General features: G+C 35.5%; 1 protein-coding gene across 1 annotated transcript; it reads left to right on the top strand.

Moving 5' to 3' along the window:
• The first annotated feature begins 130,868 nt into the window (after nucleotides 1-130,868).
• On the top strand, nucleotides 130,869-244,312 carry BMP5 (bone morphogenetic protein 5). The gene is made up of 7 exons (XM_007095542.3): nucleotides 130,869-131,587; nucleotides 187,758-187,950; nucleotides 207,339-207,487; nucleotides 227,249-227,443; nucleotides 238,647-238,723; nucleotides 240,568-240,678; nucleotides 244,085-244,312. Exons 1-7 carry the CDS (start codon nucleotides 131,098-131,100, stop codon nucleotides 244,232-244,234), a joined length of 1,365 nt encoding a protein of 454 aa, XP_007095604.1. The 5' UTR covers nucleotides 130,869-131,097; the 3' UTR covers nucleotides 244,235-244,312.
• Nucleotides 244,313-288,358: the final 44,046 nt, after the last annotated feature.

Below are 288,358 nucleotides of genomic sequence, written 5' to 3'. Positions count from 1 at the left end.
AATAACCCCTGGATGAAAGCCAGTGAAGAAATGGGGACCTCAGTCCAACAAGTACATGGAACTAAATTCTGCCAGCCATTGGATTGATCCTTGAAGCAGCATCTTGATTTTAGCCTGGTGAGACCCTTAGAATTCTAACCTACTGGTTTTGAGATAATGAATGGTATTGTTTTAAACTTCTAAATATGTGGTATTTTGTCACATCTCCAAGAGAAAACTGATAGCACCACCCAGAACATTCTTGTGGTTTACTAGTCATGATGGGCTTGAGGAGAGTTGAGGTCAGGTGATACATGGAGTTTTGGTATAAGACCATGTCATAGTGGGCCTATGAGATGTGAAAACACAGCCCTCCCATTATTTGTTCATTTTCCTAAGTATATGATTGAATTAGGCATCCCCAGCAATTTCAAAAATAGTATGAAGATTGTCAAGGAAGAAGAGTCAAGTGGTAGATCGTGGAATACTAGTTCCCTACCAAAATGTAAGTCAAAGAAGTACTGTATCCCTAAGAAATCATACAGATTAATTTTATCCAAAACTTGAAAGATGCAGGTGTGATTATCTTTATTACAGGTTCATTTACCTTACATGTTGTACTTGGGCTTTGGGAAATAAGGGTTATGAATGGCAGCTTAATAAAGTGATGACTCCATTGAGGATGTAGTTTTTTACTAGAGCAAATTTACTGGTACTTGATGTGGTGCTATTGATCTGGAAAATACATCCCTCTCCCCCTCACTTCAGGAACGTACCTTAAAGAGTGGCTTTTACCATGTGGAGATGGCAGTACACCTTCAGGGTCAACAAGAATAGGATCTGTTAGCATGAGTCCCAGATATAATCATTGCTCCAGTTTCTTAGCTCTCATTTGAGAAGAGCGCTTAAACCAGGGAGGCCAGGGGTGATAAATGAACCCTTAATAATGGATCCTCTGATTGAACTATATTATTATATTTTATAGCACCTAGATTGATGACATCTGCCCACCTTATATGATATTGCTTTTGGCATATAGCCATATGAGCCTGTTTGAAGAACCTTTTCAGGTTTTAGTATATGACATTGGGGTAGAAGGAGAGCATTTGAGCTTTCAGAGAATTGACATAACTTTCAATAAGATTTTTCACCTGCAATTTTTCCCTTTTTTGGAGAACATAAGTCATATGAAAATTTATTAATGGATAATGCTGCTGATTGTTGCAGTATCCTGATTGCTACATTCTAATTTGCAGTATTCTGATTGCACTGACTTCTTTCTATACTAAGTAAACCTTACTTAGAAAAGTAAATTTTATTTTACATACCTATGTCATGTTTGTGTCTGTTTATGTCCGAAATGACTATTTGCTATTATGGTGGTTTCATAGCTCAACATGGATGTCCCTTCATGAAAGGTGACCAGGCTACTGCTAAATGTTAGATTTCTAGCAGCAGCGCCCGACCCCGACATAACTGCCACCACCCCTTACTGGCTCCCCACCTCTGCCCTGTGAGAATGCAGTTGCATACCATAGGGGACTAGCAGCCAACTGATGTTGAGTTGAGTGGAATGGACACCTTCTGTCATGAACAGGGAAGCGCTTTGTCCTTGATGGAACACACACTTGGATGTAGGTAAGTCTTTCCTGTGCACCAGAGGTCTTAAAGTTTCCTCCCATCAGATGTATTCATGCAGGTCTTGGATTCAGAAATGAGCAAGTTGAAGAGATGGCTACAGTTGGAAGAAGTGATCTGGTGCTAGGTGCAGAAGCACACTGCTCAGATCTTCCCTTGAAGTTTAAGGAGCCATCTTGAAGTTGCCAGAATGTTGCTAATGATAGATGTCAGCTGAGTCTTTCTCCAGGAATTGCTCTTGGAGGGCAGCTCTTCCCCAGAGACAGCTTGTAAACAATGACTAGTCAGTTCTAGGGGTATAAACTCTTAGTCTAAATTTAGGACAACTCTAAATGTCCACAGCTCTCTAAGGCATTGACTGAGGCCTCTGTTACCATTTTATTACATTTCAATTTCTCCCTCTACGTTACTTCCCTCACTTTCTTAGAGGCTCTGTTCCTGAGAGTATCCCCAATAAATATACCCCACAGAAGTCTCTGCCTCAGAGCCTTTTCCCCCAATACCCTGACCAAGGCATCTGATTAGTACAGTGGTGATGTACTGTGTTTTGGTGGGGGGAGGAGTGGTGTGTTGGATTTTCTAGTACCTACTCCCAGGGACTTGTTGGGGTTTAATATTCATCTTTATTAATCTTTTTCTGAATGTGTACATAAAGTGATCTGATCAGGGAGATTGCATATTTATTACTTTATAATTAATAGGTGTGTGATTCCCCCTCACCTAAATTCTTACCCCTGAGGTAATGTGATGAAAGCCAGATAGAAAAACTCTCTACATATGTAGCTGGACATTCCATTGGTGAGGCACAAGGAAAATGGATTCCCTCCTTTTATGCAGGAGAGCTGCCTTCCCTCTCCTCTTCTGGAAGGAAGAAGAAAAACCTTTGCTCTGTGGAGATGGGATGGAAAGGATTCTGGGTTCTCACTTGAGCCTTTTGGAATATACATACGTGTCTCTAGGAGTCATAGAAGCCTCATGTATCTCTCTGGTTTTTTGTGACCTACAGATGTCTCCAAGGTCCTGGGCCTTATTTTCTTTTGAAATGTACACACATACCTCTAGAATTAGGTAAATATCTCTGGAAATCTCTAACTACTCTCCCAGGATCCTAAGTTTTCAGCAATATTCATCCAGAGTGCCCAGACACAAAGTTATTTTCTTTACATCCCACAGCTTCACAGTTACTGATTAGAAGCCTTGATGTTTTCATTAGAGAAACTTTTGTGATGTGGTTAAACTGTGCAGTTTTAGACTGCCTTTTGAGAATCCTGGAGATTCTATGAATTATTTAATATTCTATAATAAAATCCTTTTCTGTTTAAACTAACCAAAGCATATTCTTTTGTATTTGCAACTAAGATTTTCAGCTGCTAAAGATAAAATTTTTATAATGTTATAAAACATTCAGATATTGTTTAAGAAAACATACATACTTAGTAAAATATAAAAACATGACAAGGAATAATAAGCATCAACTTCAAGATTACTTGATATATACTTCAGAGGTTGAGGAAAGACAGAATTTTGATTGGTAAAAAGCACACAGGACCATAATCATATTGGCAATGTTTTATTTATCATGAGAGAAGGGTACAGGGATGGTCACCGTCTTATTATAAGTGTGTGTGCATACATATATATGTGTATGTATATATATATATGATATTACAATGTTATATGCAATATCATAAATGTAAATATAATGTAAAATATGTAAATGTAAATAAATGTAAAAATATCTAGAGAAAATCTTTTAGTGCTCACTTAACCTGCTACAATAGAGCTTCCCAAAAACCATGGCTTAAGGAAAAACATTCATTTACTCCTCTCTCACATAATAATCTTTAGGAAACAATCCAGGTTTTGGGGGTATTTCTGTTTCATGTTGTCAGAGACTCAAATCCCTTCCTCCCTTACTGCTCTGTCCTCCCCCAGAACATTAACCTCATTTTCATGGTAAAATCTGGGTCACAGGTGTGTGTGTGTGTGTGTGCATGCCAGCTCATAGGAAGGGAGAGAAGATCACAAATGTCCAAGGTTAAAACAAGGCCAAGAGCAGGAAGTGGCTCACATCACCTCTGCTAACTTCATGGTACAGAGAACTGATGTCTATGGTCAGACCATAGGCCTGGCTGGGAGGTACCTTTCCAGCCAGAGGATATGCCCAGCTTCAATTTTCTTGCTGTGGAAGGAAGGAGGGATGCATTTTGATGAAAAGTAGCAGCCTTCTCCAAAGGAAATTTAGGAAAACTGTGTACAAAAAATAATATTTTAATAAGACACAAATACCTAAGTGTAATTTTCTTCCCTGTCACAAGTCTACCAATATTATTGGTCACCATTTAATCTTACCTTAGAGGTAAAATTCTGCATCTGAGCCAGAACAACTCCAGAGAATATGCCTTGTCTTGCTCTTAGTGGGTTTAAGGACTTTGTGTGAGTAACAATCTACTTAAAAGGAAAAGGATTAGAGGGCGCCTGGGTGGCTCATTTGGTTGTATGTCCAACTTTGGCTCAGGTCATGATCTCACAGTTCGTGAGTTCAAGCCTTTCATCAAGCTCTGTGCTGGCAGCTCAGAGCCTGGAGCCTGCTTCAGATTCTGTGTGTGTGTGTGTGTCTCTCTGCCCTTCCCCTGCTAATGCTCTGTCTCTCTCAAGAATAAATAAGCATTAAAGGATTAAAAAAAAAAGGAAACAGATTAGAGCTTTCATGAATCTCTTCATTGGATCTCCTGCCATTATTGACCAAAGCTCTCCACAAGTAAACTTGAGTGTCTGCTGTGCAGAGTGCTTTCTCTGCTGTTTGGCTTGCTTTTGTTGGGTTTTGTTATTTGTTTGACTTGGTCTTGAATTCACCTTTCAATTACATGTTCTCACTTGTCTTCTCATAACAGAGAGTGGAGAGAAAATTGTTTCCTTTGTATTTGTTAGAACGTGTGAAGATCTTCTCCAAAGTAGAGAAAGGTTACTCATCAACAGTGTGTCTCAATTACTATTCTCTCCAACTAACTAATCCTGGTTCCTGTCCATGCTTAAATAAAAGCAATGGTTTGCCGAAGCAGAATTCCAGCTGGTTTACAAATTAGTTTGAGCGTGGTTTGGGCAGCACAGATTTTCTCTTTCAATATTTGTGGTCCTCCCTCTGAATATTTAAACCATTTTTGAATAAAACAGTCTTTAAATAGAAAAATGTGGTTACTTCCACATACTCTTTTCAGAAATAAAAGAACTAGAGATAAAAGAACTAGGAAAAAATAGAGATAAAAAAGTAATAGAGGCACACCCCTCCCTTCAACCCCATTCTACAAATAGGGTAGGGCTTAAATTGGAGTCCTTATTTCAGCAATATTGCTGAGGACAGGGATTCCACACTTGACCCTTACCTCCATCCCCAAACACATTTCCCTCTGTACCTACCTAGGATAAAAATTGCTAATCAGTATGTTTCCTGCTGAATCCGCTGTAGTCCATAACTCATTCTCATCAAAGTGTTTTAAGTAGGTGCTATATAATTTGGAATTGGTACTCGAGTTGAAAGTATTTGCCAGCCCTAGTCTAACTCTTTGTCTCCTGAATTCTAGTCCAGTATCTTTATATTTACCACTCTGCAATTTTTGCTGTTATACAGATGATTTAGCTATTTTATTTTAGAGCAGACTAAATGAACTTTTTTTTAAATGTTTATTAATTTTGAAAGAGAAAGAGAGAGAGAGCATGAATTGGGGAGGGACAGAGAGAGAGAGAGAGAGAGAGAGAGAGAGAGAGAGAGAGAATCCTAAGCAGGCCTCACACTGTCAGTGCAGAGCCTGCCGTGGGACTCAGACTCACAAACCATGAGATCATGACCTGAGCCAAAATCAAGAGTTGCATGCTTAACCGACTGAGTCACCTGGATGCCCCCAAATGAACTTTTTATATAAATCAAACTACTTTTGTTATATCCATATAGCCAGTCATGCACATTTTTCCAAGGCACAGCTATTTCATTGATAAGTAGTAGTCATAAAATAGTAGTCATAAAGTTCAGAATTCTGCCTCACAATTTTTACATTTGAATTATATTATAGTTGCATTCTTTTGTTCAATTATTTTTCCTCTTCTTGGGTCATTTTAGCAATGGATCCCTTAAATGCGTGGATGACGTAAAACAGTTACCTACAGGTAAAATATATTTGCATAACATGAGATACTGATGACTAAAATACGTATACACTCATGCCCAATAGAAAAAAATCCCCAAACTGAATAAATTCTTAATATCTCCTCTTTTCAAAATGTTTTGTGTAACTTTAGTCTTTTTCAGAGTATTCTAATAGACGCAATAACAAATGACAGTTAAGATAATGGCTATTGAACCAGATAAATGTGACAAACAAGACTGGATCTGCCTAACACAGGATATTGGGCCAAATTCTATCATAAATCCACACATGAGACTTTCTCTAAGGCATCCTGTCTGCAGTTAAGGGCACAATTTAGTTCTTGGTGGTTATGTCTGTGTACAGCTTGAGTGGTGAAAAAAGAAGGGGTTTGGAATAATTCAGAGTTCCACCATTGTTCCTTGCTGTGTTTTGGTAGATTTTGTAAATAGTTTAAATTAGACTTCAAGAAGAGAGACCACACAGAAAAACAATCTTGCATCTTGTTCAAACTTTACAAGTCAGTTTCTCCATCTCTTGTGATCATGCATACACATTTAAAGGCAAGGAAAGTAGCTATTCAAATTTCCATGCACTCACCACCCAATGAGGAATGCCATGCTAATTAGATTACAATTTCTAGATTCAGAGTGACTGTTGCCTCCTGGTGCCTTGAATTGACGTTGACATTTTGAGTTATCATTTTATGCCTAAATATGAACCCAGAATAGCGCTTCTTTTATAAAGGAACCTGATATTAAGTCTCCATTAGATTGTTGGTGATTTTTGTGTATTAGTAATTGTGATGATGGATGATGTAGGATTAATTATCAATCATAGTAAATAACAATTCAAACTTATACCTTTGTGTATACCAACCCCCCCTCCAGATTTATAAATGTCTTATCTGAGTTTTTCTTGCATCAAAGCATCTCTTTCTTTTAGCTTGGTTTATTTGTGATATTTAATGTAACTGGGTTTCTAAGAACTAAGAAAAGGCTTAAGGCATTGCGTCTTCCTTCTTTTCCTTTGTGCTGCCCTCTTCTGGAAGTAGTTGGAATGGCAGTAGTATAAATAGAATTTTCTCACCTCTCCCCCCCCCCCCCCCCCCCCCACTTATAATAAGTTCTTTGTACGGCCATAAAATTTATAACTTTAAAGGAGGTTAGGATACATTCTGTCTAGTGTATTTATTTTACGAATATAGAGATGAATTTTTATCACATCTTATCCTTTCCTTATTTCTCATATTCTGAAAGAAAAAAAAAAGTACCTCTGCATTTTGGGTATTATCCTCTCAAAATTATAATTTTAATCATTCTCCACTTCCAGCTCAAATTATTATCATTGATTGCTTTTTTAACGTTTATTTATTTATTTTGAGAGAGAGAGAGAAAGAGAGAGAGAGAGAGAATTCTAATTAAATTCTAGGCTGTCAGGGCAGAACTCAAAGCGGGGCTGGATCTCATGAACAGTGAGATCACAACCTGAGCTGAAATCAAGAGTTGAACACTTGACTGACTGTGTCACTATGCACCCCTCACTGATCACTTTTTTTAACCAAGTGCCATGATTAGTACATGTATGTATATCCTGTATTCCCAAATTTCATGATCCACGATGAAAACACTTGACAAAAAATTGTTGGCCACAAATTTAACTCAACTCTTCCCCTAATATAAAATGAAAGGCTAGGGCTATAGGACTATAAATTTCTGAACTTATTTTCTCACACCTATATTATTATTTTAAAGGTTGTATGGATAAATTCAAGTTTTGTAATCTAAATATGTAGGAGATGTTTTTGAAATCCACCTACTTTGCCACTGCCATTGGCATAAATATGGTTTTTCAAATTATACCCTCAACGTTAGGAGTTCTTCAACCTTTTTTCTAGAGTAGCACTAGTAATGGTGACTTACCTCCACTCCATTATCTCTCTTTTCCAAGTGTTAAATTCTTGGGAGACAGATTCCAAATGGCCTAGTTCAGGTCTGAAAACTACCCATGAATTAACTAATAGTGTGGCCAGAGTGCCTGGTTTCTTAGCCCAAACACTTACACTTGTATGCAAAAATCATTCTCAGAAAAGAATGAGTGTGAATTGAGTACCTCTTCATAATACTATTTATCTATTGCTATGTAATAAATTGCTACAAAGGTAGTGGCTTAACATATTTATTATTGTACAGCTTCTGTGGTGTCAGAGCCTGGGCATGGCTTCTCTGGCTTCTCTGACTTAGGGTCTCTCATGAGTGTGAAGTCAAAATGTCAGCCAGGGCTGAAGTCTCATCTGAAAGTGTGACTGAATGAGGATTTACATCCAGATTGAAAAACTGACAGAATTCATTTGCTTCATCCCAGTGTACAAGTCCAGAAGGCAACACAGCCTGCTAGTAAGATGGAAGTTATAATCTTATCTAATTTAGTCATGGAGATGATATTCCATCACATTTGGCATATTTTGTTGGTTAGATACAAGTCACAGGTTCTGTCTACAGTCAAAAGGAGAGGATTATGAGGGACCACTGAAGGGTGATGCCTACTATAAGCACTATTAATCAACCATAAAGACATTTTAGTTAGTTCAGCAAGTACCATATATCTACATATATCTAACAGAAGGCATTATATTTAAAAAAGGACAAGATTCTTGCTATTGCCCTTATAAAATTTCTAGTCCACCACATTATTCAATAGACTCAAAACTATTTAGAAATAATAGTTCAGACTGTATATTCCTCTTCTTAAACCTTTTTAATTGGTTCATGTTGCTCTGAGACGAAAATACAATTTCTTATCAAACCTCAGCATGGCCTGTATTATCTAGTCCTCAACTACTCTGACATTTTCATCTTGTGTTTCTTCCCCTTTTCCACTATGTTCTACCCATCTAAGCATCTGACAAATACTAGGACATGTGTATCTTTGAAAACATTTAAAAAAAAAAAACTAAAAAAAAAATTATGTCATTAAATTCCCACCATTAAAACCTCAATCATACAAAGAATGTTTGGCTTTAAACAATATAATTTCATATTGTGACCACTAAGATAAACTAGTTGTCAAAATGTACCCTTTGATAATGAACTGCCCTGAATTGCTTTATGGGACTGTTAGCTGTACGCTGGTTGATTGCTGAACACAGCTTTCCATAGATGAATGTTTTGATCCAAAGAAGTAACTTAACTAGACCTCAGAGTCCTTGGGACAGTGTGCAAGAGTTGGAAGGATCCCTATAGGTTATGTACACCAATCTTATTTATTTGTTGTTCACTGTTTCTGTTTCCTGCATCAAAAAATGCCTTCTTACCAAGCAACTGCAGAAGTTCTCTTGGCTCTGAGAGAAACTTCTTAGCAATTGTTTTTAGCTCATCTTATGGCCACTTACTGACCAGGATCCTTTTTGGTCAAAAGACACATTTGAAGTTATAGCCACACTGAAACCCACCTATTCTGACTCAAAAGCTCATGGTCTTTCTTTACATGGAATTTACATCTTCTTCCCTGAATTCCTTTGTCTTTGTCTAAAAGTTCACCTGAGTCAGTAAGATCTTTCTGCGTAGTCCATCAAACTGAGACCATGATTTAAGGTTCTGGAAGACTTGAGGTGACATGTATTGTTTCTCTTACACATTTTTCCCCCAGTTTTTCCTTTGTTACTTACTTTGATCTGAAACATCTGATTCAGGAATTACAAATGGGTAAGTAGAAGAAAATGATCTTTCTCTCTCTTTCTTTCTCCTTTGCTTCCTTTTCCCTTTTCCTTTAATTTTTCCTTCACCATCTATTACACAGGAGACATTTTTGTCATATCCATGTTCAAGGTAGAATGCATAAAATTTGAACAAAAAACCTGTTGGTTTCTATCATAAAGCCTATAAAGAAATTGGCAGATTATGCATATACTTTGGCCCTCCTTCTTTTTCCATATAATTGTTGATGTCACTTGAGAATGTTTTATACCTGGTATAGAAGAAGAAAAGAGAAGGAAAAGTCAAGGACAGAGTAGGATGACTTCATAATTAGCTGGAGGATATAGGCTTTCTGGGTGTAAATTACATAGGGGCAGTGTTTTCAGTCAAGTGAAAACTGACTTGGAAATAGATTTAGCTACACGTTTTGGGTCTCTAAGGGACTCTGATCTTTATGCTATTTAAAGATGATCACTCTCTGGGTGAGCCAAGCTGAGGCCAAAAGAACAAGGCTCCCCTGCTTCTCCTGAAAGTGTTGAGATTTATTTCTCTGGGGTGGCCTAAGTGAGTACCGATTCATTCCAACAAATCATCCTGTTTTCATTTAGAGATTAATATGTTACAATATAACACCCAAAGAAAACTGGAGGAATTAGTAATGATATATTTCAAGAACCATCGTACCATAAAATAAATTGAAAACATAGGGCCTGTTGTATGTTTAGATATACAGAGACTTGCATGAGATTACCTAAAGGAATAATTTTGAAACGTAGGCCAGGGTGTTAGAGAATTAAAGTATCTGGGTTTCACATACATTTATGAGAAATCACAGTTGGAGTTACATTTAGGATTAACAATCTGTGTTATATAGATTTCCATTTTTACTGTTGGGATTTATTTACATCAGTTCCTTCCCATTTAAACATGATTCGTTCACTTATTCATTACATTCATTCAATAAATATTTATTGTGTGCTAAATACATGCTAGGCATTTAGGATAAAAAGATTTATAAGTGTGGCATCCTGCTGAGAGGAATTTATAGATGTTGAGACTAGAAGTCTCTGAGGGGACTTGTTCTGCTTCTTCATCCCTCCTTCTTCCCTATGGGAGGAGTAGAGGAAAATAATGATGAGGCAAGATACAATGCTACTTTGCAGTTAAAACATAGATGTGGAGTATAATCCACTCATGATCATATTATTTCATATTTTCAAAATCCTCCAGTTCTTGGGGCGCCTGGATGGCTAGTCAGTTGAGCATATGGCACCGGCTCAGGTCATGATCTCATGGTTTGTGAGTTCGAGCCCTACATTGGGCTTGCTGCTGTCAGTGCAGAGCCTGCTTCAGATCCTCTGTCCACCCCGCCTCTGCCCTTACCCCACTTGTGCTCTCTCTCTCAAAAATAAATAAACATTTAAAAATAAAATAAAATAAAATAAAATAAAATAAAATAAAATAAAATAAAATAATAAAATAAAATAAAATTCTCCAATTATTTACCTAAATATTTGGGCCAGAGTCCTTCCAGTTGCTCTTCAAGATCCATTTCCTTGATTTCTGGCTTTTCCAGCTGGGTTTTACCAAAGGGAAGCCCCAGCAGATCAGAAGGAGGCAGGAAAGTAAGGTCACTAAGACCCTGGCACTGATTCCTTCCTTCCTGGGTGATCATCTTGGGATGGTGGCACCCTTCTACCAAAAGTCATTGCTCTTCTGTAGGCACACTTCTCTGCAAGACTCTGATTGTCGGTTCCACCACCTGCTGTCACCTCTGTCTTCTGAGCTTCTGCGTAACAGGCTTTAGTGTTACTAACTCTAAGTGCTTCAGCGTTACTGTGGTTTATCTGACCCTCTGCCTGTGCTTTTGAAAATAGTTCCTTCGTCAATAAATGTGCCTAGTATTTTTCTATTTTGAGTATTGGAACTCTGATTATTACAGTGTTCATGTCATCCTACTGTGGTTTCTTTATTAATTTGCTTCCTGACTTTGTTCTAAAAAAACCTAAGGCAGTTTGTGGTACATGTTTACTGTTTTTAGATACAAAATTATAATTTGCAAAGAATCCAAATCTAAGTAAATATAATAAATATAAAAATAATACTCTTTTCTTAGACCAATAAATATATTCTCACCTATTTTCATATACTTTATAATGATAACAGTATAAACATAAAGATCTCACATACAAAATGAGATGGATAAAATTGTGCCCTAAACAGAAATATTTTACTCTTTGGTTTTTTTGGTATTTCTTGTTCTTGATTTAGTTTCTTTTCCATTCTTCAAAACAGAAATGAAACAATACTTCTTTCATTTCTTATTTCAGGATTGTTACGGTATTCTCTGACTTTTAATGGAGCATGTGTAGCCTCACAGTCTGACAAATCTGGCAAGATTTCTTAAAAGAAACAGAAGTAACACTCTTTGACCAACAGGTGTTTTGTTATTCTCACAGGTCCAATCAAATGAGTGAGTTAAAAACTCAAATGTAGTTTAGCAAACTTTTTTCAGCTTAAAGAATTTTTTTGTTAAGATGGTTCAACCAATACTCCTGAAAATAAAGCATAAGTCCTGGTATGTTAAATGACTTTTTAATTCACATGTATTACAAATATTGAATATATTCATTTATATTTATTCCATGGGATATGTTGATATGTTTACAAACAGATTAGAATTTTAATCAATCAAATTGGAGTACATTCTGTTTTTCTCAAAATATGACCTCTCTACTCTGTAAAATTTAAAATAACCTGCGATTTCTCCTGGCCCCAAAGATGTAGAACATCAAAGCTATATAATCAGAGGTTTTTAATCTAGAGTCTATGGACTTTGGTCCTTGGGTAAACCATAGGGGTTCACAAGGCCTAGGATATTACTGTATGAAAAATATCTATATTTGTTGCATATTTGTACTTTTCTGCAAGAACTTCTTAAGAATTCAAAAGAGATTAAGAACCACTAATTTTTAATTTTTATTGAGCATCCACTAATTTATAATTTTTATTGAGCATGATAGATTTTACTATTGTTGAAAACATTCAGGAGACTTACATTATAGGGCCCCTGCTTATAGGGTCCTATATCCAGATAAGAATAGGCATGTGACTAGTTTTTGTCAATAGAATATGGGTGAATGTGATGTGCACCGTATCTGAGAAGAAGTAATAAAACATTTTGAAGTTTTGGCACTTTCTGGGTTAACCTTGACTATCAAACTAGAGACCCCAGATACAGGCTGTTACACCAGCCTGGGTCCTCTGATGGAGCAGTACATAAAATTTTGGGGGTATCTTTGTTTCTGCAGGAAAAATCACCCTATTCTGACTCAAAATAAGAGGTCAATTTCCACATAATTTCTTAAGTAGACTAAATTAATTTTCCTGTGCTTGGGTTAAATAAGTAAATCAATGAAATATTCATTTATTATTTTCCACGCCATTCCACAATGGCTGGTATGTCATCATCTACAATTGCCTCAGCAGTGCTTTCTCTCTTCCAAAAACTTTTCACGAATCCTTTCTTGTTAAAATCAGTTCACACACTTTGCTTCCAGTGTAGAAAAAGTAATAGAGACCATACTGAATAGGGACCTTATTGAAGCAATAAGACAGATACAGACAAAACCTATGAAACAAAGCTTTTCAAGATCCTAGATAACACTCAACAAAAGACAGTGATCCCAAGAGATAGGAAACAGATGAGGTGCATCTTACCTGACAAAAATCCTCCCACTGGTTTATTAAACTACTATTATTTAAAGTTACAAATTAGTTTAGCCCATGAAATAATAAATTTAAACCCCTAACTTTGTTTCTTTAATATTGAAGATATTTTCATTCCTTGGGTAACCTCATCAATAAAAACTAGAAAGTGGTTTAAGCATATGTTGATTTAATGATAAAATAGCTGAAGTCATTCATTCTGCAGCCAAAAAAATGCGTGTTGAACTGTAGAAAAAAATTACATTCAGATGACAATTAAACAGCTTCTGAGTATGAGTGATCTTCAAGGATTCTAACCTGAAACTCTTGGAGAAGAGCTTCCACATGAGTTGGCTTACAAAATTCAGCTTGTTTCTTGTTACAATGAGCGTTGCATTTGCAAACTCAGGTTTCATCCCAGTATTAAATCATGACGCTTTTGCTGTGCAGAAGGCAAGAACAATTAGGAGCTCTTTCATTGAAATTAAAGACTTCATGACTCTGGGATTCTATTAGGAAATGATACTCCTAGCTTTATACACTTAAATTATATTTTATATACTTTAAGTATACACTTAAGGGAATTATTAGTGGGCATTTTTATTTAGAAAAATCCCCCAAAGAAGAAAATATGCAAGACTTTGAATGTGTAAAGTTGCTTTCAAAAATGACAATTGCATATAAGTTTTAAAACAAATACAAAATTATTTAAAATTTTTTGAAATTCTTTTTGGAATAAGCAGCTATCTATAAGGATACTTCAACGAGGAGAGAAAAGGGGGGAAGCTAGACACTGGATTCTCTTCCCAGATTTGTCACTGGGTGTCTCTAAGGCTTGCAGCAAGGCAACTAATCTAGCTATGCCTTTGTTTCTGCATTCTTAAAATGATAATTTTTTAATCCTCTCCCAATTAGGAAAGTCTATAACATTATGAAACAACCTAAGAAAGTCATGCCAAAGAATAAAACATAACTGCCAACAATGTCAAAATGTTTCACAGTCTCAAACAATTACCCTGTCATAGTGTTATGTGAGAAAAAACAAAATGAGAAATTTGTAGTTTTCATTTTGAATTCAAATTTAAATAAATTTCCATAATAAATAAATAAATAATTTCCTGAGCTAATAAATTCTAGATATTATAACGTATAAAAATGCTAATGAAGGATGAATTCAGTTGTAAACATTTTGTTTTTGTTAGAAATACACACATATACATATATTCCCAAATGATAAACATTAGTTAGAAATCTTAACCAGATAATAGTATGCATTTGACAGCATTTGTATTAATTCTTCTCTAAAGAATATAAAGAGAGGTGCCCACATTTCCACATACCTTGGCCAGCGTAAAATCCATTTGGAAATGGGTGGGGATTCAACTTCACTGCTTTCTTTGGTATTGACTCAAGTATTGAAACATTTACTTTAGATTCAAAAAAGCCATTATTTTTCATCAGTGAACATTTTGGGGGTGGCTACTGCACAAATAAATGTACAGTTTCCAGAATCATTATAATCAATATTTTGATGTCTTAGAGTAAACAATCAGTAATTAAAAATTGATACATAAGCTTACAAATAAGACTCTACAAATAATTTTTCAGCTTAATCATGAACATATTTTTACTCTAGTAAGGTCACTTTTTTGATTTACTATATATTTGATCATGTCCCTTAAAACTCTTATGTTTCAAATAGCTATAAAGGGAATATATTTGTCTGGATAATTAATGCCAGCAACCCTCAAAACTTGGTAACGTAACACAATAAAAGTTAATTCCCTGCTGACATCCAATATCATGAGAGTCAACTAGCACTTTCGCTGGTTTCCTTCAGGCAGTAATTCAGGAGTCCAACCTTCTTCCATTGAGTGCCACCAGCCTCTGAGGAAGAGGAGAGGGAATATATAAAAAAGGCCCATGGCGATTTCAGGGCCAGGCCTGGGGGTGTACTTCTTCTCTCCTTTCCACATCTCATTCACTGGAAGCTACTCACAGGGTCTCAGCCTGATGCAGAGGATGGCTGGGAAATGTCATTTTCCTGACTGCCTAGGAAGAAGTAACAGATCAGAGAACATCTAGTCAGTCTCCAACCCAAAGAATACAATTTTAACATTTTAAAATCAATGGTGTTCCAGTATTCTCTCCTCAAATTTATGTTCCCTATTAGCCATTCTGGCATTCCCTAACTTGAGTCATTATATCTGTGTGGGGATAGGGATCATGGCCATGCCAAGTATGGAGCTGAAACTAAAATCTCAATATAAGCCAAGTTCCTGTCAAAGCTAGAAGAAATCTATCCACTGGGGAAGAAAGATGACAAAGAAGTTTGTCTATATCAGTGTAGACCATGGGTGATCTATTTTTTTTTTAATTTAAACTATCTTTTTGCAATACTACATATCAATTATTCTTCAATAAAAAACAAAATTCATAAAAAGATGAATTGAAATGTTTTTTACATTAAATCTCTTTCTATGACTATATTATTATTGGCATTGAGAAATAAAATGTTTGACTCATTAAAAAATGTCTATCCTTTACAATGTCAGAATACTTTCTACTGATTTCATGACTTATCTTTATTACTTTCATTTCTTATTCTGGAAAGTGAGAGTGCAATGGGGAAGGAGGGGTGGAAAGGGAAGGGGAAGGTGAATACCAGTCAGAAAAGGAGTTGTTTCCAAATTCAAGTCCATATTGTACAAGCTAGGTGATGTTGGGCAAGGCAAATTACTCAGGTTCCTCTTCTATAAAATGAGATAATAATACTACTACTCCATGGTTTTCTTTGAGAATTCATTTATATACGTAAAGTGCTTAGAACAGTGCCTGGTATAATGTAAATGTTAGCTACCAATATTAACATACTATGTGTTTTATAAATATGTAATATAAGATATCAAGATAATCTAAAATATTTGTAAATTTGCTGATATCATAAAACATTCATGCTCTTAGAAAGAGTTTTATCTTCTTATTCTGCATGTTTGTTTTTAAAAGTTTTGCTTGTTATGGAGAATGTCTCCTTACTAGTGTATTTAATATCTGAAGGCATAAGATACCTTAAAGATGAATTAATAAACACAGATTTCAATATCCTCTTGTATAGTAAAAACAACTTACAATAGCTTCTTGGGACATATCGTTAGATCATCATTACTTTACCTTTTAATGTGGCTGAATAGAAGTTCATACTAGGAACAGAACCATAAACTTTCCTATTCTCTTGTGTTTGCACTATTAGGATTATATATTTTGAAGGTTGTTTTTGCAGAAATAATTTAAAACCACATGACCTTTTTATTAGATTAGATGATATGCAAGAATTTATCTGAAATCCACTTATCAGATCACAGATAAACGGAATAATTCTGTTTCTCCTTCATTAACTCATGTATTTCCAGTGCCAGATGCCATAGAACATTTTGTATCATTACTTTTGGTCTCGTATCTTTGTGCCTTGATGTTGGGTAAATTGGAGGAGGAAGGTAGTTCCTGGACACATCATTTGTACACTGAGATGGTTAATAAGTATTCACCTCTACATGAGTGTAACTGCGAACTAAATGAACGTAGCCCACCAAGCCAAAACTAAAGGAATCCCTTAGGGCAAATCCTAGCCAGATGGTCAAAATGCCGATGGCCACTCCTATACTGCCTGGTGTGAGGAGAAATATGATGGAAAGGAGTCTGTGAAATGAAACAGGGATCTTATCTGGTTGCAGTTAGATTATCAAAAACAAATACCCTGTAAATTTATTACTAGAGTCCCCTTCAGGGGCCTTGAAAGAGGCCCATGCACATGAAAGATCCTGAAGTTCAAGTTTTACTAGTGTTTGAGTAAATATACTTTTGGGTTAGGAGACTTCATAGACAGCAGAATTTGATAATTCCCAGTGCAAAATCCATATTAACTTGAACTGCCCCACAGTGTGATTTCCTGAAGATCAAGGCCAGGACGGTTTAATCGGCCCTTCACAGTGACAGGAACGATGCTCATTCTGGTAGATACTTAGCAATTACTTACCTAAGATTATTAATTTAATTAATTTATTCAATTTCTTGATCTTGAAGCCAAACAGTTGTACATTTTGCTGTCAAGTAGCATACTCTGTTACAGCAGGAAAAGGAGAATTTTTGACTACCAGAGTAGACTGTTTTTTTCCAGTTAAAAAAAATTTATCAATGTTTTTATTTATTTTTGAGAGACAGAGCATGAGGCATGAGTGGGGAAGGGGTAGAGAGAGAGGGAGACACAGAATCCAAAGCAGACTCCAGGCCCTGAGCTGTCAGCACAGAGCCCAATGCAGGGCTCGAACCCACAAACCGCAAGATCATGACCTGAGCCGAAGTCAGATGCTTAACAGACTGAGCCATCCAGACACCCCATGTTTTTTTCCATTTTTAATTCTTATTCGTGCACTGTGATTTGTATAGGCATTAGATTCTCTTCATGGTTTTTGGCTGAATGAATTACTTAGTACTGAGCCATAAATGTCAACCGTGTATTTCTATGTTTACCTGTAGATAAACGGTTGAGCAGTATTGTTAGGATATTCGGCAGAATAATTTAAAAACTACATTTAAGACTTTTACTGCTGGGCCACCTGGGTGGCTCAGTCGATTGAGCATCCAAATTCACTCAGGTCATGATTTCATGGCTCCTCAGTTGGACCCCCACGTTGGGCTCTGTGCTGACAGCTCAGAGCCTGGATCATGCTTCAAATTCTGTATCTCCCTCTCTGCCCCACCCCATTTGCACTCTGTCTCTCAAAAATGAATAAATGTTAAAATTTTTTTCAAATAAAAAAAGACTTCTAGTGCTATTGTTCTATGGACTTTGATTTTGGAAAGTGCTCAAGAATGTTTAAATTTGTTCTCCACATCTCATTTGAGATTATAGCTTATTAAAAGTTTAAAATCTTTGAGAAAGTCATAAAATATATTAATAAGATTTATAAACTATTAATGTGGCTAGGAATAATTTTAATCTGTTAATGCCTGATATTATTTCTAATTTTTTCCTTCCCCCCTCCCATTCTCTCTTTCTGTTTGTCTCCCTTCCCTTGCCTTCCCTTGCCTTCCCTTGCCTTCCCTTGCCTTCCCTTCCCTTCCCTTCCCTTCTTCCTTCCTTCTCCTCCCTCACTCCTCTTTCTCTTTTTCTTTCCAGAAAATATCAGCTGTCGAACAGATATTGGCCGGTCATTGGCTTCTGTCACTTAATAATTCCTTGCTCCAAAAGAAGTTAATTCTCTTATAGAAAAATCAGACTTCCTTGATTTGTTATAAATGAATAAATTTTCTGGAAAGTGATGGGTTCAGTGCATGTATTTTGAGCAGTCATCCATACTAAGTGATTAAAGATATTTTATATATCAAAAATCTATTTTTTACCAAAGATCTACAAAGATATTTTAAAATGAGAAGTATCTGATACTTATATATCTTCACTGGGGGTCCTATTCATGAAAATAATTGACATACCTGATACAGTATTTCTGATGAATCAAGATTCTTTAAATGATGTTCAAAAAATAATGAAAGGACAAGTGTCCAAGATATAATGAACAAATTGCTCTTGTTTCTTTCTGGGATAAATCTTAGATCAGTTTTGCAGAGACTCATTGGGAGTTAGGAAGGAATCGTTTCTTCTTCAGACCAGGATGTGAGCATTCAGAGAATAACTCACATGCATGAGACCTCTTTAAAACTTTCCTTTCCTTTAAAACTTTCCTGTATATAGGAATTAGTTCTACAGAACAGACTTCCTCAAAGTACTTGCCTTTAGCCCATACATGCCAAGGATGTTGTTACCACTGTTGATATGGTCGTAGGTAGTTGAAACAGAAAAGTTGGTTGACTGGACATTTTATTTTGTTCATATCACCAAAAGTCAGATGCTATGTTTTCTCATGGGAAACTTCTTTAAAAATATCTCTGCTCTGGGAATGGTTTTGGAATTCACACACCAAGGTTAATATAGAATGTCTTGGACAGTATTAGAGTTATTATTTTTTTAAAAAATTTTTAACATTTATTTATTATTGAGAGACAGAGACAGAGCATGAGCAGGGGAGAGGCAGAGAGAGGAGGAGACACTGAATCCAAAGCAGGTTCCAGGCTCCCAGCTGTCAGCACAGAGCCCAATGCGGGGCTCAAACCCACAAACCGCAAGATCATGACCTGAACCGAAGTTAGACACTCAACCAACTGAGCCACCCAGGCACCCCAGTATTATAATTATTTTAAACACATGACAGAAGTCATGCTGTGAGAATTCTGAAATGTGAAATAATTCTGTCTGCAATCATATCGTAGATAATAAAAATAGGCAATGTCCACTCCTTGTATCCAATCTTGATTTTTCACAAATCTAAAAATAGCAATTCTCTCTTGGGAAATAGAAATTCAGCATCAACATTTACTAAAATGAATGAGATTTGGGGCACCTGGGTGGCTCAGTCGGTTAAGCATCCAACTTCAGCTCAGGTCAAGATCTCATGGTTTATGGGTTTGAGGCCCGCATTGGGCTCTGTGCTGACAGCTCAGAGCCTGGAGCCTGCTTTAGATTCTGTGACTCCCTCTCTCTCTGCCCCTGCCCTGCTCATTCATGCGCTCTCTCTCTCTCTCTCTCTCTCTCTCTCAAAAATAAATAAAACATAAAATAAATAAATAAAATGAATGAGATTTGATACAAGAAGCGTTCAATTTAAGCAAGTTAGGTGGAATTAGATGTCAGTGTAGAAAAATAAGTTCAATATTTTTCTTTTTATTTCTTTTTCACTACCCAACCCTCAACTATGTCAGAGTTAAAGGAAATGAATTAAACCTTTAACAGGTGTTTTGCAAATGCCAAGACATCAACAGAAGCCAGTATTCACTCTTTTAAAAAATAGCAAATTTGTTACTTATTTTCTGGTTTAACAGGAAGCATATATTTATCATATGGCAGACAACTAAAAAACCAAGAAAGGACAAAAATATCCCATTTAAACTACCAGTTAGAGGAAACTACTATTAACGTAGTGATGTATCACTTTATAGACATTTGTGTGTATAAGCATATGAAAACATTGGTACTTTGCAGATATTTGTGTGTGCATGCTTTTGAGAGTGTTGCTATTTAAAAAATTGATTCATACTCTTTTTGTAATATTATTTTTTCATTTAATTCCAGGAGATAAGCTGTCTTTGCTTTATTCACTGATGTATCCTAGTGCCTGATACATAGTAACCATCAACAATTATTTATTGAACTCACTGGTACAGTATGACTTTTATTCGTGTATCAGTAAGTATTTTTTGAATATATTATACTTAATGGCTGTATGGCAGTGCATTATAGCTTAAATAGTAAACATACTACTGCTGGGAATTTAGATTTTTTTCCAATTTTTGATGCATAAAATTCCAGGACACCTTTTGTTCATTATTCCTTTTTCTGTACAACTTTGATTATTTGAAACAAATTTAAAGAACTAGATTTGAAATTCTCCATGTTAAAAAAGCTTCTATAAAAAATTGACTCCTACGCCTCCTTCATGGAAATAGTATTTTCTATTTCCTTTGATGGACCCTCCCTCTGATTTTCTCATCCAGAAGGTATTAGAGGGATTGGGCCCATCTCTGAAGCCATTCTCTGGGCCACAGTGAATGGGCCATGACTCAGGAATGGATACATAATTTAATTCCAGCCATTGAGGTGAGAAATACTGACTATTGGGAAAATAATTTCTTGGCTCCTTTGTGGAAAGGAGAAAGAATACAGCTATGAGAATTATTGTGTATTGGGGTTAACTTTAGGGTAAACACTACTGAAGCAAAGACATGGCAGAAAGAATCTGGATTTTTGTGCACTGGGGCTAATTCTCACTTGAATCTTGACCTAACTTGGAAATTTTTAGTACCTGAACTGAAAAATTTCCTCCTTTCTCACTATGAGGTAAGTTTGCTATTTGCTATAATATAAATATCCTGATACAATGATAACTCCTCACAGCATAAAAAGAGATAATTTTCCCAAAATCTACTCAGTATTGGTTGTCATTATATATTGGCTGATTTCATAGGAAGCACATTATATCTCACAATGTTTTGTGTTTTATACAACTCCTAGTGAAGTCGAATATTTTGCTTATGATCATTAGCACTATTTAATTCTTGTATGGTTCTAATTCCTTGTAAGGCATTCCAAACACTTAGGTTCCATGAGATACATCAATATCCTTTTGTTCATTTTAATCCTTTATTTTGGAATAATTTTAGATTTGCACAAAAATTGCAAAGATACTGCAGAGGGTTCCCGTATGCTCTTCAGTCTTCTTTCCCTGACATCAACATCTCACAAAATCATGCTGCATTTGTCAGAACTAAGAAATAAACATTGGTACAGTACTATTAACTAAATTACAGACTCTTTTTGGATTTCAACAGTTTTTCCATTAATGTTGTTTTTCTGTTCCACGATCCAATCAAAGTTACATTTAGAACATTTATCCTTGTTAGTGAATTTCTCTCTGAAGGTCTTCAAATTCTTGCAATAGAATTTCACTTGCCTAAGTCCATCGTGAACATACAAAGTGCTAAGTGATTTTTAACATTAAGCTAATTTGAGAAAGAACTTCCTATGATAATGCATTCATTACTTTTGTTTTTATTGTCTTGTCTGTAATAACACTCAGCGAGTATCTCGAATGATACAGAGAAGACTGACTCCGTGTTTGGCTAATAAATAGGCTGATTCTAAGTTGTGGGTACAAGATGAGTACCATAATTTCGGAGGTCCCCTCCAAATTTGCATTTGCTTTGGAATAAGAAGGGCTGAATTTCAAATACAAGAACATGTACCCGCTGTGTATGATTGTGGGCAACTTACTTAAATATCGACTTTGGGTTCCTTGTGTGTAAACTCTCACTGGATTAGGCATTCCAAACGTAACATGCTGAACTAGGAATATTCGATTCCTTCTCCCTTCACTTCCTTGTGCTCCCAGCTGTTGCCTCTTAGTGAACAGTATCACCTTCAATCCTCTGGAAGCCCTGTAGGTGTCATGCACTCATTCCTGTCTTCCTCATCCTCCACATGTGGCCCGTCACCGTGTCCACCCCCCACCCACAGCTGACTTTCCCAAGAGACCTCAAATTTATCAATTTCTTTGCTTCTACTATTAACATCCCAGTTCACATGATTTTCACCTCTTACTTGGATTACTGCAACAGCTTCCTCATTATCCTTTCTGATTCTAATTTTACTCTTATAATCCATTCACCACATTGTACTCAGGTACTATTTAAAAACTGTAAATCACAGCTTGATTTTTTAACTTAAAATTTTTTACTTAAAAATTATTTTACTTAAAAATTTCCAATGGCTTCTCACCTCCCTTAGAATAAAATCTGATTTCCTTTTTGCTGTCTGAAAATCGCTGTGAGAGCTGAGTCCTGACTTCCTCCTAATAATCTCCCATTATTCTTCCCTTCACTCAGGAGGGAAGCTGCACTGGCTTTTGGTTTGTTTCTTGAACAAGCTTCACTTTGTGCAACCTTAGGGCCTCTTGTCCTTGCTATTTTCTCCCCTGGAATATGTTTCCCTTAGACTATTTCAAGGCTGGATTTTTTTCTTCTTATTATTACTGAAGATCACTTCCAGCTTAAAGAGGTCCTTCCTGTTTGAAATTTTTGTGGTGTATATTTTTACATTTATTTTCTCTTTGTCCGTCTTATGCCTTTAAAGTGTAAGCTCCCTGAGAGCAGGAAACGTGTCTGTATTTTGCTCTTTGGTGCTAGTATAGTGAGTGGGACCTAGCAAGCTCTCAACAAATGTTTGCTGACTGAAAAATGAAGGATAAAATGATGCCAGTTTAACATTCTGCTGAAGTTGGGAGGAGAAAAGGGAGAGAAAATACGACTTTAAAACGTGTATTTAACGGAGACTCTTGCCTACTAGATTTTTTTCATGACATATCTGGAATGACCTAAATTGGTACCTTATGGCTAATTAATGAGCTTCCCTTCTTGGAAAACACTCACATTTTCCAAATTTGTATCAGTTGTGAACAAACAAGGAATTGCTAAGTGATTCAGTTCCAGGAAACACTCTTTGTCAATCAGCAATTAGGGGGTTTGCACATGTAAGGAAAAAGTGTGTGCTTTTGAGGCTGTGGATTTGGTGGTCAGCTCAGGCATTTTGTTCCAAAAATATAAAAATATAAACAGAATGATGTGGTCCTTTCATTAGCACGTGTTCTTGATAGCAGCCATAATGGAATATGTGATTGCAGTGTTTCAGCTAAAATATACTTTTCATTTGGATGCTATTCCTTTCTGGGAAATCTTGTTTATGTTCTATGGATTGTTAACATTTTAATATTAAAACTGAATTCTAATCCCTACTATTTAATTGTTTACTTATATACTTTTAGATTTTAATTTTTTTTAACATTTATTGATTTTTTGAGACATAGAGTCAGAGTGTGAGCAAGGGAGGGGCAGAGAGAGTGGGAGACACAGAATCAGAAGCAGGCTCCAGGCTCCCAGCTGTGAGCACAGAGCTGGACGCGGGGCTCGAACCCATGAACCGTGAGATCATGACCTGAGCCAAAGTCGGACACTTAACCAACTGAGCCACCCAGGTGCCCCAACTTATATACTTTTAGATTTTAAAAGAGGCTTTCATGCTTGTTCCTGCAGCTGTTGTCTTCCTCCAAAATACCCCTGTACCCTACCCCCAATACATGTGTATAGGCATCTTTAATATATTTAATCTATTTTGGTTTCCATGAACACTGGTAGGTAATTAACAGTGTTTGATTTTTGAGAGGATGTTGGCCTGGAGACTTCTTCTGTATCCACTGACTATCAGGCCTTGTGCCATGCACTGACAATATTGGGTGAGAAAAAAATAGAAGCATTTTCTGCCCTCATGTAGCTTATAGATAATAGGAAGTAGGCATTTCTCACAGGAGCACATGAATATCCAACCACAGTGGAGGACATATGCTGTGAAGGAACAGTTCAAGCTGCTCTTAGTTCTGAGAGGCAGGGGCTGGCCAATGGTAGCAGATGTACTTGCGGAGGAAGTTGACATTTGTCTGAGACCCGTAAGTGCAGATGGGAGGTATTGAGTAGATGGGGTGTGGAATGGGGTAAGGTGGGCATCAAGGGCTGTGGGAGGTGTGGAGAAATTTCCAGGCCGAGACTACTATGTGCAGTAGCTTTGAGGAGTGATGAAGGCACGAACTAGGATTCCAAAGTGAGCAGATAGGTTCAAGAGAGAAAGGAAGAGGAAGCTTCCTGTCAATAAGAACCTGAGAGGCTCAGAGAGATGGATGAGAGACATCACTGAGTGCTGGGCCTGAGGACATGGGGTGGACATGTGTGTGGATGTAGTAGGGAATTTTATTTGAGGTCAGCCTTGCCCTGATGTCCATTAGATATTCTATTAAAACTTTCATACACGGGGTCTAATCATGATAAAAACATCAGACAAACCCAAATTGAGTACATTCTAAAAATAACAAGTATTATTCATAACTGACCCATCACAACTGTGCCCATCACGTGTCATCGAAAACAAGGGAAGTCTGAGAAACTGACAGAGCCAGGAGGAGTCTGAGGGGATATGACAAATAAATGTAAAATGGTATCCTGGTGGGATTCTGGAACAGAAAAAGAACGTTAGGTACAAACTAAGGAAATGTGAATAAAGTATAGACTTTAGTTCATAATAATGTATCAGTACCGGTTCATTAATTATAACAAATGTATTTATATTAATGTGAAGATGTGAACAAACTAACATCTTTGCTACACATCTTGATTAACTCAACTAAAATTTCTTACTTTAAATTTTGTATTCTACTCATGGTAAGCCATTTTCAGTTCTCTCAAGTCGGGCTATCTCAGACATTTATTCTCCTCAGTTCTTCCCTCTACCAGAACATATTTCTGTCTTTTCTGGGCCATAGTAACTCCTACTCCTCCTTCAAGGTTCAGCTTTTGTGTTGCTTCCTCCGGGAGGCCATCTGTGATTTCCTCAGACTGGAGTGGGCTCCCTATTCCCTCATAGCAACTTGTGCCTCATGGATTACATCACTCATCACATTATCGTGGGGCCAACAACTTACTGTCTGTAAGCTCCTTCAGCACAGGGGTTCATATGTATGTTTCTATACTCCATGTCCATCACGATGCTTACACCTACCTCAAGACACTCTAGAAGAGTTTGCTGAATGAACCCCTGAATAAAAGCTGCTAATTCTTTTAGGCTACCTTGAATCACAATGCTACAGAAATACCCAAGAATAACTTCTAAAAAAACATCTCTTGTTCATCTTGAGATGCTGTGATGAGGCAATTTTGGTTATAAAAATCAATAGCTCTGTGAGGTTATTGAATGGATCAGTTGATATCCTGGAGTTGGTATTACAATGGCTTTTAGTCTTCTTCTAAAATGAAATAAGCTGGAGAATAAACCACCCTCTTCCTCTCCCCCCAGATGGAAATTGAGAACAAGGGTATTTGGCAAAGTTTATTGTGGACTTGGATAATTATCTCCAAACTCCTTTTTTTTTTTGAAGGGATCCACCCTTGAGAAGTACAGTTACTGCTCTATTTAATGATGTGACTCACTATATCAGAGGAGGCAGAGGTACCACCCAAATTACAAAGCAGCCAGGAGGCAGTTGGGAAACTTTTGTGCTACTTTATGAATTCAAGCTATCTGACAAAAGTCTGATAATTTGTCTTTGCCCTGGAGAGAAGTGTCCTTTGTCCACCAGTCTGCCTGGGTCATAAGGGCCCTATGGGACTTGGGGCACCAGCTGGCTTTTGTCCCCAACTCACACAAGAGCCATGTTTAGGAAAGGAGGGCTGTGCTTCTCATCAACTATGTTGCTGAAGCCCCCTCCCCTTCCTTGAGTATTATACAGATAGAATGAATCCGGTTTATGGTACTGTGCTGGTAGGTTGAGAATGGGTAGGGAAAGTGGTTGGATATTGTGAATAGGAAATTGAGTGTTTCCAAAAATAGAATGGAGAGTCTCATGGGGGAATGGAGAGAGTCATAGGGGAGCCAAGAAAGAGTTATTTTGGAGAGTGCACAAAAAAGGAGACAGAGGGTAGGGCCTAATTTTTTAGAATTCTCTCCTTGGGCCATAAAAGTGAATGTAGTTTGCATTGTTTCCTCTGGAACCCACAAGAAGATAGCAGTGCTTACTTAGGGGACTTTGGAGTGTGGCAGGCTGTGAGCCGCTCAACTGACAATGACTCATGGCTGGAGGTGGATGTGAGAAAGAAGAGAGCAATGAGGAGCAGGGCAGGGGAGTTTGCAGTAGGTGCCCATGGAAGGTAACTCTGCAAAGAGGTGGGAATGATGTTTGCATTAAACAATAATGAATCTGTTAAAGTCCAACTTGGCATAAATCAATACTAAACCTTCATCCTTTATCATTTTACATAAGAATAGAAATGAAAGCCAAGATGAACATGGCAAATGAAATTAAGAAACTTTGGGCAGCCTATATTCTTTTTTTGACTTCTATAAGGATTCTTATATTGGCTTTCAACTATGCATTACCAAATTCACATATCAACGTACTACTTACTACTTAGAATATGAAGTTGTCTAAATTGAGACTTCATTTCCTGGAATATACATTCCAGGAAAATGATCAACACTGATGAGTAAAAGCAGTACTTTAACATTAATCTTTGTAGAAGAGAACCTTTCTACCAATGGGCAGAAAATTGTCCATTTGTGTAGTGTTTGGCTTCTAATTGGCACCATTCAAAGATGGATCTTGCTAGTTGGGAGTCAAGAAGAAACAGGAAAAGACCAGAGGTAGAGGTCACGTTTGGGGTTTCAATGAGGTTAGTCTTCCAGAGGATATATTTTCAGATTTCTCTTATGAAGCTATAGCTTTTCTTAGAATTAACCTGTCCCATCCAGCCCCAAAGTAACTGCACTCTTTTTCTCCTTATCTTCTCCATGAAGTGTGAACATGTAGACACCATCTCTGTAGAGAGAGGTTCTCCTGACTTGGGCCCTGCATTCCGTATTCTTCTCCTGCCTGTGTGATCAGTCTTTCTTAGTCACCTTCTTTCCTCTTAGGCTAAAATGTTGTTGTTTCTCAAGGTGCTGACTTTGGCCTTATTCTCTTTGTACTCTATATACCATTCTTGGCCTCTTTGCTTAAATTCTCAGCTATCCATAGATGCCTCTAAATGCATGATCTAGTCTGAACCTGCCTCTTGAGAGCTCCACTGGAATTTCTGACTGCTTTTGAGATATTTACATATGAACACTACATAGGTCCTCAACACAACTCATTCTTCATAGAATTTATCATCCTTATACCACATCCTCAAATTATTCCCCTTCTTGAATTTCTAATTTCATTTGCTGATACTATTATTCAACTAGTCCCTAAGCCAACAAGGTAGAGACAGAACATTCATTCCCTTTCACCTTCTACATCTAATCTGTCACCAAATCACATTGATTCTACTTCCTGTATCTTTTCCTCTGTATTTTAAAAATTCTATAATTAATACATAATTATTATTAAACATGACGCAACTCGGAAGTATAAGGAGTAGAAAGATAAAATTCCCCTTCCATTTCTCTTGTCCATAAATCTGAGCCTGCACAATGAAACTCTGTCTACATTCTAAAGAAATAGCTTCCCATCAGCTAGCCTTTGGGTCTAAAGGTATCCACACTCACAGCACAATCTGCTCAGGTAAGATGTGCTCAGAGAAGCAGACCACACAGCCTCAGAATGTGGATTCCAGTTAATTCTGTGTCTGAGTTATCCAAAGCATGATGTAAAAGGGTGATCACAGACTTTAGGTGGCCATGTTGTGTTGACCACTGAAGGAAGAAGAGAGGGTATTCTAGCCTGATGGAGAGGGGGTGCAACTTGAGGAGGGCAAGTGGAGCCTGCAGAAGTGCAGGTCCTGAGAGAGGGGAACCTCTTGCTTAAGGGAAGTACTAGTTCCTAGGGTAGTACCAGGTTTCATGTGAATTAATTCAGAAATTGGGCAAGGCTGAGACTACAGATCATTTAATTTCTTCATGAAATATTTGAATTGTTACTATTAACTGGATCCTATACATGTACTGAAGAAACAACTGGTTAACAAGACACAGTTCCTGCTTTCAGGGAGTTCTCATTCATAGAGGGTACCATCTATTTTCATGTAGGTCTTCTGCAGTGGGGCTGTCTAGGCAGAAACTTACATATTAATTAATATTTATAATTTAGTGGTGACTGTTTCTAGAAATATTCTAAATACATGCCATATTGCTAATATCAGAATAAAATTTTGTAATTATAGAGGTTAAAGTAAACTTATAATCTATTGTTATTCTTTTTTAATTTTTAAAAAAATTTTATTCATTTTTTGACAGAGACAGTGCATGGGCGAGGGGCAGAGAACAAGGGAAGCACAGAACCTGAAGTAGGCTCCAGGCTCTGAGCTGTCAGCACAGAGCCCAACGTGGGACTTGAACTCACTAACTGCATGATCATGACCTAAGCTGAGGTGGGCCACTTAACTAACTGAACTACCCAGGCACCCCTATTCTATTGTTATTCTTAGATAAATTTGACCTTCAAGTGAAACAGCTTTGGAGACCACTGAAGTCCATTATTTAGATTGTACTGCCCTCTGGTGGTTAAACTACAGTTTTATTTATTTATTTATTTATTTATTTATTTATTTATTTATTTATTTTTCAGTTTACCAGAGGTTCCCTGGAAAGACCCATGGGTCTTTTGTTTACCATGAGATTTTTGACATTCTTAATTTTCTCATTAAGACTTATTTATTTACTACTTGCTTATTTAAAGTTTTTATTTAAATTCTAGTTAGTTCACATACCAGGTAGTATCAGTTTCAGGTGTACAATATAGTGATTCAATACGTCCACACAACCTGCAGTGTTCATCACAAGTGCCCTCCTTCATCCCCATCACCTATTTAGCCCATCCCCCCACCCACCTCCATTCTGGTAACCATCAGCTTTATTTTTCATTTCTTACTGTTTTCTTGAAAAGATTCTATTATTTTTGAAACTGTGTTAAAATTACACAAAATAACTACCTTGTGGAGAGTTTCAAACAATACTCTGAGAATCCCAGAACCGATTCCAATGAGATATTGGGAAAAAAGCCTGATTAAAGGAGTTTAAAATTTATCAGAAAAAAAATAACATTAAAGAATGGTGCAGAAACTGGAATAATCCACCTAAAAAGGGGAACTTCTTGATAAGATATAAACACAAAGAGTATTATAATACAAAAGGTATTAAAGAGATACTTTAATCTCCTTAAAGATACTTAACAATACTCCTTAAAGAAGTATACTGTACACCTGTATACTTCTAAGAAGGTGGTACCACCATTAAAATACATAAATGATATAGAGCCAAAAAAAATCGAGAGATAATCATAATAATTTTTTTGTATTACAAATGTAGCATTTCAAGGCTATTGGTCTACATATCGAATGATATTAGAACAATTAGCTCATTGGAAAACCAAATTTAAATTTATACTTACAGCTTAGATGCAAATACTTTCTTGACGTATTGAAATTAAAGTGGGAAAATGCAACTAGGAAAAGTACAGGCAGATAATTTCATGATCTTAGGTCGCTAACGGCCTCTGGTGTGACACCAAAGTCAGAAATCTAAAGAGAAATTTTTGTAGGTTTGGTTAGAGTAGATGAAATTAACAAACAAACATAAAGATGGAAAAAAAAGGCAATATATGGTAGATAAAGGTACTATATAACAGTGTTATGTAAAGAACTTCTAATTTCATAAAACGTTGGAGAAGGAAACAAAGCCAACTCATACGGAACAATTAAAGGTCAATGAACAAAAAAATGTCCTTTCTATTTTGTAATTAAAACAATACAAGTGAAAAATAGCACTGGGAGATTATTTGTCACATACCAATATCCCAGTGATGAAGTATAAAATAATGTAAACTTTGTGGCAGATGGTAAGTCATTGTACATTACAATGTAAAACATGAACATACTTTAAACACAATTCTAATTATAGCAATTTTCTAAGAAGACAACATTACTGAGCAAAAATATATACTTTGGTGGTATTTATAAAATTGACCAATTTGTGTTTTTCTTTTCTTTTTTTTTAGGTTTTCATGCATTAATCTGAATTCCTTTTTTAATTCAACTAATCTTTACTGAGTGTCTACTATTTATCAAGAATTGTGATAAATGCTAGGGATACAATACACAAGACAGACACAGCCTCTGCATTTGGAGGGTTTTTCTTTATCACTTTAAAAATTACAATAGGGAGGCGCCTGGATGGCTGAGTCAGTTAAGTGTTTTGACTCTTGATTTTAGCTCAGGTTATGATCTCACTGTTGTAGGATTGAGACCCATGTTCTGCTTTGAGAGCACAGAGCCTGTTTGGGATTCTCTCTCTCCCTGTCTCTCTTCCCTTCCCCTACTTTCTCTCTCTCTCTCTCCCTCCCTCCCTCTCTCTCTCTCTCTCTCTAAGTAAATAAATGTTTTAAAAAATTAGAATAGGAGAACCACAAATGTCTCAGTCAGTACAGCATGTGACTCTTAATCTTGGTGTTGTGAGCTCAAGCCCCACATTGGGAGCACACATTACTTAAATAAATAAAACTTAAAAAAATTAGAAAAAAAGCAATATAATTACTTAAACTTACTTTGGAAATAGCTTTAAAGGGTTAATTACATCTTTATGTTGTTTGTAGAATATTGACATTATTAAAGTTACAAAGCATGAAAAGTCTCTGCAAACCATTATCAGTAGGCTTTATAGGATTTTGTGTTATGATTATGTATATGGATGCCTATTTCTCTCCTTTAAGGCATTAATCACTGTCACTACTTTACCCAGAGTTTTCACATAGGAATTTCTTAGTAGATATGTGTTTTGGGGATGAGACAAAACTGAAAAAAAATTTTTTGATTTAAGAACAAAGGAATCGTGACAAATAATAATTCAGATTTTACTCTAAGTGTTATCTTAGCTCCAAACACATACCTATCAGCTAGAAATCCTATACCCTGGATTCTTTCTCTGTAAAAAACCATTAGTAAACATTAATCTTGTGGGCAAGTTTATAATTTATGGTCTCGGATAGCCCACCTTTTTCATTTTGCACGTTCTGTCGGTCATCTTACACAGGGATCACATCATACTCAATGGACTTCTTTCTTCTGAGAACAGGTAGAAAGATTTTAGTCTTTGCTGATGTTCACTTAGAGAATCGTTTTTGCTAAGTCACTTCTGTTGAAGATTTTCCTTCCATTCTGTTTTATCTTCAGAATGCTCCATGACAGTTTTACAACGTAAAGAGAATATGTGATGTTCCAAGGTATGGGCATTTGGCTTATGGTCTTTATCTTTTCATTTATAGTCAATGGGCCCTGCACTTAGAGACAATGGAGGAATACTTTAAAACACCCTTTAAGGGCGCCTGGGTGGCTCAGGGCTGAGCATCTGACTTTGGCTCGGGTCATGATCTCACGCTTCGTGAGTTCAAGCCCTGCATTGGGCTTGCTGTTGTCAGTGCAGGGCCCCCTTCAGATCCTCTGTCCCCTTCTCTCTCTGCCCCTCCCCTGCTCATTCTCTAACTCTCTCTCTCTCTCTCTCTCTCTGTCTCTCTCAAATAAAATAAATGAACATAAAACCCCACAAAAACTCTCTTTAGAAGTTGGGATGTAACCTGAGAAAGATTTCTTGGTAGGGAGAACCACCATCCCACTTCCTTTGGAAGATGATTATAATATGCCCCTGAGGCAGCAGCAAGGGGGTTCCTGATTAAACATTTCATGCCAGTGTGTGTGTGGTGTGTGTGTGTGTGTGTGTGTGTGTGTGTGTGTGTGAGTGGATCACTGTGTAGGTATATACAAACTTGAGCAATCATGGATTTGGAGAAGTGCTGGCTGACTGACTGTATAGCTACACCAGGTCTGCATATGTATCTGCATTCCAAACATGTGCTTCCTATTCTGAGACCTAGTGAAACATGATCGTCTGGGAATCAGTAAGCAAAAATGTCAGAAAGCTTCACAGCATATATGATTGATCGATTGAACCACAGTAAATCCTCTTAGTTCCTCTCTGTTATTTCTGGTTAAATTTGACTATCACAGGAAGAATCTTGCTGCTTTACTGGAGAGGAATTCTTTCTAGCCAAGTGAAAGGACTATTATCAGGAACTGTTAGTTGTTTTGAGAGTCATCCTTAATAAATCTAACTATTCTTTTAATGACAGAAAAATTTGGACTCCCTTTGAGGGAGAATTTTCCAATATTTGCTAAAATTTTAAATAAGTATATGTTATGACTGGTCCATTCTGTTTTTAGGATTCTGACCTGTAAAAATATGAACATGTGGGAATAGTTAGACATATGATTAAGGATTTTCATTTTGGTATTTTTGTGATAGCAAAATAAAAAGACAAATCATTATAAATGCCTATCGATAGGGGGATAAATAAATAAATTTTATTATATTGGAATACCATGTACTCTTACAATGGGCATTAAAGAGGTATTTTTAACTGACCTGAAAAGCTATCCACACTCATAGGTTGTGAAGTGAAGAGGGAGATTTTAAAAATATGTATCCACTGAAAACCTTGTAAATAAGGTTTACCTTGTAAATAAGGACCTAATAAATGAGTTCAGCAAGATTGCAGGATATAAGATCACTATATAAAAATCAATTGCATTTCTGTACATTATTGATGAAAAATCTGGGAATTAAATTAAGAAAGCAATTCCACTTACAATAGAATCCAAGAGAATAAAGCTACTTGGGAATAAGTTTAGCAAAAACAAAACAAAACAAAAAAAATCAAGGCTACACTTGAACTACACTAAAAACTACACAATATAGCTTAAAAAAGTTAAAGAATATCTAAGTAAGTGGAAAAGCATCATGTTCATAGATTGGAAGACTTAATATTGATAAAATATCAGTATTTCTCAAACTGATCTACAGATTAAATAAAATTCCTATCAAAATCCCCATTGATGCCTTTTTTTCTTTGCAGAAATTGGCAAACTGAACCTAAAATTCATATAGAAATATAAGGAACCCAGGCTAGCCAAAAAATGTTCACAAAGGAATAAAGCTGGAGAACTCACACTTTCTAATTTCAAAACTTACTACAGAGCTGCAACAATCAAGACAGTGTAGTATTGTAAAATAAACATCTAGATCAACAGAATATAATTGAGAGCTGAGGAATAAACCCTTACCTTCATAGTCAATTGATTTTCAACAAGGTGCCAACACAATTCAATGGGGGAAAAGACTCTTTTCCGCAAATGGTGCTGGACAACTAGATACCCACATTCAAAAGAATGAGTTTGGGCCCTATTCTCACTCCATTTGTGAAATTTGAGCTCAAGATGGATGAATGAACAAAGTGCAAGAGCTAAAACATGAAATCTTAGAAGATAATACAAGAACAAATCGTTATGATTTTGGGTTGGTCAATGATGTCTTAGATAAAACCAAAAAAGCACAAGCCATAAAAGAAAAACAAAAGTTGGACGTCAGAATTAAAAACTTTTGCTTCAAATAGTACCCGCCATGAAGTGAAAAGACAACTTACAGATGGGGAGAAAATATTTGCAAATCATATATTGAATAAGAGACTTGTATCCAGTATATGTGAAGAATTCTTGCAACAAGAAAACAACCCAATTAAAATTGTCAAAGGACTTGAATAGAAATTTCTCCAAAGATGATAGAAGAATGATTAACATGCACAGGGATGTATGTGCAACAACATGAGTCATTAGGGAAAAGGTACATCAAAACCACAATGAAATACTATTTCATGAGTACTATAAAGTCTACAGTCAAAAAGGCAATAGCAAGTACAGATAAGAATAGGGAATTAGAACTCTCATATATTTCTGGTGGGAATGTAAAAGGGGGCAGCCCCTTTGGCAAATACTTGGGCAGTTTATCAAAATGTTAAACATAGAATTACCATAGGGTCCAGCAATTCTACTTCTAGGTATCTACCCAGGAAAAATGAAAATATGTTTACCAAAGACTTGTACATGAATGCGCAGAGTAATATTATTCATAAGAGACAAAAAGTGGAACAACCCAAATATGCATCCATTGATGAATGGATAAACAAAATATGTTAAATCCATACAATGGAATACTATTGGTCAACAAAAAGGGTCCACATACTGATACATGTAGCAATGTGGATACATTTCCAAAACATTATTCTGAATGAAAGAAGTCAGACACAGAAGACCGCATACTGTGTCAAGGTATGTAAATTTCCTCTCAATAAAGTGGTTAAAAAAACATGTATAATAAGATTCTAGTTCTGTTTAACAGCACATATATATCTAGGTGCTTAAATACCTCTATCTATTTTACTTAAATATATGTATATGTATTTAAATAAGCGTGGAAAAATATGGGGTCACAAACATTCAGTAAACTGTTAATGGTTTTTCCCAGGGGAGGGAGGAAGAAAGGTTGAGAGACAAGTATTAATATCCTACTTTATTCAGTTCTGATTCATTTACATAGGTTGTAATACACAAATTGATTTAATGTGTTTTTCTTAAAAAATAGAAATGAATCCATTACAAATGAAGAAAGAAAAAGAGAGAAAAACAGAAAGAACAAAATAATGAATTGCTGCAATGTATCAAGATTGCAGCTCTTGTTAGTAATAGATCTGTTCATTCATTTGTCAATTAAATGACAAATAAAAGAGGTCCTGGAGATAAACATCATAGGACAGGATTTTAAAGACCTGCATCTAGTTCATGTATAACTGTAAAAACAAAGACATATTTATAATCTGAACACTGTTCCTTTTTAAAAATAATCAGTATTTCTGATCATTAATGTTATTTGGTGGCAAGAGGGAAAGTGGTATCTTTTTTACATATTGCAATTTAAAATATTTTTCCTTATGATGTTAAATAAAATAAACCTTAGATCCGTTTTTGTTTTTGCATATGGTTAGCAACTACAATGGTCTTTTGGATGTTTCTGTGGTTATACCAAACAAAACTGTGGCATGCTGAATTTACGTCTAGATCCCTTTATTATCACTATTTCCTATTCCTTTAACATTCCAGCTGCCTCACCATTCTTTAGGATGAATTATCAGTTATTTATCTAATAGTTATTCATGTAAATATTTATCAGTATAACAAACCAATAATTGGTTTTTGATAGCAACAGCAAGAGTTCTGAGGTAAGAGAAACAAATGAACTTTATTTGCTTAATTTGCAGTAAGAGTACTTGGGTATTATTCATAACTCTTTTTCAGTAGGTCATTGGCAAAATAATTAACAGTTTGTAGTTCTGAGTTCACTTTAGTCAGAGTAATTGCAAATACAGTTAGCCCTTGAACAACAGGGGTGTTTGGGGTTAGGGGCATTGACTCTGGCTCAATCAAAATTCCTCATATAACTTTTGACTCCCCCAAGACTTAGCTGTCAATATACCCTATTGTTAATAGGAAGCCTTACTGATAACATAAACAGTCCACTAACACAAATTTTGTATGTTATAATAATAACATACAATATAATAAAGTATGTTCGAGAAAAGAAAATGTTATTAAGAAAACCATAAGGAAGAGAAAGTACATTTGCAGTACTGTATTGTATTGAAAGAAAATTGTGTATAAGTGAACCTGAGTAGTTCAAACTCATGTTGTTCAAAAGTCAACTGTAATGCATATACCATCCTCTCTGCTTAGTGGTTTTCTATGTAACGATAAACTGTTACATTTGAAGAGGTAATGGTATTTTACAAAATTAAAAATATTTGATATAAATTAAAATAGTCCTCTGGAATTGAAACGTGACATATATAGCATAAGAACCAAAATATTTTTAATATGCTTTTTTATATTTTAAAATTTATTTTAATTGTTATAGCCATATTTCCTGCATGCACTCATTCATTATATATTTATTGAGTTATTCTAATTTTCTGGCATTCTACTAGGTGATGTAGGAGGGAAAGTGAGTAGGATATTGACCCTGCCTTCAAATACTCATGATCTTTCTAAAAAGACAATCTTATAAACCAGGCATTGAAGTCACTGATAAAAAAGTATAAAATTGTAAACTACCTCAACTTGGATTTTAAAATACTGTGTGAAAAGAAAATATATCTCATTAAAAATGACACAAATTTAAATTATATTTTTAAAATCCAATACTGTGGCATCACAAAGAAAAGCAATGTTAATACTTTCTATTTTCCCTTTTATTCCCCCAGAATTTAAAACAACCATTTTAAAGTGAACAGATACTTAAGTTGACTTTGAAGAATATTAGATCCAACTTTACATTTTTAAGGGAGCTCATTAGATTAGCTGATGTCACCCAGCTGTATTTAATTGTCTGATCTCCAGACCCCCTCCCATTTTCACTCAAAATAGAAGTAATTGATTTTTTTGTTGCTGGGGTCCTCAGCTCACATCTCTTTGGAAGCTCTTTATCATTTTGAGCTATAAGTATTTATATATACATTTTAGCTCCTTGTGCAGACTATAAGGTTATTGATAACAGGGGCTCTGCCTATTTATTCTTGCATTTGCCATAGAATCCTGTGCAGTTCTTGTACAAACAGGTGCTCAGCATTTATGGCACGCATAAATGATCTGCCACCAATCCAGGAAACTCAAACTTCTGAAATTTACATCCCCTCTCAATGAAAAACTTTGACTTAGAGAATGTTTCTCTGAAATCCCTGGGAAAAGTTAATCAGAATCTAAATCTACCATGTCACTTCCTTTATACAGTCCAGTGCAACTATTCTTCTGGCTCCATAAAAGTGTCTGGGACATTTTCCAGAATGTATTGCCTTCAAATGTAAAGTTTCAGCACTTTAGAAATTGTTTTCCCTTTTAAATACTTTTCCAATAATTAGAATTTCCTGCCATCAGGTAGCACTAACAAATGCAATACCTTAAAAAAAGAAAAAGCAGTTATCCTTGAGATCCAGACTCTAGTTTTCAAAATAACCTAAAATTATCAACTAAGCGTAAATAACAATAAACACATGTATTAACTAAAGGTATTTGAAAAGACCATGAACAACTTTGGGATTTGCTCACCGCATTTTTTTTTTAAGTTTTATCATGTATTTTGAGAGAGAGAGAGAAAGCACGAGTGGGGGAATGGCAGAGAGAAAGCAAGGATCCTAAGCAGACTCTTCACCACTAGTGTGAAGCCTGATGCGGGGCTCGAACTCGCCAACTGTAAGATCATGACCTGAGCTAGAGTCCAATGCATAACTGGCTGAGCCACGCAGATGCCCCTTGCTCACTTCATTTTGAGTATAAGATGCCTTTGATTTTAGCTGGCACCAGTCTTTTCTGTACCTCTAAGAAGGAAAAGATATTGTCAATTAAACAATAATATAATGCTTTCTTATCATTTAGAATTGTTTTCAGCTTTATTGAGGTATAATTGACAAATAAAATTGAAAGATATGTAAACAGTACATTGTGACGATTTGATATATGTATACTGTGAAAGGTGTCCCCCCCCCATAGAATTATATCCATTTCTTTCTTTTTTTTTTTTGTTCAGCTCTAGTATATAACATGGTGACTATAGTTGATAACATGATATTATATAACTGAAATTTGCTGAAAGTAGAACTTAAATTTCTCACCCCAAAATAATTTATTTTATAATCATTGAAAAGGGTCTTTTATAATTATTAGATACAGGTGTTTATATTATATTACACTTCTCCATTTACGTGCTTTTTTGGGAATATGGTAACTTTTTATTCAGTGCTGAGTCATACCACAATCTTTTGGAGGGTGTTTTGTGGCAGTTTAACACAACATGCATACTCAAAGTGCACAGAGTTATTAAAATTATGCCAAAATAAATAGGTACCTCAAAGTTTGTGCACGCTTAGGCATAAGTTACATTGCTAGTGCCACAAGAATGACAGCAACTTTAAGATGACTAATAAAAATACTGATTTCAGAGATCATTTACCATTTTATCATGAAAGAATTTGAACTTAAAATCAATGAAATACAATATCCTTAACTTTTACTGGGTTAATTCAACTTGAATTTTAGATGATGCACAAAATCCCTTCTCTGAAATTTGGGCTCATTTTGTTCAGCAATGTCTATTTTTACTCTCTTTTTAAGAGCCCTTATTTCCAACCTAATCAAAAAATTTCTTTAATTTGCTCTCTCAGCACTGCTGAGTATCTACGTTATAGCCTTGGACCCAAATGAATGCTGCTTCTTCTAATCTCATGAAGTACAGTGTGCTCTCTCTAAGGATTGACAACAGTTAGCGTTCATTTAGTTGTTCAGGCCAGAAACCAGAAATATCTATAGGCTTGTGCCATCAAGGCCCATATGGTGTCTTTAATTATCTGCCTGTCTCTACTATGGACAAATGTTTGTATCCCTCCAAAATTCATAAAATGAAATCCTAACCCGCAATATGATAGTATTAGAAGCTGGGGTTTTTGGAAGGAGATTAGGTAATGAGAATGGAGCCTTTATGATTGAGATTGGGGCTCTTATAAAAGAGACCCCAGTGAGCTCTCTCCTCCTCCTCACCAAGTGAGTATATAATGAGAAAATGGCAACTCAGAAGATGGTCCTCCTTAGAACCTGATGATGCTGGCACGATGGTTTCTATACCTGTGAGAAATACATTTCTATTGTTTATAAGCTCTTCTGACTGTGGTGTACTATTTTACCTGCCTGAACGGAATAAGACACCCACTCTAGACTTTAAATTCTGATACAATAGAGACCACCATATTCTGTTTGTCTTGCAAACTCAGTTGCTGGTCCATAATATACATATTAAACTAAAAACCCAAATGAGAGTCCACTTACCTTATTTCTTTGAACAAGTGAACCCACATATTACTAGTTAAGGACTAAGATTGAAGGGACACTTGGATTTTAATCTCCTTGATTTTAGTAAGATTTTATTTTGTATGTATTTTGTGCTTCATAGGGCAAACCATGAGGATACCTAGTAAATGCTTACACTGCTCATAGTTACATAGAATTTTAGAATTAAATTGGAATTTAGAAATCAGTGAATTCTAAATACCAGATCCAAAGAAGTTCTGTATTATGTGAAGTTTTAAGAAGGAACACCAAGGCAATTGGTTAGGCACTAGACTTGACTTTGTGTCTCCTCAGTTGGTGGGAAAGAGTCAAATGTTGCTCACAGAACAGCTTTATATATATATATATATATATATATATATATATATATATATATATAAAATAATAAAAATCGTTGAGCAGAACTTGCCTCTGATAGAAAGCTAACAAAAAACTAAATATTTAGCTCAAACCTTGTTTGACAAAGTTAATATATTATGGACATTTCAACATTCAAATTCAAAGAATATCCAAATCTGGTTTTCTTTGGAGTATAAAAAGCACTTTGGAGGATATTGAAAGATATAATAGATGGAGTGGGAAGAAAAAGTTATGGGAAGTTAAGTCTTTCATTTGTTACTTTTGACAAGCTAAGCCCAAGTAATAAGAGGCAAGGTAGTATTCTAATAAAGCATGCCTCACTGGTTATAATCGAGTTAATGTGTTCTCATCTCCAGCACATCAAGCTGCCAAGAATTTTAATAATCACAGTGCACAGGAGGATTAGAGAAGCGATATACTGTTAAGTTGGTTAATGAAGTAAAGTGTTATGAGATATGTTTTCTCAGATGGGGAAAAAAAACCCGGCAAAAACTGACTTTGGTTTGTATATAATAGCCATTTGCTTCTTATTTTAAAATAAGTTATCTAGAAAGAATTCTTGCAGTCCTCTGTACCTTACGTTTTTGTCTTTGCTGGTGCCAATAGTTTACCGAAAGTGTCCTTGTTAGTAACAAATATTTTGGAGGGAAAGGGAATAAGGAGTATTCTTTTTTTATAATTATTCTTTTTTTTTTTTATTTTTGAGAGAAAGGGAGAGACAGAGCACGAGCTGGGGAGGGGCAGAGAGGGAGCAGAGAATCCAAAGCAGTCTCCAGGTTCTGAGCTGTCAGCACAGAGCCCGACTCAGGGCTTGAACCTACGAACCTTGATATCATGACCTGAGCTGGTCAGAACTGACTGAGCCACGCAGGCACCCCTTGAACAAGGAGTATTCTAATGCTTATGAAACTTCTTGTATGCACCAGGTTAAGTGCTTAGCCCTACAGTGACCTTGTTGGATAGATATTATTCCACCTTAGAGATCAGGAATGTGAGGTTCATGGACATGAAATATCTTGCCCAAAGTCAATTGGAAAACAGGAGAACAGGTAGAATCAAGGCTTGATTTGATCACAGGTCTGTGTCAGCTCCCAGCTGGTTTTTTCTCTAGGTCCTCCTGTCATTTCTCACTCTGCTGCTGCCCCATACAAGTTCTGTGTGTGTTTTAACTCAGATTTTGGTTTAGTGTGTGGAAAATTGTGTTTACAGGACACAATAACATGAAGTGAGTCTTGCCATCACAAACAGCACTTCCTACCACAACAGTGATAGGAAAAACATGGATCATGTAAAAGTTATTCTTACTATTTGCCCCAGAGCTGCAATCAAATTTTACTCTATCTAAAATTAATAGATGAAATTTAAAAAGTGATTAAAATAAAAACAAAGACATACCACAATCAAAATATTTATTTTTTGAAGGTTAAATCAGATAAACTAACATACTGGTAAGAGTGAGCAATGGGGAGTCCTAAAGGAATAAAACTTCAATTTTAATGTATTTCCTCATGTGCTTGCCCCCTGCCATCACACTATTTTACAAGAAAAATAAAGAATAAAGCTATCCACTTTATCCCTTATCCCTCATTCTACTCTGCCTTCATTGAAACAGTCTTTTGGTTAGCAAAGCTTTCTCCAGGCCTTTGGCTCATCTGTCATTTTCATAGCTAGAAACCAAATGATCTAGTTAATGTTTCCACTTCATTATTAAAGAGCTAACTATCACTCGATCAGAGTGGAATTTGTTCTTTCTCTTCTAGAAGAACAAATGTTTAAAATACCATAATTTAAATCAGGACAGAGTTAATCAATAAAAATGTCATCAGAAAACTGAAAATAAAGGCCGATGTACATACTGATAAATTCAAACCCATCTATCTAAGACCAAGAAGCTATTAATAACATATGCTTAGCCATAATTTGTACAATTTTATTGAATATAAATACTTGCGTCAACCACTTAGGGAGGCTATCCATTTTAATTACTTTCTATTTTTAAAGTAATGTTTCACAGCCTTATGTCCAAGGTAGTAACTAGGTCAGCAATTTATACAACTTGGATATTATCTAATTTTCAGTGAACTCATTCTAAATCAAAGTGGCATATTTTAAGCCTGGATTTCTTCAGGTCAACATTCTTATCTGAATTTCAGGGAAACCTATCTAAAGGCTAAAGAAGAAAATCAACCATGTTAATGGCTTATGCTTAAAGAGTAACCTTATGACTTGACATGAATCTATAATAAATATCTATTTCTCCAGGCAATTGTTAACATGTTCAGTTAATTCTTTGTTTAGCAAAGTGAGTTAGAAAATACCATTACCTGTAAAAGGGACCATAGCATAGTTTTGATAATTAATTAAAAACAACTCTTCCGTTTTCAGTCATTCATCCACACAATATAAATCTATACACACCCACATTTCAACATCATAATCAATTTTAGAAAATAATGTTAAAAACTCCAATATCCCAAAACTTTAGGACTGATATTTAAAGTTATTATCTTCTGTATTCCAAACAAAAATTACTCTTTTGGTTAGTTCTGTTTATTAAACATTGCCACCAAGAAAGTGTCTGCATATGACCAACAAAAACTTTAAAAAATAGCTGTGGTTCAATATAGATATTATGTTAGATCTTTGAAGGTTTGAGAATTGGTATATATATATTTTTAATTTTTTTAACGTTTGTTTATTTTTTGAGAGACAGAGACAGAGCATGAGTGGGGGCCGGACAGAGAGAGAGGGAGATAGAGAATCTGAAGCAGGCTCCAGGCAATGAGCTGTCAGCACAGAGCCTGACCTAGGGCTCGAACCCACAAACCACAAGATCAATGACCTGAGTCAAAGTTGGACATTTAATTGACTGGGCACTCCTGAGAATTGGTAGATATTAAACAGAACAAAGCTATAGCTGTATCTCCTTACGGAACTGGCTTAAATTCTAAGATTCTAGAATTCTCTCATAAAGTTTGTTCCTTATCCCTTAATTTCGTGTGGAATTTAAGAATCCAAAAGTAGAAACAGTTTTGAAAAATTTCTTTATCAGTAACTATAAGGAAAATAAAACCTCTACTCTGGGCATAATCCTATCCTTTTAACCAATAGTGTGGGGTTTTGGAAAGGGTTAACCACAACGATATCCTCAACTCCAAATTTGAAACCAATTGAGAGATAGGCACAAATCAGACAGAAGGAGGCTCAAATAGAAGTTTTAGTGGAGATTAAAACTGGATAAAAAGACTTGGTGCAGGTATATGGCCACACTGGGCTTTCTAAACCTTGACTTCAGAATTAAACAGGTTTGCCCACCCAGGGGCTGGCACCATGGAGCCACTGCAGGGCCCCTGACAGGGGCAGGGTGCTTTCCCCTGCAGTGGGGAGGGCTGCTGTTATTGGAAGATGTATTGATTTAATGAGAGAAAGAACCCCAACAGTTGAGCACAGCATCATAAACTCCTTTCCCCAAATTTCCCAGTCCAAGAAGAAGAGTGAGAGAGTGTGCAAAGAATATGCCTACTGGGCACTAAAAAGGTCCTCCCCATCAAGACAAAGGGAGGCATGGGGAACCCGTGTTCCCCCTCAACTCTAAATTTAAGTGGGAGACCACTGCCTCATCCTTTTGGATTGCTCATAGATTATTTGAAATGGATGGCTGGAAACCACGGCAGGGGTTGGACTGAGGGGGTGGGGGTGCATTCTACAACTGTGTTTTGCAGTAAAAGTTGACACAGGACTATTGCATCCTACACTGATTTCCTCAGAAACAACAAATTATGGTTTAAATCACCATCAGCAGAGGTGCTTAATCAGCAGAGGTGCTGGCTAAAGGGAAGGAAAATAGGAAATCAAGAATGAAGGAGGGAATATCAGTCATAGTTGAGAACAAGTTGCTGAAAATAACTGTGGTCTCTATATATCCTTAGTGCATTTTCTTTCCCTTTTCATTCTTTTTCTATTGCATCCATGGTATGTTTAACACTTTGCCCAGGATATGGAGGAGATGCTGGCAAGAAACTGTAGGTATGGATCTTTCTTAGAAATTCAGGATTCAGGGAACAGAATTTCTACATCATTCTCTTATGGATGGTCCCTACTCTGTAAAAATTATTTTAAAATTCTAAGAAATATAAACTCTGTATGTTGCTAAGTATAGAAATTAGTACAAGATGGTAGTGCCTGGGTGGTTCAGTTGGTTAAGCATCCAACTCTTGATTTTGGCTCAGGTCATGATCTTAGGATCATGAGATCGAACCCTATATTGGGCTCCGTGCTGAGCATGGAGCCTGTTTAAGATTCTCTGTCCCTCCCTCTCTACCCACCCCTCTCAAATAAAAAAAGAATATATATATATATATATATATATATATATATATATATCATAAGAAATCAGTACAAGATAGAACAGAGCTCTGCATGTTGAAGGAATTAATGGAACACAGAAAATTGTGGTTCTCAGTGATGATTTTCATTTTGTTAATGCTTGGTTGCAGCAAACTAACAGAAACATACCAGAAACAAACGTTGGTATAATATTTTCATGAAATAGTAATAGATACAGATTTTGCCTCATGAAGTTCCATTGTATACATAAAAGTTTCTGGCCATTATTAGGAAGTCACATTTTTATTTTTAGAATAATCTTTGTGTGCTACATCAAAAGAGATTGACTGCAGAGGGTGATTGTAATAAAACTGACTTTCTACTTAATCACAGTGGTTCCTTAATTAGGGGACTCTCTCTTCTTTTCATCCTCCATTTTTTGAGGTTGATTTAATATTCATTTCTAGTATCCAAATAATGGTACCATCCCCACCAAAGAAAGAAAAGATACATTTAATGCAAATTCCATCCTATGATGGTATTTTATAAAATGTACCTTCCTAATGAGTTCAGATATTTTAACCTTGTGTGTGGCCTCTAATGGATCTAGTTAGATTTTATATGAATATTTTTCTTCCCTACAGAATATATCTTTAAATATACATTTTCCCCTTTTTCTTCTCTCAGCATGTATATTCATTTATACATTTTTTCTTTGTTTTCTACTCTTTCTTTCCATCCTTTCTCCCTCAAGAAAAATAATTATTCACATGGGACAACAAAAGAAAACCCAGGCAGGAAAGAAAAGTTCCATGGAGTCTAATCAAACATGGAAACTGAAAAACAGTGGCCTCTATTCAGAGAAAGATAGAACACCCTTCCCTGGTGAGGGCTTAGGACAGAAGAGGCTTTGTGAAGAATTCTGGAATAGATGGCGAGTAGATTGTCAGAGTGGCAATGGTAGCCATTTTCATTCCTGGAACAGGATTCTCTCTGACCTACTCTAGACAGAATAGTGCTCTTGTGAGACTATTCCTTGAGTCCCCTACTCCCCAAGAAAATCAGGAGCAATATAGGTCTGATTCTGCTTTTCCTTTTTTAATTTTTTAAATGTTTATTTTTTTGAGAGGAGAGAGAGAGAGAGAGGGAGAGAGAGAGAGAGAGAGAGCATGGGTGGGGGGGGTGGGGGCAGAGAGAGAGGGAGACACAGAATCCAAAGCAGGCTCCTGGCTCTAACCAACACGGGGCTTGAACTCACGAACCACGAGATCATGACCTGAGCCAAAGTCAGACCCTCACCTGTCAACTGACCGAGCCACCCAGGTGCCCCTGTTTTTCTTTTAAATACGCATTTCCAAATATGACATAAAATGTATTGCAAAAACGCTGAACAGAAATAAAATATGATGGCAAAGATTGTAGGTGATTTTAACCGTTTTCTTCTGAGAATTTAAGTTTTTTTCAACATTTTTAAATAATATTCACTACTTTCAAAACCAGGGAAATGTGTTATTAAAAATTAAATACAGTTCAAGCATACAACTGCATCTTCCCTTTGGGCTGGGAAAGCTCAGAGTATAAGTGTACTTTCTGAACTCTGTCTTGCTGTTGTGATTGTATGAAGAAGAACTACAATAGTTTCCCATTCTCAGTTATTTGCAGGAGAGTTTTCCAAAGTCTCCAAACCTGATTTTATTTTTTTATTTTGTTTGTAATTTTTATTGGAAAACATTTAGAATTAGCATTACTTCGATCTTTTGCAACTTAATTTTTTTAAAAATCATATTAATCCAGAGTCTTAGATAACCAATAGGCTTTCAAGGGTATGAAGTTAATTAATTGAGAGGAAGATCTGACTTTTATGATACAGATTTTTAAATAAAGCTGTTTCAGTGATATTGAAGTAATATGTCACTTATCTGAACTTCATGAACTTAAATAAAGCAAAAGTGCTTTTGTATTCCAAGTACTATAGACAGTTATTTAAATGGTGGTCTTCATTTACTTAAAAATATATGATTAGAATTTAATTATTTGTGCACATGCCAGGGTAGTGAAAAATAAGTTATATTAAAGAGCACATAAATAATAATCAGGGAAAAATTAATTCTTGAATAAATTTCATTCTAAGGGTCCAGCAGGGAAGTATGTTAGGGCCCAGATAAGATGTACGAGTTGGTCTAAAAAACTAATGGGATTCTCTAAATCAGGAATGTTCTCATCATAATCTAAGAGCATAGGTTTCTTAGACTCAGAAGAAAAAATGTGATTGCTAAAGTGATGTATTAATTCTTGGGGGGAGGGGCAAAGTTTTGTACTTGTGAAGATTGCAGAAAGAGGGAGTCATAAGAAGGGCCTTTCCGGATTTGCACCCAGAAAGCGTGATTTAATCATATTCATGTTAGTTCTTCCCTGTACCTATGTGGAACCCCATTTAAAATCTCATGAGAGTGTTGAGGCATGTCCTTTACATGCAGAGAAGAGACATCTAACGCAAATGCTGAGAGGGACCATATTATTGGTTTGTCTGAGAGTGTCCTGAGACGTGGGAACTTCAGAGCTGAAATCTGGGTAGTCCCAGACAAATCAGGGCAGTTGGTCTCTCTACTCCATTTTCAGTAGGGGATTAGACATTTGTCACTCACACAGAGTGGGCAAAGAAATGCCACTGTGCATCAGTGAAGTCACCCTAGTATCCAGATGGGAGACATATATTTTTCTTTATCTCTCAGTCCCACAGTACCAGAGGAGGCAGGTCTGAAATCTTCATACAACTTCTTGCCATATCTCCTTGATCAAGAGGTAATTATGTGTTCCACCATTCACAGGAAAAGAACAAAAACAACTCAACAAAAAGGTGATCTTGATCACATCACAATAATAATTTACACTGGAGCTCAGATCAGAGAAAGATGTGTTTCCAGAAAACTCAGCTGCTGTACTAGACCCAAGTGGGTGATTGATTATCCAGAGGTACAAGTTTATTTTAGGCACTTCCTTTGATAACATTTAGAAGAGAAAGTTGCTGGATTAACTATCAGGTGTAGGTATAATCCACCAGTTTAGGGTAACTGAGCCAACTGATGTTTTGGACATCTTTCTGTGGAGGGGTATGATGACCAGATGTTTTTTAGAATCGGATTTACATTTATTAATCTTTAAAACATTGTATTGCATTCTGTTTCAGGAAGGTAGTTTGTGTATTCTGTCTAAAGCTTTCTTCAGCAGAAATATTTAGTCAGTTGGCATGGACTTTCTGATTAACAGTAATTGGTATCTTATAATCTCCTTCTATTCTGAAATTTATGGTTTATTTATTGAATGTTGTATTAGCCTAAACTTCTACATTTGTCAACTGCTGCTTGTTTCCTTCCAGGTCACAATTTTCTTGAGTAAATTTCTGGTGCAGAATTATATGTTGACTGATTGAGCTTCCTAAGATTCTCTACTTTGACCTGAGGGTTTTTCCTTGAACATCTTGGGAGATTTGGCCCATTTCAGTGAAGAAGGGTCATGGTGCATTGTCTTTATTTGTTTTTCATACTTGCAGCTCATTTTTTTCCAGTTTGGACTAGAACATAGTACGGTCTCCATTATCTTCACTTTTTGTTAATATGTTTTGTTTTCTAGAGAGAAGGAAGAAAAAGAGGGAGGAAAGAAAGATCAAGGAAAGAAAGAGAAAGAAGAGAGGGAAGAAGGACTGAAAGAAAGCCGACCAGGAAAAAAAAAAGTGCTTCTATCAATTTGGTTATTTCTTCAAAGAATGTGAAAAGTCCCCAACAAAAGTATACAAGACTTTATTATTTTGCTGAAGAAATGGATATGTTCAGCCTGCTATTTGGGGCAGGACTTCAAGGACTGGGTATCTATTGATAAATTCTCATAGGATATATTTCTTGGTCTGGGTGGCTTAAAATCTAAATTCTATCATTTGACTTAGGTATGATCAGGCTGCTAGTGAACTCAATGAACTCAATTAAAATATATTGAAGGACCATGTCTGCTGTGGAACCATCTGGTTGTGAAATACAATTATAAAACACAAGGTCATCTGAACAACAGTTTTAGAATCTAGTTAAAATAGATTGGGTGTCTACTATGTTTCAGGTGCTGTGCTAATTATAGTCGAGGAAGGATACCAATTTGAGGAAGATGCTTCAAAAGGGTATGTGTATGTTAAACACAACCAGTTAGTTATTATGTAATATTTTCCCTAAAAGATCCTTAGAAAGATGACTATATATAAAATCTGTATTCTTACTAGCATCTTGCTAAAAGAGTGACACTTTCAATTCTTTTTCCTAAAAACTCTGATTTAATTTGGCACACAATAGCATGCTGTTAATTATTAATTTTCCTATTATTGGCAAATTGTACTAAGTTTATTTTTATCATCATGATTATTACTAATCTTAAAAAATAAAAACTTGAAAATATTAAAAAGTAAACCAGAGCATTTATCGTGTGCCAAACGTCGTGAAAGTCTAGTTATTATTTTCTGTCAATATCACAGTTTTAATAAGGAGTAGAAAACATTTCTGTATGTTAACATATTTCAGCTCTTTCGACAAACGATATTTGGCGACCTGTGAGAGGGTCTATTATAAAACCTGGGAACTGTGAATCACAACAGAAGGGATAAAAATAATGTTTTATATGTTAAATTTTAAACATTGATCATTTTTTTTATTATAAATTTATGTGTACCTTTTTTGTTTTCCTTTTCCCCTCCTTACCTTCCATCGCATAAGACTTAACAGTGATGCTGCAGATCTAAACTCGTTGACCTGACACCTACTTCCTAACTAATTAATTATCACATCACACGGTCAACAAGGGAAATCACTTAACTTTTCTGGCCTTTTTCTCTTTAGAATGAAAGACACAACCCTTTTCGGATATGGAATCCTTGGATGAAATGTGCTTTGAACAAAATGCTTTCTCCGTTTAGTTTGTTTGACACTACTCAGCCTTGTAATAGGGTTGTCAAGTTTAGCTAATTAAGAAAGCTTTATGGAGGGGGCCTGGGTGTCTCAGTTGGTTGAGCCACATTTCTCTTGGTTTTGGCTTAGGTCATGATCTTATGGTTTGTGGGTTTGAGCCTCGAGTTGGGCTCTGGGCTGACAGCCTGGAGCCTCAGAACCTCGGTTGGAATTCTCTCTCTCTTTCTCTCTTTCTTTCTCTCTTTCTCTCTCTTCCTCTCTGCCTCTGCCCCCAACGCCCCCCCCCCCCCGCTCGCACATACTCTCTCTCTCTCTTAAAATAAATAAATAAACATTAAAAAAAAAGCTTCAGGGAATGAAGATATCTCTTTTTTTTTTTTCAATATATGGAGTTTATTGTCAAATTGGTGTCCATACAACACCCAGTGCTCATCCCAAAAGGTGCCCTCCTCAATACCCATCACCCACCCTCCCTTCCCTCCCACCCCCCATCAACCCTCAGTGTGTTCTCAGTTTTTAAGAGTCTCTTATGCTTTGGCTCTTGAAGATATCTCTTCTAAGAGATACAATTCCTGTGTATGTTTAGAGTGAGATTTACTGAGCACAGTCCTAAGAGGCACTTGTGTTAGACTTACATTGACCTCGTTTGCTGGTGTTTGCAAAAGGAGTGTTTAAGTTGTCTGTTGTGGGAGATTTGTGCCTTAAACAACTTTCCTTTCCCAATCTAAAAGGGTTGAAAATCTGTGAAGCTGAAATTAATGACAGTTCCCAATGTGATGTGTCCAAATTTTTGTCTTCTGACTGGTTGTGCTTTTATTGCTGTCACTGGTAAAACTTTGAGACCTATTGCTTCTGGGGCAGGTCAGGTGTGATTAATGTGCTTTGTAAGAGTCATTTAATAAATCTATATACTTGTTAACAAGTATATATCTATCATTACACAGGCCAAGCCATGGATTCCTTTGCAACCTACCTGTGAAAAAGACATCACCTGGTTACTTCAGAGCCCTGCTCCCTTCCTGTTAAGGATGCAGAGTTGACTCTTGGCACAACGAAGCTTAGAGAAACCTGGAATGTTTTATGGATGCTGTCTGGCAGTTTTGATTCAGAACTAGAGGAAGACCAACAGGTGTGAACTCGTCTGCATCTGGCATCAAATAGTTCATAACTTGAAGTCTGCAACCTTATTTTGGTGAGACTCTTGAGGACCACAAAGGAGAAAAAGCACATGGAATTCTTAATAAAATCCAACAAAACAACATAGGAATAGGTAGTCACTTTAAATGTGGTAGGAAAACATATGCTTCAAATGAAAGGTCACTCAGCATTATTGCCTTCAGTTTTACGGAATGGAGAGCTGCTGTTATCACCGTTATTAGTCAGGGCTGTTCCAGAGTCTTTGCTCAGGTATTTAAAGGTGCACAGAATAAAAGGCAGGAGTGCAAATCATCAGCCTTTGTAAATATTATCATTGCATACCTGAAAACCATGGAGTGATGTTTTCCAAACTGTAAAAATATTAAAATGATCACAGAATTAAGGTATTTAGGAAATGACAACAAAAAAGGATCATTCTTTATACAAATAGTAACTAGATAGGAAAACAAATATTGTCATAATAAAAACAAATAAGATTGTCATAATAAAAACAAAAATAAATTATCTACAAATACATTTAGTAGCAATTAGGTACTACTGTGATAAAGACAGCTGTAAAACTCTAATGAAAGGAATAAAAGAAACTCAAATGAAAGCAAAGACAAAACCACCTTGTTCCTAGATAAGAATACTCAATATTTATAGCTCCCTTAATGAATCTCCAAAAGGCAGTAACAAATAAAATTAAAAGATATTTTGTTTTATTTAGAGATAAAGTGATACTACAATTTATTTGAAAAGAAATTAACATGTGAAAATTCAGAGGGCAATTTCTCAAAGGGTGAATAGTAAAAGTGCACTAGTCCCCACTGGATGTTAAAATATTTTATAATGCAGCAGAAGCTAAAACTGTGTTTTACTGGAATCTGAACGAAAGACGGGTAAAGGGAAATGAACACAGAGTTCACACACTATTCATGGATGTTTGTGTCCAGATGAGGTGGGTTAATGAAAAGAATCAGAACAGATTCCGTCACTCACCTGACACTGCTTACCATCTTCACTGCAGCAAAACAAGCTGGTCCCAGGTCAGCTGAAAAAAGAGCTCACCAGTAAGATGGACTCCAGAAGAAATAAGCACCATGTAGGAGAATTTTCCAGGTATGTCACTGCTACCACATACATGAAAGCATAGCAGAGTCCCAATGTGGTTATGCTTAGAAAAAAAAAAAAAAGGAAGGAAAGATGGCAAAAAGCAACAAAAGTGGTTGCTAGCAGAATAGGGTTCTACATGATTTAAAATATTTTACAGTACCTTAATTATACTTTGGTTTTTCAAATATTGTAAGAAATTTCCAGGTCTCTGTTCAGATAGCGGTCTGTGTTTCACTGTCCCCGCTGGCGGGAAGGGAAGGTCTGGTTGTCCTGTTCTGGTCCAGGTTGTTTAGATTTGGTGATGAAAGGAAGAGCTACTCCCAGATCTGTCATTTCTTTGTACAGGTATATTCCTTTGTACAGGTATATCCTTCCTTTCACCAAATCTAAATGTGTTTGCCTCTCTCTTTTCCTCCCCTTTTATTTATTCCCTTTTTTCCTATGGGCTCTTCTCCATCCTTGATTTTATTTTAAGAATTATAATCATTTATGCCTCTTGTCTTGAGGACCAGGTATTTATTTAAAAATATATCACATTCATCCATGGGATCTCCCCCTAAGTTGGTGTCCTTAGTAATAGGCTAATAACATGTAGGTGAAAAATGTATAGGGATAGTTCTTTGCTTTTTGTTTAAAATTTATTGGAAAGCATTATATTCTCATGGCACTTGGTTTGATATCATTTGTGAATTAATCAAGTTACATGAGCTGGAACGAAGAGTCGGGTCTCCTGTGCTACACAGTTCAAGAGTGTGAGAAGCGGTGAGCCATTGACACAGAGGACAGCAATATGGTTTCCGTAGAGGCTCTTTGTCTTCTGCCATTCACTCTCCGTTTCTCAAATTCTCCGTCTTTAACTATGCTCGGCTCTCTATCTTACAACCTCTCCACCTCCTGTTCCAGCATATGCTCTTCTTGATTCAGTTTATTTCAGAGTCATGCCTATTTGCTCATGGATTTCCTTAAGGACCTCCACTTCTTATGCCAAGGTTGTGCATTTATTTTCTCATCAAAAGGGGGAAATCATCATTTGCCAAATGATTTTTCTGTTTTTCAGTTCATCTCTAAATGACAGCTCATGATTCAGCCTGCTTTGTCAACAGCCTCTATCTTCCACTCTTGTTACTATAGTTATTATCTGTGAGACATCTATCATTTTCAATTTTCTCACACCAGTGGTCTGCTAGTTGGCTGAATTTATTCCATCTCTAGCCATTTCCTTTCTTATTAGATATGCCCTTAGATTCAGAGTCAGTAGCAAGCCCTGTCATCAGTAACAAGCAATTATTTACACTTTAATTTTATTCATTTTGTAAGCTAGAGGTTGGATGTTTGAGACTTCTGGTTTAATTTAGTTTGTTCACTGAGTTCAGTTGATCAGTCCGGCTATCTGCTTCCTGTTCTATGCCTTTCCTAACCTCGATATTTTCTTACCAAACACAAAGATTTTGTGTTTTATTTTCTCTTCATTTAGTTTAGTTTCATAAGGGGAACTTGCTACTTTTGAAAATTTTATTGACTTCCTTACAAAGGTAGATAAGCAGCAATAAGAAATAATACATTACAGTATAGCACGATATAATACTGGTTCTTTTATCACATAGTTAGAACACATTTAAAATATTTTTTAAAAATTCCAGCTTCATAAAAACCCTTGATGATGTCAGTTGTAAATAATTCACTTTGCAACCTCCACCTGTAATTAATATCAAACGTATCAGCATTACCATGTGATAATGTAAGGTTTTTTACTTCTTTCACTTTAAATATCTAATGTTAATTTTGTTTCCTTATAGTCTTCACCAGTGTTTTTCAAACTTCAGTAAGAATCACCTGGAGGGCTTGTTACCCCACAGACTGCTAGGTCCCACCCCAGAGTTACCAATCCAGGAGATCTGGGTTGGAGGAGAATTTGCATTTCTAACAGTTCCTAGGTGATGTTGACCCTGCATTGTATGAATCTGTGCTAATGTAAGTGTTTTGGTTAAAAAAAAAAAAAAAAAATTGTATTTTTTTCACTTAATTTAAAATTTGTATCACTGCTCTCCATTTCTTAAGTTTTAAAATCTGATGATTTATATATAAAGCTATATCTAAAAGCTCATTACAACACAGAGTTAAGTATGTTCCTGACATTCCTTGCATATTTCAATTCCTTTTCCCAGGAGCAAGCATTTTTGGCTCTTAGGGTTTCATGAAAATCAGATCATTCTGGTGCTGATCTGTCAGGCAGCCAAAGAATGATGTCTGAAACTACTGCACAATGAAAGGCACTAGACTTGGATCTTGTTTGTTTGTAGCTATTGCTCTGAGCCTACAGGGGTATCTTTGTTTATAACTATACTTATGACCAAACTTTCCTTAATACTCTGTTCCTGGGTGACTTCTTAGATTACTAGGCATTGATGTCTCTGATCTCCTAAAGTTAAATGATCAGCATCTTTAAGCATGTTGTTACCCTCTTCAGGCATTTTCATTCAAAACTCTACTTTTGTATTTATCCTGTTAGCCTAGTGGAAAACTATTTTCACCTTCTGTATGCTACTGGTTTGATTTCCTGACATCCTTATGTTGGCTTTACAGTCTTAAGTGGGTGTCACTGTGTTCTTCTATAGGCTCAGCTGTGGCCAATGAGATACCTCCTTCCAGTGAAGAATTATGGTAATTGACAAAACGGGTTAGGGTTTAAACAATATCCAAAGAGGGGGCGTCTTCAGCAGGCTTACAGATAACCTCCTTAATTCTCAGGTTTTGATTACCTGCCACTCTGGCAGCTACCCTTTTTTCTATTAACTCCACAACGTGTGACTTGGAAGAGAAAAATATCTTGTGTGGGCTCACCTACCGAATCAGTATGAAGTGTAACTCTACGGCATGCGGATGTCTTCTATCTGGAGAAACTTGGATACCACAGGTAATTACTGTACTGCTCTCCAAGCCTTTTTTTCATCCAGGAGGGCTTGAGGCACTGTCTGCACTGTGTCAGTGCTTTTGGGAGTCTGGATTGCTAGGTAAACTTTTGTATGTGTCCTTAGAACCGGTTGATGGCTTAAATTCGTGAATTCACCCACGTTCTTGGGGTCCTCTTGGGAGAGTTCTTTCATTTTGGGTTTCCTTTCGTTTCTCCTTTCTCCTTTCCTTTCTCTTCTCCTTTCTCCTTTCCTTTCTCTTCTCCTTTCTCCTTTCCTTTCCTATGTGTTCACTCCCAACATTATTATAACTCTCTTTACCTAAGTGTGAATCTTCTTAAAAATTATTTTAATTATTTTTATATAGTTATTTAAGATTTTCTTTTTAAGACTGTGAGTCTTGTATGCTGAATGGTTCTGTTTGCAACTTTTCACACTTTTTCCATTGGAGATCATAACAGAAGCAGTGTATTTCACAGATCATGTATCATGATAATTATGAAACTAAAGCCAGGTCAGTCTCAACAGTTAGGAAAAAAAAGAAATTATTATTAATAATCCATAATGGCGTCTGAGGGGGCTAATAATAAGAATAATTTCTTTGCCTCCAAATTTCAGAATTTACTGAGAACCAAGACACAAGCATTGTCAACTCCCTGTCAATATATCAGCTTATTTCAAATAAGGTTTAATGGGAATTATGGCTGGGATCTGGGGCCAAATGGATTTTTCAATACTTCATTCTAAATTTAAGTTACTATCCGTAGCCAGAGTTGGATGACGACTGCTCCCTTCCCCACTCACTCCAGCCTTGGTGACAAAGGATGCTTCTATAAACTTACAGCTTGATAGAGCAGAAAATGTGTGTTTCCTGAGGAAAAGCCATTATGAGAGAGAAAGAGAGAGGATCCCAGAAGGGGGCAAGTAGAGTGTGCTTAATTCTTTCTCTTGAGTTCCCTAGTCAAGATGAGCTGATGGGATTCTATATGAACAGGAAATTTACTTCTGTCATCTCTAAATTTTCTGGGACACATAGCTGTCCAAGAAATAGTAGGTATAGACCATTCATGTCATAGAGGTCAGACACAAATTGTAAAATAAACTAAATTTCTTAAGAGTAATAATGCTTTTTTTCTCTTCCTGCATTTTTAGTATCACAAGATAGATGGGGATAATGCTCTGGGAAATATACAAGTATGATTAACAATCCAAAAAAAAGTACTCAGGTTTGTTTTTTTTTTTAAAGCAGAGGTATTAAAATTAAAATAAAAACAGCTGCACGAGGGAACAGAATTTGGTAACTTCAATAAACCACAAAACTGGTGAGGTCTTTATTTGAACTTCTTAGAATGAGCTTGGATATAGTAAAATTAAAGAAGTTAAGCATGTAAATAAAGAGGCCGTGTAACTATTGTATAGTACTAATATCAATAGAACTTTTAGCACAGATTTTATGATTTTGAGGTTTTGTTCATAATCATTATCCATAAGGCAGTGAAATACTCTCTTGGGAACAATTTCATTTGACAATCTGAAATAGCATGAGTTTATGCATTCTGCTGGCATATGATCATGCAGGATAAAGATATCCATAAGGCATGCTCACTTTGAGATCATTTCAGCATTCAAGTTGAACAGATGGACCGCAGAGATCTGCCAAGTGAAAGAAGTTGACGAGGCTGGGAATATTGCCATTACCTATAAGGACAAATTTCAAAGGAGGATTTTTGTCTACCTAACTCCAATAATTCTAATGAGCATACATCTATATTTTAGGGCTCTGTGGGTACTCAGGCAATATGTTCAGTCTTGTCTCTGTTAGGCTTAATAAGGGAAGATGAGTGCAGTGATTGCTTATTTTAAATTATATGTGAATTTAATTTGAATTAGAATTAATGACATTATAAATATCTGCCATTAATTCAATTGAATAATTTCAAATCATTTATTCATTAAAATTTATTGAAAACAGTAGGTACTGTACATCATGAATTATAGGAGATATGAAACTGAATATGACATTGTATCTTCAATCAGGAAATTCATAGGTCCTTTGGGGAGACAGGCTTGCAAACCAATAATTAAAATCTGTATATGAATGAAGTATGATAAGTAATACCACACATTAGCAACACAAAAGTACATTAGTTCATTAGCTGCACGAAAAACAAGTAAACAACTCAGGAGAAATCAATGAAGCATTTATAGAAATATAGAGAAAACACATTTTCATGATATTCTTCCACAACATTCACATACAATCTCTAATGCGTCACATAAGACAATTTTTCAGATGATGAAGTTTTGATAATATTATTAAGCATAGCTCATTGAATGGACAAAGACTATTTACTTAAGGATATTTTATGACAAAAAGAAATTAGTAAAGATTTTGTTCTGTGTTTGTGTTTTTATTGTGGTGGTTTTTAATGGTGGAATGGGGTGGCATAATGTAAAGGAGATTCCCAGTAATTTTCCCTATGATTTTAATTACATGAATTTTCAAGATGAGCCCAAGGTCAAATTTTGGGATTTAGCTGATAGGATCCATGCTTTCATTCTTTCCTCTATGTTTAAAAATTAGATAATTATGAGATTGGATTTTGCTGAAAATGTGATGCATTTTCAGGTTACTTTTCTATGATGTGGAAACTCTAAAAAGACATCTGATGAGAAGCAAAAAAATTGTGTTTCTTTGTTCTGAAGAACCAATTCACAGGCCAAGTTGCACAAATAATTGTTGTTCACTAGATGGCAGAATACTAAAAGAATACTCTGGCATAGTGAGGCTAGTTTCCTAAATGTGCTGGGTAATTTGATTTAAGTGCCTTTGTGTCACTGCAAAATTCAGTGACTCATTGTTCTGTGACATTAAATATATATGAATCTTCTGAAATGTCCCCTACCACAGATGAAGGTTGTTTCAATAAATAAATAATAGAATCTTAGATTTGTAAGGGACTTTTTATCATCCTTGTTAACTCTGGCATGACCGCAGACCTATGCCTTCTTCTGTGTTTCCTAGGCCAGTTATTTTCATTATAATTCTCCTGGCTTCCTAACTCATAAACCTAGGAAATATCTAGGAAATATTCTTGAATCCTTTCTCTCTCTTGCCCACCTTTAACACAATATTAAATATCATGAACAAAGTTCTGTGGATCTACTTCAACAGCTGGTCTTTGTGATATGCTCCCCCTTCCTCTTATTTTTCCTCCTAATACATTCAAGGCACTGCTCTGGTTAAGCCATCCATTTTTCCCACAGTCTGTTGTAACTGTTTCCTACATGTCCTTTCTGCCTTGAGTCTTGGTGTGGCCAAGGTAACCTCCAGACTGCCTCAGCTTATCTTTCCAAAACACACATTTCAACACATCAGGCTATTTTTAAAATACTGTGAGGATCACTTTTCACCCATCAGGCAAAAAATTTAAAAACAAAATTTGATGAAAACTCCCATTAGCAGGAATATGGATTAGAAAGCATTCTCTTACACTGATGGTAGGGCTACTGAACATCTCTATTTGTGACAGGCAATTGTGCAACATTTTGATATTAAAAAAATAAATTTTTTGAACAATTTCTCTGCTATTAATTTTGTTGCAGCATTATTTCTAAAACCCAAGCCCATAATGAACCTTAATATTAATCAATAGAGAAATGTTTTAGTTTGGAATGTTTACATAATAGACTATTGTGTAGTCAGAATAAAGTGGATCAAATGTGTTGATAAGGAACCATCTTCAAGGTAAATTACTACTTGAAAGAACAAGGTGCAGAGTAAAATGTAGTGTATGAGTCATTTGTGTTAGAATATTTATTGCATGGTTTTCCCACATATACCCATGTAAGCGTGTGACACATCATAGCATAGTGGCTAACAGCATAGATCCTGGCGCCCTAGTTGCTGGGTTCAAAGCCTAACGTTGCCTCTTACTAGTTCTATGACCCTGGGAAAGTTAGTGAGTCTTTCTGAGCCTCAAGTTCATCTTTGTGAAACGGAAATGGTAATAGTAACTACCTAATAGCGCTGTGGTGAGGATTAAATGGGTTAATACATGTAACTTGCTTTGAATGGCATCTGATAACATAATAAGCTCTAGTGTTCACTGTGAATTTATACAGTAGTCAATACCTTCCTAGAAGGATCTGTAAGCAACATTTCTGGAAGTTAGGTCCAAGGGGTAAAGGATATCTCTTTTTTTTTTTTTTCCTAATACACTGCACAAGTACTATTAAAAGGGAATACCTCTAGAAAAAAAAATCTTTTAGTGGTTCTCTGTTGCTTTTGGGTGAATTTGAAATGAATTGTGTCATCAAGACCTTTCATGATCACTTATGGTTTCCCTGTTTGGTTTCAATTTGTGTGCCTCTCCTATCCTCTGGTCACAGATTTTATCCAACACTCTGAATATGTTATGTTCTCCTGGATATTCTTTCCTCCGATAGAATGCCCTTCTCACCCTTACAGAAAGCCCTCACCTGGGCCCTGTGCTTCTTCACAGGCTCTCATAGCACTTGGAGTGCTCCTGTGTTATATAGCTTGTTTACATGATGATTGCTAGTCCAAATATTTACCTCATCCATTTATTGTGAACATTTAAAGCCGGGAATTATGTCATTTTTTATCTTCTGCATTCATTGTTCATGACAGTGACCAAGTATTTGCTTGATAAGTATTAAATTAATGAATAAATGAACTGTAAACAAAATCTACTCCCCCTACAGACACACCCAGAAATTCCTTCTAAAAGAGTTATCAATGCTGGAAAACAGAAACCTTACTGCATACTTCAAACTGAGTGGATTAGGGATGTGGTTACACAGGTGTAGGCAGGCTTAATGAGTAAAAAGGTGATACTAAGGTATCTAAGTTTAATAACTGCAAGATGTGAGAGCCCTACTGGGAAACAGTAGGGTTATGGTACCTAGGGGTCTGATGGAAGGACTGGATGGGGATGGTGCTTTGGAATTTGAGGGAAACTACAATTTGTCCTGGGAATCTGGACAGGGGGTGTCTGGTCCGTGTCAGATCTCTGAAGGTGGTGTGGCCTCGTGGGCACTCACATTGCTGATGTGGAATGATAGATAGGTGTTGAATTGCCCCAGACCATGCCCAGTTGGTAGGCCTATGGCTTGGCTGGCTCTCCAACTACCAAGGTGGTGCTGCTGGCTATGGTTGGTAGCCTGTTTGGAGAAGCTGGGTCTAGGAGGGAGGATTGCTCCACAGTCTGCAGCTACACAGGCAGTGCAGAGAGGAAGTGGAGAATAGGAAGGCAGTCTTTTCTTCCTTCCTCTTCCTTCCAGTTCTCCTTCACGGCAGAATTTCTTGCATCTTTTCTTCCACTGCAGTTTTCCTCCATTGGCAGATCTTAACAGGAAGCCAGTTGATAAGGGAGTCTGAAAACTGTAGTTTGAAGAATTTCATCTCCACCACCTCAGAGGAGTCTACAGAAGGTTAGACTTGTTTCTGAAAGACAGCAGCTGCTTCAAAGTGGAATGTGTTAAAGATTCCCTATCCTTCCCAGAGTTGAATTTGTAGACCGGCCATACAATTGACAGTATCTATCTCCCCTTTAAGTTCCTGCCTCAGAATTTCTGCAAAAATACGTCAAATTTATGTAACACTTCATGATTTTTCAGTGTAGTTTCACATATATTTCCATCTCACATGTGAGTTTAGATCATCCTGTAGTTCTTAGACGTTCTTGGGTTTTGTTTTTGTTGGTTGTCTTGTTTTCAAATTTTATTTAAAAAATATTTCTAGAGTTAGAAAGAATTTGGAAAAATATACAGAAATGTATTACCAACAGCAATGTATGAGTGTGCCTGTTTACCCCACAGCATTTTTATCAGGTTGTGTTTGCATACTTGCAGAACTTTGCCATTCTGAAACACCTCAGTGTTGTTTTAATATACATTTCTTTAATTATCAGTGAGTTTGAACATTTTTTCATGCTTTGAGAATTATTCCTATTTATTTCTTATGAATTGTCTGTTTATATGTTTTTTTTTTCTTATTTTTCTGCTTGATTGGATCTTTGTCCTTCCAGTTTTAAGAGTTACCTATATATTGGAAATTTTAGCCCTTTGTAACATATGTTGAAAATATTTTCAATTGCTTTTTGACTTTACTTTTGATATTCTTTGCAACAAAACATGTATTCTGTTTTTAAAATGGTATGTAGTCAAATTATCATTTTTTAAAATCATCCCTGGATTTGGACTCAACATCAAAAAACCTTTTCCTACCCAGTAATTAAAGAGGACTCTTCGATGCTTTCCTCTAGTACTTGTATGGTTTCAAATTTTACATTTAGATCTCTAAACTATTTGTAGTTTATTCTTGTGTGTGATGCAAAATAGACATGTAATTATCTCTTTTCCCAAATGACTACCAAAATGAGAAAAATTTATTAAAATATCCATCTTTCCCCTGATTAATTTAAGATGCTACCTTCATTATATACTAAAGTTCAGTGTGTGTGTGTGTGTGTGTGTGTGTGTTTATAAATATATTTGGATCTGTTTATGGGCTTTCTATTTATTTCACTGCTGTATGTGTCTCCATAAGCCAGTACCAAACTGTTGTAATTATACACACTCTATATTATGTTTAAGTATCTGATAGGGTTATCCCTCCCTAATAGTTTTTATTTTTCATTTTTGCCCTGAATATGTATGCATTTTTCATAGGAATTTCAGTATCAACATTTCTAATTCCATTGAATAAAAATACTTCTTAATGTTTTTGTTGAGACTGTATTACATTTATAAATTAATTTAAGGAGCACAGACATCTTTATAATGCTGCATTGTCCTATATAAGAACAAGTAGTGTTTTCCCATATGTTCAAATTTTACTTTTATGTCTTTGGAGTTTAAAAAAAATTTTGTTAGAGAATGAAATACGTTGGACACATTTCTTAAGTTTATTCCAAAATATTTAATCTTCCCTTCTGTTATTATAGGTGAATCATATATATCTACTATCATATATAACTACTTGGTTATTGTTTATATATGTAAAGACCATTAATTTTTTGTCAGTTTTTAATCCTGCTACCTTACTGAATTATTTTTGAGTTAGTTTTATGATTGATTGTAAGATTTTCTGGCTATATTATTATGTCATCTGTAGATAAAATTACTTTTACAGCCTGTTCTTATGACTTTAATTTATTTTGTCTATAGCAGCTAATACTTCTAGTACAATGTAGAATAGTTGTAGAGTTAATGGGCATACTTGTGTTGTTCTCATTCTTAGAGAAATGTCTCCAATGTTTCTCTACAAAATTAGACACTAGCTTTAAGACTAAGTTATACATATTTTACAAGGTTAAGACAGTATCCCTCAATTCCTATTTTTGAGTGAGTTTTTTTTATCATGAATGTTTTTCAATCTTAACAAAATCTTTCTTATTATCAATGGCAAAAAATTGTATGAATTCTTTCCCTTAGAGTTTCATCAATGTGGTGTACAATATTAATCGATTTCCTAATATTGAACGAACGTGCATTCTTCAAATAGATCCGGTTGTTGATTATTATCTTCTTATTCTGGTGCTGGATTAATTTGCTAGTATTTTATTTAATGTTTTTGCATGTACATACACTGGTGATAATGGTATGCAATTTTCTATATTTTTACTATCTTTGGGAGATTTTGGCATCAGTGTAATATTTGTTTCCTAAAAGGAATTTGCACCTTTCCTTCCTTTTCTCTGGAATAATTTATAGAGCATTGGGTCTATCTGGTCTTTGAAGTTTGGTAGTATCCTCATGTGAAACCATTTGAGATTCGTACTTTTTTTGTGGAGTAGTTCCTGTAGTCAGTTGAACAATGGCCCCTCAAATGCTGTTTAGTCCTAATCCCCAGAACCTGTGAAGGTGGCCTTATTTGGAAAAGGAGTCTTTGAGTCTTTGCAGTTGTAATTAAAGATATCAAACTGAGATCCTCTCAGATTAGTGTGGGCTCTAAATCCAATGGTGTGTGTCCTTACAAGAGGTGGAAAAAAGGGAAGGGCACACAGAATCAGAGAAAGCCAGGTGAAGACAGAGGTAGAGAGTGGAGTTATCCTGCTGTGAGCCAAGGAATTCCAGGAGCCACCAGAAACTTCAAAAAGCAAAAATAGGTTTTCTCCTAGAAACTTTAGAGGGAGCATGGCCTGATGACACTTTGACTTCAGATTTGTGGTCTTCAGAACTGTGCTAGAATAAGTTTCTCTTGTTTTAAATGACCCAGTTTGTGATAATTTGTTACAGCAAACTTAGAAAACAAAGACAGTTCCTTAATAACTTTATTATGTTTATGAAAATGGTCTTGTAAAGCATTCTAACTCTAATGGGGTCAGATTTGGTAGTCTGTGTTTCCTTAGGAGACTAATTCATTTTATCTAAGTTTTTCAATGTATTTGTAAAGATATCTGTAAATTATTCTCCTATGATTTAATTTTTTCTTCTGTTTCAGTATTTTTCTCATTGACATTTATTATTTATTGTATTTATACTTTTATTGGTCAAGTCAGCTAGTGGTAGCTCTATTTTTAATTTTTTTCAAAAAAATAAGGATTTTAATTTACAAATCAGATATACTGTTTTCTGTATTCTGCCTCAGTTTTCGCTTTTGAAAATCATTTCTTTTTTTGCACTTTCTTTTGGCTTACTTTGTTGTTCTGGTTTTTTTTTTTTCCAGTTTTTAAAAATGGGACATAAATGCATCTATTTTGATTTCATTTTTACCAATGAAAGTGTATGGTGCTATACATTTTCCACTGATCGCTGCTTTAAATGTATCCCACAGATACATTGTCATCAATCACAGATGTCATTGATGTCATTGTGATCAATCACAGATACATTGTCAACATCATTATTTTCACCCAAGTTCTTTAATAGTTTTGCTTTTGCTTTTTCACTTTCTGTTTGGGAAGATCTGTGCTTGGAAATATAAATAAAATTAGTCTAAGCCCCCAACCCTCATACCATCCAGTGTGTAATGGTTGTCCTGTGGCTCCTGTGAATTCTCAGCATCCAAGGTAAGTGCTACCTAGTCCAAGGTAGGTCAGCCACATCTAATCTGAGAAGCAATACAAATATTTGGGGAATTTCTTCTCTTCTATTTAGAAGGGAAATATTAGGGAGTGAGACAGTTGGTCCCATGTTCTTTCCCCTATTTTCAACTGCATCCAAATAAATCGACTTTGCCCATGACCTTTTTCTCATAGTCCCCCCTGGGAAGATTGTTTATTTTGTTAAAACATGTAAGTGGACCGTGGAAAACTAAAACAGGATAGATTTAAATTACAAAAACTACCTCAGAAGTCAATTCACAACATATGTTTATTAAAAGGGTAAAAGTTTTTTTTTTTAACATTTAGAAATGAGTTTTTAAAGAATCTATGGTTAAAAAAATTTTAAGGACCCCTTTGTAAGAAATTGTGTGTATTAAAGTTCCTGAGTTATTAAATTGTTTGACTTATAAATTAGTAAGCTTTATAAACTAGTGAGTTTAGCTTTAATTTTAATATTTGGATGAAATCTAAAACCAATAATAACCCAAGGCATCCTAGAAAATTTTAACTGAAACCTAAATTCAAAAGGTTTAATTGAGTCATCTGAGAATATTGTTGGCTTTTTAAAATTATTGTTATGAAAAAAATAGTGCTGGTTACCGTAAATAACACCTTTCTTTCCTGAATCCTAAAATATAACATGAATGTTAATTTGAGAGTAGTTCTAAATGAAGTGAAAAATCAGAAGCTAAAATTATTAAGGTACAAAAATATTTTATCAAATGAAAGAATATGCACTGAATTCTTATGTTTACATAGGAGAACAAAACAAGTGAAGACAATCTTGGCCTATTAAATTATCAGTACAATATTGTGGGTATTGACTGGATATGATGAGTGGAATCAAAATAGTTTAAAAAAAGAATAAATCAGCAACACACTGAGAGAATGCAAAATTAAAATGAATAATTAGTAATTTCTATTGAAGCTGATTACTAATAGTAACTGTATCTTTAATTGTATAATGGAAATTTAACAGCTCAGTAGCATTCTCAGTACTGTGCACTTTGATAATATTCAAATATAAAATCCATGAAAAGTGTTGAATAAAATACAGAATATGTACCCTTCTTTATAAGGAAAAATAACTCCTGGGTAAATATGCCAGGTTTACAATTTACAACATTTAATTGGGCATTAATCAAGTATAACATAGCACATTAGCTCTTGTGTATTTTAAATAAATACTCTGAAAGGGAATATTTAAACAAATCATCTAAAGTTTATTTGGATGGCTTGTGGGATTTGGAAACTGAGAACTAAAATTTATTATTTAGGATCTTTAAGCCTAATTCCTGCTTTGAATTGTGTTGGTAGAACCATGTAAATTTTAGTCCACGAAGGGTGATTTAAGTCCCAGTTTCCAGATGAAATAGAGAAAGGAAATAGAGTGAAATCTATCTCTACATAAACAAATCATGTCCCTTATTAATAATGCTTCAGCTCTACAGGATAAACTGGTAGGATTTATGATACCTCAATCCTATTACTCAGTAAAATCAAAAGAAAATGCAAATCGTAATCCAGGATTTTACTTGGCTAAATAAGAGGTTATTTGGTTCAAGGGACCATTGTGTGTAAGATGAGGAGGAGAAATGGCAATTCTAAACAAGAACTCCAAGGGTGTAAAAGGAGATCATTTTCACCATCTCACATTTAATACTAGAAGTACATGGGAAAAATGAGGAAGGCAGACTGAGCAATGGTACTTTGCTTGTCAACCTTGCAGTTCACCTGCTTTCATTAGGATGATGATGAGTTAGCATGTTGGTCTCCAGATGTTTTCCAGTGGTTATTTCATTATTATGTACATTTATATATAGTATATTTTATACTATATATAATTTTCTAGAAATTCTTGGAAATTATCAGACTCTTGGAGATGTAAAGAACTGAGCTATTTTCTGCAATTTTCAGATGTAGTCCCTGCTAACACAATTCTGTGACTTGAACACTTGCTAGTTTTAGGTGAGGTACAGGGACAGTAGTGAATCATGCAGTTGCTTTAGAGTCATTCAAGCCTAAGACATCTCGATTCTGTGAAGTCAATGCTTCCCTGAACACCTAATTTGAACTAAAGTGCAGATCTAATATGTACCGTGTAAACATTTAGAATTTTAACATAGAATTCCCTGATTTCCGAAATCACACACAACCTCTCATTTTACTCTTTACATTTCATTGGTCATCTCCTTCTTTTTCCACTGTGGAAATGGTCAGAAAATTGGGCTGAGTTTGCTGCTACAGGATTGGGAAACTAAGAAGAGGGGATTCATGTCTTCAACAAATATTTACTGAGAAACTACGAAGAGACAGGCTATAGGATGATGTTGAAAGGTTGTTTTAATTCTTCAGAAAACCTCTAGTAATGCCTCAAAGATTTATGAAAGAGGGAAGAATTCTAAGCAAAAATCATTAAACCTACACCCAATGGGCTAATCCTGTTTTGGAGGAAAACAGTGACCAATCATCTGAAACTACAGCAAACTTGCCAGATGTCCAGAAAAATGAGGGCTGTGCTCTGTTTTCTAATATTCTAATATTGCAGTCTAACCAGTCCAACACTTTAATATATATGTCAGCCCTTTTTCTGAAAGGAAAAGCGAACGTTCACACTTCAAGAATTTTTATGAAATTTAGCTTCACCATAAAAAAGTTGTTTATTTTATGTTTATTTTTATGTTTATTTTAGGGATTTTAGTTGATTTCATATTTTTGGCTTCTTCTGTTACTAACAACTTTCCCCACGACATGGGTATTATATCATTTGCCAAATTCATTGAATACACTAACCTTTCACAGCCATGTGACATGGTGAATCAGTAATATGTAGTATGTAATATGTAAATTGGTCCTTTTATATGTTCTTGTATTCTCAGGATTTTTTAATATTCTGGTGCCAGATAATATGAACAACTATTTATTCATTTGTTCATTCATTGATTCTTTGACAGACTAGACTCCAATGGGAATGTCTGTTCATTGTTTTCTTCTAAGACTTGCTACCTCCCCTGCCCAAACTCTACTAGAGAATCTGGACTAGGGACAAACTAAAGCATCCTTGCTACATCTAGTGAAAAACTACAACATTTAGAATTTTGCCTCTGCTAGTATCGCTGTGTTCTTTTGTATGAACTAGAGAAATGGATAGAGAGGGAAGAAATTAATGAGATGTGTAGAGAGGAACTAAGAAAAAAAAGATGGATGAAGAGCCTGATTGCATTCAGATTCCAGGTATATCTGAGACCCAGTTCTAGTCCTACTTTGGAATGGTGAGAGGTTCCTGTATCCTTTCTATAAAGTCCCTTGCATTTAACCTACTCTTAGTGGGAGAGCCTCTTATGTGTAAGCTATTTACTTCGAGCCAATACAGTACAGTATTACTAAATAGATATTATTAGACTGCTAATAGTTACTGGGCTATATAGTAGGTGCTGGGAAACAAAGACAAATGAGATATGGCCATTGATCCTAAGCACCTCTGATTTATACAAATGCTCACTGTTGGAGCCCCGCGTCGGGCTCTGGGCTGATGGCTCAGAGCCTGGAGCCTGCTTCCGATTCTGTGTCTCCCTCTCTCTCTGCCCCTCCCCCGTTCATGCTCTGTCTCTCTCTGTCTCACAAATAAATAAAAAACATTAAAAAAATTAAAAAAAAAGAAGAAAAGACAAATGCTCACTAGGACAGGGGAACGCAAAGAAAGTATTGTTGTAAATAGCGATGGATTTCTCATAATACCTAAAAAGGTCAATAGGGGTCTCTCATGATTCACTGAACCACTCTTCACAATGACTTACAAAAGCACTAAGTATTAATGAACTCAACACCCTTTCTTTTCATGATCTTGGAAATAAGTTATACTAAGCAATTGTATATGAATAAATGAGAAGGATTTGACTTTATGGTGCTAAAACAGCTTTTACAATCCACTACGAGTCTGAAAATATTTTCCTTGTAATTTAAAAGTTCAAGTTTCCATTTCAAATACAGAATTATCATTAGAACTTTTGTCTTAGTTGTCAGTGATGGGATTGCAGTATACTCATGGGGTGCTAGAAGGCACTCTAAGATAAGAGACTGTCTCACATAAGGTACTTATGTATCAGGACTAAAGAACACATAATCTGCAAGAAACAGAAGATGTAGATGAAAACGAAAAAGTTGCCTATATTCCTATTGGCAGTATTCTCACTGGGTATAGGATGAATTACTTGCCTCATTTTTCTTCCTCTTCTCTTGTATGTGCTTTTAACTAGGGCTATGTGAAATTCTTAACTATTGGAGAGAGCTTAGCTCTTGATTTTCAAAAGTATTTTGCTGATTTCCCTTATTCAGTTCTTGTTATCTGAAGTTGCATGTATGCTATGGGCTCAGGGCCAGCTTAACTATATTGTCCTCTATAGATTATTAGCTGGGTAGGTGATTATAATTGGCTTTAGCCAATAAGTTAATGAAAGATTGGTCATGTGATGTGCCCTAGGATAGGTATCTGTGAAGCAGACCTGTATCTGTATACATTGGCTTAGACTGCCATAACAAAGTATCCCCACTGGGTGGATTACACAACATAAAATTATTTTTTCATGGTTCTATAGGCTGGAGGTCTAAGATCAAGGTGTTGTCAAGGTTGATGTCTTCTGAAGCCTCTCTCCCTGGCCTATAGATGGCCATCTCCTCCTCTGTGCTTTCACATGGTCTTTACACTGCGCCTATCTGGTGTCAGTATCCTAATCTCCCTTTCTGATAAGGATACCAGTAATATTGGATTAAAGCTCCCCTGTATGACCTCACTTTATTTTAATTACCTTCAAATCCAGTCACTTTCTGAGGTAGAGGGGCTTAGGACTTCAACATAGCAATTTGGAGGGACCTGATTCAGTTCACCTAACTGACACTTAACTATAGTGCCATCTATAGATGATTAACTGGTAGGCACTTAAAGATCACAGGGTAGGTGCCATGTCACGCGATATGCCCTGGGCTAGGAATCCCATGAACCGGACCTGTTTTGATATTATGTTAAAAAGAGAGGCAGACGACTAGATATGTGGCTTCCCAGGCCTGGACTTGGGCTTAGAAGCTGTGTGGGGATACTGGTTTGTCTAAGATCTGGCCCTGTTTTAAATCACAGTGGAAAATTTCTTTCTTAATCCTTTCATGTGTAAAAAAATATTGACAAACCTAATTAATGTCCTAGATTAAAGTGTGCGTGTGTGCGCACCACTTTCTAAATTAAGTATTTCTTGGATGTTCATTACTAAGTACTCTTCAGACTTTTAGCTTACAGGGAGTATGACACTAAAATACACATAGGTAGCTTTTGTGTTTCTCTTTAAGGGTGGGTCCTTAGAGAATTGTATTCTCGGTTAAACACCAAAAGCAGCCCACTAGGTTCAGGGACTGCTAACCATCAGCTATTAAGTAGGACTGCTTCTAAAAAATGAAACGCAAAAGAAGAGGGCCATCTGGGATACAAGAAAATGTTTTTATGAGTCTCCACAGGATCTTAACAAAAGTGCATGCAGTGAGAGAGAAGTCCAAATTTTTGGAAAACCAAAGGGTAATTGAGAAAAAAGAAAAATAGTTTCTGAAGAGAAGGCTGACAAAATCACTTAATACTTCCCATATGATAGATGTTTTTTTCCCAGTTAAAATCAGTTTTGTTGTTAATCTGTTTGTGTATCTAATGTGTAAGTAGTTATTTTGAAAAATTTCTTTCTGGCTTTCCAATGTTTTCTCAAAGATTATTCTATGCACATGCCATGTACTTTACTACTAAAATCGTTAATGGGTCAGGCGGTTGGTAAAGCTTGCATACTGAATGAGCCGCTAGGCTGTGTAAGGGGACCCTGGGAAGTTACAAGAGGTGCTTTATAATCACCAAAATCTCTAGTAGTTTTGCCCATGAAACTGTAGCACATCGACAAGCATTTGAGGAATATAGTATTTTCCATTAACTATAGAGAGACTATTTAAAGGTGACTGATTAATGCAATACAGATTTCACTAATCTGTTGTAAAAGTGGAGCATCTTCCATTGAATTAGCCATTAAATGTAGGTCTGGAAAAAAATTGGATGAGCCGTATTCTATTGAGAGGGAAAATATTGGTCAAATGCCGTTTCTCTTAATCATTTGTAGCAGCACAGAAAGAGACCTGAATTTAAGAAAAATTAATGTAGAATCTTAGAAGTTGGACTAGCTGCTTGGAAAGCCTATGCTTGTTGGCTTTCTGAGAGTAATGATTTCTTATACCTTGGTTTGTAAGCAGGGAGGGGGTAAACATTCATTGGAGCACTGTTCTTGGGTAGCTGTAAATAATAATAGACAGTAGAGTATGTTCCCTGGTAGGAATCTTATAGGCCTGACCCCAGCTCCCAGTTGAATAATTGACCCATGCTTCGCAGGCACTCCTTGCTTTAACTCCTGGCTGCTCTCAGTATGAAAAATCATTTCACTGCCGTTCCCAACTGTTTCCTGATGGGGTGTGTGTGTGTGTGTGTGTGTGTGTGTGTGTGTGTATGCATGTGTAGTTTGTGGGGATTTTTTTTGTTTGTTTGATTGTTTTTGTTTGGCCCATCTTATAAAACAAACTAAGAAGTATTTCTACAAAGTGCTAAGCCAGTGATTCAGCATTAACAGAAGTAATTAAAATTTGTGCTGCATGGTGGATTGGAGTTCAGGCTCGTAAGTCAGGTTTCCTTAGGTTCAAACCTCCACCTTGCCAATGTACTCTTGCGCAGGTTATGTCATCACTCCCTGCCACAGGTTTCTCCTCTACAAAACAGTATAAAAATAGCGTGATTGATCTGGATGCTCGTAAGAACTGAATTGATGAATACACATCAGGAACTTGGGGTAATATTTATCATCTTGTGAGCCTGGTTAAAGTGATAGTTAGCGTTGTTTGCCATATAAAGTATGTTATAATTAGCCATCCTAGCAGACATTTTTGTTCATGTTCCAAATCTGTATGGTGCTCCTGATCTTCCTTGATGATCTTGATCAGAGTCTGTGCAGATCTGATGGGTTTGTAGGGACCTCTGGGGAGTATCTTTAGACTCTGGTTGCTCTAGAAAGCCAGCATCCCTCCCTCTGTCCTCCACTTTTTCATCTCTTCTTCCCTCCATCATCAAATAGATACGTTCCAAATTGTAGGCATTACACTGGGGTTACAGGTATTAGTAGAGCCAAATCTTGACTTCAGTGAACTCACAGTTTAGGTGGAAGAGGGAACAGAGTTTGGGAAACAGATAAGTAAATAGACAATTTCAGTACATTCTTGCGCTGCTGTACTAGAATTCAGCCCAAGGTTCTAGATGAGATGCTATGAGGGGCATCTAGTCCAGAGTAGGGCAGTGGTCTGGATGGGAGGAGAGACCCTTGGGGGAAAAGCTTCCTGGAAAGGTAAAATCTGATTCAGCCTGGGTACTGAATGATGAATAGGAATTAGCCAGGCTTGAGGGGAAGGCAAGGGAGAGGAAGGACATCATAGTATAGGGAGATGCATGTTAGCATGTTTAAAGATCTGGAGGTGAGAAGGTGTTTGGCATACTTGGAAGGTATAAGTAGATCAGGGAGGTGCCAGAGTTCACCAAGGAATGGGGGCGTGGAGTATCTTGTAAAGGCCTTTTTCATCCATGCTAAAAAATTGGAGTTTTCTCAAAAACCTTGAAGAGCCATTAGAGGTGTTAGGAAAAAGAATGGTAGGAACTGATTTAGCATTTTCTTATTACTGTGGAGAACAGATCTGAAGGTGCTACAATTAAAAGTAAGCAGGTTGGATGTAAGGACACTACAACAATGTGCATGGGAAAGTACAGCCTGAGCTAAGGCAGTGTCATTGGGTTAAATGAAGTAGACAAGATCAGGAAGGTAGTTCTAAGAACTCTGTGGTTGTTCAGATTTGGTAAATGAGGAAAGAGCGGATGCGTGAGGATAACTTTCAGTGGCTCAATTGCAGCAACTGTGTGATGATGAAACCAGTCACTGAGATAAATAACTGGGAGCTGGGGTCAGGCCTATAAGATTCCTACCAGGGAACAGGTTGGCACAGCTGCATTCATTTCTCAATCTTTGAATGTGTTTAAGTGGAAATATCTATAGGGTCTGGAGCTCAAAAGTACATGGAGTAGAAAAACTTAGGAGCCACGAGCATATAGATTGTACACGAAGACCTGGGATTACATGGTCGCATGCAGGGGTGTGGGGCAAGGTGATGATAAGCCAAAGACAACAGATTTAGAAGCAGTAACATTTACAGTGTGGTAAACTTTACACTGGCAGGTGGGATGGATACTATGGGTTTGATATCAAAATCCAAGTGAATATGGGAATATCCTAGTCATAATGATCAGGATAGCACACATAAACTTCAGAGGAGCAGAAGCTTTGTACGTGAACATGGAGAGGCAAAGGACTAGGGTGTGGGAGAGAAGTCACCACCCAAGAAGGCTGTGGCAGGAACTACCTCCGAGAAGAGCCAGGTTTTACTGAGAAATGTAGGTGCAGGGTTATGTAGGGAAAGTCTGGTGAGGAAGATCAATTTAGTTTAAATAGAATGAAGCTCTTCAGGAAACAGAAATAGTTGAGTGTCAAGAGAAGTGGACAAATGGAGTTTGGAAGCATAGCATAGCAGTGTAAGAATGACAGTATGGGAAGAGGGAAGGTGGTCAGAGAGGTGATCATTTGGTGGTAACCAAGCATGTCAGTAGAAGTCTGATATAAAAGTGTTCCTGGGCAAGTCCAGGCTGAGGTGGAGTTGAGTGTGTTTTGACAGTAGGACTGTAGACCTTGATGTCTTAGAACTGCAGACTTCCCTCCTGGCACTAGAGCCTTGGTTCGATCCAATGTTCTTGTGATTGGGTTGAACTAGTGGTTTTTTTCCTTGATTCAGAGTTGAGGAGCTTAGCAGAGTGTGATTTTGAACAGGCCCGTTCTGCCCCTCTCTTCTCCCTACCTGTTTAGGGATGAGACTTTTTTTAATTTAAAAAAGGATAAAGCTAACTAACCTTTCTTGAGTATCCACTATATTCTCAGCACTTTGAATAGTTTATATTACCTCAGTTATTTTACAAATAAACAGCCTTATCAAGTGTAAGGGACTTACAGCCACATGGATATGAAGTCACAGAGCAGGAATGACAGAGTATGTCTGTTACTAAATCTTGTTCATTCTCAATTGCATTCTGGGCAAACAGCTTTCAAGTGCCATCTGAGTTTCCTGGATGCCTTGACAACCACTCAAAGCATCTTAGAACACAAGCGTAAAGAACTAGAAACTGAGTTGCTAAAACTTGACCTCTAGATGGTTGGAATTCTGGACCAGCCTGGGAGCCATCCTGACACTCTCAGGAATTGTCATTATTGACAAAGAGCCAAATGACTCATGACCAGCCCATCTTATCATTTGACCCTTAACTCACTGGGCATGTAAGTGCCTATTGGTTCAGAAACTGTCCTAGGTGCTCTAAATGTGAACATAATGACAATAATATTGACAATATTTATCACATTTGGCATTTATTCAATAATTACTAAAAACTAGGTGCTGGTAAAAGTGCTTTATTCGTTGAGAATTCAGTGAGTTACCATACGAAGAAGGAACCATGCTCACCACTATTTTACAGATAAAGACTCATCTTTTTGTATTGTATTGATACTTAATACTTTTTGCATTGTTTGTATTTTCAACAATAAGCATGTGTTAACTTCCTAAAGAGAAAAAATAACTAAAAGGTAAATCAGTCATTGAATATATATAATATTGTATCCACATACTTGAGATCAAGGTTTGTCCGCCTGCCTTAGAGGAAGGAGGGTCTGGAGTATGCTTTTCCACCAGGTGCATTTATCACATAATTGGCACTTCGCTAAGCCCATTAAACACCTTGTTGATTGGCCCAATAGTCCTTAATTAGAATACCAGTTACTTGTTATAAAAATAAGGCTGGGACAAAATAATCACTGTTGTTTCTTTAGATCACTGGCATATAGTATTTGCCTACAAGATTGTGCTACCCATCCATCCTTTTTTTTTTATGGGTAAGCCTGTATTTCTGAGAATAAGTGTCTCCTTTTAGGTTTGGGGGCTTTATAGGCTTGAATTCAAAGTCATAAATGACACTATAATGAATTCTACAGGTGTTAGGTAAGTATTCTGGGATGAGGCCAGTGTGTTCAAAAGATAGAGAAACTAGAGAAGGAAAAATATTTACCTAAATGTAAAATAAGAAGTGTTAAGGTGATGTGAAGCTGCAGAAAATTTAAAGTTATTTAGTCTTTATTAGAGGTTGCTCTGCCCTGGATAGTCATATGGGAGGTAAAGTATTCTGTTACCCTAATAGATTGTCATACCTGATGTTTTAGTCTTTTCTCTTTTTCAGTATACTATAGGTCAATATCATTGTTAATATTGGTAGCATTATTTTGTCATTAGTTGTAGAAGTAGGGTTTTCTTCTCATAAATACATCCTCCAAAAAGATTTCCTCTTTCTCTAATAAGGTTCAATTAAATTTAGAGGTCATGATATTTGGTAAAATATATTTCTGGTTTGCCTTTATACATAATGACACATGATTTTTATGGAAGTAATTTGGGGAATATATAATTGGGGAAGCAATTATAAGTCTATCTGACATACTGAGAAAAAGAAACTGGAAGATATTAGTGAAAGTTATATCCTACTACATTAAAAAAAGAATAGGTTATCCAATAAATTCAGAAATATTATATGGACTATTCAGAAGCCTATGACTTAGCATACATTGTATATCATTTATTAGCTATTAATTATCTTAATAATTCACTTTGACCATATGTCTTTAGTGTATAACACGTTTATGCAAAATCCTCCATTAATCAAAATCTTTATCACTTTCACAACAATTTTACATTCGTTACCTTATTTGATGCTTACAAAGATGTTCTTGAAGCCTGGGGACAAATTATTAGTCCTGTATTGTGGTGTTCATGTAATTATCATGAATAATTTGAAACTGTAGTTAAAAAAAAAGAAACGAGAACCCACCTATCATTTCACTACATTACAATTATTCCCATGTATTTTAATTCTTTACAAGTCTTTAAGCCTATGTGTTAGTAATGTGTAGCATATGCAGAAAGATATAGTCTAGTTCACGTATTCAGTAAATAGACCTTGTATGCTAGGAGTACAGAAAGAGAAAGACTATGTTTCTATCTTTGTGGGGCTTATGTTCTAGTAGGTAAAATAGTATGTGGATCTATTTATTTTGTTAATATTAAGTAAGGATATAATATTTATTAGGTAATTATTGGTGCTTTGAAGAGAAATGAGGGAGAACAGAGGGAACAGAGTGAAGGGAGGTTATGTTTTACAAAAAGTGGTCAAGAAATACATTTCTGATGGGTTAATATTTGAGCAGAAGCCTGAGTGAATGCAGAGTGTGAATTTTGTGACATGTAGGATATAGGGCATTTCTGGCAGGGGGGAACAGCACGTGCAAAGGCCCTGAGACAGGAGTCTCCATGAAAAACTAATAAGGTCAAAATGGTTGTAAAGGACTATAGGTTAAGACAATATTATTAAAGGGGATTATTTACCTCATTTTCTATTGCTGGTCACCAGAAGCTTGACTCTGATTATCGGAAATATCTACCCAATTCAAGTATTTATTTATAAAAATATTTAAAGTGAAAATTTAGCTTCGACTTTTCAAGGACTTCTAGATATTTTGAGAGTGACTTAATCTATACCCTGTAAAGAGATTTATATAAATTATATTAAGTCCTTCAAAGTTATAAAAGGGTATATAGTAGGTTATTTTCCTTAGAAATGAGTTATTAACCTTAGATATGATGATGACAATAATTTCTGTGATAATTTAGTTAGGTGTCTCTTCTGTATGTTCCACTTTAATTTGTCTTAGTTTTATGATAGCTCTCCATTTAACCTCTATTGCTAAATCTTTGCTTATGACTTTGCTCAGAGTAGCATCTCAGCATTGGGACTTTTCAAATTGTTCACTCTACTTAGTTGAGGGTGGGAGGTATCTATTTTCTTTGGAAAGATACTACCAATGTTCGTATTGTTCCAAAAATTCACTATGGAACCACTTCTTACAGGGATAGTGAACCTTAAATGTTCATTACCTAATTTCTTCTGTAACCCCTCAAATTATTCTGAGACTGAAGCTCACTTTCATCTAAAAGGAATGCATCATTAAGGAAATTCTTATCTTACTGGCATGAAAAATGGAAATCCTTTTCCCTGCTTGGAGATAGACCTGGAGATAAAGAAAGTAAGCATCAGGGATAAGAATTCACCCTTCCTTGGGAGGAGGACACAAGGTCCAGGAGAATCTTGGACAAAAGGCACATTCATGGTTCATCCCTGGATATACCTTGAGAAATTCCAAGCACTATACTGAGAGTGGTTTGAAAATGATAAGGCAAGGCAATAAATTAGAATTGGTTGAGGTAAATGTCCAGGTAATTGGGACTGAGACAGTAGTCTGCATATGGAGTCTAGGCAACCTAGTAGGTGCCTGTATCCTACTGGCTGAAACAGAAGTGCCTAAAAGAACCAGATTGTATGAGAGGGCTACAAAGATTGTGTCTTGGTGCAGTGGATAGGCAACGACTTCTGCAGCTGACACTAGCACCGAGATGAAATGAGCCAGATGTGGCCAAGTACATCTGAGCAGATATGGGCACAGAATTCTGAGAGACTAATTCAGTTAAACTTGATTATAGGAGAAGGTAGTTTAACTCCTTGAGTCCAGAGTTTCCCTTGGGAAGGAAGCAGGAAGAGTGAGGAAGGGAATAATAAAAAATTCAGTGAGTTTATATAATGAAAAATCTGAGTTACTAATACCAAAAAGAAACTATTTTAAACATAAAAGGACCAGGCTCCCTTGAAAGTATTTAAAAGATTTTTTTTAATCTACTGAGTGGAAATGGAAACTTGAGACAGATGACATCATCTTTGGATTTTAAAAGAGCGTTTTTTGTATATCTGAGTTATAGTGTGCAAATTTCAACTCTCACCATAGTGGTATATTTGGCATACTACAGAGTGAAAGACTTATTATAAGGCATACAAGCTGCCATGAGTCCAAACTGATGAATTTGTAGCTTTTCAACCACAAACAATCCTCAAGAGAGGACATTTATGAAATTTCAACAACTCTTCCTTATTTTTAGGTCTTTAAAAATTTCTACTCCCATCATCATATGGTCAAATTATGGTTGGAATTCCTGCCAGGGCACCCCTAATGTATCTTTGTGAATCTTTTAGTTTCTAGAATTTAGTAACATCTACCTTGTTTCTCTAGTGTCTGCCCCAGCTCAGCAATCCAGGGTCTTTTTTTTTTTTTTTTTTTAATTTTTTTTTCAACGTTTTTTATTTATTTTTGGGACAGAGAGAGACAGAGCATGAACGGGGGAGGGGCAGAGAGAGAGGGAGACACAGAATCGGAAACAGGCTCCAGGCTCCGAGCCATCAGCCCAGAGCCCGACGCGGGGCTCGAACTCACGGACCGCGAGATCGTGACCTGGCTGAAGTCGGACGCTTAACCGACTGCGCCACCCAGGCGCCCCTGCAATCCAGGGTCTTGAGGTGGCCTCCTACATACCTTGAGCCTGTCCCAACTAGTATCAGCATATCATCCATGGACCTATCTTCCCTCTCAAAGCTAATGTTGTTGACTCTGGATAATACAAAGCAGACTGTACAGCTAGATAAAATCTTAGTGGTTTTTTTTACATTGCAATCTGAAGCTGGTTCAATGATTCTCTGGTAAGCAGTCACTCAAGAATTCCACCATTTTCCATCAACGTGACTACCATCTCAGAATCCTTTGGTCCTAGCCACATAGATAAAGAGTATTCAAGAGACATTTTGGGGGTTAGGTCTAGAGGGAACATACATCAGTTCCATCCACACATAAATGGACTTGCTCTCCTTCTCAGGAGGTGATAGGACTTTTTAAATTAAGTGCATGCCTGAAGAGAGGCTGGGAAATATATAATAGCATGTGTGGGTGGGTGTACAGTTGTCTGTCATCTGGACTAGAAGATCAGGTAACTTTTTACCTCTGCTCACATTCCATTCTCAGAGGAGACAACAGGAAATTCAAGCAGTCACTGAATCCAATTCAAAGCTCAGGATCTTAGGGCTCTGTCATCCTTGCCATCAAGCCCAAATATACCTTCTCTTGGTCCTTTAATCAAGAAATGAAAATAAGGAATCATCCCTCCCCCCTCTCATCCCTCATGTATAGTAATGATCAGGATAGGATAAACTTGGTAACATTCTTATTGCTAACATTCTTATTTAAGGAGGAAGACCCTCAGAAGTCATAGATCCATGTCCATGATGGACTCTTGTACAACAAGCACTATAAACTATTTGGGGTGGTGGGGAAGACTCTTGGTCAGCCTCTTGTTTGTTTTCCAGGAAGGAATCTCTTATCTGGTATCATTTGAGCCTCTTTGCCCTGTGAGAGGATTTTCCTTATCGATTTTCTCCTTGACCATATCTGAAATAGCTGCTGGTGTCTCTATCCCTTTAAAACCTGCCTCTTACTAGTAAAAGTTTAGGAGCCCATGGAAACTTGTAAGTCTTGATCAATCAAGGTGTTATTATTTTTTCATTTGGACTCTTGGTTGTTTAGATAGTATATTTAAAAAAAATTGACATATATTTATATCTGAGACAGCACAAGCAGCAGAGGGGCAGAGAGAGAGAGAGAGAGGGAGACATAGATTCTGAAGTAGGCTCCAGGCTCCGAGTTGTCAGCACAGAGCCCATTGTGGGGTTCAAACTCACTTGCGAGTTCATGACCTGAGCTGAAGTTGGGCACTCAACCAACTGAGCCACCCAGGTGCCCCTGGATAATATATTTTTTCTAAAAACTTCAGTGGGCTTCTGAAATCTCTGCTTCCAGTCCTTTCCATTAGGGAATCATCATACTCAAAGAACTCAAAGTTCTTTTCCATACATGATTCATTGATTGATTGATTTCTTTCTTTTTTTTTTATTTCTGATTTATTTCTTTGTTTCCTTACCAGTCTACCTCTCAACTTAATGGGTGCTTGCTTGAGACTGTCTCAAACATTGTATTTGGGTAGGGAAGTCACACTTGTATTATGATCATTGCTACAGACTTAAAGATTATTGGTTAAGATCTTTTTTTTTTTTTCCTCAAAGTTTCTTTCAATCTTTTTTTTTTCTCTTGCTGTTTGATGTCCAAAAACAAATGGTCTTCCAATGCTTCTAGGCCCAGTTCACAGTCAGGGAGAAAATTTGGAGGCATGAGACCTGAATTCATATGGCTTGTTCACAAGACTCAAGAAATGTACTAATGAAATTATTTTAAGTCAACAGGCAGGCATTGCCTTTGTGCCGAGGGAATATGCTAGAGAAATTTACAGAATTTGAAAGTGGAGGAAAGGCAGTGTCTTGAGGAACATGTGGCATCAGTCCAAAATCTCAATGTCCCTTGGGGCACAAGCGTCAATTGTAACTTTAGTTCACATATTTGCTGAAGGTGATTGTTCACTTGAAACAAAGGTAGAGCAATGAGCATCTTCTCAAATAAGAAAATTCCTGCAGGGCGCCTGGGTGGCTCAGTCGGTTGAGAATCTGACTTCGGCTCAGGTCTTGATCTCACAGTTTGTGGGTTTGAGCTCCACATCAGGCTCTGTGCTGACAGCTTGCTCAGAGCCTGCAGCCTGCTTCAGATTCTGTCTCCTTCTCTCTCTCTGCCCCTCCCCCGCTCATGCTCCGTCTTTCTCTGTCTCTCAAAAATAAATAAATGTTAAAAAAAAAATTTAAAGAAAATTCCTGGGACACCTGGGTGGCTCAGTCAGTTAAACATCTGACTCTTGATTTCAGCTCAGGTCATGATTTCACTGTTTGTGGGTTCAAGCCCCACATCAGGCTCTGCACTTATTGCACAGAGCCTGCTTGGGATATTCTGTCTCCTTCTCTCTCTTCCCCTTCCCCACTCACTTTCTATTTCTCTCTCTCTCAAAGTAAATAAGCATTTTATAAAAAAAAAGAAAGAAAGAAAATTCCTAACAAAACATAGTGATGTTACTTTTAGGGTATATTACTAAATGGCCATTAGCTGAATTCCTCCTCCCTGAATTCAAGCTGTTTGCAATGACTTTGTAGTTTCTCTAATCAAGAGAGGCTCGCATTCAAATGTCATCAAAAAAATAAATAAATAAAACAAATTACCAACACTGAAAGTAAGCAAAAATAACAATTAGATTCTCAAGGGCCTAATAATCTAAAATGACTATTTATAACATATTTGAAGAAATGAAGGATATGATAGAAAATTGGGAAACATATTATAAAATATCCAGCAGAAATTAAAAAGAATCAGAGAACATTTAGAAATCAAAAATGAAAATTTTCTGGTTGAAACTTTAATGAATGGGTCAAACAACACATGAGACACAGCTAAGGAAAGAATCCTTGGACTTACACTTTCCCAATAGTAGATGATCCTAACATTAAATGTTACCACAATTAAAAATATTTACCATATATAGACAAGTAATATTAATAAGGAATGTAGGGGTGCCTGGGTGGCTCAGTTGGTTGAGTGTCCAACTTTGGCTCAGGTCATGATTTCACCATTTGTGAATTTGAGGCTTGCATTGGGCTCTGTGCTGACAGCTCAGAGCTTGGAGCCTGCTTCAGATTCTATGTCTCCCTCTCTCTCTGCCCCTCTCTCAATGCCCACGCATACTCTCTCTCTCTCTCTCTCTCTCTCTCTCTCTCTCTCTCTCTCAAAAATAAACATTAAAAAATTAATAAGGAATTTAGAAAACAAAAAAATATACATGACCATTAAAGACAGTATTTAAAAAATTACATTCTCACATGTATTTTAAAAATGCAAATAAGTAACAGCATGTGTTGTGTATTAGTTTGGCAAAAATTAAAGGATGATAACAAATGTTGGCTTGGAACACTCCACACACTCCTCTTAGAAGCAAAATTTGACTTAACTTTTGTGAAGGACACTTGTTTCGAAGGGTGTAATCCTCTAAGACTTTGACTCAGACATTTCACTCAAAAATTTTTTCCCTTAGGAAAATAATTACACAGATGTACCAAGATGTTATGTAAAAAAAACTATTCCTTGAAGGATTCTTTGTAATAGGAAGGAACTGTAACTATTATAAACAGTTAAAATATCCAAAAGAGGTTTCCTTAAATGCGTTTTGTTGTTACATTGAGATGGCAAATAGCTGTTAACAATAGTTGGGTGGATATTTATTGACAAGAAATGATATTTGTGGTGTAGTCAATGAAAGAAGCAAGTTTTATAAAAATATTTGTGATACTTCTATGTATTTCTAAATGTGGGCACACTTTCATACATATATGTGCATAGGAAAAAATCTGAAAGCAGATAAAGCAAAATTTAAATGGCCAATATCTCTGCATGTTTGAATTTCAAGTGATTTTAAATCACTTTTCCTATGGGACATTTTATTTTTAACGTTCCTTTTATTAAATGAACATACATTACCCATGTGATAATTTTTATAGAAGAACACAAATCCTGATTTGAGAGGCAGAAATGGTGACGTCATTAACTTACTCGATTGCTGATGCAGTTGAAAAATTCCCCCAGTATGTTTCCTTTTGTTGTCGTTGTTGTTGTTGTGATTTGTATGCTCACAGCCTTTACAGATTTATTATTTTAGCTTTTTCCTTACTTAAGGAATTTAGAATCTTCATGTATTTAAATAAATAAACTTGGCTTCTCATTACACTTGCATTTACATGACATCGTATGACCATGTTTATGTGCATAGCATTAAGAAGCTAAATTGTGCCAGTCTTCATAATGGAGAGAGTACTTTCATATACTTATCTCTGACAGCCTGTCGCCCCCAACAGCTACTCCAAACCATCACAGCTCGACTCAAGCCAGACTCTGCCATTTCCTCTCCTCACACTCAGCAGATAATCTACTTGTGCTGTAGACTGAAACTTTCATAGCCCACCCTATCTCACTCCTCCACTCTGTTCCGTTCATGGTCACAGAGACGTTTATCTGCATCTCCATATATCCAGATGTCCATCACACCTCCCTCCATTCAGTGGAAACTATTGTCCTTCCAATTGTGTCCCAGATCCCATCCCTGGTCACCTCCTTGGTAATCTTCAGTCCATCTGTGGTCTCCCATTTTCTTCTGTATGTTTCTCTTTATTACTTTACTTTCCTCTGCACATGAGCAAGTTAAATTTCTATCAGCCTAAAATGAAAACAAAGCAAACAACCCCCTTCTGCGGAAAACCCCAAACTTTTCCTTGAGATTTTCTTAGCACAGTTACAGACATAGAACATTTATGATCATGTTGATCTCTATTAAATACTTAGAGTCTGGCACTATAGTAGTTTATGGGTTTACATAGACAAACAAGGCACACACCTTTGAGGAGTTTATTATTGTCCTTGTGTGTACTAAGAGCTCTGGGTGGGATTGACACAATTGCTTACAAAAGGAGCTTCACCTGGGTTAGGGTCAGGTTCTGTGAATTCTATTGGGGAATCTTTGAATAAGGAGGAGATTACTAATTAATTAAGTGAAGATTCTAGGTCATCTTCTAGTCTTAATGTAAGGGAACTCTGGATGTCAGTTGGCTAGTAGATGCCATGCCCCTTCTTCACTGTCAAGATTCTGAAAAGAAGGCTGCAGGGTTACGTCTACTGCCGTCAGGCTTTTCTTCTCTTCACTGAACCAAAATGACAGCGATTTTCTGTATAGTTCTCTTTCTTGACTTCTCATACATGTTTGGCATTTGACCCCCTCTCTCTTCCTGAAACTCCTTTCTTCCTCCACGTCAGAAATGCTTCCCCAGTCTCTCTGGCTACCTTTCCTCAGAGATCATTTATGGGGCTCTTCTATTTTTTCCTCTTCCTTGTTGTCTCTCATTTTTTATCCGGCCTATTTTGTCTTCATTTGTGACTTCTACTCCCACATGTATGTGAAAAGTATTGAGGAAGGAATGGATTAAAGATGGATTTAATCCATAAACAAATCTTAGGAGAACCAAGGAAAGGAGAAGCTAAGTGTCATTTCCAGGATCTCATGTGGAATAAGATAGAAATTTCCTGAATTCACCCTGGATGTCCTAACTCCACATCCCATCCAAGTATTCCTACGCAATCCTGAAAATAGTGGAAACCATTTCACCCCACAAAGTACTAATATGAAACATGAGCGATATTTAAGTGGGTACTTTCACCCTCTTTCAGTGGCTCTTTTTATAATGTATTTATTATCACCTGTAAGAATAAAATTTATCTTGGATACCCTGATGCTTTAATGATAAAATTCTCAATATCGGTGAGACTAACTTAAAACCATGCAGTGAGCAACATGGGGTAATAAATATTAATAAATAAGCTCACATTGTCCAATGTTATAATCAAGTATATGCATATATATGCACATAAGTATATATAAGTGCATACATAAACTATACCAATAGGCAGACCTATTGTATGGAATTTCTACAATGTATACACTTTTTTAAACTTTTTTTTAATGTTTATTTTTGAGAGAGAGAGAGGTGTGTGCATGAGTGGGGGAGGGGCAGAGAGAGGGAGACAGATATCCAAAGCAGGCTCCACGCTGTCAGTATTGGGCTCAAACTCATGAACCATGAGACCATGACCTGAGCCCAAGTTGGATGCTTAATTGACTGAGCCACACAGGTGGCCCCTACAACTTATACATTTACATGATTAACGTTTATGTGTAGTTTTGTAGAGAGTTAATCTTTTGCAGAATGCTTTTGTGGCCTCACGAGGTAGGGCACCAGAAAAGGGCAGGTTGCCACAGCCCTGGCAGTGTGTTTCAGCTGGTTTGTAGTGCTGCTGGCCCCATAACTCACAAGACGGAGCCCTTCCCCAGCCCCCCAGGCTGCCCCACTCTTCTGATGATCCAGCCCAGTTTGTGGAGCGATCTCCACGCCTCATAGGCCCCATGACTATACAAAGAGGTAACTCAAGCTTTACTCCTTCCTTCATGGTGGACAGAGGGCAAGATGCGGGTAAACTGAGTGGCAGGTGGCATTTGTGTGTATGTGTGTGTGTGTGTGTGTGTCTGTGTAGGCAGTCAAGCTGGGTCCCTCACATAGGTGGTCACAGTGAGCAGGGCTGGCTGAGACCCATTCCGTCAGAATGTGTGCAAGGGAAGAACAGCCCGTTCTCTCCAGCATCACTTAGGCACTCAGCATATCCAGGCTGCAAACGGCCAAGGAGCTTCTGCTTCTGTCCTTTGCAGAGAAATTGAGGGAAGGAGAAAACAGCCCTGGTCAGGAAGCCACCGTAGGGTCTTCTTGTTGGAGGTCCTGTGTGCCCGTGTTAGTCTCATCTGCCAGGTGGATAAGCCTGGGCCCACTTGAACTATAATAAGTAGCCATTGTAATATGTGTGTGGTGTGCACATGTGCATGCATGAATTTAATTCTTTGTGAATATAACCTGATCTGTTAATGTAGAGTTTAAAATGTGATTATTTAAGTTGCTGACTTTTAATGCATTTCCAGGAAAGCAAATACATGTAAATAGAGGAATTCCTGAACATGCATAGGGGGGAAAGTAAAGCAGACAAAACATTCCTGAAAGGATGAACAGTAAAAATCTAACAGTTTGTTTCTGAGCATTCTATGTGCTTAGTGTTTTCTTTGTTTCACTCTTTCTGTTTTTCTGAGTGTAAAAAAGTGTCAAGTACTATTTTTATATCTAGGAAACATGTCATGAATACGAAAGTCCAGTCTGTTTGCACTAAGATCGGTGGCCTCCAATCTGCAATACCTAGTAATTAATTAGTACCTGTAATAGTGATTAAAAGGATTAGATCGTCAACTATTACTAAGATTTGTTTGGCTAGTCTTCCTTAACTAGTCATTTTGCTGAGGTTTTGCAGGATTTGTTTTTAAAATAAAATTTTTATAGGCAAATACTTTGGGTATTGCTCAATCAGAACACTTTATTCCATCAAATTCTCAAGCTGTTAACCAAAGAATGAAATCACGATGAGATCATTAAAAAGGCAATTTGGCGCTTTAGAAGTCATTCCACACACTATTTAAGAAAGGCTCTTATCTATGCCAATGAAATCATGATGACTAATGGTTCCAAAATCGATATTATTATGATGCATTAAAGTTCCACCTAATTATAATATGTCAACATTTGAGCATGATTTACAAATTCTATCTTGTCAGAGAATTTATTGTCTTCATTACCAGAATGAGAAAAATAAAGAAAGTTAAATGACATACCCAAGGACATACATCATTATTTTAAATATCTGGAAATGGAACTCTGGTCCCTGACATCTAATTAAGTGTTCTATTCATTAGAAGCATATTTCCCACCAACTGTGCCCTTTTCATTAAATAATCCTTATGGAATTCACTTACTTAAAATGTGCTCTGTGAACAGTAATCATAATTTGGCTTTTTTTGTATACTTTAGTTCGGGTTTGGAGAATTACTCAAATCCTTTCTCAGAGAGGTCATGAGAAGAGAGAGTCAGACTATGGAGAAATAGCATATAATACTAAGATGTAAATTTGAAAGTGTTTGGAATAAAAATCTCATTATAAGATTTTTCCTTCCCAGATATTAATTCCATTTAAATCTGTTTTCTTGAATTTTATAGTAAGCGAGACAGATATAGAACTTTCTCCTAGGTTTTTAACATTTGCTTCAGATTTGAGCTGTCACTGTTGCAAACTTTCTTCCTTGCATTATTTTGGTCCCATTTTATTTTAGTGCTCTTGAAACCACAAGGAAGATAAAGAAATGGAATATTTTAATATTTTAAAATTAGTGGGTAAAGTTTGGGATACATGGAGGTCTTGCTTTATATTTGGTTTGAGTTACTTTGTTCACTTTTAGTTTTAATAAAATGTGAAACAAGACCAAACTCTCTAGTGTATAAGCCTGTTTATTTTATTGTGCTCTGTTTAGTTATTCAAGAAAAAAAAAGTTACAGAAGTGTAATCGTTGCCATCTGTTGTATTTGAAGTAAAATCTAGCCCAAAAGTCAAAAAAGTCATGGCAACAACCTATGAAAACAACTGCAATAATATCAACTCACTATGGTTACTGGTGAAACTTTATTTTTCTCCCAAATGAAGTAAGTTTCCTTAGAGGATTATTTTAACATTTGATTTATATCATTATTAAATTTGCCTCCAAAATCATCAAAGTCTCTAATAACGCTGTTATTTAAGTCTGCCTGATAGGAGATTAGCAGATTTTTCTGTCACTCCGACTCAAACCTCCTTAGAACTCCCTCTTTGGAGAATATTATTTTAAAGAATTTCTTAGGATATGATTTTACAGAGAAATTTGTGTATATATTCCTATGCATTTTCCCAGAGTATTCAATGGTTACTGTTACAGGAAAATATAAAAAGCATGCAAATTTGGTCTGGTATGGGATTTGCATTGTGGCTTAAAACAGTTGTTCATATAATGGTGCTGCCTGAGGCCATATTTTTGTCATGTTTTTCTTTAGAAATTGTTCTTGTAAAACATTAGGTGGTCTTCAAGGTAGACATGTCTCATATAAGATTGCTCTCTCTTGAGACAATAAAGGCATATATATGGCACCAATTGGCTTCTTTTGAAATCAGCAGAGCTAATATTTAAAGACACTCATTGGAATTGCCGATGTATTTACTTGCGTTTTTACTTTCCAAAAGGAAACTTGAATTACCCTACCAAAGGGAAAAAAAAAAGATGTTTTGCTACATCCATACATACATATTTTAAAATCATTTTAATCCTTCTAAATATTTTTCAAAAGAAAATATAATCAGGGACACCTGGCTAGCTCAGTCTGTGGGACACACAACTCTCAATCTAGGGGTTGTTGAGTTCAAGCCCCACAGTAGGTTTAGAGATTAGTTAAAAAAATCTGGGGCGCCTGGGTGACTCAGTCAGTTAAGCCTTTGACTTTGGCTCAGGTAACAATCTTGCGGTTTGTGAGTTGAGCCCCCGTCGGGCTCTGTGCTGACAGCTCAGAGCCTGGAGCGTGCTTCAGATTCTGTGTCTCCTCCTCTCTCTGCCTCTCCCATGCTCATGCTTTGCCTCTCTCATTCCTTCTACCTTTTACAGTGTATACAACAATAATACAAGATATAGTCCTTAGGAATGGAGAAGACAAGCTGTATCCAAAATCACTCATATCTTCACCTAAGTAGGTTGTTATTGGCTCAATCTTGTATGGCTACCTTTATTTCCCTTAAAGTGTTTCCTACAGTTCACTGCCTTCATGCAGATGTATTATTTGTGCCCACCTCATCTGTCCTGAACTTGTCTAAATCCTAAAATGAGAACAATTTATCCTGTGCCACAAGAATTAAGAAATAGACCCCGAGTGACAGGACTTCAGAGAAAAAGAAAGAAAACCTTTGTCTAAGAACATTACATAATTTGATACTTGGACTGATAACTGAAGAACTGAGGAGAAGATATGGCCAGATATTCGAGTTATGAAATTTCAAGTTGTAAATGGGAACAACAAAAAATCCAGTTTGTGTGGCAAATTTTATTCATAAACGACTTAACACAGGGAATTAAAGTCTCCTAAAATGTACAGCAGGGCTGAAAGAGTTTGCTCTAAGCTGGTCCTTTAGGATAAATTCCCAGAGCATCACAAGACTGACACAGGAGAATCTTCTCATGCTTCTTCTAAGATTGCCATGGGGACTACTATGTTTAAGAACACCCCGAGGGAGCTGGTATTCAGGGGGTGAGAAAGCTGCTCTTGCTGCTGTTGTAGACTCTGGGCACTGAGCAACCTGGAAAGCGAATGGGGCAGTGATTTACAGAACATCTCACATCCTTATGGACTTTGCTTTTGGGCGGTAGAAATTGCCTCTGGCTCACTTTTCTCATTCTAAAATTTGTGCAAGGACATCTAACTGGTGACAGCTAATTTGCATCCAGAACCCCAGCTGAAAGACCGATCAGGGCATAATGACACCACAAAAATTGGCAAATAATACACAAGAGAGTTCCCTTTCCACCTCCCCCCAGAAAACTGGTGTTTTAAACATTTATTAGCACATCACTGATACATTGACTCAGTCTACAGTATCTTTCATAATCTTGCACAGCATATGTAATATGCAAATCAAAGTGTAAAATTAGATTTATAAGATTAAAATTTTCACAAAATATTTGATGTTGATGGATAAAAGCACTTCCTTTTTTTATTTTTTGTAAAGATTCGCAAAAACAAAACACAGGACTTCACAACCTCATTCTGACATGGTGGAATAAGGAACTAAAGTGGAAAATTAAAGTAACAGCTGGCACTTTGAGGCTCTTAAATCATTAAACCTACTTATATATTCCTTTTCAAGAATACCACATTTATTAATAACCTATTGTCTCTGTTTTTGCCAAGTTTTATAGTTTGAAGCTGTCTAAAAATGGAGATATTATGTAGATATAATGTGAGACAGGGACCTTTTTTCCTACTATCCAAACATCATAAATATTATCATGTCCAATTGGAATTAAAAATATCCTCAGCAGCAAAAAATACATATCATTAATGGCTGAGGCAGTTTATGAGTATAAATATTTTCAGTTTATGCCACAATGAAAATTATTCTAATATTAGTCTTTTTAAAAAGTTGTAAGTAGGTTGGTAGAAAGGATTTTAATAAGCCCTTGACCATTTTTTTAATAATTAGTGATAATTGGATTTATTTTCTGTTTGTTTTTTAGAATTAAAAAAAAATTTGTAATGTTTATTTACTTTAGAGAGAGAGACAGAGACAAACTGTGAGTTGGGAAGGGGCAGAGAGAGGAGACACAGAATCCCAAGCAGGGTCCAGGCTCTGAGCTCTCTGCACAGAGCCCAATGTGAGGCTCGAACTCATGGACCTCAAGATCATAACCTGAGCTGGAGTCAGATGCTTAACCAACTGAGTCACCCAGGCGCCCATAATTGGATTTACTTTGACTCAAGCCAAAGTTACCGTTTGTTTTTTTTTCTTTTAAGTTTCAACATATTCCTAAGTGCTATATGGATATAAATTGAAGAAAAATCAAAACGGCTTGGTTTTTGTAGAATTAAGGTTAGATCTTGTATGGGAAGACGCTCTACCCTCTCTTAAGCTGTATTTAAGGTCACTAAAAGGATGGAGCTTTAAAGAACAGTGGAAAGAACCACACCTTACACAGAGTTAATGACAAGAAGCAAATGTGATTGTGTGGACTTGACATTTACTGAGCTCTCAGAGCGAGTCTGACATTGTACTAGATTCTGGAGCTAGACAGATGGAAAGCTGCCTAATTGTGAGGAGATCACAGTTGCCCTTCTGTATCCTTTGGCTCTGAAGATGGTTGACCTGCCTGAAATCTGAGCTTCCCTCAGGCAGCAGCAGCTTCTTTGGGTTATGCTGGGAAATGTTTGAATAGGAGGAACAAAAGCTAATTAATTAAGCAAAACTTTAAGATGATCTGAAGTCTCCAGGAGAGAACTAGGGATGTCAGTCGTGGGGTAGGAGCCTGCCTTACAGCAGTGTTAGCAGCCTGAGGCGAGTCTTCTGGCCCAGTGTAGCCTGGTGAGCAGGCAGACACTGTAAGAAGAGACTTACCTCTGAAAAGCTGTGTATCAAGGAAGTAAGAGAGCCTGAGAGAAGGTTCTACAGGCAATGACTGTGCTAGACTTTGAGGAGGTTACTTCCCTTATTGCCAGTGAAAGCAGGGAGACTTGCTTGTCAACTATTACCGATGAGCCAAGCAAATATTTATATTTTCATCGTGACAAACGGGAGAGACTGCGCTTGTGTAGATGGGCTGATTTCCCAAATTTCCTGAGTGAGAACTTTTGGCAAGAGAGAGCGGATACCCCTAAAAATAACCAATCCTTGGTGACATTGGCCTTTTTTGAAGCTAGAGTTACAATTATAAGAAAAATAGACCAATGCCAGTGACATGAAATCCTGTAAAGTTAACTTTACTCTTCCCTGCTTTTGAAAACATTTAATTGGAAATCTGTTTGAAGGCCTTTCAGATAAAATTATTTCCTGAAATCTAACTTCTAGCTTCACCTCTTCCATTCTGGTGGTAATGACAAAATAATAAAGAAACCCAGAATTAGTGCTGGCAACTAGGAAAAAAATGTAGTACATTTGCCATAAAATTTCAGGAACTTATGCTCGATATGGTGTAGCTGGATGGGATCTCTAAAAGCCAAATTTGAAATTTTCCCTTTTGGTAAGGTAGGTTAGCGTTGAGAATTCTGGAAAATTCTGAGGCACCCTTGGGAGAGGAAGAAACGTTCCACTTGGACTCACTTTCACATCTGAAATTGAAGGCATTTAAAAGGACCTGCATCCAAGGACCCATGAGACCCAGCTAACTACAGACCGAGAAGTAAGATGCAAATCTTATTTGACAGCTTTATGCTAATAAGATAATTTGAAAAGTAATGCAAGACAAAAAACTAATAAAATAAATGGAGTAGAAAGGAGAACCACACTAGAAACAGGTAGATATACAAAGGGAATTAGCTGTGTGAGCTAAGAAAGTTAAGCATTCAATAACACAGTTAAAACCCACATTATAAGCTTCAAAGATTATAGTCTAAGGTCAATCTAATGAAGGAAATTTAAATTTCCATGGAAGGCCTGGTAGCTGGGGATTAAAAAAATGAAGAACTAAGAGCAGAACTTGAAAACAGATCGTTGCTCTTATTTAAAAAAAAAATAAGAAAAGGCAGTAGACAATAGTCAAAGGAAGAACACTCTCTCAGACACAGTTAGACTTTAATCTACACAATAGGTCTCCCCTGGAACAAGGGAAATGTTAATGAAGAGAAACTAACATCTAGACAGAATCTAGTGAAATCTGAATTTGGAAATCAGAGAAACTATCCTATAGCATTTGGTCAGTAGATAAAATGTCGGTTTTAAGAAGGTGAAACCAGCAGAACCCCCAAACTTAACACATTAAATACATGGAGATAATGAAAAATCATTTGTATTTTTAATTAAAAAAACTTTTTTTAACATTTATTTATTTTTGAGAGACAGAGCATGAGTGGGGGAGGGGCAGAGAGCGATGGAGACAGACTCCAAAGCAGGCTTCAGACTCTGAGCTGTCAGCACAGAGCTCCATGCAGGGCTTGAATTCACCAACCGTGAGTTCTTTACTTAAGCTAAAGTCAGATGCCTAACTGACTGAGCTATCTAGGCACCCTAAAACATTTGTATTTTTGAGAGAGAATTTGTGGTTTAAATTTATCAGCTAAATTGGTATTCATTTGCATGAATATGTCTTTTTATAAAAATGTTAGTGAAAATTGAAACAAAAAAGTGAAATGTAGTTTAAATACTTAAAACATATGCAGAATACAAATGTCACGAGAATACTAAAAAGTGTGACGTACACTGAAAAATAACAACAATAATTAACTGGATCTAAGGTCTCTGATGATATTATTTATAGCATAACAAGGATTTAGAAGAAGTAATGTATGGAGGAATTATACCAGCATGAACATACATGACTAATAAATAATTAAGTCAAAATTTAGAAAATTTTAAAATGAAAAAGTAAGATGATAATTTTAATAAGCATAAAATCAGAAATGAGTGACCAGAAATCACAAAAATGAGAAAATTATAGGTAAAAAGAAATGGTTTGCCATATAAAAATATATAAAATCTTAACTAATCAAGTAGAAAAGAATATACTTCTGAGAACAGACATACGGAGCTTAGAACTAAAGTCAAAGATAATAGTTATAAGATCACAACTTTTATAATTTTTATTGTAAACTAGTTACAGAGTGTTTTATGTCAAGCACTGTTCTAGAAATAAAAGATATATCCATGTTCTACATCTAGCAATAGGGAGAGAGATAATAATGTATAACTATAATAAGTAAGTACATTGTATTAAGAAATGATAACACACTCAGGGAAATATTAAAAGTAGAGTAGGAGAAAGGTGACTGGGATTATGGAATGCAACTATCAGCTGGATAGTTTGGTCTGAGAGCTCTCAGTAAGAAATTGTTATTGGGACAAACACTTGAAGAAGATGAAAAATTTCATCATTGATATTTTAGGGAAGAGTGATCGAGTCAGGGGAAAGAGGTAATGCCACATCATTTCCTCCTGGACACACAGCTAGATGATTCTTCTTTGTAGACTGAGAGGGGACATAAAATGAATTCTTGAATGAGGACGGAAGGGATTTATGCCTTTTGTAGAGGGTGTCCTTAAAACCTGTAGTCCAATTTTTGACTGACTCACTCTTCCTTTTTCTCTTGGTTGGTCTCCTCTTTCTCTATCTTCTTTCTCTCTCATCCCTCCCTCCCAACCCCCCCCCCCCCAACCTATTTTGGTCCCTTGGATGGAGGAGATTAGGCAGAACACTCTAAGATGGACTTAGGAAACAGCAGAGCCACAAGGTGAAAGAGTCTAGATTCTTGAGTCACCCTCCGGAGGGGAAATATTTACAAGCCACTCAACCTGGATCACACTGTAACATTGTGTTGAGCTATCAAGGATTTTGTTTGCCTCTTTGTTTTTAAGCAGGAAACTATTGTTACTTACACTGACTAATGCAGAAGCAATTATAAGGACTTTGTCTTTTCCTGTGAATGAAATGGGGAGCCAGGGAAGGCTTTTGAGTAGAGGAGTAAGTTGACCTTACATTTGAAGACTTTCTCTCTGGCTGCTTTGTTGGTAGTACCCTGTTGAGGTGCAAGAGTAGAAACAGAGAGATCCTGTAAGAGGCTGAAGCCACAACTCTAACAAGAAATGATGGTGGCTTACAACACTCCACCAGCAGTGGAGATGATGAAAAATTCTTAGCCTCCAGTTAGATGTTGAAGGTAGAGCTAGTGGAGTTTATTTTCATATTGAATATGGGAGTGAAATAAAGAATGATGCCAAGGTTTTTGACCTGGGTAACTGGGAGGATAGTGTATTTATCCCCGAGATGGAAAAATTGGTGGGTAGAGGGGGTTCGGTGGTAAGATGAATGTAGTTTTAGACATGTTGAGTTTCAGGTATTGAGTAAGCAGTTGGATATGAGCCTAGTTTCAAAGTGATTTGATAAACTGAGAGTGTTAAATAAATAATTCAATTGTATTATTTATTTTAATCACATAAACTTTGAGAAATACTCTATATGACAAACTGTAACTATCAGAAATAGTGTTTGGATAATATCAGATGTTTCTATTAGCAAATGTGATCCTTGAGAATGATATTCTATTTTAGTTTGCATTTCTTCAGTTGCTATTTAAAATAGGATTTTTCATGTTGAGTGCCAATCTGTGTTTCTAAGTTACTTAATATAAATTTACATGTTTTTCTTTTTTTTTTTCTTTTTTAAAATCTTTATTTGTTTGTTTATTTATTTATTTATTTTGAGAGAGAGAGACAGGGTGTGAGTGGGGGAGGGGCACAGAGAGAGGGAGACACAGAATCCGAAGCAGGCTCCAGGCACCGAGCTGTCAGCACAGAGCCCATGTGGGTGGGGCTCGAACTCAGGAACCTGGAGATCCGAAGTCTGACGCCCAACTGACTGTGCTACCCAGGCACTATCAATTTACATGTTTTTCTTTGAGGTATATGTCTCTGTATACAGATTTATATAACCCTTAGTATATTATGATATTCCATCATTTGTCTCTGATGTATTTTGCCAGTATATTCTCTCAAAAGCTCAGAAATCTGACCCCAAATCACAAGTAAAAAATATTAATCTTTTTTTGTCTTTTAATACCAATGAGAAAAGAGAAGAAAATATCTCTTTTCAGCTTCATTTACTTCTCTAATTTGGATCTTTATAAAGATATGTTTTCCCTTAAACTGTTTCAAGAAATTGGCTCCCCATTTTCAAAATAATCTTTCTATTTCGATATCAATTCCCACATAATGCAGAGATTGGGATCAATGGAAACGGAGGTGGTTGATAGGATAGCTTCAGTTTATGCTTTGACATTTTGTTGAATAGCAAGTATCATCAATGGGTGACTATTAGAATCTTCCAAGGATGTTCTGAAAGCCGAGACCCCAGGATGACTTTGAGGTCAGTCCTAGAGAGCACTTACAGTAGTCAGGAGACTAAAATGTGAATTGGTAGCAGAGAAGACTAAAATATTTATTTATAAATATTTTTACAAGACAATAAAAGTCATGAGAAAGGTACAGAAAAAAAGATTTTTTATAAATGCCTTCCCCTCCCCCCTGCCATTTTAAATGTGACAACCTCCTCACAGGTAGCTTTTGCCTCATTGTGAAGCCAATACTTGGTATCTGCCAGTTGAAATAGTTTTGTCTCTAACTTTCAATCTGAAGGGATTTCTGAAATCCAGAAACCTTCTCTGTGACTTATACCCTTCCCCTGTCCTTGAACAACTTAACTTTTTCTCCTCTTCTTCATTCCCTTCCTTCTCTCTTCCTCTCTATCTCCTTCAAGGGGAATATCTATTTTAAGTAACAAAATGGCTTTGTCATCTATATTCTCTTAGTTTTATATTGTTCATTTATTTCTGATCCTATTGTCATTTCCTTTTGTGTTGTTTAGTTTTGCTCTATTCTTTTATCTAATTCCTTAAGTTGTATAATTAATGCATTAGTTACCAGCTTTTATTCTTTTATAAAGCAAACATTTAGGCTGTCCACTTCCTTCTGAATGTGCTTTAATTGTATTTAACAAGTTTTACATGTTGTAATTGCATTATATATCAGGTTTAGTATATGGCTATTTTCATTATAATTTCTTTATTGGCTCATGGGTTAAGATGTGTTTCAAAACCCTTAAATAAAATTATAAAACATTTTATTTTATCAATAGTGATTTCTAACTTAATTACATTCTGATCAGAGTATGTGTTCTGTACTAAACCAATTCTTTGAAATTTATTGAAAATTGACCATGTAATTGATTTCTTAAATGATCTATATGCTGTGTTCAATTTAGTAGCATATGTGTTCCTTAATTACTATTTTAAGGTTTAAAATCTCATTGATCAAACTTGTTAATTGTGCTCTTCAGTGTTCCATGTACCCCCTCCTCCCCCCCCACCCCGCCCCCCACGCTTGATGTATCAATTACTAAGAGATACATATTAAAAACTCTACATTGGTTATTTTTTTCTCTTTCTGGTGCTCTCAATTTCTTTGCCTTATCTATTTTGTGACTTTATTAAGTGCATGGAATTTGAGAACTATTTTAACTTTTTTGGTAATTAAAACATTTATTATATAGTAAATCTATTTATGTCTAATCACATTTTTAGCTCTAAAGTTTGTTACTAGTAGAATATCATCAGCTTTCTTTTGACAAATATTTACATAATTTATCTCATTCAGTTCTTTGACTCTCAATCCTCTGGTTCATTAAATTTCAGAGTGTCTCTATTTAAATAGCTTGAGTTTTAAATTGAATCAACATAGTATTTTCTCGGATTTCATTTGTGACAGTAACCATTTAAATGTATGATGTATGATGTATTATGATGTATTTTAATGTATTGATGTACTTTAATTTATTTCATTTCTACAGTTTTGTATTATTTCCATCTTTTTTTGCTTTTTTAAGATTCAATTTTCTTTTTTCTCCTTATTTCACACTTTTCCTTTCTGTTTAATATTCTGTTAATATTCTTTTAATTAGTATCCTAGAAATTATAGCATGCAACATAAATTTAATGTATTGTGAAGTGAATTAATATCTTTGCTCTTCTGAGATGGCTCTGACTGCTTTGAGCCTATTTTTGGCTCCCAGGCCATTCTTATCTAGTGTTAATGCAATCTTACTGTTTTGTTTTTTTTTTAATTCTCACAGGCAAGACTTATTCACATACCATTTTCACTGCTCATTCCTCTCTGCATCTCAAGGCTTCCTTTTAGAATCTTTTCCTTGCCTTTTAAATGAGGTTTACAAATTTTTTTCATGAGGAGCCCCTGGGTGGCTCAGTCGGTTAAGCATCTGACTTCAGCTCAGGTCATGATCTCACCGTTGAGTTTGGGCCCTGCATCAGGCTCTGTGCTGATAGCTCAGAGCCTGGAGCCTGCTTTGGATTGTGTCTCCCTCTCTCTCTGCCTCTCCCCTGATCATGCTATGTCTCTCTATGGTCTCAAAAAATAAATATAAACATTAAAAAAATTATAAAAAAATAAATTTTTTCATGAAGCTCTGTTTCTGGTATGCAAAAATCTTAGTCTTTTTCACTATTGAAAGATAGTTTTGTTGGAAACACTTTTTTTTTGCTGTTACTAAGATACTGAGAGACATTTCTCTTCAAATTTGAGGACATTCATTCCTACTTTCTGTGTTGCTCTTGAGTATTTCAGCTGAGTTTAGTTAGTGTTCCTTTGTAGGTAATCTTTCACTTATTTCTAACTGCTATTAGTTTCTCTTTATTTTTTTCCATGTTTCTAATAGTGGATTTTCTTTGTTTTTAGTTTTTCTCTTTTCAATTTTGCTTGAGATTTATTCAGCTTCCCAATTCTGACACTTTTGATAAATTCTATTTCTCTTAATTCCCGGCAGAAAAAGAAAAGCATATTTATGGTACACTTATAATTGTTTATGTTGCATTTTCTAGTGTAGTCCTGTCATAAGACAACTTCCATTTTGACTATGTATCATTGCGGAATCAATTGTCTACCTATAATTTTATACATGATGATTGGAAGAATTTCCATGGACAGTTTCTGGCTTTGTTCACTTTTCCTTGTTTTTTCTCCATTATCCAAGTATTTCTAGTGCCTACCACTAGAAGAAAAACTTACATTGCCATGTGACCTCTGGCTCTATACCTTTATGTCATGAAGGTAAGGAATTAGCACAGTGAGTGGTAGAATTATTCCTAGAAGCCAGTCCTACTCTGGAGTGGTAGCAATAACTTAACTATACACAAGAGTGATTGTTAACCCAATACATATATCCCACTAGAGTCAAACTAAATGAATAACTAACTCAATTTCATTTTAGATAGATCCCTTGAATACCTATCACCTCTCTTAAGGCAGCCAATAAACGGCGAAGTGTGACAGAAGGGAATTTGGACAAGAATGAGCCATCAGACTTAAACGTTTGCAGTTAAATGTATTTCTTGAGAACATTTTACAAAAACATACGATCATGTGAACACAGTGATCAGGTTTCCTTGGGATCCTGAAAGGGTCTTAGGCAAGTGGGGGCCCAAAATTTGTCCCTCTGTGGCTTCATTGTAGCTCTACCTCTGTCTAATCTCTACCCTCTTCAAAGGTATATCCTCCCTTAAGGTCACCATAATTCTGCATTTTTCTTGACTTTATATAAATGGAATTATACAGTATATATTCTTTTGTTTCTGGCATCTGCCACTGGACATTATTTGGTGATATTCACCTATATTGTTGCACATGACTGTGATGTGTTAATTTTCTGTGTAGTGTGACATCATGTGAATAAACCACATTCTTCCACTGATGTAAATTTGAGTTATTTTTAGTTTAAAAATATTACAAATAATGCCACTATCAGCATTTCCATTGTGTCTCTCAGTGTATGTGTGCAGGTATTTCTTTTTAGTTTATACCCAGTTGTAGAATCCTTAGATTCTAAGCCTCTAGAACTTTAGTAGATAATTGCAAACTCTTTTCCAAAGTATTGTATCAACCTCACTTCCACAATAAGTGGAATCAGAGTTTCCACAGCCAACACTAGTCATTCTCATTGCTGGGTAATGAAATAGCATTCAAGTTATAATTTTCATTCCCTCTATGACTTTTATGTGTTTACTAACCATTTGGATGTCACCTTCGGCAAAGTGTCTGTTAAACTCTCTTGATCATCTTTGTATTGAGTTGTTGGCCTTTCTCCTATTGATTTGAGGAGATATTCATAGATTTCAGATAAAAGATATTTATTAGTAATATAAGTTGCAAATATTTTCTCTCTTGTACTGAGTTTGAAATTTTAGTAATTCTGCTTTTATATTTCTAGACAATCTGTTCAGTTCTTTCCAAATATACTTGATCCATTTTTGGGAGACTTAATGTCTTCATCTTTTTAATTTGTCCTTTTTATTTATTAATACTTTGTACACAGAACTTCAATATTTGAAATGTGAATTCAAATCTACTTTTATTTTTTTTTCCTTTTGTACATTTTCTCTCATGATTTCTTCATTTATTTGTGTTTGGGAGGGGTGAGGTAGAGGTAAAAGGAAATGAAATCTTGGTTGCCTTTTGCTAGTGAGAACTGATTGTTTTTCCTCTTATGTGCCTATGTGTGTTAGCAATCTTAGAGTACGTGAATTCATTTCTTATAACTGATGTGATACACTGGAGTTTGTATTTAATATGCTGAACAAATGGAGACACTGAGAAGTTTAAATGTGTGAATAACACAATTAGATTTCTGATATTAAAAAGAAGAGAGAGAGAGAGAGAGAGAGAGAGGGAAAGGGAGAGAAAGAGTGTATAAAAGAATTTGCATAAATAGTTTTAAGTTGGGAATCAGGATGTTGCTGTAATCATATTGGTGAGGGATAGAATAGACAGGTACAATAATAGTGGTGGTAAGAAAGGATACAATGACTCAGAAGCAGCATGTATTTATAGTTAACATTGGTATAAGGAGAAATGGAAATAATAAGAAATACCATTGGGTCAAGACCCACATCTTTTCAAGAGGTACTTTCGTTCATTGTTGATGGAAATATAAATCAGCCAAATTTCTAGGTAGGGAATATGGTAATATATACCAGAAACTATAAATACAAAAGTATAACAGTATACCTTTTTCCAGAAATTCCACCTATAGTCATAACTAAAGAACTATTTAGACAAACATGTAAAAATATATGAACAAATGTTTTTACTGTAGCTTTGTTTCTGAGGTAGCAAATTAGAACATATCTATACATTAGAACCACCAAAAATGAAGATATAAATCTACATATTTGAATATGGAAAAATTCACAGTCTAATAAAGTAGGTCAGAGAATAGTATGTAAAATATTATACCATTAAAACAATATTATGCACTTATAGGACGTACATGAAAAACATGTAATTTAATAATGCATATATCAGTATATTTTTTCTATTGCCTTATATTTTGAGAATGACAGGGATTACCACATTTTAGAAGAGCGGTGATGCCATTAATGTTTACTTCAAAGAAGCCAGTTTGGGCTCCTGGTTTAGTGGGGGATGTGATGAACTTAGATATTGTATGAGGCTTGGTTGAAAATACAATTGGGTGTATTTGAAACTCAGTTGGAAAGAGTCTGACTACAGAGAATTTAAGATTAAGTGGCTGATTGCAAATTTTTTTCTAATATTAGAAAAATATTTCCAGGAACTTCCATACTAACTTCTAAATGCTTAGTTAAGAGTGATAAAAGTCTCTCTTTTGGCAGTATTTATCAGCCTCTTTCTTTTATGGGATTAAAGGTAACTCTTCCCCCATCCCTCATACTATTACATATTATTATATTTATCATACATTAGTAATTCCATATAGATTAGGTGGGCTATACATTTAAAATATATATTGTATAATAAAGTAATAATTCTGTTGGTCCCTATCTATGAACAAGTGACCTAAGAGGGTGCTGTAATTAAATTCCACAGTTCAGTAAAAATCCTGTCACTGACACTTCCTAGCATATCACTTTTCAAGGCAAACTTTGAATAACAAATTCTTCGATCATTATTTGGCCAATTTGAAGTCTAGCCTTTATTTAAAAAAAAACTCCCAACATTTTTAAAAATTTTATTTTTATTTTTTTAAAATTTATATCCAAATTAGTTAGCATATAGTGCAACAATGATTTCAGGAGTAGATTCCTTAGTGCCCCTTACCCATTTAGCCCATCCCGCTTCCCACAACCCCTCCAGTAACCCTCAGTTTGTTCTCCATATTTATGAGTCTCTTCTGTTTTGTCCCCCTCCCTGTTTTTATATTATTTTTGTTTTCCTTCCCTTATGTTCATCTGTTTTGTCTCTTAAAGTCCTCATATGAGTGAAGTCATAGGATTTTTATCTTTCACTGACTAATTTCACTTAGCATAATACCCTCCAGTTCCATCCACGTAGTTGCAAATGGCAAGATTTCATTCTTTTTGATTGACGAGTAATACTCCATTGTATATACATACCACATCTTCTTTATCCATTCATCCAGCGATGGACATTTGGGCTCTTTCCATACTTTGGCTGCTGTTGATAGTGCTGCTATAAACATCAGGGTGCATGTGTCCCTTCGAAATAGCACACCCGTATCCCTTGGATAAATGCCTAGTAGTACAATCGTTGGGTCATAGGGTACTTCTATTTTTAGTTTTTTGAGGAACCTCCATACTGTTTTCCAGAGTGGCTGCACCAGCTTGCATTGCCACCAACAATGCAAAAGAGATCCTCTTTCTCCACACCCTCACCAACATCTGTTGTTGCCTGAGTTGTTAGCCATTGTGACAGGTGTAAGGTGGTATCTCATTGTGGTTTTTATTTGTATTTCCCTGATGATGAGTGATGTTGAACATTTTTTCATGTGTCAGTTGGCCATCTGGGTGTCTTCTTTGGAGTGTTTTGTTTTTTTTAAAGAACAAAGTCTTTCATTTATCATAATATTATGGAGATTCACCTAGTGTATTTATGGATCCTCTAAGAATTTGGTAAATCCTATGGACTGAAGAATTTCAATTTCACAGGTAGGATATAGTTCACAAATCTAAGCCAACCAAAAGTGGGATAAAAAATAAATGTGTATTTTTAAAACTATTAGAATTTAGGGGTGCCTAGGTGGCTCAGTTGGTTAAATGTCTGACTTTGGCTCGAGTCATGATGTCATGGTTCACGAGTTTAAACCCCAGATCTGGCTCTCTGCTGTCAGTATGGAGCCTGCTGTGGATCCTGTGTCCTCCTCTCTCTCCGCCCCTCCCCTGCTTGCATTCTCTCTCTCAAAAATAAATAAAAACATTAAAAAAATAAAAAATAAAACTATTAGAAATGGTCTCTGCAATATAGTTAAAAAGCACCCACTCTTCTCCATTTTCCTAGTTCATGCACTAACTTTTTCCCCTTGAATTATTGCCTTATCTGGTCTTACTTCTCTCAATGTCTCCTTATTTCACTCTCTTTCACATTACTCCTATGGGTAGTTGGTTAGGTAAATAATCTCCTAAAAAAATCTTCGCCCCTCCCCACCAACTCCTGAAAGACCGAATTTTCTTGCGTGGAAAGCAAGATCGTCTACATTTTGACTCCATCCCATTTTCTTGACTTAATTTCCCTATGTGCTTCAAAGCATGCCCTACAATTTAGATACTCAAATTTTCTGGGGGTATGAAGTGAATTCTCTTGCCTTTTGCTTATCTACAAGTGATGGAAATTTCTTCCCCATACCCTCTTTACCTTCTTAAATTCTTATTGATAGGCAGGAGAACCAGTCTGCAAAATCTATTGTGGCAATTCATTTATCTAATGAAAATTTATGTATCTAATGGCTAAGTAGATTTCCTGATTCTCCTCCCAATTTTGGCTCAAGCACAAGGTTGAAATGAGTGACTTTTTCAGTTAAAGGAAGACCATTCTGTAATAAAGAATAAAGTCTTCCTGGAGAACTCAGGTCGAGTATCACTGAAATTGTCACAAGTTCGCTTTTATCCTTTGGGTCCATGCATATTTCTGCTCTTACCCATGTATTTTCCTCCCAATCATGTCAACACCCATGATGAATAGGTAACATTATTTGATTGTACTGGTCACAAATTCCATCCTTGTTCTTTGGTCTGGGGAGGAATTTTTCTGTGCCATTTCATGAACATTCAAATGAATAAAATAATTATTAAAGTATAATTAATAAAGAAAAAGACTTGAGGTCCTGGAGGAGGAGAGATGAAGATTTTAAGTAAGAAAACAGGAAATAGCATTTAGCTCTCCATTTTTTCTCTGGCATTCTGACAATAGGAAAAGTTATTAATGATACATTTGAGTTCCAACATTAGTGTGGTATTGGCTTTATTAAGTTAACACATGCATAAAATACTAGTGAGAAAGTGTTCCTCTCCAAATTCAACCTCCATGCCCTTCTCCAAAATAATAATAGTAATAATAATAATAATAATAATAATAATTAAAAAGAACAGAATGGAAAAATCTGAGTGTCTAGAGAAAAGTTTAAATGTATCCACTTCCTCAAATTGGCCATGACCTTGGAGTCTTGCATTACACTCAGGGTCATTGCCCTTCATTAGTCCATGGAGACTAATTTGGGTCAATGCCTGGGAGTTTTCTACATGGGGGAAAAAATGAATGGATGTTTTGCATTTGTAAGATGCTTAATTTTTAAATAGATTATTTCTAAATCTGTGGGAAATGTTCTGTTTCAAATTTCAGTTGGAGCAAGATGAATTAAAAAAAAGAGATGATCTTCCTTGGATCCCTTAATAATTTTCTTTTAAAAATTAATTCCCTCCAGATACTTTATTAGATAATGGATTCTTACAACTAAATGCTTTTAACAGTAATGATTTTCTTCTGGGCAAAATGTTTTCATTCTTTGTTTTTATCATGATTCCTTTCGAATCAGGCATTAAAGTACCTTTAGAGGTGTTGACATCATCCCTTCTTCATTAATTATGTCTTTTGGTGCCTCTCATTTCTGTAGATAGACACTTAGAGAATAAGATATAGATAGGCTTTTGTCCTTTGGTTTTCCTTTAAAAAAAATCACTTCATGAGACTACAAGTATTTTTCTCTTAAATACTGTTTATTTCAGTTTGAGTACTTTTAAAACCTCCATTTTGGTGTCTTTATTTTTAATGTTTTTTAAAAAATGTTTATTATTTTTATTTTTGACAGAGAGAGAGAGAGAGAACGTGGGTGAGGAGCATAGAGAGAGGGAAACACAGACTCTGAAGCAGACTCCAGGCTCTGAGCTGCCAGCACAGAGCTGGACTCGGGGCTTGAACTCGTGAGCCTGTTCATGAGATCATGACCTGAGCTGAAGTTGAATGCTTAACTGACTGAGCCACCCAGGTACCCCTAACTTGGTATCTTTTGACAGAACACTGAATATTCAAGTTTGGCTGCTGTCTGGCTGCCAGCTGTATCATTCTATGCTGTCATGGGCTTCCTGACCAATTCTGAATGATTTCTTGGTTTATAAGCTCTCTTTGCCATAAAATCTCTATTTGACTTTTTTGATCTAATAGGAACTTATTTCCTTGGTTCTTCAAAACACTGACCCAGCCTGAGCCCTGTCTCTGACTGTCCTCCTCCTCAGGGGTGATCTTTTCCATTATCTCTTTGGAATTCAACCTCTTTTCTCTGAACAGATGAGTCACGTTTATCTAAACCTTACCTTTCAGCTCCCAACTCCCCCCCCCCCCAACCCCTTCTTCTTTTTCTGCTTATGTTTGGGGCCCCTCTGGAAATCTGAGCCTGGGGAAAAGAAAAACAAATAGGCTGAACTTTTCCTCACAATGTCTTGGCTCTTACCCTTTCTTCGCCTCTGCAGCAGATACAAAGCCTCCGTATCCATTTCACACAGATCCTTCTCCCCAGAGCTCTTTTATTCCAAAGTAAAGTGAAGAATTTATAGTTGTCTGGTGAATTCCAACATAGTAATTCAGTTTTCAAATAGAAATTTTACTGCTTAATATTTTGACTGGGCTTATCTTATCGATAAATATTGTTAATTACATTAATAATAATGATTGCTATCAACTGATTGTTTTTTATGTGCCTAGCGATGACTTAAGTAGTTTATATAAGAAGAATTTTATAAGAAATCTAGCTTTATCTAATAATAATCATCTCTTCATTTAGACAATATTGTTTTCATGAATATGCTACAGACAATCAATAAAACACGTTTAGGATCAAGGCCCTTGGATCAGAGACCTGGGTTAAATTTGAGCCTGCCAAGTAGTACATGTACAAGCTGTTAAACATTGTTTTATCCAACAAATATTTTTGAAAGTATACATGCCTTTATTTATTTTTAAGTTAACTTAAAATTGTCTGTTGAATGTGTAAATTTCATTACCTAAGCTGCATCGTTAATCTAAACAAATGCTAATATCTAGCTTAAAGAGATATTGTGGAAAGTAAATACAATTATATATGCAAAACATGTAGTTTAATGCTTAGCACATAGCAGTAGTCAATAAACTGTAGTTATCTCCCCCTACCCCAGCAGTTGTCAAGTGGCTAAATTCCTGGGGCCAGGAATCTGCCAGAATCTCAGTACTTACATAGCACGGTAGTTTATAAAAATATTTTAGCATTAAACTGGCTAGTATAGAAAAAATGTAAAGTTATAATGAAATGAAAAAATAATTCAGATATATATTCAATCGGTCTTAAAGAAACTTCTAAGTTTCATACTTTTCCATTTTATTTTTTGTTTTCCAGATAAAATCATTATTTTATCTGATGAAATAAGTGTTTAATTATGGGTTTGATTCTCTCCTTTCAGATAAAATTTAAAAAGCAAAGGCATTCAAGATATAATATAGCCTTTGGCTAGTCCCTCAGAACATTTTCAGAACACAGTAGAAGGGCATTATAAGTTTAGAAATTTTTGAGAAAAGCAGACTAAAGGAATATAATACATGCTGACTTATAATATTAGGCAGTCCTATCAAAGAACAAAGATAAGGAATCAGTTCTATTATTTTTGATATCCTGCATGTAATTAGTAAGATTAGGTACAAATCCTTAGCATGGAATTCAATTTTCCAGCCTGCTTTCCTATTTTTCTGTATTTTCCCATGCAGTGCATACAGGCTGGACCATTTACTATTCCAGGAACATAGTACACAAGTGGGTGCTTTTGAAACTTTGCTCATGTGATACACTGGGTTAGGATTGCCGCTTCCTCTCCTATCCAACTCCAGTTGCCCTCCATCAACATTCTACTCAACTTTCACATCTTAAGTCAGGGTTACAGTTGCTACTTTTCCATTTCTCCTTGGCAGTGTCGATCTTCATGTTTCCATAGCAGTTTTGTCAGTATCGCTGGTATGGCTTTTACTTGAGTCTGTCTTTTGTTGTGATTTTTTTAAAATATAAAATCTGAGTTGTTGATGATATTGAAAGAAATTAAATCATTAGTTAATATCTCCTCAAAGGACACATCAGATCAAGGCAATTTTATGAGTGAGTTGTAGAAACCTTTAAATAAATGAATCATTTCAGTCATATAAAATTTTCAGATAAGGGAAAACCAGGAACACTCCCCCATTCATATAAATAACTTTGGTATCAAGATTAGATATAGGCAACCAAGAAAAGCTAATTATAGACCAATCTACTCTTGAACACATATGCAAAAAAAAAAAAAAAATCCCAAGCAAAATATTGACAAACTGAATTCGGATGAATACTAAAAGTATATATGGAAATTCTTATATTCCAGAAATTCAAGTTTGGCTTGATATTAGAAAATCTATTAATGAATTTGCCATAATACCAGATTAAGGAAGGGAAAAAAATAGATGCTTTTCTCAATAGAAGTACATAAGTGACTTGATAAGATTCAAAACCCATTGATGATTAAAAAATAAAGACCTTGGGGCACCTGGGTGGTTCAGTCAGTTGACTGTCCAACTTTGGTTCAGGTCACCATCTCCTGATTCATGAGTTCCAGCCTTGCATCTGGTTCTCTGCTGTCAGCACAGAGCCTCTTTCGGATCCTCTGTCCCCCTCTCTGTCCCTCTGCCTCTCTGTCACACACACACACACACACACACACACACTCTCTCTCTCTCTCTCTCTCTCTCAAAAATAAATAAACATTAAAAAAAAAAGAAAGACCTTAACAAATTGGGAACTAAAGACTGTATATACTGACCGTCTAGAACAAATATTGTGCTTAATGGGAAAATGTTAGAAATGTTCGTTTTTGAATCAGGAATAGGAGGAATACCCAGTGTCACTTTATATTCAATATTGGGTAGAATCTCCAGGTCATAAATATAATTATACATGATGATTCCCATTTAGAGGACCACATGTCTTTGCCAGGAGCTGGTTATTGGAGCAGTCTGGGAAGAACAAGGCAGACAAACCCAACTGTGTTTTGTTGAGTATTTTTTTCTACTTCAGTCTCCCTATGGATATCAATGTCTAGCACTATGCTGTGCAGTATGGTAGCTAACATGTACGTATGGCTATTCAGCACTTGAAATGTGGCTAGTCTACACTGAAATGCACTGTAATTGTAAAGTACAACACTATATTTCAAAGACTTAATGTAAAAAGTACAAAATGAGTTACTAATAATTTTTTGATAACATGAAATGCTAACATGTTGGATATATTGAGTTAAATGAGTACATTATTAAAATTAATTTTACTCCTTTCTTTGTACCATTTAAAATTGTGGCTACCAGAAAATTCAAAATTACGTGTGTGGGTCACCAAGTGGCATTATACTCCTACTAGACAATGCTGGTGTAGAATTACTCCAAATTGCAAGGTGGGAGGGGCGGAGGGAAGAGAAATGCTGGCAGGATGGCGGGAGAGCTGAGCTCTCCCTCTGTAGTGGGCAGCAGCCATCACACCTGGGAGGCCCCAGCTCTACAATGAGAAGCCAGGGCTGAAGGTGCCGGAGTTGTCCAGTGCAGGATTTCTGGTTCCTGTCTGTAGAGGCTGAGGCGGTGCCACTATGGCTGCCTCAGATTGCAGCCAGTTGGGAGCTGCATTGGGGCCATGACTGTCATCCCTGGTGATTGCCATGACCATCTTAAGTGTGTGCTGGGCCTTTGAGGCTTGAGCAAAATAATATCCTGCTGTTAATAACTTTCTGTCTCTCTCATTAGGCTATACAATTCTTGAAGAGGTCTTGTGTCTTGCCATCATTCTATTCCGCACTATGTAAATGCAAGTATTTTGCACATGAAATACACTCCAAACTTACTTGCTGAATCAGAGTGAAATTATTTCTTAGTTTAAAACTTTCCATGGGACCATTGTTCTTAATCTTCTCATTTGCTTCTACATTTCTCAGGATCATAAGCAAGGACGCTTTCTATAGGTCCCTAACACTGCCCAGAAGACATAGGATCTCTTTACAGTATGCAGATCCACAGTGCTCTTAATGTATGCTGGAGACTCTACTGTTAGTATCATTCTTATTTGTGTATATTGAATTCATTTTTTTAAAACTGATTTTTACAGTCCTAATTAAGAGGGCTCTGTACATATGATCTGTGAAATTCCAAAATGATGATGATGATAATGATGATGATAGAGGCATTTGAATGTCTCAGTTCCTGAATAGATAGTAAAATAATTTTATATTAGTTTTTTGCAACTGCTTTTTTTTTTCTTGACTCTTCTTGTACTCCTATTGCTGACAAATAGATTCATGTACTTATTGTATTATTGGACATGTACTATATAAGGAAGGCTCAGTGAGGGCTGAGAGATACACAAGGCATGTTCTCTATCTTCAAGCTGCTTACTCTCTCACAGGAAGAGTTAAACACACCAATAGCTTTAGTACATACGGTGTGTGAAAAGTGTGATAGGAGCTGTTGGAATTCAAGACTCTCAGACAGTCTGGGAAAGAAGGATCTCTTCCACTTGAGGAGATCAAAGGCAAATATCATTGTTGAGATGATGTCTGGACTGAATCTTAGATGGTGAGTGGAATTTGGAAAAGTGGGGAGGATATTATCTTTAGACAGAGGGAATGGCATGACAAATGGTAGAGTGTGGTACAAATGAAGTTTAATTCCATGAGCCGAGTGGGAATTTTGAGTGCTTTTTAGTTTTTTCTCCATAAGTAAAAGTAGTGTCTGTCTTATGTGATAGGCAATAGGGAAGTATGGAAAAAATGTGAAGATGCATGATGTGATGAAAGCAGTACTTTGGTAAGATAATGTAAAATTGTTGTGTGAGGTGACTTAAGGAAGGTTAAGAAGGTATTACACTTTAGAAGAGTGTTAGTAGGGGAATGAAATAAGCAATGTGAGAAGTGTTTCCCAGAAGGAATTGACAGAATGTAGCAAATGACATTGCTATAGGTGATGTAGAGAAGGAAGAGATTAAAACCAGAGATCTGAGACTAACATGTTGACTGACAAGAGAAAAAAAATATGTTTTGCAATTCTAAATGCAACCAACTCTCCAGCTTTCTTTTACAGTAACTTTTCCTTCAGTAGCAAACCTATCTCTCCCCTTCTTTTACACTTAAGATTTTTTTTTGTGTGTGAAATAGTCGTCCTCACTTACTATTTCATTTTCCATACACTTTGAAATCTGTTTTCCATCAAGGCCACCCCACCAAAATTTTTTAGGTAAAGGTCTTTGAAGATCAATCTCTGGCTTAATACAACAGGCAATTTCTATTCCTTATCTTACTTGACCTCGCTGAGCTATTTGAGAATGGTAATTAATCCATGCTTTTGAACTCTCTGGTATCTTGGGTTCTGTGACACCACTATCTCTTTGTTTCTTTTTCTACATATGTGGCTCTTAAAAGAGCTATGCTTCCTCAACCTGTTTCATAAACCTTGATGTTTCTAACCTTCTATTTTCAGCCATCATATCTTATTAGTCCACACATGAATTCCTACGGTTTCACTCATCATTTCTAATGTTTTTTAGATAAGAATTTATTGAGCACCTATATTTGCCAGGAATTCTGTTGATAAATCCTAAATCCACATCACCATCTGTAGCTCAGCCCTTTCTTCTGAGCTCCAAATCCCAGATGCCTTTCTGCCTGCTTGAGTTAATCTCTTGATTGTCTCCCAGGCTCTGCAAAGATAGCATTCTCCACTCTGATCCTTCCACAGACCTGCTCATATTCCTCTACTTTTTTTCTTGGTGAATGATAATATCATCCATCCAGTTAACCCATTTAAAACCCTGGGAACCTACCTGACTCTGCATTTCTGTAGATGGTAGTATGGATAGAAGCAAAAGGCCAGAAATGAGATGCCTTCCTTTCATGACATAGAATTAAATATCCCCTGCAGAAATGAGAGTAGAAGGAAGGAAAGTTTTGAATAGAAAGCATTTAAATAAGAAATAACCGTGTTTCCATAATATTTAGTAAAGTATGATAATAGAGATTAAAAATTGAGACTACAGTGAATTATCAAAAATAAATGTTAAATTTATTATTATTATTTTTTTCCCACCTGAGTTTATGGCTTATCATTATGACTTAAATTTGTTCAATTACACAATACTTGTTAACATTTTCTTCAGAGGCTCCCCATAACTTTTAGGATAAAGTCTCAAAAGTATAACATGAGATCCAATACCCTTTACAAATCTGAATCATGCTTACCTCTTGGGCCTTATCCCTGTCTACAACCATCTTTGCATCCTATCCTTGAATATACATGCTTTTTCTGACCTCAAAGAATTTATATTTGCTCTTACATCTTCCTAGAATATTTCTCAGCCAGTGTTCATTGGTTCTCATTAGCTAATTAATTAATTCATAAACATTTACTGAATAGCTAACAATGTATGTAGCATCATCTAGCTCTGAAGTCCTCACAGTGAAAAAGCAAAAAATCTCTACTTTCAAGGATACCAGGTGGTCTTGGAAGTCGTGGAGGGCTTTTTCTAAGAAATGAGCATATGAGAGTAGCCCATGGTATTCTTTCAGTTTTTAATGTTCAGGAATTGCTTTCCCATGTTTTGAAGAACTCTTCCTTTCTGTAGTCGATCCTGGTTCTTTCCAATAAGGGAGCAATGAATAAGATTCTAAATAAGTATGAAGGTTTAAAGTGGAGAAGTTTGGAAAAATAAACTGTTTTTAGCTCCACTCTGACTCTGTTAAACCAGAATCTTCAGTTGGGGTCCAGGCACTTTGTGGGGTCCACAGTTCTAGAGGTTATAGTTTTGTACATATAAGCTTGAACACTATTGCTAAACAATCTCAAAAAAAAAAATGAACAGGAACTCTTTTAGTAATTTGCATTTTGTTCAGAACATGGCAACTTGGAGACGATCCTCTTAAAAATTCTTCTGGGATCACTTTAAGTCTGCGACAGACACCCACAACAATCTGGGCTTAGCTCTATCAAAATCCAATAAATCGTATATTTCTATCTTCTCCACTAGACCTAAGGGTAGGAATTGTTATTGCTAAGGGTAGAAAACTGTATTTTATATCTTGGTATTCTTCAAGGCTTCTATGGCATCAGAGTGCAGAAAACTTAACAGATAGTGACTCTTTATGGAATAAAAAAGGACTCTGGGTTTGAAGGAGAACAAATAAATTTCATTTTGCACATACTGAGACCAAGGGGCCATTGACTTATTCAGTTTTAAGTACTCAGTGGGCAACTAGAAATGTGGGTCTTGAAGTAAGAAATAAGTCAGAACTAAGAATGTTAGTTTGGTAATAATCTGCAGGATGGTATTCGTTAAGCCATAAGAAATAGACATTATCTGTTTGGGAAAAATGAAACTAAAAGTGGACAAATTGCAAAAGTTTGTACATATATTATACAAATTATAAATAACTGCATGTACATGTATGTCTACATATACTTAGTGGGGCAGTAGAAGATGAAGAGATAGTGAAAAAGACCCATCAGAAGCTTTTCTAAATATACAAAGAGAAGGAGGAGAGTCAGTGGCATATGACTCAACAGATGAAATAGTGTCAGGGTGAAATAATGGGTTGACATTGTTAAATATTGCAATATAATGTCAAATGCTATTAGAATATATCAGAAAAATCAAGAATGGAGAAAATACATTTTATGGTATAAACAGGATTTCAGAGTTGGCATGTAAGAAAACAGTTTCAGCTAAGTGGTGGGAACAAAATATTAATATTAGTAGTCTACAAAATGGATAATGATCAAATGGTGGAAGTTCATCTGAGAGAGAGATTGATAATTTGAGGGACTGGAAGGTGGAAACAAAAGTTTGTATTATACTGAGACCAATGTTGGATGGTAGAAAACATTAAAAATGAAGTTGGTGGTCGAGGATAACCTCAGGCAAAGTAGGCTGGTATGGAATTATTCCACGTGTAGGAGATTGGAAAGGTTCCAGGCAACTTTTTGCATGACACAGAGAAGGAAAAGAAAATATCTGGTGTTACAGAATCATTTGAAGATAGAAAGGGAATTAATTTCACAGTTGTTAAACGTTCTCAATAAATTACCACATGGGCTGAAGAAGGTTGTTGAATCGGGATGGGAAGTTGAGTTTACTAGGCTAGCGTGGAGAAGCCACTGTAAAAATATTACTATCTACAATGTGGTAATAGTAATAAATGACTTGTGGTGTGGTGATGAAGGCCTGACTGATACAGCATGACTCTGTGAACAGAAGCAGAGAAAATGTTCACTTGGTAGGCTTCAAAGAAGTAGATTTGTGAGACGGGAATGTTAGAAATTTAGGGAGATGAGGAATTCAGAGACTTGATGAAGGATGGTTCTGAAGTGAGTCATCATTTGGACTATGCCGAGTAAGGCAATACTGAGTGAATGGATTGAGAAATATGGTAGAGGGATCAAAGGTGAATATAGAAATAATAGGTTTAGTAGCTGTGAGGGTGACAGAGTAAAACACATGGGATAACAGGCAATAGAAGTGAAAGGAGAGTACTTTTAGTATAATGAGGGTTTTTCCATGTTTTTCTCCCCTTGTGGCCTGAATAGGTGCCTTACCATTAGATTCTGTGTGATTCCTAGACTTTTAGTTTCATAAGCCAATAAAATTTAAAATTTTACTTACATGATGTTGTCAGTTTAAAATTTTTTATGTATTTTTGACAATTCAGGACAATAAAGAAGTCTTGCCATCTGCTAACACTATAATGTTTTAACATAAGGTATATTTTAATATAAAAAAAGCGAGAAAGGCAAAATCTCAGAATAAAAAAAATAGTCTTTCTCAAGAAAGCACACTTTGCAATTATATTAATTCCTGTGCTTAAATTTACGTACACATGCATACACATCTGTCTCTCCATCAATTTACTGATCTATCTTTATTGTGGTATCATCATTACCATAGCTAATTTTTTGTTCATTTTGTCATAAAGCCTTGCCATGGACTGGTACAAGACTGATAACTAAAGTTTGGGTCCTGAGAACGTGATGTTTCATGTGAATTCTGAAGGTATGGACAGTGGACATAATTTCAGTGCATATTCAAGAGAGTATTCCCAGTAGAAGGATCATCCCTGTGGCAGGAGAGAATGTGGCAAGTTTGAGGAACTGAGAGAATGAACGTGACTGAAAGACAGAGGGTAGCATAACATGAAAATGTAGAATTAAGCAAGAAAAGTGAGCAAGAGTTGGGGGAGAGGTTGAAGGTGAAATGATCAGAATTTTTTCTTCTCATTAACTGCTCACCTCCTGCACCACCAGCTACCTTTTCTGATCACTTATAGGGGAGCATATGTGGTTCAGTAGTGTCCTCAAAAATTCATGTCCACTCAGAGCCTCAGAATGCCTCTTTATTTGAAAATAGGGTCCTTATAGATATAGTTGGTTGTAATGAGGTCATACTGGATTAGGGTGGTCCCCAAATCTAATATGACTGATGTCCTTATAAGAAGAAGAGAGAGACACACACAAGGGAGAAAACCCTGTGAAGGAGGGAGATATTAGAGGGATACATTGATAAACCAAGGATTACTGACAATAAGGAAAAGTTGGAAGCGACAGAGAAGGATCCCTGCCCACCCCCCCTCCCCACCCCTCCAAGACTTTAGAGAGAGCAATGGCCTGGCTGACATCTTGATTTCAGACCTGGAGCATTCAGCGCTGTGTTGTGTGTGTTGTTATAAACCAGCCAGTTTGTGGTAATCTGTTATGGCAGCCTTGGGGAACTAATGCAGGGAAATAAAAGCAGCAGATTGGAACTTTTCCTGTCCTTGTTTCCTGTTCTCTGGGCCTACAGATGTTCAACAGTGACCCTTTTCTTTTATAAAGTATTTATGTGGATGATTTAGGCCTGTTGCTACGCCCCATCACCAGGGGCCTCTTACGTACTATCTGATGTAGGTGATGCTTTCATTTGTGGTTTCTTTCTTTTGTAGGCTCTAAGAAGCCTGGGGTGATTTTAAGTTGTATTGACTGTAACCAGGTCACTCCTTACATAGCCTTTCTGGGCTAGGCTCTAACACAGCTCAGCATTACAGACTCTCCTCCATTTGTGGCCCAGATCTGGCCTATGAAAACTCCCCAAAATATCTGTGGCTTCATCAGATGCTGGGAATACAGGCCTATCTCAACTCAGCCACCTCCCTTTGCTCCATCATCAGAGCAGTTAGCCATTGGTTTCTCGCCTTTACATTTTTTAGGTCAAAGTAGAACACCAGCCACTGTAAATCCCAACTCTAAGACATACATGACCATGTTCTCTGAGGTGTCTGAATGAAATCCTTGTAATTAAGTTTGATGTTGGAGGCAGACACCCTCCCCAATTCTTTCCCCTGAAAAGGAGAAGGAATTCACAACGTACCAGCAGTTTTTTTTTTCTACTTTTGATCCTCCTCTACTCCTAAGGTGAAGAACTTACTGGGTGTTTAGCTGGTTTTTATAAACCTCCTTTGAAAATTCTTATGTTTGCTTAGCACTTCTTGTTGATGTCTGATATTTGCCATTTTAAGGGGTTGGTTAAAATTTCCACTTTCAAGATCTTTTTCCTTGTGATCAGTGTTTATTGCTGGCTTGTTTCTTAGACAGCTACTTCTGTGAGAGCAGATACTTTTTTTTCTAGCAATGTATTCCCAGTACCAACCTAAAGGCTTCACTTATGGTAAGACACTAAATAAACTCTTTATTGTATACATGAATGAATGCAATTATAGAAGAAACATGTTTCCCTGGTACTAAATTTTAAAGTAAAAATGTCACGCAATGTTTTGAATAGGGACATACTTAGAGATAGACAGTGTTTTCAACATCAGCGTTATAGCAATTTTAAGTTAACATTCTGAGCTTACATTATACTATATTCTTTGATCAAGTTGTCTCAAGGAATGTATGGATGGCATGTCCATTAGATTTTTTTTTTTTTGAGAGAGAGAAGGAGAGAGAGAGGGAGAGAAAGAGAACAGGAGAGGGGCAGAGGGAGAGGAAGAGAGAAAATCTTAAGCACGTTCTATGCCTAACATGGAGCCTGTTGTGGGACTTGATTTCAGGACTGTGAAATCACGACCTGAGCCGAAATCGAGTCAGATGCTTAACTAAATGTGCCATCCAGGAGCCCCCATTAGATTACCTTTTCTAAATTTTGTTTTTTGGCAATTTTGAAAACTTAGAAAATGGATTTTGATAACTAATTTCTTTGATGAGTAAAAACTGTTGATATCTCTAGCTCTTTCCACCATCTTTCTGTGTCACCATAATGGTGTGCATGAATGGCCTGGAAGATGCTCTCAAGAGCATGAACAATGCCAAAAAGAGAGTCAAATGCCAGGTTCTTATTAATTAGGCCATGCTCCAAAGTCATGGTCCAGTTTCTAACCGTGTTGATGAAGCATGGTTATATTGGCGAATTTGAAATCATTGAAGATCACAGAGCTGGGAAAATTGTTGTGAACCTCATGGGCAAGTTAAACAAGCGTGGAATGATCAGCCCAGATTTTTTTTTAAACTTGAATTTCATTTATTTAATGAAATCAATTCTAAACAGGATATTAAAATTAAAAAATAGAGCCATGAAATGACAAGCTTATGTTATGGGTAGAAATATGATAAATTATATATTAATTAAAAAGATATTAAACACAACAAAATCTTTTCAAAAATGTTTTCTTAGAATTCAGAATTTATGAAGGTAGATGAAGAAGAAGTGAAGTTTCCAGGAATGAACTTTGATGAAGTAATTGATATCACACAGGTAACAAAACTTAGAAACCATGAGAAATTATTTTTCTAGCAGCATTCTTTTATGTGATTGATTCTTTCCTTTAAAGACTTTATTATTATTTTTTAGAGCAGGTTTAGGTCCACAGTAAAAATAAGAGGGAAGTACAGAGATTTCCCATATACCTTCTACCCCCACACATGCATAGACTTCCCTGCTATTAACATCCCCCACTAGAGTGGAACATTTGTTAAAATTGATGAACCTACATTGACACGTCTTAATCACTCAGAGTCCATAGTTTACCCTAGAGTTTACTGTTGATGATGTATATTCCATGGTGATCAGCCCAGATTTGATGTATAACTGAAAGATCTAGAAAAATTGCAGAGTAATCTGCCCTCATTCTGCCAGTTTGGTTTCATTGTACTAACAATCTCAGCTGGACCATGGAGAAGCAAGACAAAACACACAGGAAATAAAATTCTGGGATTCTTTCTAGGGATATGATACATATGTGCAAATAAATTGCCTCAACTGGAAAAAAATGTTGATATCTAAAGTTGATTGATGGCAGATCCATATTCTTTAGAAATTGGACTATCAAGTGATATTATTTAACTTTTCATTGTAAATGTTGAGATATTGATGCTAATAACTCTCCTAAACTAAAGGGAATATTACTCATGTAAGAAACTATACATTAAATGCAATCCTATCAAAATACCAAGAGCGTTTTTCAGAGAACTAGAACAAATACAACTCAAATGAATATGGAACCACAAAAAGGCTTGAATGGCCAAAGAAAACTTGAGAAAGAAAAACAAAGCTGGAGGTACCACAATTTCAGGTTTCAAGATATACTACAAAGGCATAGTAATCAAAACAGTATGATATTGGCACAAAAACAGGCACATAGATCATGGAACAGAACAGAAAGCCCAGAAATAAAATTACGCTTTTGTGGTCAATTTATGACAAAGGAGGCAAGAATATAGAATGGGGAAAAGATCGTTTCTTCAATAAATGGTTTTGGGAAAACTAGATAGCTTTATGAAAAAAGAGTGAAACTGGACCACTTTCTTATACCATACACAAAAATAAACTCAAAATGTATTAAAGATCTAAATCTGAGACCTGAAATAAAAATCCTAGAAGAGGACACAGGCAGTAATTTCTCTGACATTGATCATCACAACATTTTTTCTGGATATGTCTGCTAAAGCAAGGGAAACAAAAGCAAAATAAACTATTGGACTACATCAAAATAAAAAGCTTTTGCACAGCAAGAGAAACAATCATCAAAACAAAAAGGCAATCTACTGAATGGGAGAAGATATTTGCAAATGATGAACCCACTAAGAGGTTAATACTTGGAATATACAAATAAACAACTCAACATCAAAAAAACAATCTGATTAAAAAATGGGCAGAGGATCTAAATAGGTATTTTTCCAAAGAAGACTTAGAGATGGCCAAAGAAACATGAACGGATGCTCAACATCACTCATCATCAAAGAAAATCAACCACAATGAGATGTCACCTTATACCTATTGGGATGGCTAAAATGAAAAACACAAGAAATAACAGGTGTTGGTGAGGAAGTGAAAAATATGGAACCCCGTACACTGTTGCTGGGAATGTAAATTGGTATAGCCACTGTGGAAAACAATATGGAGCTTGCTCAAAAAGTAAAAATAGGAATAATATATGGTCCAATAGATTCTACTACTGTGTATTTACTCAAAGAAAATGAAAACATGAATTCAAAAAGATACGTGGATCTCTATGTTATGGTAGCATTATTTACAATAGCCTAGATGTGGAAGCAACATAAATGGCCATTGATAGATGAATGGATAAGGAAATGTGGTATGTATGTATATGTGTGTATACATACACACACACACACACGCACACACACATGCACACACATATAAACTGGAGTATTACATAGCCATAAATAAGGTTGAGATCGTATCACTTATGACAACATGGATGGACCTCGGGCTTATTATGCTAAGTGAAATAAGTCAAACTAAGAAACAAATATATGATTTCACTGGTATGTGGAATCTAAAAAAAAAAATCAAACGAATAAACAGGCAGAATCAGACCTATAAATAGAGAACAAACTGATGGTTGCCAGATGGAAGGGGTATGGGCAAAATGGGTGAAGGAGAGTGAGAGGGACAGGATTTGAGTTATAGAATGAATAAGTTACAGAAATAAAAGGTACAGCATAGTGAATATAATCAGTGGTATAGTAATTGTATTAAATGGAGACGGATGGTAGCTACACTTGTGGTAAGCATAACATAACATAGAAAGAAGTTGAATCACTATGTTGTACACCCTGAAACTAACATGACATTGTATGTATGTAACTAATGTATTAATGCATTAACTGAAGTATTTAATATGTTAACTACTACATAAAATCAATGCCTAACTATATTCAAATAAAAATTCTTAAAAAGAAACAATCCATCACTACATCATACCTTCCAAACTAAGAAGCTTAAGCCAATAAACATTTCTTATTTTATAATACTTTATACTTTCTGGGTCAAGAATGTGACCCCAGAATAAGTAGATGCCCATGGCTCAAGATCTTTCATGAAGCTGAAGTTAAGCTGTTGGTATTTGTGGTATCATCTGATGGGTTTGATGGGGATGGATGGGGCCAGAGATTTTGCTTCCAAGATCATTCATGTGGCTGTGGATAGGCCTCAGAAGATCTGCTTCTAAGTTCACTCACCTGGTGGCTAGTAGGCCTCAATTTCTCACCTCATAGGCTGTCTGAATGTCCTCACAGTGGATGGCTGATGATTTGAAAGAGAGAGCCAGAGAGTGGGAAAGACAGAGCACCTGAGGTAGAGACTGCAATCTTTTTTTAACCTAACATTGGAAGAAAGTCCCATTACTTCTGTATTTTACTCATTAGAAGCAAGTCCATAAGTTCAATCCACAATTAGGGTGGTGATTATTCTAAGGCATGAACACCAGGAAGTGATTTCTGAGGCTGCCTATCATGGCAAGAGTATGTAAAGCGAAAGCTAGAATTTTCATGAGCAATTCAAATTTCTGCATTGTAAAATGTGTGAAAATTCTTAACTTCAATAATTTGAAATCCATGCTTACTATTTGGCAATTCTCGCAGAAAAGTTTTTCTATGATTATTTCAAGCAATTTTTGAGAGTCCAATGGTGGGGGATACTAGTGTATTTGGTCTTGAAATTGGTTTATAACTATTACACTGAGGCAAACAACCTAAATTTGTTGAAGAGAAACCTGCCACGATGTTTTGCAGAGATATCTAATACTTCATTTTCAAATATTTTCCTCTTTATTTTTCGTAGTGCATATGCATAAACTTTCTAAATCTTCTAGTTTATTAATTTTTCTTTCAGCTATGTCCAGCTGGTTGCTTATTTTTTTAATGTTTATTTAATTTTGAGAGAGAGAGAGAGAGAGAGACAGAGCAGGAGTGGGGGAGGGGCAGAGAGAGAGTGAGACACAGAATCTGAAGCAGGCTCCAGGTTCTGAACTGTCAACACAGAGCCTGATGCGGGGCTCAAACCCATAACTTGAGAGATCATGACCTTAGTCGAAGTCAGCTGCTTAACCAACTGAGCCACCCAGTCACCCCCAGTTGGTTGTTTAAATCATTCATTGATTTTTTAAAAGCCAATAATTACATTTTTAAAATTTCTGTTTGTTTTTCATATCTTCCTTTTTGTTTCAATGTCCTGGTGTTTTTTTTTTTTTTTTTAATTATGGTTTCTATTGTCTGTAACTATTTTAAGCATAGTTTTTAAAATAGTCCTACTTCAGATGGTTTTATTGCCTCCAGTTTTGAATGTATTATACCACCCACTATTTATTTGATGACTCCTGCTTCTATTAGATCATTTCTTTATGTGGTTTGTAATTTTTGATTTTGAACTTCTCTTAAATAAGGATTTTACTCCCTGTTGGAATTCTGTGGACCATAGGTTGTTGAAGGGACAACAGGTAGTCATGTTTGTTCAATTGGTTTAGGACTAGTTTTTAATTTCTTGACTTGAGGATTTTGCTACCATCCTGAAAGAGGGCATATTACCATGAAGTCTGTAGTTTTCATCTTTAAAGGAGAATTTTATTTTTTTCCGCTTAGACTCTCAGGCTAAATGAGATATCCAGACTTCCCCAGGTGTAGTGATCCTATTCCATTCCTCTGCCACTCAGGAATCATTCTTTCATTCTCCTTGTTTTTAATAGGGATCTCAGGTACTACATATAATCTCACATAAGTCCCAAGGTCATGTTCATATCCCAAATGGCCATTTAATCTGAAGTTCCTAGAAATGAGGCTTTACCTGAGCCTGATAACTTCTTGAACATCTACTGTGTCACTTTATAAATTCGTGCTTTTACATTTCTTCTTTGTTGCTGGCACCTAAGATTTTATCTTTCTTTTCTTTACATTCATATATATATCTATATATCTATATATCTATATATATATATGGTAAATATTTATTTTTATTTTTATTTACCTTATTTATTATTATTTATCCTTTATTTACCTTATTTATAAGGCTGTCTATTCTCCCATTCTTAATTTTCCTTATTTTGTTTTGTCCTTATATTTAGACATCATAACTTCAGATCTTGCCCTAAATGAAATCTATGTCTATGTATAGCCTTTCATTTCTTCTCACCCACCAATTACTCCCTATATGTGTCTAGGCACCTACTGTATCATTTTTTTACCCTATAATTTAAAACTATATACATAAAACACTTATGGGGTGAGAAGGCATAAATCCTTCTAGCTAAAGAAATGCAATTAGTGCTTTGGGGAATTTGAGTGTATCATTGAAAAATCCTGTTATTTAGGGTGGTGGTGTGGTATGGTATAAAGAGAAGTAATAGAAATGTTCACAACAGAGCCCTAGGATATAAAAGTCTCTTTGTGTTTTTCATTACGAGGTCATTACTTGCCCTTCTTTGCAAAATAAACAGGAAGAATTGTTTCCAGGTACTAAAGTTCAAGAGTTGGGGGATAAACTTGCAAAATAAAAACTGAAATACTTAAAGGACTACAACTGAGAAACAAAAATTTAAGGATGGAAACTTTCATATGTTAACAGAAATAGGATTGCTATTTCTAAAAGCTGCAAGTATGTCTAAATATTTTCATTGAAACACTGTACAGTAAACTTTTGCAACTTTACAAATTATATAACCAAAAGGTGGCAGTGTTCCATTTGGTTTCCTTTGGAACCTCATTTGTGAGAGGTATAATTTACACATGTATTCTGCCTCTAATTTGCTTTTAAAACAATATTAAGTAATATTGCTATTACCACATGTGCCAAAAAATAATTATGATTGAAAAGAAAAAAAATTTGACAATAGGAACCTTAAAGGATTCATTGTATAGAATGCTTTCATTTGAATAGCCCCCAAATAGACATTTTCAAAAGTAGTATATGGGTGCTTTACATCTCAGATAATTTATCTGTTACTAGATTATCTCTTTGGTGTTCTATTCTGTCTTGACTACTGACTGATGCATCCTGTAACACTATGCAAGCATTGATTTCTTTTTTCCAGGTCTAAGTTGTTAATGAGGGAAACAATTTGGTTTTTGTGTTCATAGCAGACAACATATTTTCATCAGTATGACTAAAAGTTTTCTTCAGGGAGCAAATCAGTATTTACGGCCATTGATGAGCATGTTGGAAATCTCCACAAATGTATTCTTAAACTATTAATATTACAATGAATGCTAAAATAAATGACTGAAAAAGATTTCAATTCCAAATTTTAAATCTGTTCCAAAATCTTAAACGAAAGCTTACTTGAGGCAAAAATTCTCTTTTACAAGCCTATCCTGGCAAGAACTGACCTAACAGTCAATTATTATAAACAAAGTCCAGGTTTCTTAATTAAAATACAAAATATTGGCTCGCCTGCTTAGCCTGAAATAAGTTATGTTTTGAGGAGACTGCAATTATGGTGGCGCCTTCTAGTGCCACTGATGGTCAGAGCCTGTCAGTGTTTGTATAAAGCCCCATTTTTTTTTTTTTTTTTTTTGCTTTGCAACAGTGCTGTGGATTGTTACTTCATTAGTTAGAGATTGGCATCGAAATTATAAAACAGAATTTGAGCGATTTTGTTTTGAGTTCGGCCTGAACACCAAAAGACTTTCTTTTTTATTCTCATAAATGTGGGAAAAAGTAAACTCTTCCATTTATTATGGTTACATTTTTGGACGTGGGGATTTTATCTCTGTCTACCTATGACATATAAAAGTTAGAGTTGGCTATATTTGGCAGATGATACTAAATACAAATTAGTGAACCATTCATGGCACTTTAAGTTTTAAAACAACTTAGAAAGGAAGCCTTTATGTGTTTGAAGGATAGCTATTTTTAGTTGGTGAAACAAAATTCATTTTTATGACTGATGTTATCAAAATGAATAAAAACTCATTTTCCAGCTATTTGTGACAGTGTTCAAAGTCTTTTTAAAGGGATTTATTCATCCCTTTAAAGCCCCTTTACCACCTAACCTAAGAAGAATGTCTGAGATAGAACAAGTTTCACTTGTTCTTTAAATTCATCTTTCTTCCACTCCCGTGCCTTCCAATTGAGAGAAGGCAAATGATAGTAAAACTGTCTCCAGTTGGTCAGTGAGAAGAAGAGAAAGATTGATGAACTGATTTTTAGATCTTAGACTCCTATGATGGTTGTTTACTTCTCCATAATAATCTCACGGCATCTATATAACTTGAAAAAGTGAAACTATATCTTTCTAGTTCAAGAAAACTACTGTTCAAAGCACACATTTCTAGATTCATATTTGTTATAGTTCATCTGGTGCACTTGGCTCATGTTGTTATAGGTCACATTGGCCTAAGAAAAAGTCATTTAGGAGATAAACATTCTGACCTTTTGTATATTAAATCGCAGCATGTAGTTTGTTGAGTTGTGTTATCAATGTGATAACAGTTTATATGTACCAGTCACAATCATGACTACATTTCTTAGAGTTTAATACTATATTGGTAAAGTAATAAGGAATGTGAATACTTACTAAATTTTGCTTAACAGTGAGTATTATTTATCTACAGGTAAATACTTAGTAAATATGTTTAAATTTTTTTAATTTTTATTTATTTTTGAGAGAAAGAGAAACAGAGTATGAGTGGGCGAGGGACACAGAGAGGGAGACACAGAATCTGAAGCAGGCTTCAGGCTCTGAGCTGTCAGCACAGAGCCAATGAGGGGATCGAATGTAGGAACCTTGAGATCATGACCCGAGCCGAGGTCGAACGCTTAACCAACTGAGCCACTCAGGCGCCCCATTAGTAAATATGTTTTAAACAAATGAATGAGCATTCATTCTATTGGGCATCTATCTGCCAAACATTACATTAGGCATGGGGATAGAATGATATATAAAAAGAAAGTCCAATCCTCTAGGAATTGGTCACTAAGTAATGAAATCTAATGGTACCTGACATTTATTATGTGCCAGGACCTGTGCTAAATATTTTTACATTTGTTAACTCATTTAATCTCATAAAACCTTGTGTGTTAGAACTGTTATTGTCCCCACTTTCAAGATCGGAAAACTGAGGTAGAACATGGCTACATAGCTACGAAATAGTCAAGCCAGGATTTACATTCATTCTGATTCCTGAGTATAGGCTCTTTGTCACTGTTTTATCTTGCCTTTCCAGTTATAATATATAGATTAATTATTTTCCAAAATGTGCAAGTTGAAGACCAGCCCTAGGATGTGTTTTGCAAAACAGCAATTATCTACTTACATAAATGATTCCATGGGAAAATTTGTATGGAAAATACTGCATACTACCACCACTGCCACTAAAATATCTTTACTTATTCTAAATGTGTACCTGCATGCTAAATCCTTTGGGTGGTCTCTCTGAAAAGGTATAAAAATTGTCCAGTACACCTCTCAATGACAGCAATCTGAATAATAAATCTTCCAAGTGCTGTCATAATGATTACTTTGCACTTATGAAAGAACTGTGCCATTTAAGAATCATAACAATATTCTAGAATACATATTAATAATATACCACTTTTTTTTAAGATGAGGAGACTGAGTGGAAGTGTTGAGAGTCCTTTCTCACATAACAAAGTAGGCGGAACCAGACCTGCTACTTGAAACCACGCTGATGCAAAACCCGATGCTCTAAATTGTCAAGAGTGAATGTCTTCATTGTGGACCACATCTTGATAGGCTTGGACTATATGCTTTGGACCATCCTTTTTCCTAGCCTTTGGTCATATGTTGCTTATTTGAGCTAATTCTTCCTCTCTTTTCACTCACCAAGTTCAGATGTGGACTACCTTCTTAACACTAGAGGAAAACCTCAGAGTAGATGTGCATTTAAAATCTTCTCCCTTGTACAATGGAGGAACAGTTAGTTAATCAAGCTTATTTTTCTGCCACTGCAATGGGATACCATAAAAACAGATTTGAGACGGACTGATAAAATAAGGAGGGGATATCTCTAGGGAGAGAGATGCTTTATGTCCTTCAAGATGTTAGGAGATTGTGCATAAAGATAACAGCATTGAATCCCTGGTTTTGTCTAACTGTCTGCAGACATAACAACCATCTTTTGAGGAATAGTCTTTTCATAAGTTTTACATGTTTTTCTCCCCATCAAGGGATTAAACAGGAATACAAACAGTGAGTCTCAGTTTATCAGTGTGGACCAACCAATGGAGAAACTTACAGGAATCTAAGTTCTACTGTGCCATGAGCTTATGATAATAAGTTATGAAACACACTGATTTTTTATGAAGCAGTTTCTCATATAGTGTCTCATTTTAATGGATTCCACAACCCCATGGTGAGGTATTTTTCCCCCATTTCACAGATGAAGGAACTTAGATTCAGAAACGTGACTCTTTACTATTGCTCCCTAGTTGTATGATTCCAAAGTGACCTCTCCAAGGTCATTCAGACAGTAAGTGGCAAAACCAAGATATAAATCTAGTTACCTGGTTGACATTCTCTGAGTACAAGTTAAGTGATAAAGTGTAGTGAATACTTACTGGAAGATTTAAGCATCCAAATAACATGAGGACACTTGCAAAGAAAATAGTATACATATTATAAGGCAATGAGTCTAAGCTGCTGCGCCATGACTTTATTTATTTTATGCAAAAAATTCTGATTCAGCACATATAGAAGAGTCAATACTTATGTTTGGTTGAGGAATCACACCAGTGTATTTTTGGTCTTATAGTTTTAGAACCAAGCACCCATTAACATCTGTAGATTTAGAACAGTAAAATCTCAGAATAACTGAACTGTTCCAGAATTCCATGGAAATAACTTTACCACCTACAGAGTGCTTGAAAACCTGATCAGTTGTGAATGTTGACATTTGTACCACTCTGTTTAAGGGACATTATCAGATTGGTCTTTGTCCAATGGGTCTTTCTCACTGATTTAAGAAGCATGTTTGAAAATATATGTAAATGAGTACAACATCTACATATGAAGAATTCCTGGATTCCATTAGAAATTGTAGACTATTTGGTTTAACTTTATTTACTTAAAAATGGTTGGAAGATAACATGCAATTGATAAGCATCATATCCACTTTCTAGAGAATTTTCTAGCAGAAGTCTTAAAAGACATTTTAGAAGACAGTATTGAGTGGTATTGCATATTGGGGGATTAGAGCCTCCTATTTAGAGAACTGTATTTCATATTCAGAATATAAAAGTAATGAGAATAAAATGTTCATCTTTGGACTCAAGGTAATTATCCATTATGCTAGGTATGAGCTGGCATCCGGATATAATTTCAGTTGTAGGCTAGGTTATTTTCTCTTACTTTCAATATAAGGCTACATATCTCATTAAAATTTAGTTATTATATTGTTACTTGTTGGCTACAAATATTAAAAAGTCGTGAATGTTTCCAAAGGATTCATATGTGTATCTGAAGACACTGATTGAGATTTGGATTGATAAGCTACAATATTTGCTTCCATTTCTACAGTAGCAATTCATTTATCAGATGGGAAAAGTATTATTATACTGCAGTCTGATGCTATCATTGCCTTGCTGGTAAACCTGCAGTGATAGAAGATTTAACTGTTCCAGAAGGAGGGAGAAAGAACTGGAGATTAGGAGTAGGGAGGTAGGATTCCCCTGAAGAAAGAGAGAGGTGGTGAAAGGGGAGAGATAAACAAACAAACAAACAAAAACCAGTTACACACTTGAAAGAGGGTTCTAGATAAGAGAACTAGGAGGATAGGCTTTTAAAACTGGAGACACAGATAGAATTTATTGTAAAATGGAGGAACAAAGATGTCAAGAGAATGCAAAGTTTAAGAAGAGAAAATCAATAGCTTTTAAAAATAGAAAGTAACTGGGGAATAAAGATGGAAAGGAGATCCCGTGCAAGAGGGAACTTCAGAGATACACATGGACATAGGAGGCACCCACAAATGTGCACGTGTGTGCATGTGTGTGCGCGCACACACACACCACTCTGAAAACCCAAGAAAGTAGGAAAATTTCAGAACTGAACATATCCAGCATAGGCATGAAGGACACCTGTTATGTGAGTTTTGATGACTGTTTTAATTGAATTTAAAGACTTATGTAGGGGGGAAAACCTTGTTCACATTCTAGTATAACCCAAGAAAGAGCTGCATAGAAGTGAGATGTCACCTTGAGGAACATATTCTTATTCATTCTGTGATACGACAGCATTTTGTGTATTAGAAATTGAATTTTTAGCTTGGTGTTCAAATATAAAATATCTAAGGAGATTGTTCTAGAAACAAGTGACCTCTAAATTTGGGAACAGCAGGGATGGTGTTTTTATTATTGTAGTAGGTGCTGAATAAGCTGTATTCAGTGTGTAATGGGTGAAAATGTTTTTTCTGGATGCAAGTATTGTGTATTTATTTAAGGAATTTATTATATACCATGGAATCTTAGCAGCAATCAAGGAAAAATCAAAGGTCTTGTTCTAATTTGGAAACTCTATTATGACACCGAAACATAGCCTTATTATGTATGTAATGGTTTTGATATTTCCAAGACTATTTGTTACGGGTTCTTAACTTTGGCTACATATTAATCAGTACTAAAAAAAATACTGATGCCTGGGTCCCTCAAAAATTATGATTTAATTAGTTTTTGGTGTGGCCCAGCCATTAGCATTTCTTAAAAATCCTCCCTGCTCCCCATTTGTGATTGAAATGTTCAACTTGATTTGAGAAACTTTGTGTTAGAGGAATCTTACGTTTATATTTTGAATATTGGTAACTATTGTCTATCATCCTCATTATTATATTTCTTCAGCATGTTATGTCTTAGGAAAAAAGAGTTTACATCCTCTCATATTTCAGAATATTAATGGGTTTTGGGTGACATATGCATACACATTTTTTCTGTTGTTAATGGACAATTTTTGTGATATAGTTGGGGTTAATTTATTAGGCTCTAAATTTATCCTAAACCTTTTGATGAGGATCTATGAAATACTGTCTGTTTCCTGGGGGGAAAAAGACGTTATGTGAAAGTAGGGCCATTTAATTAAAATACTATAGATAATAGGAAGCATGCTATCAAGATAGTTTTGCATTAGGTAATTTTAAATTTTATCATGTGTGTGTATATTTATTTATTTTGCACTAGATAATTGAAAACTTTCCTTAAATTGTCTTATTTGAATATAACATGACTAGTGCCATTTATAGATTTATTTTCCACTGAGGTTAATTTGCTCTTCATGGTAATTATTGGGGTAAATTGGCAGCTGTGCCCTTTCTTGAACTGTCACTGTCCTATAGATTTTGAATTTGTCCATATGTTGGTAAAGTCTTCTCTCTGTAAAGTGTAAACTATAGAAAGTATGAATTTAAAAACCCTTATTTTGGTACTCTCTAACTTGTTCTATCAAGTGCCTTTTCCCATGGTCCAGGCATTTTCAGGTCTCAACTCATCCCAGTGTCTACTGGGTGTCTCAACTCTATATATACCAAAATGAGCCTTGGCATGGGTAGCGTTAATTACTAGTGTTTGTTAAACAGAGAGTGGTCTCTGTCAAGGTCTCTTGCATTGTACTATAGGCCATAAAACAGCACCTAAAAGGACGAAACAAGTAAGCCATTGCAACTCAAAAGAATGAGGTATTAATTGACAGGGACAAAAGTTGCTCTTTTGGGTCAAGGACCGCATTAATTGAATAGGCAGTAACCTAACCAGCTCTCCCTGTAATGATAGACCAAGGTATTTTGCAATTACTAATGTAATTCATTGCGTGATGCTTTTCCTTCTAAGTCATTATGATTATCTAGTATTGACAGAAGTTTGTACTTCAATTTACATCTGGGATGAGGCATATAATAAGCAAATTTCTTCATGAAAGTAGTAACTACTTCATGAAATGAAGAGCCTAATCACTAAGAGATAAAGTGATTGGTCAACTAGTATGCCTAATGAATCCTTAGCCCTATGCTTCCAGAGAGTACTGCCTTAAAAACAAACAAATAAACAAAACCAAACAAACAAACAAATCCTCTGGAATATTGTTCATCATTGTTAAAAAATAGATTGTGTGACCAGTATTAATTGAGCTGCTAATATGTACGGTTTGACAGTGATGAACAAAATAAAATAAGCTCCTAATATTATGCAGCTTACATTCTAGCTCATTTCTCAAGAAGTAGAAATATCTCAATTAATAACCATCTTTGAATAATTTGATGCCCTTAGATCAATTGAAATGATAGTATATGATTATAAACTCTGTGGGGACAAGAAACTTGTTTGAAGTTTTTGTTGTACCTAAAGTATATAGCACTTAGTAGGCATTTAATAAGTATTTGCTGAAGGAATAAATAATTCCAAACGGTGGGCTATTGCAAATGAGTTTTGACATTATAAATTGCTTTACTAATGAAGATATTCTTACATGGTTAACTGCATAGCATACCCACCTATTTAAAATATTATGTCATAATATTATGACATATTATTAAAATAGAATGTTAATTCATAATTTGACCAATTGTTCTCAAGGCAGTTCATTGGAGTCTATTTGTCAGATATAGTCCTTAGGTATTTCATTAATAGTGTTTGATTCGTAATGATTAAATGTTGGCTTATTCTCCCTATGTAACTATTAGAAAACCTTCTCTCATGAAATGATATAAAACTATCTTAGGAATGTGTAATAATGCCAAGCATATTGAAAAATTCTGTCTTAACTTAAAAACATTCACTAATGTCACCATTCATTAAAAATAATAACAGACATTAAAAATTTTTGGTGACCGTATTTAATTATTAATTTCCAAGTTTTCCTTAACAAATATTAATTAGATAGAGGGAAAAGTGTAGGCTGTCATGTTTGCGACCCCTTTCAGGTACTGCAGACAAATCTAAGGCAGATGGTGGTGGGATAGCACCACTCAGCCTTCCTTTGGACCACTGCTAAGTGTGCCATATTCTTGTATATGTGCTATGTTTTGGGCTCAAAAAGAGTGAGTTGAAGGCAATTTAATATTACAGATGCTGCTCTGTTCGGTACTTGTGCATGTAATCACCAAGAAGATTCCAGAAGGCTATGTTTTCCCCGAATTCTCCCATTGCTGCCAGCCTTTCCAATCTCCTCAGTGATCTCCTTTCCAACCTTTCCCCTGACTCCCTCCAGTTGATAGCTTCTAAAGAATTTTAGAATCACATTAAAATTATTTTGGAATATTTTCCAAACTTGAGAGATAATTTAAGAATGCAGATATCATGTATATTAAGGTGTCTTTCACTGCAGTCATACCTTTCACTTAGGAATTTTTGTTTCAAGGAGAAGACAACAACAAAAACAGAAGTGAAACAGAAGTGAAAGACCCTTCCAGACAAAACAGATTTACAAATACTTTAGCTTTCTTTTGAGCGAGTTTCTTTTGAAAGTCTGTCTACTGGATGTAGTTGGTTTACATATTCACAGATGAAATGCATCAAATTTTCATGAAGGAAAGAGAAAATGAACAGAAAGAATGGCAGTGAAGTAATACTTCTTATCTGGATTCAACTGTATCTGTACCCGACCAGAAGGTCACTTCCATTAGTATATACCTCAGACAAATATTATATTATGAGAGGTAGGTTTTTATGAAGGCTCCTCTTCTTGAAATGTAATTATCTTCAGGACAACTCTTGTGATGCCCTGGTCTTTCTCCAGTCCCAACTGCTTCTCAGCATATATTTATTCAGTATGTTCAAAGACTTATACAACTCTTAAATACATGCTCTGAAATTTAAAATGTTTATACTTTGCAGTTGCAGATACTTTATCTTTCCAATTGCTCTCATGTAAATAAATAGAAATCTACCTGGGAATCCAAATGATGTAGTAAAATGCATTTAATTGAAAATGAATCTGACTTTTCATTTGGTGGTTAGCATTTCCCCTCTATTCCTGGCAAGTTTTTTGCTTCTTTATTTTTTTCCCTCTCATTGCACATGTTGATCCTTTTGAAAAATGAATGTTTGCCAAATCTAGTCTGAGTTGGAAGGGAAGGTGGGGGAGGGTAGATACTAAAAATTCTGTCCAGAAATATTGGCAACTGATTTCCAATGTACAGGTAGGCTACATGCCTGGTTAAGCAGTTAAATTACAATGACACTGATTGATATTATAAATCACGCTTTGAGAAAATGAGTTTTTGAGACTAGTGACACCTAGACTCATTTTTATTTTTCACTTGTATCTTAAGGAAAAAAAGTCAGCACGTGTGGAAGATAATAAAAGTTGTTCTTCCTCTAGTGTGGCCAATTTTTACTTATAACTTTATGCTGTACTCTAGAGACATGAAGCATATCCAGAACTTGATAATTTATTTTAAAATGTAGACAACTATAGTAGACTTTATCTGGGATCGGTTTTATAAATGAAGAGAAAAAGATTTTTTGTTTTTTTTTTGTTTGTTTTTGTTTTGTTTTGTTTTTTGGTCTCAAAGTGCTTGATTTGAATCCACAGCAATGACCAAAACATTCTTCCTTTGGTTTGGATATGAAATAAACAATTTCAAGAATTTGAGTGGTTTAATCCATTTTTTATTGAAACAGTATTCTTTCACTGACTTGTAACCTGTTTATATGATGTGTCTTTTATAGAGGTGTTCCTCATATGTCAGTACTTGGGTCTGCTACTGTGTGTACATCCTACATGACTGTCAATAAAGAAAGTTCAGTAGGGCAAATATTAAACAGAATTATCAAGTTCAGGGCAGTGAGTTTGTGTGAGAAAAATGAGGCATACAATAAAATTCTGCAAGTCCTTTCAGTATCTTGCCTTCACCAATAAACTGAAGACTTGTGAAAAATATGACTATGCTTTAGACACTCTGAGGAAATATTTAAAAAGAAATTAAACAAGAAACCAGGCGCCTCTAGGTAGAGTAAAAGAAAAACATTAAAATTTCATAATAGTTCTAGAATTTGCTCGATAAATCTACACTGGTATCAGAATAATATCCCAGACAATGAAAGTACTGTGAGCCCTAAGGTTAAGTGAGAGCTTGTAAGGAAAATTATAGCTGCACAAAAACATTGTAGACTTCCAAATTTTAAAGGCATTAAACATTAAGGATAAACACATACTTTGCTCATTTCCTTGGATTAAGTATGGTATTTTAGAAAGGTGTGCACTTTCCCCATTATGCCCATCAAATTTTGAAAACGCAAATTTCAATCTGCATGTAGTCATAAAGAATATTTGACTTGTGTTTATTTGCATGGGTTAAAACAAACCAAAGTACTGAGTATAACTTATGGGAAAAACCTAATTTGTAAGTGTGTTTACATTTCAACTGAAATGACTTAAAAGAATCATGACACTGTATTCTAGGGTCTTTGTATGTCAACTGTAACTGACTTAATAAGAGAAATATAAATATATTTTTCTGTTTAAAATTTTTGTATTTAAAATCATTAGAGCTGGGCTATCTCCCCACCATTATTGAATTACTATAACTACTGCTTTGGGAGCTAGAATATATTTACTGGTGATTAATTCTCTACTGTATTTTATTCTAAAAAGATCTGGCTGTCATTAAGAAACAACAAAATAACCTCAATTTACAACTCTTCCTTTTATTTTTTAAGACATAAACTTCAATAACTCATTAAGGCTAGAAATAACCTCAAATATATAACTGAGATGTATGCTAATTTAGCCACAACCTGAGACTTAATATAGAAGTGTATTAAACGTGTACTATGAAAAGAGAGATCTAAGAGAGTACTATATAAAATTGGTGGCAAAAAATTTTAGCCTGCTGCTTGAAAACTTGCTCCCCCCCACCACCCCCAGAACTTAAATGCCCCACATATCACTGTGTCACTGTGCTATGTTAGATGCGTGGCTATAAAATTGTGAAAATGAAGGCTTTTCTGGTAGCAAAAGGGTTAAGTTCTTTTTGCTTTACCAGTTTCAAATTACAATGAGAAGCCTCTTCTTTCCCAGCAGGGTTGTGCTTACATTACTCTTTAGATCTCCCTTGAAGAGGGCTGGTATATTTGTGCCTGCTGGAGGTGGAATTAACAGTTAGAAGGAGAAAGGGATTGAATGGACTTACAGGAAGGTTTTCAAGTAAATTCAGGGAAACACATTTACTTGAATAGTACAACCTTGAGTGTTACTTTACACTAAGACGACACAAAAGATGTTAAAGTTATCACCAAGCTGCCGGACAAATCTATATTCCAACACCAAGGTGCAGATCAGCATAGATCTGTGATTCAGAAATCAGGATTTGTCTTGGAAAGAGCTCAAGGGTTGAGAAGAACTCAAGAGCAAGTGAAGATAACTTTGGGAACTACAGTTTATCAGAAGATCAACTTGCGTTAATCCAAATACCAAAGGCCTGATTATCATAAATTTATATAGGAATGCATAGGTCATCTGATCAAATAATAATAGCCGTCTTCTGCTACATCAATGCAGCAAAAACTCTTAACAACTGTGGATAATTAGAAATCCAAGTTTCAGCTTTCTTAGAGATAACTACTCTTGACATATTCCAAAATATTTAAAATAGGACAGGAAAATCCGTGAGGATGTTATGTTCAGAAATGTCACTGTCATGAAGAATAGGTAAATTTGTTTTTTCAGCTACTGGGAAAGCGTACCTCCTAGGAACTTTTACATTTTTTTTTTTAAGAGGACAAGAAGGACTAAAAATATCAACTTTTGCTTTTGGACAAAAATGCATCTGACTGTATTTCTACTTAGGAGTATTGTGGGTTTCCTCTGGAGCTGCTGGGTTCTAGTGGGTTATGCAAAAGGAGGTTTGGGAGACAATCATGTCCACTCCAGTTTTATTTATAGAAGACTACGGAACCACGAAAGACGGGAAATACAGAGGGAAATTCTCTCTATCTTGGGTTTGCCTCATAGACCCAGACCATTTTCACCTGGAAAACAAGCTTCCTCTGCACCTCTCTTTATGCTGGACCTATACAATGCTATGGCCAATGAAGAAAATCCTGAAGAATCGGAATACTCAGTGAGGGCATCCTTGGCAGGAGAGGCCAGAGGGGCAAGAAAAGGATACCCAGCTTCTCCCAATGGGTACCCTCGTCGCATACAGTTATCTCGAACGACTCCTCTGACCACCCAGAGCCCTCCTCTAGCCAGCCTACATGATACCAACTTTCTGAATGATGCTGACATGGTCATGAGCTTTGTCAATTTAGGTATGTTGTTCTTTTATTTGTTAAACTCTGCTATTACAAAGTGGAAGTTTTACTAATAGTAAAGTAGCTGCCTGGTAGGTGGTCATGTTTATATAGAGTCATTTTCTATAACTCTCCTCCAGCTTCTGTTTCCTTTCTCTCACTGAAGCAATGTAAGATTTTGCTTTAGGCAACAAAATCATACACACACACACACACACACACACACGTATGTACGTGTATATATTATATATACATGATTTTTTAAATATGAAAAACTAAAATTAAACACTTATGGTTGGGCAGACTTGGGTCTTTTTAGCTCTTGTTAAAATTTCAACCTTGCTTTAATGTATGAATAAACAGGCAGTAGTCTACAAAAAAGGAAAATTTATGAGGATAGCTATGCTATGGGCACAAAGGTATTAATACAAATAAAAAAGAAACAAGCATTTACAGACTGAAAAGTAAGAGTGACACTCTAAAACATTTTTTTGTTAGCAATTTAGCAAACATATAAATATACATAGGTATGCCACCTAAAAACTCTCATTTGGGGGAGATAACTACTGTGAAAATATTAACATGCAATTAACTAAGATCAAATACTATTGTAAAAGATTACTATCAAAGATTTTCAGGGAGAGATTCTGAAATGCTATGAAAAATATTTTGGAAAAGAAGCTTCAAACTAACATTTCTTAACTTCTTAATGATGAAACGATATCCTTCCCATTTGATTATTTCCAGAAGCAAGAGAAATATAAAACATGCTATGTGGTCTTTACCTATGCAAAATTTTCCTTTAAGATGAAAAATGAATTGAAAAATTCTTTAATTAGCAACATTACTAGAGAATACTTTTTTAAATTATATTTTTCCCAATGCTGGTACTTTCATGGTAGTTTTTAAATATTGACCATATCAAATGGTAAATTAGTGTCCAATATTTTATGTCTCAAAAATATTAAAGAGTTAACAATTCAAAGTGATTTTAAACGGGCTTTAATTAAAAAAAATGTTTTACTCGAGTCTGAAGATGAAAATTTACTATCTTCAGACATTCAAAATATCATAGGATATATTTATTTTTACAGATACAATTTCATGAACAAATTGAATCAACTTGATAAAATTAGAACCATTTTAATGTGAAAACTTTCAAAACTTTGAAAACTGCAGTCTGCTTTGACATAAAATTGACATGTTTTGTTATACTTAATTAAAACCTTCCTCATATATCTCAAAGAAAATAGTCTTTGAAAGTCAGATAGCAACAAATTCAAATACATGAATGTTTTTATAATACATGTTGCTTAAAATGCTCTGCTCATTTGCTCTTAGCAATTCTACCATGAAGGATAAGGTGCTTAATAAATCATGTTTCATGTTACTAGAGACAAAGCTCTCATTATGAAGTTTTAGTAAGTCATCATTGGTTGCCCTAATCAGGTGTCCTGGAGGCCTTTTCTTCTACATATAATTAACAGGTTTCGTTAGGAACTTTCAAGCCATTAAATATGGCTTAATTCTAAATTAGTTTGATTGCTTTTTCCTAGTATAAGTGGTAAATGCACTGTGGTTCATGGTATATTTTACTTTGTTGCAATTTCTAAAGCATTAGTCAATAATTTAAAGGAGTTTTAATATTTTAATAGAAAAATTTCAATCAGCATGATTTACATATTCATAAAATAAAATCATTGAAAAAATTAGTTCGGGTCACGTAAAATCTGACAGGGAGGAATGTGTTATGTACTTTAAAAAACAATAGCTCAGTCATGAATCTGTTCTAAAATATATTTTATTGCAATCACATATTTTGATCATTCACAAAATAAATATATTTTAGAAAAGAATTAAGCATGATTTTGGAATGAATGTGCCATTACTTTTTATACATTTACACAGAATAAGAAAACCAAAACAATAATAAACAGTTGTATTCGTGACTTCTTGGACCATTTTATCATTAAAGAATACTTACATTTTTTAAATCAATGAAATTTTGGTTGTATTGTTTGGATATAACAACAAAGCAGCTTGCTAACTATATCGTGAAACACAATTATTCATTTTACTCTGGAGGAATAATATCAGATAAAACCTTCAGGAAATATTTATTTTTATCATGCTTCAACTGCTGAGTAGTGATTTATCTTCAATCATAAACCATATTGGTTTTTTTATTTAATAATTCCAAACTAAATGTCTCACGTGAAATTACTGACAAATTGATTCTGATACTGAGTATTTCTTTGTAGTCTCTGAGGAAAATCGAACCATAATTTTATTTTATCCTTAGACCATGCTTTCTAACATATCCAAAGCTTATAACCAATCACTGCTTAGTAAAACGCTTTAACTTCTGTATTCCTTCCATACTAAAATAGCTCAAAGCATACTTAGAAGAGGTAAAAGTGTAATATCATGATTAACTGCATTAAGAATTTCAGTGGTTCTTAATGTAACATTCATTAACAAATAGTATCTGCCACTTTTATCATGTTCTTAGAAGACTCAGGGGGATTTTATTTATTTATTTATTTATTTATTTATTTATTTATTTATTTATTTGTCTTAAAAGATATGTGTATAGTGGGGGCTAAAGGCAAATTACTAAATTAGCAATAGGCAAGGGATTTGTATTGAGGAAGTCACTTGGATGTTTAAATATGTGAAAAGAATCTGTTGACAGTCCCCATAATAAGGTGAATTACATTAAAAGGATGTAGCAGTATTCTCTTTATTAATGCTTGTGGGTCATTTTCAAGTCAAATAATGGATTTTCTACAATTATCTTGTCATTCAGGAAGACATTTTTTCTAACATTAGTTTTGCTCAAGAACAATTAAAATGTATTTAAACTCGGTATCATATTTAACCAACGAACCATTTTTTAAAATTTCAGATAAGATTAAATTTGTTTGTTCCTAAATGAAAACTAGATTACAACTTCCTAAAAGATAAAAATAAAATGTGAAAAAAATGCCTTAAGGTCAATGTAAACATGTAAATAGGAACACAAACACATTATTTTGACCCTTATGTTGTTTTAGTGATTTGCTCACTTTGAAGAGATAAATATTAATTGCTGTGTGAAGAGAGACTTCTCACTGTATTGGATTCACTATTTTTAGGCCAACTTTTGTCAGTCTCCTACTGTCCAGATTTTATAGGTTTACTCTTCTGCTTTGTCCCTGAAACTGGTGACTATCACAGGGATCTTTACTTAGTCAACACCATGTTATTTTGTTAAGAACAAAAATATCTTTTCGATAAAACTTTTCTTTTTTAACCATCTCTCTTTCAAAAATGTTAAGGATAGTTTATATATCAGATATCTATGCCAATAAAAGGGAAGGTTAGGTAACTTGCTTATAATTTTTAATTATATCTTCTGTTTACATTAAGATAAACATATAGTGTATTTCTAAGATCTTTAAATTTAGAATGCAATTTTATTTGGAAATTTGGCAAGGGTACAATTAAAATGATGTCTTATTGTAGATGTTTTGAAGGAAATTACAAAAAGCAATAAACAAGGGAAATTTACTTCTGTATTATTCCCTGTCTACGTGTATTTCTCCGATAAAGAAGAATTTGGAGTTTTTTAATGATTTCTCATTGGTTGGATTGGAGTCAAAAACTTTAGGTATATTTCAAGAACATATATTAATTCAAAAGCATGAAAGCACATAAATATGATACTTGATTTTTTAAAAATTTTATAACATATTTAGCATGTTATGATACGATGCAGAAAAAAAAAATACTTTTAGAACTTTAAATTAAACCCTTCTCCCTTTACTTCCCCAAATCATTAAACGGACCTATTACTGGAAGAAAAAATGCTTATGTTCTCGGTTGACAGGTTTGAAAGACATCATTGATATTTATTGTTGCTTTTGGCTGACTCAAGTGCCCAGTGGACAGGAATTTATGCACAGATCTACCTAAAGATGCCTATCTATGTAGTCTCTCCAACAGGGTTATTAACACTTGTGTAACATAAACATACCCATAAACACAAGATTTTTTTTTGGGGGGGGTGATGGGAAAGGAAGAAAGATGATCTAAAACCATTATAGTACATATTCATGGGTTATACCTGGAATAACAGATACTAACAACGGGTAAAACAGTAATTCTTGAACACCTTTAACTTTTGAAGAGAAAAGAAGTTGCTGAGGGTGGAAATCTCCTTGCTCTATTCTTCAACAACCTTTGGCATCCATAAATGTGACCCAAGGGATTCTTGTTCATTCTCAAATGATGGGCCTGGCCGAAGAGATAGGTGTAATCATATGGTTTAATTAACAGCTTTTTCTCATCTTAATGGTCCTTCACAAATAGCCCAATTTAAAAGGTGAATAAGAAGTAACAGCTGGAAATGAGATGGTACGATACATGAACCCAAAGGGCTTGGGAAGGTCTCACCCACCACCTCCAGCTCCCCCTTTTATTCTTCCATTTTTTCAGTATTGCCTCCCTCTCTCTTCACCCCCTCCCCTCACATTATTTGGCCTTTCCTGTTTGCTCTTTAGTTCTCTGGTCTCTCTACCTCCAGGCTTTCTTGGCACCCCTCTCCCTACGCCCCCACCCCTTCCCGAGGTCTGCCTTTGGTCCTTGTTTCTTCATAGCTGGAGGCTTAGATTAGCTGAAAATCAATTAGTTACAGCTTGATCATTTAGGGACAGTCTCCTGTTTCTCTGGTGTTGAGAAGGAAAAGGTTATGATGTGCCAACTTCGGCCTCAACTCATCAGGAGAAAAGCTCCCCAGGGCATCAGGACTTCTCTGGCTGTGGCCATCCCCTGTAATTGTTTCTTCACCACCCTATTCTTCTTTGCCTCCTCACCTCTCCTGGAGGATCCCATTGACAGAATTTAATTGTTTTTGCCTTCCCTACTTTATAGCATAATTAAAATTTAAAAGGGGACATTTAAGGGAAAGTAAAAAAAAATGAACAAAAATAACACTGATAGAAAATGTAATTCTCTGTTAGTTTATAAAACTCCTTAGCTTACATTATTTTTAACACTCGTGTCCCATCTGTGAAGAGATTATTTCCTTTTTTTTTTTTTAATTGAGAAAGAGGATGAGGGAGGACAAAAAGATCAAGAGGAGAGAATAATGAGGATGAAACAGAGAAAGAAATACAGTAATTTTTTAACAAGCCCTTAAAAGAAAGAGAATGAATGAAATGAGTCACTAGAGGCTGGTCTTTGGGTCGTGCAGGTGGAGGATGTGTTGGGAAATCCTCAGTCTACCTCATACTGACACAGCAGCTAATTCAACATCCCCAACCACATCGGCTCCAGGGGGAAACCCTTTCATCTTTCCACACTAAAATACCGAAGTGGGGAAAAGGGAGGGGGGCTGTGTGTGTGTGTGTACAAGGAGCGTACAGACAGGCTACTCACATTTACAGTCATAAATAATGCAGTGGCTCAGCTTGAAAAAACCACAGGTTAAAGGAAGGGGCTTCCCTGACGCACAGAGAGGGGCTGAGATCAGAGGAGCCACTGAAAGGGTTGGAGCCAAACAATGAATCCCTTGTTCGAAGTCGTATTTATGAGTGCTTCTTTGCACCTTCACTTCATATTTTATTGGCTGGGCTGTGGGGTTTCCCCATTTGCTCATCTCTTAAAATAATACCCTTGGCTGAGATATCCTTTAAAATGCACTAGTCAGCCCTGACAACTGGCTCATTTATTTGGGGGGAAAAGGGAGTCTGTTGTGATTTTGATGTCCGATTGGGATGTGTAAGATCCAGTTGCCGATCTTAAAGTGATGACAGAAGATAAAAATAATACTCGGGGTATTTACCTGCCTTTCTCAGAGATATTTACGAGAATCTGAGAATCCACGTAATCAAGTAGTAACCCCTGATTTGCGTGAGTCTTGTCTAAACGAGGGCATAAAATTATCACCCAAGAAAGTAGAAACAAAATCTATTAAAGTGTGCAATGCTTCAAATGAAGGAAGAGACATTTCTGATTAGCAAGAAGGATCTTTAGAGGTTTGGGGGAGAAAGGAAAATAACAACGCTCCATAACCAAAGAGAGGAAGGCAGTGAGTTATGTAAACATCACATAAAACTTAAAAACCAAGACGTGTGATTTTATGTAATGGGATTGGTATAGAAACTAAACTGGGATATGTGCTATTTTATAAGTTCTAATACAGTGAAGACCCCTGTCTTCATAAGGATGTGGCCTTTATTATTTTTTTAATTTATTTTTTATAAGCAGTAGAGTATTGGTGCTTGCATTAGAAGAAACAACTCTGTATTGTAGAAATAAAGGAATCTAATTAAATTATCCCTTAGATATTGTGTTTATTTAACTTCTTTCTGGAAGTAAATAACAATTTTTATTGTTCTTGTTGTTTATCGGCTATCCCGGAGGTGTTAGGGAATAAAGAATATAGTTTGAGAAAGTCAAGATAACCAGGTGTAGATCTCATTTCGATTTTATTCAGAACCAAGAGACCTGTCAAAACCAAAAGATTTATTAACATTTATAAGCCCCTTCAGCTATTCTTATGTTGTATGATATGAGAAATTCAATTTTATTTGTGAGGCATAGTTTTTCTGTCCCTATGGTAACTTTGTGATTAGCCTTCCTATGTAGGAGACATAGTTATTGCTAGAGTCTTAAGTCCGTGGCATATTACTGGACACATGCCTTTAAGGTTTAATTACAGACTAAACCTGATTATATTCCTTTCTGTGTTTCCATCACAGGAGCAGAATAGCATAGAAGAAGCCAGAATACCTGGATTAGAATCCCATATTCCATACTTTGTAGCACTGTGACCTTGGGCAAGTTACTTAAATTCTCTCTGTGCCTCTAGTTCCTTATCTAAAAAGTACCAATAATAATGCCACCTTCCTCATTGTGTGTGGAGAGGATTAAATGAGGTAATAGGCATATAATGTTAAGAATAGCATTTGGAACATAGTGAGACCTCAGGAAATAGCTCTTACTGTTACTAGAGTTGCATTTGTATCCAGTGTCTGCACTACATCTGCAGGAGTGGCTAAACAGCTTGTGGAGCCCACTGCAGAATAAAAGTGTGGGGCCTCAGTGTTCCAAAATGATCAAGAATTCCAACATAGGGGAAGCAGAGTATAAGCTCAAGTAGGAGGTCCTTCCGAGTGGGGAGTCTGTGCAACTGCACAGGTCACATGCCAGAGAAGATTACATGTTGTGACAGCAGGAATCATGTCCTATTCATCCCTTTTTATCCCCAGGGTGTATCAGGGTCCCAGAAAAAAAAAAAAAAAAAAAAAAAGAGCCAGCATGAGCAAACTGAATCATCTAGAAGAGTTTACCTAATGTTGTAATATTTATTGAGTTGTGGGCAGAGATTTCTGGCAAAACGGGATAAATGCGGCACCTGGAACAGCGAGGGAGCCTTCCTTCACTACTTCTGGGCAGGGAGCAGAAACAGTTACCAGAAAACTCAGAGGAGAACTTTAAGGGGACGGTGTCCTGACAGGAACTGTAGCCTTTGTGAGAGATGCCATGTAGCCAACCCCTAAAGACTCAGCAGGGAGCGAGACCCAGGAATAAATACCCAGACCACACTTCTCGGCCATGTTTTCTTTGGCCGATCCTCACTGAAAGCCACAGGGCCGTGGAGCCTACTGGTGGAGCTCATGAAAGTCAGCCTCCTGGTGCAGAGAGCAGAGTTGAGAGATATGGAGAGTGGACCTCGAGGCAGACACTGAAGATATTTGGCACAAACAGATAAATGAATATTAAGTGTTTCATTACTATAAGTTACAGAATCACATCAATTTCAACGCAAGATAATTATATATCTATATAGACATATAGATATATATCTGTGTGTGTCTATATACACACACATGCATTAACCTTCATCCTACTAATTTATTATAAAATGCAAGAGATAATCATGATTTAGCATGGACGTTATTAACTCCACAAGTTGGTGAGGTGGAAAATGCGCATGGCATGCTGAAAAAAATTTTTAAATTGTATATGGGTCAGTAATTTCATGTGATCTATTAAGATGATTTCAGAGCAAAGTGAATGAAAAACAAAAATCAAAAGTCCAAGGAGAAGTAGCACTTTTAGATCACAAAACGAACAGTGGACTGCAGTTGCCAATCAGAAAGCTTAGTGCGGAGAGCACTAGACTACATGCAAATAGGCAGAGCAATTGCCGAGCAAATATGAAGAGCGATATATTTTCTCAGTCTTTCCATCTGTTTGTTCTCGATCCTTGGTCGTTCTTCCTGAAGTGACCCATGACTGTGTGCGAAGGCATTGTGAGTTCTGAGTGGAATCACCCGATATCCTTCGTGTTAATGTTTCAGGCAGCAATAATGTTGGGATGAGGGAAATTGGGATGATTGTTGTTCTTAGCTACTACCTTCACTCTCTTCTGGCAGTGTTCTTGTGACTCACGGAGGCAAAATTTACTGGAGGAGCAGGTATTTCTGCTATTTCACTCTCATAAATAACCAACTGCTGAGCCTGGAGGCCCAGAGCCATACCCCTGCCCTTTAATCACAGACCAGCACAGAGTAGACAACTCCTTTCCAGTATAGCCTATGTTCCCCTTCAAAGCTGCTAAGGATGGTAATTTTAACCTGATTTTATGTCTGTAATTATCAAAAACAGAGGAAGAGAGGGTTCAGCTTGGAAATTGTATAAGCTCCTCTACAAATAATCTTGATGCAGGCATTGAGGACTTATTTAGTCAGGAAGAATGAAGGTCAGCCATTAAATAGGCTTTATGGTTAGTGTTTTGTAGATGCTTTCTTTGCTCAGAGGGAAGAGGGATTACTTAGTTCTTGATCTCTCTCAGAATAGTGTAAATGTAGGTAGGGTCTTTGGAGTCAGACTGGTTTGAAACCCATCTTTGCATACAGTTCCATGTCCTTGAGCAAACTATTTCATTTTACTAAAACTGTTTCCTCATCTGTCAAGTGGAGATCCTAATACAGAATTGTACATAATAAAGTAAGGTTGGAGACCTTTAAGACTACATGAAAAAAGTACTCAATTAACAGTCCCCACTCCTACTACAACTACTTCTACTAGAGTCTATGGTGTTCTTTAAAAAAAAAATTGTTTAATGTTTAGTTATTTTTGAGACCAAGAGAGACAAAGCATGAGCAGGGGAGGGGTAGAGAGAGAGGGAGAGAGAGAATCCCAAGCAGGCTCTGCACTGCCAATGTGGAGCCTGACTTGGGCTGGGTCTCATGAATCATTGGACCTGAACTCGATCTCATGGAGTTGGATCCTTAACTGACTGAGCCATCAGGTGCCCCAGGGATGACTCTCTCCCAGTTGACTGTTGACAGACTGTATTCTTCCCTCATCAGGTTGTCTTGAAAAAAAAAAAAAAAAAAAAAAAGGGTGAGTCCCTGAGAGAGCCAAAAGGTAACTGTGGGGTTTCCCTTTGAGGACCCAGAGGCAACATTTTCTGTGATGTGCTACCGAAAAGTGCTTTTCATGATACCTTTGGCCAGATCCTTAGAATGAACTATGGTTTTACTTTAGTTCCAGATATTACCTATTCTATTTCCTTGTTTGTTATGGGGAAGAGGAAGCTGATTGTAGGCCAAAGTAATAATAAACAATTAGAAAATATTTGGTTGGGAAGACATGGGCACTCTCTAAAAGGCCCTTTGAAAGAAGGGGAGAAAAATCTTGAAGGGTTTTAATGCTTATTTTCATAAGTCAACCTGTTTTTTTTAGTTTTAATGTTTTAAAAAGTTGATCTATGATGAAAATCTTGGTGAATAAACTCCTCAACTCTAAACAGAAAAGCCACTCTGTTCAAATAATTGCTTAATCCAGGAACTTTTTGTATTGTATGTAACTCAAATCATGTTTGAATGTATGTTTTTCTGATTCGTAGCTGTTCGCATTACTATTTGCATTATTATTATCATTTTATTTCTATTTAATACCATTTAGCTTTAAGTATTTTGACATTCCTAAACTATTTGTTTGGGCTGTTTATTTTTTTTCAGACGACAGTCACTTCTTTCTATTACTTTTCTTGAATTGCGTTGTGTGATATTTTGAAGCAGGATGGAAACTTATGAGTTTGATCTGAAAAGTCAAACAAAAGGCATACGTGTTTATAATATCCATATTATAAAGTCATCACATTGACTTATGATATTTTATATAATACATTGGGTGGAAAAATATGAATTTTTTTTTGTTATTTGATAGCTTGCTGAAAGATGGTCTTTGTTAACTTTTTAATTATGATGAGTAAAGTTCTTAAAATAAAGGTTCTAACTATATATATTGACCTATTCAAATCAACATGTAAGATTTTTCTCTTCCCTACTGCCATGTCAAAACATTTACCATTCTACCATTACCTTTCACTTTGAGGAAGAATTTATTGGAATTAAGCAAACCACTATCATTCTGGTGTGTATGTATGTGATACATTTAAAGTATATGACATTGTCACATATATATAGTTTTAAGTTATAGTATAGTTGTAGCAGTAGTAATTAAAGCAACAAAAACAGCAATAAATAGATAATTACTATGCCAGAAACTGGACTGAGTGATTGGCATGCATTATGTTAATTAATTTGCATCTCAATCATATGCATAAGTATTTTTCTAGTCCTATTTTGTTGATGTGAAAGTTGAGACTTCATCAGAGGTCACCCAACTGGTAAATGGTAGAATCAGTACTGGAACTGTGATGTGTCTGGCTACTACTTGTTACCTTGGAAACCCACTTCTGAAAACTAGAAAAACAGTGCAACTTTTAATAACAATAACAATAATGGTTTCTCCTCCTTGAAAGCATTTTTGTGTACAATACGTAGTTTTATCTGGATTGCTGCAGCGTATGGCACTTGAGGAAGTAGATGTGATTCCACAGTATATAACATCTCTGGAAACCTGAATTCTGAAAGGTCATTCATTCAGCCATTTGACAAATATAAGCTGATTACCTACTATTGGGCCAGGCACTGTGCGAAAGACTGTGCCTGTTTTACTGCCAAGATCACGAGGCAAGAGCAACAAGGTCTAGGCCCAGAATCCCCGATTCTTATGCCAGGATTTTTTTGCTCAATATCACATACTTTGAAAAAAATCCACACAAAAATTCCAGTACCAAGTAAAATGAAAAGCACTAGCAAACCTTATCTGAAAGAATATGTCTTGTTATTTAAATAGCCAGGTGTATATTTAAATAACCTTCTGTGTATAGAGAAAATATTTTCCAAATCTTAATCCCTTTAAATGAATTTAAATTTTTTTTAATGTTTATTTTTATTTTTGAGAGAGACAGAGACAGAATGTGAGTGGGTTGGGACAGAGAGAGAGGGGGACACAGAATCTGAAACAGGCTCCAGACTCTGAGCTGTCAGCACAGAGCCCGACGCGGGGCTTGAACTCACGAGCTGCGAGATCATGACCTGAGCTGAAGTCGGATGCTCAACCGACTGAACCACCCAGGCGCCCCTAAATGAATTTAAAATAAATAGATAAAAGCCTGTTACCAGCAAACAGAACCTAAGAAGACTTTTAGTCCAAAAGGCATAGAACAAAGGTAGAACCAAGCTTCAGCAAAGCATAGGGGCTCTTTCAGAAATCTGTGTTTGTAGCTATAGGGCTTTATCAATATGGAGGCACCAGTGATTTTAAAGGTGAATCGAAAAGCTCTGGATGCTTCCTGCGTATCCTGGAGCATGAGTTTGGCTTAAACACTCATTATTTATTTGTGTTGTACTGAGGATATAAGGGTAAAATGTCATACAATTTTTCAAAATTAAGTTGTTTGATCTTGTCTAAATCTTGATCCCTGACCTTACCTTACTTCTTCAATGGTGTGCTAACAAGGTTGTGTTCTGTGTATACTTAACTGTTACTGTACATGATGTGGATTCAAGTTATAGTAAGAGTGAAGGGAGACACATTTTCTAATATAGAAACTGGTAGAGAGTTCCAAGAATTGGTATAAAGGCCTCTTTGATACGTTGCTTTCAATTTACTCAGGATATTAGGCATTAGGCAATTATTACTTCAAGTTTGAAGTGATTATGGAGGAAAAAAAAACAGACTAATGTTTTATAACTGTGTTACTCTTTACCAACAGTCTGCTGTAACTGTGAAGTAAATGTTGCAGCAAAATCAGATCTAAGTCTGCTGGTACTCCAACACAGTTATTGGTGTTTACCTATCAGTTGATACAAACAAACCGCCAGATTATCCAAGTGAAATAATAATAGAACTGAAGATGTGCAATGAGTTCTGCTCTACTTGGAATTCACTGTCTTCCACAGGTAGCATGTATCTGGTGTGAATGAAATACAAGACAGGGCACTAACAGTATTTCAAGTGTTCACTCATTTCATTCTCACAAAAAGATCCTACTTTAGAGATGAGGGAAGTAAGACCCAGCGATGTTAAGTCTAGTCCAAAGTCCTACATCTTGTAAGAGGAGGAACTGAATTCAGAGTCCAAGCTATCAATGCTCTGCTTTGTTACCTTTGTGAATGTAATTGGGAAGGCTGCCATTGGGACGTTGTTTCAACTCTTTGTAAAGTTCTTTATATTTCCCCAACATTTTGTGCATTGGGTTTGGAATATTTTCACTTCATTAGTAATGCTTTATATTTAAAAAAAATTTTAATGTTTATTCTTGAGAGAGAGAAAGAGAGACACAGAGAGACAGAGAGTGCGAGTGGGTGAGGGGCAGAGAGAGAGGGAGATAGAATCTGAAGCAGGATCCAGGCTCTGAGCTGTCAGCACAGAGCCTGATGCACGGCTCAAACCCATGAATCGTGAGATCATGACCTGAGTCAAAGTTGGATGCTTAACCAACTGAGCCATCCAGGTGTCCCAGTAACGCTTTATATTTTTATAGAAGAGCACTGAATAGTGAGTTTAACCAAGAGTCTTATCCCTGGAGTTGGGTTCCTACAGAACTTCTAAACTAATGTGCTGTGGCCTCTTGAAGAAGGCAAATATTCACAATACTCACAGGCAGAGGGGCAAGCAGCACTTAGCAGGCACCAACGGTACTGACCTTGGTGCCACGGAACCAACTGAGGGAGGGAAAGGTGGTCTGTGTTGATTCCCAACTTCAAAAGATAGACTTGGCATGAACGGGGGTAAAATAACAACATTAGCAAAACAGAAGAGAGGCAGAATATCAAAACTGCAAACAGTAAAAGACCTCAAAAGCTGGGGTTGGGGCTTGAAGCAAACTGATAGTGGGCTCATTTAGATGCTGGAAAGCTGCCAACCTGCTAACCAGTATTGAAGCCACCTAAGCAACCTGTCCTGCAGACTAGTATGAGTGTCCTTGGTCCACTGTTTCAGACCCAAGCCTGGACTGGCCAGAGAGTCTCCTGAGAAGACTATGAAAGTGGAACTTGGGCTATAGGACGCCCTACAAATTAGAAAATTCTTCTTGCTATAGATAGAAACTCTGGCACTTAGACTGTGCTTCATCCTACTAGTTATGGCTGAAATCTCTGTGTTCTATACAACATCGAACTCTCCACATCTAATGCACATGTCTTGATCTGTAGCAGCTACAACCCTATCTGTTACACGTGTGGAGTCAGCTTCCTTCTCACAGCTCACTCATTTCCCACTCACCACACAAAAGCTAAGTCTATTCTTTCTGCTCCTCCGGTATATTATGAAGTAAAAACTAAGGCCTTGGGATAATTTTTTTTTTTCCAAGAGGAAATATTTTTGGGCTGACAACATTTCTCAGAACAAAATGATACAGCTTATGAGGACAATTCATTTTCAGCTCCCCTCAGCTCTCAATACCAGGCAAGGAAATTCAAGAGGAACTGTAAAAAGCAGGTTTCATAGTTAATATATCAACTTCCAGGTGAACTAATGAGGACTCATCTCTGCTTTGCAAAGCAAGCAAAGAGGCAGCTGCAGAATAAAGACGAGCATTGAGGATGTCATCTGCTACTCTAACAATTCTGTTTTCTTTCTCACTTTCTCTATTTGCCTTTACCTAACCACACCTACGCATCTAGGTACAACCTGATTGTAATGTAATGAGTGTAAGTGATCTCAGTATTTGATTTCTAATTACTTAGGCTGAGATGTACTTAGAAAGACATATGATAAAATTATCGCTTATGAATAGGTCAAAAATTTAACTTTCATTCAACTAACTTCCTTGACACATAATAACTAAAACACATGGTAACTCATAATTATTTAAATCTCTTGGGCACTTCAATCACGATCAGAATTCTTTGTCAGTATTTCCTAACATGGATCTCATTGAAAGCACTTCCACATCTTAAGAGGTGTTATCTGAAATTTTATAGTCAAATTAGTTTGAGCCGTGCTGAGAAACCATAACTGAATAGGTTTTGTTTTTTTCCAAGAGGAGACTTCTCAGTATCTTTCTTATGCTGATTAGCTTTGTGATTCTCTGCAAGGAGGACATAGTTTTGTGGTTTCATCAGAGCCTTAGACCCTGGAACTCTCCTAACAGCCCCATGATTTGCCTACTGTTACAGGGAACTCACTCTGAGAAACACTCTTCCATGTGGAAATACTATTTTATAAAAGCTGTTTTGGAAATATGGCAAACAGAACATTACGACCGTATGATTTGTTGACACTGTGGTCATTTTATATCCAAATTAAAAAGAAATTGGAAAGACATTTTAATTCCACTGTCTAGAACCAAATATTGTTTATATTTTTATATATTTCCTTCTATACTTTAAAAATATACCTTTTACATCAGGTTGAACATATTTATGTAATGTGTTGTACCCTTAGTTTGTTCTTCAATTTTTATGTATTTTTATTTTTATTTTTATTTTTTACTCTTTAAGTATTATTGATATAAAGTGTTATATTAGTTTCAGGTGCACAATATGGTGATTGACGATTCTTTTTTTTGTTTTTTAAGTTTATTTATTTTGAGAGAAAGAGGGGGAACGAGTGGGTGAAGGGCAGAGAATGAGGGAGAGGGGGAGGGAAAATCCCAACCAGGCTCCGGCTGTCCTCTTAACACAGAGCCTGAGGCAGGGCTCAGTCTCAGGAACTGCAAGATCATGACCTGAGCGGAAACCAAGAGTCCGGCGCTTAATGGACTGAGCCACCCAGGCACCCCTAGGTCTCACTTTTTAGGTCTTTAATTCATTCTGAGTTTAATTTTGTGTATGGTATAAGAAAGAGGTCCAGTTTTATTCTTTTGCAAGTAGCTGTCCAGTTCTCCCAGAGCCACTTATTGAACAGACTGTCTTTTCCACATTGTATATTCTTACCACCTTTGTCATAGATTAATTGACCACATAAGCATGGGTTTATTTCTGAGCCCTTAGATTATTCTTGATTTTTAGTATATGACTTTTCTCATTTGTTCATTTGCTCTTTATGAGCACATTTTTTATGAGCACATTTTTAATGACAAATATTATTTCACCTGAATAATTTACCATTTATATAAACATTCTTTAATTACAGAGCATGCAATTTTTCTACTTTTTACTATCATATACTCTGTTGTAATGTATATCTTTATAAGTTTTGTAAACATTGCTGACAATATCTGATCATTTCCTTAAGATCTGTTCCTACAAAGTGAATTATTAGAACGAACGGTATTATTTTTCAAATCTCCTGAATATATTACTAATTTTTTTAGTAAATTTGTTTCTTTTATATGTGCACCTACAAGTAAATGTTAGTGCTATTTTATCAGACGAAACCTAAATTAAATATGACATTTATATTCTTAATAATTGAAAACTTATATTTTTTAAAATTTGTATTTCTTCTGAGTTTTTTTTTAACATGTCTATTAGCCATTTATGTTTTCTCTTTGGGAAGTTCTATGCTATTTTTGTTCTCTCTCTCTCTCTCTCTTTTTTTTTTTTTTTTGTCCTATTTCATCGTTGCTCATGCTTAGGAATTCCTCCTAGGATTAGATATTTAAGAATTATTCACCTTTTCCCCATTTTTATGCCTGATTTCTTACTTTTCCCCCACTTGTAATTTACATATAGCAGTCACATAAAAACATTTTCAGATAATTAAGAGTTTGTAAAACATATCTCCCACATTCCATTTTGGAAAGAATTGCTCACAGCCATGCTGTGGCAGATTACTGAAATAGAAATTAAGAAGAATGGGGAATTCATAGTCTTCGAGGAAACACAGTCTTAGAATTAAAATCAGCTGAGCAAATGGATTTGCTCTAAATAAACTTATGCCCAAATGATCTGTAATTTAATTATAGAACATGCAGATACCTATGACCTAAGAACATTTGGAATGCAGGAGTGTCGTAAGTATCTCATTGGTTACATTTTGGGATCAGAGGGAAGGAGTACTAAGTAAATACACATATTATTTTTTGACCTATCAGCAATTGCCAACATTTAGCCATAAATTACACTGTTTCTAGTTTAGTATCCTAGTCTGAGTTTTGAGTCTAAGCCTTCTTTACGGAATCCCAAGATATTTCAGCATCACTTTTTGTCATCAGCAGTTATTTAAATGATCACAGTCATGTAGAATATTCACAACCCACTTTCATCACCTTGACCTCTTTCGCACCTTCCAGGTTGATAGCTACATCTGAGGTTATGGAAGAGTGCCAGGGTATACCTGCATTTTCGTCTTGGCTAAATCTGGTCTCTAAATCATGTTTCTTCATTATACATGTTTATCATGTTATCAACCTCTCTTAGCTTTGAGAAGCTTTCTATCATACATATAATAAACTTTTTGAGTTTAATACTGTAACAGTGTAGTTTTAAAAAATATATTTAAGAAAGAAAAGTGAAAATTTAGATATGATTGTGTATCAACTACAGAAGGAACTCAACCAAAGCAACTCAAATAATTAGATAAATTCTGAAGCAAGGCATGAAGTGTATCGGGGCTATACAAGTAGATGAAAGCAAGGGTCAGAATTTTATAATAGCAAGTCTAGAATTCAAGGAAAAATGAATGGCATGAACAGAACCAGTGACTATGATCATAAACTATTTAAAACTCAAGAAAGCTTTAGCACTGTTCTTTATATAAAAGTAATAAATCAAAATGTATAAAACATCAATTTCTGAAAGTATGTGTGAAAATCTGTGGAAACAAAATTGTAGTATGAAATCTTATCACACATTTAAAACTGCATAGTAAAGCACACAGACAAATGTAAAGTAATAATGTACTTGAATAATGTAATCAGTGAAGTTGAATTAATTGACATACCTCAAGAATTGCACTTTGAAATACATTGACACGTGTCAAATGGTGTAAATACATATCTTTTTTTGATTCTATGGTATGTTTTAGAAAAAACACTAATCAGATAATATATAAATTTTAAAATATTACAGAGACAACTGCATGGCTTTGTCGGTTGAGCATCAGGCTCTTGATTTTGCCTCAGGTCATGATCCCACGTGTCAGGCTCTGTGCTGCTTAAGATTCTCTCTCTCTTCCTCTGCTCATGAATGCATGCTCTTTCTCTCAAATAAAAAATTATAGAAGTTATAGATAGCCAAGAAACAAAACCATTTTCAACATTATCAGTTATTAGGAAAATACTAATTAAAAGCACAATAAGATACCGTTACATGTCACAGAAATGGCTAAGATGGAAAATGGAAAATAAAAATAAAAATAAAAAATAAAAAAAAAGTCAACCAATTCTGGCAAGGATGTAGAGCTGTCATAAATTGCTGGTTAGGAATGCAAAATGATACAGCCAGTTTAAAAAAAATCATGGCATTTGTATTTTATATTCATATATGTATATTACACATATACTTGCCATTGTGATCCAGAAATCTCACTTCTAGGTATTTACCCCAGAGCAATGAAATCTTACGTCACACAAAAACCTGTACATATGTTTATAAAAGCTCTATTCATAATTACCTAAAAGTAGAAAGAATTAAATGTCTTTCCATAGCTGAATGGTTAAACAAATAGCTGTACTTTCATTGAATGAAATTCTCAACAATAAAAAGGAGAGAACTGTTGATATGTGCTAAAACAGATAAATCTAAAATACATTTTGCTAAGTGAGAAATATCAGACCCAAAAGATTACATATTGTATGATTTCCTATTATGAAGTTCTAGATAAAGCAAAACTCAAGAGATGGAGAACAGATGAGTATTTGCCACGGATTAAACATAGGCAAGGGATTGACTACTATGGAGCTGCAGGACTGTGATGGAAGTATTCTGTATCTAATTGTCATGGTGGCCACAGAACTCTGCATTTGCCAAAAGACCTAATATCCTGTTTCATGTGTAAAAGTAAATTACAAGGGATGCCTGGCTGGCTCAGTGTGTATAGCATGTGACTCTTGATTTCAGGGTCCTGAGTGCAAGCTTTGTGTTGAGTGTAGTGCTTACTTAAAAAAAATAAAAAGAGGTAGGCATTTCATATGTCATATTTACAATTATTCATAAAATATATAACTTTAAAAAATACATATTTTGGCTAAATTAAGAGAGGAATTAAATGTTTAAGGAATAAGATTTAGGAAATATACATGAAAATTTACTAAAACCTAACAGTGGTTGCCAAAGCTAATCTCAGTGATAAATTCATGCCTTTAGAGCTTGTGTACTCAAAGAAAAAGATAACAAATATAGATTAATAAATTAAGCATTCTATTCAACATAATAGATCTTAGAAGATGACCTATAGAAATAGAAACAAAATCTACTGAATGAGAAAAAAATCTGTAGAAGTAATATAGCTAAGAGCTGTTAATTCAAAGGACCAAGTAATCAGCAAACTTCTGGCAAATATGATCAAAATAGTAAGGGAACAAAAATAATAAAAAGATAAATGATATATAATTATAAATATTTATTTAACACTTTATAGAAGACTACATTAACTCTATGCTAATAAGTTGAAAATCTCAGTGAGGTACTTCAGGAATGAGAAGCATAAGTAAGTCAACAACATTGGTAGTTATTAAAAATTTGATCATGGCCCTGTAGAAATTTTTAACAAATTAGTAAACTTGGCTAAGAAAATAGGAAAAAGAGATCATTTATAACATGGCAGAAATCTTAATTAAAATTGCTTGCAAATCAAAATTAAGAATCCTGTAGCAAAGTCTTAATTAAAATACTTGCAAAATGAAATTAAGTGTAAGCTTAAATAGTCATTTATCTTTACCATTTGAATTTGATCCTGGAAATGAAAGGATGATTTGGTATCAGGGAATCTGTCAATTTAATAAATTATATTATCTTGATTGATGGCATACCTATAATACTAGACACTGAGAATAGATCATTTTAGTGACAGATTTTATTTTCTATAATAATCATGAAATGAATCCAGTAAAATAAGACCACAAAAAATACAGTAAAATTTTATTGAATGAGATATATACATGTGTTCATATGTATGTATGTCAATAAAATAATTTAAAATTACATATAAGAAAAGAGGTACTAAATCAACATTCGTAAATTATATTAGTGCATTTTTTAAAAAAATGGAAATAAAAATACCAATGTCAGCATATTGGTCAAAGATGTAAGAAATAACCTTAGAGTTTCTGTTCTCAAGTCTTCTGCAAATTTGTCAATGATTTTGTTAAAAACTATCTTTATTTGGATTCAGCAACAGTACCACCATTTTTGTTAATTTGTTTTCACTCCTACTTGATCAATGAATAATTTTTATAAATTTAACTTTGACAAGTTCCTTTTTCCTACAGCAACAGATACGCAAATAGTTAAGGAAAGTCTTAAACATATGGTTAAATTTGTTTGAGATCCACAAAAAAACCATTTCACCTTTCTAGAAATTGCAATACTGTCTATCGGTGTTATCTTGGATTACTTCTAGTGGCTTTCAAAAGTTGTCATGTTTGAAAATTTCCTGCTGAAATATCTTCACCAGAAAATTCATAGTGAAATTCTGTTGTATTTGGTAAAAACTTCTGAAGTTGATAATGGTTCAGAATTGTTTGAGCTTGCTCTGGATGCTATTTTTGTGGCCAAGTCATGTGACACTACATATTTCTGCATTTAAACAGATTAGGTATAAATAATGAAAGCACAGTGATTATAGAGGAAAAATATAAGCAAACAAGTTCTTACCCATGTGCATCGAGGTCGACTATATAACCAACAGTTCTCTATATTAACTTGCAAATGATACAGTGTTTATTAAAGGATAAATAATAAAAAGTGCTAATTTGAAGCTTACATATGTATTATGAAAATACAACAGTAACAATAGCAGTTTTTTGAACTTTGATCAACACAAAATTATTTCTTTGAGGAATATTTTATCACTGGCACTGTTTAGAATTACTGAGGTCTGGTGATAATAAAAAGCAGAGTAACATAGTTGGTTGCATTATTGTCTTTAATGAATCCCTTTGTTCCTGGCTTTGGTGTGGATTGCTCAAACTGCCTACTCTTGGGACACCAATGATCTTAACAGAAAGTTAATGGAGTACAATGAAATTCAATTCTTGATTCTGTTGGAGAGAGAAAACTAGGTATGTAGAGATATTTTAGTCACATGGTGAAATCTTTCACAAATTGATAGCAAATATTTTAACATTAAAACCTGTCTATGAAAAACAAAACAAAACAAACTAAACAACAAAACAACAGTATCACCATCAATATTTAACAGGTCTAGGGGGTGCCTGGGTGGCCCAGTTGGTTTGAGTGCAAACTTTGGCTCAGGTCATGATTTCATGGTTTGTGAGTTGGAGCCCGCATTGGGCTCTTTGCTGACAGCTCAGAGCCTACTTCAAATTCTGTGTCTCCTCTCTCTTTCTCTGCCCCTTCCCCACTTGTGCACTGTATCTCTCTCAAAAATAAAATAAACATTAAAATTAAAAAAAATAATTAACAGGTCTGAAAGTTCTGAAAAATGCAACAAGTCTAACTACACATAGTTAACATTATCGTTTATTTTGGAATCAACTAGAAAGGTACTAAAATAGATCGGTTTGGCTAAATGAGCATACATAATCCTAAAACTAAAAAAACACAGATTTCTTGAACATAAACAACCAGTTAAAAACTCTGATGAAAAAATTACACCCCAGTGACAGTAGAAAAGTAAAATCAAGCACTAACTGAAAGACATAAAAAGTTTAATTGGAACCCTTAGCAAGAACATGTACAACCTTTATTTACTTATTTTTAAAATGTATTTATTTAAATTCAGTTAGTTTACATATAGTGTAGTATTGGTTTGAGGAGAAGAACTCAGTGTTTCATCACTTACATATGACAATAAATAAATAAACATTAAAAAAAAGAAACACTACCATGAATAAAAATTTAATATATAATAAATGCCTATTTAGAAGTAAAAAGAGTCAATGTTTATTAGTTACTTAAGATATATTTTGACAGATGACATTGTATTAGTTATAGTTGCACAGCATGATTTTCATATATGTATACATTGTGAAATGATTACCGTAATACATTTAGTTAACCTCTGTCACCACATGTAGTTACACATTTTTTCGTGTGTGATGAGAATTTTTATGATCTATACTTATAGCAACTTTTAAATATACAATATAGTATTGTTAACTATAGTCATCATGCAGTGCAGGTGAACATTTATTTTGAAGGATTCATTAGGGGAAAAAGTTCTACTATTAATGGAAATGGAAAAAATCTTGGAAAAAAGATAGCTGGTTTTCACTATATCACAAATGAGCATTTTTCCCACGTAAGAAAAGGAGAATAGAATTTGAAGATCAATATCAGTTGGATAAAAAATTTGTGACAAACACAAAATATAAATATTACAAATTAAATGTATAGTGAGCTTACATAAATTAGCATAAGCACAGGACTCTAATAAATAAAAGCAGGGAGTTTAATAGAGATATGGATCAAACCACTGTTAAGGAATATGCAACTACTTATGCGGATGTTTTGAAAATCTATCACAGAATTCCTGAGAAGAAAGGAAACAACCTCCTCCCAAGAGAGCTTAATCTCTGGGAGTTAAATTTATAGTGATTTACTAATTTTTTTCTTTATATGTGCTGCTATTTTTCAAAATCATATATAATGAATATGTATTTTTATCATTAGACATATGTTATTAAAATACCTACATCAAAATTTCTTTACTTTCTATATTTCATATAAATTCCAGAATTTTCTGCCTGCCTTCCATTTTTCTTATTGAGCAACTATTATGTACAAAACAAGATTTGTATATAACATGCTTCCTGAATTGGATCAATTTAAATATAGTGAGGGTAGATAGATATACAAACAGAACAATTTTCCAAATTTTCTTATTAAGAAATGCATGGCAAAATAAAAGAAATTATCCTTAATTTTTTTCTTTTGGCAATGGGAGGTATGAAAATCTGGGTGAAGGCCTTTTTTTTTCTGAATTTACTGGAAAATTAATAGAATCATCAACTCTCTTATTGGTTCATGAACTCAAGATATTTTTGCAATGAAATATACTTCTTAAAATCTGATATAGCCCAAACTTAAAAAAAAAAGAGTTTTCATACTTTTTAAGGCCTATTTCCTGAGATTTACCAGAGGAAACAGGTAGAATTCTTATCAGATGCTTCTTATGACATTTGTCAGATAAAGAACACTACAGCCATGACTAGTGTTTAAAATTAATAAGTAGTTTTTGTAATAGTTGATCCTTTTAAGTTGTTTTTTACTTTTTCTCAAAATTATACACGCACGTGTTTTAAATCATGATATGAAGATTTGTTAAGAAAAATAAGAAGTACTCTCTATTTTCAAAGCCCACAGATTCCTTTAAAGTTTGGTGACTCTGCTACACATACCCCTCTTGAGAAATGTTCCAATAATATTCCTTGGGGTTGGAAACTGCTTTCCATACCCCTTCCAGAAGTATTACCACCCCTTACTTCCAAGAAAGAACTGGCTTTGGACCTCCTCCATGGTCTTGGGAAATCTTTCTGTTCTGCCTTGCTGCCCCCACCTCTTTTCCCTCAAAAGGGTTAGCCTCTCTCTCCATCTCTGAAATACTCAGCATAATCCCCTCAATGACATTAAGTTATAGGCATAAAAAAAGCCAGGAAGGGAGGTTGCCTACAGGCCACTTCTGCTTTCTATCATAGAACTTAATCAGCCCCCGAAAGAAAAGATAGCACAAAGACGTATCTTGTGCTTGGAATGGGGAAAGGAAAATTAAGAGAAGAAAATTATAAACAGCTTTCCTTGTCCTTATTCTATTAAAACAGTCAAAGATGCAGCAAACCACAACACTGACAGTGCAAGTCACTATGCACTCTATGATATATATAAAACTATGGGACACAAAACCTCCTTAAGGAGTTTATAATCTGTTAGATTAAAACAATAACTTTGGAAATGACCACCTATTACTATACCTGCTTTGCATCCACCAAATGCTGGATGCTGTACATTCATTTCATCATTTCAACCACTCTACACCCTGTGAGGTGAGTCCTGTTTATTATGTCCCATTTGCAGATGAGGAAATTGGGGCTTGGAGAGGCTAAATAAATGGGCAAAGTCACACAACTAGTAAGTTAAGAAGATGAAGGTGGAACTTATTCTGTTAACCACCATATCAGACAGCCTCCAGATATACATTTAGTAGATGCTGAATAAATATTTAATGGATGAATTTATGATAACAAATAGTTTTTATAGCAGTGCTGCTGTCAAAAAATAAACATTTTTGCAAGAGAGCTTTTGTTGGAAAAGAGCATGATCACTGAGAGCAGACGGAGAAGGGGTGGTAGAAAACATGTGCACAGAATAAGGCTCATATTGGATAAGGTTGACATTGGATAGAATTTGGGACTGCAGATATCTGTGGGATGGAGTAACGGCTTGAGTAGTGTGAGGATATAGGAGTTTGCATGTATAATTGGGATCAAGCACTCCTGCTTAGGGAGTTATGAGGAAGAATGTTGGATATGCTTATATAAAGCCAATAATGCATATATATAATTTATAAGTGGATATATGTATGTATGAATGTATATACACGTGTATATGTGTGTGTATATATAAATATATATGTATATATATATTTTCATGTAAAGTAAAAATAGTTAACTTTTATATATGGCTTGCTATTCACCAGGCCCATTCTAAGCAATTTATATCTATTATCTTGTGTAATCTTCAACAAAAATATTTACGATAAATACTATTATAGTCCCCATTTTACAGTTTAATTAAATAAAATATACAAAAGTTTAGTCAAAGTTGTACCACCAGTTAAAGGCAGCTGGGATTAGAGTCCAGGTCATCCAAAATAGATGATATATTAGAGACAAACTTGAAGTTTTGCTCTAGATAAAAAAAAAAAACAAGAAAAACAGCACCAGCAGATTTTGACAATTGCCATGTATACTGTGAAAGGCTCCAAAATGTTCTTTGACCCTAAATTCAGGAGGAATCAATCTGATAGGCCCACCGGAATGCAATGCAAATTTAGACTTTATTAATAGATGATCAAAAGTAAAGTAGAAATAGTCCTATTCTTATCATTGGTCAGATAAATGTGGGATTGTTTTCATTATTCCTAGCCCCTATGATTTAAAAGACATGCAGAGAAAATTCAGTAGGTTCATGTGAGGTGAATATAGGTTGTGAGGGTGTTCTAAACCATTTAATTAGTTCAGGAACACTTGGAAGGAAATCTATAAGCTTTCCATCACACAGAATTATATCTGAACTCCTTATTCTGCCCTACAAGTTTCCAAGTAATTCAGTTTCTGGCTAGCTCTCCTACAGTTTTTTCTAACTCTTCCTGCAGTTCAGTTGACTCTGGTTGGCTCATTTGCTTGTCATCAAACAAGCCAACACCTGCCAACATCCTGCCTCAGGGCCTTTGCACCTGTCACCTACACTGCCTAAATGTTCTTCTCCTATGTATGTATGTATGTATGTATGTATGTGACTTACTCTCACTTTTCTAAATTTCCACTTCCTCAGAGAGTCCTTCCTCAACCATCTTATCCAAGATAGTATCCATATTATTCTTTCCTCTTCTGCTGATGTGAATGTAGGCATGTATGCATCCATAATGTGGTACTTATACCATCTGATGTTGTTTATCCATCCATCACTTCTTAGTCATTGTTATCATGGTTTTCATCACTAGACTATGAACTCCTTAAGGACAGGAATTTGTCAAGTTTGTTCATTGCTGTACACCCACTCCCCAAAACTGTAGTTTTGGCACGTAGTAGGCTCACAGTAAATATTTATTGAAGGAACAAATGATGACCATTTAGCCTAGAGAAGGGAAAAATGCAGTGTGGCTAATAATTATTATCATATATTTGAATTGAGCTTGCATAGAAGTATGGCTAGACATAATATGGAATAGCCCTGAATTACTGGTAATCACACTTGAGCTCAAGATGAGGGAGTATTTTGTAACAGTCCCAATTTTGCAGAGATTAAGTAGACTCTCAAGGTAGTGTTCCTTCCCTGTGATGAAAGGCACTCAAGTAGCATCTGCTTAATTTCTTAGTGAAGATCTAGAGGGGATCGTGTGCAGACTAGATGAACTTTGAGAACAGGTTTATCACTGCTTTCTTTCCTAACCAAAGAGAAGAGAAAAATGACCCCTGCAGCGTCTTTTGTCCCGCTCGATGTGTGGCTCATATTCAGAATCATAACATTTTAGGGCTGACAGACACTAGAGGTCTTATAGAAAATGAAGTTGAAAGCTAGAAAATGATATTATCCCCCTGCAACAGGCTTTCTGTGGTCACCCACAGACCACAGCATAAGGTCCCAGCTCCTCAGTCATCAGCAAAATATTTATTAAGCTCCAGCTACATACCAGGCACTGTTTGCAACCCTGGGGTTATAGCAGGAAATGGGATAAACAAGGACTGTCTTCTCATTGTGATGCCATCCATCATCTGGTAGCTACGGTTATGAATATGTGTGTAAATGCATGTGTGTATATATTAAATACATGTATGACTATATTGAAGTATGAGTAGTGTGCCAATCAGCTAAAGTTGGTGTGTTATTTCTAAATGACAAAGACAGAGGATAAAATGTGGTGACTGGGATGCAGGGCTTTCTCTGTTTACAAATTCACATTCTTTTGGCCTTTGAATGATTATACCAAAGTGACAGCAGTTGGTCAACCAGAAACCAGGAGTCAGCTGAATTTTTGCAGGATATTTATTCATACATTAGGGTGGTCTTCCGGGAAACAGAACAACAAACAGAACGTTTTACAAGCAATGTTATAGAAATATACACAAAGAAGCTTTTGGTTGAAAGCAGAAACTTTTGCCTTACACAGGGATGCCTCAGTGTAACTTAGGCTATGCTAGCAGTTTTGACTAAGAAAGAAAATAGGAGTCTTTAGAAAGTTGTCTTAGAAATAATGGCTTAAGAGTCAAACTGGATATGTTAGAATCATTTATCCTTATTAAAAAACCTTAACTGGAGTATAATTAAAAGCACTCTTCACTGGGAATATGAAAACTGTAGGAGTGATGTGATTTGCCCTAGGAGTCCTTTTCAGATTTTGGAGCTCAGCCTTTACTTTCACGATATTAAGACATATTGCTGATATTTTGTAAGTGGAGGTGAGACACTCAATAAACATTTCATGCAGTGAAGAATTTTCTGCTTCTTACACAAATTTCTAATCCTCTACTGGACATGGCTTGCAGGCGAAAAAACAAAATCTAGATTCTAAACCCACTCAACAGAAAAATAGAAAACACATAGATTGTTTTCTCCATTAATATTTTTCTTTTTTTAAGTTTATTTATTTTGAGAGAGAGAGGGAGGGAGAGAGAAAGAGAGAATCTCCCCCCAACATGGGGCTCCATCCCACAAAACGTGAGATCATGACCTGAGCTGGAATCAAGAGTCAGATGCCCAACCAAGTGAACCACCCAGGAGCCTCAATGTTTGTCCTTTTTTATATCAAAGGATGGTTGTACTTAGTTATTTCTGTCTGGGATTTTAAGAAGCTCCATCTTCCATTTTGATAAATACTGTGGCTGATGGCGGTGACCTCTATTCGAGGCTATTTGTGTTCCTGGTGATATCAACTCCTGACTCTTTCTCCTGTACAGATAACTTACTTTATAATATTGACTTCATGTTGATGTTTTGGAGGCTCTGAAGGTAGGCAGGATATATCATCTAAGAGTTTTATTTCAAGACAGGAAACAATGCATTACAAAATATTTTGCATGAAATGAAGTATTGGGTTTGCCTGGGCAGTCAGGAACATTGATCCTGGGCCTGGTCAAGATGAGTATGGGGACCTGGGTGCATTTTAGGATGCATTGACTGAATCCCGGTTCCTGGACTTTCTTGTTGTGCAAACTTGGACAGGTAAATCTCTTGGGACCTCCTATTCCACATCTATAAAATAGGAACTGCAATTCCCACTGTATGAGAAATTGGAACTGTAGGTATGCAATGCTTGGGACAGATCCAGTCCATAGTTAGCCCCTGGTGGTTACTTTTCCTCTCCTTGCTTTGGGAAGGCAATTCGTCTTCAAACTATCTTTTAACTTCAAATATTTACTTTCCTGAAGTGACAATTACCAAAATATATAATCTACCTATGCATGATTATAATAATATCAGCTAATGCTTACATGTAATATAAAGGAGGGATAGAAGAAAAAGAATTTATTCTTAACTATTGTGTATTTAAATATATAACGACTTGGGTCTTACTTCAGTAGACCATAAAATCAATGCCTAAACCTACTAGAAATGAAAATACTGAAATTTAAGATATTTAAGTAATGTCAGAAGAAATGTTTTTAAGGAACACACTGAAATTAGAGAACATTCAGGAGGAAATGAGCATGTAGATTCATGTTAAGATAAGTATTAAGTAGGAGTATAATTATGTTATCACAATGAGCCTTTCAGGTTGCCATCTTTACTAATTTTTCTCTAATAATATAATGAGGACCACTGCAAACAATTACCATGTGTCTTTAGCCAAATTCTGTCAAATATTAACAAAATTAAACTTATCCAGTCACTACTGGTATTGCCTTTCCCATTTTATATACTAGGGATATATCACATTTAAATCATACATTGGCTACAGTATAGAGTATCAGGTAAATACTTGGATAATTTCAGGTCAGCACCTTTATTCCACATAAGCTTCCCTCTCTACATTGAATTTTTGTTGAATTACTGGTATTTTCGTGTAAATTCTTATAAAAACTTTTAGTATTATTATGTTCTAAAGAATGACCAGTTTATATTTATGGAGGTTTAGTTTGGTGGCCATTCAAAGGCAATGTGGGGCCTGAGAAAATTCTTCCCTATGGGAAACTCTGGGGTTGCTCTTTCTGCGAAATGTCTAAGCTCTGTAAATTTCTCAAACTCTGTCTAGGGACAGGATTGCTTGCTCTGAGATTTTCAGTACCCTAGAACACTGGGGGTGAGGGGTGGGCTTGGGGAAGAGACAGAATTATATTAGGTGTCTTTCTTCCCAAATACTTTGTTCCATAAAAGTATGGGCATGAGGAATTAAAATAGCGGCCTAGTGGTACAATATATGTTTTCCAAGAAGACTGACATGGGAAAATTTGATAAACTGAGCACAAAGGGTTCATAACTTATCTCCCAAGTCAGGGAGGGACAGAAGCACCATGCTTCTTTCTCTGAATAAGAGAAAATCAGTTCTTGATTCCCTGTGTTTCTCTGAAAGTATTCTTGCTGTGGTTTGTGATAGTTCAACCTCATATTTTAATCCAGGTAAATATATTGGCTATTTAAGGAATTTTAAAGTACACTGTTATTATTACCAATAGATCTGCCTAGTAAATAAAAAAAAATCTTAAAGCCAGTAGGAGACACTCATATTTATAGTAGATGAAGTGTTGCATATTCACACATTCCATGGAAATCTTGCCACCTTCTGATTATATCATTATATCAAAGCTTCCAGACCCTAGTTTTGTTTCAAGAGTTGCTCTACAGACCCATTTTATCTGTTAGGTGAATTTTCTATAGAGTGATTTAGTTACTTGCAGATGTCAAGTAATTTGTATGGTAAAATCATAACTTGGAATAATTCATAAATTTCCATGTTAATTTTTTATTGTCTTAGCATATCTGATTTGTTGTGAAACTCAAGTTTCTTGGCAAAATATAAATCTCATTATAAATATCCATTGAAGTAAATATGACAGCTCTGTTTCCTATTATGTGCATGTGTAGTGTAAAGATATTAGCCATAAAATTTGGTGAATGTCCTCTAGGGGATTTCAAACTTTAGTATGTTTTAAATAACTTGAAGAATAGTGTTTGTTTATGGTTTTTCATGTGGATAGGAAATAATAAATACAACTGACAGTCATGTACATGGTGAATTAAACTGAAGCTATATGATATACACAAGGTGTCATTTTTTTGTTTTTGAAATGCACTTAAAATGAATTTAACATGTCAAAATCAACATTTCAAAGTATACACTTTTAGCTAAACATCTAAATATTTTAGAAAATATTTTGGTATGTGTTAAGCAGCATTATTACTTTTATCTTACTAAGTTTTATGTCTTGTATATTTCATGTGGTATGAAATTGTGTTTTTCTGTAGAATTTCAGAATTACTTATAGCAAGAGTTAAACTGTACATTGACTAGAATTTCAAGGGCATGAAGACAAAGTTTCAGTAGAGTATGTAGTTTGTAAAATTGTTAATAATAGCATTGCTATTCTACTTATCGAATACACATTGAATTATAGCAATCTGCCGTGAGTTAGTTTGGAGTCTGAAGTTTGGGAAAAATAATGTTACCTGTTAATGTGTAGATCTCATAAAATAACTTTCAAGGAAAAAGTCAATTATAAAAAGGAAATTACTTCTGGTTTAAATACACAACACTAAAAAATGAGGTCACAAATATGCATAATCTGTTATAGCTATAAAATGGTATAACTTCACGATATTACATCTTCCCCCTGCTGATAGATTTTATTTTTAATTGAAAAAAGGCCTTGCTGTCCTCAGATTGATATTACAGGAAAGAGAACCTGACAATGTTTTTATTCAATTATCCAAATCAAAATTTGATTAATGAAGCATGATGACAGCAGCATAGTTAAAAGAATTGATAAATTATCAGTGGATCATCTCCAAATTCTGCCTGCTTTTCCTCTTCTGACTACAAAATCTTTCTGGGGGAAATGGCTTAACAGAGAGAACAGAACAATCAACTCTTGGGCTTCTGCCGTGTTCAGATAAATAATATGATGCTTTATCCAAAGGGTGGGTGGAAACTTCATTAAAATAAAAGCAACTCATCCTGTAGCATCAAAACTGATTGATATGTAGGTTTCTCCCTCAGTCCCTTTCTCTCTGTGTATATGTTGGTAGAGATGTGAAGGGAGCTATTTATGGTCAAGTTTGACTTCATGAGAAATCTGGGAACTGATACTTATTTAAAATTTAAGGACGATTCCTTTGTAGTTAAACAAAAGTGCCATAATCTGAACTTTAATATTATTTAGAGAATTCAAGTTTCTTTGCAGGAAGTGAAGGGTATTATTCAGGGCAGGATATTAACAGTACCAATTCTGGAGTCAAGCAAACCTGCATTAGAATCTTGGCTCAGGCAGTACTGGAAAGCCTGGTTAATTCATTCAACAGCCATTTATTAAGTGAATACCAAGTGCCAGGTACTGCATTCGATGCGATAGTATGCCAGATAAATCATTTCTGCTGTTCCAGATTAGTCACTTTTTTTCTTCCTGAATATCAGACTGCTATACAGTGTGAGTAATAGCTCATCCATTTTATTAAATGAAATCATTATATAAAGCTTCACTTCAAAACTAGTACCTAATTTTTGTTGTTATTACAAGAAAAAAGTTCCACCGAAGTAGAAACTAGTCTAATATTTATTTTAGTTTTTCAGTTATTAAAGTTGAAATAATAAAACCTGAAAAACAATAGTATGCTCATATTACCTTTAGGTAGTAGCTTGACTTATTACAGATTCTTATATCTAACATACACACAGTTTATTTAGCCTTCACTATTTGTAAATGATTGTGCTTGCAGAAGAGCCAAAGAGATAAAGACAGCATATTCAATGTGAAATCCAAGGACCTTTTGTTAGGGTATCGGACACACAAAAAAATGTAACGGAATTTGAAAAAAAAAAAAGCATTACATTGAACATTATCAAATGGTTAAGACAGTTTTTGCTTATGCAAAATGGTTATGCAAGTTTTTGAAGTTTTTGCTCCAAATATTAAAATAGAGATGTCACTTAAGTTTTAGTTGGCTATATTTCTTTATTCTTAATTTAAAAAAATTTTAATGTTTATTTATTTTTGAGAGAGAGGCAAACAGAGATGAATGGGGGAGGGACAGAGAGAGGGAGACTGAATCTGAAGCAGGCTCCAGGCTCTGAGCTGTCAGCACAGAGTCCGACATGGGGCTGGAACCCATGACTCCATGAGATCATGACCTGAGGCAAAGTCAGACACCTAACCGGCTGAGCCACCCAGATGCCCCCTAATGTTTTTTAAATGTTTGTTTGTTTGTTTGTTTGTTTATTTATTTATTTAATTTTTTTAACGTTTATTCATTTTTGAGAGACAGAGACAGGGCATGAGCAGGGAAGGGCCAGAGAGAGGGAGACACAGAATCTGAAACAGGCTCCAGGCTCTGAGCTCTCAGCACAGAGCCTGATGTGGGGCTCGAACTCACAGACGGTGAGATCACGACCTGAGCTGAAGTGGGATGCTTAACCGACTGAGCCACCCAGGCACCCCAATGTTTATTTATTTTTAAGAGAGATAGAGCATGCACGTGCTAGTGGGGGAGTGGCAGAGAGTGAGAGAGAGAGACAGAGAGAGAGAGAGAGAGAGAGAGAGAGAGAAAATCTGAAGCAGGCTCTAGGCTCTGAGCTGTCAGCACATAGCCCAACACTGGGCTGGAACTCACAAACCATGAGATCATGACCTGAGCAGAACTCCGACACCTAATGGACTTGGCCACCCAGGTGCCCCGCTGGTTATATTTCTTGACTTCAGAAATGTATTGATTTATATAGTATATAAAATACTTAAATACTTAAAGGAAACTGTTTTTAAATTTTATACCTGTCTCAAGCAATCTAATGAAACAGTCAGTCTGCTTTAAAAGCTCATCATTTATCAGTAAGGCTAAAAATAATCTATCCTAAGTGAGTATACTTAGAAAATAAAGTGTGTTTGCATGGTAGAATGTGGCCATGCAAATTACATGTTTTTATTTGATAAGCCTATGAACAAGAGAAAATTTGGACAAGTGTTACTTTATTTTCATTTTATTTTATTTTATTTTATTTTATTTTATTTTAGGTTTTAAATGTTTCATAAGGATCAGTATCAATAGTCAGAAAACAGATTTAAAGATGTCTAAGGAGACTCTCTCTGGTGCAAGCAAGCAGTTAGTTTCTCTTCAGTCTCCTAGCAAAAATTAGATGATATATATTCTTGTGGCTGAACAAAAAATACATAAATAATATTTTTTCTTCTGACTATGACAGACTAATGGTCTTAGACTTGAATGTGCAATGTTAAAAAATAGAATAAAACCAAGCAAAATAACCTATAAATCTGGGGAAAAATATATGAGGCAATTTTTCTAGGCATTGAATAGCAGGCAGTGGAGACTTATAATCTTTAGTGGAATGAGTACTGAAGAGGTGAGATGCATATTTGCTCAAGTTTTCTGTGTGGAGGCATTTTTAGGGGCCGTATACAAGAAAATAGAACCTAAGTGGAGAGCAGCAGCCATTGAGCTGAGGAGGTAGTTGTTTAGAATCTGGGCTCCTGAGGCAGTTGACATTTTCAGGGAAAGGTACTACAGATGAAGAAGCTATGTGGAGGCACTGGACTGCCCTCATGAACTTAGTCAAGGGTTGGGCTCTGCATGTGCAGATTGAGGCTCTCTAACAGACAGCAGTGGCTACAGGGATGACTGTCAAGCCAGTGGCCAAGTCATGGGACATGCAGGAGACCAACCCATACAATATAAGCCCACCCAGAATGTACAGAAATTGCTGTCTTGGACTTACGGCTAGAACCCCAGAGAAGTCAGACCTCAGGAGTGAGGATACCATGGATAGGGCTCATACCCTAGAACTAAAGATGAACTAAAACTGATCTACTCTAAAAACATCAGAATTTTATAATTATGAAGGCTGACAACATTAAAAGGATTCATGAGAAATGTAATTGTCTTTTAAAACTCTATAAAATATATTATTCATAATCATGGCTAAAATAATGATGTGTTCAAATGAATGAAAGTGGGGATATTTCAAAGCAAGGCAGTCTGCATTCTCATAAATTCTAGAAGAAAATCTTCAAGGTCAGGCAAATGTTATCAGTATTGCAAAGGACATTGATGTAAAATCTGCAGTTACTATTATACCAGAAGTTGAAATTTTGAGTGGTTTCACCCTAAGATAAAGAATAACTGGTTGCCTCAGTTGGTAAAGTGTGTGACTCTTAATCTTTAAGTTGTGGGTTTGAGCCCCACATTGGGTGTAGCAGTTACTTAAAAATAAAATCTTGGGGTGCCTGGGTGGCTCAGTCGACTTCAGCTCAGGTTGTGATCTCGCAGTTGATGAGTTCGAGCCCCATGTCGGGCTCTGTTCTGACTGCTCAGAGCCTGGAGCCTGCTTCAGATTCTGTGTCTCCCTCTCTCTCTGCCTCTCCCCTGCTCATGCTTTGTTTCTTTCTGTCTCAAAAATAAAGATAAAATTTTTTTTAAAAATTAAAAAAAATAAAATCTCGAAAAAAAAAGAATACGGTAAGAATATCTAGGTTTATTATGTCTATTCAACATTGTATTGCAGTTCTTATCCAGTAAAATAAGTCAGGAGAAATAAGAGATACAAAGCTTTAAAAAGGAGAACTAAAACACTCTTTATTTGCAGACAGCACATGCATGTACAATATCCTTTAAAAAATCTTCACAACGCTAAGAAAAATTAGTGGATTTTGCGAAGTCACAGCATACAAGGTGAATATAAAATAATAAGTGTAATTTTATATCCTGTCATCGAAGGTTTGGGAAATAAAATTTTAAAACACTATTTATTATGCCATTAAAAATAAATTTTATAAAACATATATAAGACCTTGATAAAACATAGCAGCAATAAAGAGATTTAAACAAATGTAGGGATGCATTGAATTTACAAATTGGACAGCTCAAAACTGTTAAGATGATAATTTTCCCAAACTTGATTTATACATTTAATGGTATGAAGGTTGAAACACCAAAAATCTTAAAAAAATATCTAAATTGACAAACTGACTTTAAAATTGTATAGAAATGAAAAATACCTGAAATCATCAAAATAATCTTGGAAAAAAGAAGAGCAAAGATGGAAGTCTTGTACTATCTAATTTCAGGACTTAGTATAATGTTACAATGATCAAGACAATGTGGCATTAGAGTAAGAACAGGTAAATAGAGCAATGGAACAGTGTAGAGAGTGTGGAAATAAATCCACAGAATTACATTCAAAGCATTTTTGACAAAAGTGCTAAGGAAGAAAGGAAATTCAATGGAAAAAGAAAGTCTTCTCAAGAAATGTTACTGAAACAACTGGATAAATGTACTGAAAACATTAACCTCAACCCCTACCTCACACTATACACATACCAATGAGATGGATCATATAATTAAACGAAAAAATTATAATGCTTTTACACAAAAATAGGACAATATCTTCATGACCCTGAAAGAACTTAGTAACTTCTAACGCTCTCTCCTTCCTTTTATCTTTGTGTCTAGATAAATAGACAAATTGATCTTCATCAAAATGAAAAACTTCTGTTCATAATTCGCCATTAATAAGATGAAAAGTAAAGTCATACCCCCAGAGAAAACGTTATCAATATACACATCCAGCCAAGGGCTTGCGTCTAAAATGAATATTATATTCATACAAACAATTAACAATAAACTAAATAATACAATACTATACTGACAAGAAAACTGAAAAGGCACTTCACAAAGAATGAATGGCAAAAAACATGAACATGTTTATAAATATATAAGAAACATTGGTGACAATGTTTATAAGTGGCAAAAAATATGCAAGAGTATTTAATATCATTTGCTATTAAGGAAAGGTAAGTCATAAAAATCATTGACCAAAGCAGCAAAATTTTAAAAGATTGCACCGGATGTTGGGTAAAGATGTAGAGCAACTAGAATGCTCATGAATTTCTAATGGGAGTGAAAAATGGTACCACCAGTTTGGAATACTTTCTGGCAGTTTTTCAGAAAATTAAAAATGCATGTAAGGCCTATATATATATATATATATATATATATATATATGAATTTTATTCGTAATATCTTTGAATTTGAAATGGCCCAATATCTGTCAATAAATAGATTTATCAATTTTAGGCATGTTATGATATATTCACAAAATTAAATAATAGTTAGCATACTTAGAGAATGAACAGATACAAAACATGAATAGGTACAAGGCACAAATGGATCTCCAAAACAATTTGTTAATTAAAGAAGCCAGAAATTCAAGAATAAGCAAAACTAAGATTTTATGATAAAAATAGAAATAGTTATCTATGATGGTTGAGATTGACTGGAAAGGGACATGGGGGAACTATCTGAGGTGAGTAACTTCTACCTTGATTGGAATGTTGGCTATATGAGTGTATTCACTTATCCGAATTCATCAGATAGCACAACTGTGGACCTAAGCTGTGCATCTCACTGTATATCAACTTTATCTCATTTAAGAAAAACTTCCATTAAAAAAAACCTTAAATATATGAATTTAGGCAATTAACTCTACGTTTTTTTTACATCAATGTGAAAACAACCTTCTAATTACAAAATCTTTTATTATAGGCAAAGTATGCCAGAGCATACTTTATGCATTGTGTGGGTATTTGTGTGTGTGTGTGTGTGTGTGAGAGAGAGAAAGAGAGTGAGTGGGAGAGAGAGAATGGAAGAGAGGGAGGGAGGGAGGAGAAGGAAGGGGGTAGCATTTTTGGGGTGTGGATGGCCTATACTAGCCTCAAGTAGGTTGTCATTTTACTGGATTTTGACTTTGTTGAAATACTAGCACACTTTACTCAATATCATTCTTAGTTTTTTCTCCTTTTCTTGGCCCCTGCCAACATTTCAGATGAATATGAAGTGTTATAAAGATACTTAGAAAACTGCCACAAGAAATTAAAAAAAATGAAGGAACCCCTTACACAGTGTGTGATACTCAGTGTGTCCGAAAAGTCATCTAGGAGTTAGAGTAGACAGAAAATTGAATGTGTATCAGTGATCAAGTATGAAAACAGATATAGTTCTCTCAACAGTTTAATATTTTCCATATTATTTTAGAAAATATTTAAAACAGTCTGACTTAGAAAATAAGGTTAAAAATCAAACAGAGTAATAATTGTTAAAGTATCTCTAGTGAACAGATTATATTGGGAAACTTAGTCAAGTTTCATTCCCATAAATACCATGATATTAATAAGATCTACTTTTAGAGAACAATTTCCTAACCCTTCATCTACTGGTGCATTTTGTTTTTCAAAATAGTTCAGTATAATAGGACTCTAATAGTTGCCCTTTCTGTGGTTTCTATATACCTATTTGTTAAAGCTTATTTTGAGTTGTGTGAAATTCCAAAATGCAATTAGAAGGAAAAGGGATGAGGAATATGTGCGCACTCATAACTCACAAAGTTTGACAGAAGTGTAACAGCAAATATGTGATTTTTGTAGATGTTCCACCAGGAAAATAATAGGACAGAAAATATATTTTTTTAAGACAGAAATAACTTGGAGACAGTCCAGATCTGGAGAACATCCACAGAAGTTTTTAAAGTAACATTTAATGAGACAACTTAAAAAGACTAGAATGATTTTGCTCAAATTAAATATCTATCTATCCATACATCATCTACCTAAATTAGTTATATTTTGTAAGTTAGCAAAGGATTCTTTTAACACATATAATTTTCAGGAGTTCATCCCATACTTTCAATGCCTAAAAAAGCACATTGGACAGAATTACACCTTAGAAATGTGAAGAACTTTGTTCATAATTAATTAGATTTAGTCTTCCACAATAGTTCTTCTGATTTGAATTTTTATATCCCCCAAGTTCAATGTAAGAAATGTTTTTAAACTGTTGTGTGAGTAGGTATTAAAGATAGATCTATGAACTTCCTAACACTGATGTTTCACACTGGACCAAGAAATTATAAAAGTACAGCCAGGTGAGTCCAGAATTGTAAGAACCCTCTGAACTGTGTTTGTTGCGCACCAATCTGGGGATGAGAGGAAAAACTAGACAATCTGTGAAGTCTCCCGGTGATACCTACTCAGGTGTATGTGTGTGGAGGGGATTTAAGGTCCCTACAACCTAGAGCTCAGCAACTGGGAACAGATCTGCAAAGTCAGTAGCCAAAAAATCTCCTTCTTACTACTGATTCATCACATAACTAGGTTCACCAAGAGTTAGCAAGTTAGATTTTACGCTGGACAATGAAACTCTTGTGTTGATCTAAGTCCCTTTAGAGTAATGGGGGAAGGTTTTTGCTTTTGTTTTTGAAATAGGCTCTCGATTCTTTGCAAAATAATTCTATATGTGTACATGCACCAGGATTTGGTTAATGTTTACTCATTAACGCTAATAATTGTGTTGCAAAAATTCAGTAGCAATCACTTTCAAGATGATTTTGAATTTTAGTAATGGACTTTATATAGTATTGAATTTAAAAATTCATTTACAGGCCTTAATTCATTGTATGGAAAACTTTAAAAGCTCAATAAACACCAACTTTACTTATTTAGTAATTGCTTTTCCTCTGCTATTTTTAAAAATATTTATTTATTGGGGCGCCTGGGTGGCTCAGTCGGTTAAGTGGCCCACTTTGGCTCAGGTCATGATCTCGCGGTCTGTGAGTTCAAGCCCCGCGTCGGGCTCTGTGCTGACAGCTCAGAGCCTGGAGCCTGTTTCAAATTCTGTGTCTCCCTCTCTCTCTGACCCTCCCCCGTTCATGCTGTCTCTCCCTGTCTCAAAAATAAATAAACGTTAAAAAAAATTGTTTAAAAATATTTATTTATTTATTTTACATTTATTTACTTTTGAGAGACAGGGAGACAGAGCACAAGTGGGGGAGGGGCAGAGAGTGAAGGAGACGCAGAATCAGAAGCAGGCTCCAGGCTCTGAGCTGTCAGCACAGAGCCCAACCCTACCAGGCGGGGAATGCGAATTCACAAACCGGGAGATCATGACCTGAGCCTAAGTGGGACGCTCAACGGACTGAGCCACCCAGGCGCCCCTAAAATATTTTTTTAACGTTTATTTATTTTTGGGAGAGACAGAGCACGAGCAGGGGAGGGGCAGAGAGAGAGGGAGACACAGAACCCAAAGCAGGCTCCAGGCTCTGAGCTGTCAGTACAGAGCCCAACGGGGGCTCAAACTCAAGAACCATGAAGTCATGACCTCAGCCAAAGTTGAACTCCCAACCGACTGAACCACCCAGGTGCTCCCCCTCTATTTTATGAGTGTTTTTAGAATCCTGATCAAGTTCACACACGTATTGTTTTTTGTTTTGAATTTGAGCCATGTGTCCTACAACTTAATAGATAATGAAATGGTCTTATGATTCTACTCAATATTTAAGAAAGAAAGAACAAATTTAGTATTTAATTGTGTTACATCGAAACACATATTGAAAACATACCAACAGTAGTATAGATTACATGACTATTCTTTTGTTCTAAACAAGTGCTCTTTAACTTTAAATTCGTCTCTCACTTTGGTTTTAAATTTAAATTGAAAACTGTTTGTAACACTTTCCCCCAAATAGTTTCTGACAGAAAATTCCTTTCTTAGTCCCTTGCCACTGAAGTGTTTTTCAAGTGTTGCAGATCTGCTCTATCTGTTGCCTTTCCTCTTGAACACAATGAAGACTATAGTTGGCATTCTAGAAAGGAAAAATGGGTTACTGGAAGTTGGACAGAATCCAAGCCTCAGACAGAGAGATGGAAAAACAGAACTATATAATCCTGAGCCCTTAAGTTTAGTCTTAAGCACAAAAATCATTTCTATAATGTATATTCTGTTCCCCTCTTCACAATTTCAAGCTGGCTACCTTGTGCCAAATAGGTGCCACTGAATATGAAGGGAATTTGATTTGCAAGTTGAATTTATTTGCAATATAGAATGTTGTGCAAAGGGTAAAACAGCATTGCTTAACCAAGTCAATATTTTCCTATACATGTGCATTTTAAATACAAAAGATGATCCCTGCTTGGTTAGGGAGTTTCGTCCCATCCATGATAATTGATTTTGTAAGGTTTTGAAGAAATCTTGAATTGTCTTCTCTTTTCACTACTGGGAATTTGGAGGAGGGGTGTGGATTTGGGGACAGGGTCTTTGTTCTCATTCAGTTATTTTTTAGGTGGTATATCAAGTATAATGTAAATGTTCCGCTGGAAATGGAGTTGTGTCAAAATACTAAATAGGACTTCTATTCACAAAAGGTTTTTCAAACTAACTGCATCTAGAGTTTTGTACCGTCTGTTTGTTATATTCTGAGTACAGATAGAGTCTGTTTCTGAAATCGCATCTGCGCTGTCAACTTCAATGTGTTCTTTTATTTATTTTTTAAAATATATCAATGAGAGCATATAAACTATGAATTGCACTTTTTTTGGAGAGTTGTATTCCCCATAACATATAGTATAGTATCAGCCGCATGCAAAGGTTCAACAAAATGAGAGTTGATTGAATTTTTGTAGCCATAATCCCTATGAATGGAGTATAGATCTGAAAAAAATGTACATGGGCCAGTTGAGTACAAATTTTCCTTTGAGAAAATTTAGAATCTTAAAAAAATAAAGACAGCCCTCTATGTCAGAGACAAGAGGTGAATACTGTTAAACACCTGAGTATGTCATTTTACTTATCAAGCTAATGTAGGTACCCTTAATAATATTTACTTTCATTTAATTTTCTCACAATATAACTAGGAGTGAATAAAGGGCAGGATTCAAGAAGAGAGGAAACGAAGTGCCTGTTTTTGAAATCTAATCTAAAGTGGCTTTAAGAGAACAGACAATTTCTTATTTCAACAAGCAAGACATTAATCATAGATAGAAAAAATGCTCTAATTTAATTAACGGTAATTTCATGTTACTTTCCATGATCTTTATTTTTTCTAGAATTAAACCACCTCAGGGAGCAATTAACCAGTTGTCTGCAGGAAGGTAACTTTTTGTTCCATACCGCCCTAGCCTCCCTTCTGTTCCCTGGTCTTCTCTACCTCAAGTGGTGGCTGGGTAATAAACATGCAGTAAATGCTGGCTGAATTTCTCTTCTTTCACAAAATATGTATTGTGTTAAATAAGACTATGTGCACTTAGCATAATGCCTCATAAAAGGTGTATATATATATATATATATATATATAGTCATTATTATTATTGATTCTCCAAACATTATAAAACTATTAAATGTCTATCAAGGCTGGGGCACCTGGGTGGCTCAGTTGGTTAAGTGTCCGACTCTTGGTTTCAGCTCAGGTCATGAGCTCGTGGTTTGTGTGTTGGACCCCCGCACCAGGCTCTGTGCTGACAGAGTGGAGCCTGCTTGGGATTTTCTCTCTCTCCCTCTCTCTGTGCCTACCCTGCTGGCACTGCCTTAGTCTCTCTCAAAATAAATCAATAAACTTTAAAAAACAAACAAAAATGTATTGAAGCTTCATAAACTCATTAGGATTTTATGACTGAATATAGAATATCCTCTGTTGAGTAAGAAGAAAAGTGACATGGGGCACCTCGGTGACTTAGTCGGTTAAGCATTCGACTTCGGCTCAGGTCAGGATCTCGTGGTCCGTGGGTTTGAGCCCCGCGTTGGGCTCCGTGCTGACAGCTCAGAGCCTGGAGCCTGCTTCAGATTCTGTGTCTCCCTCTCTCTCTGCCTCTCCCCCACTCATGCTCTGTCTCTCAGAAAATGAATAAACATTAAAAATATTTAATAAAAAAAGAAGAAACGTGACACTATAGCTTCTAATTTCTACACCATCATTAATACAATGAATGCCACAGACTTTGCTTAAAGTTGCTGTTCTATGTGTTCATTATCACTGTCAGCTCTCTCCTGTTTAATCACTATTCTCATCACCATTTTCAGCTTTAGTATGTTTCTTTCAAAAGAGAAAAAGAAAGCTAGTTATAAGTGGACGTACGTGAAACATATCTTAGCTATGAGATACCTTTTATTGTCACTCTGTGTTAAGAGCAGTGTAGAGGAGACTGCTCAGGGACATTTGTAAGCTTTCAGGGTTATGCCTTGTTTGCCCCTGTGATCACACATCAAGGGGTGAGAAAATAAAACAGAACTTTAAATGTATTTTTCGTTTCTATGCAAGAGCAGATTGTGGTGTACTTAGGTGTGAATAACACTTGCATTTTGCAGACTCTAAACATCCCGTACTGTAATCAGTGCCGATGGGATTACTGAAAATGCTCCCTAGTGTTAAATATATCAAATCACTCTGTGGTTTATTTGTAAAGGAAAGACGTCCACAGGAAAAGTGAGAAACAGTAGATTTTTGGAATTAGTGTAAACACTGAGGCATAGAATAGTAAAAGGTAAAAAAAAAAAAATTTAGTAGCTTATTGGAATATTTCCTAACAGTCATCGAAGGGGGCAGATATTGATTTGAAACTGTGCTCCATGGATTATGATATACATGTACCTGGATATGTTGTTCTCTCAATTGCATATTTTACATGTTATCAGATATATTTCACATATAAGTAAATATAAAGCCAATTACTATTAAAAGTAATAGGAAGCGCAAAGCTGGATATTTAAGTGTTTAGGTGAATGTTTCCAGATGAGCTAAACATAGGTTCTGGATATAACTGTGGTTTAATTTACTTGACAGCTTTTTTTAAGTTTATTTATTTATTTTGAGAGACAGAGAAACAGGGAGTGAGTGGGAGAGGGGCAGAAAGAGAGAGAAGCCCAAGCAGGCTCTGCCCTTTCAGAACAGAGTTTGAAGTGGGGCTCTATTCCACAAACCACAAGATTATGACCTAAACCTATATCAAGAGCTGGGTGCTTAATGAACTGACCTACCCAGCTGCCCCTGCTTGACAGTTTTTAAAGGCCTCTTTCTGGGGAGGTATTGCCCTGGGAGTTTGGGGAGATGGGAATGTGGCAAGGCTAGGTCAACTGAAACACAGTGAGAAGGTGCAAGCTTTTCCTTTATTCTCAGTTTCTAGGCTTACAATGGTCAACATACAGCGCTGAGGAATAAATTAAAAAAAAAAAATTCTGTGGGAGAAAGTGACTATTCTCAGAGGACCCAGGCAGTGGGACTTTGAGGAGAGAGCAGGAACTCTATAAATATATGTCAGGAAAGCTACTGAGAGATACAAGTCTGGTTTGAGCTCACCTAGACTTTGTCAAGTTCAAAGAGTGGTATGAATGGGGAATGCCATCTTTGTGATGCTAGCCATCGCATGTCTTTCTGTTCAGTCACACCCAAGATGGACTGTTCGCCTTGTGCCTGGAGTACAGCTGTTATCCTGAGACCTCCCTCCAAAATAATTCTGGGAATTATCTTTGTTTCCTTTGTGTTAAACTTCCTTTCCCTGTAGCCCATGCTTTCATTTTCTTTCTGGCTTCTTTCCTCGTTTTGGTGGAGCAACTTGTGTCAGAAATTCCTAAAAAATGCTTTTGGGAATCTGATTTTTTATATATCCCATGTCTCAAAGTATCCTTGTTTTACCTTCATAGTTGATGTATAATTTAGTTGAGTATGGAGTTCTAGGGTAGAAATAATTTTTCATCATGATTTTGAAAGTATTTGTCCCTTGGTCTTCAAGATTGCAGTGTTGTTTTTGAGCAGTCTGTGTCCATTTTGATTCCTGATCCCTGTGTATGTGATTTGTATTTTGTCTCTGGAAGCTTGGATAATCTTTGTCCACAAAGCAGATATTTTCAACCTTGACACTGTTATACTTTCGATCAGTGAAGTGAAATATTTCTTTGATGATTTTCTTCCCCCGCCCACATCTCTCCTTATGGAATCATGATTATTAGGACCAATTCTGGATTAATCCTTTGTGTTCTTTCCTTTTTTTTTTTTTTGTTCAGTCCTTCTCTTCTGTTTTCCGCTCCTTTGACTTTGATTAATTTCTCTCCTTTATGAAGAATTTTTCAACTTAATATTTCAAACTCAGATGGATTTTAGCTTTATTTCCAAGAGATGTTTAGCAATGAATGTGTTGTTGTTGTTGTTTTATATAGCATCTTCTTCTTGTTTCATGAATGTAATACCTTCTCTTAGTTCTCAAATGATATTATGGTAGGATTTTAGTGGTTTGCTTTATTTTTAAGTTCCTTCAAGTTCCTATTTTAAAGAGCTACTTTGTCTCTATATTTGCAGGTAGAGAATTTTCTCAGATATCTAGTGATCTTTTTGTTTCTCTGCTCTTAGGTAACAGTGAAAGATTAAAAAGTTGATTAGGGGAGTGCCTAGGTGGCTCAACTGGTTGTGAGCATCAGACTCTTGATTTTGGCTCAGGTTATGATCCCAGGGTCATGGGATTGAGCCCCACATCACCCTCCACATTGTGTGGAGCCTCCTTAAGATTCTCTCTCTCTCTCTCTCTCTCTCTCTCTCTCTCTCTCTCCTTTTGCCCCTCTCCTCTGCTTGCACTCTCTTTCTCTCTACATTTTTTTTAATTAAAAAAACAAACCCTTAAAATATTTTTAAACATTTATTTATTTGTGAGAGACAGAGAGAGGCAGAGCATGAGCAGAGGGGGGCAGAGAGAGGGAGACACAGAATCCAAAGCAGGCTATAGGCTCTGAGCTGTCAGCAGAGCCTGATGTGGGGCTTGAACTCACAAACTGGAGCCAAAGCCAGATGCTTAATTGACTGAGCCACGCAGGCGCCCCTAAAAAATAAACTCTTAAAAAAGCTGATTAGAAGCTTTATGCATATGGGTAGAAATTGTTAGTATAATTTTCTCTTCAAGATACTCTTGCTTTGCCATTTTATGGAGACTTATTCCTACTTCTGGAATGGTCAGATTTCAGTGAGAGGACTCTTTCATTCTCTTTTCTGAAGGGCACAAGCCTGGCTGTCAAACATTCTGGGAATCAAATGGCAGAAGAGGCCTGGGAACTCAGCTGTCATTATGCATAAGTTTGTCTAGTTCCTGTGTTTCTAGTATCCTATCCCACTCTCATTGTGTTTGTTGATGCCACCATTTCCCCTCTCCGAAAACTTCCAAACTGTGGCTCAGTGGGGAAAAGCAATCACTGAACAGCACAGATGTGGAGAACAATCTAAGAATCCATCTCCTTAAACTTCTAATACTCAAGGATCCTTATTTTAACCCTCACACATTTTTAGTAATAATTGTTTTTTTTTTTTCTTTTTTGAGAGAGAGAGAGAGAGAGAGAGAGGCAAAGGGAAAGGGAGAGAGGCAATCTTAAGCAGGCTCCATGCCCCAAGCAGAGCCTGATGCAGGGCTTGATCTCAGGATTGTGAGATCACGCCCTGAGCCTAAATAAAGAGTCAGACTCTTAACACACTGAGCCACATTTAATATGTGGTTTAAATAAGGTTGACCCTTAGCTTTTCCTGTTGCTGAATTTGGTCCTTTATGTAAAAGTGCATATGGGTTAGTTGGATGGATTATTAAGTAATATGAAGAACATGTCAATGTTTTAGCAACAAAAATATTAGAAAATAGGCCATCTGATAATTAATATACAATTGGATTGGAGACTCAGGAAGTTGTTAAATTTGAATCTAAAATGAGATAGTCTGACTTGGATCTCAGAAGACTTATTGTTTATTCTGGGTGTGCATCTTAAGAAACTTGCAGGATTTGTATAGTTTGAACTCAAAACCACATACTGCTCAGTGATGAATTTTGCTCTGAGTTTTGTGGTTGACCTGAAATCCCAATACAAAGGAAAAGCCCAGGAGTGTGAAACCAGATCAACCAAAATATGAGATTCTTCATATGAATGCTCTGTGATCTGAGACCGCTAAGGATCCCTTGACTCTAATTACAGTGTGGTCTCATTCAATAAATGTGGGAAGATCGTATGATTTCTTTATTGATTTTGGCACCTGTTACATCTTTTATTAGATCTAACACATGTTCTGAAGTAGGTCTCCAATTATAGAAAACATCTTTTAATACAATGTATAGATTCATATAACTCACCGTTATATCAAAAACTGCATAAATATTACCTTCTATGACACATGATTCATTCTTCTAATTATTTTAAATACAATTTTATTAATAACCATAAAATAAGAGCAATGCTATTTAATTTTTCTATGATCTTCCTCTCCTTCTTCAAGAGTAATATACTATTTAAGGATCATAGAGATTCTAATAGTCTAGCATATATTTTTAAGTTTTAAAGTAGCTAGTGGAAACTGAAAATAAATATATGACATTAAGATTCTGTCTAAGTTATCATTATTTATTTGAATTCCTTTCAGAGAAGAAAGGAAAAAAGGAATATATCATTAGGAACAATACTGTTTTGTAATATGGGCAGGGCTCATTTAAGAATAAGTGGCTGAGGGGTTTTGCTTTTGGCTAAGTTGGATTAACAGGACCTGTATATTCTCCCTCCTGAAACAACCAACCAACCAACCATCCAAAAAAAAAAAAAAAAAAGGAACCAGAACCTGATGCATATTCCTGTATTCGTTCATTCCACATGTATGTTGAATACCCACTGTGTACCAGAGATTGAGCTAGGAGGTGACTATACAAAAATGAGCCAAGCTAAAGTGTTGCTGTTGTCAAGCTTAAAATCTAGTCAGGGAGACAGACAGCAAATAAACACTTCGTAGGAAATAAACGTGGGCACCAATGGCCACTTGTGGTCCTTGCCGAATAGATCAGCTACCATTATATTAATTATAGAGCCTATATGTGATATATTTTTATATATCATTCTATCCTTCTTAAAAATGTATAAAACCAGGTAATTATGTCTCTAATAACTTTATATGTCATTAAATACAACCACATTTCTCCGTGACCTCTTTGAATGCACCAAATTTCACTGATGAAACCCTATTGGCGGAAACAATTTATAGTTTGCTTTTGTTTCAAAATGACATACCAAACCACAGATTGAACTTGAGTGAACCTTATTAAAGGTATCATACCAATTTAGAATTTAAAGTACTTAATTTGAGAAAGACATTTATATGTTCAGCTACAAAAAATTCTCATATCTTTCACGCTATGCAAACTCTGTTTTAGCCTTCATTTTTCCTCCACAGAGAAATTCCAAACAAATTTATTCAAGCTTTTCTTTCTTCCCATTAAATATAATTACTTTTTGCTGGATAAAATGTTTCTAAAATTCTCCAAAATAAGCACTGAATACATTAAAAGTATGCTATGAAAAAGATATCCATTATGTAAATAAACATATTGAAACTCTAACTATTTGGTACACTTAGGGCGAGTGGCTTCAGTTTGGCATTGTATATATAATGACATAAAAATTATCTCTTAATTACAATCAAAGGAAGTGAGAATAGATTTCAGGCTTGGGGAAGGGCTGTTGAAGGGGTAATAGACTTTTGATGTCTGTCTTGTCACAGTAGCACAATAGCTAATTCCTGTAACTCCTGACCTTTTAGTGTCTCCTAACCAAGTATTGGCATTAATCTACTGCTTATCTGTCACCCACCACATTGTATAGTTCCCATCTCTGTTTTCAATTATCAGTCATTAGAGAAGGCACCGAACAATTTCAGAAGAAAACTCACAAAACCTTTGACCTGTTTTTGTCAGATAACCACAAGTATTCACTCTAGATAAACTATCATTTCATTGTATTCAAGACGTAAAGGAAGGTTCTTTGCTGTATATGCACTTACTGTAACCTCTATCACCTTCAGGTGGTTAAAAATGGACTGTTTTATTTTACTGATGGAACAGAAGAATTTGCAAGGCCATTCAGTGAAATCTGGTGAGATTAGAATGGTTGACCTCTAGCTGCCAGACAATCTATAAAACCCACAGATTTTTCTAGTAAAGAAAACATGTGAACTAAATATTTACCAAAAGGTGATTATCAGACAGCTGGGCTTTTATGTTGACTTCTTACAGGCAAACACAAACTTTTCTCAAATATTTGTACACAGTGTGATTGAAATCTGTTATTAATATACTAAATATATTCACTTGTTATTAAATAATCATTTTTCATTACAATAAGTGAATTAATCAGGTATTATCTTCTGTTTTAACTATCAACTAATTTTTGAAATTTAATATAATATCTAACCCACAAAAGATGAACATTTGTTTTAAGTTCCCATTAATAATTTCTGGTATAAAAAGCTTATAATAAAAACCATAACAAAATATTTTCTGTGTTTAGGATGCATTGTTGATCCTCAGGGATAAAAAGAACTAAGTGACTGTCAGACTCCCTTAAAGAGGAGATGCGTCAGAACCAGCAAATTTTATTAGACTAATGGGCAATATGTGAACATCAAATTATGTGCAGCTGTGTTCTCTACCTCATAGATGTGAAACATCTAAACAAGGTATCAAGTAAACACAATTATTTTCTATCCATCCACCCTTATAAAAATCTAGCTCTAGCCTGAAGTTTTTTGTTAACACTACTGAACAAATTAAAAAACCAATAATATTTATTCCATTTATGAATATACCTATATTCCAGGGAAACATACTGACATTCTGATGATCAAAATGGTTGTGTTTTAGGACAGGTAGCAGTTTTCTATCATTAAACTTTTATTGACCATTTGCTATAGAAAAAAGTCATGTTTGGGGGTTTGTGCAGGAATATGAAGATAACAAACAGAACAAAAAGAAAATATGCATATTTCTCTAAAGTATCTCACCCCTGGGGTACTTACATGGTGATGTAATAATTACAATGCAAGTGGAAAGTTACTAATATGATAGCTACCACTTTCTGAGAATTTGCTGTGTTGCAGACACCTACACGAAGACTCTCTCAAATATCATTTAACCTTTACAACACACTGCCTTTTATTATCGACCTCCATTTTAAAGATGGATAAATAAAGGCATAGCGATGTTGAATAACTTTCCTAATACCACACTCTTTAGTAAGTTAAGTAAATTAAATGGAATTCAAGTTTGTTTGTTTTTTTACTTCAAATCCAGCACTCTTAAGTATGGCATTCTGTCGTGCCCATTATCAAAAGGGAGGTACAGAAAAAGTGCACAGGTACTGAAAATGTCTCCAGCAGGAAAAATTAACTTGGACAGAACATTTCAAAGTAGTATTTGTGGCACTGGAAATGGAGATTTTAAGCAGACGTAGGATTTGGAGCTCTGAAAGTAGGGAATGCATTTTAGTTAGAGGAAAAAGTGAGGAAAACTATCAAGTTAGGAAAGGAAGGGGATTATTGAGGAATCATTAATTCATCCAACTTTCTTTCAAAAGTGTCGACTATACACTTGCCTGTGATATTGATTACAAAAAAATAATTTCCTGTCTTTGGTTATTAGAATACAGAATGCATCATTGAGAATGGGAATAGTGAAAAACTGATCTGTTCCCAGTAAATTCTTACCACTCCTCGTATTGCACTGCTTATGCTCAGATTCCATATTGTGCAATGACAACAAACTATTTATTGTTCATTCTTTGGCTATAAGCTCCCAAATCTCTTTCCATCTATATGAACCCTTTATCTGGCAAAACTTCTTTAAGACCAAGCTCAAAATGATCTCCTCCTGAAGTCTCCTATACAATGTGTTGTTCCTTCCTTCATTATTCTGCCTTATATTACACTTATCCCTGGAAGCCTCAACACAATTGTATCACAATTGCACTTTTCTGTGTCTGTCTTCCTTATCATGGGCTCATATCTCTTTTATTCTTATATCTCCGTATCTTTTAGGGCTTGACCTAGAATAGTTATTCAATAAATATTTTGGGATTGAATAAATGGAGCAGTAGCACGGTAGCTAGTTTTAGGATAATCAAAATGAGTATGTGTGGAAGATGAGAAAGAAAAGCAGCCATCTGACAGCCAAGAGATGGACTGCATCCAATAAAGGAGAAGGACCAAAAATTTGATATATATTGCTTTTATGAAATCAGAAATTACTTGTTATTGTTTATTTATTTTTATTAAATATATCCGTTTTCATGCCAATGCTTGATATGTAAAGGGTTATCATTATAGCATTCTAATAACCACCAAGGGCTGAATGCTGGGCTCATCCAATCTGAAGCCAAGTAGAGCATGGTACCATCTTCATTGTGTTCTAAAGCTGTCTTCATACAAGACTGAATTCTTTCTGTTCCTAAGTCATTTATATTTTGTAAAGCAAAATAATATTTACATATTGGGCCATTAATTAAATTTTGTAAATTTCAAAATCGCATGTATTTGAAATTGATTCAGGAATCAATTTGTTTAGGCATTTCATTAAGATATTTAAAATATTTAACCATCTCACCTTTCTTTTCCTTCTTTATAAAACTATTTATGAAGCATTTATGAGTACAAGTAAGAGTATTTTAACTACAGAACACTTGAAAGTCCATTGAAACTGTTCTTTGAAACAGCACATTCAGGGGGACAGTTTTCTCTCCTTCAGGTCAAACATGACTGGGGTGTCAAGAGGCTCTTAGGGTTTCTGGCATCTGGAGTTTACCATACTCTCCGGAATGGTTATCCATTTAAAGGAACATGTACATGTGCACTCACTGATCAATGAATAGGCCTTTATAGGACAAGTTTATGTTTCTCAATGGACTAGTCAGTGAAGGATGTCTTGTGAAGTGATATATCTTGGTAGTCACATGTTATCTTTGTTTTTTTTCCCCTTTAACTTTAAAATGCAGCACAGATAAGTAATAATTCTATGAGTAATCTCTTAATGATTTTTTGCACTCAGCAGCAAACAATGATCTGTACTCTTTCAACAGCTGGCTAGGCTCCTGGGAGAATGCTATCTTTGTCTTGCAGCTACTGATTCTATTTGTGTCTTCCAAGTTATAGCCCTTGTGTGGGAGATTAAGGCTGGTTGCCCATGAATGCATCTCCTTAAGACTGCAGATACATCACAGAATAGATAAAACTTCAATCCTCTGTTAATTAATTATATTCTCCAGATGTTGTAGACATAAAAATCTTTAATTGGGACATTTCTATACAATTTCTATTAATGATAAAGACATTCAGAGAGGTGTCTGTTTGGAAAAAAGAAAGACTGCAATCAGTCATTAACTTCTGTTCAGTTGTATCTTAGCAATAAAAGGTTTCAGTGGCTGTCTTTAAACACAAGAAGCTTAATCTGCAAAACGTTAGCAATTTAGAGCATTGAGAATGTAGTTTGGTGCTTATATAAGGCAGTCTGTTTCTTTTTACTGTCAGCCCATTAATTATAGAATGTGACTCTTTGGATTCATATTCTACCTTTTGTGTGCTTTGATGTTGCCACTTTTTAAAACCAAATGGTAATAATAAATTGATTCTTTGGTTCTCTCAGTGTTGGTGAGCTTTCAGTTGCTCTTGGTAGTTCGCATAGATGGAAATGTTTGCAATATTCAAAAACCTGCTTCCTGAAAGCGATTATTCACCATCATTATGATTGTATTTTGTGTGATAACCCTTCTAAATTTTGCTGACTTATTGATGGTTTATTTTCTCTGAGTTTGCATATATATATATATGTTATATATGTTATAACATATATATGCATTACATATATAACATATATGTATAATACATAACATATTATATAATATATATAATATATAATGTATAATTATATGACATATAATATAATAATATATATATTATGCTATAACATATATATATGCAGTACAGCAACTCTTTAATTTTTGTAGACAGAACTGTTGGCAACCATCATCTTAAATAAAAATAAAAAATAAAAAATAAATAAACAGTCCAATATTGATGGCCTTATTTCACTTTTATGGTGATATTCATCGGCTTACAGTTAACAATCTTCAAAACAAGCATGTATCATAAAGAGAGTGTGGCATTAGTGTAATGTACATATGGCTGAAAATACAGCCTATGAACCTTGTTAGATATATAAGCAGATATGAACATAGCAGTCTGGGCAGGTCATTGTGTTCTCTTTTTAAATGCAATTCCCATAGGTGAATTGATTGATACAGGAGGTGTGTTTTAAATCTACTTAAGTTTATTCCCAAACTCTCTTTTTCACTTCACATGAGAGAAATGGTATCTATGGTAAGAGAAAAAGGAATGGTCTTCACTAGAGAAAAGGGTCAACCTCCTGACCTCAGTATGTTTTAACATGTGTCATTCTATCCCCTTTGACAAATCTGGGTCTTCTTTCGATGAGCTAACCCTCTTGTCTTCCTTTTTGTTTTTCCATTTGTTTTCTGTTTGTCTAGTAATTAAGAGAGTCTTTTCTACTACCAGAGAGGAATGTAATTATGATTTTATGGAGTCTTACATCTTTTAATCTGGTAATACAGATTTTATTAGAAATGATAATAAAGGTGATTAAGGAAACTCATAGTATTTAGTTGATATAATATATAAATTAAAATGCATATTGAAAGGACAAAATATTTAACACAATATGAATAAAAAACAAAAGATGTATATATTTTTGTGATTTTTTTCTTGTTTACTTGCTTATCTTTTAAGCTTTCCAAGACATTTATAACTGCAGTGGGTTGTAGCACATTGTAATATATGGTGAAATAATGCTTAATTTTTACTCAAATCATCAAATATGAACAAGGCAAGGACATCTCTTACAAAAAGCTTACACTTAAGGGATATAAAACGTGACTGTATGTTCTTTTTCAACCTGTTTGAGAAAGTTATTCTGCTGGTAGGTCTGGTGGAGAAAAAGTTGGAGTATGGAGGGATCCAGCTGGTGAGTTACAATTATTTTAAAGTAAGGTTGTAGTAAAAGAATGAGCTTGCATATTAATATAGATGTTATATAATATTAATTCAAGCTATGAATACAATCACTTGTTTAGTCGTAAAAACTCCTCAGATAAGAAATGGAATCAATATTAAATAAGTGAATATAATACAGTATTTACCCAGATAAATATTGGAGGCACTGAGTTCTAGAAGCATGAGCAGATTCCAGAAAGTATGGCATCCTCTTAAGTAGGAGCATCACAGAGAAGAATGAGAGCATTGAAAGATCAACTTTGCTGAGTAATAATGAGATAAAACAAACAAAACCACATCCAGAAAAAAACAAATAAATACAGTGTTGTGTTGTTGAGGGATGAGGAACTGAAATCTTGGCTGTGGAATGAAATCTATTCTCTCCCAATTATATATTGTGGGCTCTTGGGCAAGTTATAGAAACTTACAAACATAAGTAAGGTTATAAGGATTAGACAAATATGTGCCAAACAAATGAGAGTTAAAGAAATTATCATGTCTTTTGTCATCGGGTAATGCAGCAGGATGATACTTAGTGAACAGAGCCAGATTTTGATCCATTCATATAATCTTTCATTTAGTATTTATTGAAAGATTTCTTTGGATCAAGCATTCTTTGTGTTAGATGCTAATTAACTATTGTTGATCAAATCCTTGATTGCTGAGAAACATTGTGTAAATATACTAGCTATGAACTAGTCTCTAAGTACGGAACTGTGGGATGTCATTATGTAGGTGGTATGGACATTGAACAAAGATTTATAATGAGCTTTAGAAGACAGACATCTGTTACCGCCTAGCTGTCATCACCCAATTTCTTATTCTTAAATTAGGGATATTAATATTTCACACCTCCCTAGGATTGCTCTTTGAGGTAACTGAGCTTACCTTGTGAATATTTGTGAGCATCATTAGGAGTGCAAAGCTATATAAATATAAGTTTTATTCCATTATTCACTCCAACATGTCCCATGGAATTTACTAGTGCAATTATAATTCAAAGCAATAGGATATAGGAATTTGAGTCATTGGACAAATCTGCACTGCAACTTTATTTTGTGTGGTATATTTAATATAAAATTTTATTAAACTCTTTGAAAATTTGCCTCCTTAAGGAGTTAGGTTAAATAGCCTGGATTAGAAAACTGAAATTTTATAATAACAGCTGAAATTCTAGCTTTCCACTTTATTATACTAACATCTCACAGGGGATTCCAAAACAGTAGATGACTTTACATAATATGAATTCAATACTTACCTGCATTATGCAGGTGTGTGCTTTAGATTGGATGCTAACCTGTGTCTCAGGCCTTGTTTCTAGGACTATAATTTCTTTGGTCTAAATTTCAAATACAAAAATGGTTGTTAATGAAAAATTGCATGATGATTGTTATTTAGAATTTTAAATATTGACTTTAAGAATAGAAAAATACGTTTTTGAATAGCTGGTTGGTTTATACATCATAAAATATGGAAGTCCTCAAGCAGAGTCTGGAACAGTGCAACCTAGTCAAACACATGAACATTTCTGTAGCAAAGCAGTAAATATTTATAGAAAGTGGGATAAATAGAGACTTTAAATTGCCTCAAATCAGCTAATTTCCAGTTCTCCTGCCAAACTAACTTGAAGTTAAACATTCAGTTTTCAGAGCTTTTTGGATTTTGGACTTGTGAATATGAGATTTCAGATCTCTAGTAAAGCATAAATACTTAATAAATTAGGACACGGTAATAATCTACAAGCAGAAGCTGCATAAGAACATAGCTTGGTGGCCTCAACTACTTGAATTCATATTCTTTGGTCTTTATTCTCTCTGCCTCCTCAGTTTTTTTTTTACCTTCAAAGTAGAGATAATCATAGAACATACCTCTTTGGTTGTTACAAAGTATAATATGTTAATATGAATGAAATGTTTAGAACGGTGCCCAAATATGAGGATCAGGAAAGAATAAGTTTGTAGTGAATTAAATTTAGTTCTTTGTAAACAAAAGTTGTGGCGAGTTTTTTTTTTTTCTTTTTAATTTTATTGTTTACTTTTGAGAGAGAGCGAGAGAGACAGAAAGCAAGCAGGGTAGGAGCAGAGAGAGAAGGACACACAGAATCCGAAGCAGGCTCCAGGCTCAGAGCTGTCAGCAGAGAGCCCAACGTGGGGCTCAAACTCATGAACCATGAGATCATGACCTGAGCCAAAGCTGGCTGGTTAATGGGCTGAGCCACCCAGGCGCCCAATTGGCAAGTTTTAATATGGCAAGTTTTAAGGCACTTTCAGTTATTAGACATCCAGTTTGTAGGCATTTTCTACCCTTACGCATTCCCTCTCACGTACCTGAGTCAGGAGGATGGACAAACAGAACAGGGGGAGATATGTTCATACCAGTCTAAGCTATTGCCAGCAGAAGGTTAGACGGAGAAGTTTAAATTATGGACCAAAATAGCATCCTAAAAATGGGATTGTCTTCCTTATTTAGTGAGAAGCTGATTACTGATCTTCCTGGGAGCAGACCTCTCTTAGGACCAAGATAGTGATACCTAAAAAAACAAAACAAAACAAAACAAAACTTCATGCTGAGATGGTGTCAGCATGTGCCCGACTGCCAGAACACTGTTCTTGTCAAGCTTCCCGGGGCCAGGTGTAGATTATATTTTTCTTTGATGGCTTAGGTATGGGAGGTGGAGGTGGAGATGAGCTCTCTGCCCTCCTAAACGGCCTCCTACTCCTGGGGAAAATAAGCTGAAGATTGTTTCGAAGGATGAAGGCCAGGAATCATGCATTCCTTTGTCATGAGCTTCCTCTAGACATGGAACCCATCTGGTCCTGGAACTCAGAGTTCTAGCAGCCATGGCCTCCACCCTCATTCCTGGTTGGTCGTGACCCTCTTATCTTTTCCTTAATCTTAATCCTTCCTCTTGTTTAGGACCCCCAAGTTTCACATAATTACAGCAGCGTTGACATGATTTCAATGATGCACCTAAAGATATTTTCCTATCTTCCTGCAATTTTTGAAACTTAGGAGTTCATTTACGCAACTTACCCATTTTTTATCTTCTTGTAACAAAAGTTTAGCAATAGAACACATCACTGGAAATATGTAGAAGTATTATTATAGGCTGTGGTTGTGAGGCACCTTGTGCCCAGTGCTTTGCAGTGTAATTTTTGTGATCCTGACCTATATATTATCTTAGATAACAGAGAGATTTTGAGCAAGCTACCAATACTGAGAAACATAACTCCACCACATGATAGTGCATTACTAAAAATGAGTCCTTCGCATAGATAATTTCTTACGAAGGTTTTTGGTGTTCAGTGGGTATAGTATCAAATAATATACTATTTTACAAAGCCAGGTTATATAATAATATGCCTCACACTTACTACCCGAATTCTTCAACATTCCATAATGTTCCCAAGAGGAAAAGTTCTCTGACTTCACTTGGTGGGAAGGTTGCTGAAGGGGGGAAATATGTTTTCCTCTCTATTTTGAGTAAGAACAGACAGAAGTCTTTGGAAGGCTTTATGCTGCCCCATGGATAAGGAGGTTATACCAAACAATGTATAAGAAGTGATAAAAGTGCTTTTTTTTTTTTAAACAAAAGAAGGACATTTCATTTGCTGAAAGGAGAAAAAAAAAATTCTGGGGAAGGCATTTTAGAAATAATCCCTCTCGTGAACATGAATTTACTTTATTTACTTGACCTTTGCAATGTCATAAACATAGTTCTTATGCTCCTGCAATTTCTCAGTCCTCCTTGCTATTTTCCTCCCTCAGCTGTGCTAAATCTCATCACTGACTTCACCTGGAACCCTGGGGGTTTCTATTACATATCCCTAATTCCTGTATGAACCCCTCTGTGTTCTGGTACCTGATAAAATAGTAGTAATCATTTTACAACCTTAGCTTTTAAAAACATTTTTGGGTACCCTTTCTAGTTAGGATCCAAGAATTTGTATGAAACCACAGAGGTTATATTGCTTTTGAAATAAAGGTTGTTGGTTTGTGGAATTTCCTTCAACTGGAAACATGTATGAGCCTGCGGTTCCAGTGTTTTCCCAGTTTTATAATATCCTACTTGCTTGTTTTCATCTTCAAAGCAGGGGAATTTACCATTAATTTCCATATTTTATAAAGGATTAACTTTTTTCCTTCCCTTTTTTTTTTTCTTTTCCAGTTGAAAGAGACAAGGATTTTTCTCACCAGCGAAGGCATTACAAAGAATTCAGGTTTGATCTGACTCAAATTCCTCATGGGGAAGCAGTGACAGCAGCTGAATTCCGGATATACAAGGACCAGAGTAATAGTCGATTTGAAAATGAAACAATTAAGATTAGCATATATCAGATCATCAAGGAATACACTAATAGGTAACAACTCTATGTCTAACTTACTATGCTAGCAAATGAATTGTAGTTAAATCCATTGATAATCATGTGATCTATCATATTATGTTTTCTTTGGGTGTAATGACATTCAAAGCCAGGTGTAGACACATTGAAAGTAAAAGTAATGGATCTGAAGAGTGCCTTCCACATTCCCCAGCTTCTCCTTCCTCCTAACACCAATCTGTGCACTGGATGGTCCCATGCTTCCCCCATATTTGCTTTCCAGTCCCCTTGTCTCCTTTTGTAAATGAGAAAACTTTCGTTTTAGTCAGCACACACAAAATTTATAATTGAAATGATTTAAATCACTTGCTGTTTTTTTTTAAGTTGGAGAAGAGACCCTTTATTTCTCACTGGCATGGATGTAAATTATATGTGTGTTGTTATGTGTATTTTGATGTAAGGCACTATATTTGCAACATTCTGCCCATTAACCTGTATTTCTTCTGTCTACAAAATGGTTAATTCAAAATGTTGCAAAAAATGGACAGATAGTCTGAAATACAAAATATATGAAAACTTCAGTTGATAATTACTGCAAATGAACCATCAAATAGAAGAGTTGAAAAGAAAGCTTAGCAGAGTTGTCTGACCTTTCATCCAGTGAAGAAATCTCTTGGGTAAAACCTTCATGGGTGATTAGCCACTTTTGTTGGACAGCTCTCATATGTAGTTTTTCCAATTCTCATTGATTATTTATTTATTTATTTATTTAATTTTTTTTATTTCTTAAAATTTACATCCAAGTTAGTTAGCATATAGTGCAACAGTGAAATGTTAAGGTGAAATCTGTTTCCATTTATTAGATCTAGATCATCCCTCTGGTGAAATAGTATGTCTTTCTTTGATGAGATATTTAAAGACAGCTATCTTGTCCCCTCCAAGGCTCCTCCCTCTCCTTGAAAATTTCTAATCCCTGACATTTAGATTTTTCTTGGTTTTGGAGAGTGCCAGAGTTCCCAATGGATGTTCAGTGGGACATTGGTCCCTCACAATACTCAACGGAGAAAAAAGAATAAAAAGCTTCTGAGGTTAAATGCATTTGAAAATCCTACCTGCTAGACCTTTCTCTAGTAGATTCACAATGCACATGATATATTAAAGTCTTAGAAAGGCTTTATAAGTAAGGAAACCTAGTCTTCTTCAAAATTATCTCATTATGGAATCTTTTCCTTTGAATGCATAATACTTAATGCCCATGAAACACTGGTTCAGCAGGACATACTTTGATTAAGTGCTGATCTTATTTTGAGAGCAGTAATTCCATGGCAGAAAGATTTGTGTTCCTTTCTTAACTCTAACACTTACTAGCTATTTGTCTGTGGGTGAGTTTTCGGTTGTTTATTTAAATCTCAATCCAGCGGTTTCATTTATAAAATGAGTATACTAAGGGGCGCCTGGGTGGCTCAGTCGGTTAAGTGTCTGACTTCAGCTCAGGTCATGATCTCGTGGTTCGTGAGTTTGAGCCCTGAGTTGGGCTCTGTGCTGACAGCTTGGAGCCTGGAGCTGCTTCGGATTCTGTGTCTCCTCTCTCTCTGCCGCTCCCCTGCTTACACTCTGTCTCTCTCTCTCTCTCAAAAATAAATAATAAACATTAAAATATTTTTTAAAAATTAAAAAATAATGAGTATACTAAGTTTTTTGTTGTTGTTGTTAGAGACAGAGCCTGGCATACTACATTATTTTTTTAGTACTAAATAATGATGGCGCCTTAAAATTAAGTGATTAGAATTTAAGATAATACTCCATGTATTATTTAATTATATTTCTGTAACTAACAAATATTTTATTTATAATTCTGTTTTTCTATGTTTGTTCCCACATTTGGATTGTGAGCTCCTTAAAGAAAGGATAGTGTCTTTTTTTTTTTTTTAATTTTTTTTTAACGTTTATTTATTTTTGAGACAGAGAGAGACACAGCATGAACGGGGGAGGGGCAGAGAGAGAGGGAGACACAGAATCAGAAGCAAGCTCCAGACACAGAATCAGAAGCAAGCCCAGAGCCCGACGCGGGGGTCGAACTCGCGGACCGCAAGATCGTGACCTGAGCTGAAGTCGGACGCTTAACCGACTGAGCCACCCAGGCGCCCCAAGAAAGGATAGTGTCTTAAGTAGTTTCTTTTTTTTTAATCCTCAGCACTAATTTGCTTGATATGAATTAGTTTTCAAATTACTATTGTCCATGATTGGGATAATACTCCATTAACATATCTCAAAATGCTTGAATTGTCTCTATTTTTTGTCATTCACAATAGTTATGCACACAGAATTTGTAGTTGGTTATTTCATAACCACCCAAGTGGTTTTTACAGGAACCACTGGTATGCCAGATCTCTACCTCTAGAATATACTTATTGATTATGTGAATCTAAATACAGACTTTTACAATGATCACAATTTGATGTCCTAACCTTTAATTAGGTCTATTGTTCTGTCTGCTCAGGATATTTTTGAATGTTATCCATTGAACCAGCCATCCATTTAGCTTTCTTTCACCTCTAAGTATGTGAACTGTATAACTTAAGACATAATACACGTGATGAAAATAAAGGAATAATAGAAAAGACTATCGATAATAGTTTATAGATTCATTTCTGATGAACCCATGCTGATTTTTATGAATAACACATCTGGGAATATTTATGGGTGTTGATGCTTACTTTATCAGACTTCACAATTTTGAGAATTTCTATTTCTTTAAATATGGGACATTTGTTTATCTTGAAAGTTTGTTATCTAATTATACATGATTTAAAAAATATTACTATCAATGTTTCTATAGCTACATTTGTATGCTTTTTCAGTACTCTTGGGTATAAGTTGGCTAAGTCTTTACTTCTTTTAACATGTATTTAAATCTAAGACACAGGATTTCCTAATGTCCTTGATATTTTCCCTACATCTTTGAAAAGTGATTTCTAAAATACATGTATATATTGATCAATTCTCAAATATTTGTATTTGTATTTGATATTCTCAAATATTTGTATTTGATATTCTGAACTCTAGGATAGCATAGATTGAATAGATTGGCATCCAACTTACTGAATAGCATTTATTAAAATTTAATTCAGTAAATTCAATTCCATATTCATTCTATCAAGTTCACACACTTGAAATCTACTATCACATATTGTTGCTGAATCATCCTGTAAGTTTATGCTATACTTATTATTTTCTGTGGGTTTTATTTTTGCCAATTATCTTTTTCAATATCCAAAATATACAAATTCCCCCACGTATACCCTACATTTAAATTTTATATTCTATTGATCAGGTGAGAGAATCTCTGGCAAAGTGCTTTCTTTTTCTTTGAAATTGGCATTCACCCATTACTTGGTGTTCATTAATCTACAGTGTAAGAAGATGCAGTCCTAGGTTCTTATCTATACATCCAGGAGTCACGTTTTGCACTCTTCTTTTTGTTCCAAAGAAATAGATTTAAGGGATGGAAGATATACAAACAGTACATGTAATTCTTCGAATATTTCAGGTGTCTGTGTAGGATTTCAGCCAGCACAGAAAATAGTCATGTATAGCAATAACAGCATGGAGTTTGGAATTTCCCTATGGGGAAATTGCTGTATATCTTAGGGTCTCCATTTACAAATATGAAAAGAATAAAAGTAATAATAAGTATTTCAGAACAATGAAAGTATTTGAGATGATTTGGGAAGAACTAGTGCTTATCACAGTACAAAGACCATAGCTGATATTTTATAAATACATTGGTCAATATATACTCATATAGTTCAGTAGGAGCACCTAGTTTACTAGGTTTAGAGGATGGCATACATAGGTTAACCAAAAGTACGTGGTTATTATGATAATAATAGCTACCATTTACTGACACCTATTTTTACGTAAAGATCAAGTAAGTCATATGATGCCAGGTGCCTTTACTTCATGAAAAAATCACCTGATCTTTGATTCATATAAAAGGAATTAGTATGCTTTTAAATTTAATAATGAAATGAATACCACCCAACTTGCTAGCAACACCAGTGAAGCTGTCTCTGAAAGCAAATGGTAAATAAATAAAGCTCTTATTTAAAATACTGCTGAAGAGTGGTGGAGATGGGAGATTACTTATTTATGAATTTATTTTACAGGAATATCAGAGATGTAGACAAATTGGACACAGATTCACATATAAGTGTTTATTACAGTATTAGTGTTGGCAATTGCATAAATTGAGAATATTTCAGTTCATTGTTAAACAGGAGGTAAGAAGTTACACTTTGTTTTCTGAAAAACAGAGATACTATACTTTATATAGCAAGTAGAAATTGGGTTTTAAAAATATTGGATAACACTGGAAGGTTCTCAGATTATAACATTAGTTGACTAAAAGTATGATATATGATTATACTAATTTAAAATAAACTCATGTGGAAAACAGATCAGAGGGAAGCACCAAGTGTTTATTGCAGACTTGTGGGCTTGAAATTTTAATTCTTACCTTTTTGTGTACTTTTGAAATTTTTTATAACAAACATTATTTTTATAATTAGAAACAAACATGATTCTAGTTGAGAGGGAGAGAAAATAATGAAACAACTTTATGCTACGTATTTCTCTACAAAATAGCCTTCCCAAACTTCTCCAGGTTGAGACCGGCAAAAACCAAATCAAAATGAAACTAAACAAAACACCAGCATTTAACAATAAGTAGCTCTTATTTTTAATTAAGCCATGGAAGGCAATTTTCCCATACAGAATATGGAGAGAGATAAAGAAATAGATATATTTTTTCCTCTATACTAAGGAAAGTTTTTCTGCAACAGAGAGCTTTGACTTTAACTCTGTGAAGGTGAGGAAGAATAGATTAAAAATAATTTACAAATCATGTGATCACAGTTAAAACAGAAAGAATTTCAATTTTAAAAAGTACTTTTGAAACTCAAATGTTATTATATTTTGTTTAGTGTTGATTATCTATGGTTTTATATATTTCCTAGATCAAGAACCAAAATGGGCACAGGAAAAGAAACCAGTACCTCTGGCCAATTTAAAAGCTGGGGTCACTTCTTAAAACTTCTATCTTCAGACTTACAGGTTTTACCTAGATTTTTTTTTCAGTTTTATTTATTAGGAGGTGCCTAGGTGGCTCAGGTGGTTAAGCGTGGGACTCTTGATTTTGGCTCCGGTCATGATATCATGTTTTTGTGAGATCAAGCCCCATGTCTGTTGGGCTCTGTGCTGACATCTCTGAGCTGCTTCTCTCTCTTTCTCTGCTCCTCCCCTGCTCTCTCTTTGTCTCAAAATAAATTAATTAATTAAAAAAAGTGTATTTCTTTACGTAGTCTCTATATCCAACGTTGGACTCAAACTTACGACCCCAAGATCAAGAGTTGTGTGCTCTTTCAACTGAGCCATCCAGGCACTCCTACTTAGTGTTTTGAATTAAACTCAAAAACAATTAAAAAGCTGGTACAGATTGTGTTATTTAATGCAGTGCATTCAACAATGCATATATGTGTATATGTATATGTATTATATATGTATATGTATATTTATATATGTATATGCATTGTTGAATGCACTGTGTTAAATATATAAGGCTTACTTTCCCTAACGTATTATCAAGGAGTGTTGTGGTGGGATTCTTGAAGTAATTCAGATTGATGTTTTATAGATATGTTTTCTACACAAGACATTGTCTGATCTATTAACTATCTAGTCTGTGAATTTTTTGACAGCATTAATGAATCAAAAAATTTTTAATGCCCCATTATGTCATCTCTTTCACAGCTATTTATCTTAGCAAGACTTAAAAGTCTTAAAATGATATATTCTAGTTCTACCATCTCCCACCTCCCCCATTTATTCCTACTTGTATTTAAATGTGTGCAATTTAACAGAGTGTTCTGATATTTATCCAGATTTTTATTTTTCTTGGTTAAAAAGTTAACACACTTTGCATCATTTCACTGATTTAATCTTTTCATATAAGGCTGACAGCCCCAAATTCTATATAGAAGGCATTGCTCTTCAGTCACACCTCATATATCTGGCATTATTGGGAAATGAGGTTTCCACATGATTGAATTTTCCAGATAATTCAGCTGAGGTCGGCATGCTTTTGCTGAGCTCCTACCATGTAGCTAGCACAAGGGACAGGAGGCCGAGTAAATAAAATCCCAAAAGCCCACAGCCCGAGGGCCAGGGGCTGTGGTGGGCCTGCCGCACACAGACTTTAATAACTATGATACAATGTGCTAAGCACTATGATGTAAGTATGCACTAAGTGTTGTGGAAACACAAATGAAGGGGAAATTAATTCTTCATGTGGGAAGGTGAGGGACCTTAGGGGAATCCACTGAGAGGGGTGCACCCTTGAGCTGGGCCTTTGGAGATGAGTAGGAATTTTCTATAAGGAGAGAGCAATTGAGAGGGAAGGAGGGAGAGAGAGAGACAAAGAGAGAGAGAGAGAGAGAGAGAGAGAGAGGGACAGAGAGACAGGGAAACAGGGAGGGGGACATGTCCTAGAAGAAATATTCCTAAACATTAAAATGTTTAAATGTATAAATTAAATAATACAAATAAAACTATCAGGGCCTGTATTACTGCTACTAAGAATAGCAGCCAGCACTTACCCATTTAATGGGCACTCACCATGTGTCTGGCACTGTACTAAATGCTTTACTTGAATTAATTTTTTCGCATGTATACACACACACACACATATGCCTATATGTATGTGAAAAAATTAATATCTATATACCTATATATGTGTGTGTTTATATATATATATACATATATATATATATATATTATGTATAATTCAACCTTTTGCTAATGTTCTGCTATGAATATACATTTTTGTACTCCATTGCAAAAACATCTGAAGCTAGCCTGCTCGATGTCATTAGCCACCTTCACTACTTGGATATATTTAGTTAAGCTGTCATCGTTCCAGTTCACAGTCAGCTTCATATTTACATCATCTCCCGATCCTGCCACTCTAAGATTTGTGATTCTTCTGTGGAGGTACTTCAGAACGTACATTGACAATTTCTACTCGGGAAGATTTCATGGGCTCTTGAGAGCAGGATAGCAGAGGAGGACACTTGGTGGTTCATGACCTTTTACTAAGTATACAGGATCGTAGGTACACAAGTATAGCTTAAATTTCTTCACTGTGCAAGGATTTGCGTTCTAGTTCAGTGGTTCTCAGCTTGGGTGATTTGGTCCCCCAGGAAACACTTAGCAATTTCTGGAGACATTTTTGACTGTCACAGTTGGTGAGGGTGGGAAGATGGGGTGCTCCTGGCATCTAGTGGGTGGAAATGCTAGGGTAAACCTTCTACAATGGACAGGACAGCACCTCCACACAATAAAGAATGATCTGATCCAAAATGTCCATAATGCTGAGGTTGAGAAGTCCTTCTATTTATTTATTTATGTATTTATGTATTTATGTATTTATTTTTAAAGTTTCTTTATTTTTGAGAGAGTGAGAGCAGAGCGTGAACGGGGGAGAGTAAGAGAAAGAGGGAGACACAGAATCTGAAGCAGGCTCCAGACTGAGCTGTCAGCACAGAGCCTGATGCAGTTCTTGAACCCATGAATGCAAGATTACGACCTGAGCCAAAGCCGGATGTTTAACTGACTGAGCCACCCAGGCACCCCAGGAAATCCTGCTCTTTTTATAGATTTAAGTTATAAATTTAAACACAGGAATAAAGTGCTGTCAAGTCAATTTTCTTTGACTAATTTCCTATTTTGGGTCCTGAGAATCATAGCAAGGAAGAGTTTTTAGAGGTCTTAGAGTTTGGGGTGCATGGTGCTTTGGACACATGGCTCATTGATGAGGGGGCATTAAATGTGGTGGGACTATCTTTCTGATTGTCTTACTTCCTTATATCTTGTTGAATGATGGGGCCTCTGTATATATATATCCAGTAGCACATGTTTGGATTTCTCTGCAGGGGAAAAATATGGGATGATGTCATGCCAGGAAACCTGTTAAACATTAACAATATCTTGGCAATTAAAAAAAATTCTGCAGAGAGAAAACTGAACTTTCATGGTGGGAATTCAACTTTTTTTTCCCATTTTTGCCATGTGTGTCATCCAATTTCATCTAATATTGCTATTTTACCAGTTTGTGTCTGTACTTTTGAAATGTAAATACAGCATTGCATCAGATATTCTGAAAATTGGTGCCCTGTGAGATTCATAGCATTTTATTATTTCACATTTGTTTTGGTAGAAAAAAACACTTGAAAATATCAATCGGCTAACAAGTTCTAACTCTCTTAAGTTACAGCTGCTTGTGAGAGAAACTTCTGACATTATAAACTCCAGAGAATATAATTTATTAATTTGTTGTCCCTTGTTCATGTATTCCATACCAGAGCTGGACAGTGGGCTCCTTAAGTGGTGTTATGGTATCTATGTCAAACACCCAGAGGAAGATGTATGATGCTTTCTCCTTGGGTGGCCATCATTACATTTTTGTTTGACTTGGTAAGCTATCCAAAGGCAAAGGGTGATGGAAGGAGGTGAAATACTTATAATAGTAGAAATTTTGGAAAAACTGGAGATGTCCTGTGGACTGTAAGGTTCATGACTTATGGAAGTAAAGTACTGAAACTTTTCTTCCAAATGTATCTGTGTTTCTTCCAGACAATTTCTGAAAGCTTTCCTTGACCAGGTTGAGTGCTTCTTGGTTAGATTATAGAATGGTTATACTCTTGGGTAACTATATATATATATATATATATATATATATATATATATATATACACACATATATACACATGTAGCAATAGATATTGAAACTATAACAATCTGGGGAATGTTTCTGCCTCAATATTTCTTGTTATGGATTATACAAATAATTTTACTTCTTTTGATAAATGTTCCACTGAATATTTTTTCTTCTAATTGATTCAGATATAAAGGTTCAGTATGGATTATATGCATCAAAAATTTTACTAAATTTAAATGAATTAATACCTAAACCCCAAATTTGTAAGTATAGGTTATTAAAGAACTTTCACAGTAAAAATTGCATAAATCACTTCTTATCCTAATTATTTTATCAAGCATAATGCACACAACTTATTATATACATACATACATGCAATAAATGTGTTTTGCTAAGAAAATAGCAATGGTAGTCATTTGCGTAGCATTTTTTTTTGTGTATCCTTTCATACCTACAATATATTTATAGAGGTAGATATTTTAATCTTTATTTAAAGAAGAAAAAACAAGCTCAGAAAGGTAACTTGAAGGGAATAATTATTTTTCTAGTACTAAACAAAGCTATGTATAGCAAGTCATTGTTGAAATTAATCAGATAACAACTCCACCTACAACTATGATTCTTTGCTTTATAAAGGAAGGCTTATAATAATGAGGTTCATCAGAGTATCCATGAGTCCTACTCCTTCTGCTTAAGTAATAAGAAAGTATTTGCTATAAGTCTGTGATACAGTATCCTGATAAAACAGATTTCAGCAAAAGATGAATGGGAGTCCCATATAAGGACTCATCCAATATGTGTTAGTTTACCCAATTCCCTTTGCTAAGAAGTGATTTCTTTTATAAACAAGTTTTACATGTGAAACCAAGGATAGTGTTACAAAGAAGTAACCAAGCATATGCCTATTTTGGAAGATTTTCAGTGTTGTATATGCATATTTCTTCTTGTGTTAAAAATAGTACGAGTTGTTTTGTCTTCTAAATGTGAATTTAAATGGGTCCTATCAATACCCTCACTTCTCTTGCATTAACTAAAAATTCCTCTACTTGACTCTGTTTGCTCCTTTTGTCCCAAATTCCATGCTATTTCTCTTTTCCTCATTTTATCCAAATTCACTGATATAAAACTTCCCTTTAAATTCCTTCACTTTCTTATATTTATTCACCCCTCAACTCCTGCAATTTGATTCCCATAATTCCACTCTCTTGATCATCTACCAACAGCCTCCTTGTTACCAAATCTTATGGACACATTTTCATTCTTTGATGCTGCCTACAACCTCCTATTTAACACATGAAACAACCAAAAAATTTGGATGGCTTAATGCAACAGAAATTTGTTCTCTAACTGTTCTGGAGGCTGGAAGTCCAAAATCAAGGTATTGGTAGGTCCATATTTCTTCTAAAACCTCTAAGAGAGGATCCCTTCCTCCTTCTTCCAGCTTCTGGTAGCCCCCAAAGTTCCTTGGCTTTGTCAGCATAATTCCCATCTCTGCTTTCATCTTCATCTTCCTTCTGTGTGTGTCTATCTATGTCTCTTCTCTTTTTATAAGGAGAGCAGCCATACTGGACTAGCCCCACCGTAAGGACCTCATCTCAACTTGATTACACTGTAAAGACACTATTTTCAAATAAGATCACATTTATGGGTACCAGGGATTAGGACTTCAACATACCGTATGCATTCAATGCATACCAGGGAGTGTGTCAGTTAGTCTCAGATCAGAGAAATAGAACTACATGAATGATAAGGAATAAGGGACTTATTACAGTGATTTGTCTTTCTGCAATTGTGGGACCTGGCTGAAGAGTTTAGGTGAGGCCGTTGCTTCTGCATCTGGTGATGAGTCTGAAGTCTGTAGTATAGGCAACTGGTAAGGGAAATGGATGTGGAGTAGGAGAGAATGAGAACTTGAAACCTGGAAGGATAAGCTCAAACTCCAAAGACATTGGGGAACCATTCTAATTCTCAGAAATGCCAACTTCAGTGATGTGGGTGACCTGCAGGGGTGAACTTCACCGTGAGCTCCACATACCTCTTGCTCAGGATGTGCAGAAGATGAAGGGGGTGATCTGGCAGGAGGAATTGTGGGTCAGGATTTGGAGAAACTGATGTTGCTGAGATCCAGGGGAAGCTTGAAGAGCTGTAGGCCCAGCTGTTCCCCACAACAAGGTGAGCCAGCTGATCAGTGACAATGCATATGAGCAGGAGGAGAGTCTGGCACTCTACCAAACTTCCAAGCCTAAACTTGGCTGCTGCTTTGCTTCTACTCCTGCACAAACTTCTTATATGGCTCACTGTAACACAGAACCAAACAGGGAAGAGAGTTCTGCGAGTCTGGGTTTCAGTTGAGCTGATTTGACAAAGTATGAAGCTGTAGCGGTCCATCTTTGTTGAATTGGCACAAACATACATTTTATAACCATCCACACTTTCCAAAAAATATAAGAGTAAAATCATTCTTGCTTTTTTATCCATCTTCGGATGTTGTTCATTCCTTTTCTAGCTGGGTCATATTGCCCCTTTGATATCCTGTCACTTCAATATGAAATATAAGGTTAGCTACTATCAAAACTACCTAAACTATATGGTAGGCAGAGGGGGAAGGGAAAAAAAAAGAATTGGTTAATATGTGTACAAATACATTAATATCAAAATAAGAAGGTAATACTCATACCGATTACAACCTTCACTTCTACAACTGGTCACACGGTTGAGGCAGGTATTTATAACTTCTTTCTTCTGTTATGTAATCTTTACCCTTTTGTTTTCCCTAAGCACTACTGCTGGTCATTGTTCCTTGCCTAGTGAAGTAAATGAAATATTCATTCTTGAAGTGTCTGGGCTATTAGCGGTAATGCCTGCATTGAGCTGTAGTTTTCCATTGACCTTTATCACTGGACATGGGAATACTAAGAGGTAATGTCATATATTTTGGACATTCTCCCTTTCCATACTGTGGTAGCATCAACGTGGTTTCCTCTTGACATTTAGGATCAATCAACCCACAGACTAAAGCAGCCCTTTCTCAACTTGTTGATTCACTGGCATGAGGAGTCCAAAGTGACCCCAGGCTGTCTCGATGTCTAATTTAATGGACCACTGCTAAGGCTACCAGTGGTACCATTCCACTCTTGGGAACTAAAAGCTCTGGACCAACAGAGCCCAACATTTTGGTGCCAAGCAGCAAAATTTTCACTAGCTGAATCAGGAAGAGTGAGGAGAAGAGCCACTCCTGTTTCTACCCCTTGATTTCTAGAGCCAGGAGAGAGGGCTATGAGAGAAATAGTCTTACATCGATTGCTGGTTTAGAGCATACAAAGCTTCCTGAGGATATTAGTCCATTTGCACAAGATACTGACGACCAACTGGTGGCACAACTGAGTCTTCAAACAGGCCATTCCATCATCTTGCCAGGCCATCTGCTGCAAGGTGATGGGACACATGGTGAGACAAGAGAATTCCATGACATGAGCCACTCTGCTCTTCATTTGCTGTTAAATCAACTTTTTGATCAGAAGCAGCATTAAAATTCCACGACAGTTAATAAGGCATTCTATAAGTGCATGGGTAGTGATTTTGGCAGAAACCTTATGGGCAGAGAAGGAAAATTTATATTCAGAATGCCTATTCCAGTGAGGACAAGTACTGCCGTCCTGTGATGTAAGTGCTTCAATCTAATTGACCAAACACAAGGTAGCTGTCTAATCCCTCTGGACAATGATGCTATAAGGATTTAGAGTAGGGATTTGACCTTATGCAATTGTGGAAGATAGTTAAACAGTCTAAGTAAGGCTGTTGCTCCGCATTTGGTGCTGAGCCCGAGGTCCTCAGGGAAGACTAGAAGAAAAGATGGGTGTGAGTTGGGAAAAAGAAGGGCAAAGTAGAACCTGTGAGGTTGGTCTCGTAACCATGAGGACAACCAAATTGGAACCTATCTTCAAGGTTCAATTTTAATGATGCAGATTATTTCCTAGCTACCAAATCTTTCCTCATAGATGTGTCCAGATGCCTGATGCTGGATTCAGAGGAACTGAATAAGGAGATTTCAATGGGATCTGCAGCTGCCCCACACCAATAAGGTGAACCAGCAAATCTCAACAGTATGCCTAAGCTGTAATAACACTTGATCATACAAAAGTCTTCCAAGCATAAATATGGTTACTGCCTCACTTTTACTTTCCAAATATTAACCAAATTTCTTTTGTGGCCAACCCAGGTCCAGAACCTTATAGCATAGCTGCAGTTGAGTTAAACTGATGTTGTATAAAACCTACACTAGGAGTCAATGAATGTTAAATTGAAAGAATGAATAAATGAATGGCTGGGTAAATAGATTTGCAAAATGTCTCAGGTCACTCCTTGGCCCCAATTCTACCATCTTGTTTCAGGGTGGTGGCTCAGCTCAACCTTTTAGTATTCCAATTCAAAACCAGTGATCTTCCTGTAGGACAGCAGTCAAAATATAGTTTGGGACTAAAGGGAACTGCCATGATATATGAGAAATTGTTCTGAAAATAAAGTATGGATGAACCTGGGATCTGGTCCTCCAACTGCCTGAGTAATCATAGGACTACTTTGATTGCTTTTTAAACTTTCTCATCAATAAAATAACAATTCAGCTAAGTAATTTATATCTCACTTAGTTCCAGTACTCTTTGATATGTTTTGGTTACCTTCAGAGGTAGAATCCCAGACTAGCTGATTTCACATCAGGCATTCTTGGTCATAATTTTTATTTTAGTTTTATAATGAGAATACTCTCATTATTCAACTATTTAGACAGTAGAGGAAGTTAAGTTAACATTTCACACATTTAAAACTACATGCATAGTGTGCTACTATGCACATGTTTGGATACTTATATGGGCGTACTTATATGCCTGATTATAAAGAGAACACATAGTCATGATATGATCCTATAAAAATGATAACTGCCTTACCCAAGTAAAAGATCCATAATATTAGAGGGAGAAACTGAATATTTATATAATGTATTTGTTTATAAACACAGATATATAATCAATGCAGTTAAGTAATACCATAAATAATTATGCACATATATTTTAGTCATATTGTAGAAAATATTCTTTAGTATAGCAATAGTCCTTGTTTCACTCTCAAAATATATGTGTGAAAACTTTCAAACTTTTTACATGCATGTTTGACATCATATCTATCACCGTAGCCATATTTCGAGTCATATATCACAGTATTACAAACCACATCATCTGCAGGTCCATCTCTGTTGTTTGAAAAACATTTTTTGAATCTGTGTTTGATGCTGTCATTGGAAATACTATGTTATCAAAAGCACCGGTATTACACGTTTTTTGTTATTGTTTGTTTTTAGACTTCTTTTTTAAAATTTTTTTTTAACGTTTATTTATTTTTGAGACAGAGAGAGACAGAGTATGAACGGGGGAGGGTCAGAGAGAGGGCGACACAGAATCTGAAACAGGCTCCAGGCTCTGAGCTGTCAGCACAGAGCCTGACACGGGGCTCGAACTCACGGACCGCGAGATCATGACCTGAGCCCAATTCCGCCACTTAACCGACTGAGCCACCCAGGAGCCTGTTTGTAGACTTTTCTACATGGATAAATGATATATCCACAATGCAGCTTCTGACTCTATGCTTCTATATATGTGATTTTTAAGAGAGTGACTTAACAAAGACAGCCAATAATTGGATTTTCAAGACAACACACCCAGGAAGAATTACTAAATTTCTTTAGGTCTTCTCCTTCTCTGCCTCCTTATCTCCTCCCTATCCCCACCCCATCCCATTCTACTCCTGCCTTTATCTTCTTCCTCCTTTCTGCTTTAGTGGTAACAAATTCTATCCCTAACATCTCTAAGCATCCACAAATAACATTGATTCAGGTTACTTGATGCTAATGTGCCTCCCCAAGTAATACTTTCCCAGACTTCACAGGTCAAAATTAAGCAATTTAGAGCCATCTGTGTTATGACACTGCATGTAAAAACCCACATATAGTTTGCTTCTCATTTAGATATTCAGATCATATTACATTTCTGTCTTTATAGAATCTTTTAAGGCAGGGGTCACCATACTATATTTTAAACATTGTGGAAATTGAGGCTGAGGAACCCCTTAATTGTTCAAGCTCTGTCTGATCCCTAAATCCTTTTTTTCATTACATTACACTAATAGTTATATCATAATGATAAAATTAAGCTTTAGTTTCATCTGTTGTCATATAATGAAATACATAGTCTCAGTTTTCTTATTCCATCCATCTAAATTTTCAGATGAGTTGTAAGAATGATGACAATTCAAAGTTTGCTGAATTTTGGCCCCTGCTGCTCAGTCTATAGTGAACTACCTACCCTCCTGGTATTTTGAGACTCCCGAGGCACATTTGCAAAACTCTTTCCTTTCTCAGTAAAATAAAAAGCACCCTTGTAAATCCACATCTACAGCTCACCGATTTCCCATGACTAGACATGTTTAAACCTCTGGTCATGATTAAAGTAAAATCTGCTCCAATGTGTTTGTACGGAGCTATAAATGTATCTACATATGTGCATATGATTTTTCACCTTTGAGTAACTATTTTTAATAACTTTATTAAAGTTATTAAAGAGGTCTGCATGCATGTTGCAAATCCTTTTTCTGTTAAATATACCTGTATTTAACAATTGCATGATGACTTCATTTAGCTGCATAAGAAATTATTATGCTTATTTATATCATAGTCTAGACAAATAATCAAATTCTATCTGAAAAAAATACAAATTTTAGCAATTTTCAATTATTTTAATCAATATACATTTACTTTCATATATTTGTTTTTGAAAATATTTCAGTGTTGATAATTGCTATAGCATAAATAAACAGAAGATTCATATCCAGAATAATTTATGCCTTACAAAATACTTTAAAATAGTGTTATGGGCTCAATTGTGCCCCCTTTTCTCCGCTAATTCGTACATCAAAGTCTAAGTTACTAGCACCTCAGAATGTGACCTTATTTAGAGATAGGGTCTTTGAAGAGATAAATAAATTAAAATGAGCCAATTAGGGTTGCCTTATAAAGAGAGGAAATTTGGACACAGCCACATACACAGAGGTAAGATGATAGGAAGACACAAAAAGATGGCCATCTACAACACAAGGAGTCAGGCCTGGAACAGATCCTTCCCTCACAGCCCTCAAAAGAACCCCACTGACATCTGACATCTTGATTTAGACTTGCAGCCCCCAGAACTGTGAGACTATAAATTTCTGTTAAGCCACCCAGTCTATGGTACTTTCTTTTTAAGTTTTTTTTTTTTTAATTTACGAGAGAGAGAGAGAGAGAGAGAGAGAGAGAGAGCATGAGCGAGGAAGAGGCAGAGAGAGAGAGAATCCCATGATGGAGCTCAAACTCATGAATTGTGAGATCATGACCTGAACTGAAATCAAGAGTCAGATACCTAACCAACTGAGTCACCCAGGTGCCCTTATGGTACTTTGTTATGGCAACCTTAGGAACTAACACTAGCATTCTGAAATAATTGCTTATATACATCTATGTAAATGGACTTTATTGACTTTGCTAGAATGAAGATTTTATTTTTGGTTTCATTATTATAATTGTAAAAGATATACAAAAATTCTATTATGGACTTATTTCTTCTACAAATAAATATATTTTCTTACACATATATTTTATCTCTACCATATTCCTTTTAAATGAATTAATATTTTCAAATATCTTTTATTAGACATTTTGAGAATTTCTATAAAAACATCAGGTGAAAATAGCAAGATGAGGCAACTTTTCCAAGTTTATTTTATATTATTCATAGGACATGGTTATTATTTCTAGTATTTCCAATGATGTAAGTTCCATTTTTTAGAGGAGTAATTTTATACTTCAAAAGAAATCACATCTAATTTTCTATAGAACGAGTGGGAATTTATTTTTAAGAGACTGTTATGAAAGGTACTACATCAGTGAAAATTACAGAATTGTTACCATTGCATTGATTAGTAATAGACTTGATTTTTCCAAAGCATATTCTGTTGCCCATAGGTAATGCAGAAGAGTTTCTATAAAAGGACTGAGGAGAAATTAAAACATACAATTTATCAGTCAAAAATAAAATAGCTTTGAATATGAATAGGAAATCATGGAGCTTATGAAAGCAATGGAAATGTCATAACTTCGGGGGGAGGTGACTAGAAATGGATGGATTTTTCAAGCCATACTATCTGCCTAAATTTACCCTCTAATGAATTGCAAGTTGCATCTCTGAAATTCGTATATTTAAGGCTTGATTGAATCCTCTGGCTTGTGTGTTTTCTAAATATATGCATTAAAACTGAAACCATTTTCCTCACAGTCATGCTTGAAAATTTGGGGACTTGGGCATGGATATTTGGGAATTTTTTTTTCTGGAAAAATAGCATAATTTAAAAATAAAAGAAAATATTACCTGAGTAACTACCTAAAGACCTTTGTTAATTAGTGGTGATTGCCACTAAAACAAATTTTACCTCTTTGTTCTTTTTTTTTTGTTTTTCAAGTGTCTGTTTATATCATACCAAGGGATGACATTACAAGCTTTGCGGAGTTTAGTAGAACATGTATACTGTATTTCAAATGAAGCAGTTTTGACAGCAGGGTGGCGCTTAAGTATTTCCCAAGCTGCAGGGCGACTCCTTCTGTTTAAGAGCTAATAATGTGATTAAATTAATTCTAATATTACAGTCTCAAAGACACTTATCAAATATCTCAAGAATTTAACGATAATTTGTATTTTCTTGGATTCTGTTTACTTGGTGAGTTTTCCAAGTTAGGAAGAAGAGGGACAATTTGATTGATCCCTTCCCACTAAGAATATAATGGGTCCTTAAAATTCAAGTGGGAACTAATTGTATATTTTCACTGTATTGTAGTATATGCTTGTCATATGTCTTTGATATCTCACTGAGTCCGATTTTGGAAATGAAAAGGTGTCTGGAACCCTCCTTTGGTAAACATTATGATTAAAATTGTGAAGGAGAGGGGTGCCTGGGTGGCTCAATCCGTTGAGCATCTGACTTCAGCTCAGCTCATGTTCTCACAGTCCATGAGTTTGAGCCCCATGTCAGGCTCTACCCCGACAGCTCAGAGCCTGGAGCCTGCTTCAGATTCTGTCTCCCTCTTTCTCTGCCCCTCCCCCATTCACCCTGTATCTTTCTCTCTCAAAAATAAAATAAAAACATAAAACATTTTTAAAAAATTAAAAAAATAAAATTGTGAAGGAGGATGAGAGTTGTATAGTCGGAGTAGTATAGATGGATGATTTAAATAATCATAATGCATTTATTTTAACTTTTTTAGGTTAATGAAAGGATGGAATAAATCAAGTTGAAATAAAGAAATGAAGATGTAACTTCCAAAACATTGAGAATCTTCACTTCTGTTAAAAATAAATTTTCAATTATAATATTTTTTAAGAAATAATATATACATGATTTGGTTTTACTCAAAATTTGCTTTTTACATTTTCTAAGCCATTTTCTAAGTGTCTTGTGTGATGCAGATAGATGGCAAATACAGTAGAACAGTATTTAACATAGCTGATTATGACATAGTTTTGACTTTCCTCATACAAATAATGTCCTTAAGCAGAATCAGCACAGTATAAAAGGTCATAAAAGTGCATAATAGTCTATTTCTATTCTGCTTTGAAGAAGTTCTAATGCTTTACCCTTCACCTACCTGACCTTCAATTTCATCAATATGAAAGAGCTATTGTCAAGATTACATGTTGGAAATTTGTAACATTTAGCTCCGAGGCTGCCATTAGTAAGGAAATAATAAATAAAGCAATTCGCTATAATTCAACAAATATTCATGCATTTGGAAATTGAATGCTAAAATTAATCTTGATAAATGTCAATCACTGTGGAGATCATTCTAAAACAACAAGTTTGTAATTATCACCGCAGGGGTCTTATGCATGCAGAGGATGTTAAAGCAAGTCAGGGTGCACCTGCTGCTCAATCCATTGAATTCACTTTTAATCAAATAGTGTGGTCTGAGACCCTCTCTTGGCCTTTGGTACCCATAAAATAATTACATAATAAAAATGGAATGAAGTAAACAAAATAAAAATATATTATAAAAATGGGAAAACATATACTAAAAAATGAATAAAAAAGAAAAACGTCCCTAAAACAGATGCTTGCATCACCTGCCTGTGCTCCATTCTTTTAACAAGCCACATTCATCACCCAAATTAGACTAGCTACTTTCATCTCCATTTCCTTTCAATTTAATCCTTGCTAGTGTGAACTTGCCAATGATGGCTATGTACAGATAGTGGTTTCAGGGAACACTGATTATCAGAGACCAAATCTAGACCACAAAGCCTGTTTGTAAAGGCAAGTGAAGAGCAGGAAAATGGAAATTACTTTCAGATATTACTAATCTGCACCAGATTTGGGTTGGGGGCCCAACAATAAAAGGTTCTGTGTCTTATTTACCCGTCACTTGAGTCACTTGTTCCCCTTGTGCTTTAATTATCTTTTGTTATTTCTTTTAAGTTTTGTTATTTTAAAGAGTGCTTTTGGAATGTTTTCACTTAAGTATAGGAAATGATGATTTTCGTTCACACTTTTAACTTTTTTTTGTTGTTCTTTTTCTCCCTAGGGATGCAGATCTGTTCCTGTTAGACACAAGAAAGACCCAAGCTTTAGATGTGGGTTGGCTTGTCTTTGATATCACTGTGACCAGCAATCATTGGGTAATTAATCCACAGAATAATTTGGGTTTACAGCTCTGTGCAGAAACAGGAGATGGTAAGCAATGAATTTCAATATTTTTCATGGGGCTAGTTTTGACACACTGAGAGTTACGACTTTGTACACAATTTAACCAAGATATGTTTTATACCTACGTTGTGCAAGGTAGCACCCGCCATAGGATAGTGCAAAACATCAATTAGTTAATTGATTTATAAACATATTTACTCAACACACATTTATTTTCAGCCTCTGTGGTGGGGATAAGGGGTAAAGAAGAATTATGTATCGGTCCTGGCTCTGAAAGAGTTTTTAATCTAGTCTTGAAGAACTGTATGCAAACAAATAGCACTACCATAACAACACCAAAAGAAAGCTATATACAAAATGCTATGGATCTATGTCTTGATTATGACGGTAGTTATACAACTATATAGTTTATAAGAATTTATACAACTGTACATTGAAATGAACACTACTGTATGTAAAAAATATCTCAAAACTTGACTAAAAATAACAAAGACATACACATATACATAATAGTGCTAGGGAAACAGGCAAAGGAGCTACCGATAATACAGGGGAGAAAAGAGGCACGAAATACTGCAGAAAATAACATCGTTTGGTCTTAACATATTCCAATATTTGGTCAAAGACAACACCTCCAGGGTCATCTGTGGAGTTGGGGGTGGGAGGGGATCGGTAGGAAAGGTTTATTTTGAAGAAGCTCCAGAAGTTTTTTTATGCTCACCAGTATTCATTGACCAACTGTATGGCATGCGCTTGGCTAGATGCTAGACGTAAAATGGTATATTTAGAAATATACCAAGTGGGCTACATTGTGCCTCACACCCTGTGAATGTTAGGGCCAGGCCCAGGGAGGGTAATTTATAAAAGGATGATTAATTAGAGGGTGTACCTTATTTAAGTTTTACTGTTTTAGTTTTCTGCAGGATCAGTCAGTAGACACATTCACCCTAGAGGCTGCCCTACTCATTCCTCTTTGCTGTATTACACTGCAGCCTTGCTCAAAACATACAGTTAAGTAAAAGTTGGGTCTGATTTGGGTCTCTTTTAAAGGGGTTCGTCGCTATAAGCATTAGGACTTCACAGTGACATTGTGTTACCTATATAACCAGATTCATAGCTGAAGAATACTATAACCAATGCTGGTTCCCCAAGGATTGTGTATATGAAATGAGACTGACAGATACAAACCAAATATATTACCGAGTTCATCCTCAGATCTTGATCTAGTAATAGAGTTATTGAAGTTCTTAGTGTTATTGAAGTGTTTCAGGCATTTTCCCACCAAATCTAGGCTTTTCATAGATTTTAATGACAGCGCCGAATTAAATTTTTTAAAACAATTCAAATATTTTGAAGTATAGGTTATTTTTCAATTATGGCTTTGCGATTAGCATTGAGGATTTGCAGAGTTCAAGCATTATGAATGTAGACTGAGAAAGTATGCATTTAAATAATCTTCCAAGAATTCTTACACTGTCAAACTACTGTACATTTATGGTCAGAAATGTGACTGGGAAATCAGCACTGTGGGGGTGAGCAGTCATTTCTTCCCTGGTATGTGGCCCAAACAAGAAAAATTAAATTAGTGGTATGTGCTTCTCCTAGTCTTTTCCTTAGGGAGATGCTTGAAATGTCTAACTAAACAATTCAAGAGATCTATGAAATATGATCAGCCCTTTCTTTTTCATTCCCTACCCATTCGCACCCCACTTGAAAATTCTGAAATTTCCCTTTTTTTTTCACTCTTTCTTCTGTATTGGTTCTCTCTGCTTTACTATCTATGTAATTTGGCTTCTGTCTTGCTTTCAACTTATGTTTTTCTCGCCAAGAACTACTTTATATTTTGTAGTTTCCTCCCACTCCTTGATTTATTTCTCCTATATGTTAGGGTAATTTTACTTTAAACTAATGTTGTATTATTTAATAATATGGGAAGATTGTTTTGAGCCTAAAATAAATTAATATTTCATTTTTTTTCAAAGGTTTCCAAGTCCTTTATTTAAGACTTAGGTTATATACAGCCTTCATTGCTTTTCTTTATCTCTGTAATACTGTCCAATATTAAAATATGAAAATGGTTAAATGTGCTAGGCAAACTGGCTTTGTGCCTTTAAGCAATACTTAAAACAGATTTTAACCAGAGCTAGAGCATATTTGGCCTTCAGAAAGCAAATGGCCCTCCTGGTCCCTTAGTTTTATTAACTGTGACCTTATGGAGAATATACTTGTGACATTTCTCTATAAATATGAATAACCAGATGCTTCAGCTTATTATTGCTTCATTCATTACTACTGCTGATGTGCTCAATGTGATATTGTGACATTACTTCAAACAGAGCAAACCATCTTTAATTTACAGTAATGGGTTCTGAAAACATTTACTTCTCAGCAAAAGTAATTGGCAGTCATGATTGGATGGTACTCAGATGATTTCAAATGATTTGTTGATTACCCACTTATTCATTTGTTTGGCATAAACTTATTGAGTATCTATACATGAAAGACAATATGTTAAAGGGCAATATAATTTGGGAGACAGATATACGTAGCTAATTTTAGAAAGGATAAAGCATTCTAAATGCTAAAAATAGTAGCACAATCAAGACACTACAGGAAAATGGAAGATAGAGAGTTAATTCCAAACAAGTCAGAGCCAGAAGGACAGTGGTTCAGGTGACTTTTAAGCCAGGTCAGTTCAATAAGATTTCAAGAAATGGAGATGAGAAGAGAGGGAACTGTGGGCGTATGTGGAATGGTCGAAGGGAGAATTCATTCCTAGATGAGGAAACAAGGTGAGTAAATGAATAGAATGGCAAATTGCATGGAATAGTCTGGAAAAAGTCAATAGCTCAGAGTTGGCCAGAACAACAATCATGTATGAAATATGACTGCAAATGCTATTAGGAAAGTGATTTGGAGACAAATCATGGAAGGAAAATGAAATCTCACTTATGTATAGTATATTCTTGTTGCTTGATCACACGTCATAAAAGAACCAGACTTGCTGCTTTAATCAATCACAGCAACACCATCGTATGAATGTTGGTTTCATGAGGTCATAGGATGTATATTTCACCTTCACAGTTGTACCCTCTGTGCTTGGTACAATGAGGCTTGTGGGTAGGTATTAAAAATGTATCTTGAATGATCACTGAATGAGTTTGTAATTTAAAAGACTTTTATACACCATCTGCCCCTGAACATGTTACTCTTAAGAAGACATTCCAAACTATAACTTTTGGGTGATTATTAACCAAGTCAGTCTGGTGTAACACAGGAGCAGAGTTTTGTACCCAACTCACAGTACAGTAGTTAAAGCAGTTTTAGTCATAAAGTGAGGAGAAAACCAGTGATGTATATTATTAAATTTTGATTATCTTTCTCCTGCAAAAAGAGAAAAAAAGGTAAAGAGGCCCAAATATATTTTGGAAGTCAAAAGACTGCTGAAATCAAAACTAGCATTATGATTCCTCAGAGGAACTGTGAAAAATATGTCAGTTTATGAAATATTCTTTTTAGAAATTTGACAAATGAACTGCCATCGATTTGGCAGGAGACTTTAAGAATATTCCATTGATTTTTTTTTCATACAGAATAATTCCCTGAACTCCACACATTTGTTTCATCAAAATTAAGCAAACATATGAGCAGGCAAACAAAAAAGAAACACTGCTGCTTCTTAATGGTCTAATCTAGAGATTCCAGACATGGATCCACTTGTGTAAAATCACTTTCAAAGTTCTCAAGCATTCTCTCATGGTGGTTAATAGATTTCTGTGATAAGATAGTCTCTCTTTATTAACAGCAAATGAGTAGGCTTAGGTCTGTCTTATAATTTATTGTAAGATTTTTAGCTTACCAAGTTATAAAAACACATTAATCATCTGAATTATTAGGTCTTTATTAAAATTGTTAATAAACCTATGGTACCATTATTCTTTACACATATATACATACAGGGCTTATTACACAGATAGCAACTTAACCGAGCTTTAAAGACTAAGTGTTTCCCCCAAAACACTACAATTTCCCACTGTTTGATGCTTTATATAGTTTAAACCTTCCAAGTACATTAATCCTTTTCTCAAACTTGGGTTTATAGAGATGGAAAAACAAAGAGAGTATTTTTGGGTTCATTATAATGTCTTTAAAAAATCCTATGTTTTCAGACATTTTAGGTTTGGCAATACTCAGAATGAATTTTGCCAATGACTTTTTTTTCTTTCTATTCAAACCCACTTATACGTCAAAGAAAATTCAATCCGTATGTTTCTGATTCATTTGTATTCAAGTCATCAAAATGTTGTTTTGTCAGAGTACTGTTTAATGTCCAAGAAACATTATAAAGTTCTTTTTTTAATAAGACTCTAATATCCATTTTTCTTCAAATGAAGTTGTGGCATAATTTCCAAGCATATCAAGGTAAAAATTCAGATTTAAAGACAGATTTCAACGTTTCACTGAATTTTGTAGCCAATTCAAGAAAACAAATTTCAGACGTATTAACTATGAAATAAAATTCCATTATGATTGATGCTTAAATATAAGATAGAGAAACATAGTTATTACTACAGATGACATAGAATTTAAAGTTTATATACTTAATTTTTTCATACTTAATTGACATAAGAAGGATAAATAAATAGAATAAATAACTCCATTCTAGAAATATAAATTCTAAGAAGAAATTATTAGGAAAACTAGATTCATATCTTAGCTCTGTTTGGGGCACCTGGGTGGCTCAGTCGGTTAAGCGTCCGACTTCAGCTCCGGTCATGATCTCATGATTTGTGGGTTTGAGCCCTGTGTCAGGCTCTGTGCTGACAGCTCAGAGCCTGGAGCCTGCTTTAGATTCTGTGTCTCCCTCTATCTCTGCCCCTCCCCTGCTTACACTATCTCCCTCTCTCTCTCCTTCACTCTCTCTCTCTCAGAAATAAACATAAAAATTTTTTTAAATCTTGGCTCTGACAAAGTAGTTCATGTTTTAGTCGTAGCATTAATAGAATGAGTATTAGTGCTAATTACTTACAATGACTGTGTGAGGCTGTATTAGTTGAAAGGACCTGGCATATGGTAAGACAGGAATGAAAGGTCTTTATGCTGAATAGGACTAGAGAATGCACACAGACTTTTCACTTACTCCAGGTGACACTCATTTAACTTAGGATCAATTTTTTTTTTTAAATATAGAGGTTGTACTGATGATTTAAGGAAGTTTTAGATAAATTCACAAATGATAGTCCACTGGAAAAAGGTGAGATTATTGATAAATGTTCTTAAACTTTGAGTTGGCAGCCAAATGTATAAGTAGCTACATTATTATGCTCATGTCTAATAACTTGGGTTGATAAAGTGATTATTGATAGGAAACTTTTAAATATATTCCAATCTGGAGTATGAAGCCAATAGAAATGAACACTCAGATATACATCATGATTAATTGATTCCTTATATTGGTTATTCATAGGTACCAGAGATTATAAAATTATTAGTACTGATATAGTAGCATTCTTGAGTCCCAATCATCTTACTCTTAGAAAACATAACATAGATATTTTGGGGATAACTAATTACTTCATTGAAAATAATGAATGGGGCACCTGGGTGGTTCAGTCGTAAAGCATCCGATTTCCGCTCAGGTCATGATCTGTTGGTTTGTGAGTTGAGCCCCGCGTCGGGCTCCGTGCTGACAGCTCAGAGCCTGGATCTGCTTCAAATTCCGTGTCTCCCCTCTCTCTGCCCCTCCCATGCTCACGATCTGTCTCTGTCTCTCAATAATAAATAAATGTTAAAAAAAATTTAAAAAAAGAATATAATGGAAACAAGTTTTTGTCACTTAATAGGCTTACCCATATAGGGATAATTGATTAAAGGCTAGCCTATATTACCATTAGAAACAATTTCCAAACCAAAGATGCCTCAGTATAAATTACTAGTATTTGACTTCATAAACCTATTAGCATCAAGATGTCTTCTTACAAAGAAGGTAGAATTAGAAGCAGTATTTTAATGTTCAAAGAACACGTGGCTAAAGAAATATTGATGGTCTTTGCTAAAGGGTTTTTCTGAACATGTCATGCTGATATTTATAGCACATTGCATAAAATTCCCACTCTATAAATGCCATTTTCTATAAAATAATCAGAAAATGGAAGATACCATATGAATTCATTGGAAGAACATCAGAGAAGACCTTCCTGAAAGTGAAGGAAACAAACCATTGTAAATGTTCCTCCTCCTCAGTTTATAATCTGACCCATGCTGGTCAGCAGCTGTCTATTTCTCAGACATAGTAAAGGAGTAAAATTGGAGCATTTTTTCTGCTTGTTAGTGCACAAGGGTTTTCTCTGTTGTATTTTTAGAAGTCACACATATCAGAGCTTTTCTAAAGACACAATTTAATCTTCTATTATTTTCACCAACATTGTGCCAATTAAAAAAAAAAGTCAACTTTAGTTATCAGTACTATTATCTTGAAAGTGAGTATTTTTGAACTTTTATTACCCAGGGTTCCTACTCGTGGGTTTTTGTTGCTGTTCACTCCTGGGAATTAGCAGCTACTCCATCTACATTAATGATAGGGAGTGGAATTACTCATTTTTTTTCTACAGCCATGAGGTCTGTGTTAATTGCTAATTTTCCCTACTCAGTGAAGAGTAATTCAACATACTGATAAAAATTTTCCTTAAAATTGCAGTATCGTGCTATATCTTTTAAATATGCTATGTTAAAAAGTCAGATTTTTAAAAAATTCACTGGCATCTTTTGAATTACAGAATATTTATTCCTAATTAGAAAAATATATCCTGGTGTCTACAGTCCTCGTGTCATTATATGTTAAACAGACGTGTAAGTTACTAAGTTGATATTCGTTTAAACTTTATTGAATGTGAGCATGTTGATGTGAGATAGATGAAGAGTTCTTAATGTGTATCTGTTTCCATTTAATGTCCTAGAATCTACTATTTTTAAATGGAAGTATTTGGTTAAATAAGTTTGTTGTGTTATCCTAAGGATTCCTAAGAGAGTCATTTTTACCACAGGGGAAAAATCTCCAAATTAAGCGCCTGTGTTGTCAAATGACTATTTATCTGTGTCAAGGGTCAGATGATCTATGTGGCCAGTTAATCTGAATATCAGCTGACATAGTGCTAATAAGTAGCAGAAGAAATTCAGAGATCAAGGGTGATATTTTTCTTTTTGTCCTGCTGTTTTGACTATAGTTTCTCATTATTTATCTAAGTTCAAAAAGTTGAATTATGTCTACTTATCAGAGGATCTTTTAAACATTTGAGATTGATAATATTCTCTTCCCTTATCTGAACTTTATCTTATAAAGTAATTAAGTCATTTTTGTTCATAAAACCATATGGCTCCCTTTTGCTGAATTTATGATGATGACAATTGGTTTCAAATAAATAAATGAGAGAATCTGCATATCCAAGAAACTGCAAGAATCACATATCTTCCTAAATGTTCTGAAAATAATAGGGAGCATATACTCCTATGATTAATATAAAGGAAGTCATTCTTTATGTACTATTTCATGTTAAGGATATTTAGAGCATACTTGCTTGACTTTTAGATGAATATTTAAGAATAAATTAGGAAGATAGTTGAAGAACAGACTTCAAATAAATAAATAAATAAATAAAATTGAACTTTTACCCCACAGTCCAGAAATTAAATTAATGTGAGGTGGGGTGGGGGGGAGGGGGGAAGCAGATTTAGGCATAAGAAAAAAGAAGTGCCTAATAAGTGGACGTTAATGGTGAGAGAATGAGCTACATGTGACTGGAAGAATTCACCATTTATTTGACCTTTTTTTCTGAGGATTGTTACATTGCATAAGTTATCAGGTAATTGTAATTTATGAGCTTAAATTTATACTTTAAGCATTATACATATATAAATATTATATTCAGAGAGGGTGCAGTTAGTGGAAATGTACCCTCTTAAAGGAACCTGGTATTAAATAGTTACATTCAAACCAAAACTAAAGATATTGTATAAAAACCAGAGATGGAGAAACTGGTAAAGAGAGGAAAGAAATGTTAGACATCTCATGAACTTTCTTTTGGGATAGGTGCATGTAGGTGAATGTGTGCATGCGTGCACACACACATGTGTGTAGAGGGAAAATATTTGGTCATAAACACATTCTCAAGTAATCATGGGAGGAATCAGATATAAATTCACAGTTGATAATCTATAATTACTAAGGTTTTTAGAGAGTTCTTATTACAGCATTTAGACAGGTTATAGTTTCTTTTACTTTAAGGGCCACACAAACTTTTTCAGTATCATAACAAAACATAAAACTTAATCTAAATTTTTCCAGAACATTTTCTTTAAAGTGGCTTCAGTTTCCATCCTATTTCTATAGAATTTCAAAAACATTAAAGCATAAATTAATCTATGGAAATGTATTAGTTTCTAAAAAATCATTCTTTGTATGAATCAAACCATGGAGAGGTATTTAGAAGATGGCTAGAAGAGGGGTGGCCTGGGTGGCTGAGTCATTTAGGCATCCAACTTCAGCTCAGGTCATGATCTCGCAGTTCATGAGTTCAAGCCGCGTGTCGGGCTCTTTGCTGACAGCTGGGAACCTGGAGCCTACTTCAGATTCTGTGTCTCCCTCTCTCATTCCTTCCTACTTGCACTCTGTCTGTCTCTCTCTCAAAAATAAATAAAGATTAAAAAAATAAATTAAGAAAATAAATAAAAGATGGCTAGAAGAAACAAACTATATTGGTCACTTTATGTGAATGATTCAGAAAAGTTTCCATTGAGAAGAATTCCTGTATCTTTATGGTAAAAATGTCTATTGAAAATAAGTACGACATAGATTTCCCTTGTGGTTTAAAATAAGTATTGTTAATTTTCCAAAATCATGTAGGCTATGACCTATGGGTTTTCGAACTCGTGTAATGTCTTAAAGCACATCAGAGAACATAAATCTTTTCTGTGTGCTTTAGATTTTTGCAATTTTCCCACTGCATAAAAATGAGCAAAATCATCAATATGTCTTTCATAGCTAGAGTAACTATACATAAATATTGGAGCACTGGTAAATTTGTACTTTGTTCAACCCTAGACTTTATTAATTCTCTTATTAGTCATATATGGTTTTCATAAACTATACTTCATGTATTTTCAAGCTCACTCTGTTTATCAAAATTTATCTTCTGTCTACATAAAGATATGCTTTTTTATACCCTGATTTTGGCAATATTTTTTTGCCAACGTCAATTATTCTTCCAGGCTAATATTTCATATTTTTTAGTTCTTTATGATTAACCTAAGTTTTACTTCCTAGGTACATCTTTAGTTCATCTTAAATAAATATTCAAACTGTGTATATGCTGTGATGGTCAGTTGCAATAATATTAATAACTAATGGAATCTAACATTTACTGAGAGCTTATTAAGTGCCTGACATTTTACTAGCTCTTTAAATGGAATATCTACTTTATCTTCACTATTATCCTATTTCGTACATGAGGAAACTCAGTCTTAGAAAGTTTAATAATTTTGCCCATGAATCTAATGATGATTTATTTTCAGAGCCAGCTCTTATATACTATGATTCCCACAAATTATATGAATTTCGTACAAATTCCAAACTGGAAAAATAAAGGTAATTTTATAATTTCCATATAAAACAATGCTATTAATAATGATTGTTATGGGACAAAATTGAATTTTATGTTGGACCTTTTGGGAATTACCTTTGAGTTTTTATATTTTCTGTCTGGTATTGAATTTTGATCTACCTCTTGTTACCACAAAAAGTAACAGCAATTTAACCATATTTTTTTGTTTTCTAAATCTAACTACTTCAGTATTTCTTTCAGCCCCTACACAATTATAGTTAATTTGATACACTCATAAATCAAAAAGTAGAAAAGGTAGTGATTCACGTCAACATGTAATTAAATTTAGCCAAATTTAATTTCTTTATTTTGAATTTAATAATGAACATGCCTTTCCTTGGTACAGTATATATCTCACTAATGTATTTTGATAGGCTCTCCTGTCATTTTCTCTCCCGTAATCCATGTTCCTCATCATGGAATCCTCATATCTACCTCCCTCACCGCCCTTTTTAAATGGCAACTGGTGCTCAAGTTTGTAGTTTAAGTCAGAGTGCAGCAAACTTGCCCTGAGGCTAGTCAAGCATGCAGTTTCCAAATTCTAAAATTATTGTACAGAAAGTCAGTGTGAAGTCAATCCTTTCCCCCATCTCACCTTCCCACCTTCCAGCATCAAAGCTGACGGCGAGTTGGTATTGTTTTAACCCTGAAGAGATCTTGGACTAGCTGAATTGTGTTTTGGAATCAACACATTAGGGTGATTCCCCCCCCAAATTGAAAAATAAATCCTCTGGCAATTAAACACGGTTTTTAAAATTTGTGATTGTGTTTTGTTTTGTTTCGTTTTGTTTCCCTATAAGCAGAGCTTAGTTGGGTGAACCATGACTGCTTTTCTAAAAACCTGGTGCTTTGAACAAAATGATCAGAATGTAATTTATAGATCCTTTAGTTCTGTTAGAAAGGAAGAATCATGATTCTTATTTCTTTTAAAATGTCTGCATTATATTTTGTATCTGATCAGTAGGCTGAAATGGGCCTCTCATAGCCTAATTTAATCTTGTATAATGGTTCGTAGAGAGAAATAATTTTCCTTTATAAGTAGATGTTGATTATGGAATATATTCGGTAATAAATGGAAGAACTTGAATTTGCTTTTACCATGTCCATTATATATACAATGTTTTAAAACTAGGTTTTAAAGGCAATTTTCTTTGTTTTAATTTATAGTATGTTGATATTTCAATGAGAGACACATGGTAAACATAATTTTCTTATCCAGATTTTATCATCACAACTCAAAAACATACATGAAAAAGAGTTTTGAAATCAGTGATTTAAAGTAAGCAGAGACAAACAGGAGTTAGTCTTACTTCATTATCTGGTGAAAGATGTATTTTACCATTTTTTAGACTTCCCTTAATGAAAAAGGATATGGAAGTGTTTGGCTACATCTGTATTTCTGTTTTTGATTTTCCCTAATTCAGAACAGTAACCATGGATCACCAATCTTGCCAAACAAATGCCAATGTCAGGAACATATGCCAGTTATTGTTGTTCGTTATATTCCCTATTCTAGACTCTAATTCTGGTTTAACTAATGATCTGAGGGTAAATATTTTCATGGTAATATTGATTTAGAGCCATGAACAATATGAGATTCTCCTTATTCTCATCATACACTAGAGTTAACTCCGTGTTTCCCACTCTTCTCTTTGTGAACTTCACCTATTGCAGATCCGTATTTCTTAAAGACACATTGTGAAAATAACAGCAGTGCTTGTTTTGCATCGCGAGCAGAGAACACAGTGGGAAGAAAAGAGAAGCTTTAGTGAATATAAGGCATGAGCAGCCACTGTATTCTGTGCAACTGAGAATTCACCTCTGGCACACCTGGTGTAAGCTCAAGTGGGAGAGAAGAAAACCAAAAGAGAAGCAAAAGTGTCTGACAAACAGAGCCAATAACTGTGTTGCAAGAGGTGATCAGAATTTAAAATTGAACGTAGAGGGAAAATACTTTGATAAGGGGATGACATATCTCAGCTGCTTAGAAATGAATGCTCATTTCTCTGTAGTGTGACACATTGCAATTTGAGTGGCATAGATACTAGGGAAACCAGTTGCCCTTTCATGGCTGGTGGGAAGTGTTGAATCCTTATTTTCCTGCTTACTAAGGAAAGTCCAACCTTGAACTTAACAAAACAAGCAGCTGTAACACTTCTTCCAGACACTACGTGTGTGTCACTGACAGATCTGAGATGGATGGTTTTCCTGGAGTCTTTGCAAGGTGGAAAGCAGAGACCCAAGACAAAGCATCAGGCCTAACCAATCCTCAACAAAAGGGAACACTTAAAGGAATAGCATGCTACTTTAAGGATTGACAGGGCTGAGTGAAAGATCCTATCCTTCTCTGATTGTTATTTTATTCAGTTTTCAAGTGTAACCCGTGTGTGATTGCAAGGTGTAAATATGGTGCATATACATCTAGTGAGGTACCTCCCTTCAATAGATGGCAACTGTTTTATCATCAGAAGTACTGACTTAGCCAACCTTCTCAATTCCCACTTTTCTTGATCCTTTTGAAGAGCATGCTTATTATTTATTATGGGTACTCATATTTATATGAGGAAGTATTCACGTAATTTCTCTCTAAAGTAATGGAGCTAATGGAAATATGAAAGATCTACTTAGGCTATGAAATCAGAAGATGCTGCTGACCCGGGATAACCAAAAGGTAATGCTCTTGGAACCCAGCTATTATTTTGCATGCAGACAGCTCAGCAGGATGCACTTGCTCTGGGGAACACCACGCGTGGCCTCATGGTGGTGCGAGATCTCATCGTGCGACTGCTCCCTTATGTGAGGGAGGCCAGTTCACGTTCTTTCCATAGCCAGAGACATGAGAAACGGGTGAAGAAAAGTTCTGCTTTTTTTCACTAAAAAAAATGTTTTGTGATCCAAACTTCATATGTGAAGGAAAGAATTAACCCCTAAAAGTCTTAACTTTTTTTTTTTTTCCCAAAAACAGATACTTACCATGGTGTACATTTTAGGTATCTCAGTATCAGGTCTTCATTGCATATTTTGGAAAATACCTTTTACTCTCTTCATTCTCTATTAGGTGTCAAAATAAATTTCTTTCATTTTGGTGGTATGGACTTGTCTAAAGATTCTGCAAGTAGCTTGTGATGGTTTCATGGCTTTACTTATCAAACGGAAAGGAAAGATCAAACATTTAATGAACCATGTTTTTCTGTATGATAACAATTCTTTTGAATAATATATCATATAAACTGGTAAAAATGAATGATTCCTTTAGACACTTATCAGTTTCCCAAGTAACTGCATTATATTCATTTCAAAGGCCACTTTCACCTACTAGAGATAAAATGAAGTGTGAAAATAATTTAATTTCACTGCAATTAACTTAATTTCACTGCTATCAAACAAACTAAACACGTTTGATTTCTAAAATTTCTGTTCACTGATTTCTTAACCCACAGAAATAGTGTTTCAAGGCTTTTTGTCGATTTCTGTGGAAACTCTGCTATGTTATAGTTTTATTTAAATCTATGATTTGAAAGGAAAGAAGTGTGGACTTTTTTATTTTAAAAAGTCACATCAGACTGGAAACAGGGCTAAAAATAATCCACTCTTCTCATGGTTTTGTGAAAAGAATGTTTCTGCTTTCTTAAAATAAATGAGGATTGTAAGACCAACTGCTAACCAATCTTTGGGGAGCATGTGACAGATGATGTCTGTAAAGCTTGTAGGGTCTCAGGGGAAAGGCGCTATATATAAAGAGAAGAGCTCTTAAAAAATAAGTGCTTATGTGAAGGTAAACTGCAGTTCCTAGTTTGACATTCATATTTTCACAAGCTGAAAATAAGGCCTGAGTAAAAAACATTTGTTGGGCTTGTCAGGCTTGAGACAGTAAGCCTCCTCATTTCAGAATGATGTCCTATGGAAGGAGACCGATCGTTTTCCATCACCTCAGTCCCACCCTTGGTGCAATAAAACACTTGAGTGTTCTGGACAGCTTCCACAACTAGGCACAAACCTCTCTGCTCCTTTACAGTTCTCGGCCTTTCTTCCCCCAGGCCCTCCTTCCTGCAGTCGCTTGAGTTTCAGTTCTGAATGTTTGTGTCCCCCACCCTTACCCCTCACATGCGTCTTGACTCATCATGCCAATGTTTCTGAACACTTTTTTTTCTAATCTCCACCACTTTCTCAAACTGTGAGGCATTACAGTCCCTTCAGCAAAAATTAAAAAAAAAAAAATTCAACTCTTTAAAAAATATCTTCTTTCTTTAATCTTCTTTACCCTTCACACACTAGATAGAGGAAAACAGATTTTTTTCCTACGGTTATGTTACCAGGAATGGTAAACTCAGTTCTTGTCTGCAGATAATTCTCAACTCCTAGTTCATGTCACTGTGTCAGGATCTGGTTCCCAATTGCCCTCCATGGATTTCATACCTCCAGTGTGTCATTTCTCTTTTATTATCAGCCACAGAATCCTATCCTATTCACATATATTATCAAATTTGTCCCTTCTTTTGTTTTTAACACTTTTTAATAATGAATATATAATTGCACATATATAATATTTCATATAAAATAAAGTGATTATTTTTAATTTACTCTTTTAAATGTCAGTATGAAGAAGGGAATGGAAAGATCTAGCAAAGGCATTACATGAAGTGCCCAGCTCGTCGAATAGGACCCCAGAATTACTTTGAAGAACAAATCAAAGATCCTACTACCTTGTATTCTAAAGCTCCAAAAATTTTTCCAGATACCACTTAACTGTGAGTTTCCAGCAACATGAAATAGTTTCAAGTCCCAACTTTTCCTTGTTTTTGTTTAAGATTACAAGGCAATGTAAACCATCTTAAACACAAGAAAGTTCTGAGCACAAATGTAAAATTATGTTTGTGATACTTCAAATCCATGTGCTTATAACTGGCAATAGGGAGTTTACTATACAACTAGAAACTAAGCAAATTTGATCAAATTATAATGGAGTTGAAATTTATAGCTAGAATACAATATGCTTAATTTAAGTCAATTTGAGTTAGAATGTATATGGAATTTAAGTAGACAGAATTCTCTCTTCCCCACATTCCTTAAAATCTGATATAAAAAGGATTTAGTCTGTATACTCGGTAGCGAATTCTGCACATTTTAAATCATCTGTTTCTAAAAAAAGGGTAGAATCCAGTATAATTTAGAGTCACAAAAACTATAATTTAAGAGCACCAGAATCAAATTTAATCACAGATTGAAAATAAAGGCAGATCAAGAGGATATGTGGATGAGAAACAATGCACATAGAATGGCATAGAATGATTTGTCTTCTATGAAATAGTTCATAAAGGATGTTGCAAGAGTCTTTTTCAAAATGAAGGAAAGGTAATTTGGGCACTAGTTCCATCACAGGTGTTTTGGGTTAAGCAGTCAATTACCGTGGGTTTATAGGAGAAAAAAAAAAGCAAACTGGAATTTATGCAAACATCTTAGAGCGATATCAACGTTAGACTGATAAACCCTCAAATGAATGTTTTTCAAACTGTGTATTCTGGAGGGAAACTAAATGCTCAAATTTGGAACCACTTATCCTTATAATATCAACATGCCTCTGAAGAGCTGTTTTATGTCAGAGCCTCCTTTAATAACCTTCTTTTTAAAGAAATAAACATTTTGAAAGTCACATTTTCCGAAAAGAATGGCCTGAGATATAACACTAGTAACTTTGGGATAGATCTTTTGTTTGCCAGTCTACCTTCTCAGTGACTGTAAATTTGAAATGGATGGTTGTACCCTTAGGCACATGTGAATACAATCCCCTGACCCCAGTGCTTATACAAAGTCATAAGGGTCAGAGTAGCGGGTCTGAAAGTCTCAAATCTCCAGCTTCAGTTATGGCAAAATTTAGTAGGTTAGAGTTCCAGCCTCACATATTTCCCTCTCAGATTTTTGTGTGAGAATAATAATCATTTCTTTAGAAGGTATCACCTGAAGCCCGTCTTTACTCACTGTGTAGTTGATGAAACTGAGAAATAATATGCCCATGTATTTGCTGCTCAAATTGTTTCATTTCTCTATACTCACTGGGACATTGTCCTGAATTTATACTTTCTGGGTTCACCTTTTTCTTAGGATGAATTCTTTCTCATGAGGCTGCTCTATGCTCCATGCCTAGTGCATTAAACCTACCAACGTTCTTGTTATGGCTAAGCATGCCTAAATCCCAAGGAGATGAAGGCTGGGCTCAAGCTGGTGTCCTTATCATTCTTTTATTTAATATTCTTTTCACTACCCAAGCCCATTTCCATTTTCACTGTATATCCATCCAATCCTTAACCCTTATATATCTATTGATTTTAGCTAGAAATCAAAAATAAGGATCACCTTTGAAAAATAAAAACACTATGATACACACCTACATAAAATTTTTCTACATCAAATGTTTTAGGGAGGCTTCCTTCTTTTTTTTTTTTTTGAATTTTTTTTTTAACATTTACTTATTTTTGAGACAGAGAGAGACAGAGCATGAACGGGGGAGGGGCAGAGAGAGAGGGAGACACAGACTCGGAAGCAGGCTCCAGGCTCTGAGCCATCAGCCCAGAGCCGGACGCGGGGCTTGAACTCACGGAGCGCAAGATCGTGACCTGAGCCGAAGTCGGACGCCCAACCGACTGAGCTACCCAGGCGCCCCAGGGAGGCTTCCTTCTTTATATATTTGCAATCTCTAAAACATGCTGGGGCGCCTGGGTGGCTCAGTCGGTTAAGTGTCCGACTCTCAATTTCAGCTCAGGTCATGATCTCCTGGTTTCATGAGTTCAGGCTCCGCGTTGGGCTCTGCACTGACAGTGCAGAGCCTGCTTGAGATTCTCTCTCTTCCTCTCTCTCTGCCCCTCCCCCACTCACACTGTCTTGGGTGTCTCTCAAAATAAATAAATAAAACTTAAAAAATATTAAAAAAATAAGACAAGCTGTACTTTTAAAAAGAAAATTCAACATTTTCGAATACATTTTATAAAAGATTCACTATTTTTAATACATGCAATATAGTCTGGGTCCCATTAGCACTTTTAGCGAAAACAACTGTTCGGCCATTCAGAAGGTTTAGTCAACATGATCAGTACAGGTATATTGTGTCTGAAGGGGTGATCACATAGTTAATGTTCTATTGGTGTAGCTCAAGACCCAGAGCAACTGAACAAGCATTAACTTATGGAATCTTAATAGTCACCTCGTTGCTGAAGTAAAAAGGAAACCAAAAGGAAACTTAATAATATCAAAAGTTATTTTAAAGGGAGTTCACATTGGTTTGAAGACTACTTTTCTTCACACACAATATCCACCTTTGTCAAGCCAAGAAACCCATATTTGTAACCAACACACATCTTTACAGTTTTCAGAACGTAAATCTTCAGGGCAATATTATTTCTGCACAGATAAAAATTAAAACTTTGAAAATCTTTAGAATGATAATAAAAGATACTCTCTAGCAAACCAAAGGAAACTTGGAACTTTGTGTTAAGTGCTTATTTAACTATAAAAGGGGCAGTGTGTGTTGTAATGAATGGAAAACAGATTTTACTCTATTCCATTTGTGAACATCTTGTGGCAACCTATTTTAGTATTAGAGAGATCATATATTAAAAATGATTTCTGCAGTCACCAATGTATACAAGTAAAAATTTGGTTCCTGTTAAATTAACACTTCATTAAAAAAATCAAAATAAAAGCTCAACAAATACATTTTATGTTGTACTGCAAGATAGAAAAAAATTTTGAAGAACAGATTGCCAGTTATTCTATTCCATAACAGCTAAGTTTCTCAGTTCTTTCTTTCTTTCTTTTTTTTTTTTTCTTTTGCTGAGCTCTCTGTCACTGGAAACATCTTAAACCAATTTCAAGTGCTACACCTGAATAAACATGTTGTAAAAGTGTTTATGTATTGAAGTGGGTCAGTTCAAGGTATGGTATTTGGCTGGAACTTCTAATTTCTCTTTTTACAGCAAAAGGGCTGCCAGAAGGAGGAAGTCTGAGCTGAATTAATACATTTGTTACAGTGGAAGTCGAATGGAAACTGCTCTGACCACAAATCAAACTGCCTCTTTCATTTATGCCAGTGATAGAGTTTTTCTAAGAAATATAGACTCTGGCATAGAGCCACTGTAAGTTTGCATTTAAAAAGAGGAACCTATATGCTTATTTGTTTAAGGTTTGCTGCTTTGATTATTTGTAAATTCTTTGGTAGGACTGAGCCTAGTGGCGTTTGTGAGGCAGGTAGCCATTTTCATAACTGTGGGAACTGAGTTTTCCTGAGACGTTGTAGAACAATTGATGAGGATACGGATGCAGCTTGGATTAGCACGCACTCTTCTTTTTTCCCTCCTTTTAACCAATACCTCCACATTTAAAGGACCTCTGTGTCCCTCTCAACAGCTGCACAGCCTCACATGACACAGTCTCATTTTCTGACGGTAGAAGGTCTCTGCACAATACAAGTATACACAAAAGTGTTTATGCTGCCAAAATAAATTTTGTTAAGAGCAAGAGTTTATTTGCTAAAATGCCATTGATGCCGTTTCAAGGACTTGTTTTCCTTCCCTTTCTTCTAAGGTGGGTCAGGTCTTATAATGGACTGAGGTTACTCCACAGTCTTTACTGAATAAATATTTTAAGAAAACATGCTCATCTCTCAGGGGGCGAGGCAGAGTCAATCATGCACATATTTCAAGCCACATTATATATATTACTCTTAAAAGATTGGTAACTTCTGTATCTAGAGTAGAAACTTTGCATGAGTTTTTAGCAATTCTCAACTAAATTTACAATCTAAGGTTAAATAGTTATTCCTCCTTGGGTGATTTTCATAGAACTAGATATCAGACTAGAACTGGAAGATTATATATATATATATATGTATATATATATATACATATACATATATATACACATATATAGACACACACACACACATGTATGTATCTGAAAATTATATATATATTTCTTTATAATCATATATAAATTACATATATTTATATAAATATATATAATTTCAATGATTTTTTTAAATTAGAAGAGCAGAACAAAAGTGAATTGTCAAAAGGGGAAAATAGTTAACACCTAACTCCTAGAGTATCTGTAGAATCAAATTAATTATCATATGGAAAACACTTAGAAAAATGCCTGGCACATATATTGCCAATGTTCCAAATACATTTGGCAGTACTGTAAGTATTAGTATTACTACCCAATGGGAGAGGTTCTTTATCAACATCTACTTCTAGTCTCTAAGACACCTTGACTTCTAATGCATTCCTGTACAGGCTCTGGTTGCAATCATTCTCTGATACACAACCACACTGACAGCCTCAGAAGGGTCTGGGATGCAGGCTGGTTTAGAGACAAAGGTGAGTCTCCAAACTCACCTGGAGTCTTGTCTCCTTTCTGAGAATCTCCAGGCTCCGTTAACAACTTGTGAAATCCTTTCAGGAAACATCCAGGTGTGTCAAAACTCAGAAAGGGAAGGACTCTGACATTTCCATGATTACTTCAAAATACTTCTGAGGTTGAGAAAGAGCTGGAATTTAAAGCAAACCTCCATCCCCAGCAGGGACTTGCAGAATGACCTGTGAAGAGCTTTTAGTGGAGCTATAGCTTTGTCAAGTTTGCTGGGCACAGGCCAGAGGTGAAGGGGGAAGGCTATCAGCACTAATTAACACTTGAAAGGCGTGCAAAAGCTGGAGAAAGTAGAAACACCCAGCCAGCCATTCGGCTTTTATCACTTAGAGGAAAATTATAGGGCATTTAATGCAGAAGAGCCCGTAGCTAATATTTTTGAAATTGTTACTTAATGTGGACATTTCCAGGCTGATGGTAGTCAAGCCTTTCCATATAAAATATTGCTGACTTCCAGGTCTGAGAAGGATCAGCTAGTGAAGGCAGCCTGAGGGTGTTCTGTGGTGAAGAATGAAGCAAAATGGAAAACCAAGCATGGATAATTGTCTGTAACAGCAAACGCTCAATGTTTATAAAAATCTGTGGCCTGCAAAGAAAACATTCTGATCATGTTTGAAAAAGTAATGTTACTTTTTCAAAGTACCCTCAGAATTCATTCACGGCAGGTAAACTTTAGCTCTTTTCATAAACCAAGTGCTTGTGCGTTCCATTCTAGGACGAAGTATCAATGTAAAATCCGCTGGTCTCGTGGGAAGACATGGGCCTCAGTCAAAACAACCGTTCATGGTGGCCTTCTTCAAGGCAAGTGAGGTACTTCTTCGATCTGTGAGAGCGGCGAACAAACGGAAAAATCAAAACCGCAATAAATCCAACTCTCATCAGGACTCCTCCAGAATGTCCAGTGTTGGAGGTAAGATAAAACCAGAGCAGCAGTTGTGTGCAGAGTTATGGGGTCATATGTTGCAAATCAAGTAGCCACGATAAATTTACCCTTTGGATATACCTTTGTTTGGTCTATTAAATCATGCAGAAATGTTTCGAACATCCTCAGAATGTTTCATCACTGAATCACTCAGTTGTGCATTTCAAAGTAAGTACGACTCGCCTTTGTATGTTGAAAGATTCAGTTCAAATTAAAATCAAGCTGGCAGTAATAACATTATGAAATGGCTACGTCAACAGAGTCTAGCCAAAACTGAACTGCACAACTTGCTGAGTTGACATCTCCCAGAACCTCTCAAATATGGATGGGTAACCAGGTAGATTCAACAGAAAAATACTTCTTTAGTGCTTGAAGCGATACATGTGAATCATGCAGTTTACATTTTTTTTTCTGACAATAAAAGCAGGACAGATTAAATGGAAATTAAGATAATATTTCCATTTCCACTAATTACTTGGACGCTATTGTCTAGATAATCTGCTTTAAATATGTGTATGTACGTACACACATACGTATAACATTTAATAACAAAATATTACAGGTGCACAATTATCCCAATGTACTTGCAAGTTAATCTATTAATTGATAGAAAAGGAAGATAAAAGTACAGTAGCTTGGAATGAATGGTTAACTTCCAAAATCTGAAGTTATTGAATCATATTATTTACACCAGTAAGTACCTTGTTTAGTCCAGGCTGCAAACAGATTTTCGTAAGCCTTTCTTAGATGGAAATGATGGCTATTTTATTCCAAGAAATTTTCTTTATCTATAAAAAATAAATCTGTTTGAAGGGGAAAATTTACCCTAGAACATCCCAACTGAGTACAATATGTTTGTTCATTTGAAAAGTATGTGTTCTATGTTAATGGCCACCATATGGAGTGTACTTGCCAGGCACAATGGATGAGCTGGTGAACAAAACAGACAAGATCCCTGCATATGGTATTCAAACAAATTAGATGCTTTACTCTTCCAAAAAGACATTCAGACAATATTTGCCATTATTCCTGAAATCTTCATTTTTTTCCCTCAATCACTTGAAACTGACAAATCATACTGCATTTTTTTGTTACTCACATGTATATGTGTGTTAAGAAATGATTATAAATAAAACCAAAATAATAAGTTTTATTAAGTTTCTTGCACCTGGGACGCTCCACAAACATACTAAGCTGGAGTTCACTGGAAGCTTCCTAAGAAGTCTATTTGATGTATCCAGCAACAGAAATGGGGATAGATTTCTTTATGAAATTACATTTTACTAAACTACATACTACATATAGAGCAATGTTTTAAAATAATTTTCCAACAAATAAGTTAAGCCATATTTTTCACTTGAAAGTAAAACATGATATTTGTGCCTTGTTACAAAGCTATTTTATAAAGATCTTCACAAGATATTTAGTTTGGCAAAAATTATAATTGCTTCATATGAAAGATGGAGAAAAATAACTTTCTAAGACCTTTTCTTCCCTGTAAATACTAGCCTGTCAAAGTTGTATATTTTTCTTTTCATGTAGAATGGTTCTGAAATTGGTTGAAATGTTTTTAATTTGATGTAGCAGACTGCATTAAGAAAAAGTTTTGTTAACCATGGATAGAATAGTGAATAATTTTTCAGGAAGTCACAAAGGGAAAAGTGCAAGTTGCATACTTATTATTGGAGCTTGTAACGACTGTGGCAGAGGCGTTCCAGAGACTGAAATCATCAAAGTTCTTTTCCCTGTTGGTGAACTCTATTTATCTTCTCTTTCTGACCACAAGTAACAAATGTACTTCTATAACTAGAGATGAATAAAACACATGGAGCAGAAATCATGTAACTTTTCACCAGTTTCCTAACACTGTTTAGAGTACAAAATTATTCTAATACAGACCAATATTTTCTTTTTAAAAAGTTTGTCATTGGCAGCCATTTCTGTGAAATATGTGGTAGATGTTTTGGAGCATGTTCATATTTTGATAATAAGAAAGAAAGTAGCTGGTTTGTGTCTAGGAGACGTAACCTTTCAATAGGTAGTAATCAAGCAGACGGGAAGAAGTCTCATAGGATTTGGCCTAACAGACAGGGGTTTAAGGAAAGGGAATGCTAATATAAACACAAAATTTGATACTTAGGAGACTTGAAATGCCAGTGAAATTTTAAAATTATTCAAATATAAATAATAAATGCTGTAATAGCACTAAGCCTTTACAATAAATTACTGTTTGAAGACTACATGGCTAAGAAAGAAGCCAATGGGGGAAGAGAGTTGTATTAGATGTTTACCTGATTGCATTTTGTTCTTCTCCAAAGCATATTGCCAAATGTCAAAAGTCTCAGTTAATGCAGGAGAATTAAAACCCAGGTCATTCTCACTTTCTCTACCCAATTTCTTTTCTATTTCAAAGATTCTTGCCTTCCAACTTCTTAGTAACCCTTTGTTCTGTAGGCTCGCTCTATGGAAGAGCCTAGAACATTGTCTAGCACGAAATAGGAATTGTTAAGTAAATTAATGTGTCCATTGTATGGAAAAACTAAATTCCTCTTTCAGGGGAGTATACACAGTGCCACAGTGCCCAGATTTTCTGTAGAACCTGTCCCTCTTTGTTTCTGTTCAGATTTTTGGCAAGGAGTTTGAGCAGACACATTGCGGGAGATATTGCCTCCCCATGAGGCAGCACAATGGATGTTTATTTGAATTTTACATGTGGAGGAAGGAACTGGAAGTAATAGCTATTTTATTAGTTAGGTTAAAAATGCTGTATGTACTAGGTTGATAAGATTGTAAAGAATCTGCTGAGAACAAGATGCTGTTCTAAGGACTATATCAGTGCTGAAAAGAATAGAGTATTAAGAATTTGGAAGAACTGTAAGACAAATGGCAAGTCCTGGTTCACTGCAGATCTTGAAAAGTCTGCTTATTGTGTGCTGGATACTCAGTGTAGTTGAAGGTGAATCTAGTCATTAGTGGCTCTGCCTAAGATCTTGGTGATTTCTTAGGCCAACTAGTTCAAAGAGTCATTGGAATGGAAACATTTTGTATGTATTTTCAACTCTGATAGTCACTATCTTTTGCCTAATACATACAATATAAAGTCATGCCTCTTGGACAGACTGATGTTAATCAAAACCAGAAAGAACAATTAATTACAATTATTTCCCCAAAAGGTTTTATATCATGTAATTAACACATATTTTCATTACATAAAAATAAGCAAATAATAAGCAAAACTAAAATTCTCTCTCGATCCCCTAAGTACTTTTGAAATAGGTTACTCTGATACACATATCAACATGGTATTTGTACTTCTTTGTACATGTATTTGCAAATCTTTTCCTCATTATATACATCTCTTGTGGAGAATATATTTTTACATAAATTACATAAATGATATATCTTATATAGTTTTCAGGACTATTTTAGAGCAGTTTTAGGTTCACAACAAAATTGAGAGGAAGGTACAAAGATTTCCCACATACCGCTGTTCCAGACATGCTTAGCCTCCCCCATTATCAACGTTGCTCATTAGAATGGTTCCTTTCTTACCAAGGATGAATCACAAGGAAGAATCTATAATTTTTCAAAGTTCATACTTTATATCGGGGTTAACTCCTGGTGTTGTACCTTCTGTGGGTTTGGACAAATATATAACGACATGTATCCATCATTATGATATCATACAGAGTACTTTGTTGTCCTCAAAATCCCCTTTCCTTTGGCTATTCATCTCTCTCTCCCCTTAGAAACCACCGGTCTCCTTCTTGTCCTCAAAGTTTTGGCTTTTCCAGAATGTCATAGAGTTAGTTTTATGGATTTTTTAAAAAACAATATGTCTCAGCCATCTTTCAAATAGAGTGACCTCATTCTTTTTAACTGTTGCAATATAGTCAACAGTGTGTGTATCAGGGTTGATTTAGTCATGCCACTCTTAAACAGCATTTTGGTTGTTTCCAAATTGGGGCTCTCAAGATCACGGTTGCAGTGGAAACCCTACAAGGCTGCACCTGTGAGAATGTTTCTAATTCACTTGATTTATTTAATAATTAACACTAAAAACTGTTATTTGTGCCCTGAATCATGCAAAATTTTGGAAATCCCTCCTAAAGAAACAATTATTTTTGTGCATATATTATCTATCTGTACATTTATTTATCTGTTATCCATTTAGGATTTTGTCATTTAATCCTGAGTCCACCATTTACTATTTGCAAAATCTTGGACAAGATGTCACCTCTCCCTATCTCTGTTTCTTCATCTGTAAAGTGAGAATGTTAATAGTATTTGCCCCCTCAGATGAGAATTAAATTAATTCAATGAACTAATTAATTAAATGAATTAAATGAATTAATATTAATAAAAAACTGAGAACATTGGTACATGGCTTATTTGGTATAAGCCATTATCACTGTTAATTCTTAATGAGTCATATGGTTTGGTGTTTCAGAACTGGTGCATAAAGAGTTCAGACTCTTACATCAGAGAAAACTAGAAGCTCTCTCCCTAAAAAGTACCAATATTCCTGCTTATTGGAGTTTCTTGGCCTTTGGGACTTCAGAAGCAAGAAGGATTTTATGGGTTTTTTTTTTAATGTTTATTTGTTTTTGAGACAGAGAGAGACAGAGCGTGAACAGGGGAGGGGCAGAGAGAGAGGGAGACACAGAATCTGAAACAGGCTCCAGGCTCTGAGCTGTCAGCACAGAGCCCGACGCGGGGCTCGAACTCACAGACCGTGAGATCATGACCTGAGCCGAAGTCGGACGCTTAACCGACCAAGCCACCTAGGCGCCCCACAAGAAGGATTTTAGAGGCCTTCACTAATTTGGCCAGTCTATCTGAGCAATTAATTATATAAAATAAACTCATCAATAGACATTAATGGATTGTGTCTGTTGCCAATTCTCTGTCTAGAAAGAATCCATAAAGAGAATACATTTGGGCATGATTTATTGTAAAATAAATGTATTCAATATTAAATAAGCACCCATTGGGGCACCTGGGTGGCTCAGTCTGACTTGGGCTCAGGTCATGATCTCATGGTCCGTGAGTTCGTGAGTTTGAGCCCCACTTTGGGTTCTCTGCTGTCAGCACAGAGCCTGTCTTGGATCCTCTGTCCCCCTCTCCCTGCCTCTCTTCTACTCACACTCTCTCTCTCAAAAATAAATAAACATTAAAATTTTTTTAAGTAAATAAGCACCCATTGTGCAATAAGCACAGTATTAACTATATGCTGATAAAAGATGGATAACTAAGGAATTTGCTTCTTAAAAACCACTCCCACAGACAATAGGAAAGACATGAGAGTTAGTAATTATTAGGAGGTCAATTCTATTAGAGTAGATATAAGGTAGTGTAATAGTAGGAAGGAGAGAGCACCTAAGCAATACCAAGTATGGCTCAAAAGACTTCATGAGGGATTTACATGAGAAATAATAGACATTTTCCAGAAATGGAAAGGGAGGTGAAGCCATTTCAGATGGATGTGCAGTTACAGAGCCATGAATCCATGTTAAATATCTGGGCATGCAAGTTGCTTTGTGTGAGAGGTGTGAGAAAAACTAGAAAAGTATGCAGGAACCAAATTATAAAGAGTAGGGTATGTGATAGTTAGGAACTATGGTGTCTTCATCTGGAAATTGGAAAAAGGAGTACCATAATCAGATATGCATTTTAAAAAGTTAAACTTGGCATCAGAGTGAAGGATGGGATGCCAAGGGAGGAAATCGAAAGCCCAGATAATGACTAGGAGGCTAGTCCAACACTCCAAGTAGCAAAGATTATAGATTGGAGAAAGGGGAAGTGGAAACCAAAACATGTGGGATGGGGCCAGCAGCGGGTGGTGAGACAGGGTTTGGGAGATGAGAGTGTCAAGAATAAGTGGAAGGTATAGGAAAATGATATGGATATGAGCCCAGATTGTTAGATGAAGCTTAGGACTTGACAGTGACACAGAAAATAAAGTAAAAGAAAAAAAATAGAGCTTCCTGTGGGAGCATCAGTACTTTAAATATAAGCAAGGACAAAAAGCAATTCCGTAAAAGAGACAGAAGACTATGGTGAGAGATGGAGGAGGAAAGCAGGGATGAACTGTTATCCTAGGTCAAAGTTACTGGAAGAGGACGTTGAGGAAGTGTGAGGTAACCAAGAGAGCACGGGGTTTCCAAAAGGTTATCTAGACTAGAAATGGGTCAGTCAATGGGCTTTGTGGACTAATGTAGTGTAGGACATGAAGAAGAAAGAAAGAAAATCAAGAAACTTACTAAACGTTCTCACTTGGGCCACTAGGTGACAGTGATCTTGTTAACCAAAGTAGTGATCTGAAGGGTAGCATCTTAAGAATGTAAGGTTAGAAGTAAAAATAGTGAGTAGGAGGCATTTAGGAAGCTTTTATTTAGAGATGCCTGGTGGGGAGATGGAAACTCAGGTTTGTGGACAGTTTTTACATCAGTAAGTTCAAAGTTGAAGATATTAGTTGGATCACCCACATAGATGCCTTGCTAACCAGAATTCAACAAACACAGCAGATAGTTATTATTTTGTTGTAATCTGTTCTGTGTCAGACATTTGTACGTAGAAGAACACAGTTACTGCTACACAAATCAATAACAGTCGTTCCTAGCGGATTGTGCATAAATTCAAGAGAGAGATTCATTGGCTATAGAAGATGGTGATTTAAGATAGAATGGCGGTAGCATTTTGAAAATCCCTTATCTTTGAAAGGGATTGTTATGTGTTTGGAATTTATCATGAATTTCTGTACCCCCCAGTGCCATATCAAGATTTACATTATCAGTCTATTTTAGTATTATTCCTGCTTCTTTACCTCTTAGACCTTCATTCACTTGTCATTTCCATTTTCTATAAATTAGTGAAAACCCTGCTGCTTAGGTGCTGATTTTCTTTTTTCTGTTGGGCCCTGAGCATGAGAATGCTAACACCTCTTTTACCTTGAAGCATAGTTTCTCATCATATTTGACTTATTTAAGCTTTTGACATGCTTGAGTGTTAAATTGTGTTTTGGGTATTTTTTTTCTTTTCTTTTATAGATATGTCTATATTTCACCCACTGAAGAAGCTCATACTAGATTTCAAAGAAAGAAAGAAAGAAAGAAAGAAAACCCATATTGGTATATGGAGTTGTCTGGATTTAATTTTTCTGGCCTACTTCATAGCTAAACTAATCCATGTCTATTTACTTGAATGTTTGTTTTTCAGAGACTAGTAGACAGACCATTGAAGTCCTATGTAGAGTTCAGGATTATTGATTTTTGCTACTTTTAACCTCCATATTTTTTTTCACAATTTTTTTCTAAGACAAAATAACTCCTTAAAAGAAAAGATTAAACTTGCACTGTTTGCAGAAACTGATCATAAAGAAATTTGCATAAAGTATTTAGCAATATTTGCAATATTGGCACTGGTTTCTCAATATTATTACCGTTATGAGACAAAACAAAGAAATGATGCATTTGTAACACCTCCATTGTGGTTGAGGAATGTTAGCATACTTTTCTAGTGTGGTTGTGGCAACAGAACATTTTAATAATTTCTGGCAGAATTCTTCATTTTTCAGCAGGTTACTCTACAGTGGCATTATGTCCCTTTCATTATAATTTTCAAAGAGCTGTCAATCAATAATTTTTAAAGATATAAATTTAATTTCCTTGCCCTTCCTCCTTTAGTTTATTCTGCCAACCATTTATAGTAAACCTAATTGTAGGCTTTGCTGGTTTTGGTACCACATTCACCTCACTCATCCATTAATTTTTATTTCTGACAGAATAAACATATGGTCCTAATGCTTTATGAAATCAGACTCTTGGAACCAGATTCTGTTATAAATTTCATTGCTCGTTACCTTTATGTGATGTCACATTATATACATCACTTAGCCTTCATGAAAAGTTGCATAGATGGAACAGATCTATTTGACTTTTAAATTTTACTTTCTCTTTTTATAAAGATGGAATTCATGTAACCATATATGTAGTTTATGGCTTTTCATATATACTTGTATGTGTTATTGGCTACAATGTCTTTATTCATATTTGATGGTTTTAATTAAGACAAGGATGAATGAATAATATTCCTGTTATTGTCTAATGCAGGGGTTGGCGAAGTAAGGACTCATGGCCTCTTTTTGTATGACCCAATTTCTAAGAATAGGTTTTACATTTTTAAATGTTTGAAAAAGACTCAAAAGAAGGATAAAATTTTGTTTCCTGTAGAAATCATATGAAGTTCAAATTTTAGCCTCCAAAAGTAAAGTTTTATTGGAATATAGCCATATCTATCCATTTACATTAGTATATGGCTGCTTTCATGCTGTAGTGGCAAGGTTCACTCATTGTAATGGTAGACCCCATAGACTAAAATATTTACTATCTTTTTAAAGAAAAGGTTTTCTGACCCCTGGTCTACTGCATTGCTGACTTTTATTTTCTTCTGAATTTCAAAAATTTATAGAATCAAAATAACACCAGAATCAATTATTTCTTTCCCCTAAAAATTACACAGGCAACTATTCCATTTCATGTTCTTGTATTTACTGTTACAGCATGCTTGTCCAATTTTGTCCTGGGCAAAATTGATTCCCTGTGCAATTCTTATTCTGCCCCAAGAAGAATTTGCCCAAAGAATAAGAGTGCTGTATTCTGTATGGCCCAAAGAATATTCTTTGCCAAAAGAATAAGAGTGCTGTATTTCAAATACATTCTCTTTTCTCCATTTTCTGTCATTGTCTACATATTTAATTTGTTTTAATAAAGCTAATTGCACAGCAAGGATAACTCTGATCTAGAAGTAAAAAAGCCTGAGTTCAATATTTAATCATTATTTTGTTTTCTAGGCAGAGATTTTTAAAAATTCTTTTTTAATTTTTTAAAGTATATTTATTTATTTTGAGAGAGACAGAGACAAGTGCGAACAGGGGAGGGACAAAGAAAGAGAGAGAGAGAGATAGAGAGAGAGAGAGAGAGAGAGACAGAGAGAATCCCAAGCAGCCACCATGCTGCCAGTGCAGAGCCAGATGCAGGGCTCAAACTCACCAAACTGTGAGATCATGACCTGAGCCAAAACCAAGAGTAGGATGCTTAACAGCCTGAGCCACCCAGGCGCCCCTCTAGGCAGAAATTAAATAAATAACTACATGAAGTAACTGTGAAAAGTGGATGGCAAGACCTGCTAAGATAGACTCCATGGATCTTTGAAATGTCTACATTTTCATTAGAGGTTGAGAATAATTAAACTGGAGGGTGACATCTTAAGACAGACTACTCTGTGTAGTAAACAACTACACTGATTTAACAGAGATGACTGTCAGAGTGAATGTAGCAATTGTTCCTAAAAGAAAGAATTAGCTGTCTTCTTTGAAAATAAGTTATTTTGCTGGCTCCCTTACCCTACATTTTTTCCTCTTTCATATGTCATATTGTAAATAATAAAAAAATGGGTTGGTTTTTTGAATGTTATATGTATAAAGTGTGAGTAAGCTCTAAGGAAGGCAACATAGAGTTTCTATAAAGTTCTGTGTTTCTTTGACGTTTTGCTTTAGTCTGGATACAATATGGAGGCTCTCTATTTAACCTTAATTCTTTTTTAAAAAGTTCTTAATTCTTTTAAGTAATTATAAAAGATTGTGAGTTTTGCGAATTATATTCTAAAATATATAAAGGAAATAATATATTTCCTTTTCTTCAAGTTATTTGTGGAACACATTGAGGAATTCATTTATATATTCCTCAAATATTTATTGAGTACCTACTATATGTCAGAAACTATTTCTGAAATGTGGGATGTATCAGTGAACCAAACAGAACCAAACAAGATTTTGGCCCTCTGGAACTTATACTCTAGTGGGAGGAAACCGACAAGAAACAATGTACATAATAAATGAATAAAAGGTATAGCATATTAAAAGATGGTAAGTGAAATGGAAAAAAAAATAAGAGCAAAGTGAGGGATATCAGGAATATCATGGTGGGAGTTGTGATCTTAAATAGGGTAGTTAGTGAAGGCTTCACGGACAAGATGATGCTTAAGTGAAAAGTTGAGGAATGCCTATAGCTTCCTCAACTTTTGGATATATATAACTTTTGGATATATCCAAATCCAAGGGATAGGCATTTCAGAGAGAGGGAAGAGTGAGTATAAAGGCCCCTAAGATGGGTGGAAGCTGACCTGGGTAGAAAACAGCAAGGAGGTATAATGGCCAGAATGGAGTAAAGGAGAAGAAGTTTAATAGGAAATGAGTGAGAGAGATGATGGGGTCAAATCATACAGGACCTTGTAAACCACTGTAAAGATATTTCACTTAGTGATATGGGGAGACCAGAGTGGGACTTTTTGCTGGGGAGTGATAGAATTTGATTTACTTGTTAGAAGGTCTACTTGACTGCTTTGTTGTCGAAGAGCAAGAACAGAAGCAAAGGGAATTAGGAATGGGAATACTGCAGTAATTCAGGCGAAAGCTGACGTGGCTTGAACCAGGACTAGTCATGGAGGTGGTAAGAGTAGGTGGATTTTGGACCATTTCGAAGGTAGCATGTGTAGGGTTTCTTGGCAGGCCGGATGTAAGAGCAAGAGGAAAAAGCAGAGTATATTTTGACACTTTCTCTCTTTTTTGGGGGGAAGCTGCCATCAGTCAAAAATGGAGGGGTTTACAGATTGGACAGGTTTTGGGAGAACATCAAAAGCTCACCTTTGAGTATTCTGAATTTAGTGAATTAAAATCAACTCAGTAAGATCCCAGTTAGTACCTTCCCAGTGTCTACCTCATGGAAGATGTTAAAAAAACATTGTATGAGTGTTTAATGTATACAAATATAAGAAGTACCGCTACAGTGTGAAATAATAAATGAGCATTCATTGAGCAGCTAGTACTCAATGAATAGCAGGCATCAGACCGTGCACCATAAAGCAGGGAGTCTAACTAAATTCTTGTTAGAACCTCAGAAGGTAAATGGTATCTTCTACATTTTACAGAAGAAGAAACTCATGACAAGCGATTTACCTAAAGTTCACATAATTAATTAGGTGGCTCTGGCTTCAAACTCCTAGTTTACGATTCAAACTCCTAGTTTACAACTTTAAATACAGCTTCTTTTTAATTTTATCAGTGATCTCACAAAAGAAACATTATGATACCTGATAAACTGCCTTGTCTTTAAAATCTGATTTTTACCTTCAGATTATAATACAAGTGAACAAAAACAAGCCTGTAAGAAGCATGAACTCTATGTGAGTTTCCGGGATCTGGGATGGCAGGTAAGAATGGTCAGTTAACTAGGGTGCTTCTTTCCCATTTTATTATAAATCCAGAGTTATTCATAATCTTTGTTAGTAATATTTCCAATATATTAACCAATTATATTTGATATGACTATTCAGTATATAAGTTACCCACATCATTTTTATTTCTCCCTTATCCTTTTGCCATTGAAACATCATTATTAGGGTTTACAGTAAAAAAACAACTACGCTGAAGAAGAAACATAATCCTATGATACTTAGAAAGTGGAAAAACAGGGATGCCTGGGTGGTTTGGTCGGTTAAGCGTCCGACTTCAGCTCAGGTCATGATCTCACGGTCCGTGAGTTCGAGCCCCGTATCAGGCTCTGTGCTGACAGCTCAGAGCCTGGAGCCTGTTTCAGATTCTGTGTCTCCCTCTCTCTCTGCCCCTCCCCTGTTCACGCTCTGTCTCTCTCTGTCTCAAAAAAAATAAATAAACGTTAAAAAAAATTAAAAAAAAAAGAAAGTGGAAAAACAGGTGCTGTTGTTTACATATCCCAAAGTTTTAATTTTATACCAATTTTTCAGATTTACTTGAGTAACAGCATTTGCCCCCTTATGGTCTCAAACTCAAGAGCTAGGAAACAGAATCCTTGTCTATAATGTTATTAATAAGTATATCTACAGAAAAAAAACATTTTTCTTGAACTTAAAAAATCTTATTGCTGTCTTTTACAAATGCTTCACAAAGAGGGTGAGGAAGAGAATTTAACCAAAATAGTTTTTTTTTTAATTTTTATAATTTTTTTTTAAATTTATTTTTGAGAGAAAGACAGAGTACTAGTGGGGAAGGGGCAGAGAGAGAGAGGGAGACACAGAATCCAAAGCAGGCTTCAGGCTCTGAGCTGTCAGCACAGAGCCCAACGGGGCTCAAACCCACAAACCATGGCTTTGACCTAAGCCAAAGTTGGATGCTTAACTGACTGAGACACCGAGGTGCCCCAACCAAAATAGTTTTTAATGGCTTTATGTATTGATAGTTTAAATTGAAGTTTTTAGATTATATTATCCGATTATAATGGATTTGCAGAATTTGAGTTATCTCATTGAAAAGTAATAATAAAATGTAAGCATTTAAAAATTTTATGATAAACCTTCAACATGATTCATTCAGTAAGTTTATATTTGGACCAAGTTTTACTTCTTGGGGAAAAAAAAAATCAGGACAACCATTCCACATGCCAATTTTTTGGCTTCCTAAAAAATTTCATGTGCCTTTCTCAAGAATTTGCTCCAAATTATTTCTTCTAAGGAGACTATAAAGTTAACACATGAATGGAAAGAAAAACAGAAAAAGGAACAAATATTAAAGCTTTAGGAGGTTGTCAGACTTCTAAAACCAGGAATGAGTTATTAAGAAGTAATGGGAATTATCTCAATTAAGTTTATTCTTCTTTTCCTTTCTGGTTCACTTGAACTTTCCAAAGTTCATCATTTCCTGTTTAAACAATATTTACAAAGCTGTTTAATGATTATGGTTTTATTCATGAATACATGAATTAATACATACTATGAATATCCTACATAGCAACCTCTTGGGAAAAATTACAGAGGGCAATTTCTTGTGAAAATATTTATACTTGTGTTGTAAACTTGAACCTAAAAATAAATTAATGGCTTGAGGGAGACTGTCACGTTAGAATAATTGTTGGATGAAGAAGAGAAACCTATCTAAACTAAATATGGGTATTCTTCAAGAATTACTTTATTTTTATTTTGGTGATTTCTTTTCTCCTCCTCCTCCTCCTCCTTTGTTTTGTTTTGTTTTGTCTCCTGTTTATGTGTGTGTGTGTGTGTGTGTGTGTGTGTGTGTATTTTAGGACTGGATTATAGCACCAGAAGGATATGCTGCATTTTATTGTGATGGAGAATGTTCTTTTCCACTCAATGCCCACATGAATGCCACCAACCATGCCATCGTTCAGACTCTGGTATGCTTTGTTTTTGTAGAATTGAAAGTGGTTTATGATGCAAGCATCATATAAAAGTTATTTTAAAGGGAAGCATCCATTTATAGCTATAAATGTATGATTTTTTCTTTTAAAACTCCTTTGGTATTTTTTAGAGCCAAACTAACAATTGTGGATATAGTCAGGACATTTGGGCTTGTTTAAAGAATAATCCTGATTCCAGAATGGGGAAGGATTCAGCTAGGAAAATTGGAGTAACCACATGAAGTAGTCACTCTGCACTGATTTCTTCACTATGCAATATGACTAACCACACAGGTTCCCAAGGGCCATTTCTAACCTAGCAATTCATTAGTAATCATTGCAAAAACATTGAATAATAGCCTTACTGAATTTCATCTGAGCTCTTTTACTCTAATTATTTAAGAATGTTCCACAACATATTTTCATATTATGAAAGTTCTTCGAATAGAATGTAAGTAGAAGACTCGTTTCTATTTCTTGATACTAGGTTTTTTTTGTTTGTTTGTTTGTTTGTTTGTTTGTTTTAAATAATCTTTAAGGTGGATTTAATCTTCTTTTCTTCCCTTCCTCACTCAGGAATTTAGCAGTGACTTAATCTCCAATAACCTGGGCTTATTTTTGTGCAAACAATAGTTAAGTGTTGGTTTCATGCTGTCTAAATGATTCTACTATATCTAATGAGCTCGAGAAACCTCTTGAGACTCTGACATACCTGCCTTATGGTGTATGACTTACTGATTTGGCAGTGGGGCAGTCTGGAAGACTAAGTGAAAGGCTTCTAGAAGGTGCAATAGACTGATATAATTACAAATTAATGTTTAGGTTAATACGAACCTTTAAACTGTATGTCATCAGTATAGAAGGAAGAAAACAAAGTATTTGAGATTTAAGATTTAGTGACAGAGTGGTTATTTGGTGGATGGCGGTAGGTGAGCAGTAGCTATAAGAAAAAAAAATCTTTGTGGGTGAGTCTTGTTTGTGGCCAATAAGAAACATAACTGTTAGAATTTGTGAGTTGACTCTTCAGAAGATTGTTTCAGAATTAATTTAAAATTTAAAGCTAATGGAAAGACTATCCCAGTTTTCTTCTGAATAAGAAAGGGTATATCTAAATTGACAGATTAATCCTTGAATGACTTGGTATTTTCTATTCTCTTCACTGACATCATAGGTACTAGAGAATAGACACCAAAGACACACATCTGTGGCAACTAGAGCATGGATATTGTCAAAAACTTTGGAAATAATTTAGAGTAAAAACAAACAAACAAAACAAAACAAAAAGCCAGAGATAAAACAAATGTATATTTTGAAAGGCTGTCATTTAAAATATTCTTTTTATGCTTGACTAATGAGATTGTCTACTTCTGTGCCATATGCAAAGTATAGAGTAAATTCCTGTGAGAATTTTAAGATTTGTTATGCTTTCATCTTTGCTTTTTATAAATAGAAGCACTTCTTGATACAGGAGATCATTTCTGGGGAATGGGCAGGTCTTCAAGTTGTATTCAAACCTCCTCCAGTAAAAAGACTATGTGAACTCTAGCCATCTATCCTTGCCTGTGAGACTTCACCATAACCCAAAAGCCAATTACTTAGAGAGAAATGCTACTGTTTCAAGCCTTGGAAGAGTAGCCATGATCACTGGCTTTTTGTAGGGTCAGAGCAACAGTCACTATTAGCTTATAGAGAAATGACACTTTTTCAGAAAATTCTTTGCTTCTTTATGCTGTCATCTCAATGACTCAGCAGACTTCTGCTTCATGAGATATGCATCTAATATATAAAAGTTTCCCTCAGGCTAAGAATTGCTTAATTATTGAAAAACTCTGTCAACTCTCCCTTTCTCTCATTTTTTCTTTTCATTTTTTTCTCTTATAAATATACAAGCACATACTGTCAGCTTTTAGGGCTGTAGTCTGGAAGGCAGTGTCAAAAAATAAACATTTAAAAAAAATCTGACATGGACTTGGAACAAGACCCTGCTGTGTATCACTGTCCTGGGATATGGGACATAAGTCATTGCAAAACTTGAAGCATACATGGGAAGTTTGATTTTTTTTTTTTCCTGGCATTGTGCACTCTACGTTTGTTCTGTGTAGGACATGAAACAAGAAGACAGGCATGTTTGTTGTTAAAGGCAAGCATATTTGTGACTAATATGTTTGAGAAACTATTCAAGAACAATCCATTTTTTGAGAATGATTGCTTCGTGAAGCTGCCAAGGCCATTGAAACAAGGGGTTATCAATCATGTATGTGTGGGTTATGGAAGATAAAGCTGATGAGGGACAAAAGCTGCATCTGAAATTTGTAGAAACTATCCAACTTTTAGTTTTGTGAGGTCTTAGGAAATTTCAAGTTCATGTCAGATCACCTCATTTTTCCTGCTGTTTCTATCCACATGCAGGGCTCCTATATCATTTCAGCCAGGACACTGTGCAGCCAAAACTCTAAGAGTCTGTATTTGCTTTTTGTGGATCCCTCAGGACTCATCAGTGGGACTTCCCATAAACCCCTTTGGGGAAAGGGCCAGGGTAGGTGGGTGGGAAAGGGGAAACCATGTTCTGGCTCCTTGCTCAATTATTGCAAATCATCGGCAGACTGCCAGTCTGATGGAAATGAGAGTAAACCCTTTACTTAAGCATTTCACTTTCAGTATACAGCTACCTTTTAGGCTTTTGGGGGAGAGGGATATTCAATTTGTAAAATATCTAGGCTCTTTGCTTCTGATTTAGCTTGGCCTGCTTTTTTGGCGCTTGGCTAGGAGAGAAAGAAAGTCAAAGCCAATCCAGTAAGAAAAAATTCTATAGAGAAGAGTTGAAATCATTGCTTTAAAACAAGTTTTGGATTGTACCTGGAATATATTTTGCTGTGATTTTTATGCTTCCTTTAACTGTGGAAAATTAAGAGTTGGCATAACTTTAGTGATTTATTGCTTAATTGTCCTTTAAAAAATAATTCTTAGATTCAAATCTTTCTGAGATTCAAATCTTGTGGTGTCACTTCACTGATTTGCATTTATAACTTCTGTACTTCTCATGAAGTCTATAGAAGTTGTCGTTTTAACCAAAAGCAACTCAGTGCAGGTTGCCATGTTCTTTCCCCCAGGAAAATTTCCACTGAATATTCCATAGAAGGAGTTTTCCTTACTTGGTAGAATATTTTTCAAGGCCCCAACACATAATTAGAACTGGTGAGTTGGTTCTAGGTGTTAATGCTTAAAAATACATCCTTCACTACCAGTTTCCAACCCCCACCCCAGCCATTGAGCATAAATAGGAGAAGAGTGATAGGTTAAGGGTGTACCTGACTGTGAGTGACAAAATAGGAATATTATTTGAAAGCTGTGGACAAAATGTCTTATTTCTTAAAAAAAACCAAAACATGTTTTTCTTTCCCAGGTTCATCTGATGTTTCCTGACCATGTGCCAAAGCCTTGTTGTGCTCCAACCAAATTAAATGCCATCTCTGTGCTGTACTTTGATGACAGCTCCAATGTCATTTTGAAAAAATACAGAAATATGGTAGTGCGCTCATGCGGCTGTCATTAATATTAAATAAGAATGGTAATAAGAAAAAGATCTGTGTTAAGGTTTATGACTAAAATAAAAAGTATGCTTTCAGACAAAAAGGGAATTTCATAAAATTAGTCTGACTCTTTTCATCTCTGTTCCTATGTACGATATCATGTATATAGTCACTTTTATTTATTTAACGGTATATATCTCCTTTGTGGATGCCTTATCAATAAAATCTATTTTATAGGTCTATTAAATGTAGATAGCCTAGTTTGACATTCAATGGGATATGCTAAGTCCAATTCAATTCCATTTCAACACTCTTTTTCTAATACAATCTTTATATGATTATCTGAAATCAGACAGGACTCCTTTGTCATCAGTGAGGGAAATTGAACGCATTTAGTTATGTTGTGCCAGTGAAAACTGTGATAGGATATTTATTTAGAAATAAAACTAAAACCAAAAAAAAAAGATGAACAACCCAAACAAAAATGCTTGGATAAACACAAGTTTTCTTTTAGAGTTTCTGCTTCATTAGATAAAGTGAAATCTTGAACTGGATTTGAATAAATAAGCAGTAGGCAGAACACAGAAGACGAAAGATGACACACAATTTGTTGTAACTGTTTTCTTTAACCGAATTGGTGTAACTGGAGGAGTATGTTCCTTCCTGGCTTGTGGACTGGAGATTTTGCAAAGCACTCAAAGTTTCAGGAACTCTGTGGAGACAGGCTTGAGCCTATGTCCGTAACTTTCCAAGTTAACACTAAAAAATCGTAGTACAACCTTCTTACCTCAAATAAATCACGTCTGCCTATTATCTAGAACACGACTTCTGCAGATTTTTTTTTCCCCCAGATTTAAAAACAGTCCAAAATAAAGAAACGTTTACATGCGCTCCGCTTCCCTCCCCACAGACAAGAGTCACTGCATACATAAAACATACCGGAGCAAAGATGCCGACAGAGCCATTTTCTTTAGCTCTCCTTTCAAACTGAGTTTGCTGATTGATGTGATGCAAGGGATTTTATTTAGGTGAAAGCACTGAAACTAAACTGAAGGAAATTACCAAAAACCCCAGAATGGCTTTGACAGAATTGCCATTTCGAAAGAACAGCTGAAATCCATTTTTCATATCTTTGAGAATGAGCTCAATGAAAACCTTATTTTGTAAGGGGATTTTGTAAACCTTCCTCCAAGAGCAAATAATTCCAAACGGGAAGGTTCTGTTGTGTGTATGTGCATGTGTATTCTTCCCTCTGAAATTAATTTATTTTCTTTCTTTGCCTTCTAAGGCTTCTCTTTAACACACAGTTACTTTGGGAAGGATGACATTTAGATGGATTACTTGCTCTTCCTGGTGGCTCCATGGTTAGGCTTATTTACAGTTCATCTAAAATATTCATAAAGCACCACTTTCTAATCATGTTTTGGACCTTTCAAATCAAACTTATATCAGAAATAGCTTCCAAAATGTTATAAGTTCATTTGTAATTCAGGTATATTGCAATGTTGTTTTAAAATACAGTTTATCTTAAAGAAAATTTGATAATAACTATATTGGGGGGGTACATTAAGTAATATATTTTAAAATAAATAGTGTGCCATTGTAAGAATAAGAAACGGAAGTCTATTATATTATTCTCTAAATGTGCTGTTTAAATATATTTCTATATTTTAAAATCTATTAAATGTGTGACGCTAGTTTCTGCTGTGCTGTATTTAAGAGGGATACAAAAATGTAAGTGTGTTATGAATTGAGACTAGAAGACTATCAGATATAAAATGTTCGTGGGTTACTTGACTCTTTATGCTGTTTTTAATTGCCAAAACTAACTTTTGTGTTTTTAATAAATAATTCACTGTTAAATGGATAAAGCAACAATCCATGAATTAAATATCTTCTTAATCGGCTCCAATAACAAAGAGATTTTGAAAATAGCAAAAAATGATAGGGATGGAAAAATACCCCACTGGTTCTTTTTCATTTAAGAAAGTAGATCATTAGCATCAGTATTTTCCCACTTTTTCAAATTAGATATATGAATATATGTACATATATGCACATATGTTCAGTTACATTATTCTCAAAGAACTATTATAGTAAATTTGTAGTATTACTTTGGTAATACTTAAGCTGCTGTCAGAAACCAGAATAATTTGGCCTATTTTAATAGAATCCAAATAATTCAAGTCTTTTTAGTTCTTTAGGTATTGGCTTTTTGTGTTTGTTTTTTAAATTTCCTGCTTTATATGCATTTTGCTTTGTAAAGTGGCCCTAATTCTTTTTGAAAGGAGAAGGGCATAAATCACAAACATTCCAGTTCTTTAAAATTAAGACAAAAATAAATCGTCTACATCGAACTAAAGAAATAAGAAAAATGCAGTAAAGAATATCCAAAATTATTTTTTTTCTCAAGAACTGTCATTTTATAATCCCTATATCACCATCATCGAATCTAAGCCAGAGTCTACTGGCTACTATACAGTTTGGCAAATATCATCTCCCAAGAAATTTACAATGAATAATGTTTATGATGCAGTTCCATGCAAGGCAGAAGAAATCATCATTCCCAAACACAAGTCACCATCTCATAACTACTCAGTCAAATGCTCAATCTATCATCCAATTTCCATTTCGGATTACCTGCTTTTCTATGGGTTCTCTTTTGCATATTTTATTTTATTTTATTATTTTATTTTATTTGCCTGGAACTTTGTTTAAAGTTAGAAGTGAAAATGCCTTTGCTGATAAAACATATATGTTGATAACTATACATCCATGCATCTGTACTTTATGTGTACTGGTTAAGATCATAATTGAGAAGAAGGTAGGTAAAGTAACAATCAATGCCAGTATTTATTCCTATTTAGGCAGAAAAGTGACACTTTGTCCAAGTTAGCAATTTAAAAAGAGCAAAGGGTCTGCAAAACTGCCTCAACATCTGTCGTAACATTTGTGAAAGCGTGTTTGAAACATGGGGATTTCAAAGAAGAACCTGGATCAGATGTAGCCTTTAAAAATAACAATACATTTCAGAAGTTTTTTTTTTAATTTTTTTTAACATTTATTTTTGAGACAGAGAGAGACAGAGCATGAACAGGGGAGGGGCAGAGAGAGAGGGAGACACAGAATCGGAAGCAGGCTCCAGGCTCCCAGCCATCAGCCCAGAGCCCGACCCGGTGCTCGAACTCACGTACTGCAAGATCGTGACCTGAGCTGAAGTCAGACGCTTAACCGACTGAACCACCCAGCTGCCCTGACATTTCAGAAGTTTTAAAGCATGCACCTTAAAACCTTTGCGTCTCAGTTTCAACTTTGCAGAGGCAGCTAACCTCCAATCATTCCTGAGATGTCAATATAGGTACACAATGGAGAGAATGGGTAGAAGCACTACAGCTTCAAACTAGAACTTATATGTAGAAGGATGAGAGACAAAAGACTGCGTAAAGAGCCCCCAGACCCAGCCAGTTTGGAACCAGAACCTAAGTTGATAGCTTATTGAGGTGAGCAGTATTTGTTCCCCAGTTCATTGTGGCTACTACTAGACGGTGAAATATAACAGGACATACTTAAAAAGCTGGACTGTGTTTATTTTCCCACGGATGCTTCTAGAAAAAGCCCAAACTAGGAAAATAATTCTCTACCTTGAGCCACAAGGCCAATGAGGTATCTTAGATTATGCATCTTTATACTTTCTTCAATAATTCACATATACCCACACATACACGCACACATATGAATAGGCATATTTTTATATATTTTATTCATTTATTTTAAATGTTTATTTATTTATTTTGAGAGAGAGAGAGAGATAATGAGTGGAGGGAGGGGCAAAGAGAGAGGGAGACAGAGAATCCTAAGCAGTCTCTGCAGCTGTCAGCACAGAGTCCAAAGTGGGGCTTGAACTTACAAACCCTGAGGTCATGACCTGAGCTGAAACCAAGAGTTGGAGGCTTAACCAACTGAGCCACCCAGGAGCCCCAATAATTTTACATGCCTTAAAGAAGAGAGAATAAAAACGGGAGTACAAAATTTTTAAATGAACTTCGGGGAAGGAAAAATACATGCAACAAGAAATTTAAAAGAACTTAAAGTATATGAAGATCAAAGGGAGTTCTAACATCTATTTAATCAGTATTCCAGAAAATTGAAGACAATTTTTGGGTCAACAGCCGACCTCTTTATCAGAGCGCCTTCTCAACTTGGAAGTCGGTCAACAGGTAATTACTATCCTCAGATTGCTAAGGAAAAATAACCATCATTCGGAATTCTATACCCAGCAAAACTATATCAAACATTAGGGCAAAATAATTCTTAGGCAAGTAAAATGGAGAGACAATTTATCATCAATAGCAAAACCACCGCTAAAGATTTTACCTTAGGGAGAAAAACAGTTAACCCCAAAATATATACAATAATGATGAGCAAGAAGATGGGGGTAGGCTAAAATAAATAATAATGCCTAATAATCATGGTTTTAAAAATGAAGAGAATTAAATAACATTAACTCGGGTTAAGTAGAGTAAAATACAGTGCAACTATGGAATATATAATGGAAGATGGATGGTTGGAAATGGTTTTGCATTTTATTTAATGACGATTAAACTCATTAACCTCAGAACACGAAATAGTGTGTATTTTAAATCAGGATTGATACAATTTTTCTGTAAAAGATGTGATAATAAATAATTTAGGTTTTAAGTTTCTGTTGGAACTACTCAGTTCTACTGCGGTAGTGTGAAAGCAGTCATAGGAAATATATACACTAGGATCACCTGGGTGGCTCAGTGGATTGAGCGGCTGACTTTGGCTCAGGTCATGATCTCACAATTTGTGAGTTTGAGTCATGTGTGGGCCTCACTGCTGTTGGCACAGAGCCTGCTTCAGATCCTCTGTCCTCCTCTCTCCATCCCTCCCCTGCTTGTGCTCTCTCAAAAATAAATAAAAATTAAAAAAAAAATAGGTACACTAATACGTGTAGCTGTATTCCACTAAGACTTTACTTATGAAAAAAGGTGGGGATAAGATTAGGCCCATAGACTATACTTTGCTGACCCTTGTTCTAAACCAGTAGAAGGGATAATTGTAATCTGTAAGATACAATCAATTCAACGCGATAAAAAAGAAGAGGAATTTTAAAAACATAGCAAAAGGGAAATATTGTATATAATGAAATGATGGCAATAAATCGATAGACAGTCATATAATATTAAATGTAAGCAGACTGAAAAGGTCACTACTGCCAGATTGGATTTAAGATAATCTCAACAGCTAGTGACATTCTGTTCATAAACTTTTTTTAATGTTAATTATTTTTAAGAGAGAGAGAGACGTAGCACGAGAAGGCGAAGGACAGAGAGAGGGAGAGACGCAGAATCTGAAGCAGGCTGCAGGCTCTGAGCTGTAAGCAAGCTCCAGGGTCTGAGCTGTCAACACAGAGCCCAACGCAAGCCTCAAACTCACGGAACCGTGAGATTATGACCTGAGCCGAAGCTGGAGGCTTAACTGACTGAGCCACCCAGGTTCCCCAGTAACATTCTGTTCAAAAGAGGCACACCTAAAACTTTAAAACACAGGAAGGTTGAAAGTAAAATGAAGGTAAAATATACACCTGGACAATACCCACCACAGAAAACTGAGTTAATCATATTAATAAAGTATATTTACACTTAAATACAAACCGTCCGTTACTGTTTTGAGTATGAAGACACACTGTTGTTGCCTATTCACCTTTGCCATATCTTCTCATAAAATTGTTTCTGGAATAGTTTTTTGTTTTTTAATTACCTCTTTAAAATTAATAAACCAAGAGAATTTTATCTTGGCATATAATAGCATTCCTTTCTCAAGGTTATTAAGACTCTGGTGATTTGAAAATTCCTTGTCTTTTAAACAAAGTTCACAGTATTGTATTCAACAATGTACGTTGATGTCAGAAAGACTTTCTAAGGTGATTCCACATAGAAAATGAAATAAAGCCTATATGAGAGAACAAGCACTTTTCCAAAGATGTCACGACAAGAAGGAAGAATATTTGAAAACTTGGCTATTGAACATAATGGGTCCAATGAATCTTCTTTCACACTAACCTCACAGGGCTATTATTAAATGGAAGTAAAGTAATTTCTGTATTCCCAATACACTAGTACAGCTTCTGGGCCTTCATAACTTTTTTCCATTCACCAGGAATGCCCTCCCTAAATTCTGCCTGCTGATATTCTATTGATTCCTGGAGTGACTTCTCATTTGCTATTTCCTTCAGAAAGACCAAATACACCAAACCAGATGTGTTTTATCCCTCTAATAAACCACTGCAGCACTCTCGCTTCAGGACATGCATCACATTATGCCAGCTACTACAGTTATTTAGAAAAATCTTATATTCCTTCTACATTGTAAGATGAAGTCCTACCATGTTTACTCATTTACTAATTCCCTAAGCATTGTCATAAAGATATTGTCATAGTTGGCTTTCTATAAATAATTTGGAAATGAATAGAAGGTGGCTTAATTTATTATTTTAATAGAAAATAAACAGAATACATAAAAGAAACACTGTCAAAGCTGAGACAGGGAAGGAACTAAACTCCTTATTTTAAAACAAAATGCCCCCAAGGTATCTTTCACTTTTAGGACATTCTAATCTGCATTTCATTAAGGTGTTTTTTTTGTTTTTTGTTTTTTCCCCTGAAGTTTTATCTTGCTCTCTTGGAACATATTCTTCTGCTTCTTCATTTTGCTTGGCCCGGTGTTGGTTTTTATGCATTAGATGAAACAGCCACCTCTCCCAGTATTGAAGGAGTGTCCCTGTGTTGTTGATGAACCTTATCCTTCAACCTTGCCCAGCTCTTGGTTGTCTCTCAAATCTTTGTGATTATCCAAGCAACCTAGCTATTTTTAACAGCTCCCACTAGTTAAGGGTGTGCCAAGACTGACTGACCAGGGGAAGATCTCAGTCAGCCCCTAGATTCAAGGTGAATGGAAGCCACACCCTCAGGCAGCAGCTCCTAAAGTATGCAAATATATATAGTCCTTTGGAACCACGAGCATAAATCCTGTTGGTCACCATCATCAGGCAATCTGAAGGTGTTTTCCAAGAGGCAGTAGCAAAAACCAGGGCTCCAGATGAGTGTAAAAACTCCTTTTTAGGGGATACCCATGACCTGGAGCAAGATAGAGCGAGAGTGCCAAGATGGCGTCCCCCTCTATGTTCCCAGAGAGCATTTCTGTAGCCTCTAGATGTGTGCCAAATCTGAAGCCTACTTCTAAGGCCAAAGCTCCAGGATTAGCAAGGAGTCCTCTTTCACAGAATGGCTGAGGGTGTGTTTCAGTCTCTTATCTGCACAGCACCCTGGGGATGGTAGCTTGCCAAGTACAATCTCTGTTACAGTCCTATGAGATCTAAAAACACAAGTCTCCCTGACCTCCAGAGTCAGAAAATGAAGCAGTGTTCCCTGGGTGGCAGCTTCAAACACTGGGTCATCAGACATAAAAATCAGGGCACCAGGCAAATGTAGAAGCCACACTCCAGAGATACTGGCACTCTGGAGAGTGCAAAGTAAAGCAAGGCAGGGAGGGGTGCAAAGATCATATCACACTTAAGAAAAATGAAAGAAAGAAAGAAAGAAAGAAAGAGAAAGAAAGAAGGAAAGAAAAAGAGAGAGAGAAAGAAAGGGAAAAGAGAGAGAGAGAGAGAGAGAGAGAGAGAGAGAAAGAGTGCCTACTGGCATTTTAACAAGGCAGAGGGAGAGGCTTTAACAAGATGGCATCCACGAGCCTCCGATCTGGAGAGTATCCCTGCAGTCTCCAGCCCCTCAGACCAATGCTTTGAAATTAGCAAATGAGTCTCTTTCACATAAAATCTGGGTGCTTTTCAAGGAGCTGCTTCTTCACCAGACCTTGGGAGAGGTGGGTCTGCAAGTGAGTACTTTCAATGGTGTTTCTCAGTTTACCTCACTCCTGCACCTCTCATGGGTGCAAGCACAGCTGGTCTTCAAAGTCGGATGTTTTGTAGACTCATTTCTCAGGTGCTGGTCTTAAAAGGTGGGGCGCTTAATGAGAGAAACTAGCCCTTTGCTCCTCAGGGAGAAGTTCTGGGTCTTGAGCTGCCTCTTCTTTGTGGGTCTCCATGCTGAGGGTGGGGTTTATGGCAAGATTATGTCTCAGACTTTCCTCCTTGCTTGGATGTTGTTTCTGTCTTGTTTGCCCAACATGGAGGGGTTGCTCTAGCAGTTTTTAGTGTTTTTTTTTTAATGTTTACTTTTGAGAGAGAAAGAGAGAGCGCACGTGTGAGAGCGAGTGGGGGAGGGGCAGAGAGAGAGGGAGACACAGAATCCAAAGCAGGTTCCAGGCTCTGAGCTGTCGGCACAGAGCCTGACGTGGAGCTCCAATCCATAAACCAGGAGATCATGACCTGAGCTGAAGTCAGATGCTTAGGGAGCCACCCAAGCGCCCCCAGTTTTTAGTTTTGTTTTGAAAAGGAAATTGTTCCATTTATATAGCTGTAGATTCTGTGTGCCGTGGGAGGAGTTACTGTTTAGGATCTTCCTATGCTGCCATTTTGAACTGGAACCTCCAGGACATTCTAATTAGGATTAAACAGGGAGCACAATATGGAGCCCACAGGATGATTTAGTACTTCTAAATTATAGGAGGGAAAAACAGGCCTTCAGAAAGGTAGAAAGTGCCGCCTCATTCATGTAGTGGTGACACAGAATTGAACATAGAGACAAAAAGAGTTATTTATGTAGTCATCTGTGGGAAAAAAATTTCAGGCTGAGGTATCAGAAACTTTGTGCTCGGCACTTCTGAGACAGCAAGGAGGCTAAAAGGAGCATGGTAGAACAGAACGTTCGGGCCAGAGGAAAGACATGCGTTCAGGGAGATAGGGAGTCAAATGGTGTAGAGTCTGAAAGGCCATCACAAGGACTCTGAATTTTTACTCAGAAATGAAAAGACATTCAGAGTTTTTTGAGAGGAAGAGGTCACGACTTGTGTTTTAAAAGGAACATTGGAAGTTGTGAGGAGAGCACTGGGTAGCAAAACCAGATGCAGGGAGATAGTTTAGGGGATATTGAAACAATCCAGTCTTAGAGAGTGGTGACACAGACCAGTGTGGTAACTGTAGAACTGCTGAGAAGTAGTTAGAAGCTGGACATATTTCAAAGGTAGAGTAGATAGGATTTGCTAATGGGATGTGAGAGAAGAGTGAGTTAAAGGTGACTCCCACGAATATGGCTTGATAAATGGAAGGAAGAATCATTTACGGAGTTCCAGCATAGGATGGGCAGGGATTGCCCCAAGGAGTTGAGAGTGTAATTCGGGGTGTGTTAACTTCTGAGTGAAATGTCCAAAAAGTGGTTAGAAATAGGAGTCCTGAGATTACAGGAGAGGTCCTGGGAAGAGATATAAATCTGTAAGTTATTAGTATATAGGTGATACTTAAAGCCGAGCCATCAGTGAGATCACTGCTACCATACTAACAATAAGTGAGCGCCCTACTCCAGCTTTCATTATCCACTGCTTAATTGTGCCCAAGGACTACCGGTGGGACACAGGTATTGACATGAAGAAAATCAACTTAGTTTTGCTCCTGTCTGCCACAGGGCTTTATGAAGTTTATCTCTGTTTACTGAGAGAGCACAACTGGATCTCCCTATAGGTATTGCAGAAAATAAAATTTAGGTATTAGTTTACTAAATAAACATATATAATTTTGTCATGACAATGCTTGCTGTACATTTAAAGTAGTTGAAGGAGTTTTGGGAAAGTGAAGGTAGCAGTGAGAAAAAAAAAAGATGAAGCTAAATATCTGGGAACTTTCGTATAAAATGTCATTGACATATATGTGTACAAGTTCTTAATGAAAACAAATTAAAAAATAATACATCATTTTCCATCAACTGTGTCCACGTAATAAGGTGGGAAAAGAACTTTAAAGGTAACATAAAAGGTTCAGGAGAGACGTAATGAAAATCTCTCTTAATTTTAAAATACTGCGAACAAGGTGCCTGGGTGGCTCAATCGGTTAAATGACTGACTCTTGATTTCAGCTGAGGTCATCATCTCATGAACTGAACCATAAGATACAGCCCTGCATGAGTCTGCTTGGGATTGTCTGTCTGCCCCTCTCCCTGCTCTCTCTCTCTCAAAATAAATAAATAAACATTAACAATATAAGTAAAATATTACTGACATTAAAATAGCTCTTCAAGAAAAAACTGAAAATCCCTTCATAGAAGTGCTGCTGATTTTTGATCATCCCCATCTCTCAGCATTGACCAGGTACAATTCCACCTTGAAACTTTTCACTGCAAGTTCCTTAGCATATTATTAAAATTTCTTTCACTTACATGGCTTTATTTTGGGCTAAACTTATAACTGTTTTCTGTGTGTAAAACTGAGACTTTTCTTTGCATTAGGACTTAGCCAGTAAGAAACCTTGTTTTCTAGAACCATGTATACTGACACAAAAGAATTTATATCAGGAGGAAACAATGTGAAAATTAGTCCAAATTTTTCTAGATGTATGGTGTTAGTGTAACTACTTTATAGGTGCACAATATTATTACGGGGTTAAGGTGTTTTACTTACCATTGCGTTAAGATGTTTTACTTACCATTGGACATAATCATGTACCATCTGTTCATACTAATTACAAAAATAGAATATATGGTCAATATTTGCCAATACCTTTCTTTAATCTGTGCTGCTTGCTCTCATTTTAATTTTACTAGCTTTAAGTATCGGTGCCTCACATTTTGTCTCTAGAGCCTGAAGTCTTTTAAGTATGCTCTGTATTTTATTTGTTTTATTATTCAAGGTTTCTAACAGCTCTCTTAGGGAGTGCTGTATGCTAAATGATGTTTTGGGAGTTGTTTAAGAAGAGCTTGGCCAAGTCTGCTGCATGTTTAACTGGGGTGAGCATTTTGAAGAAGTCTGTTTTCTTACTTTTCTTTTCAAGCATCTCCTTACAAGGATGTGGAGAGTGCCAAACAATCAAATCAGGAAGACAGATGCTTAATCTGTTTCGAAATAAGTGTACTAAACCAGTTTACTGTAATGCTATCTGTGAAAAAGAAAACGAAATGAGAAAAATGTTTGTCACGAAAAAGCTGTGTAAATTGACACATGTAATTCTCTATCGTCTAAGCAGCTTTTCTTGGTGAAGAGTTTGAGTACCTACTCACTAGCTTAGGCACATGAGACATACTTGAAGATGAAAAGACAGAAAAAATTGAGACAATGAATGAGGAAAGTATAGGAACAATCCCGTGGAAAAATGAGTAAAAATTGGAGCAGGCATTTCCCAAAGAAGGAAATAATTATGGCCAAGTAATACATGAACAATGTTCAACCTCAATAACATTTATAAACAGGCAAATAAAGACCACAGTGAGATAGCATTTCACACCAGATTGTCAAATAGCTTTTATTAACAAATATTTTAATACTGACTCTTGGAGAGGATATGGATCATTATGCTCCTAATGGGAGCATAAATTGGTAAAATAATTTTGAAAACAATTTAGCATAATCTTATAAAGAATATTTACATCCTTTACCACTTTCTCTTCTAAATATTCACCATGGAAACACTTCTGAAGATCTTAGCTAGAATATCACACAAGAAGGTTTATGACAAAAGTGTTCAGCTGAGGAAATAATAAAAAACAAATATATGTATGTTACAACCAAAAATCCAGACATGACACAGATGTTCATCTACAGAAAATGGGCAAATATATCATAATATAAGAGCAGTGAAATGAGTAAACCACAAGTCTGTGGATGAATCTCATAAACATAATGTTGGGAAAATAAAGTACATCATAGAAGATTATATAGGTATGGTATGATGTAATTTTTATAAATCTCAAAATAAAGCAAAACTAAACAATACATCTGTAGGCATATATATGTGCGTGTGCATTAAAGAATAGCAAGGGAATAACAAAAAAATAAAAATTCAAGGTAATGGTTAGCCCAAAGGGATGGGAGAGTGATTTTAATTGAGGATGGAGCTGTTTGCAATGCTAGTTCTTAGTATGAATGTTAGTATAAAATGGTGGAGTTTAGTAGTATTTTTTAAATGTATACATACGTTATGTCTCAGCTTATGCAGCATGAGAGAATACCTTTACATCTTAGTGAGTTACAACAATGATTTATTAGCTCACAATGCTGTGGATCTGCAGTTTAGATGAGACCTAGGTCTCCTTGTTCTACTGATCTTGTCTGGACTCCCTGCTGAAGCTGTGGTCAGGTTTTGCATCTGCCATGGCTGGATGATCTTAGCATTATTCATTTCTGACAGTTGGTGTAGCTGTTTCAGCTAGGAGTGGTGGGGTGACTAGGCCACATGTCTCCAGTAGGCTGACTTGGGCTTATTTCCATGCTAGTGGATATAGGATCCCTAGAAGCTAGAAAGTACAATCTGATGTGCAAGCCCATTCAGGGTCTTCTATCACCTTTTTTATTGTCTCATAAGCTGAAAAAAGTCAGGTGACCAAGCTCAGAGTCCAGGTGGGAGGGAAATACATAAGAGCATGAATAGTAATAGGCACGAACAAATTGGGGTTATTACTGCAACCATCTATCCCATTCATTTTTATATTTCATATTACTTCACATATATGCAATATTACATCATAAAATCTTGAAATTAAAAAAATAAAGAAATAAAATGACCAGTACCTAGAGAGAGATATAGGTAAAGAGTTCAGGATGCTTAATAGATGAAGGGTTATTGTTGTTGAAGCACTCAAGTCAGGTTCTGTAGCAGAGGAAGCATTTGATATGAGACTTGATCAATATGCAGGCTTAGGGTTTGGGGGAGTGATAATGTGTTACAGACTAACAGAATAAACGACCTTGAAGCAGAAAAGGGAAAGGCTGAAGGGGAATTTGTTTATTGCTTAAGGTGTATTGAAACAATAGGTCTCAATGACGGCAGTTGGAAATATTACCCCATCTGTAGGAAGACATCAGGTAACATAGGGACTTGAATGATAGGAGAAAGGATGTGAAACTTATATGTTGGGTAATTAAATAATTAAAAAAATAATTGAGGGACTGGCATAAAAAAAAGGAAGAATTTTGCGGTCTCCCCTGAATCCCTTTTCCTCTTCCTCATAGACACAGAACTAACTGTCCAACTGGAAACCACATTTCCTAGCCCAACTTGAAACTAGTTCTGTCCTCATAACAAAGTTCTCACCCAAAAAAATGGGAGTGGAACTGATGTGTCCAACATTTTCCTCATTGGGATCAAGGAAATTGATTGATCTGGGCTCTGTCTTCTTCCCTACCCTTCAACTGGAATGTTGGAATGTGGGATTTTTTCCACCAGATTTGAGAGAGAGGGGGATTTTGTTTTTATTTTTAGTTCTCTCAGTTACGGAAATTAGTCATTATTGTAATGCATATAAGCTATCAGGCAGCAATGTGAAAGAAAGTATGGTGGTCTAGAAAGTTAATACAAAATATTGGCAAGAAATAATAGCAAAAAGGATTTTATATTCATGTCCTTTCTCATATATTGGTAAAGGCTGCCTGGAAGATTATTTGTTGAGAAAGATCTTAGGCTGAGTTTGCACATGATTTAAAAACAAAACAAAACAAAACCAAAGAAGGGGCTGAAATGGCTGAAATTCACTAACATTGCCACTGTCTTAGTTTTAGCCCTTATTTCTCAAGACTCCTGCTATGATTGATTACCTCCTAGCAGTGGTAAGAATTACCTCCATCATCTATACTCTTGTCTGTGGCAAAGCAGCTATGAGTTAGGTAAATTCCGTCACCAGAATAATTTAGCTAAAACATAATTCTGATCATGTCATTCCCTTGCTTAAAATTGTTCACTTACTCCCTGTCTCCTGTACAATAATATCCTAGATCTTTAACCTGCATACAAAATGCTTGAGTCTGTTTCCTCGTTTTTAACTGGAAATAATAACAATAGCTATCTAGTTGTTCTTATGAATATTGGTAATATATATTTTTTCAAATAACATAGTATAGTTCTTGGCACAAAGAGAGAAATTAGTAAGTGGTCACTATAATTCTTACGGAAAAAGAGTCCTGAGCAAATGCATCAAAGATTGCTATAGGGTTTGACTAGAAGAAGCAAGAAGTTAGGCAAACAGATTAGTTAGCTCACAGAGTTCACTGCATACAAACTGGCCTTATAGGGAGATATTTTAATCATGGACAATAAAATAAAACCTATTTTATATAGCACAATACCTTTAAGACAATTTCTGAATCAAGAATCTGATCAAGTTTTCTGAGTTTATGCATTTATCAGGATAGAATGATACTGTTAAGTCTTTCTTCTGCATCCTGAACATGTCCTTAGAACTTTCTTCCTGTTCCCCTAAGAGCCCACAATCATATTAAGCAGGCCAGTGAAATGAATGTGAATATGGTTCGTTATTTCTTTCTAATGAATTTACCTGATCCTTGAAAAATTAAGATTAAAGTCCCAGAACTTGTGCTTTGTCAAATATTGCACAAAATGATACATGAAATGGTAGGAAATCGGAAAAGCCTGATAACGGTAATTTTACTCATGATTATTATTAGGATCCCTGTGAAAATTATAAAGTGACTCTAAAACTCTGATATTGGAATCTAAACAATTTCAGGAGGAAGTGCTTATTATTTAGACAATTGTGGGTAAATATCTAAATTGTTCAAACTAAAAGTAATTGCTAAAACTGTTGAGATTTGTTCATCTTCATTATATATCTTCTGTCATATCAGATGTATATGGCTCATAACAAAGCATTTAAGAACAAATAGGGTGATGCAATAACAAGAACAGTTTAGATAAAATAGAAAGATTACCCTAGGTGCAATTTAGAGAATGAATGGGAGGCAGGAAGGAAACCCAGGGGGCAGAGTGTCCATTTCCCACATTTTTGTTATCTTTGCTGCTTGCGTATCACATTGATGCTGTTGTGCATTAGTGTCTACTGGAGCCCCTCACTAAAAGAAGAGCCCAAGTGCTGGCCTATGGCATCAACCTTTCTCTTAAGAATGAACCTCAGATACCACATTCCTCTAAATGACTTCCCCACAGGCAGTTTGGAAGAGGTGCTTTCTGAATGGTATCTTTATAAATCAAGGGAGGTTTATTATGCATATTTAAAAGCAAATGCAAACTACCAATAACAAATGGGATAGCTCTTGGGGCCTGTGGGGTTAGAGAAGGAAGCCACAGGAGAAACTGGAACAGGATCTTGTGTGCTACAGACAGGGTTATGGTAGAATGTATTAATAGACTCAGTTATCCAAACTTTCTTGTGTAGACATTCTTTGTTGTTGGACTTAAAATTCTTTTCACCAAAAAGGCGAAGTGTATTTTTCTAGTCCTTGCCTTTGAAATTGACCACATAACTTCCTTTGTCTAATGAAAGATTGGTGGGTGTGAAATGAAAAAAGCATTGGAAAGCACTTGCATGATTGGGCTTTCACTGTTGTATCTCTGCCAATACCATAAGGATATTTTTAGGCTACTCTGATGTTTCAGGAGAAGGATGAGGAAGCCTTGGAGGGGGGTAAGGGCCCAGGGACACATGTAAGAACCCAGTCAGGATGAACAGGCTCCCAAGCCTTGCCCCAATTAGATTAGCTGCTCCAGAGGTAACATGAAGACTTAAAAAACGTATTTCTGTATTCTGTTGAGATTTTTGTGGTTCGTTGTTACATAGCATTATTGTGGACTTAGCTTACTGATACATACCTATAAACATAAAGTGGAACTTTGTTCCAAGGGCTCTCTTCTCATTTTCAGTGGTGAAAGACACTTGGTTTATATAACAAAAGCCCTGAGTGTCAGTATTATTATGCTCTGGTTTTTCAAAATGTTAGTTCTAGGCAAGTGCAGAAATCTGTTTTATACAGCTTATTTCTAGAATAAATATTAATGTAAAATATTTCTCATTTGTTTATTATTTGTCCATGGGAATTAAAATCAAGATCTACTCTTTGGACAACATCCCATCTTACCTTATGAAAAAACAGAAAGAAATCAAATTTAACTTTTTCTGTACATACCAAATAATTTTCATTGTGGTTATCAAATCACAAAGGTACTATTATATTCCTTAAACAAATAGCACTCACTTATAATTGGAATTATTTTACAATTTCTTTTCCTTTAATTTTGTAGATAGTAAATATATAATACTATATTGCATACTTTATTTCCCATTAGTCCTCATGGCAATTAAGAACAACTGGTGCATTTCTGTTGAAAGTTCCCAAATTGTCACTCTGGGAAGCTGAAGGTCAAGTTATTTCCCAAAAATAATAAAAAAATTTCCCCCTTATTTTGTGTCAAGAGAATAATTATGTAGTGACCATCTTTAAAAATAGGGGCGCCTGGGTGGCTCGGTCGGTTAAGCGTCCGACTTCGGCTCAGGTCATGATCTCACGGTCCGTGGGTTCGAGCCCCGCGTCGGGCTCTGTGCTGACAGCTCAGAGCCTGGAGCCTGTTTCAGATTCTGTGTCTCCCTCTCTCTGTGACCCTCCCCCATTCGTGCTCTGTCTCTCTCTGTCTCAAAAATAAATAAACGTTAAAAAAATAAATAAATAAAAAATAAAACTTAACACTTTAAAAAAAAAAAAAATAAAATAAAAATAAAGGATAGTTTATAGTTTAATTACATGGTAGAAGGATCCTGATACTTATTGTCACCTACTGTAGTTGATATATTTTGTTTTACGAATATACGTATAGCTGTTGGCCATTGTTCCTTATATGTCCTAATTAACATAAGGTTATTTTTTGACATAAGTAGTTAATTATTTATTTTCTGGTGGAAGATATGATAAAAATCATAACTGGAAACTTTTCAAAAGGAGCATACTATGGTGACTAAATTACATTGGAAAAAGATTTGCTATTTATATTCTTCAAGGGCCCATCTTGAAAAATATGATAGAGTAGAAAGGCTACATTGCTCTTCACCTGTCCTCATTCGTCTTCCTGAATATTTCCTTCTTAGAATATCATGGCAATTCTGATTATTTCTCTCCCAGGTATCTGGAAAGATCATATACCTTGAGTTCAGTTTAGACATATCTGTATGGGTCCATAATGCCAGAAACTCCATTTGTCTCTTCCCTGCTCTACTTAAGCAACCAAATGCCATGTTCTACTGGGTACCGTTTTTGTTTGTTTGTTTGTTTGTTTTTGTTGTTTTTGGTTCTACTCTTATTGTATTTATGTCTGGGAAGTGATAAGGGTGGCATCACTAGATTAACTTCTCACCCTAGCTCAAGTAAAGTGTTTCAGTTCTAATAAAGATTAAATTTGTAAGGTACAAAACTGTAGTTACAATGTGAAAGGGATTATTTGGACAATAAGAATTAAATAAACTACTTAGTGAGAAATATACTTCTGTATAAGTGGGTCATTTGGTGCCACCTACTATACTTTCTTTGTCTAGAGCTCAACTTTCAAGAACGGATTTTCTGTAACATTGACTTTGGACCCTTGGCTACATTCTCCCTCACAGAAGTCCAAGAAATGACATTATAATAACATTTTCTATGACAGAAACAACATTAGCAGCAACAATAACAATAAACAACCCCCCAAATAGCAGCAGCAATGATAAACTATTGAAACTTGGTTAAAAGTTCCATATGACAGGTGAAACTAATGAAAAGGGAATTCAATAAAAATAAACGCCTTAGCACCCTTTATATAAGCAGGAAAATAAAATACTGTATATTCTAAAGAGAAGAGTATTAAAAGCAATCCAAGAAGAAGAGTAAGATATTGACAATTAGTCCATATATCTACTTTATCAATCATCTCTGTCAGTAGTTCAATTAGATAAGTGTATTTTACAAATACGTAATGCATTAAGATTTTAGAATTTTGACTGGAGCAGCTCTGCCTCACCAAAGGGATCACTCTAATATAATCACAATTTGCCTCACCTGGATTTCAGCATATCTAACTGAATTAACAGACGAAAGCTCTAGAGCTGATTTATAAACATTTTGTCGGGACATATAAAAACTCAATTTTACCATAAAATCTTTGGATAAAATTTCAATTGCAAGACAATTAAGTATAAGCGCTTTGGATTGAATGTTTCAGTTTGAATATATTCAAGGGAAATTATTGCAAAGAAATGTAACTTTGAGTTACTCAATGACACTAAATAGATACAACTGGAGGTTGTTTTTTAGTTGGAATATGAGTATAGCTATAGAGCAAAGAAATAGTTTTATTTTGTCAGTGAGATCTTCATTTTAGAATCAATAATTATAAATCTAAGATTGTATAAAGTGTCAATATGAAAAATCAATTTCAAGCCTGATCTCTGTAGTAATAAGAGTTTTGAATTCCCATCATGCAATTACCCAAGTTCCATATTAAGTTAATGTGAGTAAAATAAAGGATAAGTGAAATTATAAGCAGCTGGTTAAATCTTTACAGGTTTAAGTACCACACTAATCTGATGAAATAGGCAATTACTTTTTCACATGTGAAGAAGACATATAATATACTTTTTCCACAAAACCTGATGGAACTTCTTTGTGGAATCAGGAAGAGTGTGTTGGTGGAAAGGAATTGCCTATCTGGATTGGATATTTTTTGACTGTGCCATATTTTCAAGGTAATTATTTAACCATACACAGTGTTCTTGAACCTTAACGATCTAATTGTCAAAACTGTATTTTTGTCAGGTTTAGCCTAATGAAGTCAAAGAATTTAATTAACATAGTTAATATATTAAATATCTTATATTTATTAACTATATGTGTAGCTTATATTTAGGAGTCTTTGTCTTATGGTATGAGGCTGTAAGCTTCCTGAAGGCAAGAATTCTTTTTAGGTGTGTGTAGTCTTATTGCTGTTATTTCTAGCAGTCATCCAAGTGCCAATATAGTGTAGACTGCTTAAATATAAAAGAGGAGATGAAAGAAAGAATTAAACAATACCATTTAGGTTTTATCACTTATTAGGGAAAGGGCAGATATGTTATTGGAATTATTTCTTGAGTTTACTATGTAGCATTTAGATTTTTTTCTATAAATCTAGAACTACTCATCTCTGAGTCGTTGATTTCTTTATATCATTTATGATGTTCCTTAGCACCAGACTCACAGAACCCTAGGTCTTTGTCTCCAAAGCATTTGATTATTGATGACTTCAGATAATACATTTTCTCATACGCTATCACTTCACTAAAAGCCGTTTGATTCCTATCTTGGAATATTAATGAGACTTTCCCTGCCTTCTACCCTATTTTAGTCAGATAATGAATACCAAGTTCGTTAAATTTTTCGAAAGGTTCTTTCCCACAACCCATTCTCTATGTTGTTCAAACCTTAATTTATAAGAAATATAAGGACTGTATCTTAGTCAAAAAAGGACTTTTCTAGATTAAAAAAAAATCCTAGGATCAAAGGTACAGATAATCATTTCTGGGAACTTAACCGTAACAATCAACAGGAGCAGGTATGGTGACATCCAAGCCTCAGACCCCTTGCCTCAGGTGAGGCAGCTTGAGACATTTTCCCCACTCAAGGGTGCTCCTGTGGGATCAGACCAAAGAGGCTCTTCGATTTTGCCTGAGACTTCACTCAAGCTTGATGTATGAGTTTCCTATTGCAGCTGAAACAAATCACCACAAACTCTGTGGCTTAAAAGTACACACACTGAAAATTCAGAAGTCCAAAACTGGTTCCTTTGGGCTAATAAAGTGTTGACAGTGCTGAGTCCTTTTGAAGGCTCTAAGGGAGAATTATTTCTTTGTCTTTTCTAGAGTCTAAAAACTGTCTTCATTTCTTAGCTTATAGGCCCTACCATCATCTTCAATGTGCGTGAGGTAGCATTTTCAAATCTCAGTTTCTGACATTCCTACCTCCCTCTTTCACTTTCAAGGGTGATTATATTGGGGCTACCTGGATAATTCAGGATAATCTATCTCAAGATCTCTAATCACAGAAGTAAGGTTCCTTCTGCCATGAATATAACAGATTCATAGGTTCCAGAGATTATAATGTGACATGTTTGGGGGATGCTTTTTGTTGTGTAGGGGGGCATTACTCTGCCTATCACATTTAGCATCCTCCATCGTGCCCCACCCCCCGATATAATAGTTTTCCCTAGCAGCATTTTCTTAATAAATCACTTACACAGGAATCCTTGTCTAAGGATCTATTTCTGGGAAACATGACCAGATACAGGGCATTTAATCATTAAAAAAATGACAAATATCTATTGAAACTGAGGTCTGTAATTGATTCAGGAATGCTTCTCGTTTACATGTTTACCTTTTTTTTTCTACCCCTGGTTTCATTGAAATGGTTGGGGCCAACATTTTAAGTAAAGAATCAAAACACAATTGGGTTGGAAAACAGGAAATAGAGCTACCAGTGGACCAGAAAGTTTAAACAAACCCTGGAAGCTAAAAAACAGGTGGGATGGAATTAATGGAGAAAACAGAGCAAAGAATCCAAGCCAAGATTCCAATAGTGAGAGCAATCAATCCTAATGGAGCCCAGGAGAAACTCTAAGATCAGTGACAATACAAAGACTAGGAGATGGTTTGGGGAATCATCAGGGAAATTAATTAATTAAATAAATGCTTTAGTAATGGCTGGGACTGGAGAGCTCTCCCTCTCCCTCCTCCTCTGCCATAGATGCAGATGATATGACTGACAGCAAGAGCCATCCTTTCCAGGCTAGAGCCTAACACCTGTCTGGGGAGGTATTCTAGAACAAGTTTGGGCCTGTGAGAGAAGTAGAGAAGGATCTGAAATAACTGCAGACCTTTACATCAGGCACTGAGAAAATATTAAAAGAGAGAGAAGAAGAAAACAGAAAATCTCATCTGGTAGTGAAATACAGTAAATGACTTTATCCCCAGAGTGAAAGTCTCTTTAATTTGATAATTAAGGGAAACTTGCCCACCTGTTCTATTTCCAAGCCCCCTGCAATGGTATTCATCTGTTGACATGACACCACTCTCTCATGGAAACCAATAGCTAGCTCTCTCATTCAAAGACATAGCTCTTGAGAAAATAGACACAGCCAGTGAGAAAACCTATGAATCAACCTTGTATTTCTTGTGTAAATTTGAATTAGGAAATAAGATCAACACATATTTGGTACACACACATACACACACACACACAACATAAATAGAAAGAAGAAAACCTATCCATTAATTCCAGAGGAATCAAAAGTGATATATGGAAAAAAGGAAATTTAAAAATTTCTAACAAGTATATTCTCAGGTCTCTCAAGTTTGGTACTACTGACATCTTGAACCAGATAATTCTCCACAGGGGCTTTGCTGTGAATTTTAGGATACTTAGCAACATCCCTGGCCTACCCCCACTAGGAACTGGTAGCAATTGGCATAACGGTGACAAGCAACAATATCTCCAGATGTTGCCAAATGTCCATTGGAAGGCTAACTAATTCCCTTGAGAGACACTAGGTGTAATTAGACAGAGTTGAGAGACTATTATATAAGTAAAGAAGAAATTGTTACTACAGAAAGAACAATTAGAAAGCAAAACAAATTATAATAAACAAATACTTTTTCCCAAAATTGAAAGGAAAAAATTGAATGGGCAAAACAATAAAATAGCTCAAGATAAAAAAACCAACTAGTGGTTTATAATATAAAAACAAGGAACTCATAATGCAGAGCTAAAGATAAATATGAAAACAACACAAGAGAAAATAGGACAGACATGGAAGGTAGATCTAGAAGATATTTAAAAGCATGTTCAGAAGCAGAGGGAAAGAATGAAAAGATAGAAGAAACTAATCAAATAAATATTAAAAGGAAATTTCCCCAAGCTGCATCAAGACAGCTCTTTAAACGGGAAGGTACTGTAACAGCCAAAAGGAATAAACTAAGAAAGGCCTACATATGACTGCCTCCTGGTAAAAGATCAAAATACCAGTGAAAAGGGAAAAAAAATTCCAAAATATTTTGAATAGGTTAAAAACAAGAAGTAGATTACATGCAAATGAGTTAAAGATGTTTCAATGACTCCAAAATAACATCGGATACTAGGAAACAATAGAGTAATACCTTCCATTTCTTTCAAAACATATTTTCAACTTAGACTTCTATATAGAGCCACATTATAAACAAAGTAGAAGCGTAAAATAAATTTAAAAATTGGTAACAGCTTAGAATATTTGCTGCTCATGTATCCCTTGTGAAGATAAAATCACTCAAGAAAATGAAAAAGAGAACTGTGAAAACCAGATATCTTTATATTAGAGTGAGAGCTGATTAGGACCATGAAAACAAAAAGCTGAAAACCTTAGTAGACAATATATTGAAGTATGATGGTTGACCCATTCTCATTTGGGTTTTAGGAACTTAGTAATGTAGGAATGTATATTCTTCTCTAGGGGCTTAATCTCATTTCTTAATTCTGCATTAAGTTACATTTGTATCATCACATCACAATAAAAGTTGTTTTTACTCTCTATGTATTAAAATGAACCATTTATCAAATCAAACAAAAGTATAATTGAGTTGTTGACCAGAATGCCAAAGCGATAAAATATAGGTATAACTGTTCAGTTACCTATTGCTGACTTCACACCTAGCAGCTTAAGACAGCAATAATCATGTTATTATCTCCAATGATTTTGGAGACTGACTTGGCTCAACTACTCTATGACTATAGTCAGATGGTGGCTGGGACTAATTTATCTCTAAGGCTTCCTCACATGTCTGGTAGTTGATCCTGTCTGCCAGCTAGGACCTCAGCTGGCCCTGTTGGTTGGAACACCTACACACCTCCTCTTCTTGCAATCTGGATTTTTTCTGAGCATGTTGGCTGTATCCAAGCATGAACACACCAAAAGAACAATGAATAAGCCGTGTTGTCTTTTATGACCTACCCTTCGAAGTCAAGTAGCATTTATTCTGCTGTTTTCACAAGCATGTGAGATTCAAGGGGAGAGAACAAGGATCCTACATCATGATAGGAGAGTCAACATCACATTGTAAGATGAGGGGTCAGAGATCTTACCCTAGAAAACACGATCTGCCATGATCCCCCATGCCCTTGGGAAGTAAATAGAAGAGGGTAATGGAGTGCAGTTTTGGTATTCCTCAGCACTTAGTGGCTAAGAAATAGTTACATTTCACATTAAAATAGAAGAGTATATTATTTAGAATCATAACTGCAGCAGGGTGATGTAAACAGCAGGATTTGCCAGTTCTGGGGGGAGCATCTGGGAGTAGGGAATGAGAAATAAGGTTTGAAAAAAACCTGCCAGTACTAAAGTATTATTTATTTACTAATTAAAAATATAATTTTAAAGTTAAACGCATTTTTAATTTAGATATATAAGAGAATACAAATTATGTAAACTTTTATTAATTTAACAGTTATAAAATGAAATGAAAATTGAGATAAGGTAGTATTCACCAATTATGGCCATTTATTTAATCTATAACAAGAAATATTCACTGGGGGCACCTGTATGGCTCAGTTGTTTCATCCTTTGACTTCAGCTCAGGTCATGATCTCGCGGTTCGTGGGTTCGAGCCCCACATCGGGATCTGTGCTGACCGCTCAGAGCCTGGAGCCTGCTTCAGATTCTATGTCTCCCTCTCTTTCTGTCTCTGCCCCACTCACACTCTGTCTCTGTCTCTCTCTCTCTCAAAAATAAATAAACATTAAAAAATTAAAAATAAAGAAATATTTATTGGGCACAAACTGCTTCTCATGTGCTAAGATCAGGAGATTTTAGGTATTGGCAGAGAGAGCTGAAAAGAAAGTTAACATTTATTTGCGTGATTTCTTAATTTTTATAATGGGAACCTATATCTAAGTGAAAATGCTTGCTTTGTCCAGGAGCTACAATTATTTTAGGCAGAGTTCTAAAAGTGTCCACTCAAACTTCTTTTCTGCAGATTATGTAATCAAATCCTAATCCAGGCACTACTGTTAAGGGACTTTGCAGATGAGGAATCAAGGTTGCTAGTAAAGTCACTTTAAAGTAGAGAGATCATCCTGACCTTCTTGGTGGGCCCAATCTAATTACATAAACACTTAAAAAGCAGACATGGAAGTCAGAATAGCCAGACAGAGGGATGCAGCAGAAAGGGATACCTGGAGAGATGAGGCAGGAGGGGAGGTAAAGTGTGAGAAGGCTGTATCAAATGTTGCTGGCTTTGAAGATGAAGGAAGCAGGGCATGAGGTGGAGAATAATGGCAGCCTCCAGAGGCTGAGAATAGTCATCAACTGACAGCTAGCAATGAAATCAGTCCTACACCTGCAAGGAACAGCTCGGGAAACTCAGAAACCAGTTGAGTCAATTGAGATTTCTGACTGACAGAAACAATAAGATAATAAATGTGTGTTGTTTCAAGCTGTTAACTTTGTGGCAATTTGTCATGGTAATGATAGAAAGGGAATACAAAAACTAAAACGGGAACCAAGTTCTGACACCTCATTTTGTTTTCCATGAAATGGACAAAAGTTCGAACAGTCTTGTCACTCAAATTGTTTACTCAATTAGTTTGCTGGAAAGAAACCACCTGTACATCTGAAAATAAAATGTCAAATAAGATGTTTGAAACTAACAATCCTTTACATGCCAGACATCAAGTTCCTTAAAGCCAGCCTTGCACAATTTATACTAGATGACCATTCACAACCCCTTTCTGCTTTGTTTCTACTTTTCCCACTCTGGTTTCTACACTTCTGCATACTGATGTCCTCTAGTTCCCTGATGTTGACATACTTCTAAAGAACACGAAACTCTGCTTCCAGCTCAATTCTTGACTCCATAAACTTTTCTTCTTTCAGTACCCCGCAACTTTTGGCAAACAGTTGCTCTTTCTGCCTGTCCTCTGGGATCCAATAAACTACCCCACTCCCTGCCCAAGTGTGAATATTTGGTCAATGCACCAAGTTTGATTAAAGATTCACTTTTATAATCATGACCAATATTCTTAAAAACAGAAAAGATTAGATTATGGAACGAGATTTTAGGCCAATAGAATACTTCTCAGATAGGTTATGTTTTCCTCTGAGCAACTAGCATTTTTTTAAAGTAGGTCACTCTATATAGATCACAGACACTGCAGTATATGCTTCAGGGCATTTTATTTTCGCAGACATGTGGGCATGTCTCCATGTAAGTACTGTGACTGTGTGTATAAATGTGTAGCAATGAACACATAATGTGATTTCAAGACATCAGTCTTCTAAATTTAAAAATGTAAAACTAATTTATTTGACTTAAGCCAAAATCTATAAATTATTGAAATTTTCACAATGATGATGCTGGGTATATAGAAATAGGAAGTAGTTATGGACCTCAATAAAAACCAGAGTAAATACCATTAATAAATCATTTAAAAAGTCAACAAACTGAACATTAAAATGAATGCATGGGACTCCACTGTGTTTGAAAAGATCACTGCATCTCCCAGTTTTTAGAAATAACTTTATCTTTCCCTTTTTTGTCTCATGAGCTTCCCTTTGTTAAATATCCTACTCTAGTCCCTATGTATATTATATTCATGATATAAATGTATTATTAATAATACATGCACAGGAAAGAAGGCTATGTGGAAAGCAGTTTTCAAAAGCAAAAGCGTATGGTAACAAAACCTGCGCAGAGTTATTTTACTCTTTCTTGTCTCATCTCTTATTTTTTCCCCTCTTCCACCTTCTATTACAGAGTTCCTTAGAGATCGCTCAAAGATAAAGGAATGCCTGGTACTTCCTCCTACTCTTGGTGAGTTCACAGTCATTCATATGTTGCACCTGTATTAATTTCACATAAGTTAATCATTTTGAAGGGTAAGAAAAATGTAATTGTTTTCTCACTATTAGAGACATTTTCCTTGGTTTTGATGCTTCTGTGAAGGGAAGCAGACTTCTTCCTTTGACCTCTTCTCTCAAGGAACAAAATAAGATATGCAAACAATTAAAAATTATTTCCTTCCTTCATAATATTATATGCAAGTAAAGAGTTAAGAGTTTGTAGAATTTATGTTAACACATTTGGACTCAGTCTCAATCAGTAGCAGAAGATTCTAAAATATTATGGTATAATTCTTAAGATTTTTGTGTATTTGTCTCCCTCACCTCCAGTAAGTCACATGGTTGGGGCTGAATGAAATAGCTCATTTTTCCATGTGAAGAAACACCAATCAAATATTTTCTGGTGCTAAAAAAAAACCTAAACTTTAAGCTGATTTGTTATCCTTACATATACTCTAAGATTTCATCTTTCACTGATATTCAATCTGGTTAGTTTTATAGATAACTGATACCTTTTGAAGGAATAAAGATGACTCATTATTTGCAATTTATGTCAGCATTTTATTCACCTGAAAAGTATTTTTAAAAAAATAACCTCTTTGAGTTAATAAAATGTGATCTTAGGTATATTGCAAATAATTAACATATTCATTGATAAATTCATACAGAAGCGTGACACTGTGTTAAGGGATGAGTCTGATTTTTAAATGTGAAAGTGTATTGTCAATTAAAAATTATTTTCATCAACTCAATGAAGTTCTTTTCAGTAACTTTAGCAGTAAAAAACTTAACACCCATCAAGAATAGATTTTTTTTTAGAATAACAGACTAAGAGAATTGAAATCCAAACTTGAAAAAAAAATGGCTGTCATTTCATAATGTTCCTTCGGGTAAAAAATTAAAAGATGAGAATAATTTTCTTTTGTGATTAGTGAACTATCCCTGGAGATATTTAATAGAGATTCTCAAGGCTGATACTACAGAAGGCAACAACCAGGTATTGTTCTGGACTTATGACTTTTGTTGTCTTAATTAATTTAAAGCAACATTTTTAGTTTTTACATTATAGTTATTTTTAGACAAGTCAAGCTACAAAACTTTTTTCCTCCTCTAAAAATGTATATGGGATAGAATTTATCTCTCAATTTAGAACATATGTTTTTAATATAAACAAATGACATAGTCCTACATGGGTAAATAATTTAACTATTTAGAATTCATTTCCTTTACTTTAGATGCAAACAGACCTCCGAATTACATAGGTATAATTATAGCTCTTCCCCTTGATTTCTTTCTCCACATGCACATTTAACAGCAGAGATGTCGTAACATAGCATTTCCAGAGCATTATTGTACAGAAAACCACTTCCATAGGACATTAATATGTGTTCCAGAGGGGGAGGGGGGAAAGATTTGATGTATATAGTTGGGAAATACTGAGTTAAGGAAATTTAAATAGGCTTATTTACTATAGAAATTATCAGAACCTTTTAATAGACTGATGTACATTTTGGATTTCTAGTAAGGAAACATAGTATATAAATTATGAAAAAATATTTGGCAATGGAACTCTTTTACCACAAAGATTTTCAAGGTAGTAGTTTTTAAAAAGGACTTTTGTGAAACACTGATGTAAGGGATACGGAGTATATGACTAATTTATTCATTCAAAAATAATTCTTAAATAATCTCTTATGAGTTTAGATAAGACACAGCTTCTTTCCTCAATCATTTAGAGTTCACTGACTGAGATAAATACAAACACTTAAACTCACTGTGATAAAAAAAAATACTTAAAAATCTAATGAAACTTACACAAGAAGGAGAGAGACACTAGAAGAAAAAATACCTGAGTCTGGCTGAGGAAGAGGAGAAATTTCATCAAATAGTCAGTGCCTCTGCTGACTCTCAAAGCATTTGTCAGAAAAAAAAGAGATGTTTCATGTAGATAAATTAAAAGGATTTTTGCAACGTTCAGAACTAAGAGTCTAATACCCTAGTTACACAGTTCATGTATTAGAAAGTATCCAACCTTCTAAATTCATTTCCCTCTGTTTAGAAATTCAACTATTCATATAGTCTTTATAACTGGTGTGTCGAATGTCCAAAAACCAGAAAACATTTCCACGCTCCGCATAAGTGATTAGAAACTCAGGTTAAAGAAAGAACCAGGGACGCCTGGGTGGCTCAGTAGGTTAAGCTCCTGACTTCACCTCAGGTCATGATCTCCGGGACCCTGAGTTCCAGCCCCCTGTTAGGCTCTGTGCACACAGCTCAGAGCCTGGAGCCTGTTTCAGATTCTTTGTCTCCCTCCCTCTCTGCCCCTCCCCGGCTTTTGCTCTTTCTCTCAAAAATGAATGAACATTAAAACAAATTTTTTTTTAAATAAAGAAAGAACCAAATTATATGAACATTCAAAACAATTACTTCACAAAGTTGACTTAAGAAGACAGGTTTGCATAACAAAAGACATGGAACTTTAAGTCTTATGTAACTAACCTGATGGCCCATACTGGTTCTGTCACCATCAGTTTCTGGTTAAGGGCATGAAACTCAAATTTAATATTTCATGTGATGATAGAAAGATATTTAGACCATTGGTCTCCAAATTTTAAAAAATCATATACTTTTGTCATTAAAATTTTGTAGCATGAACACAATATATGTTTATGTATAAATGACACATATAAACCACTGAAATAGCAGATAGTAAACATTATTAGTACACAAAATACACGTTTAAAAATGAGATAATTGGTACATTTAAAATAAGTACAACTTTGAAATCAATTGATAAATTCGAAATAAATACATTTGAAGTAAATAATATAATAAATTTTTAATTTATTTTGTCTAGTAATGGTAGAAACTATTTTATTCAATAATACTATGGGAGGGAGTATAATGTAACTGAAATTGTTTTGTCATTCTTAGAATCTTTGTTCAATAATGTGTGACACAGCAATTTGAAGGTCTCTTTTGATTTCAAACATTTTTTTTTTGAAACTTGGTTTTGAAGTTGCCAGCTTGAAAAAATAACTCACAATGAAATAGAGATTTAGAATTCTTGCTGTAACTTGGCTATTAAATTTCCATCTTCCTTGGTGTCAATAGGTATATCTTGCAAAGTATTTTGGAGTTGTACTGTCTTAACAATTTTAACAATTTGGCTAAGTAAGCACCAATAGTCTTCATGTGGAATGTTTTTAGAAACAGTTAATAAATACCTTTTTTCATGTTTTATATGTACTTATGTAATTTTTGTAGGCAATAATATAGGTAATTATTGTTTAACCACAAAATTGGAATGATAAAGACATTTTCTAAAATGAATTTCTAAATTCTCTCTGATGATCTTGTTACAAACATATTTTTCTTGAAGGTCACATAAAACATGTTCCCCAGTGCCCACTCCACATATGTCTTTGACAAAATACAAATGTTGGCCAGTTACCATGACAGAAAAGGTCAGCAAATTTGGGACATTCTCTGTTTTGTAAAAAAAAAAAAAAAAAAAAAATTGTTGGGGGTGAATGATCTTTTAACAATTAAATATATCATATATATAAGTAAATGAAAATGTACATGTATAATTTTAAAACAATAAAAAAGTACATATCCATAGAGCCACTAGAAGCTCCTTATCCACCACTTTACTAGCCTTCTTGTAATGCCATGCCATTCCTCACCCCTGCCAGTTAACCATCAGGCTTAATTCACAGATTGCTTCCCTCACAGATTATTTATTTTTACATTCTCATGGGCACTTAGCATTGGCAGATGGTGGGTGTGAAGTGGTATTTCCTTGTGGTTTTAATTTTCATTTTCCTGATTACTAATGAGATTGGACATCTTATAACTGTAGAGCCATTTTTGGACATCCTGTACTGTGAAATTCCTATTAATTTATCTATGGTTGGTGGGGGTATTTTATGCTTTCCGTGCTGCTTTCCAGAAATTCTAAATATACATTCAGAATACTAATCCTTAGTTTTATGGGTTGCAAATGTCTTTTCCAAGATTGTTGCTTGCTTTTTTCACTCTTTTTATGGAATTGGCGAGTATCAATTCTTAGCATAGTAAAACATATTGGTCTTTTCTTCATGCTTTTGTCTTACTTTTTAAATTCTTTTGGGAGGGTCAAATTTATGTTCAACCACTCTTTTAAGTATTTTGTCACACAATAACTGATGCACCTAAGCAGAATATAGATGATTTTTTTATGATCACCCTCCATATTATTTCAGAGCTGTAAAGATTCTGTTATTTGTGATGATAAAAGCCATACATTAATATAAGCAAACATCAGTGATCAGTTTGTTGCAAATATGCCAAAAATAAACCAGTGTGTACCTAACTCTTAACCCTCCAGCTTTGTGGCTCTCGTCCCTCCGACTAACTCTAATAGTAGATACTAGGGGGTTGTATCAACGCATATATTGAATATAATAAAAAATGTATTGGCTTTCTATTTTAGATCAAAATATAAATATAACGCTACTTTATTTCTGCACCTTGGTTTATGCGATGATCTTGTGCATCTTTTCAGGTTCACGTCCCTCACTCTGGAGACCACTGTTTAAGATCACTTACCTTAACACTGGGGCACTCAGACCTCTGAGCCTGAGTTTATGCAGACCCAGAAATTTTAAAGGAATCAATATGCACCTCCTCAAATTCCATTTGTATAATTGTGAAAGAGAACACATCTTGCTGTAACTCCTTTCCAGCTACCCCAATTCACAACGTGAATTGGGGTAGCTAACCCACATTGTAAAAGAAAGATAGCCCTCTCATCCATCCTGAATCTTACTATGACACGTTGCTTTTAACGGTTAGAACCTCCCTTTAGACATCAAATTAAGGGACACTTATACACAGGAGTTAGTAACTAAAAATATAATTATTCTTAGGATTGGATAACAAAATCTTTTACAATTCAGGCAGCTTACTTTCCTAGAACAAAATTTTAAAAAGAACCTGAATAAGCTGTAAACTGATACATTACTAAAACAATTTTATGCATATTGCTTTGTAACTTTAGTGTAAGCTTTGAAAGAGTAAAAAAAATTAAGTGATATTACTATAGGTAGGCTTCTTTTATTACTCTCCATATAGTTATGGTTAACTAAAGTGGTTACATACAATTCGCAACCTCAAATATAAAAAGTAGTTATATAATTTATGCTGAATCCTGTCTCATACCAGGAACACAAAATATTCATCAATGTATGTATTAACTAATTTTAGAATCACACCAATTTTATTAAGCCACTTCCAATAAAATTTCATTTTTATGTTTAATAATTATATATTAAGATGTATATTTTGTAGATAATAACACATTAATCATGATCTAAATAACTTCACCTGGAAGAAAACTTTTGCAGTTAGACAGTGATAGTCATAGAAAATGCTATTTAGATTTTAAATTACATATTAACTTTAATTGTAGGTAGTTACAGTAGGATGTTCCATATTTATCATTTTTAGATAATATCATTTCATTTAAATCATATTCTTGGGGGGAATTAGAATAGCAATATGATTACAAGGATAAAATGGATGATGTAAAATTTTGGATTGTCTTTTCATGTGTTTTAAAAATGCATGATATGGGTACTAAACAGCAATGGTATTTACATTCAATTCATTATATTTAAACAAATAATTTAACATTTTAGTTTTAAAATGTCAGAATTTGCAAACACCAAATTTGACCCTTTTTTGCAACTATTTAAGTGAGTGATCAGAAACAAAGATATCAACTTAAAATATGCAAGATTTTTCATACATTTTTATAGATAGTGCCAAAAAAATATTGAAGACAAAACCACCAGGTAAATAAACTATGTATAGTGTAAGTCAATCCATATTTAATTGCAATGGTAGTGTGAGGTGTTTAGAAACACCTCTGTTTTTAGGGAGTTGACAGTAAGTAAGGGCCTGAATTGCTGAATTATTCCAGCTGAGGCCTTTAGTTCACACAGAATCAGAAAAGTGGAGCAGTGAAGCAATGACTATAAAAGGAACAAAGTTGTGATACGAGCTACAACATAGATGAACCTTGAAAACATTATGCTAAGTGAAAGAAGCCAGACACAAGAAGTCACATGTATATGATTCCATTAATATAAAATATTCAGGATAGGCAAATACATAGAGACAGAAAGTAGACTAGTGGATGACTAGGGCTGGAGGAAGGGAGAATAGGGAGTGACTGCTAATAGTTAATGGGTTTTTTGGGGGGAGGGTGATAAAAATGTCCTGGCATTAGATGGTGGTGATGATTGCACAACCTTGCAAATTACGCTTTTTAATTATTTATTTTTCCACTGTGTCAAGTTAAATTTTTTATTGAAGTATAGTTGAAACACAATGTTAAATTAGTTTCAGGAGTACAACATAGTGATTCAACAAGTCTATACTTAATGCCATTCTCACCACAAGCGTAGCTACCATCTGTCAGCATAGAGTGTTATTGCCGTACCATTGACTGTATTCCCTATACTCTACCCTTCATCCCTCTGACTTATTCATTCCATAACTGAAAGCCTGTATCTCCACTCTTCTTCACTCATTTTCAGCAAACCCCCCCTCCATCAACCATCAATTTGTTCTCTGTATTTATGGATCTATTTCTGCTTTTCATTTGTTTGTGTCTTTATTCATTTGTTTTGTTTTTTAAATTCCACATGTAAATGAAATCATAAGTACTTGTCTCTTTCTGTGACTTGCTTCATTTAATATAATGTCCTCTGGGTCCCTCCATGTGGTTGGGAAAGTCAACATTAAGATTTCATTCTTTTTATGGCTGAATAATTCCATGGTGTGTGTGTGTGTGTGTGTGTGTGTGTGTGTGTGTGTGTGATATCTTCTTTACCCATTCACCTAGCAATGAATACTTAGGTAGCTTCTTATCTTGACTATTGTAAATCATGCAGCAATAAACAGGGGTGTATATATCTTTTTAAATCAGTGTTCTCATTTTTGGGGGGTAAATAATTACTGGATAATATGGTATTTTTTTTAAATTTTTTACTGTTTATTTATTTTTGAGAGAGACAGACAGACAGAGCACGAGTGGGGAGGGGGCAGAGAGAGAGGGAGACACAGACTCCAAAGCAGGCTCCAGGATTCATTCTGTCAGCACAGAGCCCGACGCAGGACTTGAACCCACTAACTGTGATATCATGACCTAAGCCAAAGTCAGATGCTTAACTGACTGAGCCACCCAGGTGCCCTTATGGTATTTTATTTTTAATTTTCTTGGAAACCTTCATACTGTTTTCCACAGTGGTTGTACCAGTTTACATTCCCACCAACAGTACACAAGCATTCTTTTATCTTCACATGCTCACCAACACTTGTTATTTCTTGTCTTTTTAAAAAATACTAGCCATTTTGACAGGTGTAAGGTGATACCTCCTTGGGGTTTTCATTTGTTTGACCCCCAGTTATTAGTAATGGTAAGTATCTTTTCACATGTGTGTTGGGTATTTCTATGTCTTCCTTGGAAAAATGACTAGTCAGTTTGCCAATTTTTTTTAAATTTATTTTTGAAAAAGAGAGAGAGCGTGAGCAGGGGAGGGGCAGAGAAAGAGATGGAAACACAGAATCTGAAGCAGGCTCCAGGCTCCCAGCTGTCAGCACAGAACCCGACGCGGGGCTCAAACTCGTGAACCACGAGATCATGACCTGAGGTGAAGTCAGACGCTCAACCAACTGAACCACCCAGGCTCCACATGCCCATTTTTAATTATATTATTTGGGTCTTTTTGGTGTTGAGTTGTGGAAGTTATCTATATATTTTGGATATTAACCCCTTATTATTTGCAAATATTCTCTCCCATATAATAGATTGACTTTTTGTTTTGTTATTCTTTAGCTGTGGAAAAGCTTTTTATTTTGATGTAGTCCCAATAGTTTACTTTTGCTTTTGTTTCTCTTGTCTGAGGAGATCTATATTGAAAAATGTGAGTTATACACTTAAAAAAATAAACTTTATGACATATAAATTATATCTCAAAAAAGCTTATTTTAAAAAAATAGATGAAGCAGGTATTTGGAGCAAGAGAGAAGACAGAAGATAAAGAGAGTTTTGATAAGAAAGTGGCTGGTTTTAGATGTATTAAAGGCTTAAGGGCTCTACTGATGTAGAGCACACTAGGGTTGTTTCACAAATTGTTCATAAAATAGAATTGGTTTTCTTTCATTCATGTGAAAAGGTCTAACTCATATTGTTTTTGATAGTCTGGTTTTGCATATGAGGAAATCGAGCTCAGGAAATGTAATAACTTGTCTAAAATAAAGAGATATAAATATTGTGTTCCATATCTTATTTAAATTTATTCCTATTCCACTCTTACAAATTTAAACCTATTGTAAATACTTTTTCCCCCATTTACTATTTATTGATAATTTAATTTTTTCTCCCACTTCACAATATAGATTATTTTATTCTTGGGATAAGTTTTTATGCTTGCCTTTGTTTTTTTTTTTTTTTTTTTTTTCGCTTGTGCATTAATCTATAATCCTTTGTTTGTTTCCTTCACAAAAAGTGAATCTTCTGGGAACCACTTAAGGCACAGGTTCAAAGCAAGACCAAGTAGCAGAAACCAACTGTAGCTAGTTTAAGTAAAAATTGATTTAAAGATACTATGAAATACCTCATGGAACCAGAGGCAGGAAGGTAGCAATTTCATCAAGGTATAGGGCCCAGGACAAAGAAGCTATTATTTTTCCTGTGTGTACTTCTCTTGAGAAGTTTTTCTTTTTTTCTTCTTCTCTTTCTCTGTTGACCAGCTACCCCTGCTCTCCAGTTTACAAAGAACACAGATCTCATTCCAATTCCAAAGATAATGTATTTTTTACCTTAAGCTAGGGTTTCTCAACCTTGAAGCTATCCACATTTTGGACCTGATAATCTTTTTTTTTTTATTGAGATATAATTGATATATAACATTATATTACTCTCGGGTGTACAACTCAATGATTCGATATTTGTATATATCATAAAATGATCACCATAATATGCCTAGTTAACATCCATCACCACACCTTTAAAATTTTTTCCTTGCAAAAATATTTTCTCTTAACAACTTTCAAATATAATGATACAGTATTTTTAACTCTAGTCATCATGCTCTACGTTACTTCCTAGGACTGACTTACTTTATAACTGGAAGCTTGTAACTTTTGATCACCTCATTCATTTCTCCAACCATCTACCCCTCAACTTCTGGCATTCACCAGTCTGTCCTTAGTACCTCTGGGTTTTTGTTTATTTGTTTGTTTTTGTTTTAGATTCCACAAATCAGTAAGATAATATGGTATTTGTTTTTCTTTGTCTGATTTACTTCATTTGCATAATGTCCCCCAGTTCCTTCTATGTTGTTGAAAATGGCAGGATTTCCTTCTTTTTATGGCTGAATAGGATTCCACGTATTCCATTATATATATTGCAGTTTCTTTATCCATTCATCCATTGATGTACACTTAAGTTACTTCCATGTCTTAGCTACTGCAAATAATGTTGATATGAACATAGAGTGGGGTGTGCAAATATCATTTTGAGTTAGTGTTTTCATTGCTATTGGATAAATACCCAGAAGCAGAATTACTGGTGGTTTAGTATTTCTATTTTTAGTTTTTTGAGGAATTTCATACTGTTTTCCATCGTGGCGCAGTATGAATTCCACCAATTCATATTGCCATGCACAGTGGCACACGTTTTCCCTTTCTCCACATCCTTGCCAACACTTATTATTTCTTGTCTTTGATAATAGCTACTCTGCAGGTGTCAGGTGATATCTCATTGTGTTTTTGATTTGCTTTTGCCTGATAATGAGTGATGTTGAGCGTCTTTTCAAATGCCTGTTGGCAATCTCTATGCCTTTGGAAAATGTTAATTTAGAATCTCTGCCCATTTTTGGGGGTGCTTGGATGGCTCAGACAGTTGAGCGTCTTGACTTCAGCTCACGTCATAATCTCGTGGTTGATGAGTTTGAGCCCCACGTTGGGCTCTGTGTTGACAGCTCAGAGCCTGGAGCCTGCTTCGGATTGTGTGTCTTCCTGTCTCTCTGGCCCTCTTCCTGCTCAAGCTCTGTCTCTCTGTCTCAAAAATTAACGTTAAAAAAATTAGAATCCTTGTCCATTTTTTAAATGATTTGGTTCTATTGAATTGTACAATTTCAGATTTATATTAGATACTAACACCTTATCAGATACATGATTTTAAAATATTCTATTCCATAGGTTGTCTTTTTATTTTATTGATGTTTCCTTTGCTGTGCAGACGCTTTTTAGTTTGAGATAGTGCCCAATGCTTAATTTTGCTTTTGTTGCCTTTGGTTTTTGTATCAAATCCCAAAAAAACTTATCACCAAGACCAATGTCAAAGAACTTACAACCTATGTTTTCTTCTAGGAGTTTTATGATTTCAGAAAACTTTTTTATATAAAATGGAACATTCAGGAACATTTTAAGGTTTGATAGTAGACTATTTTGGTTATATAGTTGTTGTTTATCTATTATTATCAGTAATTCTATGTCTTAGAAGAATATGAAATTCTTCTTCCAATAAATTAAATTAAAGAAATAAAAAAAAGAAAACAGAAAATAATAGAGTAGGTAGAGTTAAAAAGTCTTAATGAGTGGAAAGTGAAAACTAAAATATTAACTATGGCTATCTCTTTTTTTTTTTAATCAGCTTTTTTAAAAATTTTATTTTTTATTTTTTAAAATTTACATCCAAATTAGTTAGCATATAGTGAAACAATGATTTCAGGAGTAGATTCCTTAGTGCCCTTACCCATTTAGCCCATCCCCCCTCCCACAACCCCTCCAGCAACCCTCAGTTTGTTCTCCATATTTATGAGTCTCTTCTGTTTTGTCCCCCTCCCTGTTTTTATATTATTTTTGTTTCCCTTCCCTTATGTTCATCTGTTTTGTCTCTTAAAGTCCTCATATGAGTGAAGTCATATGATTTTTGTCATTCTCTAACTGACTAATTTCACTTAGCATAATACCCTCCAGTTCCATCCACGTAGTTGCAAATGGCAAGATTTCATTCTTTTTGATTGCCGAGTAATACTCCATTGTATATATATACCACATTTTCTTTATCCATTCATCCATCGAGGGAGATTTGGGCTCTTTCCATACTTTGGCTATTGTTGATAGTGCTGCTATAAACATGGGGGTTCATGAGTCCCTTCACACCAGCACATCTGTATCCCTTGGATAAATGCCTAGTAGTGCAATATCTGGGTAGGGTAGTTCTATTTTTAGTTTTTTGAGGAAACTCCATGCTGTTTTCCAGAGTGGCTGCACCAGCTTTCATCGCCACCAACAATGCAAAAGAGATCCTCTTTCTCCACATTCTCACCAACATCTGTTGTAGCCTGAGTTGTTAATGTTAGCCATTGTGACAGGTGTAATGTGGTATCTCATTGTGGTTTTGATTTGTATTTCCCTGATGATGAGTGATGAGCATTTTTTCATGTGTCGGTTGGCCATCTGGATGTCTTCCTTGGAGAAGTGTCTATTCATGTCTTCTGCCCAATTCTTCACTGGAATATTTGTTTTTTGGGTGTTGAGTTTGGTAAGTTCTTTATAGATTTTGGATACTAACCCTTTATCTGATATGTCATTTGCAAATATCTTCTCCTATTATGTCAGTTGCCATTTAGTTTTGCTGATTGTTTCCTTCGCTGTACAGAAGCTTTTTATTTTGATGAGGTCCCAGTAGTTCATTTTTGCTTTTGTTTCCCTTGCCTCCAGAGACGTATTGAGTAAGAAGTTGCGGTGGCCAAGATCAAAGAGGTTTTTGCCTGCTTTTTTCTCAATGATTTTGATGGCTTCCTGTCTTACATTTAGGTCTTTCATACATTTTGAGTTTATTTTTGTGTATGGTGTAAGAAAGTGGTCCAGGTTCATTCTTCTGCATGTTGCCGTCCAGTTTTCCCAGCACCACTTGCTGAAGAGACTCTTTATTCCATTGGATATTCTTTCCTGCTTTGTCAAAGATTAGTTGGCCATACATTTGTGGGTCCGTTTCTGGGTTCTCTATTCTGTTCCATTGATCTGAGTGTCTGTTCTTGTGCCAGGACCAACCTGTTTTGATGATTACAGCTTTGTAGTATAGCTTGAAGTCTGGAATTGTGATGCCTCCTGCTTTGGTTTTCTTTTTCAAGATTGCTTTGGCTATTCGGGGTCTTTTCTGGTTCCATACAAATTTTAGGATTATTTGTTCTAGCTCTGTGAAGAATGCTGGTGTTACTTTGATAGGGATTGCATTGAATATGTAGATTGCCTTGGGTAGTATCAACATTTTAACAATATTTTTTCTTCTTATCCAGGAGCATGGAATCTTTTTTCATTTTTTTGTGTCTTCTTCAATTTCTTTCATAAGCTTTCTATAGTTTTCAGTGTATAGATTTTTCACCTCTTTGGTTAGACTTATTCCTAGGTATTTTATGGTTTTTTGTGCAACTGTAAATGGGATCGATTCCTTGAATTCTCTTTCTGTTTCTTCATTGTTGGTGTATAGGAATGCAACCGATTTCTGTGCCTTGATTTTATATCCTGCAACTTTTCTGAATTCATGAATCAGTTCTAGCAGGTTTTTGGTGGAATCTTTTGGGTTTTCCATATAGAGTATCATGTCACCTGCGAGGAGTGAAAGTTTGACCTCCTCCTGGCCTATTTGGATGCCTTTTATTTCTTTGTGTTGTCTGATTACAGAGGCTAAGACTTCCAATACTATGTTGAATAACAGTGGCAAAAGTGGACATCTCTGTCTTGTTCCTGACCTTAGGGGGAAAGCTGTCAGTTTTTCCCCATTAAGGATGATATTAGCGTTGGGTCATTCATATATGGCTTTTATGATCTCGAGGTATGCCTCTTCTATCCCTACTTTCTTTAGGGTTTTTATCAAGAAAGGATGCTGTATTTTGTCAAATGCTTTCTCTGCATCTATTGAGAGGATCATATGGTTCTTGTCCTTTCTTTTATTGATGTGATGAATCACGTTAATTGTTTGGCGGATATTGAACCAGCTCTGCATCTCAGGTATAAATCTCACTTGGTTGTGGTCGTGAATAATTTTTTTAATGTATTGTTGGATCCGGTTGGCTAATATCTTGTTGAGGATTTTTTCATCCATGTTCATCAGGGAAATTGGTCTATAGTTCTTCTTTTTAGTGGGGTCTCTGTCTGGTTTTGGAATCAAGGTAATGCTGGCTTTATAGAAAGAGTTTGGAAGTCTTCCTTCCATTTCTATTTTTTGGAACAGCTTCAAGAGAATAGGGGTTAACTCTTCCTTAAATGTTTGGTAGAATTCCCCTGGAAAGCCATCTGGCCCTGGACTCTTGTTTTCTGGGAGATTTTTGATTACTAATGCAATTTCCTTACTGGTTATGGGTCTGTTCAAATTTTCTATTTCTTCCTGTTTCAGTTTTGGTAGTGTATATGTTTCTAGGAATTTGTCCATTTCTTCCAGATTTCCCATTTTATTGGCATATAATTGCTCATAATTTTCTCTTATTATTGTTTTTATTTCTGTTGTGTTGGTTGTGGTCTCTCCTCTTTCATTCTTGATTTTATTTATTTGTGTCCTTTCCTTTTTCTTCTTGATCAAACTGGCTAGTGGTTTATCAATTTTGTGTGGCTATCTCTTAATTGTGGAATTACCTGTGAGGTTTTCTTTGTATTTTTCTAGTTGTCTTTACAAGTCATGTAGTAGATTTTATCAGAGTAAAGTTATTGACTTTGAGAAGCTAAATTAAAATAATACTTAGTGACTTCTTTAGTAAAATGCTATTGATTTCTTTGGGAACATATTGCTTAGGTTTAAAAAATATGCGAGTCCTGAGCTGGTTTCAAGTGTAGTGTGACCTCTGGATTGTCATATTTTAAGTGAGCAGGGAGGGAGCTAAGCTCTAGTGAACACCTGGAATAAAAACAATAGATTTCCTTAAATACTGACTATTTATTTAGTCTGTGTCTGTGTGATACATGAATAAAGTCGGTTCTGTCAAAGCAGACAATCCAGGAGCCAAACTCAATAAAATGTAAAAATCAGCCCCAGGAGGTTTTTGACAGTTGTGAAATCTAACTTGAAATTTCCCTTATTGCCTTGTGTTTGACAATAGCCTAAAGAGATAGTCAAAAAAAATAATAATAATTTGGCTGAATTATGTATTTATTTTACAAAACAAGAGGAGTCTGTTGGGTTTTTTTTAACGTTAGAATAGGCCTCATTGTACCTATTTTTCTTTCTTATTCATTAACTTATAAAGAGAAAGTTCTAGCTTTTCCATGTTATCAATTCTCCTTAGGGGAAAAGATTCAAAATATATTTGAAAAAACCCAAAGTACACGTAAAATAAAATCAGATCTCCTTATCATAGCCTCCAAGACCAAGTGAAAATCAGTGACTGCCAAGTTGCTTAAGCTCCCGTGCTCTGGTTCCACTGGCTTTCTTTGTGTTCCTTGAGTACGTCAAGCTCAGTCCCACCTGGGATCCTTGTCCTTGCTGCTCATCTGGCTAGACAGTTTTTAGTCCTAGATTCGCCTATGACTGACTCTTTATCATCATCGAGTCTTACCCCGGGAGACACAGATTTCAGGGAGGTTTCCTGATGAAGTACCTCATTTACAGCAGGCTGCACACTCAGTCCCAGCACTCTCAGTCATGTTCTGTTGAATTCTCATCCCACTATAATTCCATACTTGAAATTTACTTACTCATTTATTTACTGTTTGTCTCTTCTCAGTAGAATTTATATTCCACCTAAGCCTATAGAGTAGATACACATTCTGTCTGTATCCTCAATGCCTACAACTGTACCTAGTAGCACTTAATAGACTCCAAAGAATATTATTGAATAAATGAATGACTAATCTTCTCTGAACAAATGACATGTAAACATATCAACAGTAAATATAAAATTTCACATGGGATATTATATTAATGTAGATTGTTTTTCCTAAAAATATTAATTATGATATTAAAGCATAAAAAGGGAAAGAAGAAAAACAGATTTAACAATAAAAATTAACTTCAAGAGTTAACACATTAAAAAATACTTTCACAATTACAAATATTCTCTATAGCAATTTTATCTTATTTAAACTTTTGACATTTTCTCTATTATTCTCTCTGAGCAAATTATTAGCATCTATATTACAATAATTGCATGTGTGTGTGTGTGTGTGTGTGTGTGTGTGTGCGCGCACGCATCTGCGTAATGTTTTTAGCGCTCATATTCTGATAACACAATTGATTTGGGCAAATGGAAGATTTCTTTTTTTGCCTTTGGCCACATCCAGCCCTGATTTGTTATTGTTTGAAATTCTGAGAATGTTTTACACACGTTTACAAAAGAGAAACATTTGGGCTCTGATAAACGAATGACAAGCCGGATATAAACGCTTGGGGAAGATTCTTTAGGATCTATGCAGGAGACCTGCACATCTGTCTCCAGCTGTGCAGCCACTCTAAGCTGAAATGACTAATCCCAGTTTGGCCAAAGTCAGTAATTATTTTTCCTGTTAATCTGAAGATCAAAGGTTATTCCCAGGAAGTAAGTAAGGATAGGGCAATGGACTTTCCTATCTAACAACAGTGGAGATTTATGCAAGCTATCATTTGGTTCATGGCTTGCACATTAACCTGCCGCTAATGCATATGGATGACAGCAGAAATGTAAACAGCCTTGATGCGATATTAATTATAATTGGCTAAAAGTAAATTAATCTACTGGTTTTGAATCACCTTTGCCCTTTTTCCTGGCCTTGTATTCTGACCCCAAATGTTAGGAAAATCTAGAGCTACAACGTCACACTTTTAAAAGAAAACATGTAACTCTATGAATCCTTGCTATTCTTCAAACTGTCTTTGAACCTGTCCTCATTAAAATAATTGTGCATAGAAAACTCTTCCTTTAAATAACTCCCATAGGTGAAGACAGTCCAGTTCCACTGGTAAATTAATGAGAAATCTTATAAATGTTAAGTTTTCAATATTATTTTTTTCATCAAAGAGGTTATTATTCTTTGCAGTTAGTTTGGAAATGGACCCTATATTTTCTTTGTGTTCTCTGAGGCCAAGCCAGACTGCCATGAAAGGGAAAACATAAATGAAAGATAATAAAATATTTATCAAGGGTCTGCTCTATTTGGGACACAATTATAAACATATGAATACACTGTAACATGCATATTTTAAAGATATGCATATGTCTTTTAAAAATGATTTTAACATTAACATTTTATATACAAGAGGAAAATAATTTTATAGCTCAGAACAAAAGTATCTAAATTTTGAGATGTATACCTTATATGTGTATAGCAAACTCCTGTTTAACTTCATGGGAAATAAGGAACCTAAGTAAACTTTGAAAAGGGCATAAAGATATAGGCATACACCACACTTAATAGGAATTTTTTTTTACCTTAATAGCTTGCACTAATACATTTGCATTTTTGTTAATTTTTTTAATGTTTTTTAAAATTTATTTTTGAGAGGGAGGGGAAGAAAGAGAGAGAGAGAGAGCACGCACAAGTGGGTTCGGGGGTGGGTACAGAGAAAGGGAGACAGAATCCAAAGCAGGCTCCAGGCTCTGAGCTGTCAGCACAGAGCTCTGTGGGGCTTGAACTTGTGAACTGTGAGATCATGACCTGAGCCAAAGTTGGATGCCTAACCAACTGAGCCACTCAGGTGTTCCAATACATTTGTATTTTTATAAATGTTTATTTATTTGAGAGAGAGAGAGAGAGAGAGAGAGAGAGAGAGAGAGAGAAAGCAGGAGAAGGGCAGAGAGAGAGGGAGACAGAGGATCTGAAGCAGGCTCCATGGTGAGAGCAGATAGCCCAATAGCTAGAACTCATGAGCTGTGATATGGTGACCTGGGCCAAAATTAAGAGTGGGGTGTTTTTTTTTTAAATGTTTGTTTATTTTTGAGACAGAGAAAGACAGAGAATGAATGGGGGAGGGTCAGAGAAAGGGAGACACAGAATCTGAAGCAGGCTCCAGGCTCTGAGCTGTCAGCACAGAGCCCGACACGGAGCTAGAACTCATGGACTGTGAGATCATGACCTGAGCCAGAGTCGGATGCTTAACCAACTGAGCCTGCCAGGCGCCCCAAGAGTGTGGTGTTTAACTGACTGAGCCACCTGGGTGCCCAAATACACTTGTATTTTAATTAGGCAATCTATTTTCCCCAAATTTGTATGGTGTATTATTTAAAAATTCCTTTTACGCCATAGTGAATATATTCTTACATGTGTATTTAAAGTATCTATATTTAACCATCTTGTAAATAATGCCAATAGTCTTTATTTCTCATAAAAGCTCTGTCTCTTATTATTCCTCTTTGACATAAAGCACTGCCATAGCATCTTGATATCTGAAATATGTTCAATGTCACAACCTTTAGATTGGGTATTTCTCATCTACTTAATATTATCAGAATTATAAAACCAAGGTAAAAGTTCTCTCATCAATATTGGTAATTTATCAATCTTGCTAGCTTTATTATTTTAACTGGAAAGTCATTTGTTAATGAAATAGGTGAGAGAAAAGTAAGATGGCCACAGAGTTACTTCTCTATCTGGGTTCACCATTTCAGCCATAACATTGGCTCCAACAAAGCTGAACTTTATAGTGTTATAAGGATGTCGATCTACTTTCAGGCATTTTGGTATTTGGGGCTCTTGTTTGTCAAAGTGTTACTGGGTAAATGGACAGTTAAGCATTTATTTTTAAGAATCAATAACACTTAGATATATTTAGCATTTATTTTTCTTAGAGTTTTTTTTGTTTTTGAGCTGAAGATACTGAAAATTATTGAAAACTTACTCATATTATGGACTTTCAGTTGTTGTGAAAGCTTGGCATGTCCCGTGAGTTCCTTCTCAGTTTTCTTATTGGTAGTAAAATTATTAAAGATCCCAGATTTACAATCAGTGGTTTAAATGGATAGAATTTATTTAAATTTCAGCATGCAGTCACTGAAATGTCTTCACTGAATGGATAGTCACAAATATATCTAGGTGGACAGTCTCTCGTCATCCTTCCCCTTGGTGTAATTTGCTATGGAGGATCTGAAATGTACCTGTCTTCTTCAGACAGAGAAACTTAGTATCAAATATAACATATTCTGCAATCCAGAATTTGGCTCATAAACCTGTTTTTTTAATCCTTAATGATCACATTAGTCCCCCAAAATATTTCAGTTTCATTCTAAGATTTCAGTTGATTATATTTGAGAGTGGAACTGTCTTGACCACAGCTGTTCCTCATTCGTTGGGTTTCTTACTCCATATTCTCACCACAGCTTATTTT

The sequence above is a fragment of the Panthera tigris genome, chromosome B2 (genome assembly GCF_018350195.1).
Source record: "Panthera tigris isolate Pti1 chromosome B2, P.tigris_Pti1_mat1.1, whole genome shotgun sequence".
Taxonomy (NCBI): Eukaryota; Metazoa; Chordata; class Mammalia; order Carnivora; family Felidae; genus Panthera; species Panthera tigris.
This window is presented reverse-complemented; position numbering and strand designations above follow the sequence as displayed.

What these genes read in the sequence shown, in the direction of transcription:
- BMP5 (XM_007095542.3), top strand. Translation starts at nt 131,098, where the DNA reads ATGCATCTGACTGTATTTCTACTTAGGAGTATTGTGGGTTTCCTCTGG. An exon ending in ATCAAGGAATACACTAATAG is followed by an intron (nt 187,951 to 207,338) that starts GTAACAACTCTA and finishes TTTTCTCCCTAG; the next exon opens with GGATGCAGATCTGTTCCTGT. An exon ending in CTGTGCAGAAACAGGAGATG is followed by an intron (nt 207,488 to 227,248) that starts GTAAGCAATGAA and finishes GTTCCATTCTAG; the next exon opens with GACGAAGTATCAATGTAAAA.